The sequence below is a fragment of the Pristis pectinata genome, chromosome 15 (genome assembly GCF_009764475.1).
Source record: "Pristis pectinata isolate sPriPec2 chromosome 15, sPriPec2.1.pri, whole genome shotgun sequence".
NCBI lineage: Eukaryota > Metazoa > Chordata > Chondrichthyes > Rhinopristiformes > Pristidae > Pristis > Pristis pectinata.
Genome location: NC_067419.1, coordinates 27,905,049 through 28,154,780, shown reverse-complemented (window position 1 = coordinate 28,154,780; position 249,732 = coordinate 27,905,049). Strand labels below are relative to the sequence as shown.

The following is a 249,732-nucleotide window of genomic DNA, read 5'->3' as shown; positions in this document are numbered from 1 at the left end:
CTAATGACACATAGACTTGCATTCACATCGATTTAATATATTCTGTCTTATAATTCACACAGTTCAAAAGAACACATGGTAGTCTGTTAAGCACCTGTATCATGCCACCTTCTCAATCCTTTTCCCCATAAAGACAAATCCTTGACTACCGATGAAATGGCAAAAGAACCAATATGAGGTAAATTGCATCCAAAAGCAGTTATTTTCCCTCTCTTGACATAGGACTTTGGAACTCCATTATCCCTTGTCACTGATTGTGTGTTTGAGCTAATTGAGTAATTACCAGTATGCTGTTCAAACAATGCATCAGCTGGCAAGACCATTCTGTTGTACGTCACTGTGATTCTTAACATGTTAAATCATTACACTCTCATGGGATGTTCAACTTTAGGGATATTGTTGAATACAGCATTGTTTGTAGTTGGCAAAAGGGTCAGCAATATGCCTAGTGCCAGAGCTGCAGAGATGATAATTATGTAAGTAGGTTTTTGTCATGTGATACATTGTAAACCAAGAAATTAAATAATGAAGCCCTGCAATGATTGAATGATATTGTTTATCCCCCTGTTAAAAAAAAATCAGCATAGATTTAATTATCATTCCATTTTATTTCTCTCTGTGTGAGAATATTGGAACACTTTTGTTTTGCTCTAGAACATGGCAGTGATAATTTGTAGACATTTACGATTTAACTGCAGTGAAGAAGTAAATAAATTAAATCTATAAACAATAAATGATGAAGTAATACTATTTGAAATAGTACATAATTATAGGTTCAAAAAGAGTACATAATTATAGGTTCATATTTTCTAAACACGAACTATAAGTTACAGTCTTTATTTTGTAGAAGTCTCTCAACGGCAGTTTGAAAAATATTCACTTCAGATAGAAGAACATGACCTCCATCTAGTGGCTGTTGTGCGCAGAGCAGTTTACCTATCTCTGCACTGCAATATGTTTGAAGTCATCCAGCATTGAGGTATATCAAAGCCATGTGATGCCCCAGTTTGGCAGCAAAACGTTCCTTATTGCATATCACACATATTACAAATCACCTAGCTGTACATTGTATTTTTCTTTTATTTTGGTTGGCGGAGGGGGGGGGGGGGGGGGCAGGGTTCGTGGCTGGTTAGAAATTGACCTCTTTAATGTTTTTTTTGGTAGCCCAAACAGTAAATAGTTCAGTTTTTAGACTAAATGGTAAAGCTAATGGCTGTGAACAGTAAACTGGATTGCTAGGTAGCGCATGCATGTGTGGGCATATGTAAAGTATGTGAAGTTCCAGTTGACCTTTGTGTAATGCTAGTATTATTAAATTGGGCCCTGTCAAGAACATTCTAAAACTTTAAAACTTTATTTATATAGCACAGTAACAGGCCGTTCCAGCCTAAGGAGAACGTGCTGCCCAATTACACCCATGTTAACCTACTAACCCATATGTCTTTGGAATGTGGGAGGAAACCCATGCAGTCACAGGGAGAACGTATAAACTCCTTACAGACAGCAGCGGGAATTGAACCCCGATCGCTGGTGCTGTAATCGCGTTACGCTAACTGCTATGCTACTGTGCCACCCTAAATTCTCTACAGCATTGAGCAAAGCTAATATTAAGTAGCAGGAAAGACACCCTCTCCTCCAGTACGCATCTCAATACCCAATCACCAATGGTATATAAAGGGATGGTCACTTACTTGTACCTTTCTTGGGGACTTTGTGGTGAGTGGAAAGTTGCAAGAGAACAATGGTTGGGCCTACTGACATTGAGATGGGGCTGCCTGCCTCCACTATGCTTGAAGGGATGGACTCCAATCACCGGGCCAAGGGCTGGAGTTAGACACCCTTAAGCTCCTTGACATTAAGGTGCCTTCAGTAGCAAAACCCAAGTGTGACCCACTCCCTGGGTAGTAGGCACATGCATCCTTTTTCCTTTGGCACCGTTACAGTCTACTTGTGAGTCATCCCACCCGGATCCTGGTTCTAATCTGATATTTAAATCACAATCAGTGTTGCCAGTGGTTGTGAGCATTGGATCAAATAACAGGGTGGATTCTTCCACCTCAATATATGGAGGCTCTGCTGGTTCCCCCTGAGCAGGTGGTGTTTCTGCAGCAGCTCCAGTTACAGGGAGGACTCTCTCCTCCAGGGTACTGAGTCGATGCAGGCTCTCATGACATCCAGCAGTCTGATGCTGTTTTCTGTGATTGTGTTTCACCTTTGCAATGTGTTTGGGTGATGTGTCTGCCGGGGTAGAGAATCCAAAAGAAATGTCTCACCATTTGGCTTCAGGAACAGGAGGCAAGCAACCAAAGATGAGGCTGACTTGCTTGAGAAAGCTGAAGGAGAAGGGCAGAAGGAGTTTAGCCAGGAGACTCTAACCCCTTAGAGCCTTCTGGAAGTCATGCCTTTATGTCCAACTGTCTAAAGAACAATAGATCCAAAAGTTAAGGACTTCTCAGGTATTTGTGACAGAGTTAAATAATTTTATTGGCCAGAGCTCCTTGACTATACTGGTGGCTAAAGGACCTCACCAGTGGAGGTGAAGATATCTTTATTAGTCACATGTGCATCGAAACACACAATGAAATGTATCTTTTGCGTAGAGCGTTCTGGGGGCAGCACGCAAGTGTCGCCACACTTCCGGCGCCAACATAGCATGCCCATGACTTCCTAACCTGTAAGTCTTTGGAATGTGGGGGGAAACCAGAGCACCCGGAGGAAACCTATGCAGACACGGGGAGAATGTACAAACTCCTTACAGACTGTCGCCGGATTTGAACCTGAGTCGTTGGCGCTGTAAAGCGTTACGCTAACCGCTACACTGCCGTGCCTGTCTGAAGATCTTAGTTTCTGGATACATGTCATATTTAGTTTGGAGCTCACTGCTGCATGCAGAATTTCAGGGATGCTCTCCAGTCAAGCAGAGGGGAGATTATTTTCCTCCCCGAATACTGACCAGTCAGTAGGTACCACGTGCTCATGGATTTGCCTGGTCTCTAGGTTTCCTGAAGGTTTGAGAAGAGATAGGGTATGTTCTCCCCGTGTCTGCGTGAGTTTCCTCCCACATTCCAAAGACGTACGGGTTAGGAAGTTGTGGGCATGCTATGTTGGCGCCGGAAGCGTGGCAACACTTGTGGGCTGCCCCAGAACACTCTACGCAAAAGATACATTTCATTGTGTGTTTCGATGTACATGTGACTAATAAAGAAATCTTACATCTTATGTGATGTTCTGCAATCCACACTTAAAGTCAGAGCTCTTTGTGAAACGCAACTGCATTGGGTGTTCTTACCGTGGCCTCCTCTACACCTGCGAGACCAAGTGCGGACTAAGTAACCAATATGCAGAGTACCGACGCTCTGTCGGCAGTGGCCATCCCAAGCTTCCATTTGCAAGCCATTTCAATTCTCCTTCACATTCCACACTGACCTGCCCATCCTTGGCCTTCACCACAGCAGGGTGAGACCAAACACACACTAGAGGTACAGCAACTCATATTCCGCCTAGGTAGTCTGAATCTTCCAATTTCAGGTAACCCTCATCTCCAGTGTTTCCCACCCTCCCCTCCTTCCGAATGTCCTCCAGTCCTCCCATTTTTGTCCCCATTTCCATACCCTACCCCCATCCTCCTATCACCCTTTCTCCCGTTCCTGATTCTATCCATTTGCAACCCACGTACTTCACCCATCAGCTGCCCTGCCCTCTCCCCCAGTGGTTCCCGTTATCACCTTCCTTACTCATCAGATTCCAGCGCTGTAGCCTTTGTGTTCCTGCTTATCCCCCTCCTTGCTGTCTCCATCTTCACTCTCCTGCCTGGGCTCCATCTGCCTTTTTTTGTTTACCTTCATCTATCGTCCACCTGCCTGTCTCCCAACTGCACTCCTCTCCCTCCCCTACCTGGCTCGATCTATCCATCATCCTTCACCCCTCCTTGGTCCACCGATCACCCACTGACCCATCTCACCACTCCCCCTCTCCTCTTTATACTGGCTATCTTCCCTCTTCACTCAGAGTCCTGATGCAGGGTTTTGACCCGAAACGCTGACAATTCCTTTCCCCCTACACTTACTGCTTGAGTTGCTGAGTTCCTCGATCAGATTGTCTGTTGTCCCATTATAACAATGCCAGAGTTCCTTCACCACGATCCTTACAGCAGGTCAGAAAGGTTGCTTCTTATCACCCACGATGGTAAAAAGAGACGAGAAGCAAATCCTGACCATCCACCTCCGCCTTCCACTTCTGAATGGTAACGAAAAAAGAGAAACGCCAATCCCCAGGGTAACACAGTTCCCTTGTTGCCGCCCTTTGTTACCGATCATCTCGGTGTTCCCTTCTGTACAAATTATGAAAGCCAGAACCAAGCAAATCGATGGGTCAAACCTTTTAACACAACCAAGCACAAACTTTGAGCAACTGTTAACCAATCACCCTTGTGGATTCCCTTGATATCCATAATTTGTGAGCCTTTGCCCGACCTACAACGGCTATGCAGTGCTCCCCACTGAGGCTGCGCGTTTGCGGTGGAGGAGTTGAATATCACTATGAAGGGGGACAACGAGCAGCTCTGCTAGGAGAGGGGCCACTTTGGACAGCACCATCTTACCGAGAGTGACAGCAGTCTGGATTAGCTGGCTGACAACTACCAAAGGACAAATGCTGTCATCCTCAGAAAGGACAGGAGATCCACTGTCACTTCCCCTGGGCATGGCGTCAGTAGGGCAGGCTGCCTGCTGGAAGAAAGATCATGGATGTTCCATCATGGTTTTAAAGTCCCTGTCAACAATGCTTGATGCTGTGATGGTAGCAGTGTGAGCTTGTTTAGCAAACATCTGAGCTTCCAGACATTGGGTGGTGCCTGCCTTTGCTGGAACTGAGGCCGTGACCTCTACTATCAGATGCCACACCATCACTCGGTCTCCAGATATTGCCACACAGCCGGCTGAGCCTGCAGGTTCCACAGAAATAGTTGTGAAAGGCAAGCAGCAAGATTTACCCCATGGTTCCTTTTCATCTCCAGCTGATAATGCCCCAAGTATCTCCATGTACATGCTCATCATCCTTTACCTGTAGTGGAGGAACCAGGGATTGACCTTGGAGGAGTAGGTGCCAGCATACGAGGGGAACTTTTGCCAAGGCAGGCTACAGGCTACTCATGCCCATGACCCACTAGGTCCTGATCCCACCTCTTAACTACTCCCTGCTGTTGGCAAAGTGTTAGGATGTAAGCCAGTGGCAAATACCATTGAGTGGAGTCTTTGTCTTTTCCCTCAGAGTATGACAGCTCACCTGCAGAATCTGACCTCAATATTGTTGTGCTGAAGAGGGGGGGGGGGGGGGGTGCAAGAGGGAATATGTTTGAGCCACCTGGAACCTATAAGACAGAAGAGATTGAGGAAGAAGTGATAGGTAGGGAGTGAGAAAATGTATTGAAAGTGAGTATAATGCCACCCTCAATGATCACCGATCCACTGCTGACCAGAGGCTCTGTGGTGCCTTGGTCTATGATTATCAGCATTCTCTTCTACAAGCAGCACCCCTCCAGTGAGTATAGCATCTACTGCAAGAGACAAGGAAGCATGCAAGTGCATGTATTGCAGTTGTGTGTGTGTGTGTGTGGCAGGGTTGAGTAGCTGTGCATGTATGCCAGTAGTAAGTGCATGAGTGAGGAAGTGCCTGTGTTTTCAGGTAGAATTTGTTTTTCTTTGCATTTACTTTGAAGAGACATTCATGATCATTACATTTCTTGTGGCAGTTAGACAAAATCCTTATTCCAGGCATTGATCCCTCAGGTCATCTCTTCCCAAAAAAGCCTCATTTCTGTACATGGGCTTCCTGGGCCTTCTAGTGTGCAGGAGAGTGTGTGTGATCACACCTTCCCTCAAGACTTCTAGGTGTGTTATCATGGAACAGGGTGCCCAGCACAGTGCTATGGCAACTGTGGTTGGATTCATAGGTCACCTTCCCTTTAAGAAGGACATTAGCTGCTTTTGGTCAGTTTCAACGGGTGGACAGGAATGCTGAAATGAGTCAAGCTTAATGTGTGGTAATAGAAGCGTCAGGATTTTCACTTCCAATGTGGCCATGCGTTTGCATGTTACGCAGGAACAATCTGATGTGGTGGGGGAAGGTCTCCTTCCCAGCATCATTTAAGCAAATGTTTTTATGGGGTTTATAAATGTCTGGCTCACAGCCTATCTGTATAGCTTCCAAAGAAAGATGTATATAGCCTCCAGAAAACTAACACATTGAAATACAAGCAATCTGTGAATTCATTAATTGGTCATATATTTTATCAGAATGAAGGCAACAGTTTTGCATTTAATAATTTAATACTAGATACAGTAAATTGCAGAAACAGGATATTGCAGATACCACAGTGATTATTTTAACATTTCACTTTCACTGGATTCTATTCAAAAAAATTGCAATACTAGTGATTCTGGTAAATCAAGTATATTTCATTAACACAAGTATACAGATGATATGAGAAATTAAGGAAAAACATTAATTTATAAAAGGTTTTATATGCAATAATATGGTCCAGTTTTAATGATGCTATTGATGCTTAATTAATTAAAAATAAACCTATTCTTATTAAAAAAATAGAACACTTCATTAATTTTTCAGGATGGAATTTTTCTTTAAATCTATCATGACTTTTTTCTCCTGCAGTCAACAGAACAACATTATTTTACAGCAGAAGCTATGAACAAGTTTCCAACGACAACAACAAAGACAGAAATGCTGGGAGAACTCAGCCAGTCAAGCAGCATCTGTGGCAAGAGAAAGCAGTCAACGTTTTGGGTCAGCAACCCTTCCTCAGAACGAGGGGTAGAGTGGAGGGTTGGAGACACAAGCGACTGCAGATACTGAAATCCGGAGCAAATAATAAACTGCTGGAAGAACTCAGTGGGCTGAGCAGCACCCATGGAGGCAAAGGGATGGTCGAGATCCTGCATCAGAACTGGAGTGGAAGGTTTACAGTTTTCAAAGCAGAGCTGGGGGAAGGAGTGAGGTGCAAGACAAAAGATAGGTTAAGACAGCTCAATGATAAGGAGTGCAAGACAAAAGATAGGTTAAGACAGATCAATGATAAGGAGTACAAGTACCGACCATTTGTAAGGCATTTAGAAGAAACAGGGTAAGAAAGGGGCATAAGTATGATAATGAGAAATGATGAGAGAGCAGTTTACCTCAAGTTGGAGATAATGGTTCATTCCAGACAGTTGCAAAGTGCCTGGATGGAGGGTTTAATGTTGTTCTTCCACTTTACTCTGGGCCTCACTGTGGCGGTGGAGGAGGTTGCAGAGAGCAGGTTGGGAAGATAGTGGGACTGAGAATTAAAGTGGCATGTAACAGGAAGTTCAGGATCACCCCGACAGACTGAGTGCAGATGCTCTGCTCTGCGATTACCCAATCTGGTTTTGGTTTCTCCAATGCAGAGGAAGCCACGTTGTGAACAATGAATAGAGTAGACTCGGTCGGGAGAAGTGCAAGCGACTTGCTGCTTCATCTGGGTCCTTGGATGGTGGAAAAGCAAGAGGTGAATGGGCAGGTGCTGCATCTCACTCCACTCGCATGGAAGAACCATAAAGTGAGCAGTCCCGGTGAAATGCATAAAGGGGAGGAGCAGAGATGTTACTGGTGGTGGGGTCACATTGGAGCTGGCAGAAATCATGAAAGACAATGCTTTGAATGTGAAGACTGGTGGGGTTTACGATAAGTACCAGAGGAACTCTATCTTTGATCTGTTCCAGGGGAGAGGGGGGTGAGAGCAGACACCATCGTTTTTCAATGACAGACAGCTTTAATTATAGTTCATCTCTGTCACGTAGTTGTTAAGGGTTCAGCATAGTTGATACTACTGAGCCAGCAGCACATTTAATATAGGGCTTCTCCCCTGTAATGTCCGGAACAGATTTCTTGCATTCGCCTGCTGATAAAATATCCTTTATAGAAACCTGCCATTGATCATGCATGAGCATCTCTATCCAAGTTATCTTGAGATGAATAAACAGGTGGATAGGGTACTCCGCAGTTTATGTTCACGTAGGTTGTATTTAACTGTATGTAGTGATCTCCAGTAAAATTGGAAAGAATCGACGACAGATTTGAAACAATTTCAGAAAATGTTGGGCGGATTTCATGTTTTGGGTGCCAACATTTTAGCATTACTGTATATCTGTAACGAAAAAAGAATACTGAATAAGGTTCCTAGAACACAAGTGAACAGATACAATGCACAAAGTTTCTGAATACAGAACATGAAATATCTCCTTTAGCAATGCTGAATAATCTACTTACAGTGAATCAGGACAGTATTCAGGTTGCAGCAACCTTCTCCCTTGTAATAGGTAAACAGTGACATCGAATGAATCAACATCAGGGTAAGGTGGTGCTCCTCGTGTCATCAGCTCCCACAGCAGTACTCCAAAAGACCACTGTTGGAGACAAAATATATCATTATTCTCAAAACTCAATTTCACAGCAAAAGAATAAGAATGACAATGCAGTACTTATTTCTGAATAACACAGAGCTATAATCCAAAGTTCTAAGGGCAATAAATCAGGTTGGGATGAAGGGTCTCGACCCGAAACATCGACTGTCCACTTCCCTGGATGGATGCTACCTGACCCGCTGAGTTCCTCTAGCATCTTGTTTTTTTGCTAAGTGCATGATATGATGTATTAATATTTTTCTCTCTGCCACTAAATGTTAATGTGCTGACATGACTATATAATGGGAAAGAATGTCTACTCAATGCTGTTTGGATTACATTCCTAACCCGACTATGTACAACAATTTGTATTTATTTAGTCCAAAAGCAAAGTAGCAGATGCTGGAAATCTGAAGTTGCATTTATGTAGTATCTTCAATGTAATAAAACCTTCCAAGGCTCTTCACAGGGGCATTACTGAAGAAAAACTGAGACCAAAGATGACTAAAAACTAAGCAGTTTTGAACAGGATCTACATGAAGTAGAGACACATAGGGAGAATTAGAGAGTGGACAACAAACCTTGAGACACAGGCAGATCAGGCGTACGGCCACCAGTGATGGACCAATTAAAATTGAGGATATTTAAGAGGCCAGAATTGAAGGAGTACAACATTTTCAAAGGGATAACAACCAGAGGGTATGGAGAAGGAGAGGAGTGAGTCTATAGATGGATTTGAAAATAAGAATTAGAATTTTAAATCTGAGGCAAAACCATTTATGGAGTCAATGTAGGTCAACAAGCATAGGAGTGATGAGTCTACTGTCAGCTTAAATCAAAAATACACAAACCGTGGTGCATTGGCCAAATTTGTTTTGTGGTTAAGTCCTGGCTTGGCCCACAGCACAAACGTGAGACATTATACAATCCATGGTGCATGTGGCCTTGTGTAAGACAGAGTTTCCATGATTTTCTCCCATTCTGGACATTGCAGAGAGTGTTGGGCATGGAACACTTGAAATCAAAGGGAGGTTTAAGATCAAGGGAAGGAGTGGGCTGGGAAGATTAGTGACCTGGGTGATTTGAAGAGATGATTTGGGTACTGTGGTCAGAGGGAGGATCAAGAAGAATGATGGGATTGTAAACATTAGCAGCAAAGATGGCCAGTGTTGTGGTTGGTATGAAGTGACCTCTGAGGAAGATAAGAAAAACACTTACTGGTCCTCCCCAGATTACGAATGCCCGACTTATGGACACCCTTACATCTGAACCAGCATTTGGGACACCAGCGGGATGGATAGGGGTGGATTTGTTGGGGGCAGGAGCCATCTTCTGCCAGGTGGGAATGGGGCATTTCTGCATGTCTTCTCTCCCCACCTGAGTTGGGAGCTGGGTTGAGTCAAGCAGAGCTGGGAGCACCGAGCAGACTCACTCACTAAGTCAGTGAGGCCGGCTGCTGACCACACTTTCCACGCCTGCTCGCTCTCCCATCACAGCTGTTTCTGTGATCCACTCCCAAATACTGTTTTTGTTCAGAACAGAACCCTGTCATAACGTGGGAACTGCCTGTATCTGGATGAAAGTGGGGTCCTTGGACTGTCCAAACACACCCTAGTGAGTAAGGACCTTTGAACCAATATTGAAGCAGGCCTCAACCCTCTTGTTTGAGGTCCATGTGGTTCACCAGTCTTGCATGCACGGTAGAATTTTGTGCATGATCAAAAAAGCACTGATCACTACCCTGGGAAATTAAACCAGGCCTGAGCATACACAGTGAAAGGCGGCGTCCTGGCGGTGTTATTGAACGTGAAATACTGGGGTACAATTCCCTGAAAGTGGCGACAGAGGTAGAAAAGGTGGTGAAGAAGGTGTATGGCATGCTAGCTTTCATCAGCTAAGGCACTGTATAGGAGCAACAAACAATCTGCTAGAGGAACTCAGCATGTTGAGCAGCATCTGTAGGAACTGTCGACAGTTCGGGCTGAAACCCTGCATCAGGACTGAGAGTGGAGAGGCGAGAAGGCCAGTATAGAGGAGAAGGGAGTGGTGAGACAGGAGTCTGAGGTGATTGGTGGACTGAGAAGGGTTGCAAAATGACAGGCAGGTTGCACCAGGTAGGGGAGGGGAGCGGACATGGAGTTGGGAGACAGTGGCAGGTGAATGATAGATGGAGGCAAACAAAGAGAGAGTGAGAGATGCAATGTGGAGGGAGGGTCACGTGAAGGTGGAGACAGCTGCTGAAGTGAGATAAGCAGGAATACAAAGGACTACCAGTGCTGGAGGTGATAATGGGCAAGATTAGGAAAGAGGTGAATGGCAGATTGCTTGTTGCTCCAGATTCCAGCATCTGCAGTTTCTTACGTCTGCATTGACTCTAGTAGTTGGGACGTCATGTTACGATTGTATAAATTGTTGGTAAGGCTGCAGTAGGAGCACTGTGTGCAGGTCTGGTCACCATGCTACAGGAAAATGGAATCAAGTGAAAGAGGTTGCAGGAAAGATTCAGAGGAATGTTGCCTGGACTGGAGTTGGATCGGCTGGGACTCTTTTCCCTGGAGTGAAGGAGGTGGAGGAATGACCTTATTGGAGAGTTATAAAATTTGGAGAGGGCATGCATAGGGTAGATGGTCACAGTCTTTTTCCCCAAGGTAGGGGATTCTAAAACTAGGAGGACATAAGGTGAGAGGGGAAAGATTTAAAGGGAATTTGAGGGCAAGTTTTTCCACACAGAGGGTAGTGGGTATATGGAATGATCAACAAGGTCAACAAAACAGAAACAGAGGAGGTGGTAGAGGCAGGTACAATTACAATGTTTAAAAGGCATTTGGACAGATATATTGATAGGAATGGCTCAGCGGGATATGAGCCAAATGCAGGCAAACGGAATTAGCACAGGTAGCATCTTGGTCAGCATGGACGAGTTGGACTGAAGGGCCTGCCGTGTAACTCTATGAATCTATTTGATGTTATATCGCATGTTTAGGGACCTCTGCGTGCTTGCAGTTTGTGTGCATGGAAATGCTGGCAATAATTTTAGCTCATGGTCTTATGCTATGACTTAAAAGTAGCCCCCTCAAGCACAAAGCATTGAGCATCCCTGCATTAAATATTAAAGATAAAAATTGCTTCCTTAAACTGCAGAGGATACACAAAAGACAGTCAGAGTCGTACAGCTTTGCCCTGACTTGTCCATGCCGATTGAGACGCAGTTAAGTTTACCAGCCCCCTTATGCTCCATTTTACCACACCTGCTTTCCCCTTCCCTCACGCTACATTGTGTCATTTAGAGTCCCACCCCCCTGCATCACTATCCACTTGTAAACCTCCCTACCAGGATGTTGCTCCCCCTCCATTTTGGGTGCAATCTATCCTTGTACAGGTTACCCCAGCCCCAGAAGAGACTCCAATTATCCAAATACTTAGCCACAGATTTGGCCGTTTCTATTTCTAAATATTTCATTCCTATTTCTAAACTCAATCTCGTGGCACAGGGAGTAATCCTGAGATGTTTATTTGTCCTGCTTTATAACTTTCTACCTAGCTCCCTAAATTGCCTGTGCAGGACCTCATCACTCTCCTTACCCATGTCATTAGTACCAACATAGACCACAACTTCTGGCTGCTCACCCTCCCCTTTCAGAATGTTCTGCACCCACTCAGTGACATCAGGGAGGCAACACACCATCCTGGAGTCATGCCCACGGCCACAGGAACGCCTGTCTGTCATGATACAGAGTATTTTGAAGCTTCTCCCAATTTTCTGACTAGCAGGATTTATTACTGGCCAAATGTTGTAGGCGAAATAAGGACAGCAGCCATTGGAAGAGACAACAGTCATTTGATTTTCAGGCCATTAAGACAACCAAGACAGAACTGAGAAAAAAATAGTTATGTACAAGAAAATTGGCTTTCATATTTGATAGTCTGAGTAGAATAGCAAACCGTGTTCACATTTAACACTATTTTGGTCTTAGACATTTTCAAAGTCAAAGTCCCATCAGTATGTAATACACCTCAATTAACAATCGTGTCCTTCAGTTGCACTGTGCATTAATGAAAGTGGTGACTTATGTTGATTAACCACAAAGGTGGTTAATAACATATTTTACATTGCACATGCTTTGAGACATTGTGGACATACATGACCATGAGATAATACATTACCACATCAGACTTGGTTGTGAATTTCTGGGTCTGCAGACTTTCCAGGGCCATCCACTTCACTGGCAGTTTAGCACCGCTTTTATTATTAATGCTGTAATATTCCTTCTCATATATATCTCTTGCAAGCCCAAAATCAGCCACTTTTACAGTGTAGTTTTCATCCAGCCTACAGTGCAAATATTATAGGGTTTTATACTGATGTTAGTACACAGAGTTATTGCTTTGTTTGATTAATTCTTTGTAGCATTTTAACATAATTACTTTCTGGGAAAGTTTAGAACATTTGAAGGTTATTCACTTATAGTCTGTGCTCTGTAACATGTTGTGTGAACTTGTGCCATTTATAACCATGAAGTGACCCCCAACCATTCTAAAATATCTTTAATAGTCACAGAGAAACACACAGTGAAATGCATCTTTTGTGTAGAGTGTTCTGGGGGCAGCCCGCAAGTGTCGCCATGCTTCCCACAACATAGCATGCCCACCACTTCCTAACCCATACGTCTTTGGAATGTGGGAGGAAACTGGAGCACCCGGAGGAAACCCACACAGACACGGGGAGAACATACAAACTCCTTACGGACAGTGGCCAGAATCGAACCCAGGTTGCTCGTACTGTAATAGTGTTACGCTAACTGCTACACTACCGTGCCTGCCCTCTCATATATGAAACAACAACTATTCACAATTGCTTGTCTGCTTCTCATCATGGATGCTCTGCGGCAAAGAAAAAGGAGTGTTCACAAAGAATGCACCAATACCTTCCTTCAAGGTGACAGAGTTAAATTTAAGACCAGAGCCTAGTCTTAAATTAGGTTTAAGACTAAATTCTGAATGAGATGGTCTATCTGCACCGACTTACTCCTTCCATTGAAAGAGCATGAATTATGGATGTAACTAGAAATTAGTACAGAGACCCAGTGTTATTTGTGGGAATAACAGTCCTGAAAATGAATTTCAACACACTCTTATCAATATTCTTTTCCCGTAACAGTTTTGTTTTGCGCATAACTAACGGAGGGAAAGAGAAATTGTGACCCATAGTCTGTAGATCAGGTTGCAATGAAGAGCATATTAATAATTCACTGTTAGTTTGGAAGAGTTCTTTAATTTATTTAGCAATTTTAACAGAGGAAGCACACACGGAGGACAAAAGTATACCAAATAGCAGTGGAATAATCTGGGGAAACAACTATGATTTAAGAAAGGGTTTTCATAGTTCAGACACAGCATAAGAAATGGTCTAAAGGGAAGTACTGGAGACTTGGGGGAATGAACAGCTGAAGGAGTTAGGGAAATGCTATATTGCAGGAAACACGAGTAGTCCAAAGCATTTGAGTGTCTAGAGCAGAAAGAATCTGCAGGATAAGGGAACAGTAAGGAGGAATGTTTAATCGAAGTCAAGACCGTTGAAAAAAAATGGGCTGGGACATGAGTCAACAGGGACAACTAGGCAAGGAGGTGAATAATGCTGTAGAAGTAGAGGTTAGCATTTCAAAGGGAGACAAATTGAGACATGTCTTGCATATTTGCAGGGTTAATCAGTATCATAATGTCATTTGCAGCTGTATAAAGTTCATGTTGGAAGTGCACAGAACATCATAATGCCTAAAGTAATCAATAGTTGTCCTTGATGTGTGCCTTTAACAAACACAGGTTTTATTTAAGTACAACAAACACTTCAAGTATCTACTTGATGACAATAATACAGCACATATTTTTGGCAAATAATTTATCTGCTGCAACATGCAAAGAAAATGCCACTCTATTTTGATTTTCATACTCACATGCAGTTTCTTGCTGCAAGATCTCTGTGAACAAACTTTTTGCTTGCAAGGTATTCCATTCCTTTTGCAACATGAAGTCCAAAACGAATAAGATCCTTTACTGTTGGATTCTGTAACACAATTTGCGAAGGGTTTCAAGACACTCTTTCTGCAGTTATTAGTTATAGGTAATGAGACAAATATTCAATGGCATATAAAGGTGAATATTCTTATGATTTGAACCAGACATTTTGCATTCAAAGTCAATTCCACCTGTTATTAGAGTATAATCTAAACAGGCATTTGAATATAATGTGCATAAAGTTTAAGATGATATTTTAATGCAGTACTTAGGAAGTATCCTGCGTCAGCATGCGTCACCACTGGGATTTCTATTCGGAGAAGAGGGACTGTGTTCCAATCTGGCCAAACACTCCTCCTTTAAGCAATACTACCTTCAGCATCAAACAAACTGCTGGAGAAACTCAGTGGGCCAAACAGCATCTGTGGAGGAGGAGGGAGAGAAAGGAATTGTTGATCTTTTGGGATGAAACCCTCATGTAGGGTTTCAACCTGGAACATCAACAGTTCCCTCCCTCCCTCCCTCCCTCCCCCCCTCACCCCCCCCACAGTTGCTGCTCCACCTGCTGAGTTCCTTCAGCAGATTGTTTGTTGCTCCAGATTCCAGCATCTGCAGTCTTGTATGTCTCCACTTCCTTCAGCATGGTTTGTGGAAGCTCGCTGAGTGTAATTTGGGAGCAGCTTCTGGCTACATAATTTCAACTTCAGAGGTAATCTAAGAGGAGGGAAACTTTAACGATAAGATAATGGCTTTACATACACATTTCTCCCTTATTTTACTGAAAAAGAGTGACATGATTTATCCAGCACATGACTATGCACACCAGATTTTAAACAATTCAGGTCTCAACTGAAATCTATTTTGAGTAATTTGTTCAAATTTTCCTGATGAATGGATGTGATTTACTTACATGACTTTCGTCTCTGATAAAGTTCCGTAGGTCACCATGTTTCATGTATGGCAGAACTACCAGAGGGGATCCTTGGTTAGGAAGGCAGATTCCAAGCAGGGAGAGAACATTAGTATGTTTGAAATCTTTCATTATTAATCCTTCCTTCAGAAATTGGGTTACTTGTTCAATGCAAGTGATTCCTGTGCAAATAGATATGGTATATTAACATTTCACATAGAATGCTTTGCATCACCTATTGAACAGCTTACGAGGGATCTTAGATATCTCATTCAGCATTGCAGAATATTTCTTTGGAAGTAATTGAATAATAACATTTATTTTGTCTCTTTAGAGACAATGTCTTATTTACTTACTGTTGAGGCACTTCACTGCACAATGAATATGCTTCCCATCTTGAGTAATGAGTGTTCCATGGCATACACAGCCAAAGTGACCTATTAAATTTTGAGGCAACAAGTAAAATAAAACTTTAATGAATAAAGACAGAGTGATTATGAGCATCATTTACTGTAGAAATACATAATAGAACAAAATTCAATCTGAAGAACCATAGTTAGATGTAACAAACCACTGTAGTCCATGGGATATTTGAAAAAGCACATTGGCCTGGAGAACGCAACAATTCTCTTAGGAACCTATGGAAGTCTTTGCTAGAGAAGAGCAGAGGCAAATTTATGTCTTGTTCTGTTGAGAAGCCCTGAAGCTAACTGCCATTGCCAACGCACTATTGCTAGTTACAGTTAAAAATCACTGCTACCTCTCACTTCTTTCCTCCAGTTCTTATATCAGTTGCTATAGGGGAATATCATTAATTTCTGTCAAACTTCAGTCCGTGAACAATAGGCAGATGGCAAAGAGCTTATTTGCTTGTGGACAGATGTTCACATGCACATCTGGGTGCAGAATGGGGCTTGGGGGCTAGCACTGTGATCAGAATTCCCTTAAGTACAAGCCTCACTGACCACACCCACATCACTATGGGCTTTTGCATATTCCACAGGGAATCAATTGGCACAGAAGTTTGTTCCCTTTGGAGCAAAGACTTAATGCAGGATGACATCAGGCCTGGCATGGCTTTCAGAGTTCCCTGTCAGAACTACTAGGTTTGATTCTGCCTACCACTACTGTAGTAGGGCAGGGGAGCTAGGAGCTGGTTTTACAATTATGGGCTGCCAGCTCCAAACATTGAAGTGACCCCCTTCTTAAATGTTGTGGCAATGTCTTCATTCTTCTGCTGTGACCTGTAGGAAGGGGAACCTTGAATAAAAAAAGTAAAGAACCTCGGAAATAAACGGAGGCCCAGGCTGTATGGCCTCCTTGACCTGTCCCTGCCAGTCAGATCTGAACAGATCTTGGCCTCTGCTCCACTTTCTTGCTTGTTTCCTGTAACCTTCGACTCTCCTCTTGATTTGCCTGTCATTGCTTCGGTCAATGATTATGAACGCAGTTTCAGTCTTAATACTTGGTCTTCTGTCCATTCCTCATATTTCCAAGTATTAATTATTATTAAAGCAAAGGTCAACAATCCTACAGTTTGGGACTATGCTAAGGGGTCACTGGTAAATGCAAACCATGTGATGATATTTAGCCACAAGAAGAAGTGCAAGGTTTGATCCTTGGTCTATGCTAAATTACCAAATCTCCACCAGCATGCAGTAGAAATTTTTACTTGCAAAAAATGAGACAAATCTAAAGGTGTATTGAATTATTCAAAGATGAGCTGCTATTAAGTCAGGAACTATTTGAAACTTGCCTCTTCCTATCACCTCTGTGGTGTGCATTGTGAGAGCATCAGCACTGATAACCATGTGCTGCACTTCTTTCAGTAGTTCAGAGTCCAAGCTGTTGAAGCTGATGTTCACATCGCCCTGCAGTAATGGTGTGGTTGAATCCAAGTCCCCACTTGACAATATGCAAGTCAGATCTGAGTGAGAAAACTGGGCTTGCCTATATGATGCTCCTTGCGTCAAATTCTGAAAAGGATCTGTTATTGAAAAGAAACAAAGTCATTTTCATAGAATAGTACAGCATAGAAATAGGCCCTTCAGCCATTAAGTCTGTGTTGACCATGATGCCAAATTTAGATTCAAATTTCATAGGTTCTTCCAAAGTAAAAATCAGCATGATGATTTTTACCCTATTGGTTTCAGGAAGCATTTCTATTCTGTCTTCATAACACTGGGCAGCACAGATATGGTCTACATTCCATTAATTACAGATGGTAGAACAAATTTCAGAAGCTCTGAAGACAGTGGTGCAAATAAATTTCGTTCAACATTAGACTTCGTGAAGAGTATTACAAATGCTTACTAGTTACTGGCAGTATTTGTTCCTTCCAAAATGGCTTTGCCAAGCAAATCCAAAATTAGCTGAAATCATTGTTTTATTATTGATCTCAAGAAACCCACATTTTCTTTCACTATTTAACACAAGGAGAATTTAAACAGTAAGATCCATTCTTACACCAACACGTGTCTACATGCAAACTTGAGGAACAGCACCTCCTATTTCGCTGAACACAAACTGGAAAAACAGCACCTCATATTCCGCTTGGGTAATCTATAACCCGATGGTATGAACATTGAATTCTTCAGTTTCAGGTAAACTCCTCCCCCCACCCCCCACCCGTCCCTTTTCCAGCATTCATGGAAAGAGAAAAAGTATTAACATGAAAAGTGAAGAGCTTCAAATTGGATGCAATTCACCATAAGGAACAATTTGAAAGTTAGACATAGTTAGTGAAGTATCTTTAATGCCCAGATATTCTGACTTAGCTGAAAAGGTAAAAACAATCTTGCTTATTGGTCAGCAGGGTAATAATCTTTGGCACACTAAGGTTTTACATACAAGGTTTTCCAGAAATGAGTTGTATATTCTGTACTAAATGAGAAGAAAAATGACTAGATTGCTAAACAGTTTACTATACCCATTGACAACTGCCAGCTTAAGTAAAAGAGAATAGGAAGGGATGGGCATTACAATGAGGTTGGTTTCCGGTAGGTGGTGGCATGACTATAGTCTCTTCAAGCGAAGTTTGCACCATTGACTGATATCTCGTGACTGTTATTCGTATTTCCACTTGTGTGGACACCTGCTGAGGGAAGTTTGTGACTTGACTGGTGTAATAGCTGCAAGGTGTTATTCATAAAATGAAGAATGGTTACTTGGGTCAGGCGCTGGAGCACAACTAAAAGCAGAGCATCCATTTAAGATTTTGGTCTCAGGAATGGACTATATAAATCATACCTTCTTGAAGAGTTGTTCGATAGTCAGAGGATTCATGAGAGATCATTTCTGCAGTGATACTGTTTCGTGCTCTTGTATTCACAAGTCTATCCAGGTGTAGTGTATGCGTTCCTCCATCATACCGCACTACATCTGGGTTTATATCTATTAATGAAACAAGGTAAGCTTATAGGGTGCAAATGGAGAATCTTGTAGCTTGAATTAGCACTGAGATCTCACTGGCAAGAACTGATTTTTTTAAATATTGGATACTGCTGCATGCATTAAAACTGTTCAAGAAGATTTTATTGAGGAACTATATCGAACGAGATGTACCTTTCATCTGTTTCTTCTTGTACCTCCAAATAAATATTCCAAGTATCAGAAGAACCAGTAACATTATCACAATCACACCAACCAGTGCAATAAAATTCTTATTTTCAAGGATGATAACTTTTCCCAAATAAATTGATGAATTTGCTTTTTTCCACTGTGAGGAAAGAAATTAATCATTACATTTGTGTGAAAACTAAATTATCACTTATTTTATTTGCTGATTTAATGGAAGCTTGCCTAGAATTTTATTTACCAAATATTTCAAGAGAAACAATAATGATAGTCAGAGTCATAGAGCACAGAAACATTAGTTTTATTTGACACCATGTTCGGCACAGACATAATGGGCTGAAGGGCCAGTTCCTGTGCTGTACTGTTCTATGTTCTAAACTGGCTCCTGGGCCCACCAGATCCATGCCAACACTAATCCCGTTTTACCAGCACTTGGTCCATAGCCTGTTATGCCTTCACTTTGGAACAGCTTGTACAATATGCTGAGGTTTTGAACTAATTGCCTCAATTCTGTTGATTGAGAAAATTGAAGGTAAGATAATCTTCAAGAACAAGAGACGAAAGGTGAGTACCACCAAGGTAATGCTGTGAGCAGAGGCTTGAGGGAAAAGGAGACAAGTGGTGGAAAGGCTGCAGATGACAAGGTTGGAAATAGGATGGGAGGTTCAGAGGCTGTGACAAATTAGAAATTATCCAAAGGGTTGTGAAAAATAGTTGTGAGAAATTTTAACAAAACCTTAATTCTGACACCAAGAAACAGGAAGCTTCTAATTTTTCATCTTAAACTGTGGATAGACCAGATGAACCATTGTATCATTAGGCCAACATTTTACATCAGTGCTTTCTGGTCTTTGAACCATTCACTAAAGGGGAACAGTTTCCCTCTATTTAACCCCTCTAATCTCTAACACAAGTGTTTGGCACACTTGTAGTAACACCGAATAAATTATACCTGTAGTTCATGTCAGCTTCTTTTATCATTTCTTCACCACCACGTTCAAGAGTATAAACTAAGATCACACAGAGAATATAAACAACTAGGCTGAACTTCCTGTCGCATGATCATTATACTCCAATGGTCTGATAAAATCTAACCATGCAAATTTGAAAGTTAAAAATCTCTTACTTCCACATCCAGTTCACTTCTTGAAGCCAGAAGTTCCTTAGGTATGATACAAATCAAGGTATTTGGCTTCAGGTGTATTTGCTCACAGCTCTGGTTTCCAATTGTTAGTATTTTACCATCAATAGCTTCAGATTTAATCTGTGCTCCTTGAAACTTAAAACAAAACATTCATAAGTATTTTGCTATTCCTATTGCAAAAATAATAGGTTCTGAATTAAACAAACACTTTGGACAGGTGAATGGTGCACAGCTATAAACTTCAATCCACTTCTTGAGAGAAAAGTTTCTGGCATGGATCAATATCAGTATCAGTACCACTAATGCCCTGCTACAATGCACGTGAACACATTCTCCCTTTGACTGCAATGATCCATTACTGTTTTAGGTACTTAGTTAGCACAAGCCAATTCCTTCATCACAGGGAGAAAAAAAAATTACTCCTTTCTTGGTTCAAGTCATAGCGACCCAGTAGCAGGTTATCTACCTGGAGATTCAGTCACATGGAGAACTAGACAGAAACTATGGAAAGGAGTTTTCATTTAATTGGGGACATTTTAAATGAATGAATTAATGCAAGTTGGTATTGTTCTTAGAAAGTTGGACTTTCCTCTACAAACAAACCCTTTTACCAGCGAATTTAGTAGAGCCAGCAAGGAATAGAATGAACAACAATTATGCTGGATAGTGGTAAATGAACATAGATCTTCTCTAACTGATTTCAGTAATTTTTTTTTACATCTTGTGATCAGCTATATTCTGTTCTATCTGGTTCACAGTTGACACTTTTGAAAATGTTCCTTGACTTGTAAAATTCATTAACCAAATTTCTTAGGAGTTTTTGGGAGAAACTATTTGAAACAAAACTCATTTCAGAACTAACATTACATAAAGTCATGTCATAAGACTCCAATCTTAATTTTTTTTTACAGGCAACATGTGCTTAAAAATAAATGATAAATTGATTCAGATTTCAATCCACTTACTTTAATCTCAAGTACATTACTGCCACTCTTTTTGATCTCCTTGGGAACTTTAAATGTCTCAAACAGAGGGTCTTCCGTATATCCAAAATCAAAGGAACCCACAGTGACATTGTCAAAGATAAAAGATGCTTTGCCTTGTGTGGGTAGTGTGAGCTTAAAGCGATCCAGAGGGGGAGTTTGACAGTAGATCACCTTCAAGTTATCCTCATATCTACATGCCTATTTTTGGAACAAAATAAAATAGGCATCAAGACTCCATGAACTAACTGGAAATGCAAAGCTTCAAATACACCACCTTTAATATCACATAGATTTGCTGATACATTCCAATTTTTTAAATCAGGGAATTGAATTCTGAAGCTACCATCACTTTCGTGCAATGTTAATTTCAGGATGTATATTCCTGATAAATGAATCAAATGGTTTCAATATGTGCAAAATTTAACATGTGTAAACAAACCAAAAATTTCCCAAATGCAGTATTTCATCTGCTAAATCCAAATGAAAACCAAGAAACAAAGGAATCAAGTTTTAAAATGGAGTAATAAGGTATAATTTACTTTTTTTTAAAACACAATTATACTGAGACTGTGTATTTATAAATGACCTGGACTTGGGTCCAGAGAGCAGAGTTTTGAAGTTTGCTGATGCTACAGATCATGGCAGTGAAGTAAAGAGCACAAATATAGATCTCAGAAGGACACAGAAAGACTGCTAAAATGAATAATGCTATAGCAGATGGAATTTAATATGATAAGTATGCAGTGATCATCTTTGGTAGAAATAACATAGAAAGGTAGCATATTTTAAGTGTGGGTGAGGTAGAGGGTCAAGAACAGAGGGACTGATGGGATGCAGACGCACAAAACTTTTAAAGTGGCTGGACAGATTTTGATGGTAATTTAGGAAATACATGAGATACTTCACTCTGTAAACACAGACAACAAGTACAAAAAAATAGATCATACTAAACCCTGTGCAATTCTCAGGTTGGCCTTCACTTTGAATAATGTGTAAAATTCTATGCATCATTTAGAAGGATGTTACAGCTCTAGTTTCAGAGTATGTTTATCAGGATGATACCAGAGATAACAGACTTCAGTTTCATGGACAGAATGTAGAAGTTGAGATTGTTCTCCTCTGAGTAGACAAGGTTTACAGGAGACCCACAACAATGATATAAAGTTTTGTAGTTTGATTAGAGTAGATAGGGAGAAACCATTTTCTCAGGCAAATGAGTCAGCCTCTGTAGGTCATTGAATTAAAATAATTGGTCAAGGAACTAAAGGGAATAAGAAGAAATATCTTCACATAGAGGGTTGTGAAGATCTGAGCTGCAGTGTGTCACTGGTGGAATTAGCTACCATTATTAAAAGGCGATTGGATGTACTTTTCAGGGCTGTGAGGAGAAAGTTGGGATGTTGTATAGCCCTAAACTACAAAATTAAGTATCCCAATAACTTTGTTAATTGCCTTCAGAACTTATTCACTCACTATCAAGGGTTTGTGTATGTATACCCCTTGCACCTGTCTTTTTCCCATTATAATTTTAGTACCTCGAGTTCTCTCTCCCAAAGGTTAGGACTTCACATTTATCCAGTAGTCAAATTCCAGTAGTCTCTCTTGGGTCTTAAGTTCCAGCTGCTCTGTCTTTGTTCATTTTACAAGTCCACCTGTGTCTTTCAGGACAGCTGTTTTGAACAGCTGGTACAGGTGTGATCTGCTGATGACCTTGTGTTCAGTAAGATTCTATGATTATGAGCAGTTTTATCTCTTCACTGTGCAAGCTACTGATTAACCGAAATAAGGATTTATTTAGTTGATTAAGCAGCTTGATTTAGTTGGGAATGTAGTTGAACAATAAACAAGTAAGCCATATAAAATGGTTTTAAAAAATTCAAATTGATCTGAGTTGTCTGATTTTTCCCTAAGCTAAAATTTACCAGAAGTAACACCAGTAACAAGACAAGAGTAAAGAAAAAAAATCTGAAATGTAAGAATATAGAACAGTACAGCACAGGAACAGGCCCTTCGGCCCACAACGTCTGTGCTGACCATGATGAAAAGTTTAAACTAAAACCATCTGCCTGCATACGGTTTATATTCCTCCATTCCTTGTCTGTTCACCTATCTGTCTAAATGCCTCCAATGTTGCTATTGTATCTGCCTCCACCACCTCCCCGGCAGCACTTTCCAGGCACCTACCAATCTCTGTGTAAAAAAAACTTGCCTTGTAAATCTCCTTTAAGCTTTCCCCCTCTCACCTTAAACCTATGCCCTCTAGAATTTGACATTTCCAGCCTGAGAAAAAGACTCCATCTACCCTATAAGTATAAGAGTAAGGAAGTCATGCTGCAGCTATATAAAATTTTAGTCAGATGGCACTTGGAGTACTGTGTGCAGTTCTGGTTGACCCATTATAGGAAGGATTTGGAGACTGTGGAAAGGGTGCAGAAGAGGTTTATCAGGATGCTGCCTGGATTAGAGGGTATGAGCTATAAAGAAAGGTTTGACAAACTTGGGTTGTTCTCCTCTTTTCCCAGGGTAGAAATGTCAAACACCAGAGGGCATGCATTTAAGGTTAGAGGGAGGAAGTTTAAAGGCAACATGAAGGGCAAGTTTTTTTGTCTTATTTTACACAGAGTGTGGTAGGTGCCTGGAATGGATTACCAGGGGTAGTAGTGGAAGCAGGCAGTTTGGTGGAGTTGAAGAGGCTTTTAGACAGACATATGAATATGAAGGGAATGGAGGGATATGGATGATACACAGGAGGAGGACATTTAGTATAAATTGGCATTAAGATCGGCACAACATTGTGGGCCGAATGGCCTGTCCAGTGTTGTATTGTTCTATGTTCTATCTATGACTTTTTATAATTTTATATACTTCTATCGGGTCACCCCTCAGCCTCTGATGCTCCAGAGAAAACAATCCATTTATCCAACATCTCCGTATAGCTAATACTTTCTAATCCAGGCAATATCCTGGCGAACCTCTTCTGCACTCTCTCCAAAGCCTCCACATCCTTCCTGTAATGTGGCAACCAGAACTGCACACGAGTTTACTCACATTTAGAATTTCATGCATGACAATGTAAAGAACAAGGAATTGTTTCCTCAGGAATGCCTTGCATTTGTATCTGGAGCCTGAGGCCCAGTTCAGTGTGTGTAGCTGCAGGTGACTAACTGGCCTGGCCATTACTGAGCATTTGTTTCTGCAGATGCCTCCTTTTCTCCCATTTCATCCCAATCTGTGGCAGTTAAAGCAAAATCCTCCTCAAACATGGTTCTATCCAACACCACTCCTCTATCACAAGGATTTGAATTACGTTCTGTGCTTCTTTCAGAAGTGAGCCTTGGACTGCCTGGAGTTGCTACCAGCCTATTTAGAATTATTCCCTGTTTTGCTTCCACACAGTCTGACTCACATGGAAAATCCTTCCCCACCATCTTCACAACCTGCAGCACTAGCTAGTCTCTCACAGTCTCTCCAGTTTAATCACCTGGAGTAACATCTTCCCGGTCATGGCTTTTCAAATCCTTTAATGCACAGTCTGGACATCAGCTAACACAGAGCTCAGTTCTCACACTGCATTTGTTGACCTTGGGTGTACTGAGGACAATGATGAAACTTCCCAAACTAATCAGATGGTTTCTCTGCCCACCTAGCCAATGTGCCTGCTTGGCTGATGTCCAACCCACCTACAGTGCTTGCTGATCAAATAGCTTCTAGTGCCACTTATCATCCTTAAATGGGTCACAAATCTCCCAGCCTTATTTGCTTCTCACTCACGCAGGACGGTTGCTAACCCACCAGTCTCCCTGCCTGCCTCGAGTGCTTTCTCCCTACCTGGATTGGGAACCAGGTCAACTGCAGTTATTGCCCTACCTGGCAACATTGCTCACTCGTTTGTTCACACATTTGCCCAACTCAAGTGTGAATTTGATCTATTTGTTCACTCAGCTCAGTTGCCTGCCATCTTGTACACCTGCTAAACATTGTGAAACAAGAATGTGGGAACTTTCTGTTCTATTACTACTGATTTTCAAATTCTTTCCCTTCTCCCACATCAAATGTAAACACTTTCACTTTGACCCTGTAGCCATTGAATCACCTTGAGCAAGTTTTGTTTTTCTACAGTTATTTTTTTATCTTATTATGATATCGCAGTCCGTTTACACAATGCAAAGTAGCATTGTGTTCATAATTAACTCGCTCTGCTGCTGAGAAATGCACTGACATAATATTGTTTTAAAAGCTAGTCTCAGACTTACTTATTTTTCTTGTTAATCAAAAATGTCATGTGGTTACAGTGCAACTGAAACCTGAATCTTTTTCTTATAATTTTGCAGCACCAAGCTCTATTACTCAGTGCTAATCTGAAGAGATAACTTTTAAATGTTGGGTTGTGACAGTACTATGAGCTTTGGAGTAACAAACGATAATCCTTTAATGGTAAAAGTGACAAAGGGGCCAAAAAGGTCAGAATTTAGCAATTATAAAGGACTTTGGAGAGGACAAAAGTTGTTTTATAGGGAGTTTATAATGGGGTCATCCACTATTTAACATGTATCAACCTAAAAGTTAAAGAGGGTTAGTTATGAGGGGAGGGTGTTTTAAATCCCTGAATTTAGTAGACTGAGAGATGATTTAATGGAAGGCCTCAAAATTGTGAAGGGTTTAACAGAAAAGGTGGAGATAAGCTATTTTCTCCAGTCAGGAAACTCAGAACAAGATGATACTCAGAACTAAGGCTGGGCCATTCCGGATTAAAAACAAAGGAAATTTTTGTTTTTTACAGAGCATCACGAGAATCTAGAGTTCTCTCACCCAACAAGATGTGGTGGTCAATGGACACTTAGAATTAAAATCAACAGCTTTTTAGTGGTAAAGGTCCTGGGGGAGATGGAGTTAAGGGAGGTAAATGAGGTTTGAGTATCTTTCTGCCAGGATCTAATTAAATGGCTGCAAGGGATCCAAGTGCTGAACAGCCAACACACGCTCCTATCTTTCTTGGTAAATGGGCAGGTTATGTTAACCAGCACGGAATACAATACTTACCGCATGAAAAGTCTTTGATATTTGTTGTACAGTGATTACCATCTGGGGGGTTTGTACAAAATTCAAATTAATTCCTTGCACTGTTACTGTGCTGCCTCCACTGTAATGAGAGAAATATGTAAGCTTTCATTCTACTGTTCTTGAAAAGGAATACAGGTTAGAAAAGACATGACTATGTCTCACCTGCTGAATGACCAAGCTGGATAAATATTAGTGATAGATGGATTTTCCACATATGTGAAATAATTTTTGAATTCGCGGACGGCAGCATCTATTTTCAAAACCACAGGATACTTCAGTCGGGCAGCATGGGCTGGAGTAATACACTCAATCTTTGTTTCGGAAATACTGGAACGAATATGTCAAGAAAAAACAGCAGAACATGAAAAATTGGCTTAAGAGTCAAGTCTCCGTGGAGTATAGTGAAACTAAAAAAAAACACTACAGAATTCCAGGTCCATTTCTGAGCCTGTGTTGAGGATACGTTGAGTGACCAACATTCTGGGCCAGTCAAGAAAACCAAGAAGATTAAACAATCTTCTGCTTTTGATGGCTGACCACTGACTTCTGCAGGAAATTGACAGAAGAATTCCTATTGGGAGAGATTAGATTTGGAATAAATGTGATGCTTTCCTTGGTGAAATATCCAGTGACAGTCAAGGCTCATTTGGATAACTGACAATTTGGGATGATACTGGGGCTATAATTACAAGTGTCCTCAAAAGAGGGAAAGGGGCTAAAATTTACTTGCCTTGGACAGTGTTAGGCAGAATGATTATATTGATTCTTGGGATGAGGAGCTTGTCCTATGAGGGAAAGAGTCCAAAAGATTGGCTTAAATTACTGGACGTTAGCAGAATGACAGGTATAACTGAAGCCTGTAAGCTTAAGGGAGGAATTGTTTTTTAAGAGAGGAACTGTCGTTTCCTCAGACAGTCAGGTGTAGGACTGGGTTGTATTAGAGGAAGGGATCAGTCACTTATTACTGAGATGAAGAGGGCTGAAAATTTTTGAAATCATCCATTCCTGGGGTCTGCAAATGATCACTTACTGAGTATATTTGAGACTAGGATTGAAAGAATTCTGGCCAAGGGTTGGGGAATTCAAGGGATATTGCAATCAGGGGAGAAACTGGACATAGGGCCCAGGGTCAGCTATTTCCACATTTCCTTCCTTATGACATGGAGGAAGGCCGTCGAGTCCATGCCAGCTCACAGAACAATCCCATTTCCCACCAAGTTTCCATGTAATCTATTCTCTCCACATACCTATTAATCCCACTCAGATGCTATTGCTCACCTGTATGAAGGGCAAATTACAGTGGCCAATTAATCCACCCAATCACTTACTTTGGGAGGTGGGAGGAAACTGGAGCACCTGGGGAAACCCTCACAGTTATAGGGAGGACATGTAAATCCCACACAGCATTGGAAGCTAGGATTGAACCCAAGTCACAGGATATCAAGCTTCAGTGAAGGTAGTGGATTAGGATTTTGAGAGTCAGTCACAAATAAGATGTGTTGAGGAGGGTTTAGTTGCAGATAGGATCAGGGCTTGGATGGTTGGAAGTTGGTTGGATTTGCAGTGTTCAGAGCTCAATCAGACACATTATCAGGCATTGGGGGAGAGTGGCTGTAATAAGAAGCCCTTAGATCTTCAGCTGTGAGGTTGGGGTGGGTGGGTTAACATGGCAGCGAATAATAAGACACTAGAGAAAAATAGGGTGTGCCAACTCCCTGGAAGTGGGCCAGGCAGTCTGGTCTCCTTTAATTTATGCTGAAAAAGGTCTCAATCTTCAGGTGAAGGTCTGGTTTACTGTCAGTCCATTCCCAGGGACATGGGAACTTTGAGCAATTTACAACAAAATTTACTTTGCGCATCATTCCATGTCTCTGGTAGGCTCTGTATCGTAGCTGGGTCCGGAACATGTTTCCAAAAGTGCATGTTCTACAATCGTGCTTAGCATTTGGGTTTGGGATCAAATTCAGCCATGGAATGCGCAAACATGATGCATTACACAATAGAATTTCTAGACCACTAAGTAAATACTGGCAATATCTGAAAACAGATCAATCTTCAATGATGGGATTTAACAACAGAAGTTTAATTGTGAACTTTACATTAGCACACATACAGACACACACACAGATGTTATTTTCATAATATAAATTATAGAATATATTGTCACGATTACACAATCAGCAGCAATGGTGAAGTTTAGATGTAATCTGTTGATCAGAACCCTTAACACAGAGAAGACCACAACTTTTGCATAATACAATGCAGTTACTTGAAGTAGAAGAAAAAGGTTAGATTTTGTTTTAATTCACCACTTTAACTAGTAGCACAGACAAACCTTTCCCAGAGAAAAGGTCATGCAGAATAAACTCTGAGCCAACAAGTCTGGTTGATTACCGAGGACTTCTTTAGCACGCCAAAGTGATTTGTAATGTCCTCAAGTGGAGGAAAGATTGAATGAAAAATATTCTGATGAGAGGTCATTGGCCTGAAATGTTCACTCTGTTTCTCCTCCTACAGATGCAGCCTGACCTGCTGTGCATTTTCAGCATTTTCTATTTTTATTTTAGATTTCCAGAATCTGCAGATTTTTTGATTTTCACATGAATGAAAAATAGTCACCTCCATTTTTTTTGGGTAGCCTGTGATAGTTCTTTGCTGGAACAGTAGATGGAGCCATTGGGTCAGCATAGAGTACTCCACTTTTGATCGGTGGTTCCAGTGGCTACATACTTGCAATCTGGCAGACCAAGTTGTTATGGAAATCTGCTGTGTTTTTTTCTCCAAAACTTCCTGGTTCTTAAATCTGCATCTTTGTTTATGCATTTATAGCTCAGCAGATCATATGAATATATTGTCAGCAAATACAACATAATGACTGCAATGAAAACAGAAATTGCTTGAATGGCAGGGAAGAGAAGGAAGCATCTTAGGAAGGAGATTCAGAGTTCATGTTTCAGGTTGATCAGGATTTTCTGATTAAATTTCAATCCCCAGCAACCACAACATTTTTCTTATACAACAATTGTGCCAATATTCAAATTAATGTAAATATAAAAAAAAGGCTTACAAGTAGGATCTTGTGCTCCAAGCATTTTTTTTAAAAAGAGGGAAACATACCTTTTGAGATCACACACTTTTCCTCCAATTAAAACTTCCCTTCTGCTTCCACTGTTCAAGTATTTTCCCGTGATTGTTAGTATGGTTCCTCCCGATTTTGAGCCATGATGGGGAGAGATGCGAGTAATAGCTGGATTCTGTTACCCCATCCCAAAGAAGAGAAAAGCTGTCAAACTTGGCATCATTTGAAGGTAAAATCTAAACATTTGTCAACCACATTTTCATGAAAAGTTTGCCTGTATCTGTGGATCAATCTTCTACATAATCAAAGACCCCACCCACCCGGGACATTCTCTCTTCTCTCCTCTTCCATCAGGTAGAAGATACAGGAGCCTGAGGGCACGTACCACCAGACTTAAGGACAGCTTCTATCCCACTGTGATAAGACTATTGAATGGTTCCCTTATACGATGAGACGGACTATGACCTCACGATCTACCTTGTTGTGACCTTGCACCTTATTGCACTGCACTTTCTCCGTAGCTGTGACACTTTACTCTGTACCGTTATTGTTTTTACCTGTACTACATCAAAGCACTCTGTACGAACTCAATGTAACTGCACTGTGTAATGAATTGACCTGTACAATCAGTATGCAAGACAAGTTTTTCACTGTACCTCGGTACAAGTGACAATAATAAACCAAAACCAATACTTCTAGAAGACACAGAACTTGAAAGCTTGGACGACCAGACTCAAGAACAGCTTCTTCCCTACTGCCAGACTTCTGAACCAATCACCTCTTTCACATCCCCTTCCCAGTGGTGCTGCCACGTTCTCAAACCCATAATTCTCTCTTCCGTTATTGTCACTTTAGTGCAAAAAGAAATGCTATCTCAATTTGCACTACTGTGCACTATTCCATTGTCAGCCAAGTGACCATTCTTCTCAAGAGGGTCTACTAGTCAGTGTTCATCTGGTTATTCGACAGTAGGCATCACATCCCTGGTCGCTATTGTCTCTGCATTTGCAGCAGGGAATCCTAGATGATTTTCCCCTCTCTAACTCAATGACGATGAAACTATTTGTTATGTCTGAGTCTCAGTCGTGGGATAGAACAATGAGTTTAGCCTGGACAGGAAGTATTGCAGATTTGGCTGTGTCCACCAGAGGCACTCGGGAGCAGTAATCCAAAGCTTTACATTTCAAATTTATTGCGAAAATGCACTGATCATTCAACATGAAAAATATTCAACTGAAAATGACTTAGGTGGATGTTGTAACAACTGCACAAAAACAAGCCACTGACAGTCCCTGGTGCAGGCACGGTAGTGTAGCAGTTAGCGTAACGCTATTACAGCGCCAGTGACCTGGGTTCAATTCTGGCCGCTGTTGGTGAGGAGTTTGTGTGTGGGTTTTTTCCAGGTTTTCCTCTGGGTGCTCCGGTTTCCTCCCACGTTCCAAAGATGTATGAGTTAGGAAGTTGTGGACATGCTACGTTGGTGCCAGAAGCGTGGCGACACTTGCGGGCCGCGCCCAGAACACTCTAAGCAAAAGGTGCATTTCACTGTGTGTTTCGATGTACATGTGACTAATAAAGATATCTTATTTTATCTTATATTCAAAGTCTGAATAGAAATATGAATCCATAGAGACTGATCTCTTGTGCCCTGTAATTCTCTATTCCTTCTTTCACAGCAGTTTAGGCCAACTTACTACATTTGCAGGATGCTGATTTGGTCAAATGACAATCAGATGTTACTGGTTTAGCGGCAGGTTCAAGAGATTTTTTAAAAATTCTATTTTACTTTGGATGGCACATTCACCAACTTCCAGCTGCACATGTGCATTTCTCTAATAGGTTTCTAATTAGTAGAGATCTCGTCTGAAGTTTGTTCATATTTTAATTGGCAATCTTAACATCAAGAGACAGATTCGTGCTCGCTAATGCGTGCACAGCTTTTGCAGTTAGTTCAACTTGCAGAGGAAAGTGACCCATACATGAAAAATAGGTTAGATGATAGCTTTGTGTGGGTTGTTTACAGTTTGATGCATAGGCAAATGGGTGACACTGTTAACAATCTCTCTTTCTTGGAATAAATTGTGTGGAAATGTTTCTTAATGCAAAGAAGTGCTATCAAGCCAAACAAATATGGGCCAATGGCCAAATGCTTAAACAAAACAGCTTGGTAAAGTTCTGCCTACAATTAACATAATTATCCAAAGCTCACATTGTTGCATTCCAAAAATGTAGGAATACTAACAAAACAAAATGAGAAAATGATATTTCTTACCACAAAAGAAAAGCCGACTGCTCGTGTTGTCAAACTTTTGTTCAATGTTAAATTAATATGGACTGGATTATAATCTTGTGTGGTATTAAATGCTTCCAATATGCAAAGAAGTCTTTAGAAAAAAAGAAATTTGTTAACTGACATTACAAAACAGAAAACAAGACTTATACTATTACCGCCATGTTATTTATATTCTGCCATGTTAAATATATAAAAGTATGATAAAGATAATAATGAAAGCAAATCAATTTATCTGAATAAAGCATTTTTCCTTTATTGAAGCTTCAGATAAAGATAATAATGAAAATAAATCAATTTATCTGAATAAAGCATTTTTCCTTTATTGAAGCTTCAGATCTAAAATCTGTATTCACACAGCCAATACTGCAGATATTAAAGGATTACAAAGAGGGAAAACATGTCACAAAAACAGAAAAAGCAGGAAGAACTCAACCAGTCAAGCAGAACCTGTGGAAAGAGAAGCCAGTTAGCATTTTAGGCCAGGGACCCTTCCCCAGAACTGGGGAAAGAGTGGAGGTGTTACAGTTTTTGGGGGGGGGGGGGTGGGGAGAATGAGGTGTAAGACAGAAAAGACTATATGGAGGTTGGTTAAGACAGATCTAATGAAAACTAGCATGAGTACTGACAATTAGGGAGGCATTTTATAGCAATGAGGTGAGAAATATTCATAAGCATGACAACGAGAAACATTGTTGGTGTGATAACATGATAATAGGACAGATAATGTCAAACTAGGGATACATAGGAGTGGAAGGGAAGAGGCTGCATCTTTTATACACTCCGCTGCCAAGATGTTCAGCCTTTATGTCAAGTCGAGTTTTTTGTCATGTGCACAAGTACAGTGAGGTACAGGTATGATGAAAAACTTGCTTGCAGCAGCATCACAGGTACATAGGTACAGATAACATACAGAATATAAATTATACATAAATTACACAAGACAGCAAAGAGAGAGAGGAAAAAAGACTGTGCAGAAACAAAATAATAGTGCAAAAAAAAAGACACAGAGACAAGTCCATGATAATGCAAGAAGTGGTCTGCAGTGTTCCATTGCTGAGGTAAGGTTAGGGATGTGCAGGTTGGTTCAAGAACCTGATAACTGTAGGAAAGTAGCTGATCCTGAACCTGGTGGTGAGGGACTTCAGGCTTCTGTACCTCCTGCCTGATGGAAGCAGCGAGGAGAGGGCGGATGGTGGGAATCCTTGATAATAGATGCCACCTTCTTGAAGCAGTGTTTCCTGTACTGGGGTGGAGGGTGGTTTGGTGGTAATGGTGCAATGGAGCAAGTGGGTCTTGGAACAGAAGACAAGCATCCAACCAATGCCAATACAGGGTATCTGAGTTTAATTTTAATGACACTAGGCTCATTCTGTCCCAAACTCAGCAGACAGACAAGGTGGTTATGTAGACAAAGAACCTGTAGATGCTGGAATCTGGAGTAACGCACACAAAATGCTGGAGGAACTCAGCAGGTCAGGCAGCATCTCTGGAGGGAAATAAACAGTTGACGTTTCGGGTCGAGACCCTTCATGGCAGAAGCCAGAATAAGAAAGTTGGGGGAGGGGGAAGGAGCACAGGCTGGCAGGTGATAGGCAAGTCCAGGTGAGAGGGGGAAGGTAGGTGGGTGGGGAAAGGAGGATGGAAGGGAGTGATGCAAGAAGCTGAGAGATGATAGGTAGAAGAAGCAAAAGGCTGAAGAAGGAGGAATCTTGTAAGAGAGGACAGTAGATCATGGAATGGTTATATAGACAGGAACAAGACATTAGGCAGCAGAAATCTATCAGTGGAAATAGGAGAGTATAGTCCCTTGCACTGGGATAGCTCAGTGGGTGGGGATCTACTGAGAAGTGTTATTTAGCCCAGGACAGGGGAATTCCATAGCTTCCTTGTCAGGCTGAGATGAGGCCCACAGACTGCTCCCAACACACACGAAAAGCTTGCACATAAAATAAAAATATAAATGTCTTAATTGGACCCTTTTGTGATTGGATCCCAACTCCCAGCAGCTTTCCCTGTGAGTTCTGGCAGCTGGTGTTGCATCTTCATATTGACACAGCTTTCATCTGCCTGTGGTGGACAAACTTGATATTCCCAATGCATAACGGCCAAAGTAGTGGTGGGTGTGAAGAGTGGTCCCAATCTGGCAAAGTTAAAATCAGGCCTGAATTTTCCATACACATATTCAGGTATAACAAACTGACCTATATAACTTTGGTAAATAGATTTTAACCCCGTATCACAACAAAGTTTTGCTGACCTTTAGAACTGTAAACTTGGAAGAAGACGTGACCAGATTCAAGGCATCATTTGTCTGGCAGTATAGGAAGGTGTCGTGTATGCCCATTGGGTTAGAACAAAAACCCCAAAACAGTCAATATTTAGCCAGAATTGCAGTTTCTTGGCATACCTGTTCCTGCTGCTTTTGTTTGCCTCCAATTTGCAGATCGCATTGCCAACATTAATGGCAGTCATTTTAGGATTTACTTTATTTTTCATTGCTTCAAAATTCCTTCCACAAATGACCAGCCTCGTTCCACCCTCCAAAGGTGCAGTTAGTGGGGAGATCTGGAGATAGTTAAAGAGAATGAAGCAAGCAGCAGCCATTCACGTCAAAAAGCAGAATAAATAAAAATACAATACAGAGAACGTCCAAAGATGTTCAATTCTTAGGAATGCTAAATAAATCCTTTTACATCTTATGTTCAGGGGACTAGAACAAGTAAATAAGAAGACTAGTCATATCAGTATTCCTTCAATGCTACACACAAGAAAACTGGCTATTTCTGAAATGGAACACGATTGCAAGAATATCTAGGTTGAACTGCACCACTCCAGAAATTTGACCGGCTACTTTCAGCCATGAATCACACTTGCACCAATAATGCAATTTCTGAGTCCGCTGTGGATGCAGATACAAAAGGTATAGGGAAAGGTTACAGCAGGAAATGAAAAGAGAGTCTTCCACTAGAGATGGAAACTGATTGTACTGGTCATGGAACAGTGACATAAAACCCAAGGGGCAGAGAGAAATGGACAACCAGTCCCAGTCATCGGAGAGATTATTGGATGAAGTAAATGATCACATCAAACAGGTAATGGGAAGGGCAGCGTTTTGGGCTCAGTCCATTTCCCTCTTCTATACACCATCTATGCCTAAGCACTCCTTCTGTGGGGTTCACCAGGAATTTCCTTACTCTTTTATTTTCTTTGCCTTATTAGCAGTCCCTTGAGATTAAGAATGACTTATTCCCAATCCAGTTTTGTATGATACGAGGTGACTGATGATACCAATGTGAGACACTGCAGAAGGGGTGGGAGCAGATTCCTTTGAACCTTTACCATAGCCTTGGAGAGGGATAGGAGCAGACATCGTGAGAATGTATCTAATGGGGGGGGGGGGTCGTTGGTGGGGGGGGGAATTAAGATGCTATTAGGCAGGAACTTGGGAGCATAAATTGGGAACAGATATTCTTAGGGAAGTGCACAATGGAAATGTGGAGGTTGTTTAGGGAGTACTTGCATGGACTTCTGGATAGGTTTGTCCCATTGAGGCAGGGTAAGGATGGTAGAGTGAAGGAACCATGGTTGACAAGAGATGTAGAATATCTTGTCAAGAAGAAGAAAGAAGGGGGCATGAGAAGGCCTTGGTGAGTAGGATCGAGGAAAGGCCCAAGGCATTCTACATGTAGGAGGATGACTAGAGTGAGGGTAGGATCGATCAGGGATAAAAGAGGAAACGTGCCTGGAGTCGGAAGAGGTAGGGGAGCTCCTTAATGAATACTTTGCTTCAGCATTCACCAGTGAGAGAGAACAATGTTTGCAAGGATGGTGGACAACAGGCTCATACGCTAGGGCATGTTGACGTAAGGAAAGAGGATGTGCTGGAACTTTTGAAAAATATTAGGATTGATAAGTCACCAGGGCTCAACGGGATATATCCAAGGTTATTATGGGAAGCAAGGGAAGAGATTGCTGCGCCTTTGGTGATGATCTCTGCATCCTCACTGGCCACAGGAGTAGTGCCAGTTGATTGGAGGGTGGCAAATGTTGTTCCTTTGTTCAAGAAAAGGGAGTAGGGATAACCCTGGGAATTACAGACCAGTGAGTCTTACTTCAGTGGTGGGCAAATTACTGGAGAAGATTAGAGACAGGATTTATAGGCATTTAGAGAAGCATAGGCTGATTACGGACAGTCAGTATGGCTTTGTGAGGGGCAGGTCGTGCCTCACGAGCCTGATTGAATTCTTTGAGGATGTGACAAAGCACATTGATGAAGGTAGAGCAGTGGATGTGGTGTACATGGATTTTAGTGAGGCATTTGATAAAGTTCCTCATGGAAGGCTCGTTCAGAAAGTCAGGAGGCATGAGATCCAAGGAAACTTGGCTGTGTGGACTCAGAATTGGCTCGCCCTTAGAAGACAGAGGATGGTGGTAGATGGAGCGTTTTCTGACTGGAGGTTGGTGACCAGTGGTGTTCCGCAGGGATCTGTTCTGGGACCCCTGCTCTTTGGGATTTTTATAGATGTCTTTGATGAGGATGTGGAAGGGTGGATTAGTAAGTTTGCTGATGACACAAGGGTTGGTGGTGTTGTGGATAGTGTAGAAGGTTGCTGTAGATTACAACAGCATATTGATAGAATGCAGAGCTGGGCTGAGAAGTGGCAGATGGAGTTCAACCCGGAAAAGTGTGAAGTGATACACTTCGGGAGATTGAATTTGAAGGCAGAATACAAGGTTAATGGCAGGACTCTTAGCAGGGTTGGAGGAACAGAGGGATCTTGGGCTTCACGTCCATAGATCCCTAAAGGTTGCCGCGCAGGTCAATAGGGTTGTTAAGGCGGCATATGGCGTGTTGGCCTTCATTGGTTGGGGTATTGAGTTCAAGAGCCACAAGGTGATGTTGCAGCTCTGTTGCTATCTGATGATGAGTGGATGAGTTGGCAAAGTTTCTTAGGGTGACGGGAGATAATTGAGTGGGGTTGGTGAAGATCAGTGGTAGATGAAGCGTCCTCTCTGTTGGAGTTTCCATTTATGCTGACCTTTGGGAAAAGATCTATTGGTGGCTTTTTAAAGGGAAATGGGGACAAAATGAAAAGCATAAGTAGAAGAACACGGGAAGTGGAACTGAGTGGGAGTCAGAAGGCTTCACATGCATGTACCTAAACACATTGCAATTTGATACAAAACGAAAAGCTTCCAACTTTAAAAGAGTAACATAAACCTTTAAAGAATAATTTATAATGCACTTTTTTAAAAAATCAAAACTAAAACAGGAAGGAAATTGGAGCATTTATTCTGTGCTTTTAGACATAAAAGGGATGAGGATAAATAAAATTTATTTACCACTGTAAATCTAAGCAATAGACTTTGTCCTAAAAATTATTTCATGCTGGGAATGGAGAGTTGAAATAGCATAGCAGAGGAGGCTTGTGGTAGGTCTGTCTGAGGCCTCCTGGTAGAGAAATTACACCACCCACAAAGCCCGATGTGTTGTTGACAGAGAACACTTGGGATTTTGCCCGCTGGCATTTCTACTGTGAATTCTGCCACTCAGGAAGGCTGAGAATTGTGGGTGGGTTGAGAGAGTACAGGGATGGGAGGGTAGGTGGGTGAGGGGTAGGGGGAAGCCTATGGTGGACCAGGTCAACAGATGGAGGGATAGTGAGTATCAGTGGAAGGGGCAAAGGGGGCTGGAGCAGCATGCAGAGATAAGGCAGTAGTATCAGACATGTGATCGAGTAGGGTTAGGTTTGGTGACATGATTGTGTGGTGACGAATAGTGGTGTTTCGACATCTTGAGTGGAGATCCTTGGGATACCTTCAGTCAGAAAGGGAGACTGGCAAACACCAAGAAAGATTGTTAAAGGATGCAAGATAATGAATGCCTTCTAGGTGTATATCTAAAGTGTCTGAGGGTGCTGTCTTGGCAAAAGAACATGCAAGACATTTGAGTAGGTATGTGTGCTTCATATGTATGGAGGAGGCAGGGTGAATGGATAGGAGTGTTCCACACATGTGCAGAAGGGGTAGTGCTTTGGATCCAGTTCTGTTTACTTAGTGCTCAAAAATGTTGCACTATGCAAAAGAAATTCAAGCCTGGATTTTTAGTCATGCTATTTGTTGGCAAAATTTTGAAGAAATTCACACAATGTATTTTTATAAAAGTACTTAAAAATTTCCAATTAGTATTACCCAAATGAAAACAATTGATTCTACATTTCACATCAGAGTCTCTTACCTCACTGATAACAGGGGGGCAGATATTCCACACATGAGTCACACATTCCTGCATTCTGGAACACCTACCACTGCACCAGACACAGCCCATGAAGGAAGGAGCTGTTAAGCACTTACTGCATGACAAGAAATAGCCACACCTTGCAGCTGTTAAAGGTAATTTGCTTATCTGGTGAAAAAAAAGCAAGATTTTTATGGTGCAATTAACTGCAATACAAACAGGAATTTATTACATCAATATAAAAGCCTCCCCACTCCATTAAAAAGGAGGTAAGTAAGCTATTAATCCATTCTACATTAAAAAGTGACTGATCATAACATTCCAAATATATTGTGTGCTGTCAGGGTCAAATTAAGCACACTAGGCCCAAGTGATGCTATCTAATAATCCAAGTGTACTCATATTTTCTATTACTTTCTTGCAACAAAGATGGCATTCAGCCCATTGAGTCAGTGCCAGCTTTCCCAACAGTCCCTTCCCCTGCAAATAAAAGTAAAAAAAATGCAGATGATGGAAATCAGAAATAAAAGCAGAAAGTGCAAGAAGCACACAGTCTTGGGCCGGAAACATTAAATGTTTCACTTTGCTTCACCTGCTGGATGTTTCGGGCATTTTCTATTTGCGCCCCTTTCTTCCACATAGAATGGTACAGCACAGGAACAGGCCCTTCGGCCCACAATGTCTGTTTCGAACATGATGCCAAATTAAACTAATTTTCTTCTGCCTGTACATGAGTCATTTCCCTCCATTCCTTACATAATACCACTGCTTCCACCATTTCCCCCCAGCAACCCATTCCAGGCACCCACCATTCTCTGTTTAAAAACCTTGTCCCGCACATCTCCTTTAAAATTTCTCCCTCTCATCTTAAATACATGACCTCCAGTACCTGACATTTCTACCCTGGGAGAAAGATTCTGACTGCCTACTCTATCTATGCCTCTCATAATCTTATAAACTTCTATCAGGTCTCCCGTCAGCCTCCGACGCTCTGGAGGAAACAAACAAGTTTGTCCAACCTCGCCTTATAGCTCATACCCTCCAATCCAGGCAGCATCCTAGTACACCTCTTCTGCACCCTTTCCAAAGCCTCCACATCCTTCCAGTAAATGGGGTAACCAGAATTGTGCACAATACTCTAAGTGCAGCCAAACCAAAGTTTTACATAGCCGCAATATGGCTTCCTGACTATTATACTTAATGCCCCGACCAATGAAGACAAGCATGCCATTTACCTTCCTTACTGCCCTATCTACTTGTGTAACCACTTTCACTGAGCTATGGACTTGGACCCCCGAGGTCCCTCTGTACATCAATGTGCACATGTAACCTATTTTCTCTCACATGCCTTTCAACTCTTGTAGGTGTAATTTGGAGCAGCCAATTAACCTACCATGTCTTTTAGACGTGGGAGGAAACCCATTTGTTCACAGGGAAAATGTGCAAACTCCACGCAGACAGCACATGAGATCAGGAGTGGACCCACGTTGCTGGAGCTGTTAGGCAGATACTTTAGAGGCCAGCTCAGCACACAGGCCAAGAAACAGCTGGAATGGACATATCAGAACTCGTTTTACATCAAATTTGTAACAAAGCACTCAAAAATGTTCTACTAAGTAAAAGAAATTCAAACTTTCTGCTGGAGGAACTCAGCAGGTCGAGCAGCATCTGTGAGGAGGAAGGAACTGTCGACGTTTCAGGTCGAAACCCTGCATCAGTCGACAATTCCTTTCCCCACAGATGCTGCTCGACCCGCTGAGTTCCTCCAGCAGATTGTTGCTCCAGCTTCCAGCATCTGCGGTCTCTTGTGTCTTGAAATCCAAGTCTTCAATTTTTAACTGAACTATCTGTTGGTAAAATTTCTTTGCTCATCCTTCAACTCAGAAAGTGTGTACACTGAAAATTGCTATTAATGATGTGGTGACATTAACAGGGCACCTGGGACCCTTGTAAGGAATGGGACCAACAGGTTAACTGACTAGTCAATGAGACTGGCCAGATGGAGAAAGAGACTTAAGAATTACAGAGAAAGAGGATGAATTTGAGTCCAAATTAGCAATGAAAGAGAAATAAACAGAGGGACAGAGTGAATTACAAAAGGGAGAAATAAGAAACTGAAGAGAAAATAGGAAAACATTTCATTTAAAATTTTTAAATCTTTAAAAATCCATTTACATTCCAAAGGTAATTCTGCATGGTTTCAGCTGTTCTCCATGTAGGCTTGGAAGGCTGAGAGGTGTGGGAGGAATCCAATTTCAGTAGTAAATGGATCTTCACATTGTTACCCTTAATTTCTGTGGCCAAATGAACAAGTTCATAAAATGCACAGGGAAATTGGTGGTCAGCTGCTGTTCTTGCAAGATTACTGATGGAACTATCAAGCTGCAATTTATGGCAACATATAATTCACAGCGTATATTTTACTACAAATTGCTGGTTTGTTTACACATAAATTTCGCATTAACTTCTCAACAAATGATGGGTCATGGTAAGAACATGTTTGCCTTCTGGAGAGATCAACAAGTATTGCTGAAAAGCAAAAGTTGGCAAATGCTGGAAATCTGAAATGAAACTAGTTAATAGTGGAAATACACAGCAAGTCAGCCAGCATCTCTGACATGTGAGGTCAAAAACCTTTCATCAGGAAAAGATAAGTTGCAGCGAGGGGGAGTGGGTATTAAGAGAGAACAAAAAGAATGTGTGTGATAGGGTGATCTGGATGACACAGGAGATGTTAATGCTGATTAAGAGAGGCTGGCAAAGGCTTGTTTATTGCAGACAATCTGTCTGGAAGAAATATAAATAGAGGACCTCCATCTCTCCTCCTCCTTTGCAACTTAAAACATGCTGGCTTTCTAAGTTTTTTCCCTAGTTCTGATCTGAAATATTCCAACTCTCTTTCTCTCCAGATACTACCCATTTCCAGAACTTTTGGTCTTTCTTAAGTATTCCTGATAAATCAGATTAACCACTGGTCGTGTCAACTGTATTATTAAAGCAAATATTTGAAGGCAGCAAGTAAAATGCTTAAGGAACTATTCTTATGAAGATATCTACAACCAACAAAATTTACCTTCGTCCCTGTAACGATGATTAGATAACCATTTTCAGATCCAGATTGCTCAACCAATACTTCAGGAGACACTGAATTAGAATCCAGCTGGAAATTGAAGTGAGGTGTTGATCGCTCAGTTCGTGAAATCACCACCTGCAAAAATGATATTTGAAGAAATTTTCAGATATTCTTTCATTTGTTCAGTGTTGTGTCACAAAACGCCATTAAGACTAAAAGGCAAATTCATCGCAGCAATAAAGTTTCTCCACAAGAGATTCTAAATTTGCTGTGGGTTAAATAGGAGTTTAAGTGGATTTCTAATTTCAGAATCCCAGCTCTGAACCTTGGTTAAATATAATAAATTTCCTGTGGCCTATTGAAGTGAAATTATCCATCGGTATATTTGTCGTCACTCCAGTGAATCAGGATTTCTTTTGGGAATTTGGTTTGGATGCTATGAAAATACAAAGGAAAACTCAAAATGTTTCCTGCTGACCACAGCGACAGGAAATTCAAAGGCCCGTGGCTGCTTGAAGTGCTGGATTACCTTGGAATTTGTGGCAGGAACCAGGGTCAGGCTGTATGGAAGCCAACAGCTCACACACAAAGATCTGGGGTACCTTTCAAAGTGATTTTAGTTGGAGGAGGTTCTGTTAGAATAAAAGATTCTCCAAGGCTGTGGTTAAAATAAAGTTTGTAATCAGGCAGTGAAGAGGGTCAATCATTTGAGTCTCCCTGGCTTGATGACACTGCCAATGAGTACAGATGTAGAACATTGAATAGAAGAATGTTCAATTTCCCCTACATGGAAGGAAGGTCATGGTGTACCAGGCAGATAGAAACAGGCCTGAAACAGGAACCATGGAGAAATCACAAATGCTCTTCAATGGGGATCATAATTGTGAACTTTTGTACCAATTTCAAAATTCCATGAGGCTCGCCGCAAGCATACACTGTTTCCCACCATTCAATGACAACTAATTAAAGTAGCGTCAACCAAACACAGTCTTTTGTGCGACACAGAGTCACATGGAGGCACAGCACAGAAACAGAACCTTTGGGCCATCGCGTCCATGTTGACCTTTATGCCCATCTACACTAATCCCATTTGCCCGCATTAGGTCTGTATCCTTCTATGCCTGGCCTATTCAAGTGCCTGTCTAAATGTGTCTTAAATGTAGTGATTGTACCTGATTCTGCCACCTTTTCTGGCTGTGAGTTCTAGATATCAAAAACTCTGTAAAATATCTTCCCCTCAAATCCCCTCCCTCCCTCTGAATTGACTCACAACCACATCACATTTACTCTACAGAAGAATAGAGTCATAGTCATTGAGCCATGGAGCTATACAGCACAAAAACAGACCCCTTGGCCCAACTTGTTCATGCCGATCAAGGTGTCTTCATGAGCTAGTCCCATTTGCCTGCATTTGGCCCGTATCCCTCTAAACCTTTCCTATCTATGTACCCATCCAAATCCATTTTAAATGTAATTGTGCCCACAAAATCCTAATACAGGGAAGTAAAGCAGCTCCACATGCACAGTGATGGCAAACATTTCCACAATATCCAGGGTCTTTCCTCACAGTTGAAAACGAAGATGAAACCCATTTCTAAGTCCTTCCATTAATTTGCCTTTGCATCTATCCCGCTTGACACTGGAGTGATGGTGCAATCAGAAGCCAAAGCCTTTCATTGACTCTGCAGCAAGCAATTTGTCTGGCACCCTTTCACAGCACCAAGAGTTGGCACAGATGTTGCAAATGATGGGAATATATTTGAGGATATGAATTGATCGTGGTTCTGTATTATAGTAGCAATATCCAGAGACCCAGACTCAAATCGCTGAAGAAATGAGTTTAAATTCCATCTTAACAGATGGGGAATTTAAATTCAACTCAACTAGTTACATTCTCAAAAAATAAATTGTCAAGTACAATCTCCCCTTTTGTAAATCCATGCTGATCACTACTTGCACAGTTTGGCTACAACATCTGAGGTGGTGACTATGGCAGAAAGAGCTGCAGTGATAAGCCAGGAGACACTCAAGATGATGACAGCATTATACCTCACCTAAGCAAAATAAAACATGAATGTATTTGATTCCAAATTGTCTTTGACAGCTTTTCAGCACTAGTCCAAATTGAAGGCAAATAAGAAAAACAAGAAATATAGCGGCCATTTTTCTTTTTAAAAGGGTATGTGAAACAGATTACAAGCAAAGGTAATGGAACAAGAAAGCTTAATGGATTCCATGATGATATTAAACAGATTTGTGTCAATGATTGTGATTCAGGGTTACAGAAACATATGTCCAACCTGGAAGGTGGCCTAAGAGTCTTCTGTTTGAAACTGCATTACTAGATCTCAGTTTCCATCTCGTTGGAATGTCCCTGCCATTTTACCCCCACCATAGAGTAGAGATTGAAGATTTAGTCACACTTAATTGCTGGTCAGACCTTTTAATTCTCATCACAGATTATCTATTAGGAACATCTAATAAATCAAATCAGCAAAATTGGCTTTGAGCATAGATTGCTGTTTCAAATTTATTACGAAATTGGGGCTTTTACGTAACCTAGCAAACCAGTGCACCATAGTCATCACTCCTGGTAAATTGGTCACCTCATCATTTTATAATTTAACTGCATTCTGTGAATTTAATATCAATCTTTCTTAAGTATATAACTGATTGGTGTTTTAAGTCTATGCCTAGAAAGCCATCCTTTATCAGCAGTGCTAAATGTACTATTTAGTGGTGATATCATGTTGGACTCTGCTTCTGAGATTAATTTCACTTACTCCAATGCACTGACATGACTATACATTGCATTTAGCATTACCAACAAGGCATCTGATTCTAGACATAAATCTCTTAAATTTATAACCGAACACATTAAATTAATTATTTTTCATTTTTATTTTACTTAAAAACCACTTGCAAATGTCTCTTCAAAAATATGCAACTGTCAGACTACCACATGCCTTTCTTTATAGACATAAAGCATATGATTTCTGAACCATTGCTTACATTAGGTGATAATTTTTTCCATCAGTACATCAAGATTTTGATGCCCAGAGTATCATAAGGAGGAAACAGCGATCATTCATCTGGAACCATTGAGCTATAAAAATGCAAGGCACAGAGGGAAACCATTTAGCTGTCCAATAGATCACAAATCTTGGTGTCTGCGCTGTCTCTTTGCAAAGGCTAAAATTAATCCCACTGCCTTGCTCTCTCCCCATAGCCCAGTACCTTCATCTGTTTCAATTATTTTGCAAATTTTCCCTTAAAAGATGCAGGGTCTCAGTCTTAACTACTCCCTGCTTCATGTTCCACCATTTCCCATAACCTCCTTCCTCACTCTCCCTGATAATTCAAAATTGATGATCTCTCATCGCTGCTTTTTCAACCAGAGAAAGTAATCTTCCCTTACTCACTTATCGTAATTCTAAAAGACTCCGCTATATCTTATACTATTCTCTGCTCTGGTACAAATAATCCTAGTTTTGTCTATATAGCTTCTTATCCATAATCGTCTCAACAAATTCATGGTTTTAAATCCCTTCTCTAACAGGACAACTCAATTAATACACAATATTTAATGATCTAAATATTTTAGTTCCACTAGTATCTTCTTTATAAAATCCAACATGAGAATGTTTTTCTCAGTGAACTTCCCTGCAATCCTTCTTTCGATGAATTTTGTACTTGCACTTCTAGGTGTCTATCTTCCACCTCACACACAAAACACACCTTTCTGGTGATTAAAAGCTTGGATGCAATCCCTGTCTTTTCTCTCAAGGTTGATTACTTCACATCTGTTTGCATTAAATTGGATTGTCATCTATCTGCCCAATCCAACATCTGCCCTTATCTTCTGTAGTTCTCAATATTATTTGTGGACTACCCTCTGAGCCACCACCAACCATGCCCCATCCCAATCCCCCCAACTTGTGCAGTCAGAAAATTTCATGCATATGATGACAGTCCACATCATATCAAATGAGAACACGAAAGCATATTCAGCAGCAATCCTTTGGGGACACCACTTCTAGCCTTTCACAAGAGTGGACAATATCTATTATCTATGGGCCGAGGGGCCTGCTCCTGTGCTGTACTGTTCTAACCAAAACCATTTGGTTCTTGGCTATTTATCCATTCTTTTCCCTCTTTTATAATGTGCCTGAATGTTTGCAAAAATCATAGAATCATCCTGGAAGATATTTTAATGTACGTTCTGAAATTTTTTTGCTTGCCTTTTACCTACACGGTTATGCATTTCAAAATGCTCATTAATTTTATCATGAATTATGGATTACTGGAATTAGTGTTGATAAAAAAAATCAGAATCAACATTAATCACACAAAGAAACATCTGTAGAATTATCCTCTAGAAAATAAATATTACACAGAAAAATAAAACTTTCAGAAAAAAACCAGAAATTGCAGCTGTGTAAACTTATTGAGCTAAGAACTTCTCATTACAGCAAGAAACAGCTCCCAACTTGTGATGGGCAGTAAAGATTAAAGGCCTTTGACTTGAAACATTAACTCTGTTTCTCTTTCCATTGATGCTACCTCACCTGTTGAGTACTTCCAGCATTTTCTATTTTGGTACAGACTGATAAATTGGGCCTCAATGATTTCTCGGACACACCTTTTCACAGAAGCTAACAACCCAGGCCTACATAAGGATATAACAGCAAAAACAGAGTACAGGTGGCACATCTGGGCATCAAAATATCAGGGGATCAGAGTCCTGATGGCCAATCAGGTGGTGAATTACATGCCCACAATCAGAATAAGGAATGGGAAACATTAATATTCAGCACTGCAACATGAGAAGAAGTTGATCAAGACTGGCTATCTGAAGGACTTTCATCGAAGTGTCAGTCATTTTTTTTTATAAATTGAGCTCTCCATCACATAAATCTTCTTTCTTTCCAATAGTATGTTTATAAGATTCTGCAATCCTTTAACAGATGAATGCACATATCTAATATATAAAATTAGCTTGTAAAATTGGACCTTAACTGATGATTCATTTTTAATGTACTAATGAAGTATGATTGGTATGCTAGAATGTCTGGATGGAGGTTCATTAACTTAATTTTAGGTAAAGCATGTAAAAACCGAGTCTTTGTAACACTTTTGTTCCTTGCAGGAATTTGACCTTGCAATTTACAAGACAGACAGCTTGCATCCTTACCTAGATAATATTATTAGCATGGCATGCCATTTTTATTTTAGATATCATACATCTACCTGTGTAACAAATCACTTCAGCTGCTTCTAAACCAACCAATTATCAATTCACAGATCCCCAACTCAGCTGATAAGCACTGTGTACAAATGTTCCTCAGATAGTTAGTCTGGGATGAACAGGCACTCTTGAATCAATTGACTGGATCAACTTCTACTGGAGCTGTGCTGACTGTTCATACCTCCCAGTCCTTACCCTCATTGTCCACATCTGATATTTTGACTTTGAGATCTGCCATCTTTACCCCAGTGTTCATTGTTATCTTCAATTGTAGACTTTGGTTATTAGCTACTGTGAAAAGTTGTGACTTTGATAAATCCATGAAGCCTCACTTTATCAATTTATACTGAATGTCCTCCTCAAACTGGGAACTGTTGCTTGCTGTAACACATATCCACATAATTCAAGGTTTTTCTCATTAAATTTCCATTCTTCTGATCTTTTTCTCTGAAAATTTTTATCTCTCCCTTTAATCATTTATTTCCCAGAGGATAACTTGACAAGCATTTCCTTGTGTGATTGATCTTGATTCTGTTTTCCTAGGTTTCTATGTTTTATCGACATTACAATTCCAGGAGTTCATGATTCTAGACAAAATTAAGGAGCATTTTGGAATGCATGACCATGTAAATAAAAGTCAAACAAATATTGTGAAAGAGGGAAAAAGATCAGTATGGGTAAGTAGCCAGGGACCAAAGAGTTATGGTTAATGGATAGTGCCCAGTCTTCTGAAAGGCTGGAAGTCATCTGCTCAAAGGATTGGTGCTTTTGTGTTGTCTCTTGATATGATGTGGACTGTCAGGCAAAATGTCTTTGCCCGAAGTGTTAACTTTATTTCTTTCTCCACAGCTGCTGCCTGTCCTGCTAGGTATTTCCAGCATTTTCTGCTTTTATTTCCTATTTAAAGCATCTACAATTTATTCAGTGCCGTTCTACAGTGAAAGCACTATAGAAATTCAATTTGCTACCGCGTCTCTGTTAGATTTGTTATCTCATTGAAATGTGATGCTATAGTACTTTGCCACTAATTACCCACTGAAAGTACTGGAGAAAGATCATGTCCATTCAACAGTTTAATAGGTCTTAAAAAAAATCCAAACATCTTTTGAACTGAAGTGAAATTTTTACAAGAATGAAATCTTATTCTTTCAAATGTGAATTATTGTTGAGTTAAAAAAATCTTTTCTTTTGTCTTTAAGCTCATTTCTCTCTTAATCTTATCATTCTAATTATTTTGTTTTCTTATGTTATTTAGCAATAAATTAAGTTATAGACTGTGTCTCAACAAGGACTCTTCAGTCCGATTACTGTAAAAACTGGTGTATAGGACAACTGTCTTGGTAGTTTTGGAAGTGGCCTTAAAGGGGAATGTGGGGTGATCTGAACAATGCGCTGATAAATGATACTCGGTAAAATGAGACCTAGTAAAATTTAATGTTTATTGTTTACATTTGTTCAGATTCACAGAAGATACCACATGGGAAGGCGTAGTAAAAATCACTGGAGGTAAAAATGGGTGGATACATTATACATGCAGAGACAAAGTAATTGATGCAATGAAGAAAACCTCACTGATCATATTATTCCTCTAGACCTCCAAGTATCAACTTGACAGACTAGATAATAAGAATTATTTACATTAGTGGGCAATTACATTATTAACTCAATTTTGTGATTTGCTTTGAAGAATGTGAAAAGCAGCCATCCAGCCATTATGATGATTGACATTAAATTGGTTGACTGTGAGAGCAGCCCGAGAATACAATGCATTTAACAGTTTTAAGACTGAGCTAATAAATGCAATTAACTTGGCTTATATAGCTTTTAATTGCACTCATATTGGCCCAGAATATCCTCTCATGCCTACCTGCTAACTCCACTCTTAATTTGTGTGGATTCTCCAATGAGAACTTTCTCAATAAGATCAGCTCTGACCTGGAGCCCTTCATACACTCAGTCCTGATTTGGGGTCCACACATGCTGTCTCACCCATCGAGTTCCTCCAGCAGTTTGTTTTTTTGGTTCAGCTCTGACCTGATAGGTGTGACACTGCATAACACAGAGAATTCTGACTATAAATCTCACAGAAATGCTTTGACAGCCAGTTGAACCCCACTACGAGGCTGAGTTGACTGTCAAAGCTATCAAACACCTTGGATATTCTGCAATGTTTGTGCTGAACGCTGCAGAAAACCACCATTGTTGGTGGCAGTGTCAATCCAAGCCTGCAGGGGGACCATGATGGAGCAGAAAAGGCAAAAAGTTAAAATAATCCCAAAAAAACTGTGCTGAATCAATTGACTTTTATGTTCAGAAATGACAAAAATGATAAATAATTGCATTTTAAAAGTAAATAAGTAAAAATGAAAGCCTTAAAAGAACTAGAAAACATGCGAAAATAATTTATTAGATTTAAGTTAACTCTACTAAATCAAACAATGTTAATTACCTGAAATTTACCTCTTATCCTTGTAGCTGCTGGTTTTCAGTGTAATAAATGAACAGGAAATACAAGAGGAAGTCTGCACTTTGTTCTATAGGGAACATAAGGAAGTTTGGGACTTCTGTATTTGTGCACCTGTACACAGGAATCCCAAACTTCCTTGCTGCGCTGCCAACCTTTTAGCAAAAACTTCCCACCAAGAATGCTTCAACAGTGCTAGCCAAACTTGCAAACTAACTGTGATACAGGACTTCAGGCACATGGTAACATCACCACCTGCAACTTCCCCCAAGGTCAAAGATCATCCTGATTTGGAAATGTAATTACTAATTCTTGGAGCTCCTTGTGTCATAACATATTACAATACGATCTGTAAGGTGCAAACAGTTACCCTTCAAGCAGGCAATAAATGCAGCCTAGATGCAGCCAAAGGCCTCAATGCAGGTGGATCACTAAATACCAGGGGCTGTTTGCTGATACAAAGGTGGGGAGATTTATCTGCAATGGTCAGCAGTCGGGAGGTGGTCAGATCAGCAGGCCATTCTGCCTATCTACCTACCTATTGACTAGATTTTTTCCATGACTACCGGTTCGCAGGTTGGAAATTCTGCTCCATGAGGTCAGGCTCCTAAATACTTAGACAAAGGTAGGCATTAAGGGAGAAGTTAAACAGTTGGGAATTCCAGAGCTTAGGGTTGGCAATGGCTGAAGGCACATTTGCTTCTTGTAGGATGAAGGAAGTGAGAGATGTACTTTAGATGAATGGACCATTCAATAACTACAGAAAGATCTAAAGTATATTTTCTATTTGGTATATTTTAGCAGGCATCTTCTATACAGTGCCTAGCTATTGGTCTCATGGCACTAGCTTTGTCAGCACTATGCGTGTGAAAATGATATACATTATATGATATGCATTTTCTCAGGGCAAATCATGGCACTATGCAAAGTATATATAAAACAAACCTGTTACAAATTCCCTCTGTGTGGATGAGCCATTTTCTGCATTGGAAGTGTATGTAATGATGTCTTTTACAGCATTGCAGAGAGAAATTTGACCCTAAAGCTCAGGTGCTGTCACGATTCCACCAGGTTTCCACTACTTGCTTGAGAGCTGCATAATTTAAGGGTGGGGGTGTGTCCCTGAGCAGATTCTAGCCTGGCACTGGGAACCCAGGTCAGGCAAGGCCCCTTTAAACTTTTTATTTAGGAGCTCTCCTTTGGGCCTCCAAACAAGATCAGGTCAGGTCAGGTATCTTTACTAGTCACATGTACATCGAAACACAGTGAAATGCATCTTTTGCATAGAGTATTCTGGGGGCAGGCTGCAAGTGTCGCCATGCTTCCGACGCCAACATAGCATGCCCACAACTTCCTAACCCGTACGTCTTTGGAATGTGGGAGGAAACCAGAGCACCCGGAGGAAACCCAAGCAGACACGGGGAGAACGTACAAACCCCTTACAGACAGCGGCCGGAATCAAACCCGGGTCGCTGGCGCTGTAAAGCGTTATGCTAACTGTTATGCTACCATGCCTGAGAGGTACTGTGGTACTAACTTCCATCACCCTATGAAGTTCACAAACTTTACCTGAGCTCCCCCACCCCAGTTCAACAATCATTCAGCTTCCCTGTTCACCATCAATCATCTGATATGCCCTCTTCCAACAATCACCCAAACCCCCTCCATAACCATTGATCACCCGTTCCAGGACACCACAAGTCACGCCTATCACCCATGTCCACCACCCCTCCAATCATTGATTGAAGCCCCCAACTCACCAAGCCCTCAGCTCCAAATGCAGGCCCATTACCTCCCATCATTGGTAAACCCCCGTGCCCAAAACATTCCTTCCAATCCATGCCTGGGCTCCCACCTCCAGGCTCTTCTGTCCTGACCTCTCCCAGCCCTGGATGTCCCCAATTTCCTTTGCATGCTCTGCATGATGCAGTTTCCATCTTTAGCACAAGGCCTGTTCAGCACTGGCTGACACATTGGGCTTCCAGCACAACTGACGTTCCAGTCAGTCTTTCCACCACCAAAACTGTCACTGACGCGCCTGGCAGTGACCAAAGTACACTGAGGAAATACTAGGCAAGTGTACTTTAAAGGCACAACATTTTGATGAGATATTGTCTGCTGTGATCAGATGCATGAACCACTTTGCTAAGATTATTTTCCTTTGGAAGAATGATTAATAGCTATTTTTTATCAATTATAAGAATAAATCACTCCATTGTGGCCAATTCAATTACTCATGTAAGGCTTTAGTAATGTGGTCAAAGCAGCTTTTCCTCTCATTATTTTCTAAGAATGAGGGGCTATTGTTCATTGTATTAAATTGTCAATTAACCCATGACAGAAGGATGGCTCAGATTTGTTAAATAGTAACACTTGGCACCATGCCTTGGCTTCAGCTCATTACCCAACTTCAGAGATGACGGCCTGGGTATGGGGATGGGCCCTGATGTGTGGAGGTGGCTCAGGTCTTTCAATCAGGGAAAGACAAGAGAGAAGGTGACCTGGGACTGAAAGCCTCCCTTCCAGGTGTTGTTTCACTTCTGTGTACAAGTAACTCACACCACTGCTTCTCTGGATTATGCTCTCCTCTGAGGTTTTCCTGACGCCCACCCAAGTACCATGTGCCTCCCAATCTGTTGCCAGTCAGCATCCGCTTCCTGCCCGCTCTGCAACGTTGTTGGCTTTTGACACGTTAACAGGACCTGAGAATTAAACATAGATCCAGCAGGCTGCTGAAGCAGCTGAAGATGAGATTTTGACTCAGCCTCTCACCCACCCATCTGGAGTTAAAGGCCCTGGTATTAAAATGGCTTCTAGGCCAGAGAAAATCAAGGGCCAGAAGTGAGGGTGATGTCAGTGCATTTCTCCACATTTCCTTATGACACTGAAGGGGGCCAATTTGACCCATTGATTCTATTCGGGCTCACAGGGCAATCCCACTCCCCACCTCGCTTTCCCTGGAACCTATCCCACCAACATTCCCATCAAACCCTCTAGATTCTACCACTAACCCATCTACTAGGGGCAATTTACAGCAGCCAATTAACCTACCAACCTGAGCAGCATCCGTCTCCTGATATTAAAGCTAGTGTGTTCCTCCAGCATCATAGTGTTTTTCATCTAGATTCCAGCATCTAATGTCCTTTGTTTCTCTAACCTACCACGCTGCATATCTTTGGGATGTGGGAAGGAACCAGAGCACCCAGAGGAAACCCACACCATCACCGGGAGAATGCAACAGGTGGAGGAGTAAGTTGCAATGGTCTCCAGGCTCTGCCCTCCTGGACACAAATGCTGAAACTGGAGGCAGTTGCCGAGGAGGAGGACTCTGTAGGGGCATCAGCAACTTCACCAGATACTGGCAGACATGAATCCCAAATTCTCCATACTACCCAGAGGATAGAGAAGCCCAATGCCATCACTAATGGATCATTAGCACAGGGAATGCCTGACATGGAGTGTCAGCCTCCTTGGATTTTTAAACATGCCTTTTGATTGGGGCATACAAGACAGAAGATATGATATCTTTATTAGCCACATGTACATCGAAACACACAGTGAAATGCATCTTTTGCATAAAATCTTCGGCGGGCAGCCTGCAAGTGTCGTCATGCTTTCAGTGCCAACATAGCATGCCCACAACTTCCTAACCCATACATGTTAGGAATGTGGGAGGAAACCGGAGCACCCGGAGGAAACCCATGCAGACATGGGGAGAACGTACAAACTCCTTGCAGACAGCGGCCGGAATTGAACCTGGCTCACTGGTGCTGTAGTAGCATTATGCTGACCACTACACTACAGTGCCTGCTCACAGCCACACAGGCTTTGTGTAGCAATTGGTCTGGTGCCATTAACAAAATGTCTGGAAACCAATCCATGGCTTTGCAGTGTTTCACTGATATTCATCAACGTAGTCCCTGGCAGAGCAGCAGAAATAATGTGACATGGACCCTGGAGTCAACAGTGAAAGAAAACGTGGATGTGGAGACTCCATTCCAAGAACCCCCAATGCTTATCCTTCTCCCCTTCTGCCAGTAGCCAACATGGTGTCTTACCTCCTAGTGGCTGAGTTTGCCCTCCATGGGCACAGATGAAGCAGTCTTTACAGTTCAAGATCCAAACTCTCCTGCTGATGCACCATGTGGAAGCAGTCAGAAGGATAAAGGGTTTGTATAAGGGTGCTTGACAGAATGTTATGTGGTTGAAATTTACTAGCAGTACCCATAAGATGCATTGAATCACATTATTTCCACAACCTCAGCAATCACATTACTCACATTTGATAAGGCCTTCCATCTCCCAAGGGGTTGGCACCTCTGTACAAATGTAACCCTGGGATGACACCAAGATGCTGCCAGCAAACTCCCGGAAAATGAGTCGCACAGCACAGCACATACACAAACCTGATTATATTCTGATAAGGTTCAGTAATCACACAGGCAGCACTCAAGTATTAAGTATGAATAGGGCACATTCATTTTAAACAAAACTAGGGGGTGGCGGTTAATTTTCTGGTCAGGTAAGTTAGCCCATGTTTCCAATGGTACAGTTTTTGTTACCCAAGATCCAGGAGCTGGAAAAGTCAGGGTACGTGAAGAACATTTGACCCAGGAATTCTTTGACATTGGGAAAGGCAATGTTAGCCAAGCAGTGTGTGGTAGGCCAATGGATACAACTTTCAATTTACTGGAATGTTTTGGGCAACATCTTGCCGCTGTAAAATCCTGTAGTACATGAAGCCGCAGGCTGTATGACTAACGTACACAAAGGGCTTTCCTCCACTTATTCTCTCATTGTGGAGGAAGCAGAGGAAAACCAGTCACAGCTAGGTGTCAGAAAGGGAGGATCATGGGTGGGGATGAGTAAAATTGGGATCTCAACAATTAGATTGGGATCTTAAGAGGTCAAAGCAGTGACTGGATGGAGGGAGGGGTATTAAGATGAGATGGTGTTGGAAGAAGAGAGCCAGACTGCATTTAGGTTATGAGCCAAGGGAGAGCCCAGGCAAGGGGTTAGCTTAAAAGGACACCTACTTAGGGTGGATTCCCTCTACTGGACTCTGTAGACTCTGATTTGCTCAGGCAGGTCCCCTTTAAATGTTACCCAACTGGGCCTCATAAACATGAAGATGCCCTTCTTTAGCTTGGCTAGCCCAAGCCAGCTGTCTGCTGGCCTGAAGATTGTACAAGTGGCCCAAGGGTGAGTGGGGTTTGTACCCTGCTGGGCACATGCTGAATATGTCAAAACATTCCTGTGCAAAAGTGCATTGCACTGCATTAAAGGCACTTGCCTATGCAACTGTGACATTATCTCCCAAACCCACAACCTCCATCACCAAGAAGGACATAGGCTTCGGGCTTATGGTCTAGGTTCCCTCCAAGTCACACACCATCAGGACTTGGGAATATATTGCTGTTCCTTTAGTACTGGTGGTCCAAATCCTAAAACTCCCTACGCAACACACTGAGGGAATACCTTCATCAGAAGGACCAAAGCAGTTCAGGAAGGTGACTCATCTCGAGCTTCTCAAGGTCAATTATGGATGGGCAATTAGTGCTGACCCTGCCAGCAACACCCAGACCCCAAAAATGCTCATAGAGGATTTAAGTAAACAATACACAAACTATTGTTAATCCCTCAATCAACATTATACAGCCATTATTAGATTGTTATTTGTGGGAGCTTGCCGTGCACAATTTGGCTACCATTTTCTACAATGGTAAGTGCGTTTCAAATGTATTTTATTTGCTGAAATGTGCATTAGACCATTTAAAAATGCACATGAAATATACTATATAATGTAATTTTCTTCCACCCAGATACTTCATTATTTAGACCCTTAATATTCCATTATTACTTTCATGGTCTCAATCCTTGTAGTAGCTGCTGTTTTTAATTTCTGAAGAAATAATCATGTACCAATGTTGCTCAATTTTGTGAAATGAACTGAAAAGGAAGTATAAGGCAAAATAATGGGAAGTTCAACTGTCTGTAGGTGACCTATACAAAGGCCCCCTGGTATCAATGGCAAAACAATGAATCCAGAGAAATAATTACAAGTGGGAGTGTCTGGAATCTCACCACATTATGGGAAGTTTTGGGAATCCGATGATATGTTTACATTAAATATGCATTCTTCTGTATATAGGAAACTACAGTGTAGCACTGCATTTCCAAGGCTATGATACATGGATAGCATCATAAAAAGATTAAAAACAGAAAAGGCAGGAAGTGCACAATAGATCAGGCAGCATCTCTGGAGAGAGGGTCCTTGTTACACATTATTGATTTTCACTGGAACTAGCAAAAGCTGAAGATGTAACGAGTTTTAAGTGAGGACAGAGGTAGGATGTAGAGTGGGAGGAAAGAACAACAAGGCATGGTCTGTGATGTGGTGGAATCGGGGCTGGTTATGTCACCAGGAAAGATGTGGATACAAGTCAAGAGGTGCGAGTAGGAAATAATGGAGGTGTCAATGGCAACAGCAGAATCATTAGCAGCACATGTTGTCTGAAAAATTGGGAACAGTGACTATGATGCCATGCATCCAGTGTATTTCATTTTAGAAGAGGAAATGGTGTTCTTAAATTTGAATACAGGCCATCTACCCAAAATTACATGCACCTTGTCTATCCAATGCTAACTCAGTATAGACGCAAGTTAATTTCAAATATCCAGTAATACACAATCTAAAGAGAACACAACATGATTACATTTAATTTAATGTGAATCCACTCTGAACTCATCTTAACTATACACAAGCCAGGTCTGTCCCGGTCAATCCGCCACCGGTACAGCCCTCATTCTCACCCTGTAAGCTGTCCTTACACACTGCTGCACCCGTGGGATCCAGTACACTAGCGACCACACAGCTGTAACCCTACAGCAAGCAAAGCAAGCCAGGCCCCAGGTACAGAATGTCAATGTCCCACCACCAGGACTGCCCTGATGACTCGTTAGCTTGCTGCTATCAAAGGCATTTTCACAATGTTTACATGTCTCTGCTATTAGAGACTTAAAGATATAAACATATTTTAAAAAATATTTGAAAATACTAAGTAATAAGTTTAATTAAAAGTAGATAAACTACTGTAAATTAATTTAAAACATAAAGTGAAATAAAGAAAAGTAAACAAAAAACTAAACCTGAATATTACTTTATAGTTAAGATATTGATCTGAACAGATCAAGGAATGTACATTAAAACAACTAGAAAATTTTTGTATTACTTCCTGCTTTACATTAGAAGAACACACAGATTAGAGAGAAATTATTTTAGCAATCAATAAGATTCAAAGCCCTTCTTAATTTCTGTTTTTCACAGCAAGTTTCCTGTTCCAAGCTTTGGCTGACCTTGAGCATGCATACTTAAAGCATGAGGTTAAATACCATTACTTGTTAACATGCATTGGCTGGATTATAGAAAAGTAAACAAAAAACTAAACCTGAATATTACTTTAGGTTTTTAGTAACGTATATTAAACAAATTACATTTGAAAAAATTCTGTACTAATCTTCTATCTGGAACTTTAGCTGACAGCTGTGAAAGACAAATTTGGTCTGGCTGATTTGTTTGCTGCTGGCTGAAAGCTGTACTCAGCTTCAAAATACTCAACATGGCTTCAGCCTGTGTACTTCCTGTTCCTTTGAAATAACAACAGCTTCTTGCATTTAAATGTTGTACCTTTAACGTTGAAGGAAACAGCCAAATACACCTAACAAAGATGCAATCAGACACAAATGGATATAGCACTAAAGAAGGCAACATTAAAAGGACATGAAGCTAATGGAAAAATTTGCAAGATTGATATCAGATCTAATTGGAAAGGCTGCCCAGACTGAGGCTCTTTTCTCCACAAAAGATGTTGAGGGGCAAAGTTTTAGTTATCTTTAAAGCTCTATGAAGGCTTGTTAGAGAAGATGAGGGGAAATTCATTTTACTTAGAACAGCCTTAAACTAAAAACATAAGTATAAAACAGTCACTTACAAACTCAGTAAGGAATTCAAGACAAATTGTCAGAACCTGAACAAAATATCTGGTCAAATTAGAAGGTAGGAAAGTACACGAGAGAGCAAAGAATCTGCTTTTGTTGACACAGTGGACGCGTGAGCAGCAGAAACAACAGCAGAGATCTCATGGGCCAAATGGTCATGTGTCAAAGATTTGATGCTATGTTAAAGGTGAGGTGGGTTCAAAGAAGAGGTCTTAAAGGAAGCAAAAGTACGTGGGAGGCAGGAGGCAACTCCAGAGTGTATGGTCTCTGTCCACCATATTACAAATGAGAAAGATAGTGGACTTTACCATCACACTTAAGAAACTGACAGTGGAAAAACTGAGGTGTTATCTTTGTTCTCAAGGATGATTCCAGTAAAGCTCTAACACAGCAGGAAGCAACCACTTGGGTGAGGAGAGCCTGGCTATCTGATTTATGTGCTAGGTTCAGGCCAGATATACTGTATATTCTGATAAAACATTCACATCAACCATGGTCAAGATGGGTATTATACATGGACAGAGCTTTTCTGATGAGATCCATTCAGGTTGGAATGGCTACTCCAGTTAAGCACCAGATATGCTCAAGTCTGCAATGCTTGGACTTGTGGAAGTAAATATCAAAGGCATGATGGGGAAGCAACTGGGGGAAAAGTAAAGGTTTCTCTGCCATAAAGATAATATCAGGTCAAATGGGAAAGGTTGAAGAATTGGCAATTGGAAATAACATGGTGAACAAAAAAAAAGATTAGATAGTGGAGCATTGATAACTGCAGTTGCAAATGATTTATATGAGAAATGGCCTTGTATGGGATTAAGACCAGAGAAGTAGAGGGGTCAAAAGAACTGGCAAAGCTAAAAGTGGTAGCTGTCAATAGGGACAAGGGATTTTCAATGAAAGGAGAATGGTAAAATCAGGAGTGAGGAGGAAATGTAGAGACTGAAGGAGGAAGGTATTTTGTTGAGAAATTCAGAGTAGGGTACTGGTGAGGTGGAGAAATAAAAGAAGGATAATATAATATTTCAACAGCATAATCCAAAGCCTACCTGCATAACGCGACCATCGGCAGTTCCCAGATTTGCAATTGTTACTTTTCCTTGTGTGAAGACTGCAATTGAAGTTAACAAGGTGTTTTGGAATTGCCCAAGAAACAGGTCCAGCCGTTGTGCAGGAATTGCGCTCTCCATCTGAAATCCATCACTGTTTCCTCCACAAGCCTTCTCTTTGGGTGAGGAGCTCTACAGGAAGAAAACAAAAAATAGAACAGAATAGTTCAATTAATTAATTTTGCAATGACATTCAGTACGCCACATGCAAATAGGCTTGAGATGGTTATTTATTATGTCACGGTGCAGATGTTAAACAGATATTAATAAAGCAGAAATATTCAAAATAATTTTCAGAAAAACTTTCAATCAATTATTTTTTGTTTTCTTCTGAAAGCATTATATGGATGTCTATGGCAGGGGTCAAAGACTGTGGACAACTTTATTGCTCCTCATAAATTTCAGCAACAAGACATGTTGTTTAGTAAAGAGAAAAATATTCAGATTTTAGCTTCTATGAGTAAACATCTCAGCCAATGGCTCAAGAACCAGAAACAATGATGTAAAATGCAGGAAACACTCAACAGGTCAGCCAGCATCTATCGAAGAAGAAATAAGAGTTAAATTTTCACATTTAAGAGCCTTCATCAGAAAAGAGAGAAGGAAAGCAAGTTAATTTCAAGTTGCAAAGGGTTGAATGAGAATGTGTCATGAAAAATTGAGTGATCTTGTGTGGGGGTTGCAAAGGGGTCAGTCCTTTCTGAAGCAACAATCTGCTGGAGAAACTCAGCGGTCGAGCAGCATTTGGGGGGTGGGGGGGGGAAAAAGAACTGTCGACGTTTTGGGTCACAAACGTGCATCAGGAATTTCAGAATGCTGAAAGAGGATGGGAAGGTAAGATGTGTCTGGCTGAAGGTGGCAGAAATTGCAAAAGATGATCTGTTGAATGTGGAGACTATTGGAGTAGACGAGGACCAGAGGAACTCTATCCTTGTTCCATTAGGGAAGGCAGGGATCGTAAGCAGAGGTGTAAAAAAAAAAATCTATGAGCAGTATTCAATTCAAAAACCAGACTGGAGAAAATGTTATCCAACAGTAAGAGACTTTGAACCACTGTTACATTCAATGACAGCTTTAACAGAAGGCAAAGCTCAACCTCCAACATCTGTCTAAGGCTCAGGGGTACGCTGGGGTGGTGTCTGTGCACTACACAGCACAAAGTCTAACCTTGCCAGGGGACTGGAAGGTGCTGAGAGCCAGTGGGATCAGCCCTCTACTCTGGCCCATGTAGGTAGAATTACGTGGGCACTGCTGAAGGTAGTTCTGGGTAGCTGGTTCACTCCAGCATCGTCAGCCCAGCTCTTTTATTTAAATTTTTGGCATTGACAGGATTTTGTTTTATCGGCATTACATTAACTTCTGCATCAACCTGTGATATTTTAATAAGCTTTGCACAGGGGCATGAATATCCCTTTGGAGGTTTGCAATTTTAATTTTTCACCATTCAGTAAGTACTATTTTTTACCTTCTTAATACCAAGGTGGATGAACTTGCATTTGTCAATCCAGAAATCTATTTGCCACAGTTTTGGAAGATCACTTAACTTCTATAATTTAGGCTTTCAGCTACACTACTTATAATGCCATTTCATCTTTGTGTCATTGCTAAAGGTATATTTCTTTCTGAAAATCAAAAAAAAATCTACAGATGTTAGGAATCTAAAATAAAAACAAAAAATGTTGAAAATACTCAGCAGGTCAAGCCCCACCTGTGGGAAGAGAAGCAGAGATAAGTTTCAGGTTGAAGACCCTTCATCAGAACCTCGACCTGAAACATTAACTCTGCTCCTCTTCCCACAGATGCTGCCTGATCTGCTGAGTATTTTCAGCATCTTCTGTTTTTATTGTACATTTCTTTCTTATCCCACCACCTTGGTCATTAATAAATAGACAACAATTGAGGTCCCAACAAGGTTCCTGTGGGACATAACGAATCATATCTTGCTAATTTGAGCACTTGTCCAGTGTTATCACTCACTGCCTCCCACAATAAACTAATTTCCTAACCAGGTCAATAATTTGTATTCTCCCCATTACTTTATTAATCTTTTAAAAATATTCTGCAAGACCTGAAGCATCCTGGCAACAATGCTAAAGTTGTCTGTAGTATACCAAAGCAGCAATAGTTGCCATTGTAGAGGAACAAATCTGTACTTAACCAATGGGTCCATAACAAAACCAATTTCCCCGTCACAGTAGCAGTCACTGTATATAAAAACATCTCATGGTTTTGAAACCCTCTGCGAACTACTCCACCAACTTTCTCTGCTGTAACCAGAACAATCCCAACTTGTTAGTCTCTTAATAACTGAAATCTGTGGGGCCATTCTGGTAAATCTCCTCTGCAGCCTTTCCAAAGCAGGACACCCTTCCTGGTTTGTGGTGCCTGAACTAGACACCACATCAAGCATGTGAAGAGGCTAGAGTAGGGGAAAGAGTGGAGAGTGGAAGAACTGGGTGGAGAAGTGGGGGGTGGGAGGGTGAGGGAGACAGTTAGAGGGAAGGGTGACAGAGAAGGGAGACTGAGAAAAGGGGAACTAGAGCAAGGAGGGGATCAGAATGGGATAGGTTTGCATGTGATGGAGAGTGGCCAAGGAAGAGGTTGGGAGTCATGTAGACTTGTTTCCATGTGTATGAGTATGGGTGTGTGTCTCCATGTACGAGTAGGTTTTAAGTTGTACAGCGCAGCTGATCTCCTATTGTATTGGAACTCCTTGCATTGGAGGTGCTCAGTCTATTAAGTCTGTGTGCTTACCTTAAAATAAATCACACACAGGCATCTTCCACTACAGAATTGGAGAGGAAGCAAGTCTCCTTCAATCCTGAGGGACTGCACAAGAAGCAGATCATCACACAGGATTACATATTGCCAGCTGTGGGTGACTTAGCAGGACTTCTGCCTCTGAGCCAGAAGACTTGGGGGTTCATGTTTGCCTCTAGTGACTTCAACACAAAAATTAGGCTGATGCTCCTGTTCTGGATCAATGGAGCTGCAGTTTTTTTGCGTCAGATGTTAAACTGAGGCCTCATCTATTTTCGGTGGATGCAAAAGATCCCATGGCAGCATTCTGAACTGCAAGGAAGATATTCTTGGTGCCCTTGCCGATATTTAGTTTTTAAATCAACATTACTGAAACAGATAATCTGATTATTATCACATTGCTCTTTGTTGTGCTTAGATTGCTTCCTTTGTTACAACAATGACTTACTACTTTGGCTGGAAAGGACTTTGAATATCCTGAAATGGCTATGAAAAGCACTGTATAAATGCAAGACTTTCCCTTCTTTAATGTATGGATACAGGCTATATTTCAGGAAAGCCGGCAATATCAGGTGTCATTACTCATTGTCTAATTTATTTTGCAGCAAATTCAGCATCTGAATTCCACTACAAAGATAAAATTGAATATAGATTTTCCATTAACACTGACCTCTCTGTCATTTTCCCTTCAGGGAGTGGGCATCAATCAATTTTATTTCTGTCAAACAGAGAATATTGGCAGTTTTAAAAATTATTTATGGCAATAACCACTGATCAGTAAGCCTAAGGCATTCAGTCTGAAATTACTGATGTTAGGAACTCTCACCAAAACGTCCAAGGCTATGGATCATTGATGGCTATGGAATTAGCAGAGACGGGTGATTGGATACAATCTCATCAGGAAGGAAGGAAGGAAGGAGAAAAGTTTAAAACACTGCTGAAGTCCATTATATTTAAGTCTTGCCATTAAAATGCTGTTTCGCAAGTCCTATAAGTGCAGTTAGGATCAAGTGCAGGCGTAATACTCCATAGTGTTACGGACTCAGTGAAAGTCCCTTTAAGATAGAGAGTGTGTGTATGTGTGTGTGGGGCGTGCTTACGTCAATAGAAGATAAAGGACGTAATGACGTTGTTGAAGAAGTCAGAAGAAGAAGAGAGAGAGAGAGAAGGGAGAGAGACACCAGCCTGCTTGTTTTCTCTATCGATGGATGAGAAACAATAACTGTGTTTGCCACTGAAATCCATGTATGGAAGTTGGAAGTAATCCAGTGGAGTTCACTTTGTTGCTGACCTGTAGAAGGAAACAGGTATTTGTGTGTGGACGACCATGGTTCGGATGCTTTTCGGGGTGAGGAAGTCACTACCGAGTAAACACTGGAGTGTCGTTTGGGGTCCATCGTGGAACATTTGGATTTCGTATGTACTCTCTCTCTGTTTTTCTACATCTACATCTTATCTTCAGACAACGGTGGTTGTTGAAGAAGCCCTTGCTCATGTTTCACCTTATGGCTTGCGGAACTGAACTTTAAGAACCATTCCGGAACTTGGAGTTTTGGACTTTGTCACACACACACGAAGAGTTTAGTTTTGGGGTTAATGTTCGAGGTTTAACATTTTTGAATTCTAACATACTAACATTTTTACTTTTATTTTACGTATTATCATAAGTAGTGATTAATAAAATAGTTTTTAACGCTGAATCATGCTCAGTGTGTTTCTTTTGTTGCTGGTTTGTGACAAAATTGGGGCTTCCTCACCCCGAAAAGCATCCTAACCATGGTCGTCCACACACAAATACCTGTTTCCTTCTACAGGTCAGCAACAAAGTGAACTCCACTGGATTACTTCCAACTTCCATACATGGATTTCAGTGGCAAACACAGTTATTGTTTCTCATCCATCGATAGAGAAAACAAGCAGGCTGGTGTCTCTCTCCCTTCTCTCTCTCTCTCTTCTTCTTCTGACTTCTTCAACAACGTCATTACGTCCTTTATCTTCTATTGACGTAAGCACGCCCCACACACACATACACACACTCTCTATCTTAAAGGGACTTTCACTGAGTCCGTAACAATAGTGAATAGCCCTGTGATACATGGTTCAGGCTCAAATGTGAATACCACCTTGGTGAATTTTAACTGGTAACATCCTATTTTAGTTTCCCTGTTAGAGGGGTAAACTTTTCCCTTCGGCAATAATTTAAAAAGGAAACCTAGATTCAAGCACAGAAACATGGGTTGCAGAATTTATTATCAAGACAGGAACAATTATATATGGGTGATTTCACTGGCATGATGCATCCTAAAGGCATTACTGATGATACAAAAATAGAATGGCATTTTAGAACTAAAACAACAACTATGTTAGTGCCTTTAACACAGCAAAACATCCTCAGGAGCTGCATAGAATTATCAAACAAGTTTCAACATCGAGCAACATATATTAAGACAGTGGCCTGAAGCTTGGTCAATATATCAGGAAAAATTGATGAGGGGAGAGAGTAAGAGAGGCAGATTTTTACATACTAGTTGGGGGTAGTGTGGGAAGGGATTGGGGTGGGGCAAAGGGAGAGCTGAGTAATCCATTGCTACCTGAGGCTGAACTGAACCTGCTCAACCAGGCCCCCTTTTTATAACACCAAAGGAGGCCTCACAAACATTATGAAGTTCTGCTTCTGATCACAGGTAATCGTCTAGTAACATTTGTCCGAGCCAGGTACACCTGATTACTGCTGTTATCAGGATATAGACTTCATCTGGGGAAGTTTGCATGCTGCCAACTTCTAGCACAAAACCCTCCACTAAATCACTGGTATGTGACTATCTGGGAGAATGCAGGGAGAAGAATCTATAGATTACAAATCTTTAAAATAACATTTTCTAAATTAATATTTTTCCTTGATAATTGCTAATTGTTCTTCCCTGTCCCAGGACATCACTGCAGAAGTTCCCTGGACAGAGTACAAGACCCAGCCTTCATACACTGTTTCATCAGTGACCCTGCTTGCGTCATAAGATCACACAGGGAATGTTTGCTGATGATTATGCAGTGTTCAATTCCATTCCGAATTCCTCAGCAAATGAAGTAGCCCATTCCTGTATGTAGCAAGACCTAGACAACATTCAGATATGGGCTGATAAGTGGCAACTAACATTCACACCAGAAATGCCAGACAATCACCAGTTCCAACAAGAGTGTCACCTCCCACCCTTAACACTCAGTGACATTGCCGTTGCTGAGTTTCCCACATCAACATCCTAGAGGTCACTATTGATCAGAAATTCATCTGGACCTGCAACATAAATGCCAAGGCTGCAAGAGCTGCTCTGGGTCTCCTGTGGTGAGTGATTCACTTCTTGACACCTCAGAAGATATCTACCACCTGCAAAGCACAAGCCAGGAGTGTGATGGAATACTCTCTCCCTGTCTAGATGAGTACAGGTCCAACATCACTCAAGGAGCCCAATACCATCCAGAACTAAGCAACCCACTTGATTGGTATCTCAATCACCCTAAACAGTCATTCCCTCCACCAGCAAGTGCACAGTAGCTCCAAAATGTAGCATTTACATTGGGAGGTTATTCAACAGCTCCTCCCAAAACACCCAAACTCTACCACCAAGAAAGAGGGCTGTAAGTGCAAGGGAACATTACTGCCTACATTTTCCCTCCAAGTTTCATGCTATCCTTGCGTGGAAATATATAACTGTTTGTTCATTGTTACTGGGTCCGTTGCTGGAGCCCCCCATCCGACAGCAGTGTGGGAGCACCTTCACCAGGACTACTGCAGCAACTAGTTTGCCCTCATGGGAGAGCCTAGGGCTACACAGCATGGTCTCAGAATATGGGGACTTAACCCAGAAAGCTGTGGAAGCTGAACCCTCGAGCATATTCACAGCTGAAATAGATAGATTTTTAATTGCTGAGTGAAAAAGGTTATGGAGGGAGGATTGTGAGTCAGAGGTGCACAACACAAGAAACAGGGCCTCAATCCGAGCCAACTATCCAGCATCAATTTTTACATCGATCCTCACATTCCCATGTGGTTCTCAAACTATTACAAGGAAAAATAAGGTGAATGTTTGCAGTTTTTGGCTGCAGTCAATAATCTGAAGACCTGCTTGAAAACCGTCCAAAAGTCTGAAATTGACTTTTTTTTAAAAAATCATTGCTTCAACCATCCATGAGCCAGTGCAATGAGCAGCAGCTTAGATAAAGGAAGAATAAATAAACATATTAGGAGTGGCAATCTGATGGGACTTTATAATATAGGTGAAAATGCTTTTAAGCACGAAAATAAGTATTTTTAATCAGCTTGTCTAACAGTCCACTTGTGAGTAATCTAATCTCAAATGACTGGAAAGGACTTAAAATAAAAGATTAATGGATTTTTACTAGAACTTAGTTATCAGTTTCCTAGCAAATTAAATGTATTTTTAACATTTAAAAGTTTTGAAAAAAAAATACCCACGTCTTTTGCCTAAAATAATTGCTTCTATTTGTAGGGAAAAAATGGCATATTCCATTAACAAACATGAAATAAATTATTACCAAAACACATAAGGTGGTGTTAGAGGAAGCCATTAAAAAACTTGTATGAGGAGGTAAATTTTAAGAAACATCCTACAGCAGGACAGATGAGTGATGAGGCAAGGGAGTTCCAGATCTTAGGGCCTTGACAGCTGACACCAAGAGCATCAATGGAGAAGTGATTATATTTATGAAGTGGAACAAGCCAAAATTAGAGGAGTGTAGATAATTTGGTAGATAAGGTTATAAGAGAAGGGCAGGACAGGATCATGGAAAGGTTTGAAAACAAGAACATGAATTTTAAATTAGGGTGTTGCTTCAACAGGAGCCGGTTTGGGCCAGTAAGCACAGGGTGAACAGGACAGTGCAAGTTAGGGCAGTACCTAAGCTCTGGAGCTCTCTCTGATTTCACTATTTATGGGCAGCAAAGTTTTGGATGACCCAAGTTTACAGAGGATGGAACAAAGAGAGGGCAGCCAGGAATATGTTCGAATAGTCATGTCCAGAATTAACAAAGGCAGGGTGAAGTTTTCAGCAGTGGATGAGCTGAAGCAAGTAAGAACCTGTATTGTTGGTGGAAACAGGCAGATTTAGGCCACAGATGACACCAAGGCTGTGTATAGTGTGACTCAATCTCAGGAAGTTTCCAGAAAGAGGGATGGAGGAGGGCAAGGGAATTGGAGGTGGTGATGAGGGGATTGGAGGAGTCAGAGGACATAGCAAGGGAACGGAGTTTGTATTGGGCCCTGAAGGCAATGGCTCCAGTCCTCCTAATATTTAACTTGAGGAAATTTCTTCCAACCCAGTTCTGGATGTTAGACAGACGGACTGACAATTTAGAGGCACTGAATGGGTCAAGATGGGTGGCGATGTAAAGTTTGTTCTCATCAGGAAATCAATTGAAACTGAGGCCATGTCTTTGGTTGATGTTGCTGAGAAGCAACATGTAGATGATAATTAGGAGAGCACCAGGAATAGATTGTTAGGAAACACTGAAGGTAGTGGTAGGGACACAGGAAGAGAAACCATTACCAGTGATTACTTGGCTGTGACTGGACAGGTAAGAATGGAACTACTGTGACTCTGATCCCATCCCACTGAATGATGATAGCAAGGCAATGGAGGGAAAAATATCAACTGTGTCAAAGGCTGCAGACAGATCAAGAAAGGTAAAGGAGGATGGATTTTATTTGTCACAGTCACATAGGGGATCATTAATGAATTTGAGCAGTACAATGGCAGGGACAGAACCTGAGAGGAGGGATTCAGACAATCAGTTCCAGGTAAGATGGGCAAGAGTTTGGGAGGCTGCAACGCATTTAAGGAGAGGAAAGGAAATTGGAGATGGGGCAGTAGGATGGGAAGGTCAATGGCTGGGTTTTGAGGAGAGAGGTAATGATGGCAGACTTAAAAGGGGCAGATGGCTCTGTGGTAACTGAGGAGAATGGATCATTAACAATATCGGCTAACGCAGGAGTCAGGAAGGGACTTGTCATTGGTTGGTTAGTGGAAACAAGAGGTGGCCCTGATAAACATGAAGGAACTTACCAAAGGCAGGGAGAAGAGAAAGGAGACAATCCAGAGAAAGATGTGAGTTTGGGACTAGGGATAGAGGTGGCATAGAAGTTTGGCCTGGTAGGCTTGTGGAAAGAAGTTAAATGGCAGAGGGACAGACCAAATGGTCTCATTCTTGATGACAAATAGGACTATGCCTCTTCACATTGCCAGCAGCACCTCCAAAACAAAAACAAAGTTGGGAGAGGGTTTTAAGAAGATAGCTTGGAGTAGAGAAAAGAAGCCATGGGTTATCATTGCTGCTCCTGGAATGGAAGGGCCTACTAATGCTTTATGTCATCTAGCCAGATTCGGCAGTAAACAATTAAACCAATTGTTCATTTTGTCTTTTTAATTCTGTACCCCTTGGATTTAAAAGAGCAGAAGTGAAGGCTATATCTGGTGTGTGCATAGGTCCAAAAAAAAGTAAAACTTTTAAAAGAAACCAGAGTGTTCAAGCTGGAGGCAAGTAGTTTGCTGAACAGATTGAGATGGTTGGGTTTGTGAAAGTGCAACTGTAATGAACTATGTGTGAACCTTCTCCAGGAGCAGACAGAGAAAGAAGTCGGGAGGAGTTGGGGGGACAGCAATATAAGGAAGTGAATGAGGACATGCCTATCAGTGACCGAGAAGATGGGATTGGTAAAGCCACATTGGATGACAAGATGAAGCAAATCAATGAGAAGATGGATTGGTGTTTACATGGAGGAAGAAAATAAGGATAGTAGGGCACTGAACTCCAAGGTGAGAGTGCAAGGTTACTTGAGATACTGGTTGAAATCAGAGGATTAGAAGTTACTCAATGCAGAGGATAATGGAGAAGAGCAGTGAAGATGTCTCAGTGAAACTAAGTGCATCAAGAAATTTAACAGAGCTTCCTTGAAGGTCCTCTACAGGTGCAATTAGCAGAATTTTGACACAGTGATTATTTCAGTCTGGGGGTGTGCACAGATATGCGGGTGGAGTTGGCTTCCAGCTTAATCAGCATTAAAACTACAAAGAAATTTGTGCTGTGCATCATTTCTGTTTGACCGTCCTTGATCTTTTGAGTCTGATTTCAGGCAAATTCCAGGCTAGAATAAAAACAAAATGATCCCATATTCCCCTGTTTAATATCAATCGGTGTTAAATGATCTTAAGTACAATAATTAACATAGCAAATGGTACAATAAATCCCACAATCAAAAGGAAAGACCAAGTACTCATTTTGAATTTAGGTTCTGAATTTTTGCTAGATTCAACAATCAGAAATGAACTGTGCTCATCAATGTCTGGTCACATTTACAGATAAATGCATTGTGCAGGGGCTTATGTATCAATTGAAAACTGAAAATAACAACTTTTGCATGGCTAGAAGTCACAATTAGCAACAGTAGATTAAAAATAAACACATACACTCAGAATCATAAGCTTCTATGAATTGCAGTCTTTTCATAATTTAAATGTCCCCAGGAACACATGCTGTCTGCCACACTTCACATCATACAATTCAAAACCAAAAGTCTATTATGTGAAACTTGCTGATCAACAGTCTCCTTCCTATATTGTTGAATGCAGCTTTGTTCACTGACATGATGTAAGTAGTAGATGAGGTTTCTATCTAAGTTTAGATCACTTTAGTGGTGAAAATCATTGCCACAAGCTAATTATGTTCAAGGTAATAAACGTTGTTCTGTATGCTCCACTATTGCTCAAGGAGATACTTCAGCAAGCTTCTTTATTCAAGTTTCAAGCAGTACAATGTAACAATAATCACTGAGTACCCACAGACACGTTTACTGTGACTCCATTTCAGCTTGTGCACTGAGTTTAAAACAAAACACCTTACGTGCAATCCAAAAACATGTTCTTTATATAAGTTAATGCATGTCTACCATCATTAAGAACAAAACTCTGCAATCTTTCTTTTCACAAAAGTTTCCATCCTTATGTACCTTCCTGGTTTAATTTGGCACTTGCATGGAATACTTAAGCTGTCTAGGAGTGATCACTGGGAGATGGACTGCACCCTCTCCCAGTCCCCAATCTCACTCCAACCTCCTTCCTGCTTTCTTCTGCTGGTCTAGTTGTCCAGCTGACATGGTTGACCTCTCCAGACAATGTGCTGGTGCTCCCATGCTTTGGTAGGCTGGTATTATCATGTGTTACACATCAATATAGCAAATAACCATGAAGCAGCAGTGCGCCTAATTGGCACCCAACATTCACTCTCTCCACCACTGGTGCTCCATGTTGCAATGTGCATTATTTGCAATATTGACAGATTTTCTTTGAAACCCACAACTTTTGCCAGTTGGAAGGACAAAGTTAGCGAGTCCGTGAAACCCTCTATGAGTTCTCCTCCAAATCATGCAAAGTTTGTAGCCCATAAATTGGAACTCTTTATCCGACAATAGTGGGAGTACCTCCACGGCAAGGAGTTGTAAAAAGTCTCCAGCTTCAAAGTGATGACCCCTGACATTCTCAAGGTAAATTAACGGTAGCCTTGTCAGAAAAACCCACACTCCATAAATGAATGAAACAAAGGAATGTAAAGCAGATGCAACAATCAGAAATGTTCTGGGTTTTGTCAGAACACCTTGCAGCAAGGAGATGGATAATGCACACATCCATATGAGTGTTGAGATCACATCTAATTGTGACGTCTATTATTCATTTTTACTTATGAATCAAAATTGTATTTAATCATATTAATTTTCCCCTATTAGCTACACAAAGCAAGTGGAAGAGGAAAATAAACTGATTACAAAAGGTGCGAGTGTTGCTTCTACATGAGGCACTGATATTGAAGAGATAATCTTGCACAGACCTGCAACTTGTAACAACCCTCCTTACTGACTTCCTCTCTTCCACCACTCTTCGTAAATTTCAAGATACAAAATATGATCCGTGCGTACTCTGTCCCAAAGACAATAAATTATCCTCTCCTTCAAATCCTTCCATGGCCCTGCCATTTGTAAATTCTTCTATTCTTACTTTCTCCTCAAAGCCTTATGCCTTTCAGTGGATTCAGTGGATGTCCTGAGCTTCAGCTACTTTGGATCTGTTAGGAATGTCGTCCCTAAGCTGTCTATCTCTATGGCCACCTTTAGAAAAACCTTGCCTAATTATACTTTTCCAGCCCAGTTTTTGGCCATTTAATGAACCATGACTCCTGGTACATTCCTTTAATCTTCATCATATTTTCCTGCTTCCTCACCATTTCTCCATACCCTCACCATCCTAAGCAAATCACCATAGGATTTTTTCTGACCTTGAAGGCAGCATATATAAATACGTTATGTTGATCTGAATTCATCATGCTTCAGTTAAACAGACCAACAATATTAAAGTGCACAGGGTTGGCAGTTAAGTGTAGACCAAGAGAGAGTATTGTTTGAAACTGAAGTGACAAAGAATATCGCAGGAATTTGAAATGGAAACCAACAGCATTGATTTCCCCTTATTCCAGTACAGGAAAATGTCCTGTGCTTCTCTAACTATTAGTAGGTTCCTTTCTCATCTGGCCCCCTCTCATCACTAAACTGTCCCTTTTTTGGTTTGCTCTTTCCTTTCAGATTTTAACCAAGGATGAAGTTCCACTATTACATTCGATAATGCTTTGAGCTTACTGAATTGGGTAACACACCTAGTGTACTTTCTATTCCTTTCCACGGCAAAATAATGAGTGGTGGAACAGCACAATGAAAGAATACATATTTTGTAAGCATACACATTTTGAGGTCAAATGACTTACGTGTAACCAATCACAGTTTAGTTTGTGGATAAAGAGTCTAATCTCACTTTATGTTTTGAACTGTGTTCAACTTATAACATTTGACAAATTAGTTCTTGACATTTCCTTAGAAAAACTTCAAAACTACAAGCAAGTACCACAAAACTATACAGACATAAAAAAAAATATGCTGAACGGTACTTTAAAATTCTTTGTGAAATTGGACCTGCCTAACAAATCATGTGTACTTCAGCTTGGAGGCAGCTCTGAACATGAGGTGGTTTTGACTTTGACCTTGAGCTAAGCCTACAAGCCTCTTCATGTTGCTCAGCACAACCTTAGATTCTACAGTGCATTTCATACCCACATTCATTGTAATGTTATGTGATACAGCCCAATAACCACAAAACTGCAATGGTGAATTTGTTGCAACATGCATTATTAGCTACTTTTTTTCCTTTCCTTCTCCTCTCCAGCTTCTAACATACCAGTCTTACCACTCCCGGAGGTGCAAAGGGACTTGGGAGTCCTAGTGCAGGATTCCCTAAAGGTTAACTTGCAGTTGAGTCGGTAGTAAGGAAGGCAAATGCAGTGTTAACATTTATTTCGAGAGGACTAGAATATAAAACCAAGGATGTAATGCTGAGGCTTTATAAGGTTTTAGTCAGACCACATTTGGAGCACTGAGAGAAGTTTTGGGCCCCATATCTAAGGAAGGATGTGCTGGTATTGGAGGGGGCACAGAGGAGGTTTGCAAGAATGATCCCGTGAATGAAAGGGTTAATGGATGAGGAGCTCTGGGCCTGATTGGGGGTGGGGCATGTAGGATCTCATTGAAACCTACCGAATATTGAAAGGCCTGGATAGTGTGGACATGGAGAGGATGTTTCCAGCAGTGGGAGAGTCTAGGACCAGAGGGCACAGAACAAAGATGAGGAGGAATTTCTTTAGCCAAAGGGTGGTGAATCTGTGGAATTCATTGCCACAGACAGCTGTGAAGGCCTAGTCATTGGGTACATTTAAAGTGGAGGTTGATAGGTTCTTGATTAGTAAGTGTGTTAAAGTTACAGGGAGAAGGCAGGAGAATAGTTTTGAGAGGGAAAAATAAATCAGCCATAATCGAATGGTGGAGCAGACTCCATGGGCTGAATGGCTTAATTCTGCTCCTATGTCTTATGGTCTTGCATTCAAGTGCAGTGTGGCATTAACACCAAATTCATGGCTTAGTACATATGAGAAAACAGCCAGATTGATTTCTTCCTCCATTAAAATAATCTTTAAGAGTTGAAAAATATAGCCACTGAACGAACACCATCATACTTGCTTCTTGTACATAACAACAGTTTTATTTTTTTTAAAATTGTATTTAAGACAGATTTGCATTCTTTAAATAATCTCTTTTCAGAAGGATTGAAGCTAAAAGGCCACTATGGCATATAGTGTCTCTAACATTAGAGCATATAAAACTGAAATCAAACTTTGTATTAGCATAAAACACAATGTAGCATTCACCTTATTCCACTCAAGACTTTCATGATCATTACTTGGTTCAAATGAGCTACAGTATACCATTTATTTCACCAATATTTGAAATTGGTATCTTCCAGCTGGGTGAAAATTGAGGGCAATTGTGCAATATTAACATTCAAAAAGGGACATCAATTAGTCGTAGAGTTGTACAGCACAGAAACAGGCCCTTTGGCCCACCACATTCATGCCAATCTTTTTGCTCATCAACACTAATCCCATTTACCTATATTAGGACTGCATTTTTCTATGCCTTACCTATTTGAGTGTTTATCTAAATGTTTCTTAAATATAGTGATTGTATCCGACTCCACCACTTCCTCTGCGGCACAGTCCAGATATCAGCCACTCTCCGTGTAAAAAAAAACTTTCCCCTCAAATCCCCTTTAAAAATTTTTCCCCTCACCTTAAACCTCTACCATCTTGTTTTTGATACCCCTACCATGGGAAAAAAGATTTTAACTACCTACCCTATCTATTCCTCTTATAATCTTATTTTCTTCTGTCACCCCTCAGCCTCCTTTACTCCAGGGAAAACAAGCCCGGCTTATCTAATCTCTCCCCATAACTAAAGTCCTCCAATTCAGGGAACATCCTAGTGAATCGCCTCTGCACTCTATCCCACACAACCACATCTTCTCTACAGAATGGCATCCAGAACCGCAAACAATGTTCTAAGTGTGGCCTAACCAGTGTTTTGTAAAGTTGCAACACAGCTACCCAACTCTTTTATTTAATGTTCCAACCTATGAAGGCAAGCATGTCATATGCCTTCTTCACCACCCTACTAACCTGCCTTGCCACTTTTAGGGAACTATGGACTTGGACCTCTTGGTCTCCCTGTTCATCAACATTTCTTCATGCCCTACCATTTGTTGCTTATGTTACATGTAAACATTCACAATTAAACACACTCTAGGATGTTGCAGAGTACTTGGTGTGATCTCTGCAGTGGGGTGAATTGGAGAATCAAACGATATGGGAAATTAATTTAACAGGAATCATTAACAACCATCCACACAGATGATAGCCAACCAAATGAAGGCTTTATCCCTCAAACCAATCTCTTCCTATCACCTTTAAGACACTGCACCCATTATGTTACTAGCATAATGATTCACATATCATTATCAATTTGCAAAACAAATGATTGAACTGCTATTCAAAACTGGTATTTTCGTTTTAGGTGGAAATGAAAAAAAATTGCATAATGAATTATATTTGCCTAATGATGTAGAATTTCAAAAATATAGCTCTAATACTAAAATGAAACTGTGGATGCTGAAATCTGAAATAAAAACAGAAAACAGTGAAAGCACCACCACATTTTAGGAAGTATTCACAGAGAGGAAACAGGGTGAACAATACAGACTTATGGCCATTCTGAAGAATACACTCTTATTTTGCATCTGGGCTGATTAACCATGTCCAAAATAGAGATGTAATCCAGCTTTCATATTCTGTGCATTGAGATTGTTTAAGCATTAATGTTAGCAGGCTGAATGTAAAGTCATGAAATGGTCTGGTAGAAAGGAAGTTGAAAATATATAATCCTACTTCACTGTTATTTCCAAATTGATATTAAAATGTTCTCAGTTAAAAGTATCAATTTTTCCTTACACAATACTTGTGGATCTTGCTTCATTTGAACAATCATAGTCGAGACAAATCAATATTGACCATTACCAGACACTAATCTCAACTCATGAGGGACACAGTCTATCACAATGTAAGTGCCTTCACAAGCAGAAATCAATTTGCTATGTCAATTTATGTAATTAAACAAAGAGGTATGGATACACTCACAGAACTAATGAATTCAACGTGCACATGATGTTCCTTCAAGAAATTTAAAGGGTTTTAATCAATACTTCAGAAAAAAGGACACTGTGCCTATTTTCTACATATAATACCCATGGTCTGTTCAAGTTCCAGCTATTTGTTTAAATAAATCTGTGCAAGCATCAGGCAGATGATGTGATATCTACTTATGCAATAGCTTTTCTGGTTCCCTTTCTTTTGACAAAGGTTAGTGCAGTATACACAAAATGCTACCAGAAACACTTTGCGTTACTGCTTTCACTATGCTGGCATGCAGTTCTCTCCATTCACCCCTGAAATAATGCTAATTGGAATCAGTTGAGCATCTTCATAACCATTAATCCAAGATAATGGTTTCATCTACACGAGTGATTACAAGACAGAATGAGGAGGAAATGTAGAATTGGAAAGGAGCAAATCCATGAGCCTGTTCTTTTGAAGGATTATGCAATGAGGATGAAGAAAAAGATCAGCAGGAGAAATAGAGCAAAGTTTGCCAAAAAATTAAAGTTCTTTTATTATTAAACACCAACTGAAATCTGCCTCCTGATCAAACAATTGTTTTGGATGAATATTTCCATGCTATTTGGAATTTGCTTTAATTTTGATGCTGTTAGCTTACCTTAAATGGAATGTTAACAACTAACAATCCATTAGAGAAATGTACCTTTACAGAATTCAGAAAAAAAGTGCGGTACTAATTTTCCTTTAAAGTGCATGAAGTTGTGACATAACCTGTAAATAAAACCTTCATTGTTATGCAAAAAGTACAATGAGTTTGTTTTCACAGTAAATGAATTGCATTAATTTGCTCACCAATACTTGTCACAACCTCACTGTTGAATGAATCTGTCATATTCTTCTTGACAACTGATGTTGGCAACCAGTTTCATAAGTTATTTTTCAAAGCATGCAATTGGGCACAGAACGTGTGGCACAGTGGCACAGCTGGTAGTGCTGATGCCTCACAACTCCAGTGAACTGACCTCCAGTGCTGTCTGTATGGAGTTTGCACATTCTCCCTGTGATTGTGTGGGTTTCCTCTGGGTGCTCCAGTTTACTCCTACATCTCAAGGGAGGTTTAATTGGCTACTGTATATTACCCCAATTGTGTAAATGGGTGGTAGGCAAATTATGGGGAGTAGGTTGAATAGGCATGTGAAAGAAAACAAGTTACAAGGGAATGGGATTGATGGGACTGCTCTGAGATAGACTCAATGGGCTGAATGTCCTTCTTCAGGCACGGTAGTGTAGCAGTTAGCATAACGCTATTACAGAGCCAGTGACCAGGGTTCAATTCCTGCTGCTGTCTGTAAGGAGTTTGTACTTTCTCCCGGTGACTGCGTGGGTTTCCTCCGGGTGCTCCGGTTTCCTCCCACATTCCAAAGACGTACAGGTTAGGAAGTTGTGGGCATGCTATGTTGGCACCAGAAGCGTGGCGACACTTGTGAGTTGTCCCCCCCAGAACACTCAATACAAAAGATGCATTTCACTGTGTGTTTTGACGTACACGTGACTAATAAAGATATCTTACCTTACCTTCCATGTCAAATTAGAATATAGTACATTTCAAATAGAACAAATCATGATGTAAAATGCACATCTGGGGTATAATCAGTTTCACACAGATTTTAGTAAAATGTGATAAATGTTTTAACTCTGGTGCATAAATATAATCCAACTTGGATTATAAGAATAGTTAGAACATCTGTTTGCAACAATTTTCAGAGAATACTGGAGAATTCCTTTGCAAACCATCAATACCATTTTCAGATCCCCTTGTTGATATTTCAGTAAAACCTCAGAAAGACATTGTCATAAGGGAAATGGGTCCACCACACTGCAGAACACAATCAAGGAGGTGCATTGCCGAAATATTGGATCAATAATGAGAGGGACGAAAGGGTGGATGTATGCAAGAATAGATCAATTTTCAGATGATATCAAACTAGTAGACACTGGATGGAGTCAGAAAAGACCTGATGAAATGCTTAAGTCTTATTCAAATGGAGATCTGGGCTGTTGAGAGGCAGTTGTCAATTAAGGACAGGACTCCAATGTGTTAAATCATCCACAAGCACATTACTGCCAATGACGAACTTCGGTAATGCAGAGAAACACTGCCAAGGCTTAATGACCAGATGCATCTCTCTAAAGCGGTAAACACTGAAGAATAAATATTGGTCAAGACAGCACAACAGTTACCCTGTTTTTCTTTGAACAATGGCATTCCATTATTTACATCCATCTAACTGGAAAGATGGGGTCTCAGTTTAACATGTTAACCAATGGACAGTACCACTACAGAGTCACACTTTCTCAGCAATGTGCTGAGAAAGACATGGGGTCAGATTTCTGGAGGGTACTCAAGTCCATGACTGTCAGACTCAGGAGATAAGTGAGTTATTACTAAACCTAGCTGAACACCCAATTAAAGTGGATGAAAAGAGTGAAGAGATTTGGAAAGGGTAAGTGATATATAAATTGTGCAGGATTGCCATACTGCCTGGAAATTCATCCCTGTCAATGGTACTAAATGCAGTGCACATGTATATCCGCATGTTATACGCTGACACTGAAAGTCATGATATTGACTACCATGGATTGAGTTTCAGAGGCAGAGTATAAAACACTGAGATAACTATATAGTGTGTTTAGTGCTGTTGAACATTGAACAAATAAAGAAGATGGATTTAGAGGTGACTGGTAAACAGCTAATTGAACCCATTACATCTGAGATACTGGAAATAAAAGGAGCAAAAATAATCATGGACTTTATAACAAGACAATAAAGCAAAATATCAAGAAACTCTGGGTTAGAAATTCTTCAGGTGTGCTTGATCACCCCTATTTTGAGGAAGGCTGTGAGAAGCTGCACACCCTCAGACTTTACTGGCACAGAGGGGCAAGTACAGGGGTTGGGGAAGATCATGCAGCCAGTGCTGGAGAGGATATCACTGTAGAGGAAGAATATTGGGGCCTGGGCAGGAGACATCATTGGAGGGAAGAGAGTGGGCTGGCAGAAGAACGGGGCTAGTGGTAGTGCAAGTGATGATAATGGTGCAGTGAGAAGATCAGAGTGGTGCTGAAAAAAAGAAGTGGGGGGGATGGGGATGAAATCAGGAGATCAGAGAGATAAACGCAAGTGAAAGGACAAAGATTGTTGGCAACAGGCAGGGAGGTGATTGATGTGGTGGAGGTGGGTTAAAGATCATTTGGGGGCGGGGGGGTGGGAGAAAGAGGTTTGGTGGGGAGATGCAGAGGAGATCCAAGGGACCATGGAGGAGCACAAAAGTGAGTGGAAACTATTCACAGTAGGATGGGAGATCTTAGACAATGTGGGATGGGTCTGTGCCGACCACCAGCCACCTGTTTACACTAATGCAACATTAATCTAAGTTTTTTATTATTGTCCTCCACATCATCATCAACTCCCCCCAGATTCTACCACTCACCTATGCACTAGGGGCAATTTACAGTGGCCAATTAATCAATCAAACCGCATATCTTTGGAGCACGATTGGAAACCAAAGCAGCTGAAGAAACCCACATGGCCACAGGGAGAACATGAAAACTCCACACAGGCAATTCACGAGATCAGGACTGAACCAGGGTCTCTGGTGCTGTGAGACTCAATACGTTTGTCCGCAAAACAGGAACTTAAGGACGAATGATACATCATTGCTGGACTCCTTCACTTAAGGCAAGTTTCTAGAGTTGAGTCCTTTGCTATTTGCAAACTAGCAATCACTGAAGTTACAACAATTAAAAATTAAATTTAAAAGGAGATTTATGAGGGGTGTGTGTGTGTGCACACGCGCGTGTACACACACACACAGACACACACAGACACACAGAGAGTATGGTAGATGCCTGGAACATGCTGCCAGGGAAGTGGTGGAAACAGATACGATAGTAATATTTCAGAGGTATTTAGACAAGCATATGAACAGGCAGGGAATGGAGGGATATGGACCAGTGCATGCAGATGTGATTAAAATTGGCACCATGGTTGGCACAGATATTATGGGCCGAAGGGACTTTCTATGTTCTGTACTGTTCTATGCTTTAATTGCACATTGTGTACTGATTGATATTACTATAAGTGCACAGAAACCTCTGCGCACGAGTGCATCATATGCATTAAGGATGAGGACAGAAGATCTTGAAGCCTACCATGAACACAGAATATCTGAACTCATGATAGAATTTCCCCCAATAGAAGGGCATTACCTAAAAATGTAGAAAAGAGATGGGTGTTTGATAGAGGCTGGTGAGTACTGTATATGGAATAGATTGTCTGAGAAGGTGATGGTGATTGGATTGATTTTATTTGCTGATAGCAATGAATTGGATATTACTCAGGAAAAAAAAATCAATAGAAAGCGTGTTAAAGACATTGTGGAACATGGTATTTCCTTGGCATATCGATTATTTCAACAGTCTTTAGCAATTTTGCGCATTCCATATTTTTATAGATATAAAATTATTCCTAAGGAACCAATGTCTTTTCTCTCTATAACATGTTTTAATATTAGCCAAGTTTTGTCTCCTAATGGAGGTGTTAATTTGCTTAAAGTAAACCAGTCAATAGCACTGTTAAAAAAGAGAAAGGAAATTGATACAAGTGCTTTAGGCATTCACACAATTACATCACTGAGAGTCTTTCATAGCCTTTCATCTCTCCTTCCATTCGTTACGAGTGGAAAAAAAGATGACTCATCTGTTGCTGTGATCAAATTGATATCTAAAATCCATCTGGTTAAATGCATTAGAAACTCATTCCGAATGACCAATTTATGCAATCGTGAAAGACACATTGGTATTCTCCCAGCATTTGAAATTTAATGTCTTAGTAATAAACTGCAGGAAAATGTGTTTTCTTTGCTTCATAAATCAGAGGTTACATCCATGATACAATTACTTAAATATCAGTTTAATCAACTTACTTTATTGACGCAATATCTATCAGCACCACTGTGAAAATGGCGAAGGCCTTTTGGAAGATTTTCTTTCTGACACCTGTCAATGAACAGCTCAAAGAATTGATTGATGAATTTTACAGAAAATGCACAGACAGTTGATCTATTGGTAGGTTCCAAAGATTCTGGCTTGCTTTGCACAAATACTGCAAAGAGTACGTCCTCTTCAGTAGAAATCCCTAATTGCTCAGCAAAATCTGCACCTGGTTTGGCTGCATACGCAGCCTGAAGGATGTTAAAGACTTCGATATTCGAGGATCTCTTCCTTCGTTTTTCACTGATAATACATTCTAGTGGCATTTCAACATAGGAGTGCAAGAAAGGATCTGAGGTGCACAGCCGAATAATTCTGGTGTGAAATGACTTTGAACGCAAACTTTCACGTTGCACAGTTAAAAAATACACATAGTTCCCACTTTCAAAAGTGTAAAGATACTTAATTGGATAGGTGTCCCTAAATTGTGGAATAACATCCATATATGAATGTTCAGAGACGAACTGAAAGCCATCTTCGGATTCCTTTAACCTCTTTATGGATACTGAATGTAACTGCAATGACAGAGGAGCAGAGCTCAGTGTTGCACCGATATACAAATTCATAAATCGATCATTCTTCTTCATCAACACTTTTGTTCCCAGGGGGCTGGCAATACAGTCTGGGCACATGCCATGGTTGTTGTTGGCAAACGAGTACATACACTGGGCATTGTTTGAAAAATTGGCAAGAGCATTTTCCTCGAGATTGTGGAGGAAACAAACACCATTCCTTGCACTGCCACAGCTAATAAGCTGATCTCCATAGAAAGTTTCGACAAGCAAAACCATGTTAGTATTGTTTCTCCACACAGATTCGGAGTGGTCTTCCTTTTCCTCACAGTTATCACATGGGGAACAGTTCAAGGATTCCAGTACAGGGCCAGTTTTGAATTCAGAGAGCTTTTCTAGGTTACTGTTCAGGACATAGATTTTATTTGTTGCCCCTACATAAACACGCTGATTGTGGAGAACTAAGTTCTGTATTAAAGTTTCTGCATTAAAGCTGGAAAAGTTGTACTGCATGTTCATGTCCAACTCCACATCCTTCTTTGCTGCCTCACAGTCCGCACTGCTCAGCTGAACCAAGCTCCCCAACAGCATCAAAAGATGCCAAGTGCTTGCTGGATGTCTCATTGCAAAATGTATCATTAGCTGTAAGGCAAAGAAGACTGTTTAATATAAAGGCACAGGACAACTGATGACAGGACACTAAATGCAATTTACAGTGCATGCAGCTTATATATTTTTACAACATCCAAACACACTTATGATCATTACTAAAATTAGTAATTCCTTGATAGTTACACTGGTTCATTTAATGCATAGGCAATCTGTACATAAATCAAACCAGCAATCTGACAGTTAAGTGGGAAGATCTCAGGGATGGCAATGGTAGGATGTTTAGGATGCTCGAATAGGGGAAAGAGAAGGAATAACCAATTACTATCCAGCGATTCCCACTGACCTCAGGTCTGAAGCCTCTGCTCTTGCCCACTCAATTATAACGACACTCCACAAAGGCTAGGAACCACAGGATAACCAGCAACGTGCAGTCATTTTCAATTAAGAATCAGTAGCTTGGGGACAGAAGGTGATAAAATATTGGGAAAGAAAATTAGTTAAAAAATCTATTCTAATTTTCTCACTTTCATTTGCAAGGCTTCCTTATTTTCTGGGGTGGTATTTCCCCTGACACAAACAGCAATTCACATGGTGGCCAAAACTCAGGTATCAGCAAGGTATTTTAAGTGGAAGGTTGTGAATTTAACAGCATCATGTGGTACTTCAATACTTGTACCTATAAAAACATGGCAGATTCCAACCAGAGTTACACTGGGCAGTAATCAGGAGCATTTTCCTGATTCTGAAGCAAGAATGTTGGGCCCAATCATGCCAGCATTCAGCCATCCCCAGGAAAATCAGTCTTGGACTTCTGTAGACAAATGTAAGTTCAGGACCAGCTGAATGGCAGGTGTTGCTGCATCAGTCACTCTACTTCGTGGCTGGATTTCAAGTGGAGTCCAGAAATGGCACCTTATTTTGCTGGGAGACCCAGCTCTCCGATCTTATGCCAATAAGACCTGAATAGGGATTCCTAGCTTGGGGATTTAAGAAAAAAGCTGTGATTGTTATTTAGTTTTACTCATTTAACTTGGTTTTAATATTTTAATTCTTAAAGCTTTGAGATTGCATTAGAAAAAAAGTGCCCATTTTATATTTGTTGACAGCACATATTACATCATTTTGTGTATGCTTTGAAATGTTTGTACTATTTACTACTGAAGTCCCACCAATTGGGCCACTTCCTATAGCGAAACACCCCATCAGCTGTGCTATTTCCTATAGTATTTGCTGCACGTGATGATGTCATTAATTACTTACTAACAGAACTTAGATGAAAAGGTTACAACTATCGTAACTACCTCACAGTTCAACATGGACTTTATCATGAAGTGCATGTGATTTAAAGTTCCCATGGGATATTGTTTTTAATGAAAATCAAGTATTGTAATTTTTTATTCATCCGAAGCTTCGTTGAGACCAGCAGCTCTCTGTACAAACTGAGGCTTTTGTGAACTACTAACTACAGTTCAAGAGCAGTCTCAGCCTGCCACGGAGTGATGACTTTAACTGCACTGACCTATATCCTGAGGGTCAGGGTGCAAATTCTATCCAAGCAGTAGTGTCTGGGAAACACACAGTTGGGTTTTAACATCTCTTAAAGGGAGTAAACCACAATTACCACAATCCCACTACGGCAGCTGGGGAATTTGAATTCAGTAATTAAATAAATCTGGAATTTTAAGAAAAGCTAGTGTCCATTATGGTAACCATGGAACTACCAGACTGTTGCAAAAACCCATCTGGTTTATTAATGTCCTTCAGGACGGAAATGTCCTATCCATACCTAGTCTGGCCTATATGTGACTCCAGACCCATTAGACTTAGAATTGCCTCCTTCAGGGACAATGAGGGATGGACAGCAAATGCTGATTATGCCCACGAAGTCCACAACACATGAATACATTTAAAAATATGTTTTTAAAAGCATTTTTGTGCTCGTCTTGGTGATTTCTGATTTGGCATTTGGGTAAAAATCAAGTACCTATTCAGCCCTCCATAAACAGCAATCTAATTTCTAGGGATTAATAGCTTAATGCTTTTAGTTATGTTTATATTTTTAATAATTTTTTTTATTAAAAGTGTTTAAAGCCAGTTTTTAAGTGTCTCTGGAAAAGAAATAGCATTGCAGTTTTGTACAGGAGGCAAAACTCCTTCCCATCTTTCTCTCTTATCAGACTGGCAGAGGGTACTAAGGTGGGGACTCAGCAGTAGACTGCCAATGAGCCACTTACTGCCAAACCACACGACACCTCATTGGATGCCGCCTAGCTACGGAATGTCATATGACCATACGAATATGAATTAGGAATGGGAGTTGGCCAATCAGCTCTTTGAGCCTGCTCTGCTACTTAATGATTCCGGCTTATCTGATTGCAAATTTATCTCTGCTTTGTCCTATCCATCCCATTCTACAAGTTCTCTGCAACTTTAAAATAATTTGTTTCCTCTCTCTCCCATTTCTAATGAGGGGTCTTCAACCTGAAACATTAACTCTGCTTCTCTTCAGCAGGTGTTGCCTGACCTGCTAAGCACTCTCAGCATTTTCTGCTTTTATTTCACATTTCCCACATCTACAGACTTTGATTTTCCCTTTGTTGCTGCCTCATCATGTTGCGACTATTGATTTTTTTTTAAATGGTGTGGCTGAGGCAGGGAACACACTGAAAGATGAGGCAAGCTACTAAAGATTCTACAACTATAAATTTGGGTTTACAATAAGTTGCATAGTAGTTCAGTCTTCCTTCAGTGAAGAAGAGTAATGAAGCTAAAGTTTTGCTCAGGTATAAAATTGAAACCTGGCCAGACCCAGCTAATGCAAACCCACCCGAGCCCACTTACCATATTTCCATACCCAACTCAAACTGACCTGACCATAGATATAAATATAACAATCTCAGACTTTTTTTTAGGGTGAAATACCAAATATTGATCAAAACAGAGGACATAGACAGCGATATTAAAATCATCCTTAGCTGGATAAAGTTCTGACCCAGGCCTAGATGAAACATTGAATATTTCATCAGGGTCTTGAGTGAAAGGAAAGTCACCCTCGGACCTATATAAATCCACCATAAGTTCAGGACATGCTGAGTGCTCAATGCTGATGCAATAGTCATTGATGGATTCCATGTATAGATTGAGCCAACCCAAACACAAATGCTTTATCTGACTATATAGCTGAGCCAACCCGACCCAACACATAGGGTCAGATCCCTTTGGGCTCAAGACAGGTTCCAAGAGACACCTCAGCATCAAGTTATCCAGTTAGTTGGTCATCTATTGCAACATCAGAAGTATGCAGATACTTTTGGCTGTATCTAAAAATGTTTCTGATAAGAGTGAAGAGTAGCCAGTTATTAAGTCACAGGTCATAGATCCATGCAGCGCAAAAACAGGCCATACCACCCACCATGTCCATGACGACCATTATACCTACTATACTATACTAGTCCACTGTGCTCAACCATGTGTGTCAATGCATCCCACAGGCAAGGAGAGAAGACCCTCTACTCGCATTTCAGTTTGAAAACAATTTAAAAACCACTTTGATTTATATGGACACCATCAGGTAGAAGCCAAGTCTAAGAATGGATCAGCCATTATCTTACTGAATGATGGAGCAGGTTTGAGGGGCTGTTTGGCCTCCTCCTACTCCTGCTTCTTATGTTACTATGTTTTAAGTCACAGTCGTAGTCACCAATCTTAAATATCCCACGGTGTCTTCTTCAAGCAGTAAGGGATCTATTTACTACAAGAACATACGAGCAGTTATAGGCTAACTGGCCCCTCAACCCATCCCACCATTTGATATGATCATGGCTGATCTATCCCAGGCCTTAACTCCTGCTCTGTGCCAGCTCCCCATAGCCCTCAATTCCACAATCTTTCAAATAGTTATCCACTTCCCCTTTAAGTACCTCTAGTGACTGAGCCTGCACAACCCTTTGGGGGTACAGAGTTCCAGAGCCTGACTACGCTCTGCAAGAAGAAATTCCCATGCACCTTAGTTATAAATGACTGCCCACTAATCTTGTTTGAGGCTCTCCCCCTAGAAGAAACATTAACATCTACCCACTCATGCCCCCTCAGGATCTTATATATTTCAGTAAGATCACCCCTCATTCTTCTAAATACCAAATAATATGAATCTAACTTTTTTGACTGTTTGTGATAGGAGAACCCTCTCAACCTAGGAATTAGCCCAGTGAATTTCTTCTGGACAGCCTCCAATGCTAATATATCCTTTTTAAAATATGATCAAAACTGAACACTGCTTACAACAATAACAGCATGATGTATATAGTCAATTAGACCCCAACTTCCCCACTGACGCAAAGCAGATGCTACTGCACAGCAATACTAAAGTTATTGTAAAAACTTGGAATCACTGCACAAACTAATCCCAAATGGAAACATGTTAGGACTTTCTGGGAGAAGGCATCTCACACATGGAATAGTTTACTATGGATCCTCGTGCTGTGTAAAAGTAATCAGAAAATGGCCATATGTACCTTAACCTTTCTGGGCATTTTTTAAACTTGCAGTTAATGCTAATACATACAACATGGAGTCCAGTCTCCAGTGCTAATACATACAATGCAGAGTCCAGTCTCCAACTAAATAAAAGTTTTTCTCCCCCCCATTAGTACCAAATAGGTGTAGTGTACTTGAGGAGCACCGATAGAAGATATTATCGCAGGATTTTCTAGTCTCAAGCCATGGACAGCAAAAGAGTAAGTCAAGGTGAGACAGAAGATCAGCAACCTCTCCCTTTTGCCTTCAACTTGGTTTTAAGTACTTTATGTAATTTTATAAATGGCACGTCTATCATCTGACAACTACAGTAAGAACTCATCAGATAAGAGAATTAATTAAAGCACTACATGTGCAGATCATTCCATTTTTAAAGGTACTTGCGATTCATTGCTAGAGTTTCTCGTAAAAGATTACAAATCAATTTCGGCATAATACAATGCCTTTTGTGTGGTTTGGTTTTTTTTTGCTGCAAATCCATTATCATGATATCGTTGTTATCAACAACGACATGTCAAATACATCCTTCTTCTCGTGTCTTCTGTTTGAATGGATAATGTGGTTTATTATTATCCTTCACCTATTAAAGATAGGCTTTCACTCGTCTTAGTAATTTCCCCAGGGAACCGATCAGTGGTTTTTGTGGATCTTATGTATATTACCACTGCAAATACAGCCTACTGACTCATGGAAAGTAACACTGCTTGCTCTTGAAAATTATATTTCCATCCACTCATCTGGCATAATGCTGTACATTAACTCAACTAATTTCATTTAGACAACCATGATTCACATGCCCATTTTGACCAACAACTTAAAATTAGTTTAATGATGGAGCCAATCTTTGTGATTGATACAAAATTAGACCACTTTTAGAACAATTAAAGTTGGATGCTTCTGTAGGCTATTTACTTTCGGGTAGCATAAATGGAAACCAAAATAGAGCCATGTTAACACTGGGCAAAACTAAAATCTGCATGTTTCAGGTTGGCACTGATACAAGAAGCATTGCAATCCATAATTAGATAGGACATCCTGAAAAGCCACCTATCAAAATGTCAAGATAAGCAATCTATTTTTAATGACGTGGGAAGAATTGAAAGCTTTATCACTGTTAAATAGACAATTGCAAAACTACTGCAATTATAAGGCGTCAACACATTTGGTCTCTATTGGCAGATTATTTACTACATGATATAATATGGAGAGTTTTATTTCAGCAAAAACAAAACTAGCATTGGTTCAGGAGGAAGAACCAGAGTCATAATTAAGAGGCAGCTAACATTCTTCAGTTTCATCAGTCACAAATTGATATGATCAGCAGTGTCCATCCAGCAGTATCTTCAACACTGCCATATGCTATTGTGGCCTAAAAGGAATAGCTCATAAGTTAAATTGACAACTTGTAAAAGATTGCTTACTGTGTACTTGATGCACATGAATGACAAATTCCTTTGCTTCAGCTGAGGACCTATTCTGAGTTTGCTCATCTACTTTAAGCAGGCACAAAAGTGAAACAGTTGGTCTCAGTTCCCAAGGGTAACTGAGGGAAAGGAAAATAAAAGACATGCTTATTGCAATCCTTTAGGTGAGCACACACTGGAAACACTAAAAATCTCAGACAATGCTCTAAAAGTTAATGATTTTTAAAATTTGTACATATTGAAAGTAATATACCAAAAAATCCATCCCAAAAGAGTCAGTAAGCTACCTAAGCAGGCTACCAAGTGCTAAAATGATGCATCTTGTTTGTTGTTTTCTGTTCCAGATTCCAGCATCTGCAGTCTCTTTTGCCTTCATTCCACTGAGTTCTTGCAGCATTCTGGTAAATGATACTGCTTTGCTGAAATGGGTGTTAAATGAAACATTCTTACATCATTAGAGAATCAGAAGTCCAGAAACAGATTTCCTGCCAACTTGTGCACCCACTCCACAGCACAAGGTCACTGGGTCAAGAGTGAGAATATTTGTCTATGAAAGCACGGTACATTCAACAGCAATGTCGTGACTTAAGCTTTAAAAAGCTGCTCAAATATTGAGCCAGATCATGCTGAAGGGCATCCATTAGTTCTGTAGAGAAACACATGCTAACTGCAGTTCACATACAAGTTCATTCAGGACCTGCCTGCCCAATCACTGCAAGCCTGGAAACAATGATTCCAGTGGCAGTTCCATAATATACCAGTACTCTTCATACCCAGCTCAACTTAACACCAGTCATACGTGCAGCACCCACTGTGGCCGCTGCTGAATTTCACTTCAAAAGGTAAGTAAAGTGACTTTTATTTCTGTTATTGTGTTATATTAATGCTTTTAATTAGTTTACAATAGTTGAATGTAATTTAAATAAATTTGTTATTTAAATGGTGGTATTTTTAATCATTTATGTTTTCAACTGTTTCTTAGTAATATATAATTTAAGTAGCAAAATACATCATTGAATCTATAGTTTTTTCCTCCAAACCAGTCATGGTATTTTTCGGGACTTATCTTGTATCACTCTTTTGGTCTTTGGCAGGCACCATTTTGGTTGATCACTGTCAGATTTTGTTGCAGACATGTGCACTCAATAGGCTTTAAAAGAATGAATAAACTTCCTGAATGATAAAAATTCAATCTCCAACTTTTTTTTCGTATTTTAAAATGCAACAGATAAGGCCTCCGTTTACTGAAAACACATGGAAACTGTGGAAAGGGTGACAGAAAAGTTTCTGCAAGCAGGAAACTTTTAGGACCATCACTAAGGACCCTCACCATCCGGGACATGCCCTCTTCATGTTACTACCGTCAGCGAGGAGGTACAGGAACCTGAAGACCCACACTTAACAATTTAGGACCAGCTTCTTTCCTTTCACCATCAGATTTCTGAATGGTCCATGAACGCAACTTCATTATTCCTTTTGTTTGGACTATTTATTTTGTAATTTATACTAACTTTATGCCTTTGCACAGTACTGCTGCCACAAAACAACAAATTTCACAACATACAAGTCAGTGATAATAAACCTGATTCTGATTCTGCCACCTGCCGCCTTGTCACCAATTGAGACTCACTCCACCTCAAAGAACAGCTGTAGCAGTGAGGCTGCAGAACGGTGGGAGAGTGAGGTCGTGGGCATCCTCTGAAGAGTGAAGAGGGGTAAGGGCCAGGTCCAATGCAATTCAACCCATTGATTTTATTACAGCAGAGATCCTCTTGTTATACATGATGTCCAAAAACAACAAACTCCATATCAAGGGAAGGTTAGGAAATCTGCAATATGCTATCAGAACAAGACCCACAGCACAATAATATTCCATTTTTATGGCGACTTTAAGTAGGAAAGTAATCCAAGGGACGTTATAGGTAGGTCAAAAGCTGCATGGCAACTGGAGATCTGAAGTCAGGAAGACAGTTTGAAAGTGTCATTATATGTGGGGGGGGGGGGGGGCAGGGGGTGTGATGTAACTGGTGATTGGTACAAAGAGGTGATCAGAGGTCTCCCTGGGTGTATTTGAGATGATGGGATTGGAAAGGTCACTTAAAATGGCAAGGTCAAGGGGTGGTCTCGGCATTAGCAGACCCCAGCAAACAATTGTTTGGTTGAAACTGCAGATGCAGTATTTTTGGAAGTATAGATTTTCTAATCACTGCTAATCCAGTAAAAGGAAAACACTGTAGTAATTATTTGTGATCCAATATCAGGAATGAAATTCCACTATTATGAAGGAGTCAAATCTTTACAACTTCTCCACACCATAGATAATGTGTGCTGTAAACCTTGACAGATTTAAGGTCTTTGCCAATTACTTTTAGAGTAAAATCTATTCTGGTCCCTGCTGCTTTCCTTTGTTTCTAAATGCAGCAGTAAACAGTTTGCTGATGGTGCTAGTTTTACTGCTACATTAAAGGTTAGTTTAATCTGGAGAACTGGTTTGGCTTTTGCAGCTTCCACAGGGAAATAATGACCTTAATGTGTATCTATCGGGATTAAAGTGTGTAAGGTCCAATAAAAATAGCACTGAAAAGTCTAAAAGCCTTCAAATAAAAAATCTGCAATATTTAAAATAAATTTGCTCAATTCAAGAAAAGAACATCTGTCAGGACCTGGGAAATAAAACAGCCCCGGTTCTGGTTGGAAAGCCTTTATCAAATTAATAAAAAGTAAAAAAGTCATGTCTTGTCACCTTGCTATTGAAGGAGGTGCTGTTTATAACCAAATTGGGGCTGATGCCTGTGTCACCAGCAATGGGATGCCAACACTGCTGATCATTTGCAATCTTAGGAGAACCATCTGCTAGGATGTTAAAATACATGATCATTCAGCCGAGAAGCTGTTAGGTCCAAAATAAGGTATTGAATGTCATAAGTTTCTGTCATTGGCTGAAATGCTTTTAACACCTCCAGTTACTCCAGATGAGATACAATGTTAAGGGTGTAAGGAAAGGGGTCTGGGAGTGTAGAAGAACAACACCCACCTTATGCCCAGGCTATTACTGTTACATTGACTGAATAGGATGCAGGGTTAATCCGGTTCTAAGCACTAGTCAAGTTAGGCAAAATTAACAAAAGGGGGTGTGTAAGAGATCAGGATACCCTTTCCTTGGGAGGTAAAGTATTCCTAAATATTGCATTATTATTGCATCTGTTATTATCGGTAGCATGGATTTCAGATGGTTTTGGTCTGTTTACATCTGGAATTGCTCTTCTTCCTTTAATTCTGTCCAGAGCTTCATCAACAGGAAACATAATATCACGTTGGCGTATGAAACAAAGGCTGCTGTATCCAAGATGCCGGTGGAATACCATTCAAATGAAAGAATACAACATGCTTATCAACTAGTTTCCTCTTTGTATTTCAAAATATCGTGTATTCTATAACTTGTGTGCCATGCCGTTCCACTGCATTTGCATGCATGTGTTTGTCCAACAGAATGGCATTATCTACCTTTTGAAATGGCCAGGTGCATTTTCAGTTCATGGGAACCTAGGCCTCCTTTTTGCTGAGAGCACAAAACCTGCATTCCATTTGCACCTTCTCTGCCACTGGATGTCAATCTATTCCTGCTGAATAATCAAAAAAAGGGAAATGCTGGAAATCTGAAACAAAAAACAGGAATACTAGAAATGTTGGACTCAGAGTTGGAGAGCATGGAAACAGGCCCTTTAGCCAACCGTCAGTCACCCATTTCCACTAATCCTACACTAGCCCCATGCTACTCTTCCCTTATTCCCATCAAATTGCCCAAGACTATACACACACAGGGAAATTTACAGTGGTCAATTAACTTACCAAGCTGCATGTCTGTGGGACGCGAGAGGAAACCAGTGCACCCAGAAGAAACCCACGGGGTTACAGGGAGAATATGCAAGCTCCACACAGACAGGACTCGAGGTCAGTATTGAACCTGGATCTCTGGAGCTGTGAGGCAGCACATCACTGAGCTGTGCCACTGTGCTACCTAAAACATGGACCTATCCATTACCCACGGATGCTGACTGATCTCTGTACAACCAAATGACAACAGTTATTTGTGCTAAAAAAAACATTGTAAAACTTGAATTCAACAATGCAAATAACAAGGGGGAAAATTTAGTCCTGGAAGATTTTAACTACAACCCAGTTTGTTTGGAGAGCAGTAGAATGTGGTTCAAGCATTTTTGCACTTGATTAAGATTTTGGAATTCCATGAAGCCCTCCACTTCCTATATTTTAACTACATTTAAGTTCATTTACTATTGCAGAAAATGGAATCTTCTCAGCCCCTGGTCTAAGTAAATCCCAATGACTTTAGTTATGGGCTGGAACCAGCAATGCAATACCTGTGTGCTATTAACAAACATCACTTGCACAGACTGTGAAACAAACAGTTTGTGCAACAGCTTAATGGAATTAATCAAATTACAAAGAGTTGCACCCTTTGAGTCAGAAGATTGTGGGTTCAAATTCCTCTTGCCAAAATCTAGGCTAATGCTCTAGTGCAATGAGGGACTGCTCCACGGTTGGAGTGCCATCTTTTAACATGAGGTTATGTGCTGGATGAAGCCATTTCTTTCTGGTGGATGTGAAAGAAATGTTTTGAAGGAGCCATTGCCTCAGCTACTATTAACCCTTGGTCAACTTTACTATCAAGTGATTACACTGGCGTTTGTGGGAACCTGCTGCATGCAAAGTACCTGCTATATAACCTCCATTATGAACTATGGTCTACTCCTGCTTTGAAAGTGCTTTATCTTATGTAAACTGACACCCAAAGGTCGAGAAAACACTGAACAAAAACAATGTTTTTTTAAAACTCTTTATTCAAATCTTCTACAACAATCCTTTGAACAAAATTATCAAGCTACATCAGTTCTCAAGTTGATTGAAACAAGTCATCTGTTTCTGCAAATATACAGAATTTGTTGTACTATTAACTGAATCAACCGACATTTGTAAAGGTTTATAGCTATCAGCTTATTTCATCTCCTCCTTTTATTGAGTAACTTCAACATTATGGAGTTCAGGCCTTGAATACACTATCTTAGTTTTAGTTAACCACACCCATCAGTCCACCCAGGACTACTACTCACTTTCTCCATCATCACACATCTCCCCCCTCACTTAACTAGATCCACCCCTCCCCCCCACCCCCCCGGTTCCATCTGCTCATTACCCACATACACATCTACCTGGGTTTCTTCTCCCTCAGTTCAGTTTTCTTATCTCCACCTCCACTAGATTCCATCTGCCCATCATCACTTCTTTATCTGGTTCCACATCAGCCACCAGCCTCTGTCTCTACCCTCCCTCCTTCCCTACCCCACACAGCTCCATCTGCCTAATTTTTTTTTCTTTTCTTACGTTTCCACCTCTCACCTATCAGCCTCTGTCTCAACAGTCCCCCCACCCCCAGCTGGCTCTATTTGCCCATTATTCCCTGCCCACCCCTCATTTGGGCCAGCCATCACCTACCAGCATCTGCCTCACCCCTCTACGAACAGGCTACCTTCTCTCCACACTCTCAGTCCTAATGGAGGTTCTCAACCCAAAACATCAACGTCAACCATCCCTTTGCTTCAACAGTTGCTACTTGACCCGCTGAGTTCTTCTCAGCAATTTATTTTTTGCCTCAGTGGTGTTGGGCTACTTTGACTGTCAGAGGGATAAAATATTATTTCATTCCTCTGTTATCTAATTAAACAAAGGCCTTATATTTAAGCAAGATGAGAATGGAGCAACCCATAGCAGGGAAGAAGAGAATGGGGGAGAAAGAGGGGTCAGCCATTCAGGACAGAGGCAAGAAATTTTCTCACACAGTGGGTATGGGTCTATGGAATGATTGCCCTAAGAGGGGTGCGAGGTTCAATCAATAGACTTTTAGATATTAAGGGAATCAAGGAATATATGGTTAGTGGAGAAAAGTGATGATCAGTCATGATCTTATTGAATAGCAGAGGGGACAAATTGTTTAGCCCTGCTTTTATTTCTTAATTATGTTCTCAAAAGAGAGCATCTGGGGGTTGGGAAAAGGCAAAACTGAAAAGATGAGCTCATGGAGAGGGGAAGAGTTGAGAGGAGAGAATGTAGTGTGGTAAAAAGATTACAGGATTATGTACAGATAAATACCATGTGGGGAAGGGAAGGGAGTGTGTATTGACATGAGCCTCATTCAGTTGGAAAAATGCTGATTACAGCAAATTTGCTTGAATGGGGAACATCTTCTGTCCCTCCTAGTCTAGAAGCAACACAGGAAAGGAGCAAACACATGTGCCCATTTTATCCAAACTGTTTTCCCTCCTTTCATTCATTGGCATTTCTGAGCCCTGGAAAACCTGGCCTGCAGCCATGGACTCCTCACTTGCTTCCCTGTTCTGGGGGACTTAAAACTCCCCTCATGGGAAGTGCTGAGTCAGTAACACACAAAATGCAAATTTGAGATTCCCGCTGCATGAGAAAGCTTGTAATCACTTAGAAATGACTTTACTTTTGGTTATCACAGTAATCATAAAAGAAAGATACCCAAACTGCCAATAGAGTAACTTGTCTCCACATAATTGCTCCTCCACTTTCGCCTTCTGTGAGGAGATTGCATCTGGGCACATGAACAATGGGTATTTTACCTTCCTGTCTTAGGTTACATTCAAACAAAAATAAGTTTTTGATTAATGAATATCTTTCTTCTTGATCTGGTCCCTCAAAAAAAAGATGTATTTATCATTCTGCTTCTTAAACATTGCTTCCTTTCCTACCCATCAAGTATTTTTATGATACACTGTATAAAAGTTCAGTGGCTAATCTTTCTGGCAATAAACCTGAACAGTTCTCAATAAGCTGCTGCAAGCAGGTCACCTGTATTAATCCTCGATGAAGAGCATAGAGCACATTACCTGTAGTCCTGGCACTTTGCACTTAACACTTTACCCAAACCTGACACATTGCTATCAAATGGGATGTAAAAACTTGCCCCAAATCTACAAGAATATACATTACAAGATAATTTTCTAAAACTGTAATTGTATTGAGATTTTCTCCATGATAGGATAAGACTTTGAAAATTCATTCCTCATAAACAATGGTAACAAAATAGTGTATAAAGTCCAGATCTGCCATTTTCCATTTATAAAATAATGAGATGCTTCTGTTGCTTTATATATATTATATTAAACAGGGTTTCTTCCATAAACTATTAAGTAATACCACTGACTAAATCCATAAAATGCACTCGTCAAGGATAAACCATTCAGTCCATCTATTGGAGTGACTCTTCCTTCATGGAAAAGTTAGGAGTTACAAAGATTCACTGCTAGTAAGCTTCTCTGGCTCTCTTGTAAACAAAGAGCCTAAGCAAGTTGCAACTAAACAATCCGGCTCACATACAGTATAACTTGATTCTATCCTGAGTACAACTTATGTCACAAGGCCCTGATATGATCTTTGCTCTCATCAGACCCATACAAAGTGCAAAAGAACTGACTTTTTCCAAAAGCAGTAGAAAACAAAGAGGAAGTTCTCATCATAAAACATTACAGCACAGTACAGACCCTTTGGCCCATGATGTTGTGCCAACATTTTATCCTGCTCTAAGATCTATCTAACCCTTCCCTCCTACACAGCCCTCCATTTCTCTATAATTCATGTGGCTATCTAAGAATCTCTTTAAATGTCCCTAATGTATCTGCCTCCACCACCTCTGCCAGCAGTGCGTTCCACACACCCACCACTCTGTGTAAAAAAAACTTACCTCTGATATCCCCCTTATATCTTCCTCCAATCACCTTAAAATTATGCCCCCTCATGTTAGCCATTTTCACCCTGGGAAAAAGTCTCTGACTGTCCACTCGATCTATGCCTCTTATCATCTTGTACACCTCTATCAAGTCACCTCTCATCCTCCTCCTCTCCAAAGAGAAAAGCCCTAACTCACTCAACTTATCCTCATAAAACATGCTCTCCAATCCAGGCAACATCCTGGTAAATCTCCTTTGCACCCTCTCTAAAGCTTCCACTCCCTTCTTATAATAAGGCAACCAGAACTGAACACAATATTCTGTGTAGTCTAACCAGAGTTCTATAGAGCTGCAACATTACCTCGCAGCTCTTAAACTCAATACCCTGACTAATGAAGGCCAACACACCATATGCCTTCTTAACAACCCTATCAAGCTTCGCGGCAACCTTGAGGGATCTATGGACGTAGACCCCAAGATCCCTCCGTTGCTCCACACTCCTACGAGTCCTGCCATTAACCTTGTATTCTGCCTTCAAATTCAATCTCCCAAAGTGTATCACTTCACACTTCTCTGGGTTGAACTCCATCTGCCACTTCTCAGCCCAGCTCTGCATCCTATCAAAGTCCTGTTGTAACCTACAGCAACCTTCTACACTATCTACAACACCAGCAATCTTCATGTCATCAGCAAACTTACTAACCCACCCTTCCACATCCTCAAAGACATTTATATATTAAAAAAATCACAAAGAGCAGAGGTCCCTGCGGAACACCACTGGTCACCGACCTATAGTCAGAATACGCTCCATCTACCACCACCCTCTGTCTTCTATGGGCAAACCAAGTTTCCCTGGATCCCATGCCTCCTGACTTTCTGAATGAGCCTTCCATGAGGAACCTTATCAAACGCCTTACTGACATCCATGTACACCACATCCACTGCTCTACCTTCATCAATGTGCTTTGTCACATCCTCAAAGAATTCAATCAGGCTCGTGAGGCATGACCTGCCCCTCATAAGGCCATGCTGACTGTCCCTAATCAGCCTAATGCCCATAAATCCTGTCTCTAAGTATCAGTAATTTGTCCACCACTGGTCTGTAATTCCCAGGATTATCGCTACTCCCTTTCTTAAACAAAGGAACAACATTTGCCACCCTCCAATCATCTGGCACGACTCCTATAGCCAGTGAGGATGCAAAGATCATCACCAAAGGTGCAGCAATCTCTTCCCTCGCTTCCCGTAATAACCTTGGATATATCCCGTTTGGCCCTGGTGACTTATTTATCTTAATGTTTTTCAAAAGTTCCAGCACATCCTCTTTCTTCACATAGACATGCCTTAGCGCATCAGCCTGATGTACGCCATCCTCACAAACGTCAAGGTCTCTCTCTCTGGTGAATACTGAAGCAAAGTATTAAGGAGCTCCCCTACCTCTTCCAACTCCAGGCACGTTTCCTTTTTTTATCCCTGATTGGTCCTAGCCTCACTCTAGTTGTCCTCCTATTCTTCACATATGTGTAGAACGCCTTGGGGTTTTCCTTAATCCTACTCGCCAAGCCCTTCTCATGCCCCCTTCTAACTCTCCTAAGTCCATTCTTAAGCTCCCTCCAGAGCCCTGTCTGATCTATGCTTTCTAAACCTTAGGTAAGCTTCTTTTTTCCTCTTGCAAGATATTCTACGTCTCTTGTCAACCATGGTTCCTTCACTCTACCGTCCTTACCCTGCCTCAATGGGACAAACCTATCCAGAAGTCCATGAAAGCACTCCCTAAACAACCTTCACATTTCTGTCGTGCACTTCCAAGAACATCTGTTCCTAATTTACGCTCCCAAGTTCCTGCTGAATAGCATCATAATTTCCCCCTCCCCCAATTAAATACTCTCCCATATTGTCTGCTCCTATCCTTCTCCAAGGCTATGGTAAAGGTCAAGGAGTTATGGTCACTGTCTCCAAAATGCTCTCCCACCGAGATATCTGAAACCTGATCAGGCTCATTGCCTAGTACCACGTCCAGTATGGCCTCTCCTCTAGTTGGCCTGTCCACATACTATGCCAGAAATCCTTCCTGGACACACCTAACAAACTCTGCCCCATCTATCCCTGTACACTAAGGAGGTGCCAATCAATACTAGGGAAGTTGAAATCACCCATAACAACCCTGTTATTTTTGCACCTCTCCAAAATCTGCCTCCCGATCTGCTCCTCACTGTCTCTGCTGCTATTGGGGTGTCTCAATAGAATAGAATACTCCCAACAGAGTGAGTGATCGCTCCCTTCCTGTTTCTGACTTCCACCCAAACTGACTTAGTGGACAATTCCTCCAGGACATCCTCCCTTTCTATAGCTGTGACACTGTCCCTGATCAGCAAAGCCACTCCCCCACTTCTTTTACCTCGGTCCCTGTCCCTTTTGAAACATCTAAACCCCAGAATATCCAGCAGCCATTCCTGCCCTTGCGACAGCCAAGTCTCTGTAATGGCCAACACGTCGTACTTACCCATGCTCTAAGTTCATCACCCTTATTCCTGATACTTCTCGCATTAAAGTAGACACACTTCAGCCCATCCAACTGACTGCAATTTTGCTCTTTCAACTGCCTATCCTTCCTCACTCTCTTTCTACACGCTGTATCTACTTGTACACTAAATGTACCAACCCCTGACCTATCACTCTGGTTCCCATCCCCCTCCCAAACAGCTCTAGAATATTGGACCCCCTCCAGTTCAGGTGTAACCTGTCCCTTTTGTACATATCGTACCCTCCCCAGAAGGGATCCCAATGATCCACAAATCTGAAACCCTGTCCCCTGCACCAACTCCTCAGCCATGCATTCATCTGCCAAATCAACCTATTCTTACCTTCACTGGTGCGTTGCACAGGCAGCAATGTAGAGATTACTGCTCTTGCGGTCCTGCTTTTCAGCTTCCTACCTAGCTCCCCATATTCCCTCTTCAGGACCTCATCTCTTTTCCTACTAATGTCTTTGGTACCAATATGTACCACGACCTCTGGCTATTCACCCTCCCCCTTCAGAATGCTGTGGACCCGATCAGAGACATCCCTGACCCTGGCACCCGGGAGGCAACGTAGCATCCAGGAGTCTCCTTCACATCCACAGAATCTCCTGTCTGCCCCCCTTACTACTGAATCCCCTATCACTACTGTTCTCCTCTTCTCCCCCCCTTCCCTTCTGCACCACACAACCAGGCTCAGTGCCAGGGACCTGGTCACTGCGTCTTTCCCCTTGTAGGTCGTCCCCCCCAACAGCATCCAAAGCAGTATACCTGTTATTGAGGGGAACGGCCACAGGGGTACTCTGCACTATCTGCCTATTCTCCTTCCTTCTCCTGACAGTCACCCAGCTACCCACCTCCTGCAGCTTAGGAGCGACTGCCTCACTGTAGCTCTTATCTATTAACTCCTCATTCTCCTGTAGGAGCCAAAGGTCATCCAGCTGCAGCTCCAGTTCCCTAACAGTCTGTAAGGAGCTGCTCTGTAAGGAGCTGCAGCTGGATGCACCTCGTGCAGATGCATCTATCAGGGAGACTGGAGGTCTCCCAAACCTCCCACATCTCACAAGATGAGCACACCACTGACCCTGAAACCATTCTAACTACTCTGGCCTGGCACTAAAGGAAAAATCTTTCTGCATATTGCATAATACTCTGATCAGAACATAAGCTGAGAACAGTGTGCAGTTCTACTCACTGAAATACTGGCAGAGATTCGAGAAAATAATGAACAGACACAATTATTGGACCCTGTCTTTGAAACTCCGTGTTGTGAACAAAGACTAAAAAAAAAAATTCAGCCTCAAAAGAAGGCATTTAAGAGATGATCTTGTAGAGTCATTCCAGATTATAAACAGTGTGGTAAAACTGTGGTAGTCTGTGTAATTGTTTCAAACCCATGTTGTTGGACTAGACCTTGATGGGACTGGGCTAATGCCTGGTGGTTAACAGAGCAGTGAAGGTTACTGTTCAGTTAACTAGTATTAAGGGCCAAATTTAGGACTAATATCCACTTAGGCTTCAGCTACAATATTGTACTTGATCTCTTCAGGAAGGATGTAATGCCTGGAGAGAGTGCAGAGGAGATTTACCAGCACATTAAGGGGATTTAAGGTATGTGACAAGATTAGATTTGGGATCACAGCAGAGAAAGTTGAGGGAGCAGTTAATAGAGAGTTTCAAAACCACGAGAGGTTTTCATTTAAAGCTGCTGCTTCCTTTGGGCAGGGGCTTGCCAACCAGAGGATACAGAGTTAAAATAATTGGCAACGACCTCGGGTGGGGAGGGAAGGAGAAGCTAATGTTTACTGAGCAAGTTGAATGATTAGAAAAGGTGGTGGAAACAGATTCAATAGTAATTTATGAAGTGAGAATTGGAAATATATTCAAAAAAGTGAAATTTATGAGGCTACAGGAAAAGCAAAGCAGAATGGGACTAATTGGAAATCTATTTCAAGGAATGATAAGCCAAAAGGTAGTCTGTGCTCCCAGCAAAATTGATCAATGTACTGTACATAATGGATTCAATGATAGAGTCAGAGAAGGAAGATCCCTTAAGATACTGGAATTACAGAAAAGAGATGTGAAACAAGGGGCCAACTTCCTATCACTTGCTTCCCACTGGCACAGATTTATCCTGTAGATCAGCTTCACTCCAGCAGGAAGCTTGTTGGAAGCGAGTTGCAGGAAGAAAGACTGAGAAAAGTGTTGGGCCAGTAACACAGTCTTGCTTGGCACAAAATCTGCACTATGATTGGATCAGCTGTGAACTTTGATTAAGATCACATTATGCATGCATCAAGGAATAACATGGAGACAAATTTACTGTCGATGACCAAATCTGAGAAGGATGATCCAGGGTCTCTCTTGAATGGAAGCAAAGGCTTCTGGGTCAATGAAGGCAATGTAATGTGGTTGATGCTGCTCCCTGCATTTCTCTTTCTCAAAATGAAGATCATGTCCACTGTGACCCTTGCTGGATGAAATCTGTGGTACAATTCAGGGAGTAGCTATTCTGCCATGGGGAGAAGGTGAATGAAAAGGACCCAAGTGATGTTTTTCTATGTGGTAGACAGCAATATGATTCCTCTGTAGTTACTGCAATCAGATTTGTTTCCCTTCTTAAAGATGATCATGATTATGGCATCTCTGATGTCACCTCCACTCCAGAACCAAGGGTCGGTCATTGGGCTGCAGGACACAGATGTGGCTTGCATATACGCTTGTTTGGAGACTGAGCTCCTACTCATTGTTGACTTGTTCACTGAAGCGTAAAGATGAGGCCTACACTTGACATCTACGAATTATTCTGCCAACCTGCACCTGCTATAACACCATCAGATCCACTGTGAAACTCTGAAAAACATGAATCACATCCTTTATCTCAGAAGCTACCTCTCATCAAAGGCAGACATAGTTGATGAAATTCACCATCTTTAATAGCACAACCTTTGCCTGCCTTAGGAGGTGTGTTTGAAGGTCAAGACCTCCAACCCATCACAAAGCCACTAGACAGAATAAAGCCTGCCTTCCTGTATTCTTCTGAAATACAGACTATCTACTACAGGCACCTCAGACATTGGGAGAGATATCTCAATGCTATCTGTGCAAAATTCTCCAAATCTGCTGGCAGAACACCATCATCCACAGCACTGCAATGCTAGTTACACTCAGTCAACTGTGTTAGGCAGGGCACCTCATTTGTATGCAGCAGTATCCCAAAACACTCTGTCCAAGCTCTGTCAAGAAGAAATTACAAGCTGACAGAGGAAGTGATTCGAGGATGTTCTGAAAGCCTTCTTGATAACATACTAAATTCCCACCAACTTGTGGGAATCCCTGGCCCATGACTGCTCATAATGGAGAAGCAAAATTCAGGATAGGATTGAGATCCTCGTGTGTATTCATCAGGAGAACACAGAAGCCCAATGCAAACATTGGAAGGAGTGCCCCCACCTCAAAAACTACATACCTAACTGAGAAGCACCTCCTGCCTCACCTGCAGCAGGGTCTATGGGTCTCACATTGGCCTCATCAATTCCTCAGAACATACAGAAATGAAAATTAAGCAAGTTATACTTGACCCAAGGGAATCCCTAAGAAGGTGGATTGAGCTCAAAGCCAATTCCTGGTAGTATTTTGATCTCTGTGTGAAGAAGAAATTTCTTTTTTCAAGCTTAAACCTTTGACACGTTCCTCTGTTCTCCCAACTGAATGAAAACAATTATCCGAATTCACCTTTTCCACATTGTATGAGGTAGTAAACACACTCCTAGATCATTTCTTAAACCTTGTGCTCACAGAGGAGGTTCTTACCTTGGATCTTTTACTCCAGAAGCCAGTCTTGTGGTTCTTTTCTGTTTATCATAAGCACAGATGTCATCTATATCAACAATTTGGATGAGGATGTCGTTGAGATAGTTAGTCGGTTTGTGGGTGACACCAAAAATGGTGGTATAGTGGAGAGTGAAGAAGGTTATCCAAGATTACAAAAGGGTCAAGATGAACTGGGGAAGCCAAGGAATGACAAATGGAATTTAACTTGGACAATGTGAGGTGTTGCACTTTGGTAAGTTAAACTAGGGAGGGATTCACACAGTAAATGGTAGGGCCCTGGGGACTGTTGTAGATTGGGGAGACCTAGGGGTACAGGTACACAAGGTGGTGAAGACGGCATTTGGCATGCTTGCCTCCATCAGTCAGAGTACTGGGTACAGGAGTTGCAATTGTACATTACAATTGTATGTTACAATTGTACAAGTCATTGGTGACACCACTCTTGGAGTATTGTGTGCAGTTCTAGTCATCCACCTATAGGAGGGATGTCATTAAACTGGAAAGGGTACAGAAAAGATTCACGAGGACGTTACCGGGATTGAGTTATAAGGAGAGGCTGTACAGGCTGGGGCTTTTTCCCCCTGGAGAGTAGAAGGCTGAGGGGTGATATTATATAAAACCATGAGGGGCACAGATAAGGTGAATGGTCACAGTCTCTCCCCACAGACTAGTAGAGTCCAAAACTAGAAAGCACAGGTTTAAGGTGAGAGGGGAAAGATTTAAAAGGGACCTGATGGGCAACATTTTCCACAAAGAGGATGGTGGGTATATGGAACAAAGCTGCCAGAGGAAGCTGTAGAGGTGGAATTACAACATATAAAAGACATTTAGACAGGTACTGTACATGAATAGAAAAGGTTGAGAGGGATATGAGCCAAATGGAACTAGATTAGGTTGATAACTTGGTTGGCACGGATGAGTTGGCCTGTTTCTGTGCTGTTAACTCTATGACTCCCTTCATACTTGGGTGATTAGAATTGAATGTGGTGTGCAAATTATGGTTTAACTAGTACTTTGGTACTCTTTAATCACAACTTCCTTTGAACTAGATTCTGCTGTCTTGGCACAGTGATTCAACTTTCCATCAGTTCTGTTAATCACCTCTGATTGTTTGGGCAAATTCATATTTGAGTCTATTATGGCTCCCAATTGTCCTTCAGTTCTATCACAATCCAGCACTATTGATGAAATACATTACTATTTTCTCCAACTCTAGATGCAGTAATTTACAATTGATTTTTTTTTTGAATTCCACTATGCCTTATTCTGTTTAGCTTTTCTGTAATTGAGTGGAATGGATAAAACTGAAGTTTGTCACAAGACCATTAATTTTTACGTTTTCCTCATTCAGATTAGTTTATTGTCATATACACACCAGTGTACAAAGAAATTCCTTGTGTGAAGCTCACAGTGTAAGCAGTATAAATGGTAATAATAAATACAACAATAAATATAGCAACAAGAGCAAAAACAACAGAATGTGCAGAATATAGTGGTGCAAACTGAGGTAATACAAAAGAAATGCTAAAGTGTCAATAGTGAAGAGATTGAATTAAGGGGATGTGAAAGGTGATTGGTTCAGAAGTCAGATAGCAGTGGGGAAGAAGTTGTTCTTGAGTCTAGTCATCTGGGCTTTCAAGCTCCTGTATTTTCTCCTGTAAGGTAGAAGAGAGAAAAGGGAATGTCCAGGGTGACAGGCATCCTTGACAATACTGTTAGCTTTCCTGAAGGCGGACTAGATGGAAGGAAGTGATGATCCTTTGATAGGCTGGGCTGTGTTTACCACTCTCCGCAGGTTCCGATGGTCCATAGCACAGCAGCTGCTATAGCAGGCTGAAATGCAACTCGTCAGGATACTTTCCATAGCACATCAGGATACTTCCAAGAGAATCCTCATGGATGAGCCAAATCTTCTCAGATGCCCAAGAAAGTATATATGCTGATGTGCTTTCTTGATCCCTGCATCATTGTAGAGGGACAAGGAAAGGTTGCTAGTGGTATGGATGCCTAGGTACTTGAAGCTGTCAGCCATCTCTATAGCAGCTCTGTTGATGAGGATAGGGTCACTCCCCTCCCCTCTCTCCCCCCCCCCCCCCCCCCCCCCCACTTCCTGAGGTCAACAACCCAGTATTTCTTTTTGTCTTGCTGACATTAAGGGCTAGGTTGTTGTTCTGACATCATGACACAAGGTTTGCAATCTCTTTCCTATGTTCTGTCTCATCATTGTTGTTGATCTGGCCTATAACAGTGGTATCATCATCAAGTTGGCGCTATATTTGGCCACAGTCATGCGTAAAAAGGGAGTAGAGCAGGGGGCTGAGCGCGCAACCCTGGGTCAAGGTGGATGAAATGTTATGACTAGTTCTAAGTGACTTAGCTCTGCCAGTCAGAAAGTCCAGAAGTCGTGTCACAACCTCCCACCCCCCCCCCTCACCAAAAAGGTCCAAGAGTTTAGATGAGCTTGTTAGGTATAATGGTGTTGAAGGCTGAATTATAATCGATGAAGGGTTAAGTGTCATATTGCTAAAGTGCATTTTGTCTTGTTCAGAATAGTGTTGCCAACCATCTGACAACACTGGAACCTCTCCTCCGCAATGACTCATATAATTGAAAATTTATTTCCGTTACCATAACCAGTATAAGCTTGTCTGGGTAATGACTTAGATGAGGGGGTGGAAGGGTGGGTTAGCAAGTTTGCAGATGACACAAAGATCGGTGGTGTTGTGGATAGTGCAGAGGGCTGTCGAAGCTTACAGAGGGATATTGATAGGATGCAGAGCTGGGCTGAGAAGTGGCAGATGGAGTTCAATCCGGAGAAGTGTGAGGTGGTACACTTTGGAAGGACAAACTCCAAGGCAGAATACAAGGTAAATGGCAGGATTCTGAGCAGTGTAGAGGAGCAGAGGGATCTGGGGGTTCATATCCAGATCACTGAAAGTTGCCACACAGGTGGATAGGGTAGTTAAGAAAGCTTATGGGATGTTAGCTTTCATAAGTCCTGGGATAAAGTTTAACAGCCGCAAAGTAATGATGCAGCTTTACAAAACTCTGGTTAGACTACACTTGGAGTACTGTGTCCAGTTCTGGTTGCCTCATTATTAGGAACGGTGTGGAGGTGTGGGAAAGGGTGCAGAGGAGATTTACCAGGATGCTGCCTGAATTAGAGTATGGATTATGAGGAGAGACTAAAGGAGCTAGGGCTTTACTTATTGGAGAGGAGGAGGATGAGGGGAGACATCATAGAGGTATACAAAATATTAAGAGGAGTAGATAGAGTGGACAGCCAGCACCTCTTTCCCAGGGCACCAATGCTCAATACAAGAGGGCATGGCTTTAAGGTAATGGGTGGGAAGTTCAAGGGTGATGTCAGAGGGAGGTTTTTCACCCAGAGATTGGTTGGTGCATGGAATGCGCTGCCTGGGATGGTGGTGGAGGCTGATGCATTGGTCAAGTTCAAGAGATTGTTAGATAAGCATATGGAGGAATTTAAGATAGAGGGATATGTGGGAGGAAGGGGTTAGATAGTCTTAGGAGTGGTTTGAAGGTCGGCACAACATGGTGGGCCAAAGGGCCTGTATTGTTCTATGGGTACATCCTTTCACACCACCTTTGATTTAACATCTCTCTTCCACAGCCATTATGTCGCCAATTCATAATTCAGGCATTGCTTTGGAATTGTTTTCTTTCATTTTTTTTCCAAAAGGATGTGGTTATTCTTGGCAACCACAACATTTATTGCCCATACCCATCACCTTTTACAAGGTAGTAGTGTATCACCTTCTTGAACCACCGGAATTCAGCTAAATGTGATGGAAGTACTGCCATGATGCAAGCAGGTAGGACATTCCAAGGTTTTATCCCAGCAGCCTTCTCCCATACCTGTTAACCTTATCTTTCTGGAAGGAGGAGGGAGCGTGTATGTTTAACAAAATCCCAAACAAGGGGGCTACCTTGACCTGAGTGAGGTCAATCTCCTTAAGTTTCATGGGAGCTGCACTCATCCAGGAAAGTGGAGAGTATTCCATCACACTCCTTACTGGTGGCTTGTGAATGGTGAAAAGAGTTTTAGGAGTTTGGAGATGAATCATTGATCATAGAATTCTCTGCATCTAATCTACTCTCATAGTCAAGATATTTACATGGCTGGTCCAGTTAAGTTCCTGGTAAATGATGATTCCATTGGCTGTTGCTGGTGAGAGACATAGGGAAAGTAACGCCATTGAAAATTAAGAAGAATTGGTTACTATTGACCCCTGGGGTGATGATTTGCTATAGAAATGTGACTGAATGTAAAGGAGAGGTGGTTAGGCTTACTTGTTAGATTACAGACACGTAACATACAAATGTTACTTGTCACTTCTTGGCCTATGTCTCGAAAGTTTTTGATGTCTTGTTGTTTGCAGTAATATTCTACTCTAATTACAAATTCAAGTGTACAATGCGCATGTTTTTTTTACTTTCATCTTGATGAGCTAGATACCTGGAGCCAGATACCTGGAGCCAAAAATGAAACGTCATTCTGATTTTTTTTCAGAAAGCTTACTTTGATGTAGAGTTCAGTGATTAACTTAGTTATGTTTGAAATATATTAAAGTAGTTAAAATAGCAATGTCTGATAATTGGTACAAATTAAAATCTTGGTCTATTTTAGTTAAAGTATAATGGCACAGAAACAATAATTTACTGTTTCTGGCTTCCAGACGACATCCTATTTTGCCATTTGTAATAGCAGGGTTCCCCTATTGACAGAACAGGGAATCATTTGGCCCATCGAGACTATGCCAGCCCATCAATCTCATTCCTGCATAATTTTAGCCTGTAAATTATTCTATCACACATACCTTGATTCCCTACCAGGTAGCTACGCTGAGGGTAATTTGAAACAGCTCATTAGGCTACAGCCAGCAAACCTTTGGGATGCTGGGGGAAACTGGAGCACCCAAGTTAAACATATGGTCACAAGCAGAATGGGCAAGTTTCACACATACAGCACCAGAGGTCAGAATTGAACACCAGGTTGTTTGAGCTGTGAGACAGCTGCACTTCCTGCAGCACCACTGTGCTACTCAAAATGACAACATCACATTTATAGAAAGTGAAATACCTCCTCTGACTGGGATTTGAACTAAGGTAGCTGTGGACTAATGATCAAGGCCAAGTTATACAATCATAGCACACTTAAATGATCACAGGCTCCGAACATCAATGCTATTTTATCATTCAACATCATCACAGATAAGAGTCTTACACCTGAACCCTCCAAGTTCCCAGCATTAAGAACATATTATTAACTCCAAAATCAAGCAACAAATATGAATGCATCTCCTCTGTAACAAACTGATTTGAACTATTGTGCAAGCAGATTACATGCTGTATTTTGAACACAACATTTACATAACTCATGAAACAGATGTCATCTCAATGTTGACTTTATTAGGAAAAGCATGTCATGGCTGATATACTGCACAATTTGAATAACAATAATTTACCAGCAAGACGTTACAATATGCTCCAGGGAGCTGCCTGCTCCTTTATCCTCATTAGTAAGATCCTTAAATACTATACTTGCGTTTTTGAAAATGCTTTTGTTTACCTGAACCATTGTCTTGTGTCAGATCTTGTTTGATAATGCTTGCATTCCTGGATGGTATCCTTTTCTAATCCTGAACTAATTATACTCCCGTGATGCATCTTTGGTTCATTCTTTGTTAAAAGCATTCTACAAATACATAGTATTGCTAATGTTGATTAATGACTGGAACTAGTACAATAAAAGTGATTGATGGCATAAATTGGAATCATGATCTGCAGGCAATACTTAGTACAATTCTGCTTTGAATTGCAAAGTAAAGAAGAGAGCAATCAGTAAATCATAAAATCATAGAAGGTTCACGAGACAGGAGGAGGCCATTTGGCCCTCTACGTCTACATCAGTCGTAAAAGAGCTACCTAGCCTAATCCCACTTTACAGAGCCCAGTTCTTGCCCTGCAGGTTATGGATCTTCAATTACATTTCCAAGTGCTTTTTATACGTGATGAGAGTTTTTTTTAAACCATCCTTTCAGGCAGTGAGTTCCAGACCCTTGCAATCATCTGGATGAAACCATTTTCCTCATCTCCCGTCAAGTCCTTCTACCAATTATTTTCAATCTATATGGCTTGGTTTTTGAACCCTGCTATGAAAAATAGGTCCTTCCCATATACTCTATCCAATTAACTCCTCATAATTTTATTTACTTCATTTAAGACACCTCTCAGCCTCTTCTGTTCCAGAGAAAACAATCTTAGTTTATTCTAGCTCATGGCTATAATTTTGAGATTCTGGTTACATCCTTTTAACTCCTGCACGCTCTCAGTGTGATCACATCATTCCTGCAACATAGTGACCAGAACTACATGCAGTACTCAAGCTGTGATAATAATGCAAATTACTGCCAAAGGGTGGTAGAAACACCTTACAATTAATGCAAGTTCAGTAGACTAAATTGTGATTAAAGCAAATTACCAAAAATGTGTTTGCCAAAAGCTGGTCCATCACCTTGTTCATATTTCAGTGATAACCTGAGACAATTTCCTTGAGGTAACTTCAATACTATTTATTTGTCACAAAAGGGAGAAATTTGAATGCCTGACTTATGTACAGCCTGTAAATACAAACAAGCATTTGGGAGACCAGTAGGATGGATTTGCTGGTTGCTGTGGAGCTGCAGACATCTTCTGCCAGGTGGAAACTTAGTTTGTGGCCACAGATTACTAACAGTTCACAGGATCATAACCCTGTCATAACCTGGGGAGGACCTGTATGTGGAAAGGATGTGCAGGCTGGTTCTTGATCCACATCCACTATTAAATAGGAACAGGGTTATTCAATGGTGTCAATTTTTTTTTAAAAAGATGCATACTTTTTAATGTTTGTTATATGATAAGAGATCTTTTTTGTGTCAATCCATCAAGTATTTCAATACAAGCATAGTAATTTCTTCATTTTAAAACATATCAATAGCCAAGTTCCTTGTAAAACTCTGTATCCTAAATATGAGATAGACATTTAAAAAACAGGTTTATACAAGGATCAGACCTATTCATTTCAAGAAATTGTCAATTGAACTGGAAACTTAATAAATCACTTAAGAAAATGGTTAGCACTAAATAAAGGCCAATTAAACCAGACAAAATATGATTGATGCCCTAATTATACTGCATTAAGCTGTACAGTATTTAAGTATGGGAGTGAGAAATGGACATTTGTAATTGTACTTTATTTAGGAACTACTTTAAGTTTGAACAAAGAAGTCTGTAAATGCTTAACTCCCATTAGGGAGCCCAATTTACTAAGGCCAGTGGTGAAATGCTCATTGTTAGATAAGAAGCTGAGAGTGCATTTTATTAGGTGTGAACCCTGACAACGAGTAACTGCAAGGAGCAATGTGGCTGAAGTAAAACCAAATCTCCATCACACACATACACAGAATGTCTACTGTGGACAGAAATGTCCAACCGTGCCACAAAAGGAAACTAGGGCTCGGGATTACCATTCTTGGCTCTGAGTTAGAAGGTTATAAGATTGACTCCTGCCTTTGCTAGATTTGGACACTTAAAAAAAAGGAAAAAAATTGTATGTTTGTATTCTCCCATTACTTTTCACACAAACTGCCATCCCAGCCCCATCTTTAAAACGTTCCACAGTGTTTACACCTGCTTAAGAAAAGTGGTCTCTATTGACCATGGCTGATTTGCACACAGCAATGAAGTCATGCGAGCAACAGTTTGAAAAGGAGTAGAAGCTCTGTTTTAGTGATGTTGTCTGGGGGTAAATCTTGGCTGTGGGAAAGGTTCTAATTCTCAAAATGAACCAAAATCCATCTAGATAATAGTGCTGGATGGGGGGAGCGTGTTCCTTTGCTAATCACAACCACCACTACTAGCTCCAGAATGCCAATGCCTGGATACTCATATTGGCCTCCAGTGGGGATCTCATGTTTGATAAGAGTGGAAAAGTGATCTTGCCTGTTGATCCTCAGTCAGCTTTCCTATTAGTGGGTCTGGACATTAATCGATCCACATCTAAAAACGATTAGTGATGCAAAACATTCTGGCAAAAAGGATCGACAAATCAGATCACTTCTTGGGAACAACCTCACCTTGTGAAACATGCTTCATTTACATCATACATAACCAAAAACCACTGGTGTATATATGACACAATATCTGAAGTATGTCAGCAGCCAAGTTCAGCTTTAAATCACCATGAAATAATAGTGATTTCCATATTTAACATTATAACAGGTACAACAACATAATTGCTTGAAATTATTTTAAAGCCCTTTTTGAGTGCTGGAAACTCACAGAGTATTAGAGCTGTACAGCACAGAAAGAGGCCCCTCGGCCCAACACATCCATGCCAACAGTGATGCTATCTATGCTAATCCCATTTGCCCATATTAGGCCTGTATCCCACTATTCCTTTCCTATCCAAGGACCTGTCCAAATGCCTTTTAAGCACTGTAGCTATATTTGCCTCCACCACTTCCTCTGGCAGCTTGTTCCACATAACCACCATGTATGTGGAAAAAAACTTACCCCTCACATCTCCTTTAAATTTTCCCCCCTCACCTTAAACCCATACCCTCTAGTTTTAGACTCCCCCACCATAGGAAAAAGACTATCTTTTTCATTCTTATAGTGTGACCAGAACCATATACAATACTCCAAGTGCAGCCTGACCAATGATTTGTACAGCTGCAGCATTGCATTCTAACTGTTATATTTAATACCTCAGCCGATGAAGGCAAACATGCTGAATGCCTTCTTCACTACGCTATCCACCTGTGTCACCATTTTCAGGATGCTATGGACTTGTACCCCAAGGTCTTTCTGTACATCAACACTCTGGAGGACCCTACCATTTACTGTATACACTGTTTGCTTTTGACGTTTCAAAATGCATTACCTCACACTTGTCCTGATTAAGTTCCATCTGCCAACAAGCTGCCCAACCTTCCAACTCAGTTATGTCCCTCTGTATCCTTGAGCAAACATTCTTCGTATCTATTACTCCATCAATTTTTGCATTGTCAGCAAACTTACTAATCAGACCAGAGACTTTCTCATCCAAGTCCTTTATATATATGACAAACAACAATGGTCCTAGCACCAATCCATGCAGTATACCGCTGGTTACAGACTTCCAGTCAGAGAAACACCCCTCAACTTCTACCGTCTGCTTCCAACCACTAAGCTAATTTTAGATCCAGTTTGCCAACACACCTTGGATCCCATGTGCCCTAACCTTATATACTTTACTGGACTTTGTCAGAAGTTTTGCTAGGGTCCACGTAAACCACGTCTACTATCTGCCTTCATGAATTTTCTTTGTTACCTCAATAAAACTCTGGGTTTTGATCCTACCAACATCTAATCTTAGATTTTAAATTATCCACTGGTTCAAAAATTAAACATTCCTTTGTAAAGTATATTTATTAAGTCTGCATTGTTTACTATCATTATTCCCCCCCTCAAGAAGCTTCCTTGAGTTAGCTCTTCCCACCTCATCACCAAACCATATTGGAAACTTGTGTGTCTTTTCCTATGTTTAAAGAACTTCTTGTTTTTATAACCTGACCATATCCTGAGACATTGGGACATGCAGAGATAAGCAAAAATTTCTGAATTGTGGGAATCTCATTGAATTTTTTTTTTAGAAAAATCACTTTATAGTGAAGATTGTTTCAGAAGATATGTGCAGCATTATACTGTAAAATTGGTGACAGTGTGAAAATATCTGCAGTGACCAGCATGCGGTAAATCATTGGGAACATGTATTGACAAATTGTCTCACATGTGGAAGAGTTTACGAAGCTCGGGGGTGACAGGGAGCGCGAGAGAGAAAGCAAACATATGGGTATCTTTCAGAGGAATCAGAAGTGAGTACAAGGATTCTGAATTGAGACAGTAATGGCACAGTAAATAGAATGCTCTGCAATAATTATCTACAGGATAAATATGGGTTTAAAAAGGAACACTTAATATTTGACACTTACTATTGATACGAGGTATTGTGATTTTCTTTGTCTGCCTCATTATTTGGGCAAGATGTACAGGCTGAGACAACAAGCTGTCAGTCAACATTCTAATGATTGAATTAAAAAGAAAGAAAAGGGCTTATATTTGGAAGTGTTTAAAAGTTAAAACATAGATACAGGGTGAAATTACGATTCTTAAATCTGACTATAAATACTATTTTAAAGGTAACATTAAAATGGAGATAAAAGTGAAATGGTTGAGTGTAGATACTGTGTTCGTGAACACTACCAAGCTTTCATTCATTCATTATATGAAGGACACAGCAATGTGTTTATTGTCAGCAAATAACAATATTTCTTTTTCAAAGTGAGGAATCTACAAAAATACAAGATTTTTGAGCTTTTGTTGGTAAGAGTATAAAATAATTAAGGATTATTTTAGTTCAAAGATGCAATTTGATTAATGTCTGTGTCTACTCATCCACTATAAATATCAGTGGCAATTTTTTGCTTAGAACAGAATTTAAAGTAGCATATATCCAGAGTTCTGCAGAAGGGTCTTCAATCAGATACATTACGTCTGTTTTACTTCCACAGATGCTGCCTGTCCCGCTGAGTGTATTGAGCATTTTCTGCTTTTATTTATGTACATATACAATGGTGCTTATTGAAAGCTTGCAAATATACATCACAAGAACAGAAAACAGAAGTTGAAGAAATGTGTTTTAAAGTACAGAGAGATAGACACAGATAGGTGTTTTTTTTCCCCACACACAGCCTTGGGAAAGTAATTCTGTTGAAAATAAAAAAAACTGCAGATGCCAGAAATCTGAAATAAGAGTAGAAAATGCTGCAAACATTTAAGAGAGCAGTCAGCATCTGTGGAATGAGAACAGAATTAATGTTTCAGGTCAAAGACTTTTCATCACCAGCCTTGGAACAGAAACATATTTGTAATTAACATAAAATGTTTCAAAAATTTTTGGTGGTATTATTTAAGATGACTGTGCATTAAGGTTATGATAGAGAGAAGACCTTGGTTCCCAACCTTCCCCACCCCCAAAACAAAAAATAATTTGTTTTGTTTGGCTTTTTGGCCAATTACGTGTTTTTGCCACAAAGGAACTCCATCCATCATAAACATCTCCAAATCATGCAAAGGAATCTGTCAGAACTTGCACAATTTCTGTTTAAATACTGTGTTGTTCACAATATCTCCCTATAAACCATGGTATTCTCAGATTACAGCCACACATACAAAAGCAAAAGACTCTGAATACTCTAAATATGAAATAAAATGAAAACACTGAAAACACTCTTCAGGTCAGAGTGGAGAAAGAAACAGAATTAACAGTAAGAAACAGAAACAGGAATAGGCCATTCAGCCCCTTGAGCTTGCTCTGCCACTCAATAAAATCGTGGCTGATTCAACATTCTTCAAGTCCACCTCCTGCCCTATAATCCTCGATTTCCTTACTGATTAAAAATCTATCTCAGCTTTAAATACATCAAGAATTCAGCTGCCACAGTTTTCTGGGGCAAGGAATTCCAGAGTCGCATCCTTTTAGAGAAGAAATCCTTCCTCATCTCAGTTTTAAATGAGCATTCACTTATGCTGAATCTACGCCCCTAGGCTTCCCCATGAAGGAAAACATCCTCCCAGAATGTATCCTGTCAATTTCCCCTCACAATCTTATATATTTCAATAAGATTGCCTCTCATTCTTTTAAACTCCAATACAGACCCAACTTATTCAACCTTCCCACACAAAACAATCCCTCCATACCCAGGATCATCATTTGAGGTTGATAAGAGTAAATAATTGAATTGCCAATGATGCCTAAATTCTGAAAAGATTGATAAATAAAAAAATTGCCTCTGAGAATATTACAGAAGTGAAATGCTAATTCTGTTCCCTTCATCACAGATGCTGCCTGACTGGTTGAATTTTTTCCATTGTTTTTGGTTTTCAATGAAGGTAACTTTCTTAATGTAATTGAGTCAGTTTACACATAGATTGACAGAGGGAACTGGGATCACCAAATATGTACAAGACTGCTGCTGGAGTTTAGTTAACTTGAAAGCACTTACCACAATAACATGGGTGTAAACCTCTTGCTATAACTCTAATGAAAACTATCTACCCACCCCGCTGCCTTGTTAGTAGTTCCACGGTGGATCAGAAAGAAGCATCTTGCAGGCATATGTAACCCCCAGGATGCATGTTGTCCAAGCCCAAAATACACAGACCACAAATTGCTGGATATAAAAGCTGTGAAGAAAAGGTTTGCTGTATGGTTCTCAAAAAAAAATGTTAGAACAGATTCCTTTGATAGTTCCACTTGTACTTAGAGAACTGTAACGAAAGGTTCACAGGCCAATTATTAGACCAAGGGCCCATAATATAAACATTCTTTCAAGAACATAAATGCTAGCTGATGAGATGATTTATTCAATAAAATGGGATTAGGAGTGTATAGTGGGAGGGATGATTATGGATTTTCACAACCCAAATGATGGAGGGGAGGGGAAACCTACATCTGCCAGATATTGCCAGAGCTCTGGTCTCCATTCACTGGGACAGTCTGGTGTGGAGTACAAACCCTGTAATGTCTGACTCAGGCAGGCATGTTATAACTAAGCCAAAGATTCAATTGGGTGGCCGGCTGAAGTTCCTTTGCCGCACCCAGGGAATGACCAAGGATCAAATAAACCGCTTTCTAGTCAGAAAATGAAATAAAAGCAAAAATTTGCTGGAAATACTCAGCTGGTCAGGCAGCATGTGTAGAGAGAGACAGTGCGAGAGAGATCAGATTGATGGCATTTATCAGAACTACACGCTTAGCTTCTCATTTTGACGTATGGTTCAGTTTATGACCTGTTAAACTTTAAAGCACTTAGTGCAAGCAGCAGTGGTAGGTAAGGCAACCATTATCATGCTCCCTAACTGCCTAATGAATGGCTGAGAAATAAACCACAGATTTGGTGTTGCAACTGTGTGAAGGGCCATGTAATCACTCGTATCACTCACTGAGTGAATTCATGAATCTGCGTTTTCACTCAATCTGATGTAGAGGAATTCATTAGTGTGCTCAAGAGTCTCCACATCAAACCCCTTGAAAAAAATCTACACAAGTAGATAATTTCCCTTGCTTGTACAGTGTCAATATTTCCCTCCTATAGTGAAAGACTTCACTTACTCAACACTTAAAAAGAAAACAAACACAATTTGGCAAGAGCCAAGGTTTTGAGAATGTTGCTGGAATTTGATCAGACGAATAGCAGATTAGCACAGATAGCTGCTCAGCTCTGAGTGCAAAGAGATTCGTAATTAATCACTCAACACCGTGCATTAATATGGCAATGATAATTCTGTTTTTCAGTTAGTGTGCGAGAAATGTCAGTCATAGGAACAGGAATACAACACAGAAACAGGACATTCAGCCCACCATGCTGATATTTATACCCATTGACACTATTCCTATTTGCTTGCATTAGGTCCATGTCCTTCTATGCCCTGCTTATTTAATAGTCTATCTAAATGCCTCTTAATGTAGTGATTGTACCCGATTTCACCATCTCCTCTGGCAGCATGTTTCAGATAACAACCACTCTCACACCCTATCTACCCGTGTTACTCTTTCAGGGAACTAGGGACTTGAACCACAAGGTCGCTCCGTTCATTAACATTCCTTAGCACCCTACTATTAACTGTACATACATCCTATCCTGGCGACACTTGCGGCTGCCCCCAGAACACTCTACACAAAAGATGCATTTCACTGTGTTTCGATGTACATGTGACAAATAAAGATCTTGTATTATCTATCCCTATTTTACTTCCCAAAATCTTGCCTCACCTTGCACTTGCCAAAATTAAATTCCATCTGCCAATGCTCTGCCCAAATTTCCACCTCACCCATTTCCTGCTGCAGCCTTAAGCAACCTTCCTCACATTCCAAAACACCACCAACTTTCACTAGTACATACCCACTACATTCACATCCATGTTGTTAATATATTTCCCTCCTATCATCAAGCCAATTTTGGATCCAATTAGCCAGCTTGACTTTGATCTCATGTGCCTTAACCTTCAGGTCCAGCCTACCATGTGAGACCTTGTCAAATGCCTTACTAAATCTTATCTTGTCCATATTGATATCTATCGCTCTGCCTTTATCAGTCTCACTTATCTCCTCCAAAGACTCTACCAAATTAATGGGACAGGATCTTCCCCACACAAAGCCATGCTGACTATCTATGATCACTGTCTGCTTTCCAAAAGTACACAAATTCTCTCAAGATTTTCTCCATTTCCCAAGCATGGACATAAAGCTTACCTGCCTCATCCCTGCTGCACTTCTTAAATAAAGGAACAACATTAGCTATCCTCCGGTCTTCTGGCTTCTTACCTGCAGTTCACAAAGATGCAAAAATCTGTAAGGGCCTCAGCTTTCTCCTCTCTTGCTTCCCATAGAAACCTGGGATATCTCTCATCCGACCCTGCTGATTTATCAATGGTTACAATCTATATTCCTCAAGGGACTCCCTCTATTCCAGTTGCCAAACCCTGCCATTTGCTTCCTTTATATCCTGATCAAACCTTCAATATTCTTCCAAGTCATCCAAGGTTCCTAAATCTTGTCATCTTTGCTTTTCACCTCTACCAGTACATGCTGGCTCTGAACTCTAACTCTCTTTTAAAAGACTCCCTCTTGCCAGCTGTTGTTTTATCCACAAACATCTGCTCCCAATCTATTTTCACCAGGTCCTCTCTTCTGCTCCTCTTTCTGGTGACGAGGAGGCATACAGGAGTGAGATAGGACACCACTCAACCATCTGACCTAACAACAATGTGTTCAACGACAACAAAGGTGAAGGAAGGTGAGAGCAGGCAAATGAGCACCAGTTCTCATTGAAGGGTCTGCAGTGGAAAGGGTGAGCAGATTCAAGTTCCTGAGTGTCAATATCTCAGAGGATCTAGCTTGGACCCAGCACATGGATGCAATCATGAAGAATGTGTGCCAGCGTCTCTACTTTCTTAGAAGTTTAAGGAGATTCAGCATGTCATCAAAGACACTGACAAACTTCTACAGACTTACAGTGGAAAGCATTCCAACTGGTTGCATCACAGCCTGGAATGGAAACTCCGATGCACAAGAACACACAAGGCTACAGAGAGTGGTGGGACTCAGCCAGTTCCATCACAGATTCAGCTCTCCCCACCATCAAGGTCATCTACAAGAGGCGATGTGTCAGGAAGGCAACATCCATCATTAAGACCCTCACCATCTGGGCCATGCCTTCATCTTGTTGCTGCCATCAGGCAGAAGGTACAAGAGCCTGAAGACCCACACCTCAAGGTTCAACAACACTTCCTCCCCATTGTCATCAGGTTCTTGAACTGGCCTGAAAAACTCCAACACTACCTCAGACTATATTTCTTTTTTTCTCTCCCTCAATTTGCACTAATGTTATTATGTTTATTTTAATGTGCAAGTTATGCATAATTTATGATAATTTAAGTTGATGTTAATTTATGTCTGTAACGTACTGTGCTGCTGCTGCAAAAATCTAATTTTCATTGCATTTATACCCTGGGTATGTATGCCCATGATAATAAAGTTGAATTTGCTATGGAAATCAGCCTTCCCCGAATTCAAGACCTGATAAATATAGATTGGGAGAAAAACCTTATCCATAACTACCTCGAAATTTACAGGATTATGGTCATTGTTCCCGAAGTGTTTCCTCACCGACACTTCCACCGCTTGCCCAGTTTGATTTCCTCAGATAAGGTCGATAACGACCCCTGTATTACGATAGCCAGCTCTATTCCCACGAGATTACACAGTACTACCCAATTTTAATTTAATCTTTAAGGATTAGTTAACGAACAAACTACAGCGATCATCTACCTGCTTTGGGGGAAAACACACTATTTCCATCGTCAATGACTATTCCTGACCAGCAGCGCAAACTGGGCTCCTTTGAATCTGCACAAAATCGTTCACACTTTCTCTGTTCCCCACATAATGTTCACAGAAAGATGAATCATTCTGAACCACGCTGACCACATGATCTAATCCCACAACTGATTCCTCAATTGTAACAGTTGGTGTAAAATCAGAAGACAATTTGTAACGTATACAGTTTGGAGAAGAAAATCAAACACAAAACGCCGTGTGAAGTTTTTGTAACGGCAAAAACTGAACAAAGGGCAAGGAATGATTTCGATGTTTAAAAAAAGCTCAAAGTTAACAGATTGCCCAACCAGTGCACACTGGTCCCATACCTGAACGTGTCCTGAAGTTGGACGCGGCACGATCTGCAAATGTTCCTTAAAAGCCGGGGCAGCGCCTCATGCACTCACTCCAACACATTCTCCGCACTCGTCCTTCGCCGCCGGAGTTTAATCAATAAATCCCTCCGAACAATTGCTCTTGGAACAGTTTCCTCTCCTATCTGATGTTGCAATCTTACCGTTCCTCTCCTTTCCACAGTGCTCCCGGCAGACTTTCGTCAATGTTCCTCCCCACCGTCCGACGCTGGGCGGCCGACCGAAGCCGCCCCCTCCCTCCCTGCTGCAGCCCCACAGGTGCGCAACACCCCACGAGCGAAGACCCCGCTGTCAACACAAAGCAACTGTCCTGCGTGAGACCAGTGCCAGTCCCCGAGCTGCAGGGTGAGTAACCTGCCGTTGCTGACGCAGTTTCCAATAAAATTTGGGCGCTTACGCTCCGCCCCAGGGAGCGTTCATGCAACAAGGTGTGCGTGTCCGCGGTTCAGTACACTGTGCTCAGCGGCGCGGATCCCTGCAGCACCCACATCTTGCAGGTCGACCGAGCACCCGGTACCCCCCCCCCCCCGATTCGGGAGGGCGATCTGCCACCATCCAATCAGATTTGCGGGCTGCATGCTGGTGCTGAAAGGCGGGAACCTCAGTACACAGTGCTGCCTTACTGGACCAAATCCTCACTACAATCAATCCATAAAGGGCCAGATCTTCAGTACACAGTCTGTCCATCAAGAGCCAGGTCCTCAGCACACCGTCTGTCCGTAAAGGGCCAGACTCTCAGTATAATCAGTCCGTAAAGGACCAGATCCTCAGTACACAGTCTGTCCATAAAGGGCCAGATTCTCAGTATAATCAGTCCATAAAGGGCCAGATCCTCAGTGCACAGTCTGTCCATCAAGAGCCAGGTCCTCAGTACACAGTCTGTCCATAAAGGGTCAGATTCTCAGTATAATCAGTCCATAAAGGACCAGATCCTCAGTACACTGTCCATCAAGAGCCAGGTCCTCAGTACACAGTCTGTCCGTAAAGGGCCAGATTCTCAGTAATAATCAGTCCATAAAGGACCAGACCCTCAGTACACAGTCTGTCCATAAGCATTCCCTGGAGCGTAGGAGGCTGAGGGGTGAATTTACGGAGGTATATAAAATGATGAGGGGAGAAGATAAGGTGGATAGTCTTTTTTCCAGGGTAGGGGGTTCAAAAGCTAGAAGACATCGATTTAGGGTGAGGGGAAAAATTTTAAAGGGATCTGAGATGCAACTTTTCTGCACACCTCAGCTTTAAATGACTGGCACTTTATTTTGAACCTGTGTCCCCTAGCTTGTGAATCTCCCATGAGTGTAAACATCTCAATATTCACCTTATCAAGCCTCCTTAGGATTTTATATGTTTGAATAAGGTCATCCTTCATTCTCCTAAACTCCAAGGAATGGAAGCTCATTTTAGGAATTAGCCTGTTGAATCTCCTTTGGACAACCTTCAATACTGCTATATCCTTTTTTCTTTAGGTAAGGGGACCAAAACTGTGCACAGTATCCCAGGTGTAGCCTCACCAACACCCTATGTAACCATACTCAAATCCTTCTTAAATCCTAAACTTCAAATTCTTTGAAATAAAGGCCAAAATGCAATTTTGCCTTAACTACTTGTTGGACCTGCCTGCTAACTTTCTGTGATTCATGCGCTAGAACACCTAGACACCTAGATCCCTCTGAACTTTACTCATTTGCAGTCTCACTCTACTTGCATAACAATCCACTTTTCGATTCCTCTTGCCAAAGTGCATGACGTCACGTTTCCCCACAAGAAACTCCATTTGCCAGGTTTACACCCAATCACTTAAGCGATCTATATCCCATTGCAGAATCACAATGTCCTCATCACAACATGCCTTTCCACCTATTTTCATATCTTTAGCAAACTTGGAAGCCTTACATTTTGATCTCTCCTCCAGGTCATTAGTGTAAACAATAAACAACTGAGGGGCAAGAATTGATCCCTAGGGTACTCTACTAGTTACATCCCTCCAGTCTGAAAAGTTATCATTATAGAGTTGCACACCATATATATGCCGACTATTATGCCTATCTATAATAATCTCACTTGCCTGCATTAATTCCATATTCCTCTATGCCTTGCTCAGTCAAATGTCTGTCCAGATGCCCCCTAAATGTTGTCACCGTTTCTGCCTCCACCACCATCTCTAGCAGCTCATTTCAGATAATAACTATTCTTTGTGTGAAAATTTTGTCCTTCAGATATGCCTTTAAACCTCCTCCTTCTCACCTTAAACCTATGCCCTCTAGTTTTAGACAATGCTACCATGGGAAGCAGACTGGCTATCTATCCTATCTATGCCCCTCATAATTTTTATATACCTCTATCATCTTACCTCTCAGCCTCCTTTGCTCCAAGAAAAACAGACCCAGCTTATCCAAACTCTCCATATAACTCAAGCCCTCCAATCCAGGCAACATCTTTGTGAATCTCTTCTGCACCCTCTCTAACCTATTCAAATCTTTGCTGTAGTGTGGTGACCAGAACTAAACACAATACTGCAAGTTTGGCCTTACCAAAGTTTTGTACAACACTACCATGACGTCCCAACGCTTGTACTCAGTGCCTCGGCTGATGAAGGCAAGCAAGCCATATGCCTTCTTCACCATCCTGTCTACCTGTGTGGCCACTTTTAGGGAACCCTGTACTTGTACCCAAGGTCTTTCTTCAACAACACTTCCCAGGACCCTGCCATTCACAGTGTATGTCCTGCTCTGATTTAATGTTCCAAAATGCACCACTTTACATTTGTCTGAGTCAAATTCCATCTGCCATTCTCTTGCCCACCTTCCCAGTTTTTCTATACCCTGTCCATTATACAACTAATTTTGCTGTCATGTGCAAACTTACTAATCAAGCACCAGCCTCATATGTGGTGCCTCCTCAAATGCCTTTTGGAAATCTAAATACACTATTTCTACAGATTCCCCTCTGTCAACTCTCCCTGTCACATCCTCAAACAAGTTGGGCAAATTTGTCAAACATGATCTACTTTTCATAACATCTTTCCAGCAATAGATGTTAAACAAACTGACCTATATTTGCTCCCCTTCTGTCTTTGCCCCTTTTTGAATAAGGGAGTCATATTGACTGTTTTGCTGTCTTCTCATAGTCTCCCAGAAGTTAGCACGTTTTGAAAATTTTCAACTAATGAATCCACCATCCACAGCCATCTCCTTTAAAACCCCTGAGTGCAGGTCATCGAGCCTGTTGATTTGTTTGGCTTTAGCCCCGTGAGTTTCTCTAATACTTTATTCCTCATAATCGGGATTTTTTAATATATTTATATTTGCAGTGTCCTCCATGGCGAAGACTGATGCAAAAAGTTGATTTAACATATATGCCATTTCTTCAATTCCTAACCAGGATCAAGTCCTCAGTACACAGCCTGTCCTTACTGGACCGGATCCTCAGTATGTAGTCTGTCCTCACTGGACCAGATCCTCTCTAGGATGGACACAATCCATAAATACATTCTAACCTTTCTAGACTACTCCAGCCATATCCAACCCACCTTTACTGGATCGAAACCACAGTAGGCAGTGTGTCCTTACTGGACCAGATCAGCAGTACACAGCCTGACCTGAATGGACCCAGTCCACAGTATACACCTTCATCCTACTGGATCAGGTCAGTGGTATACATTCTGAACTGACTGGACCAGATCTTCACTCTCATGTGACTAGATCATATTCAGTATATACCCTGATTTGACTAGGTCATATCCGCAGTATCTCCTAACCTGACTGGATCCCATCCACAGTTTATAGTTTAGCCTGATTGGATCACGTCTACAATAAACAGTCTGATTTGTTTGGATTACTTATGCAGTGTGCAGCCTTTCCTTATGGACCAAGGCTCACAGTGCACAACCCTGACTTCACTGATCACAGCCTGTCCTTACTGGACCATATATACAGAATCCAATCTGAGATTAATAAATCTGTTCTTCCATTTCACGTTCTGCTTGAAGATGTCTCTGCAAAACAAAATTTTAACTCATAGTGCAAACATTTTAGCCCACCCTTAGGACCAGATGCAGCCAATATCTCACAATATTGTGTATTTAGTTGCCTGCTTTCAAGCACTCCAGGTATTAGACAGACCATGGAGGAAAGTCAATTTGTTGGAGTCAACACTGAGTGACCTACAATGTACAGAAAAGGAAAATGAAATGTTCATGTCAGAATAAACACGGATGCTGTTGTCTAGAGTTCATTATTTAGTAACTCTAGTGTTTGGGAGGAATTGGTCAGTTTTGTCAAGTTCCTATTGCTATGACATGGGTAAAGAGATGAAAGTAATAATGGAAACAATAATCAGTTAAAATTGTTTGATTTATCTGTGGACAATTAGATGTCTGAGTTTACAGAATGACCGTCACAGCAGCCCAGAAAGGGATGGAGGCAGAACATTTAGCACTGGGAGCACCAAACCCATGTGTCATAGAGTCATAGAATCATACAGCACAGAAACAGGCCCTTCAGCCCACCTCATCATTTCAACCATCAAACCCCTTTCTATACTAATCCCATTTACAAGCACTTGCCCCCTAATTTTAGACATCTCTACAATGGAGGAAAAATTCTCACTATCTACCTGATCTATGCTCTTAATAATTTTGTATACCTTAGTCAGGTCCCACCTCAGCCTTCTCCAATCCAAAGAAAACAAACCCAGTCTATCTAGTCTTTGCTCATAATTGGAATGCTCCATCTCAAGCAACGTCCTGATGAATCTACTCTGTACCCTCTCCAGTGCAACTACCTCTTTCCTCCAGTGTGATGACCAGATCTTCACACATTACTCCAGTTGTGGCCTAACCAATGTTTAATAAGGTTGTACCATAACCTCCTTCCTCTTACGTTCTATGCCATGGCTAATGAAGGCAATTCTCCCTTATGCCTTCATCATCACCTTATCTGCCTGTGGTGCTCCCTTATGTTATCCTTGGAGTTGTACTCTGTTCCTATCATTGACTTTAGACTTCCTGGCCTTTAATTACCTGGCTTATCCCCGCTGTGCTTCTTGAATAAAAATAACACAACTCTGAAACTTAGTCAAGACACAGCTCCTCCACATCTGCAATGTAATGGGACAACTTGAAATCAATCTCCATTTTTTTTGTAAAGAAATCAAAGTTTATCAGAAAAGTGCTGGCTTCAGGAAGCTGTTCAGACTGATGATTATCCTTTTGTTTTTAATCATTCATGACATGTGGACATTGCTGGTGATGCCAGCATTTACTATCTATCCCTAACTGCCACAGAGCTAATTAAGAACTAATGACATTTCTGACCCTGGAGTCACCTGGAAGCCAGACCAGGTAAGGATTGCAGAATCAACTTTAAGGATTAACTTGGCATAGGTACAGTGCAGAAATTAAGAGCTGCATCCTAATAACATCATTTCAATGCCTTTCCAACACATCAAGGAGGCTTCCCCACATGACACCAGCAGGAAATTAGATAAGCAATTTTATGCAGTGAGCAAGATGAGCAAGAAGATTCCAAGCATGCTCATCAGAAGTTACAGAACTGGTTTTGGTGAGTGGGATTTTCAGCTTTGTAAGTAATATAACATTTCCACTGAAGTACATAAAATTCATATTGTGCAATTAAACTTATGGTTATAAATTCACAGATATGAAATATAATTTGGACACAGACATCTTATGGGTCATTTTCTTATTTTCATACTTCAGACAGGTAAAATCTATGCAAATGAAGAATCACTGAAGATTGAAATCTCTTGATAATGCTGCATTAGGAGTAAAAATCCGTAATGGAATTCAACCACCCACTCTGAAATACAACACAATAAGAACAATGATATATTCCTGTTTGTAGCTCAGCTGTCCCAAAGAATTGACACAATCACTCAGAGGATCAGCAGAATATGGTAATCACTTTCATTCCCAAAACAAAATCATGTTTCAAGCAGAATAGTTATATTTAGTTTGCATTTATCAGCTAATAGCTATCCGAGCATTTCCCTATCTTCTGCAATGTTTATGGTAATATGAAAGCTCCTGGACTGATTAAAATAGCCATTTAGACCAGCTGCATTCCTTTATTCTAGAATAAAATATGGCAACATTCTCATTGTTACGATAGTGATAATCCAAGATTGCAATCAGTCATTAGAAATAGCCATTAGGGACTGTAATATATTTGCAATCACATTAAAATATAAGCTATAAAGTGATGGTCTCTGTGCTCATCTGTTAGTAAAAGATAGTTCAGTCTTACAAGATACATTAACTACCTTCACTTTGGTAAGTCAAAGTAATACTGCACAATCAAAAAAATTCAGCTACGTAAACCGTGCAAGACTTTCATCAATTATAAAGCATTGGTGTGAACTATGATAATCTGAACTTTTGTGCTCTCAGTTTTTGCCCTGGTTTCTACACACATTCTGATCGCATAACATTTGAGTCCGAAAGCTGCTCTGACTTTTTCCCCCCCACACTTCTTTCATCTACATAAGCATTTTCCATTGCAGATCAAATACTGAGGGCTTTCAGTCACTTTGCCATTGCCTTTTGTCAGTTTTCTGGAGATTACCTACAAAGAGATACAGGGATGGATTTTCCACCAGCAATATGCCAGCTCATCAATGTCAATCCTATAGATATGTGTGAGAAATTCTTCAGGAAACATTCTGCCAGTTTCCTGCTTTTCCTCACTGCTTCTGGTGAACGTTGAATAACCTTGGTAGAATAATGGTGGGTATATTTGAGGAGCACATTAGTGGTGTGGATATGTGGTCTGGTGCTTTCCATATTACTGGGGCTTTGGCTACACTGACTGTAATCTTGATGCTCAACAATCCCATAACCTGAGGACAGAAGGAAAGTACAATGCCTTTCCAGAAAGAGGCAAGTAGCAGCAGAAGCACTTCTCTTGGGCACACCAGTAAAGTTCAGGCCTCTGCTGAATAACTTCCTCCCACCTTTGTTACAAGACCCTCCCTCACCCTTGCTATCCTGTGCCAGCAGGTGGTCTCTGTATACCCAGGCCTCCAACTTCACCTGCCAACCGAAATGAGCCCCAGTTGACTGCTGCCATTGAAAATTTCCATGGGTGATTACAATTCGACCAGCAAAAGTAGGAACAGGCAATTAAAATTATCCAGGTAACTAACCTACCTAAATATAACATAGATCCCAGTTAGGGAGTAGAGAGATGTATCAGATTGTAAATATCAGAGGGTATATATTTAATACCATATGTATTAGAGAGTGCATAATATAAAAACCACTGATATAAGCAAGAACCAGCCTCCAAGCTACTTCAACTGAATTTCTATATTATATCATAAAACCCAAGTTTTTTATTGATTCTTACAAGCAGTGATCAGCATTGAAATCACTAGGTACTTGTGATATTTCATAGCTAAGAAGAGATAAGATAAGATAAGTTAAGATATCTTTATTAGTCACATGAACATCAAAACACACAGTGAAATACATCTTTTTGCGTAGTTTTCTGGGGGCAGCCCGCAAGTGTCGCCACGCTTCCGGCGCCAACATAGCATGCCTACAACTTCCTAACCTGTACGTCTTTGGAATGTGGGAGGAAACCGGAGCACCCGGAGGAAACACACGCAGACACGGGGAGAACGTACAAACTCCTTACAGACAGTGGCCGGATTGAACCCAGGTCGCTGGCACTGTAAAGCGTTACGCTAACCGCTACACTGCTGTGACCATTCTCTATTAGAACAACAGCTGCATACGATTGATCTAGACTGCAGCCACTTGAAATAATCACTCTTGAAAGTAACCATGATATGTTTACACAGCAAGCAGCCAATTGGCACAAGTGGTCCTGGAAAGTAATCACGCCACTTAAACAGACAATATTAGTTCTTCAACATGCCCGTGTGTACCGATATTAGAACAGAGTAATACTGACATGACCATGAGGCAGTCTGGGATGTTTGGTCAAATTTTCAGGTGACATAATGGGCTATGTTGAGACAGATGAGGCTCAGGGCTGTTCAATACCTTCACAGCCCCATCAAAACCCCAAGCCACAGCCCATCAATGAGATCAAGATAAGGGAAAACAATGGATCAAGGTAGTATAGAAAGATGTGGATTATACTAGATGGATGAGAACAGCTATTGATAGGCAGCCGTCTAGGTGTCAATGGACCAGGCATAAGGGTTATTATACATTTTAAAATTAAGGTATTTGACACCATAGAGACATAGATAGCAAGAGGGGCTGTCTGTCTCAAAATTATGTGCAGGACTATTGGGTGGTTTCAGAACAGCTTACCTGACTCCACATAGCCTCACCAAAAATGGTCATGGCCATATCTTCTGGGTAACAATCACCTGTCATGTATTATTATATCTAAAAATTATAACATTCAATGTATTTGGATTCTCAGAGCAACTCTTCCACTTGATCTCCCCTGTATATATGCTTGTGTTAAGATTGATTGAATAAAGGCTTGTTGCATCTACATCTCTGGTCTCTAAGTGCCCTTGAACCACAACATGCCTTGTCTGCAATTTTTAGTGCTTGAAGGAGACAAAAGGGTCTACCAGGAGATCTTTCTTTAAATGATGTGATCTTTCTTTAAGTAATAAGAGCTGTTGTGTTGCTTCCTTTGGATGAAGATAATTGAGGAGACAGTACCTGAAAAAGGCATTGAACATCCTTCATTTTTATGTTTGCTCTGTGAGCAGAAGAAACATTAGCTCCTTTTCCTCACCCTCACCTCAAGCTTCATAAGAGAAGTTCTAGACCATCTGCTCCAGTTCCTCCTCCTCTCCCATAGACCCATTTTGGTCTTAGCTGAATAGTGACTTGTAGCTAAGAACTGGACCTCATGCTATTGAGGCCATGAAGGGTCTGAAGTTTTGTTTGGTACTGAGCTTTTATCGAGCAAGCCTTGCCTGATCAAACCTCACTCTGTTATAAAGGAGATTTGCATTCAGGATTCCCATCTGCTCCTACTGGCTTTCTGTGAAGAGTAAGAATTGGGCCTGATATTTTTTCTCTGGTGGTGAGATAGGTATCCACACTTCTTCCAGACCTTCTGTGTAATGTATCCATTCCAACCTATTTTCATTGGAGTAGTGAATATTTTTTAACTGAATGGAAAATTATATGGTACAGAAGGGAAGTGATTAATACATAAAGAATTGAACTAGTGTTTGATGTTGCTGTAGACATTAGTTTGTGTGATCACAGGAGCTGCCACAATCTGAGATCACAATTTTATGCACTTAAATCCTTTTAACAGTTTTTTTTTAATTTTGAAGAATGCTTGGTCAAAGTAGCAAGATAATAAGAGTGTTGTGCACCAGGACATGAACAACCAAATTGCCTTGGATACAGTTTGAGTTATTGTCCTTGCTTTAAAACCTCCTCCTGTTCTCCCACATCTCTCTACTGCTGTAATATCCTTCAACCTCTGATATATCCACTTTGAGATCGAGCTACTGGTGTATCCCTGAATTTAATTATCCACTATTGGTGGCTGTTCCTTCAGCTGCCAAGGCCTTAAGTTCTGGAAGTCCCATCAAAACCACCCTGACTCTCTACCTTTCTTTTCTCCTACCTCTTCGATCAAGTCTTTAGTCATCTGTCCTTGTACCTCCTCATGTGCCTGTTGTGACTTTTCCATTAGATGAAGGTAAATCCTGAGGCCGGCTTTAGGCGGTTCTTGCTGAATTTAGCCATGATTCTACCAAGAGGGCAAATGGAAGGGAGGTTGTTTTTTGTTATTATATATCTCATAGAAACAATGAATGAAATAGGATGAACAGTTTCTTTCACAGTTTTAGGATGTCATCAATCATTTCATAGCCTTTGAGCATAAAGTGTTTGATCATATCCTGAAGTATAAGCACTGTGGCAGCCAACTTGGACACAGTAAGCTCCTACAAAACAGCAATGTGATAATGGCTAGATAACCCTTTAATTTTTTTTTGATGCTGAGGGACAAATATCAATGAGGACACTACAGTTAACTCCATGGCTCTTAATCAAATGGTTGCATCTTGGGGCCTTTTATGTTGACCTGACAATGCCTCATCTAAAAGAGAGGACTGGAGTATTAGCACAGATTTTGATGCTCAAGCTAATAGCATGAGTCTTGAATCCAGAGCCTTCTGGTGAAAGGCAAGAGGGTCAACTGCTAGGGTGCAGATGAATTGAGGAGTGGTAGCAGGAAGGACTTGAGATCAGGGAACCTGTCAACCCAGCTGATAGGGTCGTATATTCAACCAGACATCCTGCATGCTTTATTTCACTAGAGGCAGTCAAGTTGAAATATCCTCCTAAGATTTTTGTCCTCTTTCTCATATCACTGACCGCCAACAGCAGTCTGTCGTTCAGACTCAGATCCTATTCTTCCTTTTTAGGCATCACAAAATGAATAAAAACAGAAACCACCGGCAGTGCATACATCTGTATCTAAAAAGTGAAAGCTGCACAGGGTCATACAGCATGGAAACAAGCCATTTGGCCCGCCATGTCCCTGCCAACCAGTGGGCACCCATTTGTATTTTCGTCTATCGCACTGGCACTCTGAAAACAAAGTGATTTAGGAAGAAAGAAAATAGAAAAAAAGCAGCCTGAAAGAGGCACCCGATGTGTTTTCCAAGCAGGCCTTGAAGTGAGAGGTCAGTACTGACATTCAGAACAGGTAAGAACCTTGTTCTGATGTTCCTACACCCAGGCTAAAGAGCCATACAGCTAAATCCTGTGCAGTTACACTAGTTTAAAACAGGTGTGAAATTAATCTCAGAACTTTAGGCACAGCACAAAATAGTCAGTTGTCTGGTGTCTCTTCCCTCATTATTGAATACTTCAGGTTTTGTTAACCACACTAAGACACGATCTGTATTTACTGTTTCCTTAAATACATTCTTGTGGCATCAGTTCAGTCACATTAAAAACAGATTACATGCTGTGCCTAACATGCATAAACCAGAGGGAGATAACTTAGAAATTCTAACTTTTGTATCTGAATTAATATATGGTGTGAATTCAAACAAGTTTCATCTGTTTAAACCCATTTGTACATTATGGTGCTTAGTAATGAGATTTGCAGCAACTTGGAAGTCAGTGTAACAAGTTGTTATAAAATAGCTGTTAATTTATTATTAGCTAGCTTTGCATTTAACATATTCACCAATTTTACGATCCCAACTTAATATTCCTTCTCTGAATGTAGAATAAAACAATTGCTTCTTCTATATTAAAATTTTACATTAAGCAAAGTCACTGAGCAGCACCTTGTGTGTAAGCCTTTTAATAATTGCTTCAGAAAACTGAGTGAGGACTGACAGCCATAACGCTCACACCGAACAGCTTCAGGCAACAGAACTGCACAAAAAATGAACAAAGAATCATGAAGTTACACTCCCCACTCTCCCACCCTCAGTCCTAAAAGATTTGAGCTAAATTTTCCCCTATTTCCCAGAACAAAGAGGAATTAAAACAATGTCGGCCCATGCACAGCTGCCACGTACATTAGTGTTCAAATACATTTGACTGATCTCTCAGTCTCTCCCTATTGAACTGAGATGTCAAACTGACAAGTAGCCAGATTCAATACCTAATCAGAAAAATACTGGGGAATGTTTTGTGAGATAGACTGATGTCAATATCTTTAAAATTAATAAATAATAGCATATTAATACAACTTTGTTTTATTGTAGCAAAGTACTTCTGTACCATCTCATTATATGTATTGAAGTGTACCCAGTCACATTGGGCCATTTGTTTAAAGGTATATTTTGGTTCTATTGCTTGAACTCAAAGTTTGCTTTTCTTTTTGCTTTGATTTTGGTGAGGGCATTCACATTGGCGCCTCTGATTCCCGAGAGACTAGTTAATGTGATGATGTTGTGATGTTACACTGCCTGTGCTAAGAAACATTTTGGGTAATTTTGCAGCAATTAAACATATTTTTCATATTATTATGTCCAGGAGGGGCAACTGATCAGGGAGAAGCCTAATGTATTTAAAAAGTTTTCCATGTCTAGCTTTGCCTTTTGAGACCTAAATTAAGAAGACGTCATTTATATTGTGATCTGAGAGCTGTAATTCAGATCCAAATCCATCAGATGCTGGCGTCTGGAGATTGAATTGATCAGCAACTGACCCTATATAACACCAACTTCAACAGTATTAACCCTCTAAATGCTGCCGTAACAAGAAAAGAATGAATCAACAGCAAAATGTATCAGAGACAAAAATGCTTTGTTCTTTTCCACAGTAACCACGAATACTTTATTAGAGAAACAAAGGACTGCAGATACTGGAATATCTAGATGAAAAACACTGTGATGCTGGAGGAACTCAGCAGGCCAGGCAGCATCCATGCAGAAAAGCAGGTAGTCAATGTTTTGGATCAGGACCTTCTTCAGGACTTATGAGGAGCTCTGGGTTCTGATGTCATTCTGCTAAGATTTAGATGATTTTGTTTTTTCTGCAGACAATAGAGATTTGTCACCAGGATTGAGGAGCAAAAAACTTAGTTATGAAACAAAATTTCCAGTGGCTTTACCCGCTTGAAGAACAAGTTATATTGGAGAGGACAGTTTGTCGATGGAGGGATGCATCACTTTGATGAGCCTCAACTTCAGTAATGTCAAGAGTAAGTGTTTCCCTGGATGTCAGGATCCAGGAGGCTCAAATCATGTTGGTCAGGGGCAAGGGCAAGGGTTGGGAGTGAGGGAATGAAGGTCACACAGAGGCAACTGAGATCATCCAATAAAATGAAAAACACAAGGTTATGGACACAAACGTGTTTGCACCATCATGATAAGGATGCTTCAAAAATGGCCAAATTTAAATTTCTATGCATGTCCCTGGTGTTGGGTGGGTAAACAGGTTGGAATGGTTGGATTAATTCAACTCACTTGTCTATTTTTTGCCTATATCTCGTCAATGGGCAGTTGGAGGTCAGGTACAATCTATAAATCCAGTGCACAAGTGAATCACAAACCACCATAATGTGGGTGGCCTTAATCTAGTGTGCTTTGCATGTTGAATCACAGAAATATGAGGCAGAAGTCCGAAACTACTTCTTCCACTTCATTAAAGTATCAAAGTTGGGTAAAATATTTAAACCTAATTTACATCTTCTACTCAATATAATTTATTGTTATTGAAAGTTAAACTTTCCCCTAGTTGGTGGTCTGGTGGAGGTGTCGACACTGAAGAATCCGAAGCTTAGCACTTTCTCTCAAGCAAATTTAAATGTTGAACTGACCAGACATTCTAGTATCAGAATAAAGGGCCACAGGTTTACAATGGAGAAGAGAAGGAACTTTTTCTTCCAGAGGGGCTTGAATCTTTGCAATTCTCTATTTTAGAGAGCTGAGTCATTGAATACATTTAAGGATGAGATGGATGTTTTGGACCGTAAGATGAAGGTGGGCTACGGAGAGCAGGCAGAAAAGTGTTGAAGTTAAGGTCTGATCAGTCATCATCTGATGACATAATGGAGCAAGTTCAAGGGACTAGATGCCTTGCCTTGCTGCTATTCTTTATGTTCTCATCCTTTTAAATAATTAATGAACTCTGATCATTAGGGTAATTGGCCTGGAATTACCAGGTTTGTGCTTTTCACAACATTTGACACCCTCTAATCTCCAGTTACAAATATGTTTATGGGATAGAAAAATATCAATCAAGGCATCACTAATTTCATGTGGATTCTAGGATTTGTTCTGCCTAAATCATAAACTTAGTGGATAAGTTGAACAGAACTTTTCTCAGGCCCTGAGCTTATTGGAAAATTGGCATTGCATTGCTTGTGATTTTCCATCTATAGATGTTAGATGATACCAAATCATGGTCAGAGCAGCTGTAATATCTCTGTGAATTATTGACAAGAGTTAAGGTCTTGCCACAACATCAGAACGTTCCACCTGTGCTCTCACCAGCCTCTTCATTATACAAGAACATTTAGCTTTAATTTGTCTTATAATGGCAGCCAGGTTCTGTGAAGCTAAAATGGTTCATAGCTTACAGATCTCAGGAAGAAGAAAAGATTGCTGGGGATTTGAGAGAGAGTGAAAGAAGGATCACACTCCAAGCTCTCACTTGTATTTTAACCAGAAGTGTGAGAGACATGTTGGCAGGGCAACCCCAATGTTGGTGGATTTGCATGAGGATAAATCCAAAGAACTACATGGGAATGAAAAACACTATGATGCTGGAGGAACTCAGTGGGCCAGGCAGCATCTGTGATTACATGGGAATGTTAGTTGAAGTTGAAACTCAGGAGAATCAAGGGAAATTATTTACAAGGCTAGATTACTGGATGGACAGCTGGAGATAGGGAGTGGACATAATAGGCAGGTATTCATGTGGATAATGTGGTCATAGGTCATAGATCCTGTAAGAATTTGTGTTGGAACTACTACTATTTACCATCTTTATAAATTGTTTGGACAGTAGAATAGAGAGCTATGTATCCAAATGAATTTTGCCAATAACCTGAATTTTAACACCTGCGTTTATCTACTTTGGACCTAAAAAGATGGTGAAAGCAAGAAGAAGTTGAGGTCTAGTGGATGCAAAGGGTTAATGTTATGCCACAGCTGTATAAAGTCCTGGTTAGACCACAGCTGGAGCACTGTGAGCATTTCTAAGCACCACATCTTAGACATCTTAGGAAAGATTTGGAGGGAAATCTTGGAAGGAATATAGCTGGAATGATACCTGGACTCTGAGGTTTAAATTACAAGGAGTATTTACATAAAACATGACTTGTGTTTCCTCGAATTCAATATGTTAATTTGAATGATGTTTTCAAGCTATTAGGATGAACTGATAGGGTAGTCAGGGAAAACTGTTTAAACTGGTTGGGTACACAAGGGACAGCCGAGGAATCAGAACCAGGTCTTTAAGGAATAAAGTAAGGAAGTGGTAGAAATCTGGACCCCGATATTGCAAATGGGCATTTGAGACCAGGTCCATTGTGAGTTTTCTTCTTACACCTCCTCCCTCACCACCATCCAGGGACCTAAACAGGTGAGGCAAAGTTTCATGTGCACCTCCTCCAACCTCGTCTACTGCATTTGGTGCTCTCGCTGTGGCCTCCTCTACATCGATGAGACCAAGTGCACACTGGGCGACCGTTTTGCAGAGTACTTACACCCGGTCTGCAATGGCCATCCCGAGCTCCCAGTTGCATGTCATTCCTATTCCCATTCCCATTCCCATTCCCATTCCCATTCCCACACTGACCTGTCCATCTTCAGCCTTCTCCATTGCCAGGGTGAGGCCCAATGCAAACTAGAGGAACAACACCTCATATTCCACCTGGGTAGTCTACAACCCTATGGCATGAACATTGAATTTCCCAATTTCAGCTCACTCTCCCCTCCGTGGGTTCTTTCCACCTCCCCCCACCCCCTTTCACCCCTCTCTCTCTCCTTCCAATTCTCCTCCGGTCCTCCCATTATTGTCCCCTTTCACCTAAACCACTCCCCAGCACCCCATCACCCATCTTCATTCCCCTGCCACTCACAGTTCACCCACTGGCTCCCAGCAACACCCCCCCCCCCATTTCTGGTTCTGGTTCCATCTGCCTTTCACCTCTCTCCTAATGGTCCCCATTATCACCTCCTTTACCTATCAGAGTCTAGCCCTGGTGGCCCTTTGTGTTCCTCCCTCCAGCAGCTGCCTACAACCTTTACACATCCCTCTCCACACCTCACTCCATGTGTCTCTCAATTTCTTTATCTCTTTTCTTTGTCTGCTTCCATCCATCACTCACCCTCCACTGTCTCCCAATTCCACCCCTGCTCCCCTCCCCTACCTGCCTGTCATCTTACACCCCTCCTCAGTCCACCAATCACCCGGACTCCTGTCTCACTACTCTCCCTCTCCTCTATACTGGCCATCTTGCTTCTTCACCCTCAGTGCTGATGCAGGGTTTCGACTCGAAACATTGACAATTCCTTTCCTCCCACAGAGGCTGCTTGACCCGCTGAGTTCCTCCAGCAGATTGTTTGTGCTCCAGGTTCCAACAGTTGCAGTCTCTTGTGTCTCAGTTGTGAATTTTAATTCTGAGATTGATAGATTTTTGTTAACTTCAGAAATCATGGGATATGCAGAAAAATTGGGAATAGGAATTTGGACATGGAGCACCCATGATCTTATGGAGTAGCAGATCAGTTTAAAGGAGCTAAATGCCCTCTTCCTGTTCCTACACTTATTTCTTTCTAAACCAACTTAGGAGAAGGAAAGAAAATCAGTTTATAGGTCTACATTGCAGAAGAAGGAAGAGTTTTAGATTTAGTAATTCTACCAGTCCATAAATGAGTCACAAACCACAAGCAGCTTTCTTGTAGCCTCATCTTCCAAGCTGACCCCTATTTTTTCTGTAACCATGTGGAAAGGATTAAAAATCTGTAAGTATTATTGAAAGCTGAGGAGGTAGTCAGGAGCTGGCAAATACTTCAGGAAGACTGTGTGGGGAGCATGCGACATCATGTCATGGTGACTATATGTGGCCTGCATTGGTATGTTCAATAATCGTTGCTGATTGCTTGGGTTTAATGAATAACCTGACTGGAATTTGTTGTCATGATACTTGAGCCAAAATGCTCTTACAGTTCCAGAATTTCAATGGCTGATTACCTTTCAGCAGCAGAATTTCTATCATTTATCTCTCTGGATATTGAATTTTTTTGTTTCTGCAAAACAATGGTTCGGATTGTACCTACCTCTAGCCGAAGTTTCTGTGGGGAACTTCTGGTAATTCTCCTCCTCCTCCTGATAGGTCAGATGAATACGCGGCTGAAGGGATGGTGCAGGAGGACTTGTCTTCCATTGTGTCTTTTGGTTTTTTTTGCACGAATGTCTTGTTTTTGCACAGTCTTTTTTCACAGTATGGTATAATTTTTAAGTATAATTTATATTCTGTGTTTTGTCTGTACCTAACGTGCCTCTGATGCTACTGCAAACAAGTTTTTCATTATACTGTGCTTCACTCTACTTGTGCACATGACAAAAAACTAGACTTAACTTGACATGGATGGGCTTTAAATTCCTGGACCATTGGCAGGATCTGTCCAAATGGGATGGGGTGCACCACAACCAGGGTGGGACCAACATTATTGCTGGGAAGTTTGCTAACACTATTGAGGAAGGATTAAACTGAGTTGGCAGGGGGAAGGGGGGGAGAGGTCAGTGTAGTTGTTCAAATGGAGAGGTACAATCACTTAAAGAAGAAATAGTAAGTCCAGTAGGCAGAACATGCAAGTAAATGTACTTCAAGGGAATTCAAAGCTAAATTGCATCTCTTTTAATGCAAGGAGTATAACTGGTAAAGTAAAAGAACTCAAAGCTTTAATCAAAATGGAGGTCTGTGATACTGTTGCCATCACTGAGACATGGTTGAAGGATTGGCAGGACTGGTAACTCCCAGAGTATAGAATTTTCAGCTGAGACAGAAGGGGAAGTAAAAGGGGAGGTGGTATTGCGTTGTTAGTCAAAGATTGCATTACTTCAGTATTAGAATCATAGAGTTATACAGCACAGACGCTGGTCCTTTGGCCCAATTCATCTATGTGATCAAGGTGCCTTCCTGAGCCCATTTGGCCCATGTCCTTCTAAACCTTTCCTATCCATGATCCTGTCCAAATGTCTCTTAAACCAGGGAGGATACCCTAGGAAGCTCCTAAAATGGGTCAAGATTAGAAACAAAAAGGGTGTTGTCACGTTACTGGGGGTATACTACAGACCTCCCAACAGTCAACAGGAGATAGAGGAACAGAAATGTACGTAGATATCAGAGAGGTGCAATAAAAATAAGCTTATCGTACTGAAGGATTTCAATTTCCCCAATAATTACTGGGATCACATTTTTAGAGGTGTTTCCAAGAGAGCTTTTTGATGCAGTAAATAGGTAGATCAATGAGGGACTGAGCACTACTGGACCTTATCTTGGAGAATGTCAATGAGAGAGCATTTTGGAGATGGTGACTATAACTCCATGTATGTTAAAACCGTGATGGAAAAGGATAGGGATGGACCATTAATTAAGGTCTTGAAATGGAGTAACACCAATTTCATTAACATAAGGAAGGACCTGGCAAAGGTAGATAGGGAGCATCTACTTGCAGGTAAGTTTACATCTGCACATTCAAAGGAGAAACAACTAGAGTTCAAGGTCAACATGTTCCTGCAAAGGTAAAAGCCAGGGAAAACAAATATAGGAACCGTGGATGATGAGGGATATTGAGTGTTGAATAAATAGAAAAAAGGAAGCATATGCTGGTTATGGGGAACTAATGACAGGGGACACAAGAGACTGCAGATGGTGGAATCTTGAGCAACAAACAATCTGCTGGAGGAACTCAGCAGGTTGAGCAGCAGATGGTATTCACCTCTACCCATGCCACAGAAGTGCATTTGTGAATCAGATACCAACTTGGATCCTTTGTTTCCAATGAACACATACTGGAGATGTGGAAAAATGTTAAGGGGGTTTCCTCCGGGTGCTCCGGTTTCCTCCTACATTCCAAAGATGTACGGGTTAGGAAGTTGTGGGCATGCTATTGTTGGTGCCGGAAGCGTGGCAACACTTGCGGGCTGCCCCCAGAACACTCTACACAAAAGATGCATTTCACTATGTGTTTCAATGTACATGTGACTAATAAGGATACCTTATCTTTGGTAGAAAAAAATAGAAAAGCAGTGTATTTTCTAAATGTCAAGAGATTGGATACTGTATATTGGTGTCCAAAATGATCTGGGTGTCGTTACACACAAATCACTGAAAACTAACATGCAAGTACAGCAATCAATTTGGAAGGCAAAATGTGCTTCTGTAATAATCAATTGCCATCTCAATGCACCTTTGAATTAATCTAGGCAATACTGTTTGAATTATGTTGATTGAACCCAGCAGTGGTAAGAATACTCGAGAAACTTAAAAATGAGACTTAAGCCAATAAAGTTTAACATAAGGATAGAAAAATGCTATTGTATAGTATGTTTCATAATCCAAGGATTATTCAAACACATTCTGAAGAATAAATGCAATATTAAAGTGTCGATGTTTTTATAAAATGTAGGAAAAAATGAAACTAATAGCTTACAAAATTAATATGGACTTCCAAATGTACAAAGTCACTTTTCAAAACAATCCTTTTGATAGAAAATAAAGTTATATTTTCAAAATGCCTTGCAGTGTTAGTTTAGTCAATTAATTATCTTGAAATTATAAGTACTCTTGTTTGTAACCAAAGGTATTCAAGCAATTTACACAAAAGATTGTAGCTTAGCCTGGGGAAGTTATTCCTCTGAGCCACAGATGCACGATCATAATGAGGAAAAATGTTAAGTCATCTGCTTTGATAGAAAAAGTAGAAAAGCAATGTATTTTCTAAATGATGAGAGATAAGTGCTGTTGGTTGTCTAAGTGTGGGCTTTGGTGAATATTGGGCCTTTTTTTTTGCAGCTTGAGCAGCGGACAGGAAGAGTTAGCAGCTTTTCTAAAAAAAAAGTAGTTTTTTTTAAACAACTTTTTAAAAAGTTATTTCTGATTGGCTATGGGTGTGGTAACTCAGCTAACAAAAGGAAGGTAGGGTTTAGTGGAGCAGCTGTTTTGAGAGGAGCTTCTGTCTAGTCAAAGTGTTGCTGTTTGTCTAAGAGTGGGCTTTGGTGAGGAGGGCAAGCAATACTAGGGTAAGGTTTTACTGCTACTTCCTAAGCTAGTTGGAACTTATTCCTCAAAGCTTTTAGACATAGCAAGCAAGTTCAGGCTTGTGTCATGCTCCTCCTGTGCAATGTGGGAACTTGGAGGCTGCCAGAGTCCCTGATGACTGTGTACAGGAAGTGTCCAGCTATGGTTCCTGACAGACTGCATGATGGCACTAGGGCTGTGTGTGGATTCAATTTGAGCATTAGTGATGCTGAGAGTGTTGTGGATAACCTGTTTAGTGAGTTGGTCACACTGCAGTTTAAAGGTCTAAGGAAAGATAGGGAATGGGTGACCAACAGGCAGAGCAGTAGCAGGAGAGCCAGAAGGGGACGTGAGAAGGCCTTGGCGGGCAGGATTAAGGAAAACCCCAAGGTGTTCTACAAGTATGTGAAGAGTAAGAGGATGAGTTCTGAAAGGATAGGGCCTATCAAGTGCAGCAGTGGGAAAGTGTGTATGGATCTGGAAGAAATAGCGGAGGTACTTAATGAATACTTTACGTCAGTATTCACCATGGAAAAAGATCTGGGGGATTGTAGTGGGGACTTGCAGTGGCCTGAAAGGCTTGAGCATGTAGATATTAGAAAAGAGGTGGTGCTGAAACCTTTGGAAAGCATCAAGTTAGATAAGTCGCTGGGACCAGATTAGATGTACCCCAGGTTGCTGTGGGAGGCGAGGGAGGAGATTGCGGAGCCTCTGATGACGATTTTTGCGTAGTTGATGGAGACAGGAGAGGTTCCGGAAGATTGGAGGGTTGCGGATGTTGTTCCCGTATTTGAGAAGGGGAGTAGGGATAGCCCAGGGAATTATAGGCCAGTGAGTCTTACCTCAGTGGTTGGTAAGCTGATGGAGAAGATCCTGAGAGGCAGGATTTATGAACATTTGGAGAGGTATAATATGATTAGGAATAGTCATCATGGCTTTATCAAGGGCAGGTCCTGTCTTACGAGCCTGATTGAATTTTTTGAGGATGTGACTAAGCACATCAATAAAGGGAGAGCAGTAGATGTAGTGTATATGGATTTCAGCAAGGCATTTAATAAGGTACCCCATGCGAGGCTTATGGAGAAGGTGAGGAGACATGGGATCCAAGGGGACATTGCAATGTGGATCCAGAACTGGCTGGCCCACAGAAGGCAAAGAGTGGTTGTTGAAAAGTTGTATTCTGAGTGGAGGTTGGTGACCAGTGGTGTACCTCAGGGATCTGTACTGGGATCCTTACTCTTTGTGATTTTTATAAACCTCCTGGATGAGGAAGTAGAGGGGTGGGTTAATAAGTTTGCGGATGATATGAAGGTTGGGTGTGTTGTGGATAGTTTGGAGGGCTGTCAGAGGTTACAGAAGGACATAGATAGGATGCAGAGTTGGGCTGAGAAGTGACAGATGCAGTTCAACCCAGATGAGTGTGAAGTGGTTCATTTTGGTAGGTCAAATATGTTGGCGGAATATAGTATTAATGGTAGGACTCTTGGCAGTGTGGAGGTCCTTGGGGTCTGAGTCCATAGGATGCTCAAAGCGGATGCGCAGGTTGACTCTGTGGTTAAGAAGGCATATAGAGTATTGTCCTTCATCAATCGGGGAACTGAATTCAGGAGCTGAGAGGTATTGTTGCAGCTATATAGGTCCCTGGTCAGACCCCACTTGGAGTATTGTGCTCAGTTCTGGTCGCCTCTCTACAGGAAAGATGTGGAAGCCATAGGGTGCAGAGGAGATTTACAAGGATGCTGCCTGGAATGCGGAGCATGCCTTATGAAAGCAGGTTGCGGGAAGCTGGCCTTTCATCCTTGGAGAGATGGAGTGTGAGGGGGGACCTGATAGAGGTGTATAAGATGATGAGAGGTATTGATAGGGTAGACAGTCAGAGGCTTTTCCCCAGGGCTGAATTGGTGGCCACAAGAGGACATAGGTTTAAGGTGCTGGGGAGTAGATATAGAGAAAATGTCAGGGGTAAGTTTTTATTCAGAGTGGTGAGTGCGTGGAATGGGCTTCCGGAAACGGTGGTGGAGGTGGATATGATAGGGTCTTTCAAGAGACTGTTAGATAGGTATATGGAGCTGAGAAAAATAGAGGGCTATGGGTAAGCCTAGAAATTTCTAGGGTAGGGACATGTTCGGCACAGCTTTGTGGGCTGAAGGGCCTGAATTATGCCGTAATTTTTCTGTGTTCTATGAAGGTAGTGCAGGAGTCACCTGTGGTCATTTCCCTCCAAAACACATACTACTTTGGATACTATTGGGGGAGATGGCTCATCAGGGGAAGGCACCAGTAGCCAAGATCATGGCACCGTGAGTGGCTCTGCTGCACAGGAGGGCAGGAAAAAGAGTGGCGGAGTTATAATGGTAAGGGGAATATACTGGGCTTCTGTGACTACAAATGGGACTCCTGGTTGGTGTTGCCTCCTGGGTGCAAAGGTCAGGGATGTCTTGGAGTGGCTGCAGGGCATCCTGAATAGGGAGGATGAACAGCCAGTTGTTGTGGTGCATGTAGGTACCAACGATATAGGAAAAAAGTGCGATGAGGTCTTACAAGCCTAATTTAGGGAGCTTGGCGATAAATTAAAATGTAGAACCTCAAAAGTAGTAATCTCAGGATTGCTACCTGTGCCATATGCTCGTCAGAGTAGGAATAGCAGAATAGTTAGGATGAATATGTGGCTTGAGCAGTGTTGAGAGGGAGGGTTTCAGATTCCTGGGGTAGATGGGACCAGTACAAACTGGCCAGTCTACACCTGGGCAGGACCTGGATCAATCTCCTAGGGGATCATTTGCTAGTGTTGTTGGGGAGTGTTTAAGCTAAAATGGCTGGGGGATGGGAATCCATGCAGAAAGACAGAAGGAAACAATGTAGAGACCAAAGCAAAAGTTAGAAAAGAGAAAAGTAAGAGCAGAATACAGAAAAGTCAAATGCAAAAGAGACAAAGATTACTAGATTTTAAAAGGGCAATGAGTGTAAGGGCACTTTATCTGAATGCCTGTAGTATTCAAAAGTTGTGGTGCAAATCAGTACAAAGTGGTATGATTTAGTGACTGTTGCAGGTTGGAGATGATTGGGAATTAAATATCGAGGGTATCAGGTAATACGCACGGATAGGGAGGTGGGGTAGTGCTCTTAATTAAGGATGAGATCAGGATGATAGTGAGACTATATAAGATTAAATCTTATAAGATTTAAATCAGAATGTTGAATCCATCTGGGTAGGGATTAGGAATAGTAAAGAGGAAAAAACTATCACTGGCAGGAGTTGTCTATAGGCCCCCAAATAATATCACAGTGACACAGGCAACAAAGAAATATGATGAATGCAAGAATGGAACAGCAGCTGTCATGGGGGACTTCAACTTGCACATAGATTGGGTGAATTAGGTTGGTCGAGGTGATCTTGAGGAGGACTTCATGGAATGCATCCATGATAGCTTTCTTGAACAGCATGTTACTGAACCTACAAGGAAATGTGTTTTCTTGGATCTGGTCCTGTGCAATGAGATGGGTAAAATTAATGATCTTGTAGTTGGGATCCTCTTAGAAAGTGATCACAGTATGATTGAATTTCTCATACAAATGGAGGGTGCAATAGTTCAATCTAAAACCAGTGTATTATGTCTAAATAAGGGAGATGACAAAGCAATGAGGGAGGAGTTGGCTTGTGTAGACTGGGAACATGGGCTACATGGTGGGACAGTTGAGGAACAATGGAAGACTTTCAAAGAGATTTTTCAGTGCTCAACAAAAATATATTCCAGTTCAGAGCAAGGACAGTAATGGTGGAGGGAGCCAGCCTTGGATAACTAAAGAAATAAAGGAAGGCATCAAACTAAAAGCTCATGCATGCAAAGTCACTAAGAGTCATGGGGAAACTGGAAGATTAGGAAAACTTTTAAAAAGCAACAAAGAACCACTAAGCAAGCAATAAAGAAAAGGAAGATATTATGGAAGTAAGGTAGAACAAAATATAAAACCAGATGGTAAGTTTTTATAATTACAGTATATGAAGTAGAAAAGGGTGGATAAAGTGAACGTAGGTCCCATGGAAGATGAGAAAGGGGAATTAATATTGGGTAATATAGAAATGCCTGAGGCTTTGTACGACTATTTTGTGTCAGTCTTCATGGTGGAGGACGTGTCTAACATGCCAAAGAGGTGTTATGAATGTGATGGGAGATGAGGACCTCAATATTATCACTAAAGAGGTAGTGCTGAGCATACTAGTAGGCCTAATGATAGACAAGTCCACTGGTCCTGATGGGATGCATCTCAGGGTATTGAAAGAAATGGAGGAAGTTATAGTAGAGGCATTTGTGATAATGTACCAAAATTCTCTAGAATCTGGGCAGGTCCTGGCAGATTAGAAGACAACCATCACACCACTGCTTCCTTTCAATTTTTTTTAAAAAAAAGATGTAGGCAGAAGGCAGGTAACTACAGGCCAATTAGCTTAATGCCTGTGGTTGTGAAAAATTCTTGAAGCTATCATTAAGGAAGAAATAGTGAGACATCTGGATGGAAATGGTTCCATCAGGCAGACACAGCATGGATTCAAGAAGGGCAGGTCCTGTTTGACAAACTTGCTGTTCATTGAGGATTTAATGAGTGCAGTGGATAGAGGGGAACGGGTGGATGTTGTATACTTGGATTTCCAGAAGGTGCTTGATAAGGTGCCACATAAAAGACTTGTCCATGAGATGAGGATGCATGGAGTTGGAGGTAAGGTATTTGCATGGATAGAGGATTGGTTAACCAATAGAAGGCAGAGTTGGGATAAATGGGTGTTCCTCTGATTGGCAATCAGTGATAAGCGGGGTGCTGCAGGAGTCAGTGCTGGACCCACAACTGTTCATGATATACATTAACGATTTGGAAGAGGGAACCAAGTGTAGCATATCTAAGTTTGTTGATGACACGAAATTGAGTGGAAAAGCAAATTGTGTGGAGGATGCGGAGAGTCTTCAGGGATATAGATAGGTTAATTGAGTGGGCAAGGATCTGGCGGATGCAGTACAATGTTGGTAAATGTGAGGTCATCCACTTTGGAAGGAAAAATAAAATCAGGTTATTATTTAAATGGTAAAAGATTGCAGCATGCTGTTGTGCAGAGGGACTTGGGAGTGCTGGTGCATGAACTGCAGAAGGTTGGTTTGCAGGTGCAGCTGGCTATCAAGAAGTCAAATGGAACCTTGGCCTTCATTGCTAGAGGGATTAAATTTAAGAGCAAGGAGGTTATGCTGCAACTGTACAGGGTACTGGTGAGGCCACATCTGGAGTACTATGCAGTCCTGATCTCCTTAACAGAGAAAAGATGCACTGGCTTTGGAGGCGGTACAGAGGAGGTTCACCAGGTTGATTAGCCTATGAGGAGAGAATAAGTCTCTACTTGCTGGAATTCAGAAGAATGAGAGGGGATTTTATAGAGACACTTAAAATTTATGAAAGATAACATAGAGGCAGGAGAGTTGTTTCCACTGGTGGGTGAGACTAGAAGTAGAGGACATAGCCTCAAGATTCAGAGGAATAGAATTAGGATGGAGATGAGGAGGAACTGCTTCTCTGGAGATAGTGAATCTGTGGAATTCTCTGCCCAGGGAAGCAGTAGAGGCTACCTCATTAAATATATGTATTCAAGGCACAATTAGATAGATTTTGCATAGTAAGGGAATTAAGGGTTCTGGGGAAAAGGCAGGCAGGTAGGTGGAGCTGAGTCCACAGCCAGATCAGTCATGATCTTATTGAATGGCAGAGCAGGTTTGATGGGCCAGATGGCCTCCTCTTGCTCCTATTCCTTAAGTTCTTATGAGACTGCACCTGGAATATATTGTAAGATTGAGAAAGATGTACTTGCAAAAGTGGGAGTGCAACAAAAGTTCAGTAGATTGATTCTTGAGACAAACATTGTCTAAGGAGAGATTAAGCAGGCTAAGCCTCTACTCACTAGAGTTTAGAAGATCGGGAGGGGATATCATTAAAACAGAATTTGGAGGGATTTGAGGGATATGGGGCTAATGTGTGAAAGTAATTAAGTAAAATCAGCTGTGATCTTACTGAATGGTGAGGCAGGACTCCTGCTTTTACTTCCTGTGTTCTCATGTATCTCTATTTTGAAATGGGAACACTAATATAGTCCTCCAAAGAACAAACACCGTTTAAAATGTTTTCCCAAATTTGCTTTTCAGCCGTCTACATATTTGATGGCAACTGGAACACCACTAAAATGTAAGCATAAGAAATAGTCATTAAGTCAATAATAGCACCTTTCTTTATTTTTGGATATTCTGTGGTTGGACCTCTGACTAGGATACAATCCATATGTCATGTTCATCAAAGGAGTTGTGTGCTGAGTCAGACATGAACACAATTGTGGAAGCTGGTGCCTGGAGCAATTCCTGCAATATGAGACCTCCACTCATTTCCCTTCATCTTCCTGTTCATCTTCTTCTGAACTATTTCCTTTTTGCAGTTAAATCAGAGGCCATGTCAGATAGCATTGAGGTTGCTTTGGTGATTTGAGACTAGTATCCCAAGGAATGGTATAGTTGAACCAGTAATGTGGTTTGTCGAATAAAGGAAAGAATGGGAGCCATAACTAAGAAAATTGGTAATTTGTTAAATATATTTCCAAAACCAAGTATATGAACTAAAGAAATACTTTATCACAATCGTAAAATGGAAATTCCTGGAGTTACGGAATGTTCTTTCATCAGTGAGGTGGTTTATGAATCCAAACAGCTTCCCAAGCCTTGATCTGAAGTTGACTTTGATGTCTGCTCTGAATGTAGTGGTGATGTTTAAGGATCAGTCAGGGATCTGGAACTGATATTGTACCTGAGCTGGGGTGATTTAAAAAGAAAAGCATTTTTATTGATAGATTTTAATTTCCCTCTTTGTCGATTGGAGCTGAACATTATTTGAAAATATGCTATCCCCAAAACAGAATCCAAACCTTACAATGCAGCACTGTTTAATTCTTTTAATTCATGAATTATTTCAGGAAAGAAAGCTATCCAGGTCATTTTCTAATAGATGGTGTGACAAGGTGTCAGGACAGTGGATGAAGGAATAATAGTTGGTGATATCCTTCCATTTGTGCTAGACAATGGATATGTGCCCTTCAAGCTTTGATGACTCCACATCAAGTATCACATTTCCATTGATGACTAAAGAAGCTGACTCTGGAAAGACACAGCTGGCCACATGTCACAACTTAAAGTGCCATTGGCTGATGAAATGGGGCGATCACTAGTCTTGTCTATGGTCCTGGTCTATTAAAATCATTGATCATTATGATGGCAAATCCCAACCCATAGCCAAGATTGTCATTTCCTTCTGTCACAAAAAGCAGTTTTCTACTTGTGACAATCATTTTTTTTAACCAATGTCTTTAAAACAGCTTTAGCACCGCTACTTGTCTTCTGGCTTTGTCCTCCCTATAGAGCGTGTCCTTGGGGTTGTGGCCACCTTTCATCCTGTCCACATTGCTTAATGAATACAGAGATGCTTCTAAGAAGACCATCGAGTTGGAAACTTTCCTTCTGTAAGATGTCAAGACAATGCTCCAGGCATTAAAAGTGGAAGTTTTTTTGCTGTCTTTCTTGGCAGTTGATGAAAATGCATGCTTCCATTTAATGAGATGGGTTAGAGTTTGTATCATCCTGCTCTGCAAAGCAGTTCAATTATTAGAACACTCAACCAAGGCTGTGTGCTTTGGTTTGTCATCAATTTAGGTGGAGTCATAATGTTATACAGCATGGAAATGGGTCCTTTAGCCAAATTGTCTGCCTTAGCTACCTTTGCCTATGTTTGGCCCATATCCCTCTAAACCTTTTCCATCCATGTATCTATCTAAATGTCTTTTAAACATTGTAACTGTACGTTCCTCTGGCAGCTCATTCCATGTGCACACCACCCTCTGTGTGGAAAAAGGTGCCCCTCCAGTCCCCCCTCTCATCTAAAACCTGTGTCCTCTAGTTTTGGACTTCCCTCCCCTGGGAAAAAGACTGAACATTTACCTTATCTATGCCCATCATGATTTTATATTCCTCTATAAGGTCACCATGCAGCCTCCCATTGCTCCAGGGGCAAAAAAGCCCCAGCCTATTCAGCCTCTCCTTATAACCTAGCCCTCTAGTCCCAGTAACATCCTTGTGAATCTTTCTGCAGCCTTTCCAGTTTAATGACAGAACTGCACACAACACTCTAAGTACTGTTTTACCAGTGTCTTGTACAGTTGTAACATAACATCCCAACTCCTGTACTCAGTGTCTTGATTGATGAAGGCAAATGTGCCAAATGCCACCTTCAACCTGTCTATCTGTGTCGCCTACTTTCAGGGAACTCTGTACTTGTACTCCTAAGTTTTCTGTTCTACAATGCTCTCTATGGCCTTGCCATTTACGTGGCAAGTCCTGTCCTGGTTTAACTTAACGAAGTGCAACACTTCGCCAGTTGTTCAAGTTAACTTCCATCTGCTTTTCCTTCCCAGTTGCTCCTAGATCCTGCAGTAATATTAAATAACCCTCTTCACTGTCCACTATAGCATCAATTTTTGTGTCATCCACAAACTTACTAACCATTCTCATCCAAATCATGAAAACACATGACAAGAGGATCCAGCACTGATCCCTGTGGTTCACTGCTGGTCACAGTTCTCCACTACCACCCTCTGACTTCTTCTGCCATTTTGCATCCAGTTGGCTAGCTCACCTTGGATCCGTGTGATCTAATCTTCTGAATCAGCCTACCATGTGCGATCTTATCAAAAGCCTTGCTACAGTCTATGTAGACAACATCTACTACCCTTCCCTCATCAATCCTCTTGGTGACCTCTTCAAAAGAAATCTCAATCAATTTCATAAGACATGATTTCCCAAACACAGAGCCATGCTGACTATTCCTAATCAGTCCTTCACTTTCCAAATGCAGATAGATCCTGACTCTCAGAATCCACCCCAGTAACTTTCCCACCACTGATGTTTGACTTACTGGCTTGTCCTTGCAGCCCTTCTTAAATAAAGGCACAATATTGGCCACCCTCCAGTTTACTGGTATCTCACCATGGCTAACAATGATACAAAAATCTCTGCCCCAGCAATTTCTTCCCAAAACATCCTAGGATACATTTGGTCAAGCTGCAGTGATTTATCCACTTTTATGCACTTTAAGACTGCCAGCACCTCCTCTTTTGTGGATATGTTTCAAGTCATTATTATTCTCTACCTGAATTCCCTAGCTTCCATAACCTTCTCCACGGTAAACATAGGTGATTAATATTCATTTAAGACCTCACCCATTCCTGTGGCCTCCATGAATTGGTGACCACATTGTTCCTTAAGGGGACCTATTCTATCCCTAGTTACTCTTTGCTCTTAATATACTTGTAGAATCTCTTTGGGTTCTCCTTTACCTTGTCTACCAAAGCTATCTTGTGTCTTTTTGCCCTGCTGATTTTTCCTCTTAAGTGTACTCCTACATTCCTTGTACTCCTCAAGGGATTCTCTTGATCCCAGCTTGCCTCTACCTGACCTGTGGCTGCCTCCTTTTTCCTGACCAGAGCCTCAATATTGCTCATGAACCAGGGTTTCCTAATCTTGCAGCCTTGCTCTTCACTCAAACAGGACCTTGCTGGCCCTGAACTTTCCCTATCTCACATTTAAAAGCCTCTCCTAAATTTATATACCTATTTTCAGGCCTTACCTGTTTTATTCCTAAGTCTTTTTTTGATTCTCTTGATTCAATTATAACTTTCTTACATATGGAAAAAACAAACATCCTAGATTAAATAAAGCTCACCTTCAGAAAGTTAAAAAGAATGGAGGTTTAGCCTTACCCAATTTTAGGTTCTATTACTGGGCAGTCAGTATATGAAATCTTACATTTTGGTTACATCACATTAACCATGAGACTTGTCCAGTATGGGTTTCTTTGGAAGCTAATTCTGTTTTTTTAAAAAAAAAATTTCTATTATTTCTTTGCTTGGCCCTTCACTTCCTTTATCATTAAATAAACTAACTGATACTCTGGTAGTTAAACATGCTTTGAGAATTTGGTTACAATTTAGCAAAATATGTTGGCTTATCGAGATTTTCTTTGTCTAGTCCCATTTTTTTCTAATTGTTTTTTTTTTAAACCTTCTATGACTGATGTAGTTTTTAAAGAGTGGGACAAATCAGGTATTACTTGTTTTCAGGACCAGTTTGTTGGAGGAAATCTCTCTTCGTTTGAACAATTGTCAACTAAATACAGTTTACCAAAAACTCATTTTTTTCAATATTTACAAATTAGAGACTTTCTCTGATCTCAATTACACACATTTCCTATGAGTCCTGATAAGAACTTACTAGATGTAATTTTTAATTTGAAGCCTTTTTATGAAGGCTCAATATCTGATATTTATGGCAGGTTATTAGGAGCGAGTAAGGTTCCTTTAGATAAAATTAAAAATGCTTGGGAACCAGACTTGCAGATTTCAATTTCTGAGGAAACTTGGAATGAAATTTTTAAATTGGTCAATACTTCATCATGCACCTGTCACTCTCTCTTTCAATTTAAACTGGTCCATAGAGCTCACTTGTCCAAAGACAAGCTATCTTGTTTTTATTTGGATATATCTCCATATTGTGATAAATGCAATAACAGAGCGGCTTCTTTAATCCACATGTTTTGGACATGTCTGAGTCTTAAAAAAAAATACTGGATAGAGGTGTTTCAAACTTTTTCTGTGCTTTTTAAAATAAATTTTAAACCTAATTCTTTGACTGCATTATTTGGGATTGTTGGAGAAAAAGATAACTTTGGAGACTTCTGATCTACACATTTTGGCCTTTATTTCTCTTATAGCCAGGAGGGCTGTGTTGCTTAAATGGAAGGAAGTTACTCTGCCTACTCATGTTCAATGGATATGGGATGTTATGTCATACCTAAAGTTAGAGAAGATCTGTTGTTCAATTTCTGAATCTAACTTAGACTTTCAAACATTGTGGGGACCTTTTTTGAACTATTTTCAAAACCTTTGATCTCGTGGTTAAGGTACAGATATTGGCTGATATCATTATGTGTTAAGGGTTTTTCCTTGTCCTTTTTTTTACCAAACAGCTTTGGTCTTGATAGTGGGCTTAGATTTTTTAATAATAAAACTATTCCAATTTGTTATTAATTATCATTTTTGATTACTAATATAGGGTATTGTGATTTCAAGTATGATTTAACACAATGTATTTAGTAGTATTTTCTTTTCTTTTTGATTCATGTACTCTGTATTTTCTTTGTGGAATTAATAGATATTGTAAAAGCCTCCCAAATCAACCTTTGCAAGTTCCTGTCTAATGCCATCAGAGTTAGTCTTGTCTAATGTAGGACTTCAACTTGTAGATCAGTCCTACCTTTTTCCATAACTATTTTAAAGCCAATAGAAATATGTTCACTAGTTCCAAGGGCTCCCCCACTGATATTTCAGTCACTTGCCTTGTCTCATTTCCCAATAGGAAATCCAATGTTGCCCACTCTCTAGTAGGATCATCTACATATTGCTTGAGAAACCATTCCTGGACACAAAACAAATTCTGCCCCATCCAAGTCCTTAGAATTGTAGCAATCTCAGTCAATACTGGGGAAGCTAAAATCACCAACTATTACAACTCTATCCTAATGTTATCTAATTTCCCTACATATTTACTCCTTTAATTCCTGCTACTATTGGAGGGCCTATAGTACACTCTCATCAGTGATAAACCCCTTCTTATTTCTGAGTTCCACCCATGCAGCCTCATTGGATGATTCCCCCAGGAATATCCTCTCTAAGTACTGCTGTAATATTCTCCCTAATCAAAAATGCAACTCCCCCTCTTCTCTTACCTCCATTGCTATCATGCCTATAGCACCTGCACCCCAGAACATTGAGCTGCTGGTCCTGACCATCCCTTAACCATGTTTCTGTAATAGCTATAATATCCCTGGCCCACGTACCTGTATGTGCCCTGAGTTCATCTGCCTTACCTGTCAGGCTTCATGCATTAAAATAAATGCAGTTTAATCTATCAGACCTTCCTCACTCCCTGCCCTGCTCCTGCCTACTGAACTTACTTGCTTAAACTTCTGTATTTCCCTCAACTTCTTCATTGGCTTGATGGTAGGCAGCTGCTCCTCCTTTTAAATCCTCTCTCCAGGGTCTGCTCACCACACCTGTTGGGACCAGAAACAAAAAAAAAATGTCTTTTGGCCAGGTTTCTCAGAGCTGCTGCAGCCTGGCAGCTAAAAGTTCTGGCTACATTGGTTAAAAACATTATCAGCATTATTTGTGGGCCAGCAGGCCCTGGAGTGCTTCCCACAAGCAAACCTGCCCTGATCCCTCTCTCCCACCTGAATGGTATACAACGCCTGTGGCTCTTTCTCCCTGCAAACTCCTGCCTCTGATCTCCTACCTGTGCTGTCACTTTCTCCACAGTCTATCTTCCCCCTGTGATTTCTTGCTGCTGTGATCAGTGAACAGCCATTATCCCTTCTCCTGCGATCACTCTGCAATCTTGAATGCTTTGCATGTGAACTCCATCCATGTGATCTCATTCCCCCCAGTGGGTGCATCGCCACATTGCCTCCTTTCCCCTCTGTAATCTTCCATCAGGATTTTGGCCTTCCACAGTCCCCTTCATGATTTCTTCCTCAAGGACTCTTCCACCATGATCACTTCTTCCCTCTGTCTTCCTTGGGATCTCTTCCCAATCACCACCCCTCGATGTCTTCCTTAACTTCAGCCTCCCTTTCCCCTCATGTTCTCTTCCCTCCTTTCACCTCGGGTTGGTTTCCATCCCAGGGTTCCCAGCCTGCTCTGGTACCATTGGCTTTCCTACTTGGCATGCTTTCAATCTGGCTGACTACCAGGTTAAAAAGTTACTTAGTTCCCGCTATCAAATTCCGCTTTACATCCCTGGCCTTACTAGGTTTCCCAGCTGCAGACACCATCCCTTCCCCACCCTCCCACTCCCTTCTCACCTCCCTGTAAATATCAACCACTGAATACCTCCATGCGGGAGGAATCAATTAACTCAAGAACAGGCACTAATTGCTAATGTATTCCAATGGTATAACCATGACAAAAAACAGAACTTGTCAAATGCCCAGTTTAAAGAAAAGCAAACATAACCACTGCGGATGAGGGAAGAGAAACATCATGGTTTAGATAGAAAGTGAGGTCTACAAAAAACAATGAAATGGTGGATTATGATCTAATTGCCTGAAATACATATCCTGTAGTGATACTGTTCTTAGGTGTTGGGTTGATGATCTTTAATCACAGTATATATGCTGAGATACAAGACACCTTGAGCACTTATAAGGATGAAGGTGGAACAAAACGACAGCACAAAAGATTAATGGTTGTACATTAAAGAAAAGAACTTGGAGGTAGTTTTCTTCCATATTTCAATGTGAAATGGCAATTAGTAAGACAAGCTGAATGGTAAGGCACACTGCCAGGTCCGTAGGATTCCAATCTACTGACATTATGTTAACTTGGTACAGTGCATTAAAAAGACCAGACTTAGAGTAATGCATTCATTTTTGGTTATCATTTCTCCACTGGGACATTGGTACATTAGAAAGAGGAGAGGAGAGTAACAGAGGAGCTCCAGACATCAATTGCCGTTGCTTTGAAAATAGGTTAAAGGAACAAAGAATATTTCTTCAGCAAAACAAAGGATCAAAAGAGAGCCGACAAAAGTTTTAAAAATTAATGAGATGTGTAGACAAAGCAGAAACTCTGGGGACCCCTGGAAAGGTCAAATGCCCTGTGTTGACAGCAAATCTTATTAAATGAATTGAGAATAGAAAACAGAAGGGAATGGATTTGTATTTAAGAAAGCATTAGCAGAAGTCCCTTCTCACATTAGCTTATCAACTAGTGGAATGATCTGCCCCCTAGTGTATTGGAGGTACCATTGTTTAATTTTGCTATCGAGCCGTGGGATCAACAGTAGTTCAATTAGGAGTGCAGAAGAGCATGCTGGGAGCAACACCTGACATACCTAAAAGTGATGAGGTGCCAGCCTAGTGAAGGTGTAATACAGGAATACATGCAGACTAAACAGCCAAAGCAGAGGCAGAGCTAAGCAATCTCCCAGACAAGGATTTGAAGCTCTGTAGTACTACCACATCGTGAATGGTGGTGGGCAATGAAACAGGAGGAGTCGGCTTCAAGAACATTCCCATCCTCAATGATTCCATGGGGCTCAGCATGCCAGTGTAAAAGAAAAAGCTGAAGATTTGCAACTGTGTTCAGCCCTGCGTGGTGAATAGATGATAATTTCAGCTTTCTCCTGAGTTTCCCATCATCACAGAAGCCAGTCACCAGTCAATTCTATTCTGTCCAGGCGGTATCAACAAGCAACTGAGAGAACTGGAAACAGCAAAGGTTGTACAACTAGACAACATGTAGCACAAAAGACCCGCACTCCAGAACTAGCCGCACCTCAGGCCAAGCTGTACAATCACAACACCGGCATCGGCCCAACAATGTGGAAAATTACCCAGATACGTCCAGATCACGAAAAGAAAGAAAAATCAAACTAGCTAATTACTGTCCGATCAGTCTCTTCCTAATCATCAGAATAGAGATAGAAGCTGTTACTGAGAGCACTAACAAAAGGCTCTTACTTAGTACTAACTTACTAACTGATGCCCAGTATGAGTTTCATGAGGACCACTTGGTTATTGAACACATCACAACTTTGGTCCAGATGTGGACCAAAGAACTGAATTCTGGAGGTGAGGTGAGTATGACTGTCCTTGACATGAAGGCGACATTTGACGAAGTTTGGCATCAAGGTACCATGCCCAAGCTGAGGTTAATGAGCAGCAAAGAGAAAATACTCAAGTGGTTGGAATCATAGCTTGCACAAAGGAACAGGGTTGTGGTTATTGGGGGTAAATCATTTAAGACCCACAACATCATTTCAGGAGTTCCATGGAGTAGTGTCCCAGGCCCAAACACCTTAAAGTTCTCCTTCAATCATAAAGACAGAGTGGCAATGTGGAAATATAAATCAAAATCAGAAAGTGTTGGAAATATAATGTCTTTGTCAGTGATCTATACTGTTCTGTGTGTAATATAGTCCTTTTATTGGAAACATAGAAAATACTAAAATACCATCTGTCCTCAGCACTACAGAGGAAAAATAAGAGAAGGAATGTAGTTGGGTGTTAATCTCCATTTGTTCCCATTCTATCAATATAAAAATCACCCTGGAGTAGGAAAGAAATTGTCATGAGGAAAGGAAAGAAGCAAAAAAATGTGGACCATGTATGACCGGGATAAGGAAAAGCAGATACAAAGGAGAAGTATTATAGAAAGGGATCAATGCCAAATATGTCAAGAAATAGGATTACGGAGAAACACTGAACTCTGGAAAAGAGTCGATAAAGAATGGAAGTAACTTGAACTTCTAGCTGTGTGTATCACTGACCTGGATTAGCCTCTTTTAATCACATTTTACCATTCATAACCTAGCAAAAAATATCAGAACAGATGTTTAATACTGCCTGTTTTACACTACTGCCAAAGTGATGTTGAAAAGGTGAAATAGAAATTGTGATAAATGGATATAAATTAACTTCACTCTCCAGTCCATATACCCACTTACCTGGTGTAGCTCACCTCCTCTAGTTCTGCAATGTTTATTTGAAAACACAAAGAAAAAAGAATTATTTGCAGTATTATTAAATATTTTACTTCCTCAAGGTATTTGAAAGGTACATGACCCCATGACACTAACTTTTATGGACAACAATGTACTTGGTTTAATCCTGATCTTTTCCAAAGAATTGTCTTTAGAACAATTTGAAATAATGAGATCAAAGATAAATTGATTTTTTGATGCTGCACATGCTATCTTGGGGAAAGTTCATCGTGGTGGGAGCAGGTCATTTGTTCAAATATTTGGGGCATTCAGTGGATAAACAGCAGACAATGAATATATTTACATAAAAGCATTCATCTAAGCTGACAGCTGCCCAAGTGCAGTGTACAGACCCAGGGCACAATGAAATGCTAGTAATCCCAGCTGTCAGTTTGGTGTGAGGGAATTCTACAGCTATCCTTGACTCAGAAGAATGTGATTTCAGGTTTTATTAAAAACTAATTGAGTTCCCTACTGTTACACATGGATGAAAATGAAAATCACAGGGCTTCCTGGGCTCCTTGCTCTGGCACTTAAAGTTGCTTTGACAGTTAAGGCCAAAGAATTCTGGTTTCAAAACAGAAAATGTTGGTCAGGTAGTGGCCGGTGAGAAAGGAGCAGGAGTTGATATTTTGGGTGAATGATCCTTCATCAGAGGAGTTCTGGTGAACGTGCCATTCCACTTGCCTTCTAAGCTTTTAGTTATTTGCATAGCTCTTGTTTCTATTGCTATCTTTTCAGAATGCCTTTTTGCAGCCCCCCCCCCCCCCCTACTGACAGTAATTCTTTTCCACAGACCTCCCTTTTACTTGCAGGTTTACTGCTGTATCTGTCCGAGGTTATATCTCATGTGTTCTTTTAGCATCTCTTAACCTTAACGGGTGGTTGATGGGCTAATGTAACAGACTGAGAATCAAACATATGGTCTTTTGTCCTGTATGGTTGAGCTACAATTTTCTATTTCTGATTAATTAATTCTTTTTGTCCTATTCATTATTTGCTTTTCTGTTTTTTTCCTCATTCCCTAATTTTTCAAATGTTTCATTTTTTCTTCACAGATTATTATTATTATATAATTATTCATATCAATAATTAAGTAAATGCTGCATTGATAACTGTTGGGAAATGATGCCAGAAATAGTTCTGATCAGATGATGTGGGTATCACTGCAGTGTTGCCACTAGATGGTGCTGATTTACAGGAACCCAAGACATTTTGGATCAATGCAATCTGGCAATAAAAGCAAACAGAATTGTTTCCTTTTTCTTTCCATTCCAAAAACATTCCCTTTGATGTACTCAAGATTGATTAGCTGTTTTTATAATAGTTTTAATAATGCAGTTGAATAAGGAATTTATAAGAAAAATATGCATTTTCAAAATATCCTCTGCCAATGAGTAATCTTACATTGAATCTCTACAAACAGGGCCTGTGCAGGAGTTAAAATTTACTTGCTTCTGCTATCGGGGAGTGTACTCACACATCCTTGATGTAATAGAGCAAGCCTCTCTGTGTGTATCCATAAACTCATATGACATTTATATTTTAAGCGTAATGATTGGGGTGTCCATGCTCCCGTCTGGTCCTGGTTAAAAGTGCTCCTAACTACAAATAACCCCAACATGATGCTGGAACATTTAATAATTTAATTGGTATCAGTTTCTTAGTAAATTATATATTTTTTTGTTGTGATAATCTTTTAAAATACACATAAGGGAATGAACTCAATTTGAAGATCCACCCTAAACCATTAGGAAAATCTTACCACCTTGACCTGGGGGATGGGGCAGTTCTGTGGGTGAGAACTGATGTTGGGCAATTCAACTTTGAACCAGAGTAAAGACTTGTGAAAATCACAAACACAGGAGATTTTGGGGCTAACTCACAAGCCGTTGTGCAGGTGTGATTGTGCAGAAATCACCTGCAGACGAAACACATTCTTAATCTCAGTCCTGATGCAGGGTTTTGACACGAAACATCGACAGTTCCTTTCCTCCCACAGATGCTGCTGGACCCGCTGAATTCCTCCAGCAGATTATTTGTTGCTCCAGATTCCAGCATCTGCAGTCTCCTGTGTCTACATTCTTAATCGCCTCTGAAATGTTCTCTCTTCTAGTGACACACAAAAAGTGCTGGAGGAACTCAGCAGGTCAGGCAGTATCTATGGAGGGAAATAAACAGTCTACATTTCAGGCCAAGACCCTTCATTGGGACTGGAAAGGAAGAGGGCAGAAGCCAGAATAAGAAGGTGGGGTGGGGGAGGGGGAGGATTACCTGCAGGCAGGGGATGGGTGAGTTTAGGTGATAGATGAGTCCAGGTGAGAGGGGGAAGGTGGGTGGGGGAAGGGAAAGGTGTAATAAACTGAGAGGTGATAAGTAGAAGAGTCAAAGGGCTGAAGGGTCTTGGCCCGGTCAACTGTTTATTTCCCTCCATAGATGCTGCCTGACCTGCTGAGTTCCTCCAGCACTTTTTGTGTATTGCGCCAGATTTCAGCATCTGCAGAATTTCTTGTGTCTCTGTGCTCTCTCCTACTCCTGCACACCTGCTGTCCTTGGGAACCCAGAATTGATCCTGGTCCTACCTTAGTCCAAACTTTACATGTGTTTTCTTTTCATCATAATTTACCAGGTAACAAGCAGGAGCATTTGCTGATTTCCCATTCCATAACTCGGTGACGATGGGGTTAACTTGTTGAAATAAACTGTAGTCACCACAGCTGATGTTAACAACTCATCTTCACAACTAACAAAAGAACAAGGGGTGAGATGAAGGGAGTTCCTTAAGGCAATAAGTAGTGACTGGGAATGTAGTAGACAGTGGAAACACATTCCTTAGTAGTTTTCAAAAGAGAATTGCATAAATGCTTCAAGGGGAAATGTTGCAGGATTATGGAAAAGAAGTGGGGAAGCAGGGCTGCTTGGTGGCTCTTTCAGGGAACCAGTGTGATGGGCTGAGTGGCCTCTTCCAATGCTTTATCATCCAACAATCCCATGATTGAATCAAACCTTCCTGGTCTGCGTTTATGGCCACTTACTCAAGCATCTACCACAATAACTTGTACATGTATAATATTTTCCATCAAAAAGATGTAAAGAAATTTCACAGGAACATGATTAGACCAAAACTAAGTAACAGTTAATATTGGTGATAACAAAAACAGATGAATTATCAGCTGCAGGCAAAGTGAGGTGGGCCAGAGTTGGATGATGTCGGGGAGGTGTGAATGGCAGCCTTTGCATTGTGAAGAGTAAATTTGACAAGGTTTAATTGAAAGAGTTTCCACTCATCAGAAACAGGTTGTTGCACCACATGACACACTGATCAAACACTTTAGCCAGGGAAATTCGGGGAGGAGAAACTGGAAAATTCTTCTCCTTAGACAACTGGCCTTATGCATGTGTGACACTGATCACAGTTGAGTTCTGGTGGACAATGCGTGACATCTACAAACTTGCACAGTTTCCAATAAAGAGTTGGATTAGCGTTTCCTCTGTATTGAATAGCTGCAGCCCTTTAAAAAGATGCTGCTTTGCAGAATTCACTATCTCCAGACAAGTGTTCAACAGGTCATGATATTTAAGGGGTAGAGTAATTATCTAGACTCTTTCATTGAGCGGAGGAATATGGGTGATCATGAAAGAAAGTCCGTATTACCAAAATATGAACATTCACAAAGCAACCAGGCAAAAACTGTTGGGTCAGCTTTAGTTTGCAAAGATCTCTGCTGTCCACTTCTATTTCAGCAGCACTTCAGACACAAGCTGAAGTTGTTATTTATACAATGAATAGTCCCAGAGCACTTGCAGACAGTCAACTGGAAGTCAGTCTTCAAAGTTAATTGGACCCTCTTTTTATTCGCATATAGTGTTTGAACCACACCATTACAGAGTATTAATTCCTGTTTACTCATCAGAAACAGATACAGTACTACAGTCTTATTTTCCATCGGTATTAAGTCAAACCAACAATCTATGCAGAGAACACAGCATATTTTCTGAATTAACTAGCTTTGAAAATATGTCAAGAATGCAAAACTGGTCCAGATACAGCATTTATGGTCAATGGAGCATGTTAACATGCAATAGCTTTTGTCCTTCCTCTGCACTTGTGCTGCAAAGTAAATAGAAACCTTTTTTTTTACAAATTTTGAACCACTTTGCATTTGCAATTCCATTCTTTATTCATAAAAAAGATAAAAGTTTAGCCTTTTCAAAATGAAACTTCTAATTTGTAGCATTTATTTGCAGCAATTGCTAAAACCAGTCATTTATAATTTCTGTAGATTCGGTAAACAATGATATTGCCGTGGATTTTCTGATCAGGAGGAACTTTGGCTGATGACCTTGAAGAAAGCTTTCTGCAATGATCTAGTGTGATTTGTGGCAGGGATTCCGCTATTCTGAAATAACAAGTCCTTGCAGACAACAAATCAGAAATTAAAAACAACTTTATTTAAAATAACCTTTCAAACATTTTCCAGAAAGTGAAATAAAGATTGGGATGTATAAAGGGTAGGAAGCTGAAATATCAAAACAAGCATCTTTTAAAGACATTGTTTTGCCATCATTTTAAAGACCTTGGAATTTTTAAGAAGTTATTCTGAGGAAATGAAGATGCATATAAAAGGTTGATTTTCAGACTGTTTCACAATTACTTCTTGTTGAGCAAAAAAATATTGGTTATGTCATGCTTCACAATGTTTAATATTTTCAGTGGTTAGACATTTGTGTAAAAGTCTGAAATTCATGTCAGACTTCTAATTCTGGAAGATCCCAACAAGTCATCTTTTTGGCAGAGCAAGATATCAGTGACAGCAGTTTCACGTACTGATGCCAGAAGCTCCTGTCAATTTGACAGATTAAAGGCTGTGAATACCAACAGTTTTGCTGTGATTATAAAAACAAATTCCATGTCATTAAGTTAAGCTCAATACAACAGAACTACATGTTAACAATCAAAGAGACCAAGCCCCTTTGATTTGGAATCATTGATTAAAATGGATTTCTGGAAGAGTTAACTTCTGCCACTCACTCTTCTTTCCCACAGATATCTGGCTGAGATTGGTACACAGTAATTCATTGAGGTTTCTCCCTCAGTGAAAATAATGAACCAGAGTTCCACGTACAACCTCAGAAATGCTGAGATAATGGCCCACTTTAATTAGGGCCCCCTTCTACAATGCCCAAGTAACATTTTGGTAATTTGCCATCTGATTGTTCCTACAATAATATTTTCCCTTATACCTCATTATTGATACTTTGTTGGAATGTGCTTCCACGTCACCATTTGGTATCCCCATCTAAATTGTCCTGATTCAAAGATGTCCAGTGAATGAATGAATGTCAATAACAGTTCACTCTAACTGCACCCACCCTGTTCTTGACCCATTTCTGCTTACACACACTTTCAATCAAGTTCACTATGTAAGGAGTAAAAACTGGAACAGTTGTCCAGCTCCTAGAGATACATAAAGTATTTAACACCTCTATAACTAGCTTGCTGAGATCAGCCAATTGGTATTGCTTTATTATTATCACTTGAACCGAGGTACAGTGAAAAACTTGTCTTGCATACCATTCGTATAGATCAATTCATTACACGGTGCATTGAGGTACAAAGAATTTAAATTTAAAAGAGTAGAACGATTATAGTAAAAGTAATGAGTAGATTTGCAGAGAGCAGCTTGCAACGAGTCGCCACACTCCGGTGCCATCTAGCAGCTAGCAATGAGAAAGGGAACAAAAAACTAAGAGGGCACAGGTTTAAGGTGAGAGGGTTAAAAGGGACCCGAGGGGCAACTTCTTCACACAATGGGTGGTGAGTATACAGAATGAGCTGTCAGAGGAAGTGGTTGAGGCAGGTACAGTAACAACATTTAAAAGACACCTGGATAAGTACATGGATAGGAAGGGTTTAGAGGGATATGGGCCAAACACAGGCAAATGGGACTAACTTAGATGGGCATCTTGGTCATTGAACTTGGATACATCCATCTATAAGGCTCTGGCTGCCACTAGATAAAATTGCTGAGCCTTTGAAGAAGTTACTAAATTACTTGTTTAGTAAAGTAGGTTAACACCTCCCAGCTGGGAGCTCTCTGGACTGATTGGACCTTTAAAAAATAGATGCAAATTCAGAAAGTATCTGCTTCTGTGTTTGGAATGCTCAAATGTTGGTGATCATACCAACTCATTTCCCTACCAGCTCAGGTTTAAAATCTCAACTGCTCAGAAGGAAAACCTCATTGATCCCTGTTCCTAATTACTTTCCAGATGTCAATTACATCCCTCTTAACAAATTATTGTACTGCAGAACCTTCTTTAGAATGCCCTTTAAACTGCCACATTTCATTTTTACAACACAACCTTGTATCTCGAGTTTCAAAGTCTTTTTCCATTACCTATTACTCTGAAAAGTGGTTTGAGGATTTGGAAACCATAAATGATATTAAGCTGAGATGCATGGGTGGTTTGTGGGTATTGGCTAGAATCCTGTTGAGAACGGTAGCTTCACAACACCAGCAGCACACAATCCCTTACCTCACTGTTACTATATGTTCAGCTAACTAGCTTCACTGATATCTTCTCCTTTTTCTTCTGAGACAGTCCTTGGAGTTGAGGATGACTGAATTCTGAGGTGCTGAAGAGTCCTATGTGGGATCTGCATATCCTCTTTCAAGTGGTGCTTGACAGGGCAGGTGGTTCTTTGAGATATTGTGCACTTTTTCTGTAGCTTACACTTGGGCCCATGTGCTCCCATTGTGGGGACCTGAAGAGTAGGGTGCATCCACCCACTCTTCACCCCCCCCCACCCGCAAATATAGGACTTCTGTCTCTGGAGAAAATGAACAAGATATTGCTCATAATTCAAGGCAGCAAAAAGCAAAGCTTGGTGAGTGTGTGAACCAGGGAGTAAGATGCTCACTTATTAGGTGAAAACCTAAAAATTGCATTTTAAATATCCAATAAAGTAGGAAAATATATGAAAATCAGGTTGGATGACCAGAGTGCCCTGCAGGGCAATCACAATGATATGTCACAGCATCATCTAATGGTGGGAGGGCTAGAACTACAGTGTGTTGCAACATTGACATAGGAATTTCTCATTTAAAGATTTGACAATTTTTTTCCCATTAAAAAACATCAACAGCACAAAAAAAGCATCTCATTGTGTCAGAAAGAAGTAAGCTTTGATCACAGTATGTGCCATGCCAGCCTTTAGATAAGATGTATAGTCACCAGATAATTAGTAACAAAATCACATACACAATATTGCAAAATAATCCACTTTATGTAATGTTGAAAAAGAGAAAGTAAGTTAGCCATTTCAAATGCACTGAAATTTATGTCTTTTATATTAAAGGCTAAATAAAAACTTTGGTACAGCAGGGGTTATGAAGTGAACCAGGACATGTCCTGTGACTTGCATAAACTTCAAAGTAAGGTAGTTTATTGCAAGCACATCAGCATGACTGTGAGTGTGGTGGGCGCTAAGAAACATCAGACGTCATAAAATATTTATACTCTCAATGGGCTATTTGTTTCTTCGCAACCAGTGACACGACTGACATTTCACCATGAAGGCTGAATATTGTGACCATTGTTAATTGCTCCACAAATGGATGAACAGCTGAGCCCAGCCCAGAGTCTAAAGTAAGAGAAACCATCTGTTCTGTACCCTCCGAGAACGAAGAACAGTAGCAACTGGCAAAGGGGCTTTCTGATACAAACAGAGCTGTCAATGCTCAGGAACCTTATACATGATGCAATAATTGCTCTTTGTTCTTGTTGCTATTTGAGTGAAAACTAGGCAGTATAGTTGCAGAAGGGAAGAACAGAAGGCAATTTAAGTACTGAAGTATATATTCATATTATTTCATATCACCCAAAATGCTGTTGACTTCAATGCATTCTGAAGAAATAAGGTTAATACGCCAGGGGATGGGCCTTTTAGTGTTCGTGATACAAACCTTTGTCACATGTCAGCACAGATGGGCACAGCACAACTGAACCCACTGTTTATAGAATGTAGTGAGCAGCTAATCGATGTCAAGCAAATTACTCGAATGTTCTTCTATTCTGACCACTTCAAACCACCACACCCACAATTCCCCATCTGTCGGACTCCACTTAATCCCAGATCCCACTAGCATTTCTTTCCAGGTAAACATTGTGCGATGATACTGACCTTTGGCTGTCTGACCCGTAAAGTTCACCAGCAGCCTATTCATTCCAGCAGAGATGAAGTTTTACTTTGGGAATGTCAAAAAGGCATTGCAGCTCAGCTTGCCTAACTACGACCTGAAAATTGGGCCAGTGTAGGTGCCAAATAGATCAGGAGGATGTGAAAGGGTCAGTTGTGATCATGGATGTAGTAGACCCCGATTACTATTTTTGTGCTCCAGAGGTTTATATCTTCTCCTCTAGCACCTAAAAAATGAAACTGAACACTTACCTCTAGCCTATGGTCTTCCACCAACCCAGACCTGCACCTACATCAAACAAACTCCAACCAATCTGGTCAATGGTGGTTATCACAAATTTAGTCACATCTAAGTAGTTCAAAGCCTGAAGCAGGCAGAGTGTTTTGAACATCTGGGTATAAACTGCTTTGAAAATGAAGCTGGCTATAATACTGGTATGATTTTATTGATCCTGAGGAAGTTTTATAGATGTGGCGAGTAGGATTCCTCTTGCGGAGGCATTTAGAACCAGAGATTTATGGATTCAGATTAAGGTCAAGCCCATTTAAGATAAAACTGATGAGGAGCCTTTTTTTCTTAGAGGGTATGAATCTTTGGAACTCTGTACCCCAGAGAGCTGTGAGTCATTGAATATATTCAAAGCTGAGAGGGATATGCTTTAGGGGAATCAAGGGTTACAAGTGCAGTTGAGGCCAGATTCAGATCAGTCATGATCTTACTGTATGGGGGTAGGCTCAAGTGACCAAATGGCCTCCTCCTGTTCCTTTTCCTTATGTTCTTCATTGGTTGTGAGATTGCTGACAAGAATTTGAGGTCAGTAGTTGTCCAGAGGAGGCCAAGTGGTAAAATACAGCGATTACAGTGGAAGAGGCGAGACAGCTGGAGAGGAAACGTAGTCATCAGAATTTTTTGAAGATCACATCACTAGATGAACACCTTCCACCATTTGCTCGACCAAAGCCATAGATAACCAGTTCATAATTTGACCTTACTTTCTGGTACGAAGGGTTTAAAATGAACCTGGAAATAAAGCACAAGAATATTTGTGGAAATCTGACATTAGGACATGGGTTACTCTGAAGGGAGCTCTGAGGAGCACAGAGGGGAACAGGAGACAACGCGAGGAGGAGTGGTGGTGTTGAGAAGCCTTGTGATCAGGAGTCGGAGTGTGGTGGGGGCATTGTGATATTTGAATATTCACAAGGCAGGTTAAATTCTTGAATCTCACTTTGGCAGTGGGAGGGCACAATCGAACATGTCCATGTGCTTGTTACATTTGCACCATCAGCTTCTGCTAGCATTAATATATAAGTTGGGCACCTCAGTAATATCAGAATTGGGAAGCCAAGGTACACATGGAATACTCAAGCCAGAAGAAGTGAATTATTTCCAGATAATAGATCCCAATGGGGGCAATGCCAATGGATCACATACAATGCTGTACTTCAGTGCACTACTGATTTCTTAACTTCTCTCTGCTGCTGTGTTGGGTTCTGGACAGAAATCTGTTTTCTCTTGGGCCAGTTTGAATTTCTTTGCTGGCTTCAAGCCTTTACTTGCTGCTACATTACAGCAAGGCTGTATAATGTGCTGGGCGTAAAGCACACTAACCCTGTTTCCATCTGGTTGTTGTTCTCACCAACGTCCAGCAGATCCAGGGTCACCAACCCTAATACACAACCCCCCACTCCCTCACTTCATGCAGTTCCCCACAGAATAACTGGTCACTCTCAAACATGACCCTTCCTAAATTGCACCAGAACTTGTGCGGTTGTCCCTCTCATGAAACTGCAGCATTTCTACAGCACTTATAATGGGGAACCTGCCTAATGATCCGGCACCAGCTTAGACCCAATGCGGGAATAGCAAATACCATTCTTTTGAATGGAGAATATTGGTTCTAAGGGAACAGGAAGAGTAGAAAGATTACTCACACTTGTTTAATTATTCAGATTTGTTAAATGGTTTTGATTGCATTTAAATGTTTCTAAATGTATTTAGTTGGTTTTGTTTGTACATTTTTAACTAATTTAAACAATGTTCTAGTTTTTTTATGTTTCAATTGATTCTTAGTAATTGTTGTGTGTTTCTGAACAGCAGAAATATTTATGTCAAAGAATTGGTTTGATATGTGTCCATATTATATGCACAATTTAACTTGGAGTAAGATCTCACAAGCGACCACGTCCAGGTAAAACAAGGTCTATCAGAACATTGGTTCTGGCATCTGATTTTTCCCAACATCAGGCACATTCTATGGAAGGCCCAGTTTTGCCCTTACCAAGCTACATTGAGAACTTAAGACTCTTGCAATGCATTCTCAACAAAGCAAAGAGCAAAACCCACTGAGATCAGCAAGGAGAAACGAATTGAAGGGTTTCCATTCTTAAGATATTTGAAAGCTCATTACTGGTTGTATCTTCATTGATTGCAGCCTTTCTATAGCTGCTGTCATGGGGAGCGTTCCCTTGAGATCCAAAGCTCTTCCCAGTGATCATTTTGGCAAAATGCAACAAGTGGGGACTTCTTATGCAACTCCCATCAGGAAAGACTTGGGTCCAGCTTTAGAGCAACATTCAAGGTGGAAACAACACTAATGCTATTTCTAACAGCTCTGTGCCTAATTTTGCAATTTTTTTGCAGATCGCCTGATTCAGTGTTAGCGCTGTTTGGTGTGGCTGTTTAGTGCACCAAAAATAGTTAAAAGCATTTTCTAGGCACTATAGCTTTTGACTGGTTTGGCAGCCAGAGGGCATAGCCTAGCCAAATATCTGAGCTTTTCCCTTTGTTTCTTGTGCAGGCCTTGTTCTATTCCAAACATCATGACCCCCTTATCCCCCTTTACCCAAATCCACTTTCATGACAACATTTATGTGAGCAAGGTTCTGCTGCCACACAGGGCCCAGCCATTTAGGATTGAGACAGCCTTGGTCAAGATGTTGACCCTAACAGATCAGCCAAAGGAAAATTTGTACTGACTGTGCAGGCCAGGGGCTCACCATAGAAGGGCTAGAGATGTTTGTGTTGATGTTCTGCCTTTACTGAGTCTTCATCCTGGTCATCTACACTACACAAACTGGTTGTGTAGACCATTCCACTCTATCATACCTTGAACTTAACTTCTATTGCACTGGTACCTTCTTCTCTGTGTAATGCTCATCGTTCTAACCATTGCAACTTTACAATCCTCCACCTGTGCTACCTCAGCTTGAGTTATTTTCTGAAATATCTTCTTTCCTTTCCTCCTTCAGTTTTTGCACTCAGTGTCTCCTCACCCTTGGTGACTCATCTTATTCTCCATTGCCCCTCACCTCTGAATACTGTGAACATTGTAAATTGCTTCACAAATGAACAGCTGCACCCAGCCCAGAGTCTAATGTAAGAGAAGACATCTGTTTTATACCCCTAGAGAATCTAGAACAGTGGCAATTGGCAAAGTTCTTTTCTGGAAAGCGCTGAGCAGTCAACCCCTAGAAGCCAAATAGATGATGCAACAATTTCTCTTCATGTCTATTGTTACTGCCATTGCAGTTAAAACATGGAACAATTATTTACGAAAAGGAAGAATAAAAATTAATTTAAATAAGAATGTGTCTTCAGATTAATTCCAGTCACCCAAAATGCTGCTGATTTCAATCTAGCCTGATGAAACATCGTTGACACCAGGGATAATAACCCTATTCCTCCTTGAGAAAGTTCTAGGGGATCTTTTGTGTTGGTTTGAAAAGACATCAACTTTGTTTCTAACGTATCATATATATGTACTAAAATAAAAGCAATTTAAATTTTCTTTCCATTCCTGCCTTTATAGATGTGTGGTTCAGAAAGCACACACACTGTTTGTTGGGAAATTCCTGTTTTTTCTATTTATTGGCTGCAGTTTCTAACTGACCTACACCTCTAGTAAAGAAAATGAAACAGACACTTTCTTGCAGTCGACAAAGTTTCAAAGGAAGCATTGTTGTTCGCATTTTGTACGCAGCCAGATTCTGGCTATCAAAATTTGAATAGAAGTTTACAAGCCTACGAAAGCCAAAAGCTTAGTAGATCAGGCACACAGCTGATATTCAGAAAGACTTTACAAAAGCTAGAAGACAAACTATGAAATGAAATTGCATATTTAATAATAATTTAATAATAATTACGATATAGATATATAAAATATTTTGCATATATATAGCCTAAGGAAAGGTTTTGATGACTTACAGTAATGGAAAATGAGGACCTATGTAGGCCCTCACTTTCCATTACTGTATTTGCCTGTAGGAATGAGGTTTCCTCAACTGTCAATATAATCTTAAATTGTTTTCTGATGTGAAATTATGATTTACATTTCTGTTTAGTTACTTACATGATCACAAAAACTACATGTTCCATCAGCCAGTGCACTTGGGTGACCTAACAGGAAATAATATTTGTTTACTTATATGTATTTAATTTTTAAAAATTACTTAATAATATTTATTTAAAATATTTAGCATTTAAGAATGGTAAACAGTTGTAGTTTTATTAATACAGCTGAAACTGAGTTTATCACAAAATATGCATTTTAATGTGATAGTCTAATCCAAAACCTGTGAGTAACCTGACTTTAATATCACAGAAATGACACTGAAACACCATACACAGCTAATTACCACTTTTCTGGAGTATAGTAATCTGTTTCCTCGTCATTTAAATACTTCTTAATGTTTAAAAAAATTAAAAACTGCTTGCTCTTGCCTTTGGGCTTAAAAATGAAGTTAATTTGAACAATCTCCTCAAACAATTGCAAATGGAAGAAATTGGCAGAAACTTGGCATGTTCATTATTTCAATCTGGGGACATGACCAGTCCTGAGGGAAGGATCTGCCTACAGTCCAATGCTCCTTAAGCTACCACTGACAATTGCAAGAACTCAGCATCCCCAATGCTTAAAATTCCATGGGCTTTCCCATTGGTGTGAGTGAGTTAAGTTGAATTATGCCAAACAATTAGTGCTCCAGACCCATTTCTCTCTCAAGTAGCTATTCCCTATATTTCAACCGGTGCCAAAACTTCATGACTGACTTAACAACAAGGAAATCTTCCTTCAAAATTTGTCCACAGCTTTTGTTGAATTCTCCCAGCTACTCTGCTGTCACCATTTTGCCAGACAGTCTGCAATTGTTTGAGTGCATGTCTGAAATTTTTGGCACATAGTTCTTCAGGGTTCTACGGATATATTGAATGATCTTATACTTCACATATTCATGAAAACTGGATTCCACTTTCAATGCAACTGACCACCAGGGTTTGTGCTTTATTCTGCTTCGTATTTCTTATATTTATTTTTTGATATTTTACTTGTTTGGTTCAATGTTTGTTTGTGTCCACTGAGCTTGCTGTATGTTTTTGCTTGTTGCTTATCACTATCAGAGCATGATGAAGAATTTCAGGTAGTGGAGTGAATATCTTTGCTCCTCACAAACCAGACTCAAAAAGAAAGTGTTTCTGCATTCTTGATTCTCCCAGCACTTGAGTCTTGTCTCAGAGTACCTCTAGGTGAGTGATTTTATGTTAGCCACACTGAACTTTATTGAGCTGAATTTGATGTACAGTTGCAACTGATTTATCAGTGCAAGATTTACTCATAGAGACTGCAATACCCTTACACTGCAGGGATCTACTATTTGCTCTCCACCCATAATGGAAATACTCATCTCCGACATAACTACAGATTGAATTTCTGGAAGGTTATTTGCAAGGATTTCTGTAGTGCTTATAGTTTGAGGTGAAATATTTCAGTTTACTTAACAGATGCACAAAGAAAGATATATAAACAGAGTCAAAATACTGCAGTTGCTTAAAGTCTGAGCTATAAACAGGAAATACCGAAAGCATGCAACAGAGCAAGCAGAATATGTGGAGAGAAAAAGAGTTATCTCTTTTGGTTGATGATCTTTTGTATGTCAGAAACCAATAGAAGAGTATTGACAGTTCGGTACACCTGAAAAATTCTGAAAAGTGTATATAAATGGAAGTGTAACTTTAAGAACTGAGAGTATAATATGGTATAAATTTGATACTTTTGTACTAGAAACTACTGTTAGTTCAGAGATGACTGCTTCTAATAAAGGATGTTTTGCTGATAGCTCTTCCTCTTGTCTTATAAGCACCAACACGAAAGAGCCTACAGGCAATATACAGGCAACATACTGATACAATGATGCATACAGGAGGCAGCTGGGATATAAACTGGATTCACAAAACACCCTCATGAAGTCTGGGCATGTTGGAATGTGGATGAACAATATGTTTTGTTTTAAATTCTAGACCATGATCAGCAGACGTATGCCATAAACTGGAAGGTAGAGGGAAAAGGAACAGAGCACGTTACATGCAAGATGCCTAACTGGAAGTACAAATAAAAACAGGGATTGGTCTCTAAGCTTCAGTAAGGAAAGACACTAACAGTTAAAATAGTCAGTTGAGAGTTTGGATTCCCATTATATCGTCACATTGGAAAGTCCAGGTGGCAATTGATTTTAACTTCATCAGTTTGAAAATATATAATTTCTCAAATGATCATTCATGAGTCTGGAGTGAGGATTAGAGACAATTTACAATACTGAATGCTAAACTTGGCACAGTTTTTACATGGTCGGTGAAGTGAGAAAATAACTATCGTGAGTGGTGACCTAATCTACTGGATGGATGCTCACGTTCTCAATATTGTAGTTATCACCAAATTAGCAAATGCTATTAATAAGTAGAAATACAATTGCCACTTATGTTGCTGGTTTATTAATTCTGTCTTGTTCCTCATGCATATTTCTTATTTGTTTGCTTTTCTTCCATCTTTTCTGCTAAATTTCTTGTGGGTAAGCAGAAAACAAAACAATGATTCAAAACCTTCTGAAACTTTGTTATGTTTTCTGAGAACCATCCTGCAGACAAGGCATGTTAAAACCAGAGCTCCTAGCATCGCTGAGAGCTTTCATTTCAGTAATGAAGAGTGTGAAACAGACCGTGCCCTTTAAAGTCCTAAAAAGTTTTAAAAAATTCAATAAGTGCATAAGGTTATGTAAACAAATAAGCCAAGCGGCTATGAAGGATCAATTAAACTCATCAGACTATAGTTAAATGACTCTGGTCATTTCTATCATGCTTGAGAATATATCACATTTCACAAAATGAAACTTTGTGCTGTGTTAAAGTCTCTTTTTTATAAAATTGAAGTTCAATAAATTAAAACTTTAATGAAATGCTCTCTTTATAAATCTGCTTTTTTTAAAAGTATTCTCTCCCCCCAGATGCATTCATTTTATATTCAAAACAACTATACAGGGGCTGCTACTTGCAATGGTTGCTTATTGTGGCATTTACAATATAGAAAACATAGTCAAGCTATGGCCAACAGATGGCAGCATCAGACACTCCCTGTCACCCTCCCCCTCCACCAGACCTCCCCCTCCACCAGACCTTCCCCCCCGCAACACACCACCACTAGCAAATTAACTGTTGACACTGACCTTCAAGCCTCAACAGATAAATAATTGCCATTTTGACGAAATTGTGCAGCGCACCTTGGAAAAACAGGATTCCACTGAGGGAGCAGGGGGGAAAACTGATGAAAAACATCAAAACAAAGAGTTGAATGTATTTGTTTTAGAATGAAATTTGGAAACTGTTTAATGAATTACCACACTATAGGAAGGACATGGTTAAACTAGCAAAGGTGCAGAGAAGATTCACATGGATGTCACTTGGATTAGAGGGCTTGGATAGGAGAGATTGGATAGGCTAGGTCTGGTTTCCCTGGAGTGAAGGAGGCTGAAAGATGACATGATAGAGGAATATAAAATTATGAGACGCATGGATAAGGTAGATAGCCAGTGTCTGTTTCTCATGGTAGGAGTGTCTAAAACTAGAGGGCATAGGTTTAGGTGAGAGGGAGGAGGTTTAAAGGAGATTTGAGGGGTAAATTTTTCACACAAAGTATAGTTGGTATCTGGAATGAGCTGCCAGAGGGGTGGTGGAGGCAGGTACAGAAACAACATTTAAGAGGCATCTGGACAAGTATTTGAATGAGCAAGGCATAGAGTGATATGAAATTAATGCAGGCAAATGGGATTAGTATGGACAGGTATGATGGCCTGCACAGTCGCCACAGATCAAATGGCTTGTTTCTATGCTGGATAACCTTAATGAACAATTGGAGAGATCAGGAGTCCATTAGCAGTATCTCTAGTCAGCCAGCCATGAAATATTTTGCATAACCTACCAAGGAAATGTAATACATTAAATGTAACTGCTGGCAAAGCCTGCACTTTTGTCCATCCCTAACTATACTTGAGAACGTGGTGGTGAGCTGCCTTCTGATGAAGATGTTCCAACAGTGCTGGTTGGTGGAGTGTTCTAGGATTTAGATCCAACGATGATGAAGGGCCAGCAATATATATCAGGACAGGGTGACTCAGAGGGGAATTTGCAGGCAGTGGTGTTTCCATGCACCTGCTACACCCTTCTTGACGTTAAAGATTCCTCTTAACCCAAAACTTCTTCATTCTCTTTGGACAAAGTTCCTAATTTAATTCTAGTTTGCTCTATTTCTCACTTCATTTTCTGTTCTTTTTTAATCCTTGCTTTTCACTAATTAAAGCAGTGAAATTTTGGTCCTCTCAGATGACTTGGACATCAGATGGGAAAGAGAAGGCAAAGGATCAGTGGAACATATGTCAAAAACTCGAATACATACTCAATGATTGCCTCCTCCAGTTTTCTGAGGGATATGGCTAATATTATCCTAGCCACAATACATAACATGGAATTGGAATTGGTTTATTATTGTCACATGTACCGAGGTACAGTGAAAAACTTGTCTTGCATACTGTCCATACAAATCAATTCATTACACAGTGCATTGAGGTAGTACAAGGTAAAACAACAACAGAATGCAGAATTAAGTGTAACAGGTACAGAGAAGGTGCAGTGCAGGTAGACAATAAGGTGCAAGGTCATAACAAGCAAGATTGTGAGATCAAGAGTCCATCTTATTGTACTAGGGAACTGTTCAATAGTCTTATAACAGTGGGATAGAAGCTGTATTTGAGCCTGGTGGTACGTGCTTTCAGGCTTTTGTATCTTCTGCCCGATGGGAGAAGGGAGAAGAGAGGATGTCCAGAGTGGGTAGGGTCTTTGATTATGCTGGCTGCTTTACCGAGGTAGCGAGCAGTGTAGACAGAGTCCATGGAGGGGAGGCTGGTTTAGGTGATGTGCTGAGCTGTGTCCACAGCTCTCTGCAGTTTCTTGTGGTCACAGGCAGAGCAGTTGCCATACCAAGCCATGATGCGTCTGGATAGGATGCTTTCTGTGGTGCATCAATAAAAGTTGGTGAGTGTCAAAGGGGACATGCCAAATTTCTTTAACCTCCTGAGGAAGTAAAGGCACTGGTGAGCTTTCTTGGCTGTGGTGTCTACATAGTTGGACCAGGACAGGCCTGAAACCTGGTTCTAAAACCTAGATATCTACTGTATATGTTTCTATTACCCTTTGATAAGAAGACAGGATCAGTCACAATTTTACTGAATGGCAGAGCTAGCTCAAGGAACCATAAGGGCTCACTCCCAGCTTTATTTCCAATGTACTTCTATTCATCAAGGTCCCAGATACTCAATGACTGCCAGCAACTTGTGATACAAAGTACTTCAGCTGAGAGATGTGAAAAATCCAACAAATAGATATGACACTGGTTGCCCTGTTGCTGCAAAGTCTGGACCAATGTCCCAAAGTAGGATAAGGGTGAGTTGTCTGCTGATAATATGTTTCAGTGTGGGCTATCCCATGCACAGGCATCTTCCACTCCACAACAGGATCTGGAACATCAGAACCCTAATGGACATGGACAAATGTGGTGTGGAGTAATATCAATATTATCTTATGCTTATTGATATAGTACTAGAGCTGGTCTTGCCTGATTCAATTTTGTGATTAAAAAATCACATCAGCTTGCAATGTTTATTAGCATGTTAGATTTTTAAATTATTCTAAATTCTTTCACTATATTAATGTGATTTTTTTTGCGAGTCTTGTGATATTTAATTCAATTCCCCTCCAAGCACTTTTCTTCCTCCTGCCTGATATTCCACATAAAATATTACTACTATTTAGAAAGGCATAATTAAATATTTTAAATAAACCACAACACCAATAAAACAATCAAGAAGTATTTAATTAGTTTTCCTACTGCTTGTAAGAATAAATTTCTTTCTATAAAGTCAACAGTTCAGGTTTTACATTCCTTCACAGACTGCGGGTTGTCCAATTCTAATTGCCTTTGAACTGAGTCGCCTTTTGGACCATATCAAAGACTCTTAAGAATCAACCACATTGCTGTATGTTAGAAGTGACAGAGAGGCCAGAGTGCATAAGGATGGCAGATTTCCTTCCCTGAAGGTCAGTGGTGAACTAGATGGGTTTTGACAACAAATCGTTGTTTCATTGTCATGATTAATAATTCTATTTTGTAAAATTCCAGATTTATTCAATTAACTGAATTTAAACTCTTCAGCTGCTGTCAGGTTTGAAGATATGTCTCCAAATTATTAGTTCACATCACTAGATTGTTAGTCCAGCCATATCTCCTTACTTCAATTTCCTTATGTTCCCATCATGTAACTTTCCCACTTGTTACTATACTCCTAGTTAGAAATCCACATTCTATGTCCACTTGATTGTCATCAAGGTCTAAATTAAAAAAAAGCAAACGTTTGGGAGATGAAAAAAAATTCTAATTGCCCTACAGAATACAGTTTCAACGCAGAAAAATTTAAAACAATCAAGACATTTAGTTTGTTAAGATCAATAATGAATTCATTGCAAAGCCCCAGAACACATAGATAATGTTGTTATAAGACATTAAAATGAATATTGATGAGCTTGTAGTTTTACTGGGTGTGGCTTATAAGCAGGAGTATGTTACTGGATTTACTTCATTGATCTAATACAATCATAATTCATAACCAAGAAAATTGTATCAGTAAAAAATAAACTCTTACTCTCTTATCACTATTACCTGCACATATTAAGTTGCATTAATTCTGAGTTCTTAACACATGTTTCTCAATCCTGAAATAAAAACAGAAAATGCTGGAAACACAGCAGGAATTTTATGTTTTTATTTCAGATTTCTAGCAACTAGAGTTTTTTGATTTTCTTTATCTCTATCCTGGTCAAGGAGACTTTAGTCTCTCTACATTGAGGAACTTTTCAGTAATTCAGATTATTTTGGCAGGCTCTCCTGTACCTTTACTCTTAAATAGCTTTGAAGAGGGGGATGTGACCTCTAACTGTGTCCTTGCTTCTCCACTAGCCTGGAATTGGTATGTTGAAAGTTTTTACTAGTGGTTAAAATAACAGTTTAAGTTTGGAATGCATGACATCAATGTTGGGTCTTATTTGGGGAAGCCTTTAAGTCCTGCAACTGAAACTTCGTGTCAAGATTTCACTGCTCAGTGAAGCAACTTCAGGTCATTTAACTGGCTCTATCAATGTGCTATCCTATGATTTTTGACTGCATAGCAGGGACAGAAGAGAGTGAGCAATTTGTTAATATGATCTCAATTGATTGGAATAAAGCAAAAAAATAAGTCTGCTGAGATTCTAAAACTCGATAGTGAAAATTTCAGTTACAAATCCACAGCCTCATTGTCCATACCTGGGAAATGGAGGGTATACCAGGGGACATGAAAGACATCGTAATCATAAGCATCTTCATGGGAGGAAGCAAGTTCAATGTTGATAACTACAGAAGGATCTCCCTGCTTTTTGACACAGAAAGAGTCATGACCAGGGTCCTCCTCAATTGTCTCTGGTCAGTGTCACAAACCAGCAACAAAAGAAACACACTGAGCATGATTCAGTGTTAAAAACTATTTTATTAATCACTACTTATGATAATACGTAAAATAAAAGTAAAAATGTTAGTATGTTAGAATTCAAGAATGTTAAACCTCGAACGTTAACCCCAAAACTAAACTCGTCGTGTGTGTGTGTGACAAAGTCCAAAACTCCCAGTTCCTGAATGGTTCTTAAAGTTCAGTTCCGCAAGCCATAAGGTGAAACATGAGCAAGGGCTTCTTCAACAACCACCGTTGTCTGAAGATAAGATGTAGATGTAGAAAAACATAGAGAGAGTACATACGAAATCCAAATGTTCCACGATGGAACCCAAACGACACTTCAGTGTTTACTCGGTAGTGACTTCCTCACCCCGAAAAGCATCCGAACCGTGGTCGTCCACACACAAATACCTGTTTCCTTCTACAGGTCAGCAACAAAGTGAACTCCACCGGATTACTTCCAACTTCCATACATGGATTTCAGTGGCAAACACAGTTATTGTTTCTCATCCATCGATAGAGAAAACAAGCAGGCTGGTGTCTCTCTCCCTTCTCTCTCTCTCTCCTCTTCTTCTAACTTCTTCAACAACGTCATTACGTCCTTTATCTTCTATTGACGTAAGCACGCCCCACACACACATACACACACACTCTCTATCTTAAAGGGACTTTCACTGAGTCCGTAATATCAGTGGCTGAAAAGCTGCTGTCTGAATTGCATTGTGGATTCTGTCCATCCAGAGGACTTGATCTTCATGGTATGACCACTCCAAGAGAAGTGCAGGGAGCAGCATCAATCATTCTATGTGGCTTTCTTTGACCTCACTCAAGTCTTTGACTCCTTCAACCAGGAAGGATTGTGGAGCACCCTTTGCAGATTTGGTTCCCTGCAGAAGTTAAGATAAGATATCTATTTATTAGTCACATGTATATCAAAACACACAGTAAAATGCATCTTTTTGCGTTACTGAGAATGTGCTGGGAGCAGCCTGCAAGTGTCGCCCCTTTTCCGGTGCCAACGTAGCATGCCCACAGCTCCTAACCTGTACGTCTTTGGAATTTGGGAGGAAACCAGAGCACCCAGAGGAAACCCACGCAGACACGGGGAGAACGTACAAACTCCTTACAGACGGCAGCGGGAATTGAACCCGGGTCGCTGGCACTGTAATAGCGTTACGCTAACCGCTACATTACTGTACCGCCCATAAAAGATTTATAACTCCCCGTTGGGGAATTGAACCCCAGTCTCCCGTGTGACAGGCAGGGATACTAACCACTATACTTCACATTTGCTTCATGATAGCATGGTGCTAACCACAGTGTCAAGTCAGAACCCACAGAACCAGAGTGGTGCATGTTTTCCTCAATCCCGAGTGGCTGCCTAAGAAGAAGCCACAGAAAGGAATCAGCATTTGAAGAAAGGAGGAAAAGGAAAAATTACAACATAAACAACTTTAAAAGAAAGCTTAATATATGTTGATGAAAACAAGAATTAAAAGCAAGTGAAGGACAAAAAGAAAAATCAAAAACCTGCAGATGTTGGAAATCTGAAACAAAAGCTGAAAATACTGGAAAGACTTGGCAAGTCAGGCAAGTCAGCATCTCAGTTTCTCTTTCAACAGATGCTGCCTGACCTGCTGAGTGTTTCCAGCATTTTCTAGTTTGAATAAAGGACAAAAATAATAGTGTGAAAGATAGATGTAGGATCTGAGTTAGGGGAATACAGAAGAGCTTCTCAGAAGTACTTTGATCGAAATAAAAGCAGAAAATGCTGGAAGTACTAACCAGGCAGCATCTGTGGAGACAGAAACAGAGCTAACATTTCAGGTCAGTGACTGTCTCAGCCTTGTGGGCTCTATTTCCCACACTTCTGCTCTCACTCCCTCTCCTCCCAGCCAGAGCAAGGATGATATTTCCCTTGTCTTCACCTTCCACTCCAGCACTCTCTACAGTCAATCATCCACCATAATTTTTGCCACCTACACTAAGGCTCATTTACAGTAGCCAATTAACCTACCAATGAGAACATCTTTGGGATGTGGGAGCACCTGAGAGAAACTCACGGTCACAGGGAGAGCATGCAATCTCCATACAGATAGCATCAGAGGTCAGAATCGAAAACAGGTCACTGGAGCCTTAAGAACATAGAGCATAGAAGAGTACAGCAGAGGAACAGGCCATTTGGCCAATGATGTCTGTGCCTATCATGATGCTAAATGAAACTAAACCTATCTGCCTGCAAATGATCCACATCCCTCCATTCCCTGCATGTTCATGTGCCTGTCTAAATGCTTCTTAAACACCACGATTGTGTCTGCTTCCACCACCATCTCGGGCAGCTACAATACCCGCTGTGCCACTGTGCTGTTCTGAACTTGATTATATAATGGAATTATTTTATGCCATGAGTTATGATCTGAAAGGTATATGATATGGTAGAAACAGATTCAATAAGGGAATAGATAAATATATGAAGAAGAGATATTTACAGAAGAGTGGGAAAAGGACCTGGTTAGAGGGCTCTTTCAACAGATCAGCTTGGGTGCACTGATTGAAGTGACTGCTTTAGAGCCGAATCATCTGTGAATCTTTCTACAAAGTAAGAATAGAAACAATTGAAAAACAGAAATCAAATAAACTAGAACAGAAAGTAAAAAAAGTAACAAAAGGCACGATTATTGTATTATAACAAAAAGAACAAATCAAGGAAATAAAAGATGGAACTTTTATCATCATATCTGAAGAAATGTAAATCTTATTTTCTATTCTTTACCCAAAACAGGGGTAGCACATATGCCTTCCTTTGAGTTTGCATCACTTCAACTATAACAATATCCCAATTTTTGAACAAATACGTGGAATTTGTTTCATGGATAATACAACATGTCTCTTTATTTTGGCAGTCACAGGCCTTAATTGTTATTTTGTACATTTTGAAAAGTGAGATCATGACTAATTTTTCCATATAGGACATGGCATTGTTCCAGCCAAATGAAAATATGAAGCTGATATGTAAGAATATATATTTTCTTCTAAATTTCACAGATCTTCAGAGCTGGAAAAGAAAGTACATGCTAAAAACATTACTGTTGTTCCAGCTGTCAGAGATAAAGGTTGTAAGTTTAGGTATCTGAGTCATTTTTACCTTTGGCAAAATATCTTATCTGTGGAAACCATGGACCTGTTTTGTTCAAAATATTAGGAAAGAGGAAATGTTATTCACCCTGATCAGAAGAGGATTACAAAGCAAGGTCATTAGTTCAGTGCAGTCTTCAGGTGTTTCTACCATGTTGATACTGATCACAATATACTAGGTGACACATGCTAAATTCACATTTCAAGTTTCTCCCTCCACTACTCTCATCTGAATTTCAACCCAACATTATACAGCTACAGTGACCATGAATTGATCCTGATCTCCAGTGGTGTTAGCCAGATATTTCCCCAGATGTTTCTGTTTCCTCCCACATCCCAAAGGCATGTAGGTTGGTAGGTTGAAAACTGAAAATGCTGGAAATGTTCAGCAGGTCAGGCCACACCTGTGGGAAGAAAAACAGAGTTAACATTTAGGTTGAAGACCCTTTATTAAAATGGGAAAGGAGACAAAGGAAGCTGGGTTGGCAATTTAATTGGCTACTGTAGATTACCCCTGATGTAGATGGGTGCTGGAGAATCAAGGATTGATTGGCAAGTGAAAGAGCAAAGATCATGGAGAAATAAGTGGGGGAATGGGATTGAAGGGATTACTCTGAGAGCTAGCATAGACTTGATGGGCTGAATGGTTTACTTCTGTGTTATAAGCAGATATGAGAATTATAGTAAGTAGCCTTCCAGAAATTAGGCCAAAGGATATCAAGGAATGTGGGCATAGTTTTCAGAGTTTTGAATGATCTACACAGCAACCGATGAAAAGGGAGAGCAAGCTAGAAGACTTGTTCTCTTTTCCCCTCGCACTTTTCTCTGGAACTTGATGAGATAAGATAACTTTATTAGTCACATGTACATCAAAACACACAGTGAAATGCATCTTTTGCATAGAGTATTCTGGGGGCAGCCCACAAGTGTCACCACGCTTCCGGCACCAACATAGCATGCCCACAACTTCCTAACCCATACGTCTTTGGAATGTGGGAGGAAACCAGAGCACCCGGAGGAAACCTATGCAGACACAGGGAGAATGTACAAACTCCTTACAGACAGCAGCTGGAATTGAACCTGGTTCCTGGCACTGTAATAGTGTTGTGCTGACCGCTACACTACCGTGCCTAGTTATTTCATTTCCAATTTTCCCCAGTTATGTTGAAAGACCTGCAGAGTATTTCCAGAAAAGTAAACATTCCAGACATTAAAACCAACAATCTGTGTCACATAAAGAAAGACTCACATGTATATTGTGATTTTTGTGTCTCTCAGGATATCCCAAAGTGCTTTGAGGCCTATTAAGTTCTTTTTTTGAAATGTGGTTATTTTTGTTATGTTGGAAGCATGGCAGCCAGTTTGTTCACAGCAAACTCCCACAAACAGCACTGTGATAAAGACAAAATAATATTGACCAGTACACTGGGAATAGCTAAGGGACAAATGCAGAGGGTTTGGAAGACTGGTACATCTGGGAACCTTGCAGCTTCTGGCTCCTGGTATGAGTTTTGGAAGACAAGCTGGCTGTAAAGGAGAAATGGACTCCACCTGTTGTCATTGTCTTGGACACAAAACTAAAATTACAAGTGTGAGTTTCAACTGGCAACTTCAGTGGGGGAGGTATGAAATGATGGCTGGAGGACAGATAGAGAAGAGGTTAAAAACAATAGGTAAAGGAAGAGTACAGAATTAGTATTGCGTAGCTCAGGGTTTCAATATATGAAGTTAAATTTGGAAAAAATAGTCACTGAACATAGAACAGTACAGCACAGGAAAAGGCCTTTCAGCCCACGATGTTGTGCCAAACTAATTAAATTCGTGATTAAACACCTAACTAAACTAGTCCTTATTGCTTACTCAATGTCCATATCCCTGCATTCTCTGCACGTTCATGTGCCTATCTAAGAGCCGCTTAATTGTCTCTATTGTATCTGCCTCCACTACCACCCCGGCAGTGCATTCCAGGCACCCTCCACTCTGTGTAAAAAAACTTGCCCTGCACATCTCCTTTGAATTTACCCCTTCTCACCTTAAGTGCATCCCTCTAGTTTTAGAAATTTTGACACTGGGAAAAAGATACTGGCTGTCTACTCTATCTATGCCTCTCATAATCTTATAAACTTCTATCAGGTCTCCTCTTAGCCTCCACCACTCCAGAGAAAACAACCCAAGCCTGTCCAAACTCTCCTCATAGCATAAGCCCTCTAATCTAGGCAGCATCCCAGTAAATCTCTTCAGCGCCCTCTCCAATATCTCCACATTCTTTCTATAATGGGATGACCAGAGTTGAATGCAATACTCCAAATGCAGCCTAACTAGAGTTTTATAAAGTTGCAACATAACTTACTGACTCTTGAACTCAATGCCTTGACTTACAAAGGCAAGTATATGCCTTCATTACCACCCTATTGACTTGGAGCCACTGTCAGGCAGCTATGGACTTGGACCCCCAGATCCCTCTGTACATCAATGTCGTTAAGGGTCCTGCCATTAACTGTGTACTATCCCTTAACATTTGATCTCCCAAAGTGCAATGCCTCACACTTGGGAGGAACTAGGAGGAATTAATTAGAATTATATAACCTTGAGGGAAGCTTATCTGCAAATTAAATATCTCTGACTGAAAGATTTCAGGATAGAGAGAAAAAAAAAGCAAGAGGGAGAATGATAACTTTATTAACTTAAAGACACTTATCATAGTTTGAGCTGTCAGCTGAACAAAGTCAACAATATAAAGAGCTACAGGAAGATACAGTCAGGGTTTATTCAAGATATCAGAATGATGTGCTACAGTTATGGAGAAAAGCTGCAAGCCTTTGCCTGTGAAATAAAAATGAAATGTTTATAAGGATAAATGGCAAATGTTTTGCAGTCTATTCACACTCCTCCAGACAGACCAACTATGATAAATAGGCATTCATCTCCCACTCTTAGACAGCACTAACAGTATTTGTGTTATCTGAGTAATCTTGGTGTCCCTCCCTCCCTCCCTCCCTCAACAGTTTTAAACATGCTTGTTTTCACATTTTTCTAATTCTGCTGATAGATATTTGACCTGAAAGTTGCTGCCTGACAGATGCTGCCTTACTTGCCTCTTGCCTTCAGCATTTCCTGTTTTTATTGATGGTAGCTCTTCGTTAGATCAGCTGGGAAGTCAGTATGGGGAGCATAAGTTTTGGACTTTGGCTAGAGAATAAAGAGGGAAATTATTAGATAAGTTATCTTTATTAGGCACATGTACATCAAAACACACAGTGAAATGCATCTTTGCGTAGAGTGTTCTGGGGGCAGCCCGCAAGTGTCGCCACGCTTCCGGCGCCAACATAGGATGCCCACAACTTCCCAACCTGTACGTCTTTGGAATGTAGGGGGAAACCGGAGCACCTGGAGGAAACCCATGCAGATACAGGGAGAATGTGCAAACTCCTTACAGACAGCGGTGGGAATTAGAATACAAAGTACTTTGCTACAAGTAAATGAAATAGCAATGACAAAATGATTTGAGGAAAAGAATTAGATGCGTATTTGAAAAGAAAGAATATAAAAGGAAATGAAGCAAATTTTGGATAATAGAACTGGAATAGATATTTCAGGTTAAAGTAGTGTTGGCTCATACAAAACTAGCCAAACATCCTCCTGTGTGGTACCTTCCATGATTCTCTGAAAATAAGTTCTTTATGTACAACCTAGGTTTAGAGCCACATTTTCTATTTTTGTGTTTCTACGTGTTTTCACTTCAGAGGGACAACCAACAATTCCATGGCCTAGAAGTGGGACTCCAAGAGCCAAAATGGTGCAGTGTGGTGGACCAGTGTCAGTGAATTGGTATTGTAGGAGGGGTGGGTTTTGTTGCATGCAGAACACTCAAGAAGTCATATACATGAGCACTGAGAATCCTGGTCTTCAACATGGTTACACGCTATATTGTGAATTTGGAAATTCAGCTGCATTTCCTAATTTGCATGAGATGCATAAACCTTAAATTGCAATCTCACTCCATGGAAGGATTATCAGTGACGATCAATGAGTCACAGAGTCATAGAGTCGCAAAACATGGAAACAGGTCCTTCGGCCCAACTGGTCCATGCCGACCAAGGTGCCCAGCCAAGCTAATCCCATTTGCCAGCATTTGGCCCGTAACCTTCTAAACCTTTCCTATCCACGTATCAGTCCAACTGTTTTTTAAAAGTTGTTATTGTACCGGACTCAACCACTTCGTCTAGCAGCCCACTCCACATACATACCCAACCTTTGTGTAAAAAAAGTTGCCCCTCAAATTCCAATTAAATCTCTCCCCTCTCACCTTAAACCAATGCCCTCTAGTTCTTGATTCCCCAACCCTAGGAAAAAGACTTGAGTGCATTCACCTTATCTATGTTCTTCATGATTTTATACACCTCTCTAAGATCACCTCTGTCTCCTAAGCTCCAAGGAATAAAGTCCTAGCCTGTCCAACCTCTCTCTATAAATCAGATCCTCAAGTCCTGGCAACATCCATGTAAATCTTTTCTGCATTCTTTCCAGTTTAATTCAATTAGTGGTCAGCTTCTGCTTGGAGTGGCAGATTGAAGATGGACAATGGGATATTGTGGCACCAGAAGTAGGTCCCTGGGGCAAGGATCAGTGTGATTGACTGCATGCCTCAACTCCTTCTGCTAGGAGTGGCTTCAGTGTCTGGACGTCACCTACCTAGGGAAAGTATCAGGCCTTACCTGAACCATTGTAGAAATGTAGTATGTTACTGAAGAATCAATGATCTACTTTGGTGATGAATTCCGCAAGCTCTTTAATTTTCACACGAGGCAACATTCTTCCTCGTGATGATGCCTGGTTTTCCATTCAAGGTCTGTGTGCTTTCTGAAGCACCCTTTGCACATTCAAGTGCCACAGTTTTAACATCAACATGGTACACTTTCCATGTGCATATACAAAGAGAGAGACAGCATGGAAATGGCCCTCAGGCCCACTGAGTTCATGCCAACCATCAACCATCCATTTACACTATTCCTACATGAATCCCTACATTATCATCAATTATCTCATATTCTACCATTAACCTATATACCACGGGCAACTTACAGTGGCCAATTAGCCTATCAACCCACACATCTTTGGGATGTGAGAGAAAACTGGAGCACCTGGAGGAAACCCATGTGGTCACAGGGAGGACATGAAAACTCCTCGCTTATACTATTTGGGTAAACGTGAGATCTTAAAATAAATGCTGTAGTTATGACTAGGCATGATAGGATATTTGACCAAACAACATGGAGACAAGCAGCACAGAAATAGGCCCTTCGGCCTACTGAGTCAATGCTGACCTTCAAGCACCCATTTCCACTAATCCTACACTAATCCCATTTTATTCTCCCCATATTCTCATCAATTTCCCCCAGATTCCAGCACTCAACCACATACTAAGGGAAATTCACAGCAACCAATTAACCTACCAACCCTCACAGGGAACTTTTTTCCACCCCATGATAATTCCATATTCTATATTTCCTTACAACATAGAAGGAAGCCATTTGGCCCATTGAGTCAATTCTGGCTTTGAACATTCCCATCAGTCCCATTCCCTGACTTCCCTTGTGACCTATTCTCCCTACTGTCCCATCTTCTCCATCCAGATTCTGCCACTCACTTACACACTCGGGGCAAGTTAAAGTAGCCAATTAACCCATCAATCCACAAGTGTTTGGGATGTGGGAAGAAACCAGAGCACCTGGAGGACCCCACATGGTCACAAGAAAAATGTGTAAATTCCACACACTCAACACTGGAGGTCAGGACTGAACTGGCTCGCTGGATCTGTGAGGCAGCAGCTTCACTAGCTAGTACAGTGCCACCCTGATCATTTCCCTTAATTGTCACTAACCCTTTAAGTTTACAAACCGTGCAACTTTTTCTTCTGCAATCGGCATGATTTCTCGGTCCACATGGGGTTGCAGCTGGTGTCTAAAAAATTCTCCACATTAATTTGCATCTGAGAATATTTATAGTTGGGTTTCAAGGAGGCCTTATAACAATAAAGCTAAAGCAAAAAAAAAAAAATTCCCTTTATCTTTATGGTGGTTTCCTTAACCATTAATCATTCACTATGTATTTTTTGCCCAAGGCATGATCTGATGATGATTATTTTACAACTTCCTGATTTCAAGGAGTCATGTGATGCCATATGATACATACACTAAGCTAAAATACAATGAAAGTAGTCTCAGTTTGTTCCCAAGCTCAATACAGTTGTAGAGATATGAACAGATAAAGGAACACACTGGTTCATAGAGAGCGAGAGCTCCCAAAATACAGGAGTTAATGAAGGCATTAAATCTGAAGGAAGCATCTGTCCTAAAAATGTTTAAAGTGTTCCAGATGCCATTTTAAAGTAAATGGTTTCATGTGCCTCAAAAATACTTTCCAAGTGTTGCACAAACTTATTTTCCCCTTTCCAAAACTGATGTGAGGAGAAGTTGAGCTGAAAAAAAGAATCAAGGGAGGGTGAAGCAAGTAAGGAGTTTTTGGACAAACTTTGAGAACTGTGTTATTAAATGATTGACTGGAAAAGAGAATGCATAAAATCAGTTTCTCAGAACTTATGCTGCAATTAGAATTGTGCTGGCTGTTGTTGGGGTTTTCTGGAATGAGTGCAGAAAAGATTTACGTGGATGTTGCCAAACTCACAGGTAAGTACATTACAGGCTTGCCATAATTCCATGCGGCTAGTGCATCTAGAACATAAAACAGTACAGCATAGGAACAGGCCCTTTAGCCCATGATGTTGTGCTAAACTAATTAAACTGGCAACTAGTTACTAGCAAACTAGTAATTAAATGCCTAACTAAACTAGTCCCTTCTGCCTAGAAAATCTACCTCTGCAATCCTGTACCAGTCAGGTCTGCCATGGGAAAGGTATCCCATTCATTCTAATGGAATTCCCACCAGAAGGTTAGGAGAATAAATGTAATTACGTTTTTTTACTGCATTTTACTCTAATACTTTTAATTATTTCTTAATCTATTAATATATTTTAGATTTTCTTAAATCTTAAGATATTTCATTTTAATTTTTTAACTATTTAAAGTAATGTTAATAGTTTCTAAATTTCTCTAAATAGCCAAGACATTTAAAAATAGTTAAAAATGTCTCCTCTCTTTGATAGGAATTATGGCTGTGATGCCCCTGGTCTTGCCTGCTGTCAGAGGCCATAAGGGTGTTCCAGTAGTGGGACCTCCTGTTGTTTCCTAGTTGATTCTGAGGCTTCATTTCTCCCTTGGGTTGTATTATATATGAGACAGGGAAACATGAGTAAGAAAGGCTGTCACTCATCAGCCATGAACAGTGTGTTGTCAATCTGATAAATAGATTCTATGACTAGCCAAGTGTGGACTGATGTGACTTGCTAATAATTGTAAACTGAATGGTGAGAAGGATCATCCTTGAAATACTTCTAAATGGGAGAGAAGGATTGTGTGCCCTTTACATCGCGTTACCAAGCCAGTGCTAAAGCTGTAAATCTAAACGATAACTGCTGTCTAAATCTGGAAAGAAAATGAGGCATGCAGTTTAATGCATGTTTTCCCACATGTAATGTAAATACTAAAGTTATCAGCTGCAGAGTCAGCTCTAGGATTTCAACAGTTATAATGATGGTATGGGGCTAGAAATTCTACCATGTGGCTCATATTCTTCAATCCACAAAGCAACAGATTGAAAGCTTCAATGAGATCAGCAGAGTGGTGAAGCCTGCCTCTGCGACTGGCTCTGTGAACATACTAAACCCTGTTCTCTATCATTTGTTCCACACCATCCCATTCGCTACCAGGGTAGCAGCCACTCCCATCGATACTCCACAGGCTTGTTTACCTCTTCTGACCTCTCACGTCCAGCCTGCCTGACCCGACACTTTCTGCAACATCCAATGCACATACCCAATGACCAACCTAATGTGGTTACACCCCTTGACTATCAACCCCCACTCTCTAAACAATGACCACATGAAACGATGATAACCATGCTATTACCCACATCTGCCCTCCCATTGATTTCCGGCCATGTGGATTCAGAATGTCTTCCTTTCTTTGATTATGCAAGTGGGGGAATCACCAAATTGGAAAAAGGTAGAAGTGAGGTGGTAACAGCCTTTGGCTTGATCTTTCCCATGTCCTACGATGCTCTTAAGCACAAATTGACTCCTCCAGGAGAATTAGAGCATTTAATATTAAATCCTCTTCCAGTTTGGTTTCCTTCTTTGATATCTGCAAAAATCATTTACTTCTACTAGGCCGCTATATATTCCAGCTATTTCCATCAAGCCAACAGGTATTTTAATCCCATTTTCTTCTGACTGGGATGTGGAACGGAAACAATAATTTTACATGCAGGTGATTGGGCCGAAAAGTTGCATCAGCTATAGCAGTATATTGCAATGACAACTCCTAAAGTAAGTTGCAGGGACCTTATACTATCAGGGTAAACATTTTATCTTAAAATAAATGCTGTAGTTATGATTAGGCATGATGGGACATTTGACCAAACAGCATGGAGTTACACAGCATGGAAATAGGCCCTTCAGCCCACTGAGTCGATACTGACCTTCAAGCACCCATTTACACTAATCCTACGTTAATCTCATTTTATTCTCCCAATATTCTCATCAGCTCCCCCCAGATTCTACCACTCAACCATACACCAAGGGCAATTCACAGCAGCCAATTAACCTACCAACCCTCACATTGTTGGGATGTGGGACGAAACTGGAGCACCGGGAAGAAACCAACTGGGTCATAGGGAGAACATGCAGACTCAGCACAGACAGCACCTGAGGTCAGGATTGAACCCGGTTCTCTGGCGCTGTGAGGTAGTGGCTCTACTAGCTGGGCCACTGTGCCGCCCTCCAACGGTAGCTCTGGGAACAATGGCTCTACAGCTGATCACTTCTATACAGGGATGAGGAGATAAGGGGAATTGAAGGCCAAACAGGATGGTTGTGTCAGTATGGGAATTTGAAGACCTGAGGCAGGTGACAGGATAATCTGTGCGCTAATCTGTATGCCTGCATAGAGTGGTTTGTGTCAGAGACTACTGTGAAATATTCTAATGAAAAGAGAGATAAATACAAATATGTGCTGCAAGTTCTCTATCCTTGAGAAGCTCTTCAGGGTTATTGAGATCTTTCTCTGTGCATATATTAAAATTAAATCATTACAAGTTTGATCTCCAAGGACTCGTGAATGGCCATTGTCCCACAACACCTCTGGTACATTTAGGATTAGGACCATTGCCTGTCCATGAATTGTCCATAAAACATTGTGGGAGATCAAATCCGGTGACCTTCTCTTTTGGAGCAACAAACAATTTGCTGCAGGAACTCAGTGAAACTTCGACAATTTCTTTCCTCCCACAGAGGCTGCTGGATGCACTGAGTTCCTCCAGCAGATTGTCTGTTGCTCCAGATTCCAGCATCTGTGGTCTCCTGTGTCTCCACCTTCTCTTTTGGGTCTATGATACAATGTTTGTTTGTATCCATTTACTTACCATGGCAAGATGTTAATATCATATTGTAGCATGTGGCCTGCAGCTCTTTAACAGGTGATGCTCTATGCAATTTCATAGAACATAACATAGAACATAGAACAGTACAGCACAGAACAGGCCCTGCGGCCCACAGTGTTGTGCCGACACAGCTAATCCCTCCAACCTGCAGAAATCCCATATCGCTCCATTTTCCTCTCATTCATGTGCCCATCCAAGACCCTCTTAAAAGCCCCCAATGAATTTGCCTCCACCACCCTATCAGGCAACGCATTCCAGGCATCCACCACTCTCTGAGTAAAAAATGTGCCCTTGACGTCTGTTCTGATCCTACCCCCTCTCACCTTAAATGCATGGTCTCTGGTATTGGATCGCTCAAAAATGGGAAAGAGATATTGCTTGTCCACCCTATCTATGTCCCTCATAATTTTATATTCTTCCAGCAGATCACTCCTCCACCTCAGCGGCTCCAGAGAAAAGACCCCAAGTTTGTCCAACCTCTCCTGATAGCACATGCTCTCTAATCCAGGCAGTATCCTAGTAAACCTCCTCTGCCCCCTCTCTAAAGCCACGACATCCTTCCTGTAATGAGGTGACCAGAATTGTACGCAATTTCCTTTCCATCTTCTTCATATAAACCATATGCAGGAAGGGGATTGACCCCCGAAAATCCAATAGATGGCCCTTGTACCACTTTATTGTCTGGAAGACTCACTGCAAACTGGTTCTCAGAAACATACCTGTCAGAAAAGGTAAGAGATTGCAGCAAAACTGCTCACTCCTGTGACTAGGGACACAAAGAATAAGCACATCCTGCTCTACTTTCCTCATTGCTCCATGTTGCACTGCCCTATAGCAGGTAACCAGGCAACAACATTACTGTCTTATTGTTTCCAAACCTGTCAGTCCTCTTTTAGATTTTTTTTAAAAAGTGGAAGTCCGTTTCTTTATCATTCCTATTCATTTTCCATATAGAGACTATTCCCAGTTGGGTAGCTACCCAGTCCCAAGGCTTTGCAATATCACTTAGCGACTGACCTCCAAAAAGTGTAGGGAAACAGTTATGAAGACTTGCACTGAGTTTGCCTCTCATGCTATTAGAAGGAAACATCTGGCTTCCCCTTGGCACCTACCATGTATTGTAGTATTTAAATAAAATGGCAAGTAGCTTTCAGCTCAGTGAAGGAGAACAACAGGCAATACCTGATCATGAATTGTATATCTTAGCCTATTTTGATTTTCATTACAGTTCATTGAAGTCAATGGAAAGGAAAGTTGCATGGGATGTATAACAAGAGGTTGCTTTGACACCACTAATTTTCAGAACTACAAAGTTATCAGCATGTTTAGGGAACCATTCTGGGATTGGTCTCATGTTTTAGCACCAACAGCCTGCTGGATTCTGGATACCAGCGAGGTCCTGCGTCAGGCTCATGAGCTATCAAAGCGTCGGTGTGATCGAGGCCATTCACAAAATTCAGCAGTATTTGAGACGTAGAAAAAGAAAATATTGTTGGAAGTTTTAAAATATTATGCTTTGTTTTTACACTTATAAAGCCAAAAAGTTAACTTACATAAATAATAAATCTTTTTTATTTGGGAGCCAAGTAAGGTGATAGTAAATTAAATTTCTTCCTAATACAGCTAACATCATCCACTTAGCTCTTCATACTGGAGACACACAAAACTGCAAATGCTGTAATCTGGGGCAAAAAACAAACTGCTGGAGGAACTCAGTGGGTCGAGCAGCATCTATGCAGGCAAAGTCCTGATGCAGGGTCTCAACCCGAAACATCGACCATCCCTTTGCCTCCATAGATGCTGCTCAACCCATTGAGTCCTCCAGCAATTTGTTTTTGCACTAGATGAAAAAACAACAAGATGCTGGAGAAACTCAGGGAGCATCTGTGGAGAAAAGCAGACGGTCAACATTTCAGGGCCAGGAGATGACCCCAATGAAATGGTGAGATGACCCCGATGATCCTGATGACCCCAATGATCACCTGTAATGAAGAAAAAAAGAGGCAAGGTTGCAGGGGGGTGGTTGGTTTACTTAACGTGGAAGAATTCAATGTTCATGCCATTAGGCTGTAAGGTCCCAAGACAGAAAATGAGATGTTGTTCCTCCAGTTTGTGTTTGGTCTTCTCCCGGCAGTGGAAGAGGTCGAGGACTGACATATCAGTGATGGAGTGGGAGGGGGAGTTGAAGTGACTGGCAACGGGGAGATGCAGATCGTGGTTACAGATGGAATGTAGATATTCTATGAAATGGTCACCTAGTCCGCATTTGGTCTTGCCAATGTAGAGGAGGCCACACTTGGAGCACCAAATGCAGTAGATAAAATTAGGGAGGTGCAAGTAAGTCTCTACTTCACCTGAAAGGACTGTTTGGGTCCCTGGAAAGAGGTGATGGAGGTGGTGTAGGGGCAGGTGTTACACCTATGGTGGGGGCGGTGGAAAGTTTCCAGGGTGGGAGTGGGATGGGTGGGGAGGGAGAAGTGAACTAGGGAGTCGCGGAGAGAGCGGTCCCTACGGAAGGCTGAAAGGGGGGGGGAGCGGAAGATATGCTTTGTGGTGGGGTCCCGTTGGAGACAGTGGAAGTGACGGAGAATGATGTGTTGGATATGTAGGTTGGCGGGATGAAATGTGAGGACAAGGGGGACTGTATCCCTGTTGGGTCTGGGAGGGGTGGGGGTGAGAGCAGAGGTGCGGGAAATTGCAGAGATACAGGTGCGAGCTCTCTTGCCACAGTAGGAGGGAAGCCACAGTTATTAAAGAAGTGGGATGTCCTGGAGTGGAAACCCTTATTATGGGAGCAGATGCAGTGGAGGCAGGGAAATAGAGAGCAAGGGATAGCGTCCTTGTAAGAGACAGGGTGGGAGGAGCTGTAATCAAGGTAGCTGTGGGCATCAGTGGGTTTGTAGAAGATGTCGGTGGATAATGAACCTCCTGAGATGGAGATGGAAAGATCGAGGAAGGAGAGAGAGGTATCAGAGATAGTTTTTTGCACTAGCTCTTTATACTGATTACGCTAGCTTCTCTCCTACCAGCATGTTGTACCAGCCTGTGCCAACTTACTTTCACCTCTGGAGCTGATGATTCCAGTACACTTGAATGGGGACTGGAATGTTTGCATCAGGCGCAGGGTCAGAGCGAGGTTTTGCAGCCTGTCGATTTTAAATATAACTATAAATTTGCAAGACTATTTATTTTACAGTTATTTATGCAACTAGCTTATCTTTGCCCCCACACTTTATATTTCAAAGAAAGAGAGAAATGCATTTGGTTTATGCTTTCTCGCATGGTGAATTACTTGACATACAGTGACGTACAGTGTCACTTTCAGCCAATTCACCACACTTCTCCTGCATTGTTAATGCCATCACATTTAATGCAGACAACCAGCAGGTGGCGCAAAGTGGGGGGGGTTTCCCCAGCACTGAGCTTCAGATCATGGCATTATGTAAACCACAGCATTCTTTTTAGTTTGTTCATCTTTCACTCCAGGACCAAACTGCAATGTACACAGGCTGTCTTGTGCAAGAGATTGTGTTTTGTTTTGCAAAATGTGGCATTATTGTTCAATGTTGGTCAGAGAAAGGTTCTCACTATCAGCCTACATACCATTCAGGTCTGAAAATCATTAAGACTTAAAAGAGACTTACTGATTTTTAAAAAGTGACAAAGTGCCCCTTGACAGAGCAGCCAGGATAGCAATCATTTGTTTTTTTGGCAGTCTCAGTCCATCTTAGGTTTTAAGTCAAACACACAAAATGATCTGAACTGTTTAAAGTTCAGATCATTTTGCACAGGATTCCCTGTGCAATCACATTTTGTTTTCAGAAACCATAAAATCAGTGCTAAGAAATTAGTTCTGTTGTGAACACAGGAAAAGGAAAACCCTATTAAACTTTTGACACTAATCAGTTAGATCACACAAGGCTGATCAATACCTAGCACCATTTAGCCAGTGTTGTACATCAACCCCTGATACCCTTCAATCAAACCCTGTTAATTTTGCAGATTATATTCTGAATTGAAAACCCAAATTTGAATGTACCAGATTGGACCTGCTAGTGCAGTGCTAAAAGTGTGAACTCCCAGGAAGGGAAAGAAATTTGTGCTCAGTAAACACAAGAATAGAAAGAACAAAGTAATCTGGGAGAACTGGTTAGTATTCTTTAAACATTTAAATTGAATTGAACAATTGTGAACTACAAGAATAGTTGGAAAAATTGCAGGGAATAGCGTAGGATTGGAGGGGAAGGGAGGCGAGAGGAGGCGAGAGAGTCCCAACTAATCCACATCCCAAAAACAGAAAGATTGTTCTGAGCTTTGAATAATTAAAAAGATCAGGCCATTATCTGCAGTGCTATTTTTAACAATAAAAGGGAGTGGGGGATCTCTTTCCTCCCGCTGGCTATGTGAAAGAAATGTTGGCAGCTTTAGAGCAGTTTTCCGATGACTCATACCCACAAGAGAGGCCACGACTCTAGTGGGGTTACTAGTGATTTTCAGTTTGCTGACAAAGTGCTCAAGATTGCAACTGCTTCATACTACAGCTTCTATGTGGTTGGTGCGCTGGAGATGAAATACTGGTGTCTCTCAGCCACCGACAGCTGTCACTACAGCAGAGTTACCAGCGATTTTCAGCTTGCTGACAAAGTGCTCTAGATTGCAACTGCTTCATGCTAGAGCATCCATGTGGTTAGTGAGTTAGAGCCGCAATATTGGTATCTCTGCACCACTGAGTTTCTGTGTTGGTTGCTTTTTAATGTGATTTTGCACTCTTCATAGGCAGCTGTATCCATCAGCCATCTTGATTTAAACTGGACATTTTAAGATTGAGAGTGAGAGGTAGAATAAATTATTATTCTTCCTGGATACTGCCAGTTCTACTGGGGCTAGTGGAAAGACCGTTGTAATGACAGATTCAGGGTTCACTAGTGAGGTCATATACTTGCATCATGAACTGATCACAGTTGAGTCTTGTCCTGATTTATCTGGTGATTTCCTGTTGCAAAGTGACATGTGTTGCCTGAGCATGAAAGAATGCTGAATGCCTAAAGTGCAGTGGCTTCCAGGAAACCATTCCACAGTGTGGGAAAATGACACTGTTACGTCTCCCCTGAGATTTGGATTACAATGAAAAAAGACATTTGAAATACTACTAAAACCGATAACAGAAACATTTGACAGCAACAGCTTACATTGAATGGAGTCACATAACTATGTATTAAGACAGGTGACCAAAGGCTTATTGAATGTAATCCTTCAATAAGAATATTCAGTATGAATATGCAAAGTGTTACATTTTGGTTGTAAAAATGAGAAGAAGCATCGAGAGGGCGCCATTCTAAAAGGGGTACAAGAATAAAGATATCTGCGGGTATAAGTTCATAGTTGTTGAAAGTGGCAAGGTAGATTGAGAAATTGTTTAAAAAAGGTAGATAGAACTCTGATATTATAAGGTGAGCAATATACAAGAAGAAATTTTTCTAAAACCCTGGTATGACCACAATTACAGAATCGTCCTCAATTCTAGACACTACACCATAGGAAATATGCAAAGGTTTTAGAGAGGGTGCAGAAGACATTTACTAAAATGATTTCAGGGATGAGGTACTTTAGTTATATAGAACGACAACTGAAGCTGGGCTCATTCTCCATGGAACAGCAGGAGTTAAGAGGGGTATTTAAAACCATCTAGGGTACAGACAATGTAAATAGTAAGATCATGCTCCTATTGGTGGAAAGGTCAAGAACCAAGGGACTAGCAAAATAAGCAAAAGTGAAGCAGAAAATCCTTTCTTAATGTAGCACATGGTTAGGATCTGAAATGCACTGCTCAGGCTAGTTGTGGGGGCAGTTGTATTTTAGCCTTCAAAAGGGAATGAGGAAAGTAAGTGAAAGGGAAGAACTTGTAGAAAGATTGTGAGAGGGTGTGCACTGGGACTAACTGAATTGCTTGTACAGATGCGATGGGCCACTCTTACCCTGCATATTCCACCCCCATTAGCTCCCCGCACTCCGCCCCCCATTCTCCAGCTACTGACGAATCGCTCACTCCTGGAATGAGGTCACTCTTTGACTGTCAGTCACCCTCCACCACCTGCCACCCCCCCCCCCCCCCAACCATTATCCCTTCCTGCAGCTGCAGAGCTTGCAGTTTAGCACAGATCCCACCGATGTTTCCCTCAGGGAAATCTCTCAAGTTCTCCAGCTGGCTGCCCACTGCTGCCTTTGGCTTCGAAGTTCATCAATCACCATTTTAAATACAAATGGTCCATGAGCCTCCTTTAGGATAGACTGATAGGGGTCCCCAAACTGCAACCCACTTCAGTGATGATAACAACCCACTTGGCGAACGACCCATATATTTCCATGCTATGTCTCTCTATGATCCTAAAAAGAACAAAGCTCCACATGCTGCTTAACAATGTACCTTGACTTTAACTTCCCTCTTCCATAGTATTTCAAAGATTTCCATTTTCCACACCCCTGCCCTGATGTTCTGTCTGAGATAGTAAATTTAGTGCCCAATTGTGGGGAGCTTTGTGCAAGGCATTCCCAAAATCTTTGAAACTAAGCTGAACTATTCAAACATATTTTACTTAGGCTACTTAATGGGGTTGGCAATAAAGGAAAAATAAAATCATCTCAGCAGCTGCATAGATTCAAATTAGGTCTCAGAGCTGCCAAACTAATTTTCATTAGACCATTGTTGCAGTAGATTATATTAGCATGATCCAAACACTAGCAAGAAGGCACTATACTATACAGCAATCTGCATTATCATATACAATTAAATTCACCACAAGTAGATTTTGATGACTTAACTATTTGCATTGTGTGAAAGATACCAAAACACTTCATCCGAGAATATAATTATTTGATTTTTCAATATTTGCTTTTCAGGGGAATAGTTTCTGACAACTTACATTTCATTCAAATTACAAATGAATGCAGTTAGCGTAATGAAAGTGATTGAACCCTCGATCATTTGAGAAATAAACGCAAATTATTATTCACTGAACTTGACAGCACTGAAACAGGCTATACAGGCCACTTGAAATAAAAACAGAAAATGCTTGAAATACTCAACAGATCAGGCAGCATCTTTGGAGGGAGAAACACAGTTAGTATTTTCAGGGCTATGACCTTTCATTGGATGCATCCACTGATGCTGAAGAGGTATTCACCTAGTTCCTTTCCCCACGGCTTTTTGTTTCTCTCTTATTATCAAATAGTTACATACCCGTGCCATTAGATACTTTAAATCAGCACTAAAAGAATGAATCAACCAATAGTTTCAGCATGTGGCTACTGAGTGCAATAATAATTGTTCTTACTTGTATTATCTTAACCCCTCAATATTTTTCAGCTCTGCAACATAAGAGGAGGTGTTGCTGGTCCTTGCATCAGTGAAGTTCCATTTTACCAGAGACAAAGGCCTGGGACAATAAAAGATGGGGAGGATCTCTGTTGCAGGTTCCCACCTGTTATGTTATATATATTCTGGTGTTTTTGGGACGGAGGAAGGGTTGCAGGGGGAGGTTGTTAGTGGCCTTGGCGAGTGCAGTGTTGTTTTAGAGGTGGACCTAATGCCACACAATCCAAAGTAACCACTCAGTGAGCACTGCACCACAGGGACTCTGAAACATCATGACCCAGTGGTCTATTCCCAAATCCTCTGGTTTGGCACTGAAGTTTAAGCAGACTGGAAATATTAAAAATAACACTAGCCAAGAAGTCCTTGGTTCCTAAATTCATTTTTGGCCAAAGATGGGCACAAAATACTTGGTGCACGAGTAAGTGCATCAGTTGAAAATAGGCACAGGGAGCACCCTAACTTAATGTAAACTTAGTGAGCTTCCTTTTAGTTATATCGACCATTTAGCCCATTGAGTCCATGCCTGCTCCCAGGGGTGCAATCCCATTAGTCCCATTCTCCTGCTCCTAATCACCTTTGACTCTTGCAACTTATACTTTCTTAAACATGCCCAGAAACTCCCTTTTGATTCTGCTAACCATTAACCTTCATTAATGGGTTATCCTACAGTAGCAAATTAACCTACCTGTACATCATGGTGAGAGGGGAGGAAACTAAATCATCCACATTAAAACCCATGGGATCACAGAGGGAAAGTCCAATCTCTGAACAGACAGCACCCAAGGCCAGGATCGAACCCAGGTCCCTGGAGCTGTGAGGCAGCAGCACTAACTACAGTGCTGTTCATGATCATCTCATTTATCATTGAACTGATATCATCCCTTCACACATGCTGTATGACAAGGGGCTGCTTGGCCCTGGTACTAACTGCCAGCTCTTGCCTCTTCTATTCAATGCCTGAACTTCCAGATCAGAAAAAGAGAAGACATCCAGAAAATCCAGCATTTCTCAGACGTGAACCCAGCACCCAGCATCTCAGAATCTGGTGATGCAGAGGCCAAAGAACTGGGAAAGTACCAGACACAGAGGCAGGATGCTGGTAGAGTGTGATCTTGTATTTGAGCAACACTGCACAGAGTAGAGCTGAAGGTGGCCTTAGTGAGGCTACAGTTCTTAGCTGACTGAGTGCCAGAGCTCTGTCATTGCCTCCCTTGATTGCCAGACACACCCGGGATGTGGTACCTTTATAAATTTGGCAGAGGAACTCCAGGCGTCCTCCTCCATGGGGGGGAGACTCCCTTTGTTCTTCGTCTCCCAGCAGCATGCACTACCCTTTGCTGCCCTCCTTGCTGTGTTGCCCCCCCTCCCCCCCCCCCCCGAACTCATGTCACATCCCCACCCGCAGACCCATGTTCCAACAGGATTGGGCCAACGGAAGCTTCAAAAGGATGCTCAACCTCCTAGAGATCTCTGTCTGATATCAGTTCAGTTTTGATTTCAGTTCTAGGTTTTGGCCAAAAAATATGAGGAGGATGTGAGGAAATTCTTTTCTTAACAGTGAGTAGTTAATGACCTGGAACTCACTGTCAATTGATTCTGTTCGAAACAGAATCAATTAGAGCTTGCAGAAGGGGACTGGATAGCTACCTGGGGAAATAATTAGCAGGGACAGGGAATGGGTTGACAGGATTGCTCCAGATGTCACAGGGGAAATATTTCACATGTGTCCACGGTATGATGCTCTGACCAGTGTCTTGAAGTGGATGAGCTCACCTGGTCCTGCAGCCATTGCCTGGAGCAGCCCTGTTACAGAGACAACGCCTCCTGAATGAGCATAAAAATGAGGTGTTGCTTTTATTGGACTGTGAGGAAAAGTCCAGCATATTGGTGTCTTTTGTTGAAGTGGTAGACAAACACACCAGCATGTCAGCAGAGACATTCTCTGATAAAGTCCACACACAGTCTGAATGGAGGTGAGTGTCACTTTAAAAGGCACCTCTGGAGCCTGTTTCCCGTCTGCTAAAGCAATGACTTCCTGACCCAATAGGTTATGACTCAATCTGTGCACTAATGTAGCAACTGTTTTCCTGAGATATGAGATTTTCCCGTTAAAATCACAGGTGTATGTTTTGCAGGTGGCCACAGTACACTCTGAAAAGCTTAGCATTGTATTATCTGGTCAGGCAAAGGCTGTTGCATGGTTATGTACGTTATTGCTGTACCTATTCTATATGTGAAAAATTGGTGTGTCATCATGAAACTTAAATTGCCTTCTACAAATAGCCTGACGTGGTTGCACCTAGTTTTTATGATGGTCCACAGGTGTAGTTTTCATACCTGGGTGCAGCCAAGCCATGAGGGCCAGTGACAAGAGTAGTGGCAACCCTCTGGGATTAGAATCATAGAATCACACAGCATGGAAACAGACCCTTTGGCCCAGCGAGTCCATGCTAACCATCAATAAGCCCCTTACACTTATCCTATATTTATTCCCTCCACATTCCCATCAACTCTCCGCAGATTCTACCACTCAGCTACACACTAAGGGTAATTTACAGTGGCCAATTAACCTACTAATCTACATGTCTTTGGGATGTGAGAGGAAACCAGGGCACCTGGAAGAAACCCATATGGTCACGGGGAGAATGATTGAACTCTGCACAGACAGCACCAGAGGTCAGGATTGAAGTCAGGTCATGGAGTCATACAGCGTAGAAATAGGCCCTTTGGTCCACTGAGTCTGTGCTGACTATCACTCACCCTGTTCCACTAATCTCCCTAATCTTCCATCTCCCCTAGGTTCTACTATTCACCTTCACACTAGGGGCAATTTACAGTGGCCAATTAATCTACCAACCCGAATGTCTTTGGGATGTGGGAGGAAATCAGAGCCCTTGGGAGAAACCCATAAGGTCACAGGGAGAGAATGTTCAAACTCCACACAGACATTACCTATAGTCAGGATTGAACCTGAGTTGCCAACGATGTGAGGCCACATTGCTAGATTGTCCAGGAGCCTCCAGGAACTCAGGATTTATTTCCCATTTCAGCAGTGCACAGAAATCAAATTATGGGGGCATTAAAAATGTGTGAATTTTATTCTCTTTATTTGACACAGTTTAGCTTATTGACAATGAGGAAAGTGATTCTTTGACAGGACTCATCCAATCAGGTAATGAAGATCTATTCACCTTCCAATTGGCTGAAGTGTGGTGGGACTCGACACGGATGGACAGGCTGTTTTATCAATGATGGGAATGTGTTAGGTGTTTAGCAGTTGGAGGGCACTCACTGAAACTCCTCAAATGGCTTCAACCAGAGTTGATAAACTCAACTTTAAGGTATTGGTAATAGCAACATAAATTGCATGTGGGGCTGGAATATTTACATTCAAAATATTTGATTAATTTAAAGGAAATTTATTAGGTGTTCAGCTAGCTAGTTTTTTTGGACTTTGTTCTGTGATGCAAAATGTTGTATTTAGAATGGTAGCTGTTTTTTAACACCATTCCTGATGATTTTTAGGAGGTATGCATCTCCCAGACAAGCAACTGCCATTGGCAAACAAGAAATGTCTGTTCCAAGCTATTTACCTTTACATACAATTCATTGACTTACATTGGCCCTGAAGCTTGTTTAATATTTGTTTTAATACTGTTAAGTATGTTATATATTTCAATGTACTTCAGCTGTGCAATGACACGGCGGAAAAAAGAGCAACACATGAGAGGCATAGATAGGGTAGACAGTCAGAATCATTTTCCCAGGGTAGAAATGTCAAACACCGGAGGACATGCATTTCAGGGGAGAGGAGGAAAGTTTAAAGGAGATGTACGGGACAAGTTTTTTTTTACACACAGAGTGGTAAGTGTTTGGAAATAGGCTGCCGGGGTAGTGGTGGATACAATGACATCAGAATTAATTATCAGTTGTTTAAATTATTCAAGTACCTCTGACAAAGGGCATTTCTTGGCACATTCATATAAATTATGTCATTCTTATTTTAACATTTAGAAGAAAATAATGTTGAATGATATTCCACAACTACTTAAAATTTATTGCTGAGGGGGTGAGGAACTGGGAGAACTGGGCATCAAAACAACTGCATTACTTAAGGACACTTTAAGTTTGTGACCTGAATTATTGTGCTGTAGACAATAAAAATGCTCTAGTTGCAAATCTGAGGAATATATAATTGTATTGATGACTATATACTGCAAACGAAGGCATTTGGCTAATGTTAGTATGCAAATTCCAGCCATTAACCCCAAGAGTTATGTTCAAGTTATCTCTTCATGGTAATGAATAAAGTAGTACCTAAAATGAATTATTAAGATGACAATTACATTAAAGAATATAACACAAACCCACTGGCAACTTGTGTAAACACTTGATTCTTTATTTTTTCAAATTGTTTCAGCTCTTACATGCTAACATACTTTAAATGCTTGAACATCTTCTGCAACAGCAAGCTTTAACATCACTTGGAAGAAATTGACCATAGGTTCAAATAATTTGCAATACAATTAAAAGTGGTAGTAAAAAATTAAAGCTAAATTTTATATACTTTATGGTTAATAAGTGATATGAATGCATCTGTATAAAATAGCTTCTGCAAAAATCTAAAAATCTGTTTCTTTTTTTTATTTTGTTGGTGACTTAAATCTATATTTTAACTATATACACAACCCTTAAAAAGAACTTTCCATCAGTGATTCTTTAAAACAGCAGTTGTAGCAATTCCTTTAACCTTCCGTTACACATATATAAAGTGGCAATAGAACTTGGCATGGAAGAATATCAAGGCTCTCAATGTGTTTTATGTTTAAAGAAGGTGGAGAATGTAGCACACAGCTAGTTGTCCATTGGTGCCTCTGCCCATCAGAATGCTTCAGTAGCATGTTATGATTCTGGCTTTCGATCTCTGCTGCAATTGTCTAAGCAGGAAAATTCTGGATATTAGCTCCTTTGGGTTGCATATTTTATAAAGCTAGTCGATATGTTGCAATGCACAATGTGGAAAATCTGAGTTACATTCAGCAATTTAACGTGGCTATCTTACAGTGCAGTAAGTACTTTCATTTCACACAATTTCTCAAATGTTGCAAGCACTAAATACACAGCAACATTATTTTGCCATTGTCCTCCTGATGTTCTGGTGCATGTTAGAGAGTTTAATACCAGACATGCACAAGGTTCACAAAATATTTAAATGCTTACCAAAGAAAAAAATAAAAAGAACATTGCATTTTTTAGACAGTGGTGAGAGAAGGAGTCAATCCTCTTGGCATCAAGACACAACATAACTCACACACAGCTATTTAGTTTCCCACTGTGATTAACTATTTAACAAACACTTAAGTGGTGTCAGTCAAGGCTCTTCCAGACCAACATTCCATATGTGTAAATTATATTTAAATTTTAATGTTTCTATAAATCCTGATAATCTCAGGTGAGATTAAACAAAAATGCAATTTATTTGTTGCATAGCATTTTCAAAAATGGTATGATTATAATTTCACTGCAAAATAATTCATATCTCACAGCAGATCTCTACTTTTTAAATAGTATTAGGATTCTATGCTCAGTGTTTAATCCTTTATCCTTACCTTCCTGGTAAGTACAGTACTGTGAACCAGTCTCTGGTTTTATGGGAAACGACAGAATGAAATAGCAGGAGGGCTAAATTGCTAAAGAAAGGCATGACTCATTTGTTTACAAAAACCTGTCATATGGTGTTTAACAGTAAAGGAATGTAGGTGTTCAGCTTAGATCAGTGTTAAAATGCAGAGTACCATAAAAGGATAACAGAACACGCCAGGGATAAGTAATTAAAGAGCATGCAACCATTTTTTTTCCTATATCAGTGCTATTAGTAAAGGCACCAACATGTTTCTGTGATAAAGAAACTGAGCTTCCATTTGGCAGGAAGCGATATGATAAATTGACCAATCACTTCTTTCAGTATTTTCCTGTTTACACTTCTTTCTGCATCGATACCCGAATGTTGCCGAACATTTTTCCCAAGGCTTCATAGAAAGGGTCACAGAAGGTGTGAATGCAGATAGAATAGACTCTGCTGATACATTGGATCTCGATCATGTAGCTCTTAACGCAAGGCACCACTGCCCAAATGTGGATGAATGATAAGACTGCAAAGTAAATTCCCCAAACAATTGCTAAAGGTATCCCGAAGAGCCCCGAGAGAAGACGGTAACACCAGTATTTGGACAGTGTGAAGACAGTAAAGCTGGCCTTCCAAATACCATCGAAGCTGTGGGTTCCCTCCGGTTCAGCAATCACTTCTTCAAATCCACCTATGGCAGGAGAAATACAGAACCATTCCGATTAACTTTTGCGATAAATTCTATTACTTTACACAAATTAAAAATCAAAATGTTTTGGACAAGCATGATGCTGAACAACTTAATCTGCCAAAAGCTCTGTCTGCATAAATTATCAATATGCTGCATTCACCACCTCACCTGGTCTCATTTCCTCATGTGGGTGGAAGAAGAAGCCAGTGTTTCCCAACTCAACTCAGTAGCAACAACTACACTCTCCTCCTGTCCTCATGTTCTTCCCTGTTGTCTTGTATTTTGGCTTCCTCTATTCACCTGTCTTCTGTTGAAAGTTTTTAAGTTTTCATCATCTCTTAATATCTAAGTTTTGCTCTGCTGTTCCAAACTGCTATAACTACATTTCTTCACAAAAAAAAACAATTTCCTTTGGTTATGGTTTTAGCCCTGGGGTTCACTCCATCAAAAATGGGTTGAGAACTCATTGTATTAAGCAGCTATGCAGCAGCAGAGAAAGGAACCTTTCATCTTATCTCCATGACAACCCCACCCCCGTCCTAGCCAAAACAGGCCAAAGTAACTGGTTGAGTCTTTGTGATGGTAATTAGATTTAAGATAAGGTTTCTTTACTAGTCACGTGTACATCGAAATACACAGTGAAATACATCTTTTGCGTTGAGTGTTCTAGGGGGCAGCCCGCAAGTGTCGCCACGCTTCCGGCACCAACATAGCATGCCCACAACTTCCTAACCCGTACATCTTTAGAAAGTGGGAGGAAACCAGAACACCGGGAGGAAACCCACGCAGATATGGGGAGAACGTACAAACTCCTTACAGACAGTGGCTGGAATTGAACCTGGGTTGCTGGCACTGTAATAGCATTACGCTAACCACTACACTTTATGGAAACCATGGAAATGGTTATCCATGCTACATATAAACGCTCACATTATCTGAAGTGCAATGACAGTTCTGTGGTCCAATGCAGCAGATACATTCTACCAAGCACCGATTATTATATTGAGGGAGGATGTGAAAGAACCATACAATTGTTGTTATTTAAAAACTAATACTTGGCACCTCTGCATTTTAGAGGTTAGTAATGAAATATAATATCTGCAAATTGAAACAAAGCCAGATAAACCACGTCTATTATTTTCCACTGAGTACTTAACAGTGAAAGTGCTTTCTGGAGAGGGCCACATAGAAAAACAGGAGCATTCAAGGCATCTGCAAATCAGTTTTGGTATCCAGTAATCAATCAATTTTGCACAGGGGTGGCAGAAACAATCAGGCAGATCATTTCATGATAATGTCCAAGCCCCTGTTTGAGAGCTTGTAACAGTGGTGCTTTGTATTATTGCAATACGTAATCACAGGACAAGCTTATAAATTAACACATAACGGCAGCAAGGAACCTTGAGGTACAAAGATTTATGTATTCATTAAGCCAACTGATATTTAGAATACAAGTACATGTCACAGTTGTACGGCACAGAAAAAAGTCCTCAGCCCACTATGTCCATCGTGACCTTTTTGCACACCTACACTAATCCCATTGACCCACTCTAGGTCCATAACCTTCTATGCCTTGCCTGTTGAAGCGCCTGTCTAAATGTCTCTTAAGCATAATGATTGTATCGGACTCCACCACCTCCTCTGGCAATGAGTTCCAGTTAACAACCACTCTGTCTAAAAAATTGTCCCCTCAAATCTCTGTTAAAACTCCTTCCTCATCTTAAACTTATGCCCTCTTGTCTTTGATACCCCTATCATGGGAAGAACATTCTATCTGCCCTATCTATGTCTCTTATAATTTTAGACACCTCTATCAGGTCACCCCTCAGCCTCCTTCGCTCCAGGGTAAACAAACCCAGCTTATCCAATTTCTCCCCCAAACCAAAGTCCTCCAACCCAGGCAACATCAGGGTGAATATCCTCTGCAATCTTTCCAGCACAATCACATCCTTTCTATAGTGTGGTGACCAGAATTGCACATAAAACTCCATGTGCTGCCTAACCACTGTTTTGTAAAACTGCAACATAATGTCCCAACAATTGGTTTATTATTATTACTGTGGTGATTCTCCTCTGCAATTTCTCCAGCATAATCACATCCTTCCTCAAGTGTGGCAACCAGAATTGCACACAATACCCCAAGCACAGTCTAATTAGTGTTTTGTAAAGTTACAACATAATATCCCAGCTATCATATCCATTTATTATTATTGTCACATGTACTGAAATGCAGTGAAAAACATTTGTTTGTGTGCCATCCAGACAGATCATTCCTACATAAGTTCATCAAGGTAGTAAAAAGGAAAACAGAAGATAGTGTTACACTTACAGAGCAAGTGCAGTGCAGGTAGACAAATAAAGTGCAAGGAACACAATGAGTTAGGTTAGGAGATTAAGAGTTCATCTTTTAGTGTATGAGAGGTCCGTTCAAGAGTCTGATAACAGCCAGGATAGAAACTGTCCTTGAGCCTGGTGGTACGTGCTCTCAAGCTTTTGTATCTTGACCTATGAAGGCAAGCATGCCATACACCTTCTTCACCATCCTGTCTATCAGTGTTGCTATTTTCAGGGAACAATGGACTTAAAGCCCGATGTCCCTCCATTTATCAACATTCCCTAGTGCCCTACCTGTAGGTGTCCTATCCCTATTTGACTTTCCAAAATGCATCACCGCACACTTGTCGTGATTACATTCCATCTGCCAACACTCCGCACAACTTTCCATCTGATCCATATCCTGCTATCCACAACACCACCAACTTTTGTGTCATCCACAAACTTGTTAATCATGTCTCCTACATTCACATCCTATTTGTTAATATATATCTGTTAATGTATGCCTACAGTATACCATTAGTCACAGACTTCCAATCAGAAAAGTGTCCTTCCACTACTACCCTCTGCCTCCTATCAACAAGGTAATTTTGGATTCAATTACCCAACTCACCTTGGATCCCATGTGCCTTAACCTTCTGGACCAGCCTACCACATGGGACCTTTCAAATACCAAATATGAATGACAGTTGACAAAACGAAGACTAACTTGGATGTATTTCTGTCAATAATTTTCCTCAGCTGCCTCTATAAAATCTCATTGGCACTGTGTGCCTTATATGTAACAGTCAAAAGTGCACTGTTTTACTGTATTTTATCTCTCAAGAACAGAACCAGCATTACATTACCAGAAAAGAGAAAACATCAGGCTCTATTAAGAACTGCACTATCCAGTCTGATGATATCCACCTGTGCATATAATTACTAAGGGGACTTGGCCCAATATGGGCAATTTATCCCAGAATAATCTGCGTGCAATAACAAAATACAGTTATCTTGGTACTGTACTTATGTAATCTTCGGACCATATCTTGTGACATCTCTGTATTAAAATTCAAGATGAAGAGTTAAATTACCAGTATTAAATTTTCATATTTAACTTTTTAGGCAATGAGCAGAAACTTCACTTTTGCTTTATTGTAATTAGTCGTTGCTGTTTCTAATACTCCATTTTGTGGTGAACAATATCATGTAATGTTAGGCTGAGACCAAGGTGTGATGATAGTGTTAGAGTGGAGGAGTAGTGCGGTGGCATAGGAGAGACATTATGTTTTACACAGGACCTCACAGCATTTCACAGACATGTCCCAACAGTGCTACACAGAAGTGCTCACATTACCTGACATTGAGCACAGAAGTGCTCACATTACCTGACATTGAGGTCAGATGATACAGATGCACTCCACAAGATTATTACAGTGAGGAAGGATGTGAAAGCACTGTATAAATACAATTATTTCTTTCGCTTTAAAAACTAATACTTGAACCTCAGCATTTCTATGGGTGTTTTTAAAGATTTGTACTATTTGAACATTATAGCAAAGCTACATACACTGTCTATTATTTTCCAGTAATTAGTTAATAGTGAAAATGTTTTCTATATATGGTGGCTTCTAAAATTTACACATATTCTCCATGGTTTAGCTAAAGTAGACAGCAAAGAACTTTCCATCAACAATGAAACCCTAAGAAACATAATCTATATAAAAATGGAAGTACGGGTAGGTCATATGTCCCTTTAACGCTGCTTCACCATTTAAAGTAGTCATGGGTTATCCCCTACCTCAAGACCATGTTTCTGCCCTCTCTCCGTACCATATGACATTTTTTGTACCTAAAAACCTATCTCCTTCTTAAATATATTCAGTGATTTAGCCTCCACAGCTTTCTGTGGCAGAGAATTCCACAAGTTCATCAGTTTCTGAGTGAAGAAATTTTTCCTCATCTCAGTTCAAATAGATTCAGTGAGTCACAGCACAGAAACAGGTCCCTCAGCCCAACTCATTCATGCCAACCAAGTTGCCTACCCGAGCTAGTCCCATTTGCCTGTGTTTAGCCCATACCTCTCCTATCCATGTATCTGTCCCAATATCTTTTAAACATTGTAATTGTACCTGTCTCTATCACTTCCTCTGGCAGCTCGTCCCACATACCCGCCAACCTTTGTGTGAAAACATTACTCCTCAAGTCCCCTTTAAATCTTTCCTCTGTTACCTTAAAGCTGCGTCCTCCAGTTTTAGACTCCCCTACCTGGGAAAAAGACTGTGGCCATTCATCTTATCTATGTCCCCCATGATTTTGTACACCTCTATAAGGTCACCCCTGAGCTTCCTACACTCCGGGGAAAAAAGCTTATCCAGATTCTACATTTATGTTTATTCTGAGAATGTGACCCTTGGTTCTATAAGACCATAAGATATAGGAGCAGAATAAGGCCATCTGGCCCATCGAGTCTGTTCTGCCATTCAATCATGGCTTATTTTATTTTCTCAACCCCATTCTCCCACCTTCTCCCCAATTAAGAACCTATCAATCTCTGTCTTAAATACACTCAATGACTTGACTTCCACAGCCCTCTGTGGCAATGAATTCCACAGATTCACCACCCTCTTGCTAAAGAAATTTCTTCTCATCTCAGTTCTAAAGGAACGTCCCTTTATTCTGAGGCTGTGTCCTCAGATCCTAGTCTCTTTTACTGATGGAGGCACCCTCCGCACGTCCACTCTATCTAGGTCTTTCAATATTCAGTAGGTTTCAGTGAGATCCCCCCCATCCTTCTGAATTCCATCGAGTACAGGCCCAGACCCATCAAATGCTCTTCTACGTTCTAGGTGCCATTCAGCCAGGCGAAATATCCTCTCCACATCCAGCCTGCTGAGCCCTGTTTTTATACATTTTATACTTTTCAATTAGATCCCTCACCTCTACACCAGACATTATCTTTCATTCATTCTTGACAGAGAGAAGCAGACATAGAGATTACAAGGCTCAGTGAAGATTATAGGCTTTCCTCTGGTGGTTGACTGCCATTGAGTACAAGCACATTGCTTGTTAATGCACAAGCCAACTCTACAAGTGCTGAAATTGATAATGGGTTTCACTCCCTTTTAAATCCTGCGGGAGTGTTTCCTACATGTCATGCCATGCTGGTCAGTGCCTGGTATTCATTTGCTCTGCAACAGTCCAACATACCTCATGCATTTGAGTCACCATAATAACTAAAATACTGGGAGATAAGGGCTGTCCAATGACAATATGACTCTCAACCTATGCACAGGCATACAGTGAACACCATAATGCTATTTAAACTGTGATGAAGTGGACTACTGGTTTGAAAATCGATGAATCTACTACTTGAAACACTGCAAGAGCCCTGTAGAGTAGGTGCCTATCCAGTAGAGTGCCTTCCATATCACACAATCTCACCATCATGTGGAGCACAGTCCTTGCCACCAGACGCACAGTAAACAGTGGCAGAACAGAAGGAGGACGAGGAAGCAACCTGGAGCCTCTGCTTCCATCTGTCCTTTCCAACTGCAATCTCTTATCCATGTACCACATTTAACCATTGGTGGTTAGCTAGTACCAACTGTGATGATGTGTCTACAAGAAACAGATAGTGTTATTAATGAGCTTTATGCCATATGCTGGATGGAGGTATGTACAAGCAGTATTTTGGATGGTCAAGTTTATGAGGATGCAAGGTAGGATGGTGGCCACAAGAGCATTGGAATAGTTGGGTCTAGAGACATGGTGATGTTTTCAGAACAAGGGGAGAAAGGGATAGCATTATGGATTTGAAACTTTCTGTGTCTGTGTTCTGAGTAGAGATAAGTTCACTTTGCAGCTTCCAATAATGAATGTGTATTCTTGCTTGCATTTTGACTCACCTAGGGCATCACGAGATACAAGCATTTTACAACAAACATAAAGGTAACAGATAAATGTGGGATTTGCAAATTTTCTATTGATGATTAGATTACTGTTTGATATTAGTAACGTATTTCCTTGCTGAAGAATAATGGGGACAGGAGCAGAAATTAAATGACATATCTATAACCATTGAAGAGATATTGTACCCTGATCCAATTAGATTCAGCTGTGCTCTTATCCATCTATGGATGATGCTACATTATCGGATGCAGAGCCTGGTTTCCAATAGTCTTGGACTCCTTGTCATTGGACCAAGATCTCATGGTAGCATGGTCTCACTGTGTTAAGAGGATTTATGCACATGCTCAGAACTGGAGTGGCAGTAGGTCATCCTTGATCCAGAGGGACTGCAAAAGAAGAAAATGCCTTTTATGGGTGAATAGCTGGCAGTACACACCTGCAGTAAGATGTGTTCATGTGGCTTACAGCAGTACTACATGAGCAAGGGCATGGTGGGGCATATGAATGTTAGGTTTGACTCCTGATTGCTAGAAATTATTATAGGTGAATGACAGGAACACAGTGTCTTGAGTACTATCCAGAGTTAGCAGTGCAGTTGAAATGGTAATTGAAGGCACATATAAGAGGTACAAGTCATTTCTTTTCTGTGCACCCCCTCCACCAAGAGCTTCTGTCCAAGTGTGCTACTGCATCAGAAAAATGAGTCAACCCCACATTGCTATACCTGTGCTTAGTTTTAAGAGCTAACTAATTTAAGTTAGCAGACTTGACAAACATTATATTTGACTTTTCTTCAATGGTCATCCACTTTTAATTTAAAAACTTTCCTAACTTTCCAGTTGGGAAATCCATGTCTTAACAATTACACATAGTAGACATTTTCTAACCCCTCCCTTCATTGTTTTTAGTGATGGTCTTAAGTTCTAATTGCTAATGTAGTGGCCAACAAAATCATTTTTCTTCTGATTTGCCTTTAAGAACCCTTCCAGTTTTGTATACTTGGATAAGACCTTCTCTTCTCAGTTCTAATTAAGAAAGACTAATTTTCTTTATTTCTTGTCATCAGAAGTCACTTGCCACCCATTTCATTTTAGAGAACCTCTTGCAGTTCTGTATGGCACCCAAAATTTTAACCATTTTAACCACCATTTCCTCAAGTGCCAGACACCTCAATTGTAGAAAACTTGGCTTCAGTTCAAATGTTTCTGGATTCAAGTCCAATTCCAGTGATTTCAATTTATCATCGATGCTGAGAGTTCAATGCACTGCTGTCTATTACCTAATATTCCTCAATTAAACTGCTGACTGGATACAGATGTTTAACCCAAGGAAAAGTGTTTGATACCATGTACAAATTCAGTGAAAATGCCTTACACACACTCACATGGTGCAGGTAAATTCCATTTACATGTAAAATTTACTGAACAATCAGCATAACTTAGCAAATATAGAAGAACATACATTTTAATCTGTTTTATCATTTTGGCAACAAATGTATCCAGGTGTTTGAGAATACATCCATGCAAGTCATATAACTATGAGTATTTTCATGTGCCTAGTAACCTTGACTGTTAATCAAGAACTGAATAATATTCAGTAATGTATTAGTTATATTTGAAAGCACAATTAGCTATATATGGCAATAATTGATCTATTGAACGATAATCTTTTAAAGGGTCCATCTGCCTGTTCAACTGGAAACAATTACACATTTATTTATTGTATTGCTGTGTTTTTTCCATTTTTGCTGTCCACAGACCTATGTTATAACAGTGACTATACTTCAAAAGTAACTCATTGTTATCAAATACCTTAGGAATTCTAAAGATGTGAAATGTGTTATATTAATGCAGATTACTCTGCTTATTTTCAATGTATAAAATCTAGCATCTCATATGATTTCCTACTTCTACTTCCTTTGTCTTTATCACTCTCAACACTTATCCAATTGTTACCTCCAAACTGTCCTTCCCTGCATTAATTTTCATGACATCTACCTGCTAGTTCTGGTAATACACTTCCATCCTCTTGAGATTGTACACAACCTTTCAAAGCGAACCAGTCACTTTTTAGATTTACCCATAACAGCAACCCTTTTCATTTTCTATTACTGTGCTTTTGGGTGATCTGCCACGACTTTCTTTCATATTTATCCAGGTTGGTTCTTCTTATTGCAACAGCAATTCATTTTCTAGACAAATATCTTCATTCTTGGATTTTCTCTCCATTAATTTTTTTTGTATCAAGTATGTTGAGATGATAGACATAGTTTCCTTTTCCCTCTCGCCCCTTCCCCCTTTTGACAGCTACTAGTACTTGTTTATTTGCTTGGCATGACCCCTCCATCAAAAAGTCATATGGGAGTCTAGGCCATCATATTGATGTTGCATTAAATCACTGTGCCGTCATTTTATATAATTCGGCTCTCATGTAAATTAACCGTACGTCTGTAAACTCTCAATATTGATTGTACTAGAGTTTCATTAAGAGAACTTGGAATGAGTTTACTTTTCCCTGCAATGTATGATTTTTGCCTGGTTTAGCTGTTGGTATAAGTTTTCCCCTGGCAATAATGCTTCCAGCAAGAACCCGGCAGAACTACCAGCTCAAGGACCATCTGGGTAACAAGAAATAAACTTTCGATTTGCAGGCACTTAAAGATCAAATCGCTCCTCTTCAACATGGTTCAATGAGGCACAATTCCAGCCATGTGCTCAAATGCCATGTAATTCACAGGGTGGGGGAGGAAACAATAAAGCTATTCATTCACTAGGATTATCGCTCAGATAGTCTTTCTGAGCTCTCTTTTGTGGTGGTTGATGCTGAGTACAAAACCGCCCAACTAATGGTGGTTCAATCAAAAGTAAATCCCAAGCCAGTGAGTTTAACAGATCAGGAAGACTGACAATTTTGTTTTGGCCACCAGTTGGCAGTAGCCTGGCCAGAGGTAGGTGGCAGTGCACAAGAAAATGAAAATCCCCAGATCCCAATTAGCATTAAATTGAGCCATGATATGAAACAACACACTGCTTAATGTTGCAGTGTTTGGATTGCAAATAGACACAAAAAAATCAGGCTCACTGTGTTTTGAAGCTTTGTAAGAGTTGTTTAGCTGTGGTTTCAGAAAAAAAATTACCACTGTTACAATGCCACAAGTGTTGATCTAGCATGAAAAAAATGCAAATTTTTTACCTCAATGAACTATTTTACAAAATTAATATTTGCATACAATTTTGAATATGAATTTGTTTTTCCTCCTTAAAAGTAAAATAAATTATTTGGCTGTTGACAACTTTCAAATTATTACCCTTGCAGCTGCTCCAATTTATATAGACATGGTTTTAAAATCAAAGAGGATTGCTTCTATTCAAATTTGGTTACCAACGGATGACAACTTAAAAGCTGTTTTTATCAAAAATAGAAGTATTATCAGTGGACCTTTAAATGAGAACTGTACTTTGACAGAAAAACAGTTGAAAAATAAATACACATTATTAACAACAGGTACATTTGCTTTTTAAGAACATAGCCCCTTGAAAACCATTTATTGTGATCCATAGAAGTAAAGTTGTATTTTGTAGACTTAGTAAAATCTTCCCGTTCACCACTCCAATGCTCATAGAAAATATTACGCAATATGCAATTGTGTATTATCAATGCAACTTTTCCTGTGGTGGTTAATTTCAAAGTGTGAATATCTAATTATGAAACCACTGTCCTCTGAACTAAGGAGGCACGTTTTTCCTTTGCAGGAATGGGATGGTGGAAACTTCAGATTTGAGGCAGCAGAGAAAACGAACCATGTACTTCATGAGTATACCTTCTGTAAATCACCTTTTAATAAAATGCAATAAAGTTACTGTCAGCTCTATGATGTTGATGTTGTCTTGCACCTGTTCATATTGGAATGACACTTTATCAAGGTCACGCTTCCCCTTTAGGGCAACAATTAAATACTAAAATCTATCAAAATATTATTCTATTGTGGATATGACTGACTGGCAAGGTTGTTTTCTACAAATTCTAAGCTTATGGATTTCTTAGCATCAACTACAGCTGAATTTAATTTTAAATAAATCAGTGGTTTAAAGGGAGCTACACACAAAAAACTGGTTGTCAAATACTTTCTCGTTTATGTCAATCAGATGTGTGGGTAATGTAGTAATGGCAAATTAAAAACAGATTCAAGCTGTTTGTTGGTCTCAAAAAAAGTCAATGTGCCGTGTTTAAAATGAAGGATGGTTTTCCTTAAACAAAGTTACCTCCTCCATACTACATCACAGTGCTATTTGTAAAATCAATCCAGTTGATGTGTTAGGTTCTTTTGATAAGAGGCATATGAATCAGAAATAGTTTGGGGGCTGGATTCTCCTGGAGTTGATTCTAATTACACTGAGGTCATTAACCTACTGTATGTTAGAATTTGTACAGAGCCTTGGTGTTGGGGGTGTGCAGTAGAGTGGACTGGGTAGCTGGACACCTTGGACACGGGATCGGGTAGAATGGTGTGGAATGGGCTGGGCAGAGTGGGCCTGGCACTGAGTTAATGGTAGAGTGGATCGGGCAGTGTGGACTTGCTAGTTGGAGTAATGTTGGATTAGTGCCAGGGGAGGAGCCTAGTAGTGTGGGCTTGGTGTTAGTTAGACCATGCATAAGCTGGGGGGGTGGAGAGGGGAAAGGGTGGGTAGAGTAGGTTTGGTGATGGTTGGATTGAGTAGGAAGCTGGGTGCAGTGGGCTCACTGCTGGTCACCACTTGAGTCGGCCAAGGGCAGAACAGAGTGGAGTGAATATGGGGCAGGCGAAGTATTCCAGGCTTTGGCTAGGTGGATTGAGCTCGATGTTGGGTAGAATGGGTGGGGTATTTTCTGCAGGGTGGGCTCAGGTTGGGCTAGGGTATTTGGGGTGTGCTGGGCTGGGCAGGGGACTTGGCGGGTTTCATTGCGGTACTTTGGGCAGGGTGGGCTGAGGCCCAGTGCAATAGGGATGAAGTGGGGCACTTTGGGCAAACCAGGTGGAATGGTGCTGGGCTTGGGCGGGCTATTTTTGGTAGGGGGCAATGAGCACTGGGTGCAGTTGGGCTGGGGTTCAGAGACACATTCTGGGTGGGATGGACTGGGGCCCCAATGGAGGAGGAGGGCTGGGCTCCAACAGGTTATTTAGGCAGGACTGGGTGAGCCAGGTGGCAAGTGTATTGGCTCTAGGTTGGAAGGGCATTTCAAGTAGGGTGGAGTAGGGGTGAGGTTGGCACTAGTTACTTGGGGTAGATGCTTTAGTGGGGTGCAGGGGACAGTGGGACCGGGTTCAGTGGGCTATTTAAGGCGGCTGCTTTGGGCAGTGTGGGTGGGGTGGAGTGCGGCCGGGTTTGTCTGGTTATTTCGGCGGAGTGTGGTGCAGGGAGGAGTATCTGGGGTAGGGCGGGAGAGACTGCAGAGGATTTCGAACCGTGCAGGCTGGCTGCCAGGATTAAGCTGGGGAGGACTCGAGGTATTTCGGGCGGGGATGGTGATCACCCTCCTCTTCCCAACAAGTGCTCACCACATGAACCTTTGAGAACAGAGCGGAGGGAGGGCGTGGGGAGGTGGGGGACGTGAGTGAAGCAACTGCAGACAGCGCTGGTTCTTGTCGGCGCTGGGATCAGCGGGTGTTCACGGATGAGCTGCCGCTCAGCTATTTCCATGTTTATTTCTGCTTCACTGCCCCGTGACGGCTCTTCGACAGGGATCGCCTGGTGACAGCGGATCCCTTCAAATCACCTTCACTGGAGTCACCGAACCGGCGGAGAAAGCAAGACACTCTTTGCAATTGACGCGATTACCATAACATTGAGAGCAGTTCGGACTTCCACTGAAAGTTGTTCCCTCTTTGCATTAGGTTCAGTCTTTGCAAAAGCCCCAACTTTTCTAAATCTTGGCTGGCTCCTTACCTTCACCACATCGTCGTTCAGATGCTTTGGGTCTCTGTTGACCAAGTCGATCTCTTTGGTGTGATAATCGTGCACATATTCCTCTTTCATCTTCTCATCTTCCATTTTATTATTGGGTTTGTAAATATTCCCGTGGTCTCGGATGGGCGACGGATATAAAAGTCCCTGGGAAAGGTGACAAGAATCGCTTTAATCGCAAAGCTCGAGCCGTTCGGATATAACGCGCCGAAGGTGGCCGCCGTCGGATGTCTAAGGAGAACTTTTGGATGCCTGAGCGCATTTATGGGAGAAAGTCGTAGCGCACCACACCCCTGTAAACGGGGCTGGCGGCAGCGGCGTCACTGAGGACCGGGCACCAGGGGGCAGCACAGATCACCGAGTGGCTCCAGCAAACACTGGGAACATCTGCTGGGAAATCTCCCACCAGAGTCCTCAGTGATTCCAGCAAACACTGGGAAATCTCCCATCAGAGTCCTCAGTGATTCCAGCAAACACTGGGAAATTTCCCATCAGAGTTCTCAGTGATTCCAGCAAACACTGGGAAATCTCCCACCAGAGTCCTCAGTGATTCCAGCAAACACTGGGAACATCTGCTGGGAACTCTCCCACCAAAGGCCAGCACAGGACTGCAGCCATCTGCTGGGACATCTGCTGCTGTGGGATACGTTGCGCTGGTCCGGACACCTCATTCCCACCGCTACAGTGTCCATGCTGTGAAACCTCGATTTCAGCAGCCCACTCCCGTCACGACACTATTGATCTGTTGGGAAATCTTCCAGCAGTCTCATTGTTGCGTTCAATACATTCCGAAACAAACTATTGCAGAGGGTTCTTTGAGCCTCCAGATTTTCAGACACTCCAAATGTGCCCCCCTGCCCACACACCAATAGTTCCAGTTTCGAACAAATAAAATCTCCAGAAAGCGTAGGATTAATACACAAGATGTGTTTGGGACTCAAGTTGTTAAAAGGAATGTTTGGAGATTTTCACCTGTGAACCCCCTCGGCAGATTCCTGTATCCTAACAAAGATGATACGTGAATAATTCCTAATTAAAATGCAAACCTGATTAAATTTATGCACTTTCAGGCGATAACTTTAACAACCTCACAGTTTCTGAACTTAGAGAATACAATGCAACGGCGAGCTCTTGGTAGAGGATTTCGTTTCTGAGCTATAGTTAACTGAGTTATTCCGCACTGTGTTCCCACTATCGCCAGATGACCTGCCCGCATTCACCGCCACAGATAAGGCGCACAAGTTTCCTGCCAAACATACGACCAACTCTTGCCGACACTGAGTCGCTTCCCGCGCTCATTGCTTTAGCAGTGGCAAGTTAAACCTGTTCGCTCCAATACCTCTCGCAGTTAAGGCGGGTGCACCCTTTCTTACCTCAAATTCTCCGATCTTCTCACCAGACATAGTTCTCCAAACAACTGGATGTGTTCAGAAAGTCAGGTGGGTTAAAGTAGGATTCTGCGGCAGGAAGGTAATTCTGCAGCAGATAGCGATCGCCGGGTTTGGTGGAAGGCTGCCAGTTACCCTGGGCTGTGAATCTCAGTGCAAACGACGTGCAGTTTCCAGTTACAACGGGAAATGCACATTCATATTCAATGAATCATAGAAAGTATCAGGGCTGCGGGTGTGGGCCAATGGCCGAATCCGCTGCCAAGGGTGTGAGAGGAAGGTAAAATGTACGTGAGGCAAGGCGAGCGACCCACGTTTCGAAGCGAGATGTGTGCGAGAAGCAGGAGGGGATAAACAGGCAGCAAGGGACGGAGTCTGTGAGAGGCGCAGCGCGTCCTGGTGCAGGCAGGCTCAGGAGATAACTGCGGGGAAGTAGTGACCGGCTACTCTGAAGATAGATGGAGGCAAAGGGATGAGTGGACAAGGAACGGTCACCAGAACAGTGACATACATTTCTTATCAAGGAGTGGTGAGGGAGGGGAATGTGTTGGCGTTATTAGGGGCAGACGGTGTGAAGTGAAGGAAAAGTCACCATAGACGAGTTGGGCCTGTCTCCGTGCTGTATATCTCCATGAGTCCGTGGGGTTGTTGGTTATATCAATGACATGACATCACCAGTAAAATAAATCTTTATCTGAATCTATTTTGTCCCTTGGTTTTGTACCGACGTGGTAAGTCGAGTCTATTGCCATGTGCACACGTACGGTGAGGTACAATGAAAAACCTGCTTGCAGCAGCATCACGGGCACACTGGTACAGACAACAAGCAGAATATCGTTTACACATAAATTATACAAGTGAAGAGAGAACTAAAAAGACGGTGCAAAAACAAGACCCGAATGCATAAAAAGACACAGAGGCAAAGTCCATGGGAGTGTAAGAGGTGTTCGTATTGTTCTATTGCTGAGGTAGGGTTAGGGTTGTGCAGTCGGTTCAGGGACCTGCTGGTTGTAGGAAAGTAACATGAGGGATAGGGGAATAAAGGTGTGATGCTCTGATCCAGAATATCCAGAATAAACTGCTCTAGTCATACAGTCAAACTTTCCCCATAGGTAACGGAAGATACCACCCACTCCCACTGATTTACAGGACTTTCTCCACGACTGTAGGCGAGCTGGTTTAATCTTTGCCAACCTCTCCGCTGCCTTTGTCACAGTGGACATGTGCACTCCCAGACAACATTATCTGCAGACACGGACCACCCTGCTCAGCACTGTACTTAACTCCTCAGCCGCCTCTGTGCTGTCGGAGTTTCAAGCTCGGGAGAGTATCTTCATTCCCTGCTGCTAAATCTCGGGGAAAGCATTTCCTTTAGCCTTCCGGCCCCTGCCAACACCCGGTCTCGGGGCCGGATTGTGTTGACTTTTCCTGGCAGTTCTGGTGGGAATAAACGGCGTTCAGCCGTCAATGTTGAGGAGTCCCGGATTTCCGCGGATGTGCCGCGGACGGCGTAAATTCGGGATTTACTGACGAATTGGGGAAGCCTCCAATGCTGGGATTCCCCAATCGCCCCACAGATCCCACTCCGGATCTAACCTGCGCAGCATCCAGGACTCACTGAGTTCCACGGTGATAGTCGGGCAAAGGCAAAGGGGAGGTAGAACGCCTTCATTTCAGAATCAGAATCAGATTTATTATCTGACATATGACGTGATATTTGTTGTTTTGAGGCAGCAGTACAGTGCAAAGACATAAAAACTATAAAATACAAATAAAATAAATCGTGCAAAAGAAGGAATAAGGAGAGAGTGTTCACGGGTTTGCCATCGTTCAGAACTCTGATGGCGAAGGGGAAGGAGCTGTTCCTATATTGCTGAGTTTGGGTCTTTAGGCTCCTGTACCTCCTCCCCGATGGTAGTAACAGAAGAGGGCATGTCCCGGATGGTGATAGTCCTTAATGATGGATGCCATCTTCTTAAGGCATGGCCTCTTGAAGATTTTCTTGATGGTGGGGAGGGTTGTGCCCGTGATGGAGCTGGCCGAGTCTACAACCCTCTGCAGCCTTTTTAGATCCTGCACATTAGAGCCTCCATACCAGGCTCTGATGCAACCAGTCAGAATGCTCTCCACTGTACATCTACAGAAATTTGTAGGGGTCTTTGGTGATACCGAATCACCTCAAACTCCTAACGAAGTAGAGCCACTGGCGTGCCGCCTTCGTGATTGCATCAAAAGTAAAATTGCTTTACCTTAAAGTTGTCGGTGTTTATAAGCCTCCTTGTGTAATTTTACTTTTTAGTGATTTTTTTTCATCCCCCCCCCCAGCTAAGATATCTTTATTAGTCACATGTATATCGAAACACACAGTGAAATGAATCTTTTGCATAGAGTGTTCTAGGGGCAGCCCACAAAGTGTCGCCACACTTCTGGCGCCAGCATAGCATGCCCACAACTTCCTAACCCGTACATCTTTGGAATGTGGGAGGAAACCGGAGCACCGGGAGGAAACCCACACAGACACAGGGAGAACGTACAAACTCCTCACAGACAGCGGCTGGAATTGAACCCGGGTCATTTGCGCCGTAAAGCATTACACTAACCACTACACTACTGTGCCTGCCAGTTGTCATTTGCCAGTTGTCAAACATTGTCAGGGGTGTTTTGGGGGTTGGAATCAGAGCGCCATTCAGAGCTGGCCTCCTGGACCCAGGCTGCAGAGGCAGGTGGGTTAGGTCCTCAATAACTGGCCCAGGCAAGTGCAGTCATGAAGGAACTAGGGGTGGAAATTCCAGCTCTGGACACTTGGTCCTGTGATTCCTTCCACCAGCTCAGTCACAACAACCTCGGTGCCTCCTTCAACCACAAGAGGTACTCCGAAACACCTTGTTAGGATTGGGTCTGACAAAGTCTCCAATGTGAAACGTTCTCTGTTTCTCTCTCCACAGACCCTACCTGACCTGCTGAGTGTTTCCAGCATTTTCTGTTTTTATTTCAGAATTCCAGCACCTGCAGTTTTGTTTTGATTCTCAGCCACATCTTCTACTTTGTCACATCGTTTGTCTCTGTCCATTTGTTACTGGAATTTTCAAACATACCTTTTTACCATCTGGATTCAGTTGCTCTAATATTTAATGACCACACTCCCTTTCTCCACCCATTAGAAACTTAATTAATTGGGATTTCTGCTGCCTGTACCCATTCAACACTAAATCTTGCTCACTGACTTATAATGATTCCTAGCCCCCCAATGGCTTTCGTATAAAATATTCACCCTTCAGTTAAATCCTTTCATGTCCTGAGCTCTATCTTTCTTTGTAACCTTCCCTATCCCTTCAACCACTCTAACTCAAGCACCTCATGCACCTGTCCATCCTGAGGTAGTAACTTTAAGCTGCAAGGATAAACTGAGGCCCTGACCTCCCTCAGGTAGAGTTAAATAACACTATTTGAAGGACTGGGGTATTCTCCCAGACTCCAGGCCTATATTTCTTTCTCAAGCTCATGAGAAAGGTTCGTTTGAGCAGTATCGGAGTAGTTTCTTATAGATATCGCCATATAGCTTCCTATATGGCAAGATAGGCTCTCATACCCCTCAAAGATATGGGCAGCAAAGATCTGCATGAGCTGGTTTATAGCAGGTGGATTATGGTCTCACCTCAAGGTAAAAGGGACAGATTTACAGGCACCTGAAGGCCAACAGAAAACTCACGATCTAAAGCAGAGGTGATTGGTGGAAAGTCTGCAGGATTTCATGTTTGGATTCTTCAATGGGGTCAAGACTACCTATGGCCCAAACACCTGAGGGCTCATCCTGCTGAGAGCCATGAACAATGTGAACTTAGCAAGGACAAAGGAAATTAATGCCGGCTGGAAAGATCTGTTTCTTAACGGCCACTCTAACCTTGATATGAGTGTCCCTGACTTCAGCTCACAGCAATGACTTGCGTCAGTCCTGCTGTCATCCAAGACCGACAAGTAATTTAAAAGGCCCTATACCAACAGAAGAACAAGGCTGTGGGAGCAGATGGTTTCCCTGCTAAAATCCTAACACTCATTGGATAGGAACTTCAATCACAAATACACAACATCTCCCACATCTGGGAAGGGGGAAACATGCTAGAGAACCTCTGAGATTATCATAAGAATGACCATCTGAAAAAAGGACCCAAATCTGATTGGTAACTACAGAGGGGTATCCCTGCTGTCTGGCACAGGGAAAGCCATCACCAGGTTCCTCCCCTAGTAGCCTAAGAGCTGCTTAGATGATTCTTCTAGATCTGGATGCAGAGTGGACATGATCTTCACTGTGCAACAGCTCTAAGAGAAATACAGGAGGCAGCATCAGCCATTATACATGGCCTTTTAAGACCTCACATAAGCTGTTGGCTGTCGATCAAGGGGACCTGTGGAGAATCCTTCCCAAATTTGTCTGTTGCAGAAATTTGACTCCATCTTTTGTCTGCTATGTGTGGGCATGCAAACTATGATCTTAACCTATGGGTCCTCAGAAGGCCTAATCTCAGTCGGATTGGTGACAAGCAAAGCTGTATCATCACTCCAACACTCTTCTCAGTCTGCCTCACTGCATTGTTGTTCTTCAGTCCAATGAACTTTCTGCTGGAGTAGAGCTATCCTACAGAACAAATAGAAAACTGGTCAACATATGACACCTCCACTCTGGATCCAAGGTCACCCTGACAGTTATTGAGTTGGGGAGGGTGGATTGCACTTGCATATGTGCTCATTTGGAAGCCAAGCTCCAAGTCATTGTCAACTCATTCACTGAAGTGTACACTAAATAAAGGTCCTCTACCAAGGTGCCCCTGCTCTAGTACACTGCCCCTTGACAATGAGGGTCCAGGACAAAATCCTGGAAAATGTGGATCATTTCCTTTATCTTAGGAGCTGCTTTGCAAAAAAGGTAGGTATCAATGATGATTTAATGGTCAGCATGGATGCAATGGGCTGAAGGGCCTATCTCTATGCTGTACAACTCCATGACTCTATGATATTAACCAAGGCCCTCAGTGCGCCAGCATGGCCTTTGGTTGTCTGAGGAAAAGAGTGCTTGAAGATCAAGATCTCAAATCTGGCACAATGCTCTTGGTTTAGCAGGCACCAGTAATCTCTGCCCTCTTTTATCCTTCCATGCCTTCGATTACAGAGACTGGAGAGATGCTAGCAATGCTGCCTCCACAAAATTCTCCAGGCACACTGGCAGGACAGGTGAATCAACATCAGGTCCTCTTCCAAGCGCATGTCTTCGTAATGAGGCCCTAATTACTCTCAGCTCCAGTGGGCACACTGCTTCATGCCTAACCCCAGTGTCCCACAACACTTTTTATTCTAAACTCTTGTCATGGGAAGAGATGACCAGATGGAAAGAGGAAATGATTCAAGAACATTCGCAAAGCCTCCTTGAGAAAGTGCTACTCCCTCACGCACATGTGGAAATCCCTGGCCCAACACTGCTCCAAGTACAGAAGGGGCATTTGGGACACATTGAGAACATAGAGCACCTTCACTGGGAGAACACAGAAGCCCAGTGTAAATGGTAGAAGGAGTGCACCGCTTCTCAAGCTAACCACTGGCTCACCCCATCAAAAACCTCCTGCCCCATGTGTGGCAGAGTCTGCTGTCCTCCATTTGCCTCATCATCCATCTCAGAACCCACAGAACTGAAATGGAAGCAGGTCAGTCTCAACCTCAAGGGACTAAGGTTAAGACAACATTGACTAACTTCATGACCACTTAATCATTCATGAAGCACCTCAGCCTGTCCTGAGGATGTGAAGGGTATTATAAACGTACAAATCCAAGTTTTATAAAAGAGTCAGTGTGCAAAAGCTAGGAAATTAATGTGAAAATATAGCACAGTCCCTATTGGGACACTGTGTCTAATAAGGAAAACATCAGGAAGAACATGCAGGCATGGAGGAAGACACAGGAAAGATTTACAAAAATAGTTACAGGCATTAGGGATCAGAACAATGCAGAACCATGGAGGAACTGGAGCTACATTGTTTACAACAGAGAAGGTTAATAGGCAAATTGATAGATGACTAATATTATATAGGGTCTAGACAGAATAATTGAAGAGAAACTTTTACCAGCAGCTGAAGCATTGATAACCAGAGATACTGCAATTTGTTTTCCTTTGCTAATTGCTTCCCGCTCAGATATCAACCCAATATTTATTTATATAAATTATTCAGAGTAACTTGGCATGAAACTTCATAAGATTAAACATTGTGATTACATATGAAATTTAGTTTTGTGCAGATGTTATAATTGCTAGTTTATTTAGCCTTTTAGGTTTGCAATTAGTATTTAGCTTCAAGGATTGAGTTTATAATCAGTCATTTGATTGTGCATTGCTACAATTCAGGTTATTAATCAGCTGACTATAAATCAATATAGGCAACACAACATAGTGCAGCATCTCAGACTTCACTGGGTTCTCTTGGTTGTTGTATAACATTAAGTTCAAAGTCCATTGTTGTCATACATTTTAGCAAGGCTGCATTTGCAGTTTGTACTCAGTATATCAGCTTTATGAACAAGCCACCTCTATCAGCAGATTGACTTTATTGGACCTATCTGCAAACTTCTTGGAATCTTCAGTGAGCTCTCGATGCCAATTATGTTATTTTAAATATTGCCTTTTTTGCTGTCACTTAACTGATCACAGATCGAAATTAAATATGTGACTTTTTGGTTTGTACAACAGCACTCTATGGATGGTGCTTTCACTATGAAAGAGATCAGTCAGGATGCTTTGAAAGCTCATTTATACAAAAGAAAAGTTTGATCAGCAGTTGCTGTATTTTGAAATTGCACAATCCTCACTGTAAACTGACATCAAGTAAAACTTCAATAATCTGCTTTCCACCTGTTTCGAAATCCTGATGGTTTGGCATCTGACTCATCACGCTCCCTTTCCACTCACTGCATCCCTATAAACTTACTTGGCTATACTGTATAACATCAAAAAAAGGAACTAAAATGTATTGGGGTATTAATCGAAATAACATCCAATAGTCCAGCACCACCAAAGGCCCAAGACTGCTGGATTATTGGAGTTTTACTGCTTTTCTTAAATCTTTATTACAGCTAGTTTTAGTTTCATGTTAATATTGGACAAAATGATGAAAGGAAAACAAAACAGAAAAAAACGTGGTGCCATTGAATTGTTTTTATTTGTAACTTTGTAATGGTACCTCAGCCTACCAAAGCATAGGTATAGTTATTGCACTTATGTGCAAACATTATACGACCAGAGTTATATACGTAAGTACAGTGCACAATCTGTTCAAGTGTTGCAAAACTGAGCATCTAAAAATTTGCAAATAAGTCCACAATATTGTATGTTAATAAAATAACACAGTTCTGGACTCCAAAGTCACAACAGACAGTATTATATCAAAAAGTGTGTGTGTGTATTTGGATCTTGAGTTATTTATATCCACAATGAAAAGGTAAAGTAGAACCCAATAATTTAAGAGACATCAGAACTTATTGATTCTCATTATATCAATTAGAATATTAGTATTCGATATTCAATAACAACAGTTACAACTTGAATTTAAATACACACTTGAGCATGAGAAAAAAATTACAAAATATTTTACGGAGAAGCAGCAAAAAAAGATAAAGAATGGACTCCAACCCATGGAAGAGAAGATTAGAGAGGTGACTCAACATTTGGTTGAAAAGGACGATTTTGACAGTTTTGAAAGATGCAGTGAAGAGAGGCAGAGAAGGTTTTTCATAAAGTCAGGCAAATGTGACTGAATGTTTTGCCACAAATTGTTTAGAAAAAGAGGATGGAATGGCCAGACTTGGAGGATCTAGTGGAAATATAAAATAGTGGGAAGTCTCATAAAAGGTAGGGGAGTGAGATGAAGACAAACAATTTTTAACAATGCATTAGGAGACTGGGAGTCAATGTAATTGAGAAAGGATAAGAATGATGTACCAACAAGAATTTACAGAAAGTGCGAGACTACTGAGAAAGATAGAGGACTTGCTGATATAAGAAGATGATCAATCCCTAATTTAATCAATTATGTCTAGGAAATTGCAGGTCATATTGTGAAAATGCACTATGTAAGAGAAGTCCTTTATGATTTCTTTTACAAATATATCCTCTAAATATGGGTGCTGCCAATGGCAAATGCTTATTGTTTGGTCTCGAGCAATGCAATTTATTCATATGGGTGCTGCCAATGGCAAATGCTTATTGTTTGGTCTCGAGCAATGCAATTTATTCAACTTTGCTTGCCAATGATTTCAGATAACTGAAAATAGTGCAATTGCAATTCTGAAAAACCATCAAAACTTCAGAACTGTTTCTTCTTAAATGATGACTTTAACCTTCCTGTGTCAACCTGGAAGTCTTCTATATGCATGTAAATAGTAAGCAGGTAGTAAGAGAAGGTGTGCAGCCAATTCGGAATAATGAAAGTGATACGTTCATAAAGTCAGTAAGCATAGGTGGAATATCAAATAAGTACCTTTTAATCAGTCTTAAGTGAAAAGAATATTGCCAAAATCTGTATGGAAAGGAAGACAGAAGAGATGAAGACTGATAATGGAGAATTACTAGAAATATTGGCAATGCTTAAAGTAGAAGCAGGAGGAAGCCATTTAGCCAATCCTGTCTGTGCTGCCATTCAATAAGAACAATGCTGATATTTTACCTCTGTACCACTTTCCTGCACTAATCCCACATTGCTTAATTCCCCTAATATCTAAATATTGATCTCTTGCCTGAATATACTCAGCAGTAAACTTCCACAGCCTTTTTGGGTAGAGAATTTCAAGGACACTTCCTTCTGGGTGAAGAAATGTCTTCCAATCTCTGTCCCGTGTAGCTGGCCCCTTTGTTTGAGGTTGTGACATTTGGTTCTAGACACCCCAGCCACAGGAAATGTCATCCACACATCTAACTATCAATGCCCTGCAATAATATTGTATGTTTCATTTAGATCATTGCTCATTCTTCTAAATTCAAGAAAGGTTGGACCCAATCTGCATGTTTGCTGCTCACTCAAAAAATCCATCATCCCAGGGATCAACCTGGTGAATCTTCATTACAAGAGAAGTATATTCTTTGTTAGGTAGGTGGACCTGATGTCTGCATAACAGTCCAGATGCGGTCTCAGTAGAGCCCTATATAATTGGAGTAAAACAATTAACCAGGTCTGGATGGGATGCATCCTATTATATTGAGGGAGATGGGGGTGGGGGCTACAGAAGGGTCTGCCATAATCTTCCAACCCTCTCTAGATAATGGGGAGGTGCTAGAGAACTGTAAAATGGCAAATGTAACATCCTTCTATAAAAAAAAGCAGGTGAAGGACATACCAGGCAGCTATAGGTTAGTCAGTTTAATCTCACTTGATGGAAACTTTCAGAAACAATAATCTGATAAAATATTAATAGGCACATGGAGAACTTAGAATTGATAAAGGAGAGCATTGGGTTTGATTAACCCAACAATTTTTCTTGCTGAAGTGATAGAAGATTAATGAAGGGAATACAGTGATCTCCAGAGGGCACTCGATAAAGTCCCACACAAAAAGTTAGTTAGTAAAATTGAATTTCATGGAACTAAAGGGCCACATGCAACATGGATAGGAAATTCGCTTAAAGGCTGAAAGCAGAGTAGTGGTATTTAAATGCATTCTTTTCAGACTGGAGGATGGTACAGAGTAGTGTTCCCCAGAGGTCAGTGCTGAGGTCATAGGGATTATATACACATTCATGACTTAGACATGGGTTTGCAGGGTAATGTTGCTGAATTTGTGGATGACACAAAGCTTGGAAGCATGTTAAACAGTGAGGAGGGTAGTAAATTAAGTCATGGAGAGGTTGGCTGTGTGGGCAGGTACACAACACATGATTTTTCTTTATACAGAGAACTTTGATGAACTTTGCCAGAAAGAACAAGGTGAAAGAATGTAAATTAAATGGCACAATTGTGAAGGGTGCACAGGACATAAGTGTACACTAATCCTTGAAAGTAGAAGAGCAGGTAGAGAGAGTGGTTTGCAAAATATGTGGGATGCTGGGATTCATAAGGTGACGTTCAAGTACAAAAGGAGAAAAATTACACTGAAAACCGCTTGGCCCCAGAACTGGAGTATTGCTTCCAATTCTGTACACAAGCTTAATGAAGGATGTGAAGGTCTGACACAATGTGGATAATATCTTTCTAGAATAGTTCCAGAGATGAAGAATTTCATGACATCTTCAGGAAGGGTAAAACGAAGCTGTTCTTATTAGCAACTGGATCAAGGAGCAAGGAACACAGATTTAAAATTCTGGGTAAAAGATACAAAGGAAATTGAGGACAAACTTTTTTACTTAGATAGTTAGGATCTGGAATTCACTGTCAATCAAGCTGGTGGAAATAGGACCAATGAGTGCCTTCAAAAGAGAAATGAAGAGGCCCTTTTGAGAGCATCAGGGGGAAAGAGGAAGGGGAATGTGACTGATGGGATTGCACTGCAAGGGGGTGGCAGAGACTTGATGGACTGAATGGTCTTACTCTGTGCCACAGAATTTTATGATTTTTTGAATGAAGTAATATGAACATTTCTTGAAATACAGAACAGGATTTAATTATTGCATGGCAATATCTTGGTGTAAACTTCCTTAATTATTACCAGCAATGCATACTGGCTTATAATAAAAAAAAATCAATTATATGTATACATATTTCTAAATGAAGTTTATGCAAAATGTGTATATACTTAAAAAGATGTCAGATACTTTCTGAAAGTGCATTCGGAATGAAAAGTTTAAGCATAGATAATGCTATTTATTTCATAAAGTCTGGAAATATTCCTTTTGGGTTCTGATTGTTCCCTCTGATACCACCTTTATCTTGCTTCTTTAATCTTGAGTGATGCGGAAATTGAACGCGGAGAAGCAACGGCCCATACTCTCACACAGAGGAGAAACAAACGTGTCCATAATACTTTTCCAGATGACCTTGATGGAGGGTAGAATCATCATGAAGGTCTTCACAATGGGCATAAGAAACCTTAAGTTAAAATATAGACTTAATTAATCACAAACATCTCACAGATTCATAATGATAAAAGGCAGCAAAAGAAAAACTCAGTGTTTCAAGCTGTTCATTTTCCACTCACTAAAAAATGCAGCAGTTTTCTAGCTCAACTACATTCCCTACTATCTTTGCATATGCAATGAACAGGGAGAAATTGTATTATTTATACATTTTTATTCTCTGGTTTATACAAAACCAGTAAAGAACAGAAATAAGCTAGTAGATTTCCGATAAAGTGTGGTCCACGAAATTGCGGTTTCACCTGCCCAACACCCATAACAATTAAAACAATCTCAATCACTGGTCTTGACCTGTTTCTTTCCCTTCCCTTTTTTTGGTCTGCCAATCCTTCCTCTTCATTTCCCTGATGAGGAATAGCACCCTAAACATTACACTTTCAGAACTGATGAATTTATTATTTCTATAGTACTGACTCAAATTTACACATTTCACCTGTCGTACTCTCAAGTATTCTCAACATTTGCGTGTAAATCCTTTGTCACACTATCAAAATATCCTAAAAAAATAGTCAATATGTTTGGATATGCTAATAATTCCTAAGATTGAAAAAAAATTATACGGGTGCATTTAAATTTTTTGAAGAAGTTTTAAGAATTTAGGATTTGCCTCTAATTATTCATATTTGTATAGCTTTTGCCTACCATTGTACTTTCTACATAATTGTAGCCAGTAATAAATGCATTCTGGAGACAAGTTAAATGCAAGGGATTGAGGATTTCAAGGTGTTAATAAATGACTCACAAATAAACAACAAATCTAAATGTCTCTTGATTTTTTTTTAAAGTTATTAATTTGTCCCCAAAACAAACCTCTCCCTACAAAACTAGATGTGCCTGTAAATTCTAAAGTCTCATACATAAGTTTCCTGGAATTGTACCATTTCAGAGCGACTTCTAAAATTAAAGCCAAACTTTTGGCATCACAGCAGAAAAAGTCTTTTTTTTGATACTTCATTGCTACTTCTTACACATTTAATGTTCTCATTGAAACCTAATTTTTTAAATTCTCTTTGTTTTCATGCATTTTTATGATTTCAGCGTAAGTCACATTAAAAAGAGAAAGATTTCCACAAGAGTAGCATCTTAATTATCTGATCAATTACATAATTTATAACACAAAAACATGCTTCTGGCCTAACTATTCTGTGTTAGTCTTTATATCCTCCCCATTTAACTAACTCTTTGAGGCAAAATATCTTTTGAATCAAATGCTCAATGTGGTAGCAGGTTCCATATTTTAATCTACTCTGAGAAAGATGTTTCCCCTGAATTGAATTGGTTAGTGATTATCTCATTTCTAAAAGAAAGGACTTTCTCTTTCATTTTGCTCACCCTTCCTGATTCTCCAGTGTCCACTTCTGTTTCCCTATTCAAAAACAGAAAACACTGGCAGAATCCAGCAAGTCAGACAACATCTATGAAGAGAGAAAGAGAGTCAACATTTCAGGTCAATAACCCTTTGTCAGCATGGGAAAAGTGAGAAATGTGTCTTAAGTGGCAGAAAGGGGGAGGTGTGGAGAAAACAGAGGGAATGTATGAGATAGGGTCCAGAGCAAAGTTGTAACGTCAACAATTAAATTCTGGAGAAAGAAATAAAATAGCCAATTGAAACTGAAATGTCCAGCAACATCTGTGGACAAAGAGAGATGGTTACCGAAACTGTGGAATTCAATATTGTGTGAGAGCTGCAACATGCCCAGGCAGAAGAGGTGCTGTTCCCTCAAATATAATGTTGGGCATTATTGGAACAGTATAGGAGGCCACAGAAAGGGAGGTGACAGTGTGAAATGGAAAATTAAAGTGACAGGCCACTGGAAGTTCAAAAACACACTTGCAGACTGAACAGAAATGTTCACCATCGCAGTCAACCAATCCATGTTTGGTTTCTCCAAAGTCTTTCACCCAGAAGGGCAATTTGGGTCCCTGAATGGCAGGAAAAGGTAAAAAGACAGATGTTGCATCCTCTGCGTTGGCATGAGAAAGTACCACGAGAAGGGTGGAGTTGCAAGGAGAACAGTCTCTTTGAAGACTGAAAGTGGAAGGGAGTGCAAGATGTGTCCGGTGATGGAATGTGATGGAACAGTAAATCGGTTCCTCTATATCTGGGGATCCTTCCTGTATCTTTTTTAATCCAGTCTTACCTCAGTAAAAGTAGTTAGCCTCTAAGTTAACTCAGAAATACAAGACCATAAGGATAGGGCTGGGTTCTCTAGCTCCTTGTCCTTGTTCTACCATTCAATTGAATCAGGGGTGATCTGTATCCTAACTGCAAATACTCACCAGTGCACATGAATGAGTTGGAGCTTTAACGTTTGGAATTTGATGGTGTTGCTGTTATTGAGCTACAACTCGTTCAGTAAGTTGCAGCAAGGAAGATGTATGAATATGAGAAAAGAAGAAGGGGTAGGTCACTCAGTGCCAAGTCTCTTTTTCACCATTCAATTATAATAATCTGTTACTTCAACATTCCTTCACGATTCTCATATCCCTTGATTCCTTAATACCTAAAAATCTATCAGACTGGAATATACTTAACAACTGAGCCGTCACAGTCCTCTAAAGTACAAAATTCTAGATATTAATTTTCTTCTGCGCGAAAGAATTTCTTTACAACTTTGTGCTGTTCTTCCCAACCCTGTACTCTCCTATAATCTTGTGGAAATGGCATCCTGCCCTCAATTCTGCTTTCAGCATTATGATGTTGCTTCCGTTTGTAGACAGACTGTTAAACATGGCAGAAAGAAAAAACTAATACTCAACAGCATATCTTTTTAACAAGGAGATTTATATTCCTGCAATACCAACCATCTCTTTAGCCCAAATAGGGAATGTTAAACTGCAGAGCTTCCTTCCTACTGTGAACAAGTTGGTAGTAGAGATTTTAACATTTAAAATAAACATACATCATTATTCAAAAATCAAAACAAAAACTTCAGTTGCTGGAAATCTAAACTAAAAACCAGAAAATGCTGGAAATACTCAGCACATCAGGCTGCATCTGTGGGAACAAACACTTTTCAGGTGAAAAGTTAACTCTGTTTCTCTTCCCACAGATCGAGTTATAGAGTCTACAGCATGGAAAAAGGCCCTTCAGACCAACTCATCCATTCCGACCAAGATGCCCAGCTCAGCTAGTCCCATTTTCCCGTGTTTCTCCCATATCCCCCTGAACCTTTCCTATCCATGTACCCATCCAAAGGTCTTTTAAATGTTGTTATGTGGTCTTCGATCTAAAACATTAACTCCGTTTCTTTTCCCACATGTGGCCTGACACCACCACCCCCCCCAAAGTCTTTCCAGCATTTTCTGCCTTTATTTTATACATCATTATCCCTTGCTCCCTCTCTTATTCCAAACTTTCCTGCCCTAAGCAATTATTTTTCCACATCAATTTGACTCCATTCACCTGCCTTCTCAGTCGTTCCCTTTCTTTCTCAATGATTCAGTCTGATTGAAGGCGACAGTAGTGACCCTGCCATTCATTCAGGTCACCGATCCCTGACCGCTGCTTGTACTTCCAGTTATTTATGAGGCAAACAATGTTGAGTTGAAGGGTGACGGAAAACGTAGAGGAAGCCTGGGACACGGTAAGGAGCCCCATGCCAACAAAATTTAGAATGTGGTGCCTGTTCAGAGCTTTGTTTAGATGGAAGGCATTCATGCTGATTTATGCTTTCAGCTCACTCTTATTAGATCCACACGGAATATTGAGATTGGAAAAACTGGCGTGGGAATGGGGCCCACGCAGGAAATTCAAGGTCAATGTTTTCTCCTCTAACAAAACCGACAAACTGAACATTTAGTTTGTGTTGGCAAACTGGATCCTTTTTGTTTGAGCAGGAAAGGACTTTCTGCATTCTCATCATCTAATTTATCTCTGATATTAACCAAATGTTATCTTAACCACTGCATGTGCTGTATGATTTGTTATCAAACGGAGCAGGCAGGTCGCAAGGCAGGGGTGGATAAAAACAAAAGCAGGCTGATAACAGAATTAGGGGACACACGCTTACCAAATGTGGACGTAACTTATTACGGCAAATAGAATCCCTATGATGAAGGCTAGGGGAATGGCCAGGAACAGAGTGAGCACTTTGTACAGCACGAATTTGCTGATTTCAAACGACGCATGACTGCAAATCCAAATTCCGTCGAAACTTTGCGTCGCAACAGGTTCTGCGATCACGTCTTCGAATGAAACCTGGGGCGAGAATAAACAAAGCACATCAGGGTCCCCATGCACTGTCAGCAGGTCACTTCACACCTGCGGCAAGTCCTGCAGGACACCTCTGCAGGCAGCCCCGGATAAACCCGGGCGTTACTGTCCTCCGGACAATGTTACTGACTTTTCTAAATGATGCACGCTGCACCGCGAAATGCACAGAGCCCAGCCTGCAACTCTCGGCCCGTCACACTGCTGTCAACCTGCAGCCAGGCCGGTGCAGGGGCAGCCCCGGTTGCCACAGAGCGGCGGTACCTCCCCCCGGACGGCGGAGGGCGAGCGCCCCAGGTCTCGGGCTCTGCCTCACCTTGATGTGGGTGTTGATCCCCCCGGGGTCCCGCCGGTGGTGCTCCCTCTGCTCGGGCTGCTCCTCCTCGCCGCCGCCCAGCAACTTGGTCGATTTTAGAAATTCGTCGTTTTCGAACTGCACCCCGCGTTCGGCCGGACCCGTCTGCTTCCCCATGATTACCTCCCACCTCCTCTGCCGTTGGGATTTCCTCCAGTTGTTCACCCTCTTCCTGCTGTCTGCGCGGTGGTGCTGGGTCGGAGCCACGCCCGCTGGGCGCAGTCAGTGCTGCCGCGGAGAGGATCCGAACGCTACGGACTGCAGTCAGCTCGCCGGGCGGGGACCTCGGCAAACACAGCGACACTCGCACGGCCTGCACATGTACACAGAGGGACACATCCAAGTGACACAGACACACAGAAACATACATGTACACAGGGGCACATACAAATGACACAGATACACACATGTACACAGAGGGACACATACTAGTGACACGGACACACAGATACACACATGTACACAGAGGGATACATACTAGTGACAGACACACCAATGCACACGTGTACACACATACTAGTGACTCACAGAAACATATGCACAGAGGGACACATACTAGTGACACAGACACAGGGACACATGTACACACAGGGACACATACTAGTGACACACAGAAACACATGTACACAGGAACACATACTAGTGACACAGATACACACGTGTATATTGACAGACAGGCTAGTGACACAAACACACAGATACACATGTACGAAGAGGGACATACACTAGCGACTCAAACACACAAATACACACATGTACACAGAGGGGCACATGCATGTGACACAAACACAGACACATACATGTACACAGAGAGCCATACACTAATGACCAATACACAGATGTTTATCCAGTTTTTCTTTGAACAGCACAGTTGAAACTGCTTCCACTACTCTCGCTGGCATTGCATTCCAGACCCTAACCACTTGCTGTGTCAAGAAGTTCTTCCTCATGTCACTTTTGTGAATCATCTTTATTCTGCGTCCCTTATTTTTGATCCTTTCACCAATGGGACCAGGTTCTCTCGACCTGCACTGTATGAACCCGATATGATTTTGAACCCGGGTCTCTGGCGCTGTAATAGCATTACGCTATCCGTATCAGATCTCCTTGCAAGCTTCTATGTTTCAAGGAAAGCAACTTCAGCTTCTCCAGTCTATCTACATAACTAAAGCTCCCCGTCCCTCGAATCATTTTAATGTCTCCTCTGCTCCATCTCTAAAGCCTTTACATATTTGCCAATTTATGGTGCCCAGAACAGGACGCAGCACTCCCATTGTGGCCTAACTGATGTCTTATGGAAGTTCATCATAACTTCTTCATTCCTGTACTCTACATATAATGCCCAGGCCTCTGTGTACATCAATAAGCCGCCTTTCCAATCTCCCCAGCAGGCATGGTAGTGTAGCGGTTAGCGTAATGCTATTACAGTGCCAGAGACCCGGGTTCAATTCTGGCGGCTGTCCGTAAGGAGTTTGTACGTTCTCCCAGTGTCTGCGTGGGTTTCCTCCGGGTGCTCCAGTTTCCTCCCACATTCTAAAGACGTGTGGGTTAGGAAGTTACGGGCATGCTATGTTGGCGCTGGAAGTGCGGCGGCACTTGCGGCTGCCCCCAGAACACCCTACGCAAAAGATGCATTTCACTGCGTGTTTCGATGTACATGTGACTAATAAGGATATCTTATTTTCAACAAACTATGCAAATTAGCCCACAGATCTCTGTGTTCTTGTTGTGCCCCCTAGTTTATACTACCTCTTCTCATTCTTCCTACCACAAACACATGCAGAAATATACAAATACACTCACACACAAAGACCCTTCTTATTTGGCAGGACCGAGGATGCTTTCTTTCCCCTGGAGTTCTGTGGGTTCAGAGATGAGTAGAATCTGCAGACACTGCCACGTTTGGGGCAGATGATGCTTGATGGGTTAAGTGGGTGTATTTTTTGAGATGTTGAGCACTGCATCCACTGTTTGTGCATGGCCTCCTCCTAGGGAGACTCAAGGTGCTCAGTGCATTCCTTCCCCCTTTTATACAGTCATGGGCCAGGGATTCCCACGAGTCCGCAAAGAAGTTATATTTTCTCAAGGGGACATTGACAAGCTACTTGAAGTTTTTTCTTTGCATCAGAATTTTCCATGCTGTGACAGAGCTTGGAGTAGAGTTCTCATTCTGGGAATCTGGTGTCAGGCATGGGGATGATGTGGCTTCCTAGTGCAGCTGGTTGGGCACAATCAGTGCCTCGGTGCTGGGAATGTTGACCTGGGAGAGGATGTCGGCTTTGGTTTACCTTACCAGTGTATTTGGAGGATCTTGCCAAGGCAGCATTGACGGCATTGTTCTATTGCTTTGAGGCATCTACTCTAGATTGCCCATGTCTCCAAAACATCCTGGTTGGCGGAGATCATTGCTGCTTGATAGACTATGAGCTTGGTGGCAGGCTTAAGGTCTTGGTCTTTGAACTCTCTTTTTCTCACTCAGCCAAAGATTGTGCTAGTGCTGTGGTTTTGTCTTGGATTTTGTCATGGATGTCTGTCTTCGCTGAGAACATTTACCAATGTGTCATTGTGGATCTTGACTGTCCGGGGCCGGATAGGCGGAGATGAGCAGGATATTAGAATGTCCTTGGCTTCCAGACATTTAGTCTAAAGCTGATCCTCTCATATGTTTCAGTGCAGGAGCTAACCCTCAAATTGTGCAAATATGCAAGTATTATCTGTGTACCGCAGGTTGATGTGTTCTCAACACACAGATAGACATACACAAATACGTGAACACAGATACCCATATACGCACATTATCACATACATAATCACAGGCAGACAGGAAGACACACACACACACACACACACACACACACACACACACACACACACACACACACACGCACACAAAGCAATACACACACATATGGATAGGTACAACCATACATACAGTGAGACATGCACTCACTTACAGATGTACACACATATTGAAGCATAGACACTGATACATGCACACACACACACACACACACACACACACACACACACACACACACACACACACACACACACACACACACACAGAGTCACACATAAAGATGCACACACGCAGGCATGTGCACACAAATGTTGCGCACACACATTCAAACATCTGGTCACCCACACCCCCCCACCCCTTCCCTGGAGGTTAAGGTGAAACCAGGGGCAACAAAGCACTGTTTAAATTCACTGAAAAAAATTGGCAGCATTCAGTATCTGTTGTGTTCCTGCCAATAGGGGATTCAACTATGTGCTTTAATTAGGAAGCCAGACGAACTGATGCACATGAACTTGACGTGGATGGATTTGAAAAATAGTTTCCCACTAGATGGACTTTCCTTCCCCAAAACCAAAATAGCATTTGCGATTTAATAGAAATGCAAATCTTTCCAAGATCCTGTTGAAAGTGGAGGGAAGGGAATAGATGGGGTTAATGCCCAATCTAAAATTGGCATTGATATTGCTGTTACTTTCAGAATTATTATTGACTTAAATGCTTTTCTGAGTGCTTTAACTATAAGAGAATCAATCTGCTGCTCCATGTCAGCCACCATGCAGTTATCAACTCAAACAGGGCAGCTGTAAATGCTGAATTGATTTATGACTGTATTGATTAAAAGGCCAAAGCATTAAAACTTCCATATTTGGATCATTTGCCAAAGAGAAAATTTCACAGGAAGGTGGAAAGCATGGAAAGATGTTAATATTTAAATTAAAGTAAACTATGTGGTAAAATATATGTAATGATTTAGTTGGACATTGAACGTCCTTCTCCTCTGCTTAATTATTAATATTTTAACTGGAAATGAGTGGTAACACTGCAGAAGTCCATGTCCTACAACTACATTCCCTATCAATTGTCTGAGTGCCATGTACCAAAACTGAAACTGAGCAAATTGCCCAGATTTCAGCTCACCACCTCTGGCCCTGCTTGCAATCATTCACCTGATGGGATGTGGAGAGCTGATTGAGATGACTGAACTGTGTCCCTGTGAGCAACCTGGTGAGGCGTGGTGAGGCTGCAGTAGGTACCTTACAGCCTTTGACAACAGACAAAGTTGGGGGTGGACCACCTGTCAAATTCTCTGAGGCTTTGTAACCATTTTTAAGGCATTTCTCAACTAGTGAAGTTGCTTTAAATAATTACATCAAAAGTTATTAAATAATTGAAAAATAGAATTTATTCAAACGCAAACATTAAAATCATGGAGATAAAGTCAAGTGTATGAGAAAATAAGAAACCGAATTTACCTTTCTCTTCTTAGTCTCCAGGTTGGGAACATCTGTTCAAATGAATGCGGTCTCCACTCCTATGCCAGGCATGGTTAGGCTCTGCTGTTGGACTCTGACTGGAGTCCAGTAATGGTGAAGAGTGATTGATGTGCAGGCGTCTGTTATTCACCTTGCTTTGGACTTACAGTGGCCCATGCAAATCCATGTCGAACCTACCTACAAGTAGCTAAACATGTCCTTCAAAGCTGTAAGCCACTGCCAGTGTGTGGTAAAATCTGTAAATCCAGGTGCTGTACAAAATGGTTGCAAAATTTGGCCACAATCCTTCTGTGGCGGCATTTTTCTTGGTTCTACTAGTGCTGATTTACATCTGATTTCAATTGCAGATGCCGAGTGCATATTTATAGGCTGGCTTAAGCTATTCAGCAAGTTGGGTGATGCAGTAGAACATCAGTATGCTCAAATTTTGCAGGGTTTAATAGTGTCTGGATGTAAATCTTAACAAATTGGGCCCTGATAATCCAACTAACACCATGTGTTAACCACAACTGAAGGTGATGTTGCCACACAACCCTCCTTTCTGCCCGTAACTCTAACCCTTGTGTCTTACAATCTTTCAAGGGACTTTCAAAGTCTTTCAGCTTTGTTGGGGAGTGAATGGGAGTAGAGTTGGTTGGCCAGACTTGTGGGCATTGAGATTTTTGAAGCTATTACACCTGTGGTATCGGTGAGTGCTGTTGCTAGAGTTCCAGTGAGCCCTATTACTGTGGAAAATGGTTCCATTGAGAATATTTCATTGAGAATATCCCAATGAGTATGCAGCATGCAGAGAGGAGGAGAAGGCCTGGAAACGGAGGTCCTATATTTAACTTCACAAGGTGCAATTCCTATGGAGAGACAGAGCTGCACCCACAGAGTTGGCTGAACTGCTCTGACTTTGGCATTTAAGTTCTTTAATTTGTTAGGTCTTTCTCGGCAGCAGCTACTTCTTCCAGTCCATAGAGTGCCATGTATGATGGAAATGATAGACGCTATCTACTCTGTGAGGGGTAATTTTATCTCCACATGACTTCATTGACACAGTGAGTTGCCTCATTGTGGCTCAGATAAGGTGATTTGTACTCAAGCTCCTTGAGTGCTGTTGAGCTTAACTCATTCAAGCAAGTGCAGAGTAGTCCATCACCTTCTGACTTGTGGATAATAGACACCTTTGGAAATTCGGGAATTGAGAGCTTTACTGGAAAATACCCAGGCTAGTCTAAATATTCACCTGGTAACTGGGAGTCCTCATGATATAAAAGGGAGGGGACTCAGCAATGATATTAAGGACACCATTCAAATGACCAGATTGCAAGGGGTTTCATTCCCTTAATGCACAAATTGTGTGCAACCATACATAGAAAATTTTCATCATAGGTGCTTGGTGAGGTTGCCTGGTGAGGAAGAAGGATGAGGATCAGAGGAGAAGGTGATGACTGGAGCTTCTCTAGGTAGTTGGCAATGGTGTATATTCACCATTTAGCATGGAGCTCAACTCCTGACTTTATAAAGGTGTCCCATTATTTACAGCCCACAAGTCATAAGGAGATGGAATACTCTGGACTTGCCTCAATGAGTTGAGCACAATAGCACTCAAGGAGCTTGAGCACAATGCAGCTCTTTGATTTGCATGCCATCCATCAAACTCAACATTTGCACTTTTGGTCACTGGTGTGTTGTGATACATGGCAGAAACCCACTGAGATTTTCTCAACAGTACCTGGATAAACTGCATCCTCTATCACTTAGAAGGACAAGGACTTGGATATGCCACCGTCTCCAAGTAACACACTACACTGACTTGAAAATATATCTTTGCTCTCACTGTGGCTTATTGAAGATCTTGAGACTCCCTGTCTTACAAGAACTGCACAAGGAGGTGGCTTCCTACCACTTTATCCAGGGCAGTGATGGATGGTCAGCAAACCTGTTATGCCAGCAACACCCACATCCATGAGTAAATGAAGAAATGCCACATTTTCTCCATTCCACCTTGCCAATGCTACGTTCTCACTCATGCTGAATATTACAGTATCTTCTTGAATACAATGATGATTGCAAGTACAAAAAAATTATGATTCTAAACCATATTTATGCATCTAATTACAACCAAAACCATTTACTAATTGACTAATGAAGATTGTGTACACCTTTAATGGCTGTCCCATGTGCCTTTGTCTGTCCTACCACATTATTGGAATGCTATCCAATAAATAAGAACAATTGCTATGTTGAATGACAGCACATTGACAGCAAAAGTAGTATGAAGTACAATTCTAACTTTTCATTGAAGATAGAATAATTATTGGGGTTGAAAATTTAAATCTTGTGTGGCCTCTATCTCAGCATGGCAGGAAGTGAACCTACAAAATGAATAGTCCATGCCCCTTTTTCTATTGTTAATTTGGGAGACATTTCTGCATCAGTAATATAGTTCTTGCAAAAAGGAAAACCAACAAATCTATGGAGGCTGTTCTTACAATAACGATTCCCGTACACACCTATATTAGGTCATCGGTGTACCCAAGAACCCCGACTTCCTCGACTTCGAATAAATCAAAATATTTTATTTTGCACTCAATTAAAGACATAAGTTCTATTGATATACTTTTATCTCCATTAATTCTTTTTGTTGGTTGGGCATTGTGCCTGTTTCACACTTGGAAATGCTTAACAAAAAAAGGTCATGGAAAATAAACTTACAACAGTAATTGGTTATTTAAAGGTCAGAGCAATTGGGTAATTACTATTAAAGATGAACTCAAAGTAATTGTTTTAAGTTTAAATATTTCCTTATACATTTATTTATAATCAATCAGATAACACCACTGATGCTAAAATCCACACACTGGCAGGCAAATCTTTTGTAAATGCTGCCGTTTCTGTTGTATTCTCTTTTGAAGGACTGATGTAATCCAAGGCAGGGAGGTCATATTATAAGCACTTCCTGGAAAAGGCTGAAATCCTTGTTGCACCCATTTTCCTGCAGTTGTTTTCCTAATTAATATGGGTAGTAATGTGTGGAAAAAATTAAAAGTCACAAAATTCCACAGTTTACAGCACAGGAAGCATTTTAACCAGATTTCCTGTTGTGTATTGTTGTATTGTGGAAAATACCTGTACAGTTTACAGCTGCATTTGTTTACAATGCATGGATAGGATTATAGTTTTAAAATGTGGTCGACTATGAATTATAATAAATAATTTAGCTGGTTATATAGAAGACACTAAAGGAAGAGTTTGTTCTAAAGCAAACTCATCTGGGACAATTATAGCTGCAGGCAGCATGGAAATGTTGGCTGGCTGATAAGCTTGTCAATGCAGAAACCAGTGAGACAGCAAAGGATAAATTGCTGTAGATCCGTCTTTTTAACATTTTTTAGCAGATAAAATGGCTGTCTGTACATGCTTCAATCATACATAGATAACCAGCCATACAATGCAAGGCACCAGTTCCAGCACCAGTCACTTTCCTGGAATTCCATAGTAAATGCGGGAACTAACCTGTAGTGATGCCAAACATCTCTTATGTATCGAAAGTAGTTCAAATGTCCACCTTGTATGAATGTAATAGAAAACAATGCAAAACCCGTTGAATATATCAGGTGGCTATATTCCTTTCCTATACTCCTAAATCTACACATGGAGCACTAAATAATACACCATTCAGTGAGGCTAGGCATACTAATCAGATTTAGTCTTGTACTCTGCTTGCCCAAACAATACAGTGATCCATACAAACTAACTTTTTGAAATTACTTTGGGCTCTTTACAATACTGAATGTAGAAATTCGTTTTATTTGTAATTAATCAGTGAAACACCTATAATTAAAAAACTGGTTGATGAGGGGGCAATGGAAACAATTTTACAGAAGTCTTTGAAACATGTCAGACAGCTGGAAGGTAGCAAGAGTTGTATTCTTTTTATCCTAAAAATAACTAACTCAGTATATCATGTGACAACTGGCTTTGTGAATATTTCTGGTTAATTTCTTGGGCAGGATTTTCTTTTCAGTTTTTTTGGTATCTTCTTCAGAGTGGGAAATCCATGGATCTTGACCAGATTCTTGGATTTGGGGTAATTCAAGTAACTAGACTGAATTTCATCTGCTGCATGATTCAGGTGATGGCAGAGATGTTCTGTCACTTATGGAGTACAAACGTTAGGAAGTCTTGCTGAAATACCTCATGCATTTATGGTTTTCTTACCTAGGAAAGCATATACTTGCCAATGAAGTCATTCCAAAGTAGACTCATTGGATTGACTTCATTGATGAGGAGTTTGCAACTGTGAGTTCAGATGGAGTAAGACTACCCTGTTCTTACTGCAGTCTGGAGGAGTCGTCAGTGTTCTTAGTGAGGTATCCAAGATCTGGAGCAGCACAGTGGTGCAGCAGAAACTGGGTTCAATTCTGACCTTGTCCACTGTTTGTGTGAAATTTGCATGTACTCCCTGTGACTCCATGGATTTCCTCCGGCTGCTCCACTTACCTCTAACATCCCAAAGATATGTAGGTTGGTAGGTTAATTGACCACTGGAAGTTGCCCCTGGTGTGTAGGTGAATGGTAGAATGTGGAGAGAATAAAAAGAATGGGATTGATGTAAATGGGTAATGAATGGTCAGCGTGGACTTGGTGTGCTGAAGGGCCCATTTCTGCAAAGTAAAGCTCTATGACTCTAACTCGGAGAGACTGATTTACCAAGCCACTGAGGCTGTTTCCGGTATGTAGATTGCCTAGAACTAGGGAACGCTGTCTCAGGTGAACGGTCAATATTTATCCCTCATCCAAGATGGATTATCTGGATATTATTTCATATTATTTGCTTGTGGTTGCTTGCAGTGTGCAAATTGCCTGCTATGTTTCTCACATTGCAGAAGGGGCTGCACTTCCAAACTATATCACTGGCTGTGTAGAACTTTGGGATACACCTATAGCTGCCTTCAGAAGGTTGTCTGACTATGATCTTGCCTCAGCTCACCTTCTACTGAAACTATCATCTGTGCCTCTGTTACTTCTAGAATTGACAGTTCAAAGTCTTCCTACACAAATTGAAGCTCACCCAGAACTGAGCTGTTGGTACCCTAACTTGCACCAAGCTTTGTACAGCCATCACTCATGTGTCCATTGGTCTGCATTGTTCTGTAGTCCTGCAATGATTCAGCAAAATCCTTGCTTTAAAATAACTTCATGGCTTCCTAATACCAAGGGAATCAAGGATTTAGGCACACAACAGGAACATCTGGATGAAGTAATATTATCAGCTATGATCTTTTCTGACTGGCACAACAAGCTTAAGGGGCCATATACAGTATGTCCTGTTCCATATTCTTATCCCTTTTGACCAAACATTTGGCTACCTTTCCTAATATCTGTACAATGTTAACAATTCTGTTTGATATTGGCCCCATGGAACATTTTTTTTTAACTGTGTTAAGCATTATATAAATATATGAAGTTGTTTTCCTTGCTATCCTGGGGTCAATGAGAGGCATTGTATAAATGTGAGTTTTAAGAGAAGTGTTAAGGCTAGTAATCTGATTAGTAAAGGCAGCCACTTAGAGGAAAATCCGGATGGAAACAATTAGGCCGATTGTGGGACTCTCAACACATTACACACAATTAGATAAATTATTTTCAAAAGGGTAATGGCATTCTTTAGTTGGAATTGCTTTATAAGAATTGCAGTAGTTTAAAAAGGTAAACAAAATGCTGGAGGCTTTTCAAGCTTATACAGACTTGCTGAATCCCTCTGCATTTCCTATTTGTGGTTTCACTCTTTTTGATACACAGAGTAGAAAATGGTTAACAATTTTCCTGTTGTTTCATGATCCCTGCACATAGTAAGCATACTTGACATCCCAAGGTTAACTTGCCATATCCCAGAATATTCAATTATTCGAAAGGCAATTTCTTTCTTTGATAAATTTGCTCTAACAATCATTGAATATTTGCATTTTCTAAAAACTGTGTATCCTTTTGGTGGAGATAATGTGATGTACAATATTTTCTGCTATTTGGATAGTGTGTGAACAGTGTATTAAGTATAAGATTGCAAATGCTTTGGATAATCGTCTTATAGATTCAGTTATTTCTGCACTTTTCTCTTGATCCATTTTAACCCTTTGATAAACATGCAAACAATTGTGTGACTGGTGCAGGAATAGCAGTATATATAACCATGTCAAAAGCAGCTCTGTGATGTAATTTTTCATAAGTGTTCTTACTTCAAACCTGAGAATTAACCGTCTCAATGAAGCAAAGTCATAGGTGAATGAATTGAAGTTGTGTCTCTCATCAGTTGGAAACAGCACACTTGGAATCAAGTATCAGGGCTAGAAATAAAGTAAAATAACCTCTGTTTAAAAACCAGAATGTAAGTCTCCATAGTGTCTCTGCTAACACATCTTTACTCTATAGTTAATTCTTAGCCAGGGACTGCTTTGGCTTCCCAATCGGCCTTGACACCCAAACCAAGATACTGATATATCTATATATGCAGAATTTCAGTCTGTTTAATAAAGATTTTACCCCTTTCCCCAAATGGGCTCGATGCACAGACAAGAAAGCCATATGGAGCCAGCTTAATCAAACCCCAAGAACGTGTATGAATAGAGATAAATCAGCTAAAGCTATAGGGTTTGTAAAGCACTGGTTAGCTTCCTGCCACATCCTCAGTGAGAATAAGATTATCTAAAGCCAAATCGTTAAATTTCAACTGCCGATCAATTTCTTCATTTTGCATCAGTGACCCAGTTAGATCTGGTCGATTAATGATTTCAAACACTGTGGAACTGCCTGTTTTAGATATTTATGGCTGCATTTGTCTCAAAGTGTAAACTTCCATCATGAGGTGAGGTAATCCTACGCAGATTCATTTACCTTTTTGTTTAATCAGATTGCCAAAAACTTTGAAAGTGACATTTCTGTTAATTATATTATGTGTAAGTATTATGTAATAGTGTCCACTACATAATTTTAATAAAATAATTGAGTTGCAACTTATTGGGCAGAAGAAACAAAATCAACTGTACTAGTCATGTTAAAAGTAATTCATTGTTATGAGTTTGACATTTCAATAGGTGATGTGCTACAAAAAAAAAGAGAAACCTGTTTATTTGCCAGCTCGTATTAGTTTTCTCACTGGAATGTGCCACGTCCCATCTACTTACTGACTGTACATTTCCATTGTCTCTCAGAGGGACATTTGAAATGGAAACTTCCTCCTGTTTATTTATGCAGCTCTGAGTCAGAAGGTTCTGTGTTGAAGTTTCAGTCCTGACACTAGGTCACATAATCTAGACTGACATTTCAGTATGGTACTAAGAGAGTACGATTACTTGGTTGGATATTATACGGAGGCTCTGTTTGCTATCTTGGGTGGATGTAAAACATTTCATAATACTATTTGAAGGGAAGCAGGAGTGACTTGGCCAACACTTTTTCCTTCAGTCAACATCACTGGAACAGATTATCAGGTTGTCCTGAAATACCTTTACTTACGTTCTCCCTCAAAACTCAAATATCATGCATAACAAGTAAGAAATATTTTTCTATTTTTGCTTTAATAGGGGTTTCTATGCTGATTCTGTAATATACAGAAAATTTTATTTTCTTTATACTCAAGTTATTTTATCAGTTATTAAAGCAAAAGACAAGCTGCTAGAAGAACTCAATGGGTCAGGCAACATCTGTGGAGGCAGAGAGATGTTTGATGTTTTGGGCTGAGACCAAGCATCAGGACTTGGATTGTAAAGGGGAGATAGCCAGTATAAAGAGGTGAGTAGGAGGGGTGTAGCAGGAGCTGGCAAGCAATGGGCGGATCCAGGTGAGGAGGGGTTGATGAGCAGATAGAACCAGGTGGGGGAGGGAGGGGTGGAGAGGGCGACAGAGGCTGGGAGGTGATAGTGGAGACAACAAAGGTTTGCAGATTATGGAAGCTAATAAGAAAGGAAGGTGATGAGTCGAACCAGTTAAGAGAGGATGCTGGGCCAATGGGAACAGTAGAGGGAGGGGAGGGGATGGGGGACTAACTGGGTAGGTTGTGTGGGTGATAGACAGATGGAACTAGGTGGGGAAGGGGAAAGAAACTGGGAAACAGGGAACTGGAAGTGTGTGGGGAGGGGGGCATTTGGAAAGAAGGGGGTGAGCGAGAGGACCTGGGTGGATCAGGAGGAGAGGATAAGGAACAGAGGGGGTGCAGGTTACCTGAAATTGGAGAATTCAGTGTTCATGCCATTGGGTTGTAGACTACGCGGGTGGAATATGAGGTGCTGTTCCTCTAGTTCGCAATTGGAGGAGGGCAAGCACAGAATTGTGTGGAAATGCGAAGCGGAGTTGAAATGGCATGCAATCGGGAGCTTCAGATGGCCATTGCGGACAGAGCGCAGGTGCTCGGCAAAGTGGTAGCCCAGTCTGCTTTTGGTCTCACTGACATAGAGAGGTAAGTTAGTGGAATTAAGCTTAATCTTGTGTCTCCACTATCAGTTACTAATTCTGACTGGGACTACCCTTTGTAGTATAGAGGAGTTGCAATGGTCACAATGTTAAATGATGCTTTAAGAATAACATGTATTAAAAAAATATTGCTATTCTCACATACAAGCTTTGTATTTATTCAATTGTTCACCAAAGATCCAAGATATGCCTCCGGTTTGAGCATATGTAACTATTCAAAGTCAACAATTCTGAGGAATGTCTGTGGGGTAACTGTTTAATATCAAATTTACTTGGAAATACTGTTGACTCTAAATGCCTGTATCTTTTGTAAACAATGTAAATAATTAAATAAGTGCTCATGTAAATAAAAGCCTCTTTCTTTGCAATACTATTTTAATGTACACATTCTTGATCCTAAACTTCATTTTGGAGATCTGCCCAAGGAAGAAGTGGTGCGGAGGGCAGTCAATCAGCTTGCCATGAAGTTACTGGAGAATATTACTATAAAAAATGCATTGCTGTGGTGGAGTCCAGCAGGGAAAAAAATGCAGGTCTAATCATAAGGTTGAGTAGAAATGTTTACCAATGAAGTATTGTACAGTATGAATAAAGGAAAATAATAAGATAATTTATCTTGTTTGTGTGAGCAGATTCAGAGGCTGTTTCCCTACCCTTTGATGAAATGGTGAACCTTAGGTGACCCTCGGTAATACAGTGCCGTCAAGCTATGCATAGAAACATATGCAGATTAAATTATATAACAGATGATGACTCTATCGTTTGATGAAATGGCATTCTACTTCCCATGATTGGTAAATCAGCATTTCCCGATGTGCAGTAAGGTGGGTGACTTAATAAGTGTTAGTTATGTTATGAGTGCCAATTATATTACTTAATAAGTGCCAGTTGTATTGTAAATGCCAGTAATATTATCAGTTTGATTTATAATTCATGCATATAAGAAAATATGGATCTCTCTGTTAATTCAAATGCAAAGGTAAATTAAAGTTGAAGGACTTCCAAAAAAAAATAACACAAATAGATTCAAATAAATTAAGCCTGCTATAAACTTGTGTACAAATAGAAATATGTTTGGTCATTCCTGCAACCATCTTTTAGTTGCCTCCCATCGCTCACAGTTTATACTCAAAGGAAACTGGTGTCTGTGGGATATTGGGCAATGTAAATTCGTGAAAGGAAGTAGAAGAGAATAAAATTTACCTTGGATACACTTATACAAATAGTTATTGTAGCCTTTTCCAATCCATCATGAAAGTTGTCAGCTTCGTGTAAAGGTGAATTGAAATCATATATCATTTTAAACAATGTTCAGCCATTAATAGCAACAGTAATTATCCCTGTAGAAGTCAAATGAGGTTAGAGTTAAGTTACACTTGGAGGAAGTGGTTTTCCTTGTTAAAATTAAAGTTATAGAGTAATAGAGTTATATAGCACGGAAACAGACTTTTCAGCCCAACTCACCCATACTGACCAAGATGTGTACCTGAGCTCGTCCCTTTTGCCTGTGTTTGGTCCATATCCCTCTAAACCTTTTCTATCCATGTACTGGTGCAAATTTCTTTTAATCATTGTAATTGTACCCACCTCTACAACTTGTTCCACATACTCACCACCTTCTGTGTGAAAAAGCTGCCCCTCAGGTTCCTTTACATATTTCTCCTCTCACCTTCAACCTGTGCTCTCTAGTTTTAGGCTCCCCTACCCTGGGAAAGAGACTGTGACCATTCACCGTATCTACACCCCTCGTAATTTTATATACCTCGGTAGTGCAGCGGTTAGCATAACGCTATTACAGCACCAGCGATCCAGGTTCAATTCCAGCCACTGTCTGTAAGGAGTTTGTACGTTCTCCCCGTGTCTGCATGGGTTTCCTCCGGGTGCTCTGGTTTCCTCCCACATTCCAAAGACGTACGGGATAGGAAGTTGTGGGCATGCTATGTTGGTGCCAGAAGCGTGGTAACACTTGTGGGCTGCCCACTACACAAAGATGCATTTCATTGTGTGTTTCAATGTACACGTGACTGATGAAGATACCTTACCTTACCTAAGATCATCCCTCAGCCTCTTATGCGCCAGGGGAAAAAGTCTCAGCCAATCCAGCCTCTCCTTAGAACTCAAGCCCTCCAGTCTGGGTAACATCCTTGTGAATCTTTCCTACATTTTTTCAGCTTAACAAGATCTTATAGCTGGGCGATAAGAGATGCACACAATACTCCAAGTATGATCTCACCAATAACTTGTACAGTTGCAATATGACATCCCAACTCCTATACTCAATGCCCTGACTGATGAAGGCAAGTGTGCCAAATGCTTTCTTCACCACCCTGTCCACTTGTGTCACAACTTTCAGGGAAGTATGTACCTATATCCCTTGGTGTCTCTGCTCTACAACACTCTCCAGGGCCCTACCATTTATGGTGTAAATCTTGCCCTGGTTTAACTTACCAAAGTTCAACACCTTGCACTTGTCAGAGTTAAGGTCCATCTGTCATTCCTGGGCCCACTTCCCCAGTTCATCTAGATCCCATTGTAATCTTAGGTAACCTTCTTCATTTTCCACTACACCACCAGCTTTGGTGTCATTCGCAAACCTACTAATCATGTTAACAACATTGTCATCCAAATTGTTAATATAAATGACAAACAACAGTGGACCCAGCACCAATCCCTGTGGCACACCACTGGTCACTGGCCTTCAATCTGAATAACAGCCCTTCACCACCACCCTCTGTCTCCTTCCACTAAGCTAATTTTGTATCCAATTAGCCAGCTCACTCGATCCTATGTGATCTAACCTTTCAGACTAGCCTGCCATGCAGGACCTTGTCAAAGGCCTTGCTAAAGTCCATGTAGTGTCAATCTTCTTTGTTATCTCTTCATACAAACTCACTCAAATTTGTGATTCACAATTTCCTATGCAAAAAGCCACGCTGACTACCCCCAATCAGTCCTTACCTTTCCAAATGCTGGTAGATCCTGTCCCTCAGAGACTTCTCTAGTAATTTTCCCACCACCTATGTTAGGTTCACCGGCCTGTAGTTCCCTTGCTTGTTCTTGCAGTCTTTCTTAAATAAAGGCACAACATTAGCCATCTTCCAGTCTTCTGGTATCTCACCTGTGGCTAAAGATGATGCAAATATCTCTGTCAGGGTGCCTGCAATTTCTTCCCTAGCTTCGCGCATTGCCCTAGGATACACTGGATCAGGCCACAGGGATTTATCCACCCTAATGTGCCTTAAGACACCAGCATCTCCTCTGCTGTAATGTGGGTATGTTCCAATGCATCACAAATCATTTCCCTTAATTCCTTAGCTTCCATGACCTTCTTTGTGGTAAATACAGATGAGAAATATTCATTTAACACCTCGCTCACCTCCTGTGGCTCCACGTAGACAACCATTTTGATTCTTAGGGAGACCTATTCTTTCCTGAGTTACCCTTTTGCTCTTTATGTACTTGTAGAATCTCTTAGGATTCTTCTTACATTATCTGTCAGAGCTATCTCATGGCCTCTTTTTGCCCTTCTGATTTCCCTCTTAACTGTACTTTTACATCCCTTACATTGCTCAAGGGATTTGCTTGATCCCAGCTGCCTGTACCTGACATACCCCTCCTTTTTCCTGACCGGTGCCTCAATATCACTCGTCATCCAGGATTCCCTAATCCTGTCAGCCTTACTCTTCACCCTAACAGGAACATGCTGGCCTTGAACTCTCCCGATCTCACTTTTAAAAGCCTCCCACTTGCCAGATATCCCTTTACCTACAAATAACCTCTGCCAATCAATCTCTGCAAGTTCCTGTCCAATGCCTTCAATATTTGCTTTGTCCCAATTTAGCATTTTAATTTGAGGACCAGTCCTATTTTCCAACAGGAGATTGAGTGTTGCCCCCCTCTTTAAATCAGCCATGTACATACTGTTTGAGAAAACTTTCCTGGACATATTTAACCTATTCCCCCCATTGAAGCCCTTTGCACTAAGGCAGTCCCAGTCAATATAAGGGAAGTTGAAATCACCTACTAATACAACCCTTTTATTCTTTCAACTATCGGCTATCTCCCTACTTATTTTTTCCTCTAATTCTGACCAATAGGGTGCCTATAATACAATCCCCTCAAAGTGAACATCCCCTTCTTATTTCTGAGTTCTACCCATAGCCTCACAGGACGATTCCCCAAGAATATCCTCTCTAAGTAGCACCATGTTGTTCTCCCCAATCAAAAACACAACTCCCCCTTTTCTCTTACCTCTACCTCTATCAGATAATTACACATTTCATCGCACTGAATATCACAGGAAGATTTCCTCTGTAATTGTGGCATCGTTGCTTCCAGCCCATGGGAGGAAAGGAAGAGCTAGAAAGTGGGCAAGATTTTGTCTCATTTTCACAAAGTCCAACAAAAGTGATGGAAATATGCAAATATCAGATGACCGATGTCCTCCATTCTGTGCTCTCATCTTTTCATTTCCAAATGATTAAATACAGAGTTCATCATGGCCAGGGTCAACTGATGAAAAGAGAAATGGTTTCGTAAAGCCAGACTTCGTCTGACAACAATCCACTGTATGCCTATAGTTTATTATTTTGTTTGTTTTCTGCATTTAAGGTTTTATGTGAGAGGGGTAATTTTCTGTGAGACGGCCAATTAAGCAACACATTAAGGTAAAATGGAGTTCCCTTTGGGAAACTTATTATGTGTGGTTTACATTTAATTTTAGCAATTGAGAAAGATTGACGACCAAGAATTGGGTAAACAGCAAACTACAGTTCCCAAACAGGATGTTAAATAGAGCAGATGCAACCACCCACCTGAAGTAAATCTCCCTCTAGAGATCTGGTCCCATGAGGGTTTGGCAGAGTTCTGTTCTCTGTTATATCAAGATCTGTGGATGAGAAAACCTGGAAAATGACAGAGAAGGTCACAACTGGCCTTGGGTTTTGTGCAAGTCTGGTATCAAGTCCCCAGGCCAATTACGTCCCTCCTTCCATTCAATCCATTTACCATATGCATATTTTCCTGTTAAGTTTTCAGCCCTATCCTTTGCTGCTGATTTCTTGCCTTGCTTTTGTTGGAAAGTCCCAGGAAACCCTTGCACCCACAGCTTGTTAGAGAGATGTGCTGATATTTCTCGAATTGAGACAATAACATACTGACATTTACAACCTGCCCTTTCTGAGGTGATTGCTCAAATGCGTTCACTGTGCTGGAGTTAAATGTGGAAGTCCATGGATTAAAGCCTGCTTAGAGGACCAGTCAACTTCACCACATTTAAAATTCCACCTCCGCCCCCTCTATTTTTTTGTCCCACTTAAAATACCGCCCTTGAAAGTTGTATTTAACCTTTAACATAGTGTTTTAATCCACCCTTTCCCAGACCAAAGGCAGAAAGTAGGGTGGGGATTTAAAACAGCAAGAACACAAATCCTGACCCCAGGTTGGCCTACACTGAGTCAGTATCTCCCTTATCACTCTCTAAGACATTAGAAGTAGTCAGTAATTGAAGCCATCAACAATGGTACTTTATTCTTGCAAAAGCTTACAGAGCCAGTTGGAATCCTTAGGATCGCTGTCTTTCCAACAGCCTCCTTTTGGGACTTCTGGTCACGAAACACTTCTGCAATGCTGGAAGATCTTAGTCACATGCAACAATCCTTAGAGGGACAGCAGCTTTAAAACAATATGCACTGATATTACATTATTCACATACAGTACATCCCTCCTTAAATAATGAAAACTAAAGGAAAAGCAACAGTACACCCAAATAACTGTCCAGTCTCTATGTGCTTTACTTTGGCACAAGGTCTGTGAGATACTTGGTTTTGGTGGATTGTTCCTTCTTATTTGGGACCAATTGATTGCATTTTTCCAGGGGTCTGTTATCGAATTGGGCTGCTTTCAACTGTTCTCAGGATTAATGGTGCATTCTCAGATATCTCCATATCTACTTTAATTAAACAAGCCTTCTTGATGGTCTTTCTGCGATGGCACCTGTTCATCCAAAGTGTCATGCCCCTGTGTCATGAAATTGTATGATTTGAGACATGGTGTGTGTGGAATCATGTCTGGTGTGGGCTTCATCCTCGCTATGTCTTTGACTCTCAGCAGTGACAGGTCTGTGCCATTGTTTTGTTGCACAGAGTGTCATCTTTTGGCTGCCTTCGGTGGTCTTCCTGACCTTTTTTTATCTGTAATGGATAAGCATCGCTGGGTATGGAGTTCTAGTGTGTCGTCCTGTAAGTTTCTGCACAGGACTGATCACTGATGTCCAATGGCTCAAGTAGGGTACTGAACGTGAAGATTTGGCTTTTTCAGCATCTTATCCACCTTCACAATGTTCTCTGGTTTTCCATTATTCTTTGGCAAGTGAGGTGATGTTATTAGGTGATCAAACTGTCAGTTCTTTGAGAATCTCACACGGCCGTCCTCTGTGAGCTCTAGCCCATTATCCATGATCAGCTCCTCAGGGATGCCATATATGGCAAATTGACCTTTGAATTTGAGGAGGATCATTTATGAGTGAATGTTTTCCAAGAAGTCTATTTCCCAGAAATATGGAAATTAATCAAGTGTCACCAGAAACAATTTAACAAGTGGTTGAAATAAATCTGTCCTGACTTTTGCCCAGGATCCATCTGGGATTTGGTGACAATGAAGTGTTTCCTCTGGTTGGTTCCTTTTTAGAGATATTCAGGTCTGTCATTTTGGCATAAGGCCCATGATCTCCTGCTTGTTCCTAGCCAGTGGATACTTTCTCTCGCTTTCACTCCCACATATGAAGAATGAACATCTTGAGTGCCTGAATTACCTCTGAACTGAAATTATGCTCAGAGGGCAGGACTAAAAAGGTACTATCTACTTTTCAATCCTTTGAGTATCTCATTGGCTTCATGCTGAAATATATTATCTTGCCTAGTGATATCCTCAGTCTCCTGCATCAGTGTTTGAGATTGAGAAGTGTCTCTGTATGTAGATTGTCTCAAGCTCAGGATCTTCATTATCTCTCATGTCCTTGAGGTAGACTTGGCCAGGCATGTTGGCTACATGCATGTCTCTGTCTCGAATCTTCACATTGCATACCTGTACTTATACAATCATTCTCTACAACTTCTTTGGTGCTCCTAACATCAATGAATTTGAGTGACTTATGATCACTGTGCTTCTAAACGATTCTCCCATAATCTACAAGAATTTTCTGGGGCTTCCACTTGCAGTGTTGGTTTCTTTTTATTGTTAATGCATTGTAACATAAGCTCTGTCGTGACTGTGTCCTTGATTTGTCTGATGTCTACTCAAAGGTGTCCAACCAGAACGTACCTCTTTAACAGTTGTTTGAGTGGCTTACATGTCTCATTCAGGTAGGGCACAAGTTGATCAAATAATTACTAATCCCTGAAAGTATTGTATTCCTCTAACATCTGTCAGGCTTGGCATCTGCTTCATTGTCCTGACTTTGTGTAGATCTGGCTTCAGGCCACCTCTGGTGATCATGTGACCCACAAAAGAGGCTCCCTTCATTTTGAACTTCAGCTTTTGCTCATTCAACTTCAGTTCTTCTCTGCATTTGCCCATGAGGGCTCTCAGCTTTCGTTCGTTGCCTATTTCACTATTCTCCTCTAAAGACAAATATCTGTGCTGGTCTTTACTCCACTGAAGCCTTCAAAAGCAGAATTCTATCTTTGCTGAAATTCCTTTGGTGTTGTGTTCATTCCAAGTAGCATTCTTCTCCAATGGTATCTACAAAATGGCGTGTTGAAACACGTTAAATATGAACTCTCCTCATCAAGCCCTAACCCATTCTTTGCATCCAGCACACTGAACATTGTTGCTCTACTCAGACCTTGCAAAGCATCTTCTATCGTCTTTCATAGGGTAGTGGCTGCACTTCAAATTTCCATTAAGGTTTGTTGCCTCCAGGCAAATTCTCAGCTTGCCACTTCAGTTCTCAACACAGCAAAATGGATCCCAAGGGAGTAGGTGTGTCCATAAGAGCTATTATCCCTGATTTAGCCTGTCTCTCTAACTTGGTTTTAATTTTTTTGGGAGCCACTGGAACATGCTTTGGTGGGTTTTCATCTGGGATTAAATGCCACTTACCTTCTAGTTTCCCTCTTTCAGTGAAAGCTATTTACATTTTTGTCTATGACGTGTAGCATGTATTGATTACTTCTATTGAATTAATCTTCCCTATCCTGTTGTTGGCATGATGAAGGGTCACGGCCTGAAACGTGGACTGTTTATTTCCCTCCATGGATACTGCCTGACCTGCTGAATTCCTCCAGCACTTTTTGTGTATTGTTCCAGATTCCAGCATCTGCAGAATTTTTTGTGTCTTCGTTGGCATTTTATCAGTCCCTTCTGCATTACTGTGCTACTTCCAGGGATGGGTGTAACACCTTTCTGATTGACTTTGATAAAATCCACATCACATCTCTCCTGATCCTATGGATTCACTATCTTCTCAAAATATCTCATAGCTGGGCTTAAGTTTAGTTTTAAAAACAGGTGGGGTTTTCAGCTTCCAGTACCGTCTGCATTTATTTCAGATTTCCACCATCTGCAGTGTTTTAGTTTTCATTCATTGTAGTTTTGGTGAACATTGACAGCGCATTATTCATTGGTTTCAACTGAGTTGTCTGGAGATTAATGGCTTGCTTTGGGAGGATGTTACACATTGCTCTAGAGACAAGTTGAGCTGTCATGGGAGCAACAAACTATCTGCTTGAGGAACTCAGCGGGTCAAGCAGCATTTTGGCTTGAGTTACGGCTAGTGTTGGAGCATGGGAGTTCAGTGCTATAGCTGGGACTTTGCTTGGTCCCATAGCCTTTGCTGTATCCAGCACACATGGCTGTTTCTTGATATCATGTAGAATGAATTGAATTGCCAGGAGGAAACCTTGATGGATGATGGTCCTCTTCACTGAGGATAGGAATGTTTTTAAAGCTTCCTCATCTTGATAGCTGTGTATTTGTCCATCACAACCTACACTTTCAACTCTCTAGGCAACAGCTCAGGTGGGTTTGTTTGTTCCATTCTGTTCTCTGTAAGTTGCATCTCAATACATCCCACCTGTTAGATTAATTAGAGGAATCACACATAGCACATCTACTTAATTTGTTAAACCTCATCAACTGGCACTTCTGATACTATGTTTCTGTACCTCCTTATTAACTCTCCAAGATACTGAAAAAAAATCAGTAAAGTATCAAAATGAAACCACCTCATGGAGCCAGAAGACATCCTTAAAATTGCTTTCTTTCCCGTTGCCGCCTTCCAAAGCTTACCATCCCCGGGCACTGTTGCAACACTGGAGTAGGTTAGTTATGTGAAGCGACATTAAAAGGGGTGACAACATTAAAAGAACAATTATTGTACATGGACTGACATTCCATATGGCACAGGTATCGCATTTCCATATAAACTCAAAAGATTTAATTATAAGTAAAAACATCTGTTCACTATTTCAGCATTGTTTGTGGGATCTTACCATCTGCATATTGGCAGGTATGTTTTAGACTTTTCCATCATGAGTGAATGTCAACAGTATTTCATTAGCTGCACAGTGCTTTGGTACTTCTAGAGATTGAAAAAGATTCCATAAAAATGCAAGTTTGTTCTTAAATATTTTATTTTTCTAAATTTATGTTTATGTCAGAATTGCGTGGTCAGATGAATGTATGAGGTCATAACCTAAAATTAAAATGCCTTCCAAAATCCTTGCGGTGTGGTGAGGGATTTTTCATTGCTTGTTTCATAAAAGACAATTGCAGAACTTCCAGATATTGTGTCAGTAGGATGCAAGGTCTTTCCCCACTCACATTCTTGGCAA

The 249,732-nt window shown here is 41.0% G+C and overlaps 3 protein-coding genes across 11 annotated transcripts; all 3 read right to left on the bottom strand.

Annotated features, from left to right (window-relative positions):
• Positions 1 to 6,265: 6,265 nt before the first annotated feature.
• met (MET proto-oncogene, receptor tyrosine kinase) lies at positions 6,266 to 116,583 on the bottom strand. 6 transcript variants are annotated; one of them, XM_052030343.1, is made up of 22 exons: positions 116,067 to 116,583; positions 80,014 to 80,125; positions 78,480 to 79,700; positions 57,564 to 57,755; positions 40,808 to 40,942; positions 37,735 to 37,902; positions 33,904 to 34,061; positions 31,476 to 31,587; positions 29,242 to 29,378; positions 26,287 to 26,451; positions 26,104 to 26,203; positions 21,043 to 21,261; positions 20,060 to 20,212; positions 18,922 to 19,075; positions 18,607 to 18,750; positions 17,114 to 17,344; positions 15,714 to 15,794; positions 15,358 to 15,539; positions 14,387 to 14,496; positions 12,600 to 12,765; positions 8,302 to 8,438; positions 6,266 to 8,179 (listed from the first exon to the last, which is right to left on the bottom strand). In XM_052030343.1, exons 3-22 carry the CDS (start codon positions 79,695 to 79,697, stop codon positions 7,969 to 7,971), a joined length of 4,173 nt encoding a protein of 1,390 aa, XP_051886303.1. In that variant the 5' UTR covers positions 79,698 to 79,700; positions 80,014 to 80,125; positions 116,067 to 116,583; the 3' UTR covers positions 6,266 to 7,968. The 6 variants fall into 6 exon arrangements, with proteins under 6 accessions (XP_051886303.1, XP_051886305.1, XP_051886302.1 ...); XM_052030345.1 differs by having other exon boundaries at positions 116,255 to 116,583; XM_052030342.1 differs by lacking the exon at positions 80,014 to 80,125.
• A 55,470-nt stretch (positions 116,584 to 172,053) lies between these two features.
• cav1 (caveolin 1) lies at positions 172,054 to 211,927 on the bottom strand. Of its 4 annotated transcripts, XM_052030767.1 has the most exons (4): positions 211,467 to 211,925; positions 210,076 to 210,240; positions 177,771 to 177,868; positions 172,827 to 172,921 (listed from the first exon to the last, which is right to left on the bottom strand). In XM_052030767.1, the coding sequence occupies exons 1-3, from the start codon at positions 211,494 to 211,496 to the stop codon at positions 177,800 to 177,802; spliced, it is 264 nt and encodes an 87-aa protein (XP_051886727.1). In that variant the 5' UTR covers positions 211,497 to 211,925; the 3' UTR covers positions 172,827 to 172,921; positions 177,771 to 177,799. The 4 variants fall into 4 exon arrangements, with proteins under 4 accessions (XP_051886726.1, XP_051886727.1, XP_051886729.1 ...); XM_052030766.1 differs by lacking the exons at positions 172,827 to 172,921; positions 177,771 to 177,868 and adding an exon at positions 172,054 to 172,431 and having other exon boundaries at positions 211,467 to 211,927; XM_052030769.1 differs by lacking the exons at positions 172,827 to 172,921; positions 177,771 to 177,868 and adding an exon at positions 195,985 to 197,923 and having other exon boundaries at positions 210,069 to 210,240; positions 211,467 to 211,873.
• A 6,734-nt stretch (positions 211,928 to 218,661) lies between these two features.
• Positions 218,662 to 227,444, bottom strand: cav2 (caveolin 2). The gene is made up of 3 exons (XM_052030743.1): positions 227,111 to 227,444; positions 226,595 to 226,782; positions 218,662 to 222,534 (listed from the first exon to the last, which is right to left on the bottom strand). The coding sequence occupies exons 1-3, from the start codon at positions 227,264 to 227,266 to the stop codon at positions 222,384 to 222,386; spliced, it is 495 nt and encodes a 164-aa protein (XP_051886703.1). The 5' UTR covers positions 227,267 to 227,444; the 3' UTR covers positions 218,662 to 222,383.
• Positions 227,445 to 249,732: the final 22,288 nt, after the last annotated feature.

What these genes read in the sequence shown, in the direction of transcription:
- met (XM_052030343.1), bottom strand. Translation starts at nt 79,697, where the DNA reads ATGATACATTTTGCAATGAGACATCCAGCAAGCACTTGGCATCTTTTG. An exon ending in GCCCCCCTGTTATCAGTGAG is followed by an intron (nt 34,062 to 37,734) that starts GTAAGAGACTCT and finishes AACTATCTCCAG; the next exon opens with ATCTCCCCACTAACTGCACC. An exon ending in CAAGAAGAAACAGATGAAAG is followed by an intron (nt 18,751 to 18,921) that starts GTACATCTCGTT and finishes TTTCATTAATAG; the next exon opens with ATATAAACCCAGATGTAGTG.
- cav1 (XM_052030769.1), bottom strand. Translation starts at nt 211,496, where the DNA reads ATGTCTGGTGAGAAGATCGGAGAATTTGAG. An exon ending in AGAAGATCGGAGAATTTGAG is followed by an intron (nt 210,241 to 211,466) that starts GTAAGAAAGGGT and finishes CACCTTTCCCAG; the next exon opens with GGACTTTTATATCCGTCGCC. An exon ending in CGATGTGGTGAAGGTAAGGA is followed by an intron (nt 197,924 to 210,068) that starts GCCAGCCAAGAT and finishes CTCCTGCCATAG; the next exon opens with GTGGATTTGAAGAAGTGATT.
- cav2 (XM_052030743.1), bottom strand. Translation starts at nt 227,266, where the DNA reads ATGGGGAAGCAGACGGGTCCGGCCGAACGCGGGGTGCAGTTCGAAAAC. An exon ending in GGATCAACACCCACATCAAG is followed by an intron (nt 226,783 to 227,110) that starts GTGAGGCAGAGC and finishes TTCTCGCCCCAG; the next exon opens with GTTTCATTCGAAGACGTGAT. An exon ending in ATAAGTTACGTCCACATTTG is followed by an intron (nt 222,535 to 226,594) that starts GTAAGCGTGTGT and finishes TTTTAACTTAAG; the next exon opens with GTTTCTTATGCCCATTGTGA.